This window comes from Cydia amplana, chromosome 3, assembly GCF_948474715.1.
Source record: "Cydia amplana chromosome 3, ilCydAmpl1.1, whole genome shotgun sequence".
Lineage (NCBI taxonomy): Eukaryota > Metazoa > Arthropoda > Insecta > Lepidoptera > Tortricidae > Cydia > Cydia amplana.
The window spans coordinates 19,338,620-19,579,836 of record NC_086071.1 but is presented as its reverse complement, the minus strand read 5'-3'; the positions used below and the strand labels follow the sequence as shown (position 1 = coordinate 19,579,836).

Genomic DNA, 241,217 nt, shown 5'->3' with positions numbered 1-241,217 from the left:
ACGTTCTCCGACAATATACAAAAGATATACAAAAATAATAATAAAATTATATAATTGCATAATCGATAACCGAATAAAAAAAATCGAAAACACCGAACCAATTTTTGACCTACTAAACATACAGTCAATAAAATGTAGTGAATATGTAGGTATTTTCTAATAATGGTAAAAGAAAATGTTTTTGTTATTATTTACTATTAACAATCACATGAAGGCAGTGACGAGTTTTTCGTTTCATTAAAATTAATGAATAACTTGTTTACTACTTAAAGGTATCCTAAACAAATTATACACAAAATAGCATTACATTTTAAGGCAGTGAAAAGCTGTACGTCATACTTTTATAGACGAACATATTAATATAATACACTTACACAAAAAGAAACTCGCAAACTAAGTTATTTACCGCATTTTTAACGCTTCAATGAATTTCAACAAAACATAGATAAAAAAGTACCTATTTCTTGTTTGATTTTTTTACCTAACTAACTAATGTGGGTATTATTAAAGTATCCTTTAGTATGTCGTTTTAAACACCTTCCAATAAAGTCATGAAAGTATTTATTGAATACCAATTAAATTTATGCTACAATTTGTTTAAGTTTAAATATTAATTAAATGGCAATTATAAACACCAATAAATAAAGGCGAAAGAAAGCAAGTAAAAAGCACGTGCGAGATGGCACATGGTTAAGACTTAACACTAATTTTAACTAATATTTTTAACAAATAATTAAGCGTTCCCTGACAATGCTGGGTTAACCCTTTAGCCCCCTCCAGACTATGTGCGTGCTGAATCGCGGGCGAAGCCGCGATTCGCGCACGAGTGTGGAGCGGGCTTTTGAACGGCACGGTGTAACTTATTTTGAATTAAACTAACCCGATTTTCACTCATAATTGTTCTTCAATCTTATTTATCGTGTACCTTGTTGGAATGCACAAAGACGCGGCTGCACTTATTGTGCGAGCGTTAGTTGACGTCTCTGGCGGTCAAAGGGTTAAATATATTAGGATGTGTACCTAATTCTAATTGACAATAATGCAAGGCCCTACAATATGTAAAAAAAAACTTTTTTAAACGTGAAAGTAAAGTTCCTACTGTAGATGAGCTGATCCAATCTACATTTTAAAACACAGATGTCCGACCAAGCGCACTCCACCTAAGCTGACATTTGCAATGATTAAGCGGGGCCATATCATCATTAATGTCAAATTTCGATGAAAATATGATACTCCCTTACTTTGTTCTATTCAAATGAGTACAAAGTTAGCTTAGACGGACTCTTATCTCAATTTCTTATGAAATTAGGTTACCTTGGAAATAGCACTGTTAATTGCTACACAACAAAAATACATGTGCTAACGTTTGGTAAAGTACCTAACATGCGTTATTATTTACAAAACACACTAATTAAATATTAAAACTAAAGTAGCACTAACATCACATTCATTACCTAAAGTCTAACAAGATCATTATTATATCCAAAACCAAAAAATACGAAGGATTAAATATTTCAGTAGTAAGTTTTAGGAACATGCGCAAAAGATGATAAGCTCAATTTCAATTAGTTCCCTAAACTATTCTATTTATTTACATGTTGAGCACTCCACACATTGTGCATACTAGGACACTTTCGTAAAAGTTTAGTCTAACTCCGAGCATTCGGGGAGTCGCAATTGAAGAGTTAGAAATGTTGTAGAATAGAGATGGGCAAAGTACGGCCAACGATGCGAAGAGGAATGAATAATCTAACCTAGTCTACATTGTAGAGCAGAATAACTACGAATTTTTATATTAAAGTTTTTTTTTTTTAATTAACCTCTTCGGTCAAGACACGAACTCGCGATCCGTCGGAACACGGGTCCTATCAATTTACTAACTTACGAGAAGCGTGAAAATCTTTCCATTCATCCCTTTTTGTTTACACGCTTTAGGAAGGACTTTCCGTTAATATAAAAATTTGTAGTACCTATCACTCGCAGACGTATATATCTGCTTGATAAAAATTTGTTCAAAAAAAACTATGGTCCCCGTGTGGGCCCACGATTTTGTAGCCCATTATAAATAAGCTTTTCCCACCCCTGGTTATCTACAGTTGCCTATTCTAACTCTTCAAAACTGCGTAGTTTGACTCTCCTGCGACCAGGGGGGCGATTTTAGAATTTCGAGCGCTTGATTTCGTGTGGCTCGCCACTACTACGCATTTAAATTCTACTAATAAAATTGAAAACGAGTGGTCAATACCACTAGATTCCCAATTTCTATCGCTCGTATTTCAAAAATAGCATTTTGCCGTTTTCCACAGATTTGTGTGTGAAGAAATCGGGCGCTCGAAATTTAAAAAATCGGTCCCAGAAGGACATCACATCTGATTCCCTACTTCTACGATTTGGAAGACGTTATCCTGACGCCCCGGAACCATTGCTGTACACATCAGTTGCTGCGCGCTGCCCCGCTCGGATCACGCTCTGGACAGTCTGGGCGGCACCCTGAAATGTATTATAAATATATTAGATATATGTATATATGAAAAAGGGGAAAGTTCGAGTCGGACTCGCCCACCGAGGGTTCCGTACTTTTTAGTATTTGTTGTTATACAAATAGGTAGGTAACATCATTTCATTTGATATTTATTTATTCAGGGATAATTTTACAGCATTACAGCTAGGGGCGCCAAATGCGCCAATCATATGTAAAAATTTCAACTGTATATATATATAGGTATACCTCGGTTCATGAGATACAAACAGATACGGGATACGGGATTTTAAATTTGTTTAGTATCAGATTATCTGAGTTTTAATATGGTTAAGGTTATTAATAATTATTTACGACGATAATTGATTTCAGAGCGAATGGTGAAAATGTTTCTGGTTTCATATCAATGTGAGATGAAATGACATGGTTTGTTATTCAATTTGTTATCACGAGTTTACAAAAGAAAAAAAATAGCGATACAACCTGTAAAAAACAAAGTCCGATAAAAGATTAAAATTAAGCATAAGTCATTTTGTATTTTTCACACACACTAGGTAAGGTAAACGTACTGGTGCTCGACGCGGTACCAGTACATGTCATCTTGAAACTTCGTCATTGTCATAGAGGTGAGGTGACAGCAGGGTGTCATCTATTGGGCATTAGCATGTCGAGTACTAGTACGTTTACCTTACGTTGAATAACCGCATCCGATCCACCTATTTACAAATATTAAATATATCATGATTTTATATAAGTACCTAGTAGTAAGAAATAAATAGTACCTACTATTTATTTCTACGTTTTGGTCGGATTTGGCATATGAAAGGTTCTTCCCTAAGAAATTATGCCTTCAACTGGTCACTGTAAACTTGATTTTCTAGTTAAGAATGATTTGATTGGTGACGGGACGGGTTAGATCATTTTTTCCAAAATCATAATTTACCTTTAGCATAATTTCTATTCGCATTTTTTCCTATTCTTAATTTACACCAGACACATTCATTCCTAAGTTAAATTTTTCTCATAATTAATACTTTCCAAGTCGTTTTATTCGCATTCTTTTTATTTCTTAGGCGATAATATTACCATGGTCCCACCGCACTGTTTCTTTTCAAAAAAACATTTAGTTTACAACTTAGCTAGACGCTAGACTATTCCTGGGCAGTTTGCCCTTCGGGCATCTGAAGCTACCTAACGAACCTAACCTACCTACAGTTTTTTCCCCAAAGTGTAATGTTTTCATGGACGTCACACTAAATTAATAGGTTAGGTAGGTCAGGTTCGTTAGGTAGCTTCAGATGCCCGAAGGGCAAACCGCCCAGAAATAGGAGCCCCGCCAAGCGGGGCTCCGTCTAGCTAAGTTGTGAACTAAATGTTTTTTGAAAAGAAAGTGGGGTGGGGTAATCGATTTTTTGATTATAGAATAAACGCCGTAAGAAATATTACAAATATTGCTAAATTGTCTAATGGGAAAATATGCGAATGGAAAAATCATGTTAGGAATTAATGCGTCTGGTGTAAATTAAGAATAGGAAAAAATGCGAATAGAAATTATGCTACAGGTAAATTATGATTTTGGGAAAATGATCTAACCAGTCGGTTACGGACAATTATGATTTTTCTGCATTCTTAACGCGAACGAACTAGGTACCTATAGACCTACACTAATTTTTTCACTCTATTTCCATCCATCCGCTATCCCTTTTGAAGTTACCTGTATCGCAGCCCCCAAGAACTGCGAAAAGGCCCTGGTGACGTTAATCGCTGCGGACACCAGCTGCCCTCGTCCCGGGGTCTGCTCCGAGGTCACTGCCCTCGGGGGGTCCAGAGGTATCTAGTTATGAGATGTCAAAAAATGAGGTAGACGCACATAAAGTTGGCTGAAGCTATGCGAGGTGTGATCATTATTTGGAAGCTTAAATTAAGTTTGCGTGAATTTCACAAATACTGCTTAACTTAGAGGGCGCTTCAAATTATAGGTTAATGACCAATTAGGTATACACATATATATATATATATATATATATATATATATATATATAAACTTAAAAAAAAAGAATCGACCGTAATTTAGTTTAACAAAGCAGTTTTTGTGAATATGGTGACTTATTGCTGATAAATTGTGTGAAATTAGAAAACAAAATTGAAATAAAAATTACAATTAGTGCAAGTGCCATATTTTCATGCAATATAATAAAGAAAGTGGTATATATTTTATATACGTAATAGTGATTGTTAGTGATTTGTAGAATGTTCCTAACTTTGGTTAAATAGTTCAGTAGGGCTAATAGATGGTAGCCGCTTTATCATTTGTCACCATGCCTGTCACGTTCTAATAAGTATGTAAGTGCGAAAGTGACACATGACATGACAGGTGATAAAAATGCGGCCATGATAAATGATGATGATGAATGATGATGATGATTTTGTGTAAAAATGTCCTATAGTATTTATTTATTTATTTATTTATGATACCGCTGCAGGTGACTATTAGATAGTTAGGTAAGTACTGTATTTTAGAAATCTTAGGATTTGTTACATTTCTTAGTAGTAATATTTACAATAGATACCTAGTTAAATGTTATCACATTTAGAGCGTTTTCACATTGTCCGATCCGATATCGGATATTGGCTGGAAGCAAATATATAACATGTAAATGAATAACAAAAACAATGTAAATTAATAAATGAACATAGACTTATTGAATCTTTATTGCTCAAATCACCTTAGCCGCTTTAATGTCAAAAAAGGAGGACTCTCAAGTCTCACAGTATATTTCTCATCAGGGGCCATCCGACATCCTATATCGGTTTGGCACTTCCGATAATTTTAAGACAAATCGGGCCCCTGTCAGCGGTCGAGTAGATATTTTTGTTTGCTTGCGTACAGGTATGTGCAGGTATAATGTTTGCTGCACCCCGCGGCTCAACTCAACATTGCGGATCTTACATCCGATATTGGATCGTAGAGTGTGAAAGCGCTCTTATGTGAACTTAAAAACAGTATACTAGGAATCCTCTAGACGGAGTTGCCAATGTTGCCAAAAATACTGGGGTGCGGGGGACGAGGTGAACGAGTCCCGTGCCGTGATTGGTCCGTTCAAAGACACGGACGTCACACAAAGACACTTTGATTCGAAAATGGAGTAAAACTACTACCGTATATTTGTGGCAGAGGGGGTAGCGCTACTATGCTCAGTCTGGAGGATATCTTGTCTGTGCATCAGGCAAATCAGTTAGATCCATTGAGTAGGTAAATTAGGAAATTTTATAGTTAAAAGATTTAAGCTTAAATTTGAATAGTCAAGGAATCAGTAAGTAATTGGTTATTAGGTTACAGTTAAAATTCGTTTAATAAATTACTCACCAATTTGGAGTGCCGTCAAATTTATTTACTTTGTCTTAACTGCTTTTTTTCTTTTTTTAGACGGTAAATGAGCTATATATTTCTAATAAAATTTTAAGTATCATAAGAAATAAACTGCTATCATTTTTTTTGAAAAACTTCAATCTTCTTTCTTTTCTTAGTCTCTTTTACGTTATAAATAAAATAAAAGGGAAGTTTAAAAAAAAAGACGAGTAAGACGGCACTCCTTTACACAAAAACACTTCACTTACACTGACACTGTTATTTACAGGGGTTCAGGATAACAGGAATACTAAGCTAAGGGTAGGTACGTATATTACACTAAGTACCTACTTGTAGTATAATAATGATAAATATAATTAGGTATTTCCTACCAACGAGACTTTTTGCAATGTTTTTCTACGTCAGATGTTGTTAACTAACGTAAATGGTAAGCAATAATAATAACTAACTAGTCTTTAGCAAAGAAATTTCAATATAAGTATTTTTATGTCGGGGAAAAAAAACCGGCACTACATCTTGCAATATTAACTAAGAATTAAAAAAGGAAATGTGACCAAAAATGAATCGTGGATGAATTTTTCTTTTGTATTTCCGGTAAATTATAATATTTGGATTTTTTTATTCCATCCAGAGTTTAACCAACACTAAAATAAAAACCGTATGTACGAGTACAATAGTGTAAATTTTAACGATTTAAAAAATGAGTATAGGTGAAATCACGTTGTGTAATTTTTAGTGTGTGTAGGTTTTATGACTACAATAAAATTAAAACTAATGACGAATGTTATTTTTCCTACTGTGTTGTTTTGATTTTTGTACAATAGAGTGTTTTACTATTAGGTACTACAATTATGGGAACCTTAATTGTTATCTACGGGTAGTGTTAAAACGTGCAAAGTTAGTTCGTATCCATTTTGGCCGATTTTTATTTACTTTCCATTTTTTTCGTTACATTTCGACAAAATTTGGCAGATTTGAAACGCTCCTCATTTTGGGCGGGATAAATACGAAATCTCATCGGATTCGAAAAAAATAATACAAAATTTTCCGGCGAGTTACGAAAATATCATACTTTCTCGTAACTCAGTGGAAGATTTTTAGGACCTACGGTGAAATAGCGCTTATATTGTACAGAATAGGGAACTCTCTCTAATACTATCTATCCACCAAGTTTTAACAAAATGATGTAACATAATTCGTCAACAAAATAGAAGTAGGCCAATTTAACGATTATTTACAGAAACGCAACGTGTACATAGGTGTACATCCATGTATTAAAGTAACACCAACCTTAAATTTTTTTTTTATTAAAACGAAATCTAAATCTGAAGCCAATTAAGCTATTTAACAAATAAATTAACAATATTATACACTATACAAATATGTAGGTAGGTACTACATTCATGTCTAAGGGGATATTACTAGTTATGTTACATTTGGGAAAGGACTACCTTTACCTTACGACCTAACGACACAATTTATTTCTCTATTTACAAAATATCCACGACCCCTCAGTGCTGTACACAATCTTAACGGACTTAGATTAAATAGGAACAAATTATAAAAAAATAACTAGCACATGGCAATTTTGAATTAACTGTACAGTATATAATTGAAATATTAAGTAAATCCACAACCATATTTTTAGGTCATACTTGGTCTTTACAACAAGGAAAATGTACCGCGAAAATCGAATTTTCGTTATTCGACTGATACTTATACAGGCAGATAATATTTATCTGTGGACGTATCCTTAACTCTCAGGAGCGGATAACTAAATTAGAACATAAATCCGAGTATGACCAATTTGTTTATTTAATCTAGTCTGCCTCCCTCACCGCCAATTATCCCAGTTACACATTTTTAGTAAAAGTGCTGCAAAACCCACTCTGTTGTTTGGCTTATCGTCCGCGTTCCCGACGAAAGGCCCCGAGCCAAACCAGTTGACCCTGTTGCTCGTCGCCTGGGACGCGGACACCGCGGCCGTAGGGGACGGATCTGGTCTTCTATTTGGTCTCTTGGCTCCTGTCCCAGGCCCCGTCTCTCGCCACTGTTGCCAGAGCCACGCCAGCCCGTCCAGGATCGGTCTTCTCGGCGCCGGCGGTGGTGGTGGCGGCAGCGGCGTCGTCGTCCGCCTAGCTTTCGGCGTCACTACCACTTGATTGAGCAATGCCTACGAGGTTATAGTTAGCAAGTTATCCTAAATAGATATAGAACATGCGTATTTGAAAGAGAAAGATTAGAATGTATATTAGAAAGACTATGAAGCCAGAGAAAGAAAATCAGATGAACGAGAAGCGTCTGATAATGGAATTGAAATGAGAGAACTAGCTTCTTTAAAAGGGATTTAGATGTCTTTTATCCCTTTGAAAGAAGTAGTCTAGTAGGAAAATAGTGGAATATTTTGGACTAACGGCGAGACGGATTTGCTCGTCCAAAGAGCTGGCGGTGGTAGGTCCGAAGCCTTGCTCCTTCAGCAGGGCAGCGAGGAGTGCGTCGTTGCTTTTGCCGTATTCCGTGCTGATCGCAATCGGCATCTTGGTCGCATCCTGCACCATACCTGGCGACTTCGTTTGCTGGATCAGTTTCTTTAATGCTTCGTCTGTTGATTGCCCTGGAATAGAAATAAATATTTTTTGGTTCTTCACTTTCAGATTTTGAGGATTAGCGCTGGTTAAATATGAATATCCATTGATATGGTTTATATTACCTGTAATAGCAATTTTACTCTTTTGCGTCGTGGTTTCTTGCACGCCCTGCAATTTTATTAAAGTTTGTAACAATTTCCCGTCATCTTGTACATTTTTAACGTCATCTTTTACTGCAATCTTTGCTCCGAAAGGTTTAGGAGTTGTTGTGATAGTCGTCTTCATTTGTTCTTTTGGTTTCTGCGTGAGAGAATCGAACGGCTCATTGAGAGGTGAGGGTGAAGCAAGAAGATTTGAGAGAAGATTTAGTTCTCTGTGAACTCCTGGTGGTATTTTTGGACTCACATTAGCGTTTATGTTTGGTATTGTCGGTAAGTTAAGTTTAGATGGATCTTGTCCGGTTGCCTTGAGCAAAGCCTGCAAGAGTTTAGTATCTTCTTGAAACTGTCTCAAATCATCTTCGATGGATGGTGTGCTAGGAGCAGCTGTGGTAGGCCGCGGTGTTGTGGTGGTCGTTGTGGTTGTGGTCGTTGTGGTTGTGGTTGTTGTGGTGGGGGCCGTAGTAGGTACCAGATTCTTTCCCGTGCGCTCAGTTCCTTGCCCTGTTTTAATTTCATTCAAACTTCTGTCTACTGCAAGAGCTATGATGCGATTCGCTAATGCCGCTTCAGGATCCGTACTATCTGTATTTGTGTTAAGGACAGATTTCTGAAAACCAAGCACAATATATTTAAATAAGTATCGTAATTTCGGCATCAGCTATACATATTTATAATTTACTTAATTTTAAAAACGTACCAGATTGTTCAGGAAAGCTAAATCTTCTTGAACTGAAAAAGTAGATGATGTAGGAAGCTCTGTTGTTACAGTGAAGCCAGGTATTGGAACTCTTCGAGCGGTCGCTACAGTTGTTGGATCCGTAGATACAGTTGCAGTTGGTCTTCTTCTGAATGGCGGGAATGTGGTAGATATCCGAGCGGTTGTAGAGTCGGTTGCACGAAGCTGGAACGTAGTAGGTACAGTAACAGTGGTAGGGGGCAACGTCGTCGTTCTCAATGTTGTGTATATTGGCCTAACATTTATCGGGGTTGTAGGATTTGACCCCAGGGATGTCGTGCGCGGATTAGACGCTATTCTGACATGTGAAGTTATTCCCGTTATATCAGGGATTTTAAAGTTTCCATTATTTTGACCGGTAGCCTGTAGAAGCGCTTGTAAAAGTTTAGCATCTTCTTGGAATCGAGTTATGTCTCCGTCTATTGACGGTGTGGTTGTTTCAGTGGGTTTAGATGTTGTTGTTGTTTCTGTTGTAGGAACTAATGTTGTAGTTTTAATGTCTAGAGTCGGTATGTTAAATTTGGCTGGGTCTTGTCCTGTAGCTGCTAACAGGGCTTTCAACAATTTAGTATCCTCTTCAAATTGTCGTATATCATCTTCTATGGAACGAGCTGTTGTAGTTTGCACGCTGTTAATGATACCTCCAATATTTGGAACCGTTAGAGTATTCGGATTTTTGCCAGCGACCAAGAGAAGTTCTTGTAAAAGTTTATCGGTGTCGCTCTGTTTAGTTCCCGATGCTAGCTTCGTTTGAGTATTAACTGATGAAGTACCGGTGTTTTGATCTAAATTATTGAAGTTTAATTTTTTAGGAAGACGTTCAGAGCCACTTAAAATTGCTTCTAAAAGTGCTGCATCTTCTTGATATCTTTTTATATCCTCTTTAGTAACTCGTTCTGTTGGTGCAGGGGTAGCTGTCGATGGGATTATAGTTTCAGCAGCAGTAGTCGGTGCAGAAGTCGTTGGTGGTGCAGTCGTTGTTCTTAAAGTAGTTCTAACTTCGGTCGTTGTTTCTATCGCTTTCGCAGTAGTCGTCGTAGTTTCTGTGGTCGTTGTCACTGGAGCCATGGTCGTAGTTGTGACCGGTTCAGTGCTTGCTAATGGAGTTGTGCTAGCCTCAGTAGTGCTTGTCGTTAGCACGCTTTGCACGGTGGTTGATTCTGAGACAACGTTCGTAATCGTTCTTGCAGCTACTTGAATCGTAGTTGTTTGATCATCATTTTGTACTTGTGTTGGAATCTGTGGTGTCTGTGTACTAGACTCGGTAACTGTCTGCATTTGACTAGTTACAGTTGTAGTGGGTGATTTGCTGGAAGCCAACTTCAAGACATTCGAAGTTGGAGATGAAGTTGTGGTCACTTCGTCGATTGATATGAATTTAATTTCACCAGGCTTTTCAGTGCGTATTTGTTTGGTCTGCAATCGTTTAAAATACATTTTAAATGTGCTGCAAAATGAAAAAAAAAAAAACTATTCTCGAATAGCGTAGCAATCTACTTCTAATCTACTATTAAACCAATCACCAAATTTTACTGAAGTATCAAATTTGTTGGATTGCTTTGTATACATCCACCAAATTTGATTCATGCATGAAACTTCCCCATGGAGTACCATTGCTATAAATGTGGTACTTCAGTGATTTTTTTGATATCAAAGTTATTTTTGTGAATGAGAAAGGTTTTACATTAAAGGTGAGTCGAGATATACATGTATTTATACCTCCGGATCAATATCCAGTGTTAATATTGTAGGCTGGCGAGTGGAACTCGTCATTGATGATATAACCATTTCCTCTTTAGCGGCCGAAGATAAACTATTAAGCAGAATCTCATCGACAGAGGGTAGCATTGTAGTTGTGCGTAAACTCAAAACATGCGAGGCTGTGCTTTGCTCAGCTGGCTTACTAGCCACAGTAGTTACACCTCTACTGCTATCTTTTAAATTAAGTGCCGATGTCGATATCTGCAATTACGAAACATTATGTTATGATGGGTCTGTTAGAAGCGGTTAGAGTGTGACTGCATGCATAGCTTACTAAGACCGCAGGCCCCGCATGCGCAGTTTGTCCCCTACGCGAAGTGAAAGAAAGCACCAAGCGCTTTAAGCTAAATAACATGAAGTCGATACCATATTTTGTAGGTTATTTACAGTGTCGGTGGTAGTTAAACGTTCCGTTCCGTTATTGGAGGTGGATGTCTCTACATTAGTGGATACTCGGATGGGGTTAGACTGTGGTCTGACAATGGCCGGATTGTTATGGATGGGGCTGTATGGATTCCTCAAACTCCATGGGCTGATTGGTAGTATGTCAATTTTTTGCATAACTCGAGGTACTCTGGTTCCATTTGGGAATTTCCGTATTATTGTGTTATTGGGTAGCAAACCATAAACGATGTAAGGGCTTGCCTCTGTTAATGTTTCCAAAATGTCGTCGTTAGGATTTTTACGAATCACGGTGTTGTTAGGCAGTATTCCGAATATAACATAATCTTTTTTCGGAATAGTCGATTGGTTATTATTATTTAGATTAATAGATGTTGAAGCTGAATTTGTCTCTTCGTTAGTATTTGTAGTAGTTTCTATGTCTACCTCGGTAGTTGTTTCGATATCATTTTGAATCGTAGTTTCTTGATTCACTTGCGTTGTGGTTGCGACGTCTGAAGGCGTGACCGTTTCAATACTCTGCGTGGTTGTTTCCTGTATAGTTGTAGCCGTTTTGGACTCGATTAGCGATCTATTCGATAGCTCAACGGTAGCTTCCGTCGTTGACATAGCAGTAGCAGTCTCTGCATTGCTCGATGTAGAAGATGTACTTGTACTAATGTCATCTAAACGAGCTGATACCGTTGTAAACGATTCATTACTGATGGCGACTTCTGACGACATGGTACTTGTAGTGAGGCCAGCTTCGAAAGATTCGTTTGAGGGCAAGGTAGAAAGAGGAAGAGGAAGAGAAGGAGTAGTAGAAAGAGAAGAGTCATCGGAGTCGGTTGATATAGTCGTAGTATTCATTGTACTCATTATTTCAGTCAGTCGTTCAGATATAGGAGAGTTATCTGATTGTCTAAACATATCTGTCAGTGCAGTGGCATTAGCCAGTTCGTTGTTATGGTCACGTATAAGGTCTTCAATCATTTTCAGTACTCGGGCTTTTTTAGATAATATCCACAGCTGAAGGGGTGTCACGTCATTGATGTCCTGAATGTTAGGATTGTCGTCATTTTGAGATGGTGTTGCAGCGAAGGGTATAGGTTCACTTTGCAAAACGGATGTGTTATTAAAATTACCTGAATCCTGTGTAGTGAAATCTTCTATTTGAAAGTTCGTTAAAAATGGGACGGGAACATTCGGACTATTGGATGCAGTATTATTGTTAACCTCCCTCTCAATAACAATACTATCGTCATTTTCAGGAACGAATGACGAAGCTAAATTAGCACTGACAGTATCAGGTGTTACGGTTACCGTAGTTGTGGGAACAGTTATTAATCTATTTTGGTTAGCTGTCGTCGTTCGTCCTTCGTTTGATTCTGGCAAAATACTAGCTAATTGTGAAAAACCTTGGTTATTACCATCCTGAGTAAAATCAGGCTGTTCTACACCATTAACTGTATTAGCAACACCATTTGTGATATTTACATTGCTGGTGGTACCTGCAGTTTGAAGAAGATCAAGGGACGCAGGGTTACCATTTATATTTAAGTTAACATCGAAATTTACGTTTTCTGTGTCTTTGATCTCCTCCACACTGTAGGGTGTGGTATTTGGGGTAGAATCTACATTGTCATCTAAACCGTCTATAGCCCTGGGAATCAAGTTCTTCAGTATTCTATTCATGTCGGCGGACACTCTAGATTTAACCCTGTCGTCCATATTTCGGAGTATATTGTTAATATTACTAGACAACATGCTGGTTAGTTCAGACGACACTACATTGTTATTAGATAACAAAAGATCAGAAACAGTGTTATATACCGTTGATGGGTTGTCAGTCGATGGCTGGTTTGATGTTGGTTCAAGTGCAGTCGTAAGTTTGTCTGTTGGTTCTGAGTATAAGACTTTGATAGCGAAAGGTTTCCTTACAGAAACAGGAGTAGTGGGGATGGGTGTGGGTAAAGACTGGGGCGTCAACGCCGATGCTGCGCCAGCCGCAACCGATGGGTTATTCACATTTAGTGTCTTGTCAGTGTTTTGTACATTAGTGTTTACAAAAACATTCAATGTGTCTTGACTTGGCAAAACTCCACTATTTACATTAATGTTGCTACTCACGACGTCGAGTGATTGTATAGAATCGGTTTTAATGTTTTGTTTTTGTACTTCTGTTGTAGATGATAGTCGGTTTCTGGGTGTGGACGTAAGGATTTCAGCTAAAGCATCGAATATTGATACAGTAACTGACTGGGAGTGTTGTGAAGCTTCAACATTCATGACGTGTGGTTTCACCAAACTTTCTGACAGTTTCAATAGTTCAGCTGGACTTCGTGTTTGAGTAAACGTGATAGCATTCATATCTGGCCCTAATTGATATTCTTCTCCCTCTATCTGAAATAAGAAGTGAGCTCACCCACATAAATAAAAAATAGATAGCACAGTGTAGAAACTAACTACTCGTACGAAAGAAAGGTAAAAGAAAGGGAAACCCTTGCAATTGGAACTGTGGATAAAGTTCGTGCAAAGACCAAAGCCTCTTTATTACTTTTTGGCGTAAGATAGATTAAGAAGTTAGAAGAATGACTAGTGAAAACATCCGAAAAGAAACAACTGTTGATTAAAACAAGTTGTACAGAAATAAAAAATTTAATTTATATTACTACATGTTAGTGTTATTATGCTAAACTACTAGATTTTTATTTAGCTGTATTATTATTAAGTTATTGCGTAGGTAATTTAGGTCATGATACTCATGATGTATAAAATAAATAGCGTTTTTTTTTAATTAACGCAAAGACTTGAATATTCTATTTAACATTAATCGTTTCAAAGAGATGTATTATAATAATTTAATAACTACTTAAATAATAAAAACAATTGTAAATGCATTGAGTAAACAAGTGCACGACATCTCTTCGAAACTGAAATAAAACACGATAAATGTACAAGTGATGTTCATGACAGGGTTAAGCATTGTGAATATGTAGTTGTTAATTAAATGAATCCATTAACCAGTTCTATGGATGATTCGAAAGTGATTGGTGGCGTGATGTTCTGTCTGGACACTGGTGTCGTGTCGTCATTATACTCCTCTTCGAACCAATGTGGCTCGTCGACATACTTTGTCAATAGCCGATCGGTCACGAAGAACTTCAGCCAGGCCTTTAGCGATGAAATGATTGTAATTACTATGTGTAGAACTGATTACATTGTTAATTGATAAGTGTAATTTAGACTGAAGAAATGCTACTAAAGCCGAAAAAATGATAATGGTATGAGGAGATTGACTTGCTGTACAGCAAATGTATCTCGAAAATCATGATGGAGTTAATGAGCAGTGCTGAACTGAACAATATAATCAGTTATACATTGCAAAATTTTGTAATGATCCTAAAAATGAATGATGATGATAAAGAATATCTATAATTACATTTTTGAATTGAAATTTAGAGAAGTGTTTGATAATATTTACATTAATAATAAAATGAAACACTTATAGCGGTGTACCTAGGTGTAGTCAATCTAGATCTAGGCTATGCTTTGGCCAATTTCATAAAGGGGCTTTGAATTATAAAAGTATTGTATGTATGTATCGTATAGTTTGATCATGTGTATTTGTAAATATGGTTAAATTTGTTTAATATTATTGTGAAATTGAGTACGATTAAAGAGTAGGTATTTTACTTACAGTTGACGGTGTAACCGTGGGCACTGTTGCTCTATAAATTGGTTTGTCATGCAATGCTCTATATTTAGAGCTGAATCTATGTCTAGACTTTTCAGTGTCTGGATTTATCTGTGAATATAAGAAATATAAGGTTCAGGCTATAAACCCTTAGCCATAACTTTCACATGTGTGTGGTGATCAAAAAGTGTGGGTTGAAAGTGTTGAAACCTCGGTTGTTTTGTATAGACCATAAAAAATAGATGACTGTAATTTGATTAAAATCCTTATCATACACAGACAAGAGGTTTAAATGTCATATTCATAACACAAAAATAAACTTACCCCATTGGTAGAAGCCTCAGTGGTTTTTGTATAAGAATCTGTATACTTCCCAGCCCCTCTGTCCCTCGTTACTGGTTCTTCTGAGACTACATCATTTTGACTTCTTGAGCCGACTCTCCCTCGTCCAAATTTTCGAGTCGGGATGTTTCTAATGGGAGGCACAGCACTCAAAACGTCATGTTCGTCTGCTTTAGCAGTAGGTTGAGGAACTGTATACGTAGCATGATACTTTGGAGTCGATAAGCCCACTACAGGTCTAGCTTCAGTCTCCTCAACAGTATTAGATGTCATTTCATTTTCTGTACTAGATTCTGGAGACTCTTTACTTGTTACTGCAATAACAAACATTTTATGTGGGTTTTCGCCATTGTTTTCATTGTGTGAAATATCTAGATTGTTTTCATTTTGTGAAACGTCGGTGGGTTTTAATAATGTATATATCAAGGGCATGTCTACATTATCAGCGTTTTTTCTATCAGAAGTTTCTATGACACTCTTATTATCCTTAAAAGGTTCTTCCGTCGATGGGATAGATGGGGTTAAGACTTTTTTACTATTTCTCTGTCGACTATAATAAGACGTCCTTGGCAACGATGCTTTGTGTTTTGCAATACTTTCTAAAGCACTTCCTATATTAAGGCTTTCTTCGTTACTTGGGGTTGTGGTACTGGCCTCACTTTTGCTTGAATTTCGTCTTGAATAAAATGTAGGTCTATGCGACGCCTTTTTTAAAAGATTGTTAGTTTCAACACGTTTGGAAATTATTTTGGGTTCGGTTTTGGGAGCCTCGGTAGTGCTTATTTTAAATTTTCGATTATATTTGTAAGCGGGTTTATCACCGCTCTGTTCTGTGTTTGAGACGGTGGAAGAAGTAAGGTGACTAAATTTTCTGCTTCTTGTGGTTTGTTGAGACCGAAACTTATAACTGGGTTCTTTGGTTGAAAGCGTTTTTGGAGCTACAGTGCTTTCCGCAGATTTATCATCAGGTTTGGTGTCATTTTTCAATTCTTTTTCTACATTGGGTTTAGGTCGTAACTGAAACATACAATTTGATATGAAACAAATTTATATTCATTCCTTACTCATTTTAGTGATAAATGACAGTGCAATAAAACTATATGCTAGGTACAGTGGTGATATGTGAAATTACCCGTGAGTATTTATTTTTAAGAGAACTTAGTGTTGACTGTTGTGATGGTGTAAAGGAGTTGTAAACTTTCTGTGATGCTTTCAAGGTCAGACTCTCGTCATTCGGAGAGGTAAACTGTGTCTGAAAATGTAAAATTTTGACATGTTGTGAGTTAGGCCAATTTTGTAAGAAAAGAGGAACTTTTGATTAAGAGGGTAAAACTTACTGAAGTATTTTTAGCTTGCAACAGCGCTTTGAATGGTTCAGGATAGTTGTCGTCTTCGCTTACTTCATCTGAACGTTTTTTAGGTAGAGACTCGGATGCGGTCGGCTTGAAGCTTCCCTTTCCTCTCTGGACAGGCCGCCTGACTATCCTCATGACCTTCAAAGTCGTTGTTTTCAAAGGGTTCGTCTCAGTGCTTTGTTGAACATTTTCTACCGGGGCAGATAGCTTGGGCTCGTGACTAGGGGTCTCCTTTTGACTAGACTGTTGAACCTCATTCGAAGCCGTAATACCAAGACCCGTTAAATTGGTATCAGTTTCTGATACTCGCTGTTTATACCTTAGCTTTCGGGGACCTCTTAGATCTAACATTTTGTCAGTAGTGGGTCCTTTTTCAGCAATCGAAATTGAGTTTGTCGTTCCGGAACTAGTAAGGTCTGATTGCTCGTTGCTTCTGGCATTGACTCGGCCACGTCTTCGTTGAGTAACTGCACTGATTCGAGTTGAAATTCTGCGATTAGATTGTGTTACAGGTTCATATTCATTAAAAACCATTTTGGTTATTTCTTCTAGAGTTGAATTTATGACTTCTATTTTGCTTTCATCTATATTGGGAGAAGTCACCTCTGGTGCTTTTGTAGTAGGGGTGGGTTGGGTTGGAGCTGGTCTATTGAATCGCGATCTGCTTCTAATAACGTTGGCTTTAGGAGTATCTTCTTCTGGTTCGGGCCTGTTTCGGGTCCTACTGTAAGCTTTTCTCGAGTCGAAGCGTTCGTTGGTGGTATTCCGTTTAGTTTGTGGTTCAGTGACCTCTTCAGTTTGAGGAGCACGTGTCCTTGTTCTTCGCACAGCTTGCCGCGGCGATGTTTCTTCTCTTCTCCTCGACCCTCTTCTTGTAGAAGCATGCTCTTGTTCAAGAGCGCTGCTTTCTGTGGACGTGTGTATTGACAGTCTTCTGCCTACACGCGTCGTTCCCTCCGCCTGAAAATAATTAAATTATTCTATTAGAATTATTAAGATCGTGAGATAATAATACGGATCGTCGTATATTATTGTTTTTTTTGCTTGGCAATGGCAAATGTTGTACTGACTCACTCATTATTATTCTAGTTATCTCATTTAATATGAAATCTTAATCAAAATATTTGTTATAAAACAAATACTGGATGAGATATACAGGATGTGGCTATTCCTGAAATGTACATGAATTAATTGAGAAGCCGGATATCAGATGAAGAACAACGATAATTGATAACCGTTTCCTTGAGTTCTCAAAAATAGAACGAGATTCTGCGTTTAACCAGAATTTAACAGGCCAATTCGAGTATTCGTTATTTGATCTGTTTCCGATACGATACAATTCTGTCAGTGATACAGATCAGTATCATATCGGAAACAAATCGAATAACTAAAACTCGAATTGGCCTATAAGGTCCTTACTTAAGTAGTAAGTAAAGGAAGTTACAGCGATCTTCGCTCTTGTGTGCAAAGTTGCAAGTTACTCAAGTTAGGTAATATTGGTGTTCCGCACATTGTTGGCATCAACGTTAAATCATCGCACTTTCTTTGTTTCTACTTTAGATGGTACTTAGATGCATTGGAGTAGATGACGAAATAATGCATTGTTGTAGTTGCATAGTTGCTACATGTTTATTAAGAGGAAAGGGGACGGCCGTAAGTATATAATAACTTTTGTGTATGTCCACAGGAACGAACTGAACATGGTTTTGAGTTTGACAAAATTACAGGACGTCGAAAATGGCCTGAATCGCTTCGAGAAAAGGATGGTACGGCCGTGCCTCTTTGTATTGCTCGACTTGGCGGGGGCACTGCCGTGCCCCCAGATAATATGTTGGTAGGTTGATGTTGATCGTCAATAATCGTCATAATTGAAAACCTTGTAAATTCGGTGATTATCTATTACCAAAGAGAATTTGAAATAGAGGCGGATTGTCAAAGTAAATTATCTAGCGACAGTACATTTACTACCATCTTTCGACACTGATATGGCATAAGTATGGCGCTAGACGCCAAAGGTATGGTGCAATCTTTTCGAGCGATGGTGCCATACCTTTGGCCTACTGTCGAGTAGATGGCGTTAATTTTTGATATTTAACAAATTAACACATATCAGTGAAATAATAAGGATCAAAGTCAAATGGCGTTCTAACGATTTTTAGGGTTCCGTAGCCAAATGGAAAAAAACGGAACCCTTATGGATTCGTCATGTCTGTCTGTCTGTCCGTCTGTCCGTCTGTCTGTCCGTCCGTATGTCACAGTTTTGGGGGTTTCCCATACTTAGAACTGAAACTCAACATTTTTTTTTTCATCAAACCCATATGTGTGTGGTATATGGATAGGTCTTCGAAAATGATATTGAGGCTTCTAATATAATTTTCTTCTAAACTGAATAGTTTGCGCGAGAGACACTTCCAAAGTGGTAAAATGTGTCCCCCCCCCCCCTGTAACTTCTAAAATAAGAGAATGATAAAACTAAAAAAAATATATGATGTACATTACCATGCAAACTTCCACCGAAAATTGGTTTGAGCAAGATCTAGTAAGTAGTTTTTTTTAATACTTCATAAATCCCCTAAATACGGAACCCTTGATGGGCGAGTACGACTCGCACTTGGCCGCTTTTTTTTTATCTTCTGTCAAAAGATAGTGTATTGTGGGTACCTACATAATTTACCATGACAGTAACTCTCTATACACTCTATTATCTTTGCTATTATTATAAAGTAGCTATTAGCTCGATAGGAGCTATTTTGAAACTGATTTGGCAAACCTTGATCTATACTAGATCTTAGGTACATTAGTAATTTTAACGCTCTAAAATTAATTAAAACCTTTTAAATCCATTACCTAACAAATGGCTTGTCATACGAGTATGCTTAGAGTTGCAAAGTGGTCAAATCGTGAGTCTGAAGTCTTAACTTCGTGACCGCCAAAGCCTTTTGTGAAGCCTAGAAGGTCGAAAATATATTTTGCAAAACGCTGAGCGAACTGGGTCATGAAGAAATTTCATACAATTGACACTTGCTAAGTATTTAATACACTCAAGTGCAATGAATACGGGTCATTTAATTTGGAAGTTTCTAATAAAAGTGCCTTGTTTGCGCAGCTTTTGACATGCATTAATCATACTATCTCACTGTATCCCATAGATTGATATAATAGCTGACCGGGTCGTGGAGACACGGCCTGCGACTATATACCTACCTTATAATTAACTGTTTGCATTTTTCATATTTAGGATTACATTATATTAAAAAAAAGTAAAGAACATTACAGTAATAACTTCCCGTCTGCTAAAACAGGTCAATAATGGTTTTTTTCTATTTATATTTGAATTCGACTAAAAACGAACTTCCCGTAATATTATTGCTACAATAAGGTGAACATATCCGAGCATATTGGAGAGAAATACAATTATTTCACACTACATGACATGACACTACCTACAATAAACATAGGCATATGCAGTTAATTTAAGGGTCAAAACCAGTTCACAACACACGTGTGCCACATTTATGGCTTGATGTAGGCATAATGTGTGGACATTGCCATATGTGGACCTCTCACTTTAGCCAGCGTTGATTTAAACAGATATTGTTTGAACTCATTAATTAACTTGAACGGAGACTCGAAGACATAAATATTGCGTATGTATAAATATGGTGTGTAATTATTTAAAACATAAGCTAAGAACAATAAGATTAGTAAGTAAATAGCCAAGTTCTTTATTTGCAACTGTATAATAGTATATTACATAACTAGGGCAGTAAAATAAGAAATGTCTTTCTCTCTGAATATTACTGGCCGAGGTATAAAATAAAAATTAAATTTAAATCTTCTCGGGGCAGAGGTGTAGGGTTGGAGCCGGTCTGCCTAGCTTTATTTGACGTTCATAAGCGCATTGTAATTATGCCTACTTGAATAAACTATCTTTTATCTTTATCTTATCTTTATCTTTATCTATATTATTTTTATATTCGACGGAGCCGGAGCCCTAGCGGCAATTTCGTTTAACGCAGCCGGCCGAAAATTTACGGTTTCCGTACGGAGAACAGAAAAAAATGTTTATCTTTTTTATCTTTAAGTATATAAAATATATTAAATCACACAACATAATGTTGCTCACATATTTATTTAACAAATTATTAATAAGTTCAACGTGTCAGTTACTAATGCTAGCAGGTATAAAGGTACCTAAACCAGTTTTACAATTTATTAAGCTCTGAGCAAATATAATTAAACGATAATTAAATTTGTGCTGTCGGTGATTTATGACATAATATCGGCAGGACAAAGCTGGTAGCGGGGTGAAAGGCAAGGCATTCACAAAATGTAGGGTGACAAAGTTTTCTGATAGCTTTAAAAACTTCTTCTTTTGTATTGAGAGGTTCTTCAAACAATGGATGACTAGGAACAAGCGGAGATGGCCGTTGCGTTTTAAGTTGATATTATCGCCTATTTCTCCAACCGTCCTAAACAAAGTATGTCGGGATAAGGCGGGGTCCCGTTGTTTCCCATATAGTTTTAAGTCATAATGTATTGTTTGTCATATTATCATTAGTCATAAAACTGAAACCATTAACATTTCAGGATTTTCGTTAGGTTATTTTATACAACGGTTAGGTTAGGTTAGGTTTGTTTTATGGCAATCCTGAAAAGTGACGCGTTTCTGAACCAAATGAATTATGACTAACGACAATGCGGGCAAATAATACATTATGGCTTAAAACTATTTGGGAAACAATAGACACCCGGATAAGGCATGGTGACAGGCAATAAAACCGCGACCATGCTAAAGATAAGACGTTTTCCACAAAGTTTTCCGTCCATTGACCCGCCGCATTGTTGCTATTTCTATTGCACGCGCATAATTATACGAAAATATACGTGGAAAGTGTCTCTTCTTTACCGCCGCTGGAGATCTGGTTTTCGAAGCTAAATGGCTCCTGAAGTTTCTTTAACCCTATGTAATGTATTTAAAGGGGGTCCCGTTGTTTCCCATAAAGTTTTAAGTCATAATGTATTGTTTGTCATATTGTCATTAGTCATAAAACTGAGACCGTTAACATTTCAGGATTTTCGTTAGGTTATCCTATAGTTAGGTTAGGACCTAACTATAGGATAAAACCAAGGATTGCCATAAAACAAACCTATTTGTTTTATGGCAATCCTGAAAAGTGACGCGTTTCTGAACCAAATGCATTATGACTAACGAAAATGCGGGCAAACAATACATTATGGCTTAAGATTATTTGGGAAACAATAGATACCCAATGTAAAGACTACCCTATAGCCGCCCCGAAGCCAGTAAAAACGTCGCTCATTTCCTTGATTTTGACAAATCAAAATTGCATTTGGTTTGGCCAGTTTTGATGTCTAAGCGGCTAGTACACAAGACGACATTCATTTTAAGTACCTAGGCAAATTAATGTCTTGACGACGGTTTTGTCCACAAGTATTAGTCAATGGCAACACCTATTTTAAACATACACATATAATTTAATCAAGATCAACTCCTCGATAAAATAACAAACGATCTTATTTTGCAAACTCAGTTTTAAGCGAATTACCATAATCTAACCTTACCAATGTTTTATACGGTTATAAAACATTTTTATTAGCTACAAGTTCTTAACCTTTGCGACAGCTACAATGTTGCTCGTAGCTAAGTACTGGATTCTTATAGTTCTAAATGACCAACAAGCAAACACTATAGGTACCTACTGCCTTTTTGATCATCATAAAGTCTAACTTTAACGAGACTAAGGGCTTATTTAGACGGTGCGACAACTCGCATGCGAGTTTGATTACATTGCGTTATTTGATCGGTCGACTGAATTGATGTAACCTTAATGGTCCGCAATGTACTCGTACCTAACTAAAATCGTATACGAGTTTGCGCGCCGTCTAAATGAGCTCTTAGTCTAGCATAATCACCTGACATTCAAAGCTATCGGTTTAGATTACAGACTCATTAAATACCCGATAACATGGGTCACCTAGCCACAAGACTCAGTATTTTGATCTGTCATACCTCGCCCCCAAATTATGCTATAATGGCCTCTGTGTCACCGTATTAAGGCAGAATATAGATGGCTATCTAGACTTGTCGGTATCTTGTTGGCCTGATTGTTACACATACGTCAACGTAAGTGGCTTTGCATGCTCTTGCGCAATTCAGATTCGATTTTTGACAACGCCCTGAAATGACTGCGATTCAAATTGGGGTCGCACGACTTTGTGGGTTCTGTTGACATTAATAGGTAAGTAGTCCTAGAGTTCTCAATCAAACACAGTTATATCAGTATGACAAAATACTTGTAATAAAGACCAGGGATGTTGCGGATGCAGATTTTTTGACATCCGCGGATGCGGATGCGGATATTTAAAGGCTCACATCCGCGGATGCGGATGTCAAGATTAGGTACTGAGAAAACGTCAAATATTACATTCTTAGTATTTTTGTATTTAAAAAAAAACGAACCGTTTAGTATAAATTTGAGCAAGAATATAGGTGCGTTATATTTAATAAACAGTAACTTGGCCGACTTTACTGGATCTAGACGATTTCGTTATAGGTATTAGGTAATGACGAAATTACCTAGCACTTACGCCGCCGCTAAGACGTTTCTGTACCGACTTGTTCGACATCCGCATCCGCATAAGCTCCGCATCGATTTTATGCGGATGCGAATGCAGATGCGGATGTTGAAAATAATGCGGAAGTTCCGCGGTTGCGGATGCGGATGCGGATGTTCGCAACATCCCTAATAAAGACTACTTATTCACCGCTTCCGGTGCAAACCTGACCAAAATATTTACAGCATTACTTATGTAGAGTACCTATGTTTAGTTTATCTGTGACGTTTGGTTTACTTTGTCTATGATTAAAAAAAGATCATTCTTAGACCAAACTAGACATGGTTGTCATTAATTCTAATTGTATTACAACTTATCTATGAAGAGCCGTTGGACCTGAAACGTCGCAAAGTAAAAAAAAGCGGCCAAGTGCGAGTCGGACTCGCCCATGAAGGGTTCCGTATTTAGGCGATTTATGACGTATAAAAAAAAAACTACTTACTAGATCTCGTTCAAACCAATTTTCGGTGGAAGTTTACATGGTAATGTACATCATATATTTTTTTTAGTTTTATCATTCTCTTATTTTAGAAGTTACAGGGGGGGGGACACACATTTTACCACTTTGGAAGTGTCTCTCGCGCAAACTATTCAGTTTAGAAAAAAATTATATTAGAAACCTCAATATCATTTTTGAAGACCTATCCATAGATAACCTACACGTATGGGTTTGATGAAAAAAAAAATTTTGAGTTTCAGTTCGAAGTATGGGGAACCCCAAAAATTTATTGTTTTTTTTCTATTTTTGTGTGAAAATCTTAATGCGGTTCACAGAATACATCTACTTACCAAGTTTCAACAGTATAGTTTTTATAGTTTCGGAGAAAAGTGGCTGTGACATACGGACGGACAGACAGACGGACAGACAGACAGACATGACGAATCTATAAGGTTTCCGTTTTTTGCCATTTGGCTACGGAACCCTAATTAGCTTACGTATATCTAAAAATAAATATGTGATTTACCTATTAATTAATAAAAAGCCTATTTTTATTTATTTCTATAAATTAAGTCTAATTCTAAAAATGCCTATATAAAACGAGTCTAAATTTATGAAATATTTATGTGTTTAAATAGAGAATATTAAATAGGAATTCATAACGACAAATTTATAGGAATTGTTGTACTTTAGTTTTTTAAATACCCATTTGTTAACGTATAAGTACATAGTTAAGGTGAATACATCAGTATACAATTTATTACGATCAGAATTGGTCAAAATGACGGTCATTGAATTAAGGGGCTTATTTACTAGGAAAATTATAACTTGCAGATATGTAGGCTGTGCAAGGAAAAACACGTACTAAAATATTCGCTAGCATATAAAAAACAACATACTTAGGTAACAAAATTTCAAAAGTTTTAAGGTAGCAGCAATCTTTTGACTCAATTAAGAAAAAATAATCTTACAAAAACCTTTTATTAAATAATTGATCAAAACCTCAGACCCGTTCGTCAAGGCGAAATAATTCAAGTGATTCAGAATTTAATGTCACTCGAATTAAGCATTCAATAGCAAATAAATTTGCAAGAAACTATGTAAGTATGTATAGTACTTCCAGTTAGTAGGTACGTTGATTTCCGACAGGCCAATGCCAACGTTTGAAGAACCACCAGTTTTACTATACTTAGAAAATGCTAGTGACAGGCGGACAGGCAACGAATAAATAAATATTTCGGTTTCCTAATTTTAGTACCCACGCCACAATGTAACGTTTTCATTATCGATAAGTCGTCACTGTTCCAGAACGTGTCCTCTTTAAACTTACGTCAGGAGCAATTAGAGGTGACACCAGGGACTCAGGGTATCAACTCTCTCGATCTCTATCTCTTCAGCCCTTTTCTACCCTTCGGGTGTAGGCCTCCTTCATTTTACGCCACTATAGCAAGAAGCAAGAAGGGTATTGGTCGCAATCCCCACGATGACCAATGGGCTTGGGGCCCTCCCCCATTCAACTACCCTATTGGATATAAGATAGGTTCAGAAATATCAAGATAGGTACAGTCGGCGTCAAATATATGTTTACATTTTTCGCCTCATCACAAAGGAGTGAGCAAAAGTGTAAACATAGCTTTGACGTCGACTGTATATTAGGTACTAGTGGTAATAGTGGGAATTATTAGATACACCCTATTTTCTCAAATTAGGCATTTTAGGCAAGCCAGTGGGAGTCGAGTTCTATGGACGCTTAGTCATTGGTACTGCCTTTTTAGAGTTCCGTAGTCAACTAGGGACCCTTATAGTTTCGCTATGTTCGTCTGCCTGTTTGTCTGTCCGAGGCTTTTTGAATTAAGTACCTAGGTAACTACTTGTCGCATAATTTTAGGCCCAGCTGCACGCAACCACACGCACCGCAGTTTGCTTGTAAGCAAGCGGTGTAGAAACAAAACTCAATTGAGATAGTTATCTGTGATAAAATGGACAATGCGTATTGCAAATACGTAGGTAATAGGAGAATTTGTTCTTTAGATCACGTTTTTCCGTGTTCAAATAAAACAAGTTATAATTCAGAATTATCGATTCTTAAGTCGGAAACAACAACGTATTGTATGTAACTGGGGATTTCTGTCTCAATAAGCATATACAGACGTTCTGAAATAGTTCGGATTCGGCGCGATATTGCTGCCACAATGGTCAAAAAAGCGGCCAAGTGCGAGTCGGACTCGCCCATGAAGGGTTCCGTATTTAGGCGATTTATGACGTATTAAAAAAAAAAACTACTTACTAGATCTCGTTCAAACCAATTTTCGGTGGAAGTTTACACGGTAATGTACATCATATAGTTTTTTTAGTTTTATCATTCTGTTATTTTAGAAGTTACACACATTTTACCACTTTGGAAGTGTCTCTCGCGCAAACTATTCAGTTTAGAAAAAAATGATATTAGAAACCTCAATATCATTTTTGAAGACCTATCCATAGATACCCCCCACGTATAGGTTTGATGAAAAAAAAATTTTGAGTTTCAGTTCTAAGTATAGGGAACCCCAAAAATTTATTGTTTTTTTTCTATTTTTGTGTGAAAATCTTAATGCGGTTCACAGAATACATCTACTTACCAAGTTTCAATTTCATAAAGTTCTTATAGTTTCGGAGAAAAGTGACTGTGACATACACGGACAGACGGACAGACAGACAGACAGACATGACGAATCTATAAGGGTTCCGTTTTTTGCCATTTGGCTACGGAACCCTAAAAATCGGGGCAACGAGTCAACAACATCGATTTTGACATTTAAATATTCAGCCTATATACCGTATACGTCCCACTGGCTGGGCACAGGCCTCCTCTAATGCGCGAGAGGGGTTTGGGTTGTAGGTAATTTTGTCGAGACATTTATACATCATTTACGTAGGTATATATATATTAAATTTGACATTAACCTATTTGTACTTTGAACGCCCGCTTAGTGTAATATGAAACGTACGCACGACGTCACGTTCAAATTAACTCCTCCTTCTACATAGTTATAATTAAACATATATATATATTTATACAGTCAGCAACCCTATTGGACTTAAAATTATGTGCTTATTGTTTCTTTTTTCTTTTTCCTTTTGTTTTATTTTGTTACTGTGTTTAGCGACAATAAATGACTTTTTATTTATTTATTTATTTTATTTTATTAACAACCTCTGCTGCTGACCCTACCCTACCTATTGTACCTAATCCAATTATAAGAACACATAAAGTCACATGTTAATAATCAATAAGTCACAAACCGATCGATCACGAATTATCATATCAGAAAGCTCAGCTTTCTTACATAAAGCCGAGCGAGGTCAAGGTGGGGCGAAAGTGAACGGGAGCATATTCCGGTTTTATTAACGCATTGTGCATTGTAGCCTCCGTTATTACCTAATTAATCATGTATGCGGACGATCCAGCGATAAAATTGGACAAAACACGCGTGACTTTTGGCACGAAGCTTACGTTATATACCTAAGTAGGTAGTTAGACTTTTTTGTGATGTTCGAATGTTATAAACCAGGGATGTTGCGGATGCAGATTTTTTGACATCCGCGGATGCGGATGCGGATATTTAAAGGCTCACATCCGCGGATGCGGATGCGGATGCGGATGTCAAGATTAGGTACTTAAAAAACGTCAAATATTACATTTTAAGTATTTTTTTATAAAAAAAAAACGAAACGTTTAGTGTTTGAGCAAGTATATAGGTGCGATATTTAATAAACAGTAACTTCACCGACTTTTCTGGATCTAGACGATTTCGTTATAGGTAATGACGAAATTACTTAGCACTTATAGTCGGGTCAGCACAGTTCATAATGTATGAGAGCTCTACATGAATTCTCACACTAGAGATTTTTTGAGATGTGATATGTTGCAAATACTATATTTAAAAAAAAATCTCCACAAAATATGTCACATGGTTTTAATAAATCCAAACTATTATTAAAATAGAAAAAATATATCAAAACATGAATCCGACACTCGAGATTTTTTAATATGCAGTTCTCAAACATATACTCATTATGTATTTATATTTTCTCCCAGCTTGACACCAAAACCAGCTCCCAATAATTTTCTTTATTAAAAATATTTTTTTATATAAAAATAACAACTATGTGTACATAACAATTACATGTTAATTAAGCTCTGTATATTTACTATATCCTACAAAAAAATCTCTCACGTAAATTAATCCATTTAATTACTATTAACCATTTTTGTTTTGAAAATGTTTTCGTTGCTTCGAGAAAATGGACAGTGGGTTTGTTTTTCACTTTCTCAAATCTCTTTCTCATGTTAGTGTAACAACAAAAAATCTCCCACGTATATGTAATATTGTATGGAATAAAACCATTATCAAATCATCCAAGCTATTTAAATTACCCTAAATGGCGGGTACTGATTCACTGTAGAGAACGTTTTATCGACTTCCATATCTCCGTCTCACTTCAATGTTCGCGGCAGACGATTGTTCCGCTTCAACAGCCGAGAGTTCGCGATCCGGTCGACCGTTAATTCTCCCATGACTATCTTACCCAGTTTCATCGGTATGCGTTGCGCGCTTACTTAACACACCTCAGGCCAAGCTCCTATAAAACGCGCAATGCATGCATGCATTGCGGTATCTCCTATACGTCACATATGTCAGCTATGAGGCTATGACATGGCTATGACAGACTGTGGCAGTTAGTTCCAAACAAGTATACAGACTTGTCTACCCACCATAAAGTTTAGCGTAAAGAGAATATATCACTCCTTAGTGAAAAACCATACGGTTTGTGCGAAGTTGAGCGTTATGTCAATGCTAATAAAGATGATGGTTTGACTTACGGAAATGAGTAATATAATATCATTTTATTTTATATTTCCAAATCCCGTTTCATTTACACCCAATATTAAATCGTTTTCCGTAATAAAATGCGTATATAATTACTGTCATCATCTGTATTTATTTTATTTCTTTAACCCCCGTTATTCATAAACGCGCTACAAACCTCAATTAGCTAATAATAGTAATAATCGTTTGTCCTTATCTGTCACTTTAACTTATGTATTTGTAAGTAAGGGATAAACATAATTGAACTAAATCAGGCCCGTAAAGTTTATGAATAAAGTGGTCAATCTTTATTGCACAAAAGAAAAACCTTATAGTACAAGAGGCGGACTTAATGCCATAAGGCATTCTCTACCAGTTAACGATGGCTTGTCCTCCGGCCCATTTGATCGATGACCTCCTTTGATTATTTATTTTTAATGGACGCCAAAATCCAGACAGGAACTTCGATTTTGACATTTACCACAGTAATGCAGTCTGTAGCAATGTCGCGCTTCAAAATTGCTGCAGTCGACTGCATTGCTGTAGAAAACGTGAAAAAGGTCATTCAAAGGGTAATAGGGTTATATACACCGTGGGATTTAATAACCCGAAAGATTTAAACCAACGATTTTAGAGCCTAATTAGAGTATATAAAGTTATATAACACATAGTCCAAAAACCCTTAATTTAAGAGATATTAATTATTTAAAACAAATCACAAGTAAAAAAATCTCAATTCTAACACACCCTTATGCGTGACGTAGCCACCAACTAATTTTACACGCAGACGCACTAACTACATGGTTATTAGCCAGTTTCACTTAATTAAGTTTGATATCCTACAAAAAGGTTTCACTACCGAAATTTTGTTCTGTTCTCAATCACGAGAGTACAAACTATTTACCTTTACGATAACTGGCTGATAGTTTGACGAAAATGACGAAATTGATGTCAATAAAATGACATATTTCATATGTCACACAAGATATGCGCAAGATAACATCTTTAAATTTGATTGACTGTAATAAATAAAATTCATTTAGCGGATATTCACTTTGGGTACGGATTTGGAAACCCGAAGAACTATGTGCTTCCGGCACGACGGACCCACTTCAGCCTAGAAGTTCGTAAATTGGCTAGACGAACAATACCCTGAGAGGTGGATTGGCCGTGGAAGCAACGTCCTAACCTGGCCCGCCCGGTCACCCGACTTAACGCCATTGGTTTTTTTCTATGGGGAACTCTGAAAGATAAGGAAGGAATACTCAACACCAGTGAACTCTGGAGAAGAATTATTAATAAAAATTCGAACGGCTTCCGAAGAAATAAAGAACACTTTTGTAAACCTAAATAATGAAATCCGTTTAAAATTAAATCTTTGTGCTGAAAACGGTGGTACACACTTCGAAAACCTAATTCTTAATGAAATAAAAAAGCGTAATTGTTTAACATAGTTGTTTATTTTACTTTACTCAGTATAAATCAACACATCGAGAATTTAAAATACGTACTGATAAGCATGATCGATATTTTAACAAAAGGTCATTCAAGTAATCATCCCTTTCCAGCTGTAGTATGAGTTAAAACAATAAGAGGCATGATTTCTTTCGGATATAATCATGGTTAATGGCTTTGGTTACCTCACTCAAAGGAAAAGATTTTATCGCAAAGTTTCAACAATAATAACTGCACTGTACCTACTGTTGTAGTAATTAATAAAGTTTTGATACAATTTGTGGTATTTTGAGGTGCCAATCAATTGAAATAATTTCAACGTAAACATGATCCTAGACATAACTTGACACTTCTTGTCATGGAACACATGTCACTGCATTCGCCGTGCATCGTATGATATCGGAGTGATTCATGAAATGTCATGCTCGCTCTCTGTTTCTCTACTTGAGATTAATTAAACTCGCTCACTCTCTGAATAAAGGTTTGTTCACAAAGAAGCGGTAAATTAATATGATTTAATTTGTACTGAAATAGTAGTTTAATTAAAATATATAATTGGACCCATGTTGATATAACATTATTCACTCGTACTGTCGTCAAAAACACGTGATTTAAATCTTTCGGGTTATTAAATCCCGCGGTGTATAAAATGAAATGATGCATTAATAAAACTTTAGTTAATTAACAATATTATATTAAATCATTAACAACTTTGACAGCTGCAGCACGATCTCTTCGCAGGTAGGTGCTCTACAAGGAGTTTATATTACAACATTATTTCCAAGAAATAATCTCTCATTGTTACGAAAATGTTGGTAGGGTGGCTTTAGGTTACTTTTCGTTCATATCGTCTTGGATATGGGTGAACATGGTGTTAATACACTCAGTATCAATCAACCTGTAAAGATATTGTAGCCTGGCCTTTTCTCGAAAAGTCTTCTAGAAAAATTTACGCTCATGTCGTCTCGGATATGAGTATATTTGGTATCAGTGCATTCAGTATAATATCCTGAACACAAATATATGAGATGACAAGCGCGAAAGTGGTGAGGGTAGTTGCTATGACGCAAAGTTTTTACCATTTTTCTTTTAAACATACCATGTGGGGTACCAAATGAAAGGGCCTTGTGAGTAGATCACAAATATATAACACACTGTAACACTTTTACTACTTAATCCAACAAATTATTTGAAAACGTTCAAAAATTTCACAATGAGTTGAATTCCAACTGCTCTAAATTGACTAAGATAACTTGATCCCAAGTTTCCTTGCAATTATACGTAATCGAGGGCCAGGCTCATACTAGTTCTCATGTCGCGATGCGCTAACGCTAACAAAAACTAAGCGTTACGAATTGCTGACATTTGCTTCTTTTAGTTTCACTCTACTCAAGCATCGGATGACAGGATCGTTGAAAAGGGACAAACATATCCTTTGACGTTACGTTACTCTTCTCGTGAATTGTCAAATTTTAAAATTCGAAATTAGCTTTGGAATTTGTCCGGGTGGCTATTCGAAGTATAACTTGGTGGACGGTACTTACTAACCAAATAAGCTTGAGATCCAGTATCATAGATAGTTGTAAGACTTCAAGGGTCTATTTATATCTGACTGTGCATCCTGTATTCTAAACGTTTTGTGAATAGATATAAAAATTGACACCTATCATTTTTCACATAAACACAGACACTTTATGCATTGAATTCTTAAATCTTAACGCAATGCCATAAGTCATAAGGTATATTTTCCTAATATACCTTGATGCTAATTCGAACTTTGTTATAAAAGATGTAATTTTATTTTTTATTTATATTTCACTCGTACTAGATGAAATATGTATTGGTGCGAGCGAGACGGTTGGGCGAATGATAACAAAATGATATCTTTTTGACATCTTAAACAAAGTTTGACTTGGCCTCTGTGGAAGCCTGGAAATACAGCATACTTCATTGACTTTTTATGCTGGAAATTGATTTAATAATTGCGAGAAAAATAAGTATGTTATTCTTCAATAACTTGTACAGTTACTGTCAAAAAACTAGAAGTGTCCATTAATTGTGTAGAACATTATTTGCTGTTTGTTTCCAATATCATGCTGCTATTCTGCGAATATAGCAGTTCCTCAGGCAGATAAATTAAACATGATCGAAACAAATACTATTAACCACAATAGTAAACTTTTCTCTCAGTGTGGGATATTCTCGGTCATGAAAAACTTACAAAGTTATTGTTTTTTTCATTAAATCTATAATTAATATTATTGTCGGGAGAAATTCTGACCGTGTAGTCGTGTAAGCTTCATAGCCCATTCTTCAAAAAATCTCTAGTGTGAAATTACTGTTTAGGTAGTATAAAATATAAAATAAAAAAAATGTTATTTCTCAAAAACGGGAACAGATATCAAGTTGTTAATTCGCAGCCGGGTATTCAATATGATATATAATTCACCCGTGTAGAAACATTTGACTGTGCAATTAATGTAACTTTAACTTTATATTGACTCCACTATTACGCCGCCGCTAAGACATTTCTGTACCGACTTGTTCGACATCCGCATCCGCATAAGCTCCGCATCGAATTTATGCGGATGCGGATGCAGATGCGGATGTTGAAAATAATGCGGAAGTTCCGCGGTTGCGGATGTTCGCAACATCCCTGTTATAAACCAATGTTTTAACAAGCAGATACGCCTGCGAGCGATACTATAAATTTATATATAAAAGGAAAAAATAAAAAAAATACGCTTCCGGCAGGACTTGAACCCGCAACCTCTGCAATGCTCTTAACCAATTGAGCTACGCTCGTGGTTCAATTTTGGAATTTTGAGCTTGCTCGGGTATCAATATTAGCACGAGAGGTTAAACCATTGACATACATGTATTACGTACTTCAATGGGTTATTTAAACAACAACTTTGCCCCCTTGTAAAACAAATAAGTATACCTAGGTATTTTAAGAGTCTTCTGTAGGAATTCGTAAATAAGTCGTCTGTAGAAATGTATCATAATCAATAGTTATTGAGTTTCTATTGTGGTAATAAAATATATTATTATTAACGTTACCATAATTATGTCTCTTGAAGTCAAATCGCTCAAGGCCGCAAAAATTCCATGCTTTCACTTATCCGTATCGAATTCCATGCATCATGCGGTGCACCTTTTGCTACCGGTTGCAGACGTTACGTAACAAAATTAAACCAGTTTTTGGCAAAAATTGAATTTTTGGTACCAGTTTTTATCGCTGACTGTATTTTTTTCTCCACCGACAACTAATACTCATCGAGACAATTCTAAAAACCACAAACACAATTAGGTCGATTGTTTCGTTGTTTTATCACAGAGTTCCTATAGCCACCTCCTGTCTCCATCATCAGATCAGCTTACATATGTGTACAAATTTTCAGCTTCATTGGAAGTCGGGAAGTGGATCAAATTTAACTTGCAAGATTTGACCCGTACAAACATACATTAGGTAAATTGCAAGTTAATAAAAAGCTTGTATGCTCCCTAGTAATACATATATATATAAGTGTCCGTCAGATTAGTCTGACAGCAGTGACAGCTGTTTGGAGTTGGGCAGAGAAAACGGAAGGATATGCTGTATAGCTACAGCATACTTATGGTATTATTTGAGAAATTACCGTGTAAGAAATATTAGGATTCTTATTTTTAGGCTGAGAATATTCCTTTTTTCCTTATTAATTTCTCTCTTTTACTCCAATGAAGGCGTAACAGACAGTGACAGAGAAAGATGCCCGCAATTTGGGAACTTCGATTTTCGCGGTTATAGCCCTGTAAGGATCTCCTTAATGTGATAAACATGACAACACTTGCTTGAAGGAAAACTTCAGTCTTCTGACGGTCTAGCATGAGTTGCGTTCTCGCGCGCGACTCCATACTTGAAGTCGCGCGCGAGAACGCAACTCATGCTAGACCGCCTGGTGTTTTGCAATTCTACATAATATATAACACGTAATTTAGAGCTCCGTGTGGCTAGACCGTTCTTAATTACCTACGGTTGCGCAAATTGAATGCATTCTGAACACTTCCTTGTTAAATGCATACCTATTTAAAGTTATAAATAGATTTTTTACGTTTTAGCGTTGTTAGCAAAGGCGATTTCAGCGCTGTTATATATTAATCTTATTCTAAGGACGATTTATTTTTATATTTAAAAACCAATTTGGACAACATTTTCATTGTCTTAGGATTTGAATTAGAGTACCTATGTCAAGAACAAGACATCGACTTGCAAAAGTTTCAACAACAAAGTGTGAAAGCCTCAATATATATGTACTCCATAATGACACTCTACACTTTGTTTTGTCAATTTCGCGGTGTATATTAGCGTCCCTCTTCACTGAACCACTAAATAGGAATGCGGGTTAAAAGAATTATCAGAAAATATAAATACTACTTATGAATGATGTCTAAATAATAATAACGCAGCTGTTTTATAAACTTAGATAACATTACCTACATTTTAATATGTCTAAACAAATTAATCACACGAATGTTATCAGCCGCGTAACTAATAAGATCTAGAATCTAGATATGTAGGTACCGCTAGAGTACTAATCGCTTAACTTTCTTGTCGTCTCGAATGATAGCTTGTAATACGACATCCTCAGTTTAATCTAAGATCTGTGATAGTTTTCTTCACCTACTTTCCCGCATAACCTGTGCTTTACTCTGTATAAATGCTATATCAATATTTATTCCCACAACCAGGCGTGTCTCACTCCGAGATTTCGTCGCTTTGCTACAGGTAGCTAAAAGTACATCCGTTCGGCCCCAATTTTGGGGAAAGCCATAAGCCGCGCGTGGCGCTGTCGCCACCTAGCGGCCATATCTGTGCTGATCGTAACAGACGCGATTTGTTAGAGAGTGAATCTTCTGTACTTAGTACTATTATTTATTCTGTGCCACAACACAAGCCTTCTTGAGCTTACTGTGGGACTTGGTCAATCTGTGTAAGAATGTCCTATAATACTTATTTATTTATTGAATCCGACTTATAAAGTACCTACAGTGAGCTGAAAAATAGCACATCCATTTTAAGAATGGAATTCATTCATAAAATTGGTATACTCTGTGCGGAAAGAGAAGAGTTGTGGAATGTATTGGGCCCCATACATTCCACGACTCTTGTATTTCCGCACAGACTCTACGCGATTTTATAGGTAGTTTTGGGGATTATAAGTATATATAGTATTTTTCTTAGTATAAAATAGCTAGTGATATAGCCGAGGGAGCTGATGAGCAAAATTATAAACAAAAGTATATTTTCAAAGTGATCGAGATATAAAAAAGGTAAAAACATCTTACGTTGCAGTTTCGCGCGGCGCGCCATATATTTTGTCCCTACTAATTTCCTGGCTACTAAAACTTGAGCCCTTCTCTTAAGTATTGCTGTTAATACATTTTGTGGTAATAACACCTTACAATTTAGATAATCCTCGGTGAATAACTTACTTACTCAGTTAATGACGATTTGATGAATGTCAGAAGTTTGATGATTGCATCTCCGTTCTAATTCGTGATCGCTGGACATATGTGATTGCGAAATCAATAAGAGCTTGATTGATTTGATGAATCTATTAATTACTCGTAGCATTAAAAGTTTTGCGCAATATCTACTGTATACAGATTTAAAATCGGTACGAGTACTTATTGCCATTATAATTGTGGTCGACAATTATTATAATTATTCTAGTAAGGTAAACGTACTAGTGCTCGACATGCTAATGCCCAATAGATGACACCCTACTGTCACCTCTATTGACATAGACTTAAGTTTCAAGATGACATGTAGGTACTGGGACCGCGTCGAGCACCAGTACGTTTACCTTACATTGTGTTTCTTAAATACGATTCAACCACACTTGAATCCTTTTTATTTTCTAGTTATTTAGTAGGTGTGGTTTGCTTTATAGGCGCACCAAATTTTAAGTAAGATTTTAAGTAAGGTTCCGTAAAACGGGGTGAGTAGGTTTCGCGGGGAGAGGTGGGTTATGAATGGGGAGAGAAGGTTTGAGAGGGGGGTGAGAAGGGATTTTAAGGCTACTGCTATAAAAATAATGTATTCCAATTTAAAATGGAGCTATAGTAATACGCATAATAAAAAAAAATCGATCCAACAATCTTCCAAAATCACCTTTGTATGAAAACCCCTCTCACCCCAAATACGAGGCACTACGGGGTGAGGTGGGTTTTCCTCTTTATCGTCAAAGTTATGAAATGGAACTACCCAAAATAAAATAAAAACTAAAATACAAACGTCCGGAACACTTATTATATACACCATTCAATTTTCATATGTAAAAATAAAATGTTATCGAGGTTTGAATTTCAGTTTTGACCCTACTCACCCCATTTTACGCTTCCTTATTGTATAAATAATGAAAATGAAAACAATGAAAAGTTATAGCATTGCATACATTTAATGTGCTAACTGCTAATTTAAAATACCTTTACTAAGATCCAGTTATGAACTGTCGAACAGGAAGTATATTTGTTATTCTTACCACAGTACTAGTTGATATACTTTTAAATTCGCCATTACCTGCAAACAAATATAAAATAAGATTAATATAAGGATTTTTTAAATTTAGTAAATAAAATTCAAAATAATCTAGAAAGCTACAAAATACAAATCGAAAATACTTTAGAAACCTCTTTATGAATACTTATACACATTGAGATATTTGGAGTTTTAAGCGATTCCCAACGAACTTTGAGCGAAAGTCGTCCAGTCTGCGATCGCTTTCCAGCGAAACCAGTCGGCTTTCTTCGGAGCTTGATAGCTCAGTGATTCAGGCGCGGGCGCATGCCATGAGCGACTGCGGGTGTGCGTCCGTCAAAGGGCCACCTCCATTGACGTATATATATCTCAGGACTTGCCTTACGGGCAATAAGAATGGGGCCAGTATAGCGGTTTGACACCGCTACAACGCGATTGGCTGATGCGCGCGCGCGGCCGCGCGATTGGTCGCAACTATTTGCGTTAGACTGCACGATTGGCTCGAATTCGTGAGTGATACCGCTGAACTAGTACCATTTTTAGTGGACGTAAGGGCAGTCCCAAGATATTATGGCAATCCCGAAAAGTGATGCGTTTCTGAACCAAATGAATTATGACTAACGAAAATGCAGGCAAACAATACATTATGACTTAAAACTTTTTGGGAAACAATAGACCCGAATGTAACATTTGCATCCGCTGTCACCCGTGGCGCGCACCAGACACAACCGTAATAATGCGACATAACGCGTTCAAGGTTGCGCGTGCGCCGAAAGTGACAAAGCCTTGCTGCGAACTCGCACTTGTTAGGGCCCATTTAGTTGCAAAATACCACTCTGTAGGTATGTGTAAGTAACAAAATAAGCTATTACTTATGAAAAATTACTATTATCTTCAAATGACAAATGTTTTTTTTTATACAGGTTGGCCCAAAAATAGGTAATACCAGTGAAGGCGTGTCCACAGGCGTGTCGTTGCTCCGTGAAGAGGTTCCTCGAAAATCGGATAGAAACATGTGCTATATGCTGTGTTATTCGACTTAATAATAAATTTTAATATGTTCGAGTCCCACGGGAGTTTTACAGTTAAAATCAAAAATACGTTGTCAATTTTTTTTACTGTTTGTAATTTTATAATTGTATCAAAGCTGAAGTTGTCTGGAAGAGATCGCTTTTCAGCGATAAGACCGCCTGTTCTTTAACCTCGTATTTTCTGTATTGTTTTCAGTAATGAGGTGTGCAATAAAGAGTATTTGTATTGTAATCTAATCACTTACTGCCCAATACCGGAACATATACATACATACTACTAGGTATAAGAGAACGGATATAATCACGATAAGCAAAGCTCCAATTGACCAAGGTCTGTGAGAAAGGGACCTTGCAACTAGCCGCGGTGACTAACGTTTACTGTCCTAATGAACTTTGGAATAAAACCATATTTTGTGTTATAAAACCTGCTATAAAGCTATTTAATACTAGTTTATGTGACTGTTACATAATTACAATTAAATTTAATAATCATTTAATTCAGGCATGATCCATATAAGTGTTAGTAACAAAACTTAAATAGCTACTAATGTTATAGAATACCTACCTACAATTATCATTAAAACCTACTATCCAAAACAGTATACTTAGAGCTAAGAGCTAGGTAAGTAAGTATAATGAAAGGCATTAAAATACGAGTGTGTTTATAAAAGGAGCTGAATGCGAGCTTCATACTTCCCAATAATTATGTACACAAAGTTACATACACTGTATATATATATATGTCGGAGCGAGACACCAGAAAGACGTATTGCAGCATTACAGTTCATAGTTAGACGCCTGTATAAAATCGATTAGCAATGTTTGGCGTATTGTTGAACTAAAATGACAGGTAGAAGGCTTTGGAACGTCAAGATGTGTACCTATCTTGAGTGAACGTAGGCACGGGCAGGCATTTTTGTCGTTATGTTGGTAGACTGGTCAGGCAGGTTTACCAACTTGAATTGGAGGCGGGAGCGGTTGGCTCCGTCGCTGGAACTGGCTTCTTGCTTCTTGATCGGACCGCGCTAGAGATCGGACGTTAGCCAAGCTCGTGCCTAATTCGCTACGTTCCTGAAGGCTTACACCTGAAGGATTATTCTGAAAGCTTATAGATTCTCACGTTGTTTAACCGTTTAGCTAAGTGTTTTATTCCAAGTGTTATTTTGATTTCTTATGTGCCATTAGAAGCTTACTTTTGTAAAATAAAGATTTGAACGGTTTCATGTGATCTTTTTATTTTGATTCAAATAATTTTGGAATAGTGATTGGTCGTTTTGATAATTTAGTACTAAAATATAGTAGGCACTAGTATGGGTAACGAGTCTGAATGTTTATTTCATGCGTTGGTAGCATACCTACTATTTTGGCTGTGAAGTAATACATCTAGGTACTACCCCCACGCGCCCACCGCCATCGGGACCATCCTTCGCCGACATCAGCAAGTGGGATAGATGCGGAGTTTCATGTATTGCTTACACAGCCACCTGGGAGCGTGGTGTATTTCTGGTGACTTACATTCCATAATCTGGACACGTGGTAAATGGTAAGCTCACGTGTTTAACCTTCATTGAAAGGTGAGTGCAATTCATTGTTATTTGGTGAGAATTATTGTGAAATTGTGAATTATGATTGAGGCAGTCGAGCATAGCGGTCGTTACGTGACGTCATCTCTGGTATCGCCGCGTTTCTTTACAATTAATTTTTGTAATCCATTTAGATCGAGGCGATCTCGAGTTATTTTGATTTGAAATCCATACTGTTAATTAAAACCAAGTATTAGCTATCACGACGTGATATTATTTCATCGCTCACTTGTGAATCTACCCTCAATAATTGATTTGAAAATACAATTAATTTTTAAAATCCGATGAAATCTAAGTGATCTTAAGTTATTTTGATGTGAAATCCATATTGTTAATTAAAATCAAATATTGGCTGTCGCGACGTGATATTATTTCATCGCTCACTTGTGCATCTACCCTCAAAAAATATTTTTTTTCATAAAAATACAATGCACCGTTAGAAATTGATCCTGCTGATTTGCCAATGCAAGCATTATGTAATCTTTACCCTGTAATGTTTAGTAATTAATAAAATTGCGACAAATTATTGCTCGTAATGCCGTGATAAATCACAAATCGTGTATACTATGGAAACATGAGCTACGCATATGAAAATTAATGTTACAGTGTCCTGCAGCCGGAGCCGAGCGAGCTTGCGGACACCATTACGCCCGTGGCACAGAAGCAGCTGTGCAGTATCTTCTGTGCTGGAGATTTGGAAATAAAAGGACAGGTTTCGTTCTAATTGTTTATTAGTGAATTTTATTTTGAGTGTAATGGCGAAGCATAACAGTCGAACGTAACTAATAAGCTGTCACTTTTCGTATTGGCCCATTTTACCGTGTTACTTATTTTTGGAACACGTGTTTGTTTGTTCATAGAATGAAATAAAACACACTCATTGAAGTTTAAATTTTATTCTGAGATTTTTGAACTCCCGTATACATTGGAAACATATTTTTTGTGTCTGCTACCTTGCATTTCATAAACCTTTTGAGTTTAGCCTGCATACATGATAAACCTGATACCGTGCAAATGATGATTTCAGTAACAGCCAGCTATGTTGAACCACATCGTGTCTCTTGCAATCTGCCGCAGCAACGGCAACGGCAAGCGGAAAGGATCAGCCTCCGTGCTTGGGTTGGACCTCACCACCACCACCTTTGACTTGGTCGCGTGCATCATACTTTATTAAGCTGGTGAGCAGTTCCCATTTCGTTGGGATTATTTTGAGATGTTTTACTTCTGCATAGAAGTCTTGAGCGAGTTTCTGTTGTTAAAGCTAAGGAAGAAAGCTATCTTTAGTGATTTTGATCAGTAATGTTCAGTTTCAGTTGATCAGTTGACGCTGATAGTACCAATGGTTCTGAGTAACATGATTTAAAGACCTGTTCTTATTTTCTTTTTTTGGAATTCACTGTTAACATTGTTTTGCTTTCGACGGACTGAAAGCTTGTACTTTCGTAGGACTGAAATTATGCCCGATGGACTGGGCACTACTGTTTTGCTTTCGATAGACTGAAGGCACGCCCGATGGACTGGGCAATACTGTCATGCTTTCGATGGACTGAAGGCACGCCCGATGGACTGGGCAATACTGTTTTGCTTTCGATGGACTGAAAGTATGCCCGATGGACTGGGTATTGTTTAGTGACCGCATCAGAAGTGCCGGAGCATGTAAGAGGTGCACGTGGTCTGCTTTTTATGTGCAGAATGCTCTTTGCGAGGAGTAGCACTTACGCGGCTGAGATGGTTACTTCTGACGAGGGTCTGGTATCTGCCGAAGGACTGGCAATGCACCGAAGGACTGGTGTTGTTTTGTTAAAAATGAATTCCCGTTTATGTACTGTGTTCATACGAGTAAAATTGAAACTATCAATTCAGAATGTTATTTATTTTAAGATGTCTTACAAATATTTAGATCACATATGACCAATTTTTTTTTTTAATGCCTGATAATTTCCCCGTAAATTGATATTGACGACAATAGTGATACTGTCGAGCAATGAATTAGAGCTGTTGTGATTTGTGTTTTTTGATGTTTGGGATTGTTCTGTTTTCACATAAATTTGAGAGTATCCGCCAGATGGAGGCGATGATTATTGGAGTGTATCCGTTAGATAGCGGCGATGATTACTGATGATTATTTTTATTTAGTCGTTGCTCGATGGACTATTTTTGACTAGAGAATTGAGGATTGTTAAAGTAATTTTGAACAATTATTTTTTCTGGTTTGATTGATAACAAAGTTTGATTTTAATAGTAATTTGAGTGAGACCCAAATTGTTGGTCAGGAATGACCGAGCGATGAGATACTGTGCTGTATATTTTGTTACAGAATCAAATGCATACATCCACACACGAGGACGTGTGTAGCGCAGGACGGCCGTGTCGGAGCGAGACACCAGAAAGACGTATTGCAGCATTACAGTTCATAGTTAGACGCCTGTATAAAATCGATTAGCAATGTTTGGCGTATTGTTGAACTAAAATGACAGGTAGAAGGCTTTGGAACGTCAAGATGTGTACCTATCTTGAGTGAACGTAGGCACGGGCAGGCATTTTTGTCGTTATGTTGGTAGACTGGTCAGGCAGGTTTACCAACTTGAATTGGAGGCGGGAGCGGTTGGCTCCGTCGCTGGAACTGGCTTCTTGCTTCTTGATCGGACCGCGCTAGAGATCGGACGTTAGCCAAGCTCGTGCCTAATTCGCTACGTTCCTGAAGGCTTACACCTGAAGGATTATTCTGAAAGCTTATAGATTCTCACGTTGTTTAACCGTTTAGCTAAGTGTTTTATTCCAAGTGTTATTTTGATTTCTTATGTGCCATTAGAAGCTTACTTTTGTAAAATAAAGATTTGAACGGTTTCATGTGATCTTTTTATTTTGATTCAAATAATTTTGGAATAGTGATTGGTCGTTTTGATAATTTAGTACTAAAATATAGTAGGCACTAGTATGGGTAACGAGTCTGAATGTTTATTTCATGCGTTGGTAGCATACCTACTATTTTGGCTGTGAAGTAATACATCTAGGTACTACCCCCACGCGCCCACCGCCATCGGGACCATCCTTCGCCGACATATATATATATATCGGAGAAGGAGAGGGCTAATTGTGTGGGGCTATTGATAGCGGGTGGTGGGCATGGTACCTCGATGTATTGCTTCACAGCCAAAATAGTAGGTATGCTACCAACGCATGAAATAAACATTCAGACTCGTTACCCATACTAGTGCCTACTATATTTTAGTACTAAATAATCAAAATAACTAAACGGATCTTACGATGGAATCGGATTCAATTAAAATAAAAAGATCAAATGAAATCGTTCAAATCTTTATTTAAGTCAAACTACACCGGCTTCAACCCTACACCTCTGACCCGAGAAGATTTAAACCGGCAACAAACTCGGCGGGACACATCTTTTCAAAACAACATCAAGTTTCTTTATTTTTTCAAAAGTAAGCTTCTAATCACACGTAAGAAATCAAAATAACACTTGAAATAAAACACTTGGCTAAACGGTTAAAGAACGTGAGAATCTATAAGCTTTCAGAATAATCCTTCAGGTATAAGCTTATAGATTCTTTGAAGGCTTCTTCAGGAACGTAGCGAATTAGGCACGAGCTTGGCTAACGTCCGATCTCTAGCGCGGTCCGATCAAGAAGAAGGAAGCCATTTCCAGCGGCGGAGCCAACCGCTCCCGCCTCCAATTCAAGTTGGTAAACCTGCCTGACCAGTCTACCAACATAACGACAAAAATTCCCACTCGTGCCTACGTTCACTCAAGATACACTTCTTGACGTTCCAAAGCCTTCTACCTGTCAAATAATACGTAGCCAAACATTGCTAATCGACTTTATACAGGCGTCTAACTATGAACTGTAACGCTGCAATTCGTCCTTCTGGTGTCTCGCTCCGACATATATACACATATTATTAGCTTTCTACGATAATATATGTTTAGGAACCGCATATTATGCCCGCCATTGCGGCATTTGAGCACAGCAGCAAAAGACGACAATATTATTTAGGAAGATGATGATTTGAAATGCAGTACCTATATATATAATCAAAATATCACTATTTCATGATAAATGGGGAGACGTCAAGTTTAATGCGGGTGACATAGGCTCATTGTCCGACTTAAGTAACAAGAGAAAACTTTAATTGATAAAAAAAACTGCTAAGACAAAGTTTAGTAACATATACTCGTTAAGCGTAAAGTTGTACAGACATACCTAAATGTGTTCCTATTTGAAATCATTTGAAGCTGACATGTGTGGGTGGTCTAAATGACTAACAACTTAACGACCCCGCTAAACGTTCAGCAGTTTACTTGCGCAGGCGCAGTTACCAGAGCGCTAAGAGGTGTCCTTCCAATCGCTATGGGCACAGACGAGTTGTGGACTCAGGTGGACCAGAATAAATGCGTTTTTAATGACGCAAAGTTTAGTTATAATAATGTAAAAAAATCACGACCACGAATCACGATCTACGTCAGTGGAAAACAGGCATACGTATATAAAAAAATATGTTTAAAGGTTAAAATAATGAAAAAGCGGCCAAGTGGTAGTCGGACTCGCCCATGAAGGGTTCTGTATTTAGGCGATTTATGACGTATAAAAGAAAACTACTTACTAGATCTCGTTCAAACCAATTTTCGGTGGAAGTTTACATGGTAATGTACATCATATATTTTTTTTAGTTTTATCATTCTCTTATTTTAGAAGTTACAGGGGGGGACACACACATTTTACCACTTTGGAAGTGTCTCTCGCGCAAACTATTCAGTTTAGAAAAAAATAATATTAGGAACCTCAATATCATTTTTGAAGACCTATCCATAGATACCCCACACGTATGGGTTTGATGAAAAAAATTTTTTTGGATTTCAGTTCTAAGTATGGGGAACCCCCAAAATTTATTCTTTTTTTTCTATTTTTGTATGAAAATCTTAATGCGGTTCACAGAATACATCTACTTACCAAGTTTCAACAGTATAGTTCTTATAGTTTCGGAGAAAAGTGGCTGTGACATACGGACGGACAGACAGACAGACATGACGAATCTATAAGGGTTCCATTTTTTGCCATTTGGCTACGGAACCCTAAAAAAGGATGCCTAAAAAGAAATATAACCGAAATTTGAATACGATTTTAACAGGTATCGTATAAAAGTTTCGGTTTCGGTTGAAACTGAGTCAAAAGTGTCAAAAATTTTTTCGGCACAAATTTCGGTTCAAGAATTTCGGTAAAAAATCCGGTTCACTAAATAGTTTACACTGGTCAGTACTACAACTCGTTGCGCCTGCGCACGACGAATAGGAATGCGGCAAGGTCCTAGTTGACAATGAGAGCTCAAACACAGGTCGTCACGATAGAGGCTGTATAACAGTGACAGCGTGTGAAAATACCGAAGATTCACATCTTAACTAAATCGTACCCATAAGGAAGCAGAGCCAGAGGCTACTACCTACTTTACGAGTAGATGGCTTTAGATGGGCATTTTCACTTAAAAGTGTAGGTACATTTACTTTTTTCGAAAATCCTTGATGGGTTATTTTTACTATGAATCACGAGGACTATCGAATTAAAAAGAAAAAAAAGTGTCACAAAAAAATTACCGTTTTGTAACGCATACACCGTTACAACCTGACACCCAAAAATTTTATAAAAAATTGGGGACACTTTTTTCTTCATCTCATTCAATTGTACTCGTGATTCTGAGTCTAAATAACCAAAAAAAATATGGTTTTTCGACAAAAAGTAGATGGTACCATTTATCTGAATACCCCCAAATAGGCAGACTATAAAGGCGACAGTCCATTTCCAACCGCAGCTGCATTACGGCGGCGACTGCTTTTGTTGCGACGTGCAGTCGCAGCAGCGTTCGGTTGCTTGTCAGTCTTATTTGTTATGTAATTTTTATATATGTTTGATTTTGAATTTGTTATAATGTAAGAAGTGTCACACGTGATTTAAAATTAGTTTTAATTTTTTTGTATGCCATATGGGTATCAGTTACTGCCTGAAATAAAAGCTTTTTATTTATTTTTATTATAACCTTCCCTTTCCTCTGTCTTAACTTTAGCTAGCTTCTAAGTAGGTAGTGGTTAGTTGAAGATTGTAAAAAACTCCGCCGGCACTCGCCAATTCCCCCGCAATCCTGACAAAGGACCAAAAATGCTGACATGTCAGGGGGAATCCTGACGAATGGCAACCTTAAACAAAAGTGACGTCGCGACAAATTTAAAACCTCTTCCGTTAAGTCCGTTAATGACAATGTGATTAAATATAACACATCCTTTGACGCCGCCCAACCGTAACAAATGTTCTTGTTTTCACATATTTTAGAAATAATTAGCATATGAATCGCGTTACCTAAGTGTAGCCGGGATTTTTGTCTAGATCTAGGTCGTACGTCGTACATGAAATTCTTTTGTGGCTAATACCGTGAAATGTCTACGTACCATCAATATGTAAAGTTATTGTTTTCATTTCAATAGGTCCCGGGTGTTGTGGATGTTGCAACTTGCAAGCTATTGAAAGTGCTTTGTAGAATGGATATCAATTTTGCAATAGTATTTTACTAATTACTTATTGCAGTATTTTTTATAAGGGAGGCCATTGAAGCGTGTAGAGCGTATAATTTTTATTTTATTGTATTTTATTGGGAAACAAACAGCTTACAATATTACAGGATATGGATATTATATGACTAATACATGAGCTTAAACAGTTTCCACTAATGGAATAAAACAGAATCACACAAAGGGAACTTTGATGAGTGAAAATATACATTATAATTCTATAAAATCAACCTTTGTGTGATGCAGAATGCACATGTAAATGAAATTGAAATTATTTTGCAAAATACTTAATAGACGTTAAATACTAGTCAATGATACACGTATTAATGTACAGCATTGAATAATGTACTATTCATTCAGACAGGTACTTTTCTTTAATTGTATTATTGACATTTATTTTATTAGTTAGTATAATTATGTATATCATCGTATATGTACTTATTATAATTGAGACATTCAATTCGTTATTCTTGCATTTTCTTGTGAAACAGACGGATATTAGGTATTAAAACAGCAAACGTAAGCAGCTGTATACCTACTCGTAACTGTTATTTAAAGTAAAATATTGCCAGTGTTTAAACACAAATGTTTACTTATACTTATTATAGGATTTGTGGTTTATGTTTCATTATTGGCGCCATGTCCATAACGGGTTTAACGAAATACCTTAGTAGCAAAGACACAAAAAGCCAAGCTATCATATATCAAGTGTGACAAAACAAACATAAACCGGCCACACACGGTCGCGGCTTTACATTTGGCAATGTAATCAAATCATGCACCAAATAAGTATATATCTTCTGCACGAGTGCTCTCAAAACTGTTGGTAGGTAACTTAATACAAAACAAATATGTGTTATAATGTTATAGATAATCTCGTACAACGAATGTTGAGATGGATGTGTGGAGTGCCGTGACGGGAAAGGATCGGATTAAGAATGAGTACTTATATAAGGGGACTAGCGACCCGCCCCGGCTTCGCACGGGTTAACAAAGTATACATAAACCTTCCTCTTTAATCACTCTATCTATTTAAAAAAAAAAACCGCATCAAAATCCGTTGCGTAGTTTTAAATCATACATAGGGACAGACAGACAGCGGGAAGCGACTATAGACGATTTTTTCCACGTTTCCTAGCTATAAATTAAAATTTCACTACTTAGTACTACTTTCCAAATTATAAAAAAAATCGGAAGTAATATATAGGTAGGTACTTAAGCATAAATACATCCTGCTGAGGCATTATGTTGCTTAAACATAGATAATATCATACTTATGTACTACCTTGAATATTAATAAATATTATAAACCAAAGTAGCTGCTAGGTAATTTTTAGCATAATTATCAAACTAAATTATAGGTGCTGCTAAAACTTACATTCCAAATTCCACCTTTTAATAATGTAGGTATCACTACACCTTATAAAACAAAGTCCCCCGCCGCGTTTGTCTGTTTGTGTGTATGTAGTTCACGATAAACTATACATATAGAAACTACTGACCAGATTTTAACCTGTCAATAGCGAGTGATTGTTGAGGATGGTTTAGGTGTATAATTTGTTAAGGTTTTCAGTAACTCGTGCGAAGCCGCGGCGGGTTGCTAGTCGCTATTAGTCTTCCAAATAAAAATAATTCAGCCATTTAAAGACTCATTCTTTACGTACAAAGCGAATTTGACGTAGCCTCAGAATAAGTAATGGTAATAGTATTATACGTAGCCTCAACCGCTACGTACTAGTCATTCTGGCTGTACAGTCGTTACACTTTTTGCCTTATTACAAAGGAGGGTGCAAAAGTATAAAGATATTTTTGACGTCGATTGTACCTACCTAATTTTAGGAACTTGTTACTGGACTAGAGAGAGTTGTGTAGGTAAATACGGACATGAGATAATATTGACACGAGAATATCAAACGGTGCACGTATTTCCGTTTCCTCTTTCATTGTTAATCAAACGGAGATAACACAAAAGGTAACAAAGTAGGTAACCTAAGATAAATTAGAAAGATGGCAAATAAAAATGTAGTTTCGTATTTAAGATTCGGGTGATTCCAAAAAGTTTAGAATGTCGCTTAAGCCAGAAAATAAATCTAATAAAGAATGGAATTGTGGATTGTTTTTCAGCATACAAATCCCTAACCGGATTACGATATAACGAGTATAATTATGTTTTTTTAATGTACAGAGATACAATAAATCTTTACTGAATGTCAGATGAAGTGATATATCGATGACCAAAAGGTAGCTATCCTCGCTCGAAAAACTAAATGTCAATTCGTCTACTTTGCAACCAATAGACACGTATTGTCCACACATATACCCAAGTGGTCTTATGTCAAAGGCATATTATTTAGTTTCGGCTAACATTATAAGAAAAAGGTGTTTGGACATTCGACTAAATGTCATTGTAGAATGGAAGCGTGTAAATGTCAGCTGATATAAATGGCTGATAACGGTGGTTTAATTGAGAGTTGTCCTATTATAATATGAATATTAGTTTTCTTTCATGTGCCTGACAGACATACATTAGGCATCAAGTTGTGCAAGGCAGACGCCAACGCCCATCTCACAATCATGTAAGCTTAAAATTGGTATTGCGGTTCTCAACATTTGCTTTCTGTCGGCCTCCCAGCTAGCCTAGACGGTTGTGACCCTGCCTACGATGCGAGGTCCCGGGTTCGAATCCTGGTAAGGGCATTTATTTGTGTTTTCATCACAAATATCTGTTCCTGAATTATGATTGTTATTTATAATATCGTTTTCTACATATCTTATTTAGGTATCTACGTCGCATGTTCTCCTATTATTTGAGAAAATTGGTACATAACAAAGGAAAAAACGCAATATTACTGATATTGTGTACAATTTTATATGACACGTGATTTTAACTACCTATCTTATCTTATCTTATACCTTTAAACAAGCAATTCTTGTATATTTATATAATTTCGGGAATCTCGGAAACGGCTCTAACGATTTCGATGAAATTTTCTAGGTAGGTAGGTAGGTATTCGGGGCCGGAAAATCGATTTCTGGTAAAACGCGCATTTTTGACATTGCAATATATGTTTTCCGACAAAGCTCGGGGCCCGATTCAGATTTTGAACTAGACATCTATTAGATATCTATTAGACATCACCAAGATACGACAACGATATTTTTAAGATCAAGCCTGTCAAATTTGACATTTCCGCGATTCTGGAGATACCGGTTGAACGATTTCCACAATGTCTAAAACGTCTCGTTATGTATTTTTAGATCCCAAAACGATTTTCAAACGATCTTAATACGATAATTTAACGTAAGTGACATTGGTTGCCCGAATTGAGCTGCAAAATATATCTAGTTGAAATCTAAACTACCAGGTCTATCTAAAGTCTATTTTTTTATTCGGTAGACTAAAATGACATTTCATAGTATGAACATCATGTGTCATTTCATACTATGAAATGTCATTTTAGTCTACCGAATAAAAAAATAGACTTTAGTACTTACATATCGTATCTTCTCTAGAACGGATCTTGTTTTCCGAATACCGCGGTCGGTCTCCCAGATATTATTTATTATCCTCCTTTGTTACTGCAAGTGTCTATTACCTTCCGTCATTTTGTGTTTTTTCCTTGTAAAGGTTTCCAGTCCTGTCCAGTTTGTTCACCTTGATCTTTATATGTCTTTTTAGGGTTCCGTAGCCAAATGGCAAAAAACGGAACCCTTATAGATTCGCATGTCTGTCTGTCTGTCTGTCTGTCCGTCTGTCCGTCTGTCCGTCTGTCCGTCTGTCTGTCCGTCCGTATGTCACAGCCACTTTTCTCCGAAACTATAAGAACTATACTGTTGAAACTTGGTACGTAGATGTATTCTGTGAACCGCATTAAGATTTTCACACAAAAATAGAAAAAAAACAATAAATTTTTGGGGTTCCCCATACTTCGAACTGAAACTCAAAAATTTTTTTTTCATCAAACCCATACGTGTGGGGTATAGATACCCCACACGTATGGGTTTGGATAGGTCTTCAAAAATGATATTGAGGTTTCTAATATCATTTTTTTCTAAACTGAATAGTTTGCGCGAGAGACACTTCCAAAGTGGTAAAATGTGTGTCCCCCCCCCCTGTAACTTCTAAAATAAGAGAATGATAAAACTAAAAAAAATATATGATGTACATTACCATGTAAACTTCCACCGAAAATTGGTTTGAACGAGATCTAGTAAGTAGTTTTTTTTTAATACGTCATAAATCGCCTAAATACGGAACCCTTCATGGGCGAGTCCGACTCGCACTTGGCCGCTTTTTTATCACTATAATGCATTATAAGGTGTTACACTTTATTATCTGTTGACGAGACGAGATAGCTAGAGAATTATGATTGTAACTTTTATGTTTTGTTTTGATTCATGTATGAATCCAATTAGGGAACAAATTAAATTATTTTAGGAAATCAAAAAAAATTTAATAGGGTTGTTGACAATTTTTTATGAATGGTATATATCAGTCGATCAGGTTTGTTTTGAGGATCAAATGTAGAGACATTTGGACCCACGGACATGGGACCCATTATCTTAAAGCAATAGGTACAAAAGTCACAAATGATGGTCAAAGTCTGGCACCCGCACTTTACAGACGAAACGCTTCATAGAAAATGGCAATACATCGTGACGTCATCATGTAACGTTAGAAGCTGTTTCAATGTATGGAAAACAAGGAAATTACGATTTTGTCGGTGAAATATTGCGTTTATGTATATGGTTGCGATACAATATTTTTTTAAATAAAGTGTAAGGAATCGAATGGTATCCTTAAAATAATGGTATTTTATTATCATTATTTTTTACCTATTTGGAAGTTATTTAGTTATAAAATTCAACATGTGTCAAATACCCTATTACTAATTTTGAAATTACTTTAGAAGCTGTAATCCAGTAATCGAAACTTTTTTTTCTGCGTTCCTCTTAATTTCTCCATGAGTTTTATTAAGCCGATTCTGACACTGACGAATGGAATGTCAATTTTATTGATATATTTTTAATTGAATTCCAAAAACTAGGAGGTTTCATATTTAACTAAAACTGTAAATAGTTGACTAAATAATTAAAGTTGTTTATTAAAATTTTGAAGATGGTTATCCAGACTTTCAACTGAATCTTGTATCGTACACTTAGCCAGAGCAAGGTATAGATATAAAACAATGCGTAATATCAATGAAATTAGGTTTAACTTTTTGCTATAACTCCATCGGGAAAATTGATAAAAACACTTCCGCTGGTGAAATCGTTTCAACCTTGCATTTAGCTTTGACAATGAGTAAACAACTACAGAAAGTGGATTGATTAATAACAATTACGGTGGCATTATCAATGGTCCTGCTAATTTGCCGATTAGAGTTTAAAATAGTAGCCAATTTCAATGTTTTTGTTTAGTACTTAGGTACTTGTGGCTGTAAGTATGACAAACAATCATGTTTTTAGGGTTCCGTACCAAAAAGGTACGTACGTTCTATAAACGAATATGTGATTTCTAGCTGGTATATGAACTCTTACAAAAATGAATGAAATCCCACCAAAAACAGTGTTGCCAGCAAGACTAAGGCGCATAAAGCTTTTACACTAAAAAGTTATCAGATCCCATAGTAGGTACCAAGACTTTTACTCTGTACCTACCTAAGTCCTAACTTTATAAGCTCTAACTGTATAAAGCCATCAACATCTTGGTCAAACAGTACGGCTTGGCCCTTTCGTTGCTGTCATATGGACAATCCCGTAAAGGCACTTTCAGAATTTGAAAGACTGTGTACAACAAGTCCAGTCCACCGAGGGAGTGATTATGTATTATAAATAATATTTATTTATTGCGTCTACACATAGTCTGTGGTTAGCGTATATGTCAGAGATTCACACGAAAAGTCCTTGTTCTGATTGGTTGAAGATGACCGTCTCCTTTCTAGTGCGAGGCCGCGAGTTTCGTGGTCCGACCATTAATAGCTTTAGTTTGGTTTTTTAGCATTAGAAAGATCACAGAAGTTACTTGAGTGATCCACTAGATATACTGGGTGTTTTTCTAATCCTTAGCTACGAGTATATTTTGGTAGATGAATATATATAGGGTTAACTTTGACTATAGGAGCAACCCCGAAATCCCGTAAAGTTGCTCAGTATGACCTTTTCGACTTGCAAAATTTGATTAATCCGCTACCACACACACCTCGTATGACCACTGTGTGTTGGGGCAACTAAAAGTAATTAATACGTCACGTCACGTACGTGTGTAGATAATTAATTATCTACACACGATCATATTATCTTAACGTAAGTAATAATAGTATTTAAATATTAGCTTGGTACTTGTATGGTTAACTGTAGAGTCTATGCAGAAAGAGAAGTGTGTTCTTTCCGCACAGATCCCTAAACATTGGTAGATCTTTTATCATCATTTGTTTAGATTACAGAGATGTGGAGACTATAACACTAAATCTTAAAAGCTCCTATGTCGAAACAAATCCATTTATTTCTATTGCCCAATGTTGACATTTGAGCCAAGAAATTGCGGCTTTATCACTATATTGTCATTATTTTGCAGAAATACTAATGCGATATCCATTAGTTGATTCCTATTATGTGCAATTACATTTAGCACGTTGCATAATTATCGGAATAACCCTATATACCTAAGTGAATTCCAAATGTCAAAACAGAATATTTAAGAAGATTACAATAGGGATGATGACACATGTTGAATTTTATAACAAAATCTAGTAAAATAAATAGCAAACGAGCAATTTATTACAATAATGTGGATATTAAAATAAAATATTGAAAAATTACAAAAATACAGGACCTGAAAGTTTCAAAACTTAAGTTTTTTTTTACTTCCAAAAACGATAAAAGTAAGGGTACCATTCGATTCCTTACATTTCATCCAAAAAATATTGTATAGCAACTATATACATAAACGCAATATTTCACCGACAAAAACGCAATTTTCTTGTTTTGTCCATTCCATACTACAAGATATGCGATGACGTCACGGCCCCTGGCCGTTTTGTATAGGGCGTTTCGCGAGTGAAGTGCGACTGTCGGCCTTTGACTACAATTTCTGACTTTTGTGTTACTTTAATGCAATGGGTCCCATATAGACATTTGATCCTAAAAACAAACCCGATCGATTGATACCATAAAAAAAATTAGTCATGTAGCCTATTATGGAGGGAGAAAACTCTTTTATGGACGAGCAGTTGCAAAAGTGATCAGCTGCCAGCTATAATAGTTATTTGTTTTACAAGGGGGCAAAGTTGTTGTTTAACTGCTCGTGCTAATATTGATACCCGAGCAAGCGAAAAATTCCAAAATTGAACCACGAGCGTACTTCGCTCCGGATGGATTCTTTACAAAAAGCATAATATCAGCATCGCCGTATAATATAGGTACCTATTAGTATCAATTTTCAATATGGTTTTGTAAGTAACCTAATTTTATGGTTTAACTCACATATATATTTTTAATCACTCCCGCGACATAAGTAAATATGTTTCGGAGAGCCTAGAGCTCGTACCATGAGTCACTGACAGTGTCAAAACTGACATTTACGCTATCTAGAACGCGTTTTCTATACCTACATCTCGTTTGCACTAATATGTGAGTACGAGCGAGATGCATAGAAAGTAAATTACGTTCTCGACGGCGTTTATGTCAGTGCCAAACTGATGGTACAGTACAGGTCTCCATTTTCTAGCACTACCAGTGCAGGAGTTAAGACAGCAGCGGTCACAACACAATAGCCGCGCGCCGCGTACCTCCAACATTGCAAGTTGTTTTAGTTTCTTTTTAACAAGCTTTTATTATTATTATAAGTCTGTTTACCCTATCACTATACCAAAGAAAGTCCTCCGCCGCGTCTGTTTGTATGTTCGAGATAAACTCAAAACTACTGAACGGACTTTCATGAAGTTTTCACTTAGCAATAGAGTGATTCATGAGAAAGGTATGTGTATGCGAAGCCGGGGCGGGTAGCTAGTTCACTTACAAGAACCTACCTACTGCTTTCATAAACTAATAAACAAATGGCTTGGCACCGTACAGACGGCGTTTACGTGAAACAGGGTCACATTACACGCTCCACCGGTCATCAGTTCCGCACTGCCGTCAATAATAACTGACAATTCATAATCTTTATTGCAAACACATAAGGTTTATCATTGATCAGTTAAAGTTCTACTGACACAGTTCATGTTATGTAACGTTCCGATCGAATTAATATTCGCGTTTTTGCATCATTTATTAATATTGTGCGTATTTAAATTACACCATTGACGCAATTTTAATTATTTACTAGACTTATTTATTTATTTAAACTTTATTGCACAAAAGAACAACTGTATAAAAGGCGAACTTCATGCCATGAGGCATTCTCCACCAAACCTAAGACGAAACAGGAGCTGAGATTTAAATATTTTAGGTAAATATACCCGTCTCGCTAACGGAAGCGGCTCCTAAAACTAGTGCGATAAGGACAAGGCGAAAAACCCTGCGTAAAAATCTCAAAAATCGAGGTTTCGTACTCGACTGTTTCCTCCTCCAAAACTTAACCAATCGTAACCAAATTTTGAAATCTAAATGATTATGAAATTATCTGTGTCGAACCGTTTTGCTTTTTTGGCTAACTGATATCAGTTTTGAATAGCACGCCTCTCATTGCGGCATAGTCAATTAGGCCATTTTGGCCATTTTTGAAGGGCTCTAGCGCCTTAAAAAACAAAACATATAAAAAAACAAAACGGTCCGACACAGATATTGACAATATTAATCTGTGTTGAAAAAATCATTGCTCTAGCTTCAAAACCCACGGAGGAAACAGTCGAGTACGTTTGTATGGAGAAATTACCACTCCTGTTGGCTCTTAAGGCAAAGCAGAAAAGATTGTAGGCGGCACATTTGAAAACCAAAAGAAAACTTATACACTTAACTTAACTACAAAATATATACAATCTACATTCATTATACTTACATATATCACATAATTATTTAATAAATATGGCATTAATACATAAATATAGATTAATAATACATATATGTATATACCTTACCGACTTGTCAGACAGATACTTAATTCTTCTTTGAACTGCCAGCAAAGAAATCACGCACAGATTTTTTAAAAGCATACTTCTTAGGTGCTTTCCTACTGTTAGGGGGAAGACCATTCCAGAGGCTCACTCTCTAACAAAACGCGTCTGTCACGATCAGGACAGATATGGCCACTAGGTGGCGACAGCGCCACGCGCGGCTTATCGCTAGCCACCAAAATTGGTGTGGAACGGATGTACTTTTAGCTACCTGTAGCAAAGCGACGAAATCGCGGAGTGAGACACGCCTGCCTCAATGGAGAATGAATCAGACATAAAGCCCGTCCGATGAAGAGGGATAGAAGAGGAAGATTACCGGTAGAGCGAAGCTTACGGTCACGAGAGACACCCAAAAAGCGGCCAAGTGCGAGCCGGACTCGCCCATGAAGGGTTCCGTATTTAGGGGATTTATGACGTATTAAAAAAAACTAGGTACTTACTAGATCTCGTTCAAACCAATTTTCGGTGGAAGTTTACGGTAATGTACATCATATATTTTTTTAGTTTTATCATTCTCTTATTTTAGAAGTTACAAGGGGGGGGGGGGACACACATTTTACCACTTTGGAAGTGTCTCTCGCGCAAACTATTCAGTTTAGAAAAAAAAAATTAGAAAGCTCAATATCATTTTTGAAGACCTATCCATATACCCCACACGTATGGGTTTGATGAAAAAAATTTTTTTGGTTTCAGTTCTAAGTATGGCGAACCCCCAAAATTTAATGTTTTTTTTCTATTTTTGTGTGAAAATCTTATTGCGGTTCACAGAATACATAGTCTGCTTACCAAGTTTCAACAGTATAGTTCTTATAGTTTCGGAAAAAAGTGGCTGTGACATACGGACGCACAGACAGACGGACAGACTGACAGACAGACATGACGAATCCATAAGGGTTCCGTTTTTTGCCATTTGGCTACGGAAACCTAAAAAGTGAAAGAAGGATTTGAGATATTCAGGGGAGTGTGACTTCGCGCGGGTAAACCTTAACAAATTATACACCTAAACCTTCCTCAAGAATCATTGTATTGATAGGTGAAAACCGCATGAAAACCCGTTCAGTTAAATCATCTTAAGAAAATGAATGTTATTTAAGAATGTAACTAACAAACATTTTAATGTACCTACCTACCTACTTACCTACTAAAATATATAAAGGTCAAATGCAGCATTTGTAAGTAAGTTACTTTTGTATAAGTAAATGGAGAACCCGAGGTCCTTTTAGTTTGTCTTGTCTTATACCACTCAATTAAAAACCGGCCAAGTGCGAGTCGGGCTCGCGCACGGAGGGTTCCGCACCATCAGTAAAACATAGAGCAAAAAAATCGTGTTTGTTGTATGGGAGCCCCGCTTAAATATTTATTTTATTTTATTTTTAGTATTTGTTGTTATAGCGGCAACAGAGATATGTACATCATGTGTGAAAATTTCAACTGTCTAGCTATCGCGGTTCATGAGATACAGCCTGGTGACAGACGGACGGACGGACGGACGGACGGACGGACAGCGAAGTCTTAATAATAGGGTCCCGTTTTTTACCCTTTGGGTACAGAACCCTAAAAATGTGCTCATAAAATTATGATTCACTTTCTATGTATAGGCATATCCAAAATAAAATTAAAATTATTTTTCGGACGAAGCTAGGTGGGTGGACTAAATAGTTGTTCAACTCAACTACGACCAAATTAGTAAGGTACTAACCTAAATACTCCTTGATACTTTGCATCAAAAGGTCAGACTACGTGTCAAAAGTATCTACTTTTCTCCAATAGCCCAAAACAAAGAGACATATGTATCTACTTATATGTAGAATAATTAGATCGTGACAAATACTTCTAAATGCTAACTGTAGATATTCATATTGAGTTTATTTGGAAATGTATTCGGTTTGGAGGTTTAGGAATTCGCAAAATTTCCAGTGTGGCTTTCCCAGCCTTTTTGGCGTCTGGTCTCACAGGAAATATCTTAAGGGCTTTGCCCACAAACTGTGAGTTTGCGGGCTTTGAGGACGCTAAAAATGCTTTTAAAATTGCTTGCCCAGGCAAACAATTTCCAGACAACCCAAATTCACAAAGGAGTTGGGATAATATTTACTGTGATTTAGCTTACAATACTCTGCTAAACAACTGTACAGGTCCAGATCGCGCGAGGCTTTTGGCGGTCGGAACCCGGGAAGCCGGTTACTGGCTACATGCCCATCCTTCGCCCAATACTGGTACTTTCTTGGATCCGGCCTCCCTGAGACTGGCGACTGGTTTGCGACTTGGGGTTTCGGTGTGTACGCCACACATATGCTCTTGTGGGACACCATGGATTATCTTGTTAAAAAAGTGCAGGCCGTTTTTGGAGACATGCGTCGCTTAATGACATAATCCGTCGGTCTCTTGCCACCATCAATGTGCCTGCTCTTCTTGAGCCGACTGGCATTTTCAGAGACGATGGCAAGAGGCCCGATGGAGTGTCCTTAGTTCCTTGGAGCTTGGGACGGATGTTAGTGTGGGAAGCTACCTGCGTAGACACGCTGGCACCGTCCCACCTCCAACGGACTAATGTAAAAGCAGGCGGGGCGGCGGAAAGCGCCGAAATTTTAAAACGTAACAAATATAAGAGCCTCGGTAGAGAGTACCATTTTGTACCATTTGGAGTTGAAACTCTAGGTCCATGGGGTCCCAGCGCGCATAAGTTGTTCGCAGAAATCACGAAACGTCTGGTTGACGTAACTGGTGACCGAAGAGCTGGCGGCTACCTCGCACAACGTATCAGCATTGCGATACAGCGAGGAAATGTCGCCAGCATCCTTGGTACAATGCCTCAAGGGCCTATTTTAGATTTAAGCTAGTTTTTAATTTCTTTTAGTAATACACTGTATATATCTTGTTTGTAAATAAATGATTCCAGGATAGCATATAATATTGACACGTTGTTTCATACACTACTATTGTATCCTGCCGAGTTTGTTCCCGGTCCCATATTGGGATACCCTCCTGCAATTGAGGGGGGATTTAAATCTTCTCGAGGCAGAGGTGTAGGGTTGGAGCCGATGTAGCTTTATTTGACGTTAATAAGCGCATTGTGATATGCCTACTCGAATAAACTATCTTTTATCTTTATCTTTATTGATGCTGACTGTAACTCGTTTAATAACACAATAAAAATATGTAAAAAAAATAATGCTGAGATAATTTTTAAACGGTGACAATCCGATGGCTTAACTGTAATTAGTAGGAGAGATAACCTCTATCTTCTAGACTAGAAGGTATTTGTTAATAGATACATTTAGTTGCATAAATCTTTTTCCAAAAAAATTATCTAGAATAACAAGAACAAGAACAGCACAAGAGGTCAGGGACAGAATACATAATATAGCCAACTAATTTGATTATGTGGGTTTTGTCCTCATTTTGTCAGCGGATAGGGAGAATTACTGCAATGTTCTGCCACCAGAGTGCAGCACTGGCCCAACCTGCCTCTTTATCGCTCGAATATGCAAGAGTGATAGAGATGTTAGATAACAACATTACGACTCTCTCGTTTGAGGTAGACCCTCAGATTGTGAGTAATTGTGGTAATGGTGGCTCCTACGCAGAGTTTCGCGTAGGTAATAATCCCTATTCATATTGTAGTGTTTTTTAACGTGTAACCTCTTAAAAAATAGCACTACAAAATTATCTTGTCTTAATGTCACATACCTAATAAGCAAATCTAACTTTGTTTATTGTATGAAACCATTAACAAAATGTCAGTGTTGAAGGTCATCCAGATACTTATAAATTAGCGAGACTAAATTAAATGTTTCCACCTAGGTAGTCTAAAAGTGGTGGGCCGTGAGTTGTTGAAAGTTGATGTTTGGAATATAATCGTTGATTGATGTTTTAGTTTTAAATTTATTTATTTAAACCTTTGGGAAACAAACAGGCAAAACAACACACATTTAGTTAATCACTTTAACATATAAAAATTATGTACCTAAATTCAATACATCTTTATCTTTCCTACCTACAGATCAGACAAATAATTTGAATAGAGAAAAACGTATGTTCTAAATTTACCAACTAGGTGCATCACAGTTCACACAAACTTTTCCTTGTCTTAGAAAGCAGAGAACAGTATATTTTATGTTCAATAAATGTGATAGGACAGCAAATACCGCGTTTACGACGTTTCCATGTAACTTTCAAATCAAACCGCAGGTTATAGCGAGGCGGACGGAGAATGCGATAGGTATTAGGTACATGCGACTGATATATTTATTACCTATGTCTGCCCGCTGCCTTGTCTGCGTAGAATGTAATGTATGGATAAGTATGTCTGTTCTGAGTATTACTAAAATTAACTTAAGGTCAATATGGGGAGGTGTTTTTAAGCCTTTTAGTAGTTGTCTTCCAGTTTGGTATAATGCTTGAAAAATATTTCTTAACTCAACCGCTGACACGTGAAGGCAGATTTTCCAGTGAACGCATCCGTCTTGCATACTGTCAATGCGTTAGGTAACCGACACGTTTTATAGCGTATTGAGATATCAAAGATGAATAAAAAATAAACACTATCAATCACCATACAAATTCATACAGTCAGATAGAGAAATACCGTGACTGTGCCAATATGCGGACCCGGAATTTACAAAGCCTGTACAGTCGACTACAAAGAGATGTATCCACTTTTTCATCTTATTGCATTGTAATAAAGTGAAAAATGGATACGTCACTTTGTAGTCGACTGTACAATAGGTGAGTGGTCTGTACAGTCACCTGCAATGTTACTCTTCGAAGGCTGCAAACATATGTGATGGCTCCTCTACACCAGGGATGTTGCGAACATCCGCATCCGCATCCGCAACCGCAGAACTTCCGCATTATTTTCAACATCCGCATCTGCATCCGCATCCGCATAAAATCGATGCGGAGCTTATGCGGATGCGGATGTCGAACAAATCGGTACAGGAACGTCTTAGCGGTGGCGTAAGTGCTAGGTAATTTCGTCATTACCTATAACGAAATCGTCTAGATCCAGAAAAGTCGGCGAAGTTACTGTTTATTAAATATAACGCACCTATATTCTTGCTCAAATACTAAACTTTTCGTTTTTTTTTTAATACAAAAATACTAAAAATGTAATATTTGACGTTTTCTAAGTACCTAATCTTGACATCCGCATCCGCATCGATGCGGATGTGAGCCATTAAATATCCGCATCCGCATCCGCATCCGCGGATGTCAAAAAAATCTGCATTCGCAACATCCCTGCTCTACACAATGGGCCAGCGCCGGCCACTCCAAGGGACGCATTTATGCGTTAGAGGGAGCAAGTGATATTGCTATCTAATTCTACCGCATGGCTGCGTCCCTTGGAGTGGCCGGCGCTGGCCCATCGTGTAGAGGAGCCATGACACGCTTTTAAATTATAACCAAGAAATAAAGTACCTAACGCAATTTTATTTGTACGCTCCATTCTCTATTATTTATTGGTCTCTATTCATTTCGTTATAGTGCTAGTTCATAACCGCACATCGTTTGGCTCGTATCGAGCACACATCGTTGCGATGCATCAATTTGCATGGCTGCATGCACAATTTATTAGGAAAATTGTCGGAAGATAACATCAAATACTGTAACCTGACGATAAATAAGTACCTATTAAATTTTCTTATGATTTCGTATAGTACAATAAGATCAACGTTTTGGTCGCGTGGCCAAGGTGACAATTGCTATCGATTCGCAATCGAATCGCTTTGTGTCTCTATCACTCTTCCATATTAGTGTGACAGTTGCGTTTCGTTCGCTACGGAGCGTTATGCCAGGATCGCACGTACCGAGTAGAGTGGCGAGACAGTAAAACGAAGTATGAAATTGTTACTCGGCCGAGTAAAAATTCCATACTTCGTTTTACTGTCTCGCCACTCTACTCGGTACGTGTAACCGAGCCCTAAAGCGATTGGCATGTTATCTACGGGGGCCAGCGGCGGTAGCACGGTCGCATTTTTATCGCCTGTCACCATGTCTGTCACGTGTAACAAGTATGTAAGTGCGAAAGTGACAGGCAGGTTGCGATTGCGACAATTTCATTATTGGTATGGCTCCTCTATCACTACACCTTATCACTATCACTAGGCACACCTTATAAAACAAAGTCCCTCGCCGCGTCTGTCTCTTTGTGTGTTTGTATGTTCGCGTCTCGCGATGCACTCATAAACTACTGAACGGATTTTAATGCGGTTTTCACCTATCGATAGAGTGATTCTTGAGGAAGGTGTAAGTTTATAATTCGTTAACCCTTGCGAAGCCAGGGCGGGTCGCTAGTAGTAATAATAACTCAATGATTTTAGTACAAGATTACGAGTAACACAAAAGCTTATATTGGGATTATTGGGTACTAAATTGGCTACCTAAGTTATCGAACTATCTTTATAGAAGTTATGTACCTGGATTATAAATTATACAAACACAGTGTGGTAGGTTCGGAAACATTAAAACGCTGTCGTAATAATTAAAAGCACTAAGTAATGTTATCACAAGTGAAAATGCGGCCACATACAAATACATCCTTTGTCAGTAAAATGGGTTAAGTAGCGCGTAGGTGAATGGGCATCTTCCATTTGATTCTGATCTACCCACGTGGGTTTCAAATACATACTTAACGTACTTACCACTTTCTTTAGTTATGTACCTACCTAATATACCTCGTTACATTAACGTATATCTTAGGACGGGCTTTACAGGCACTAAAAATGGTACTAGTTCAGCGGTGCCACTCACGAATTCGAGCCAGTAGAGTCTACGCAACTAGTTGCGACCAATAATAGCGCGCGTGATGCGAACTCATCGCGATAGGGCTCGGGCGTGACACCCATGACACCGCTGTATTGGCACCATTCTTAGTGCCCGTAAGGCCCGTCTTTACGAAGTAATATATAAGTCAATGGCATTTACATCGAAGAAGAACACCATTAATTATTCACAAGGCGCCTGACCTTTAAAAAAGTATAAAATAATACAGAAGAGGTCATAATCTTTAAAACAAGAACTTTTCGCACAACACGAATAAATATAACACAGGTAATTAGCAATGAAATGCTCATAAAAGTGGTAAATAAAGCCGATATGGACATGTTCGGAGCTGCAACTGGTTTACACGTTCCGTGGCCGTCAGGTAAACAATAAAATATCAGTATTTTCTGATGATTCATGAGTAAGTAATAATCGTAGCATTTCGGTGTCAGCATATTTGAGTAAAGAATCGATTAGATGATCAATGAAGATAATTGCGCCACTTGGAGTAAATGCGTCTTTTGAAGATTTCTTCTACACGGAACTTTTTAGAAATATTGTTTTATGGCAATCCTGAAAAGTGACGCTGACACGTTTCTGAAAGAAATGAATAGGGAGTATTACTGCAATGTTTTGCCGCCAGAGTGCAGCACTAGCGACGTAAGTATGGTATGCCATAGTTTTCACAGACAACAAACATGTCATTGATACATCAAGGCGGTTTGTTGACAAAGGGCCTACCGGCTTAACCGGGAAACGCGAAATCGAAACTCGGCTATCTGCCTTTTTATCACTCGAATATGCAAGAGTGATTGAGAGATTAGATAACAAAATTTCGACTCTCTCGTTTGCGGTAGACCCTTAGATTGTGACTTATTGTGGAAGTGGCGCCCCGTACGCAGAGTTTCGCGTAATATTCCCTATTATGACTAACGAAAATGCGAAGATTGTATTATTTTGCAGCATACCTAAGGTTACCTCCGTCAGTCATTTCTTTGGCACATTTAACTTTCTTTTCATTTATGTCACTATATTTTGTGATTAAGTTGTATATACCTACCAATTGTTCGGGAGAAGCGAAATGTCCCTGTTTCAGTTTAAGCAAAAATGCTTTCGTCCATCTACAGGTCGCATTAAACCGATTCTTGAGAAATTTGGTAAGCAGGTTCGATAATTATATGTTCTTTTTACCCATTCAGCTTTTGGAGAATTTTCAAGTTTGCCAGCTCTATTGTTCACAGAGCAATTAGTTAATAACACAAAAAATTTGCTTCGCACCCTTTGCATATCGCTAAAAAATGGAGCAGTACGCTTACGTACTGCTCCATACGGATACGGGGAAGTCCAATCCAGATCAAGTGATCTTTACGCGAGGACACCAACTCTTCTCTCTCAGATTACGAGCGGTCGAGTAGGTAGTCGAGTAGTCAAGTAGCATTGTAGACGAGTAGTTTTATTTCCGCAAAGAAAGACCAAAAGAAATAAATGGTTTATCTAAATGGTTAAATAAAGGGTGCCCCAAAATTTTTGTCGATAGGTCTAGAATACCAGGAAGCCTAGCCAAGATGACAATCGTTGATAGAGCGCCAATCGAAACAAACAATGTGTGAAAGTAGCCATGTGTCTTTAGATTTTGTCGATGTACGATTATCATCTTGGCTAGGTACCGGGCCTAGATGGTTACCGGAGCGTAGGTAGACCGATAGGCAGTGGGACTATTAGGACGTGATCTTCATGAAATGGAGGGACACACTTCCGACAGGGCTGTGTGGAGAAAAAAGGGCTGTGTGGAGAAAAAAGGGCTGTGTGGAGAAAAAAAGGCTGTGTGGAGAAAAAAGGGCTGTGTGGAGAAAATAGGCTAGTAAAAAGGCCAATTAAACTGGTTATAGATTAACGTACATATTAAAAAATAAAAAAAACCGCGCCGTCGTAGCTTTATCGCGTATTTTTATCTTTTCTTGAAAATAGTTGTAATGTAGAACCAGCCTTATGAACCAGCAATTTTGCATGTATAACTTAAAATGTATAGTTTATGATGGTTCATTATTTTGTCAGTGGGTAGATTTGCACAGTGTAATTATTCCTCAGTCACCCGTTGACCACGAACGCTGTAAATGGTTCTAAACGTCGAGATGTAGTGTATAATCCGTTTTAATAGTTTTATTTCATAAATAAAAAAAGCATTGATTTCGGAATCAGATTTTTTTCTGCAAGTGATGCTCATGTCAAAGAATTTGGTATCTAACGGATGGAAACGTATCGAACGACATTCGACTTAACTTAGTTAAGTGAGCCATTTTAGTCATATTTTTATATGCAGATCCTTTTACTGATGATATGTTAATATTGATTATGTCGTAAACAGAAATGTGGTTGATATACTGCTGACATTTTGAACTGGTTTCCATTGGCGCGAGCAAAGGTAGCGATGATATTTAAATACTTCTTGTTTCAGTTATGCCATTTGATTTGACAGCAGATGACGATGCGGAATAAGAGAACAATTGAGGCAAAAAAAAAACGCAAATGTCTTGTGCTGAACGATTATTATAAGTAAAGTGTCATTCAATAGAACTTGCTAACGTAGTAGGTAACTATGTAACAAAAGTTACTAGTAAATTGACATTTAGTGTCAATTTTAGTATGGCGGTTTGTTTACATAGTTAGCAAGTTCTATTGAATGACACTTTTAGGTACATATTATATTGATTAAAGCAGGAATCTCCAAAGTTTTTTACCTGACGGCCATATTGCACTTCCAATTACTGGAAATATCGCTTTTAGTTACATCACCATATATTTAACACATATACATATAAGTACCTACACATAGCTATGTTATTTCCCAGCTTAGAAATTGCCTTGTATTATCTATTTTAGTAAGTTGGCGTGGGCAGATCCTACAAGACTAATAATAACAGTGGCATTCAAAGGCAAGCATCTACACTTAAGCACAACAAAACCTGGTTACTTTGTATAAAATCTACATACGAAGTGGCCAATTTTTTAATGCTCTTGATTGTAATCAACATCCTATCTCCTCCCACACAATGCAATGCAAACACAGCTTGTTTAGCAACAGCTTGTTCAATCCTATAAGGTCAATGTGGCTAATTCCGTCATAGGGACTATTCCGTCCATGAGCGTATATTTCTTTGATTTGCTTTTGATTGCTGAAACTAAAAGCAATCGCTGCTTTGTCGATAAATTTATCAATTTTGGTCGTTGTTCGAGAAAAACGCTAATGGACGGAATAGCCCCTATGACGGAATCGTCCACATTGACCTTACTATCAAGTTTATCGCTCGCTTGCATGGCTGATTAGATACGTCAGCACTAGGGCATGAATAACGGAATTCTGAATAACTGGAATATTGGACCGATTTTTACGATATTTCATTACTGGTGTTGAAGAGGAATAATATAGAATTATCGGAATTCCAGTATTGAATTTTATTAGTTTCATTTTATAAAAATATGATGAAAATAAGTCTAGGCAATGCGGAATAAATGTTAGTGTCTGAGTGAAGTTTTAATTTCAATTTCGGAATAAAAATCATGTTTCGGCCGAAGGTTCGCGGTTACGGTCAACAACTGCCGAACTTTTAAACCGTCTGAATCTGTATTTGCGTCAGTTTTCGGCATAACAATTATGTTTCGTCCGAAACTAGAGTAAAACCGAACCTTCATTTTCATTTTCGGTTTCGGTATAGGTATATCCGGTCGGATACAAATAAATTCAAGAAGTGAAAAATTCACTCTTTTGCGACAAAATCTATAACCTGTCTATAATTTAATTTAATCCGGTTCTCGTTTCGGCAGATCGCCCCGACCCGGCCTTAATGGCTTGTTAAATGTTAAATACCATTTTCCATTACATAAGCCTGTAAAATGCCAAGACCCTGATGAACAGGAAAGACGAATTGTTAATAACCGTAATAAACCTACAAAAACCGGAACAGTGCGTAGGGTGTAACCAAGTTACGAATCACTTCCGAATGCTGAGTTCCGAAAGTAGACTCAGATGGAAATATGAATGATTTTGCAATTCCCTATATTCGGAAGTTCGGAAACACATTTTACTATTTTTCACACTGTTAACTGTTATTTTTTAAACCTTATTTCAAAGATTTAAGGTCCAAGAACAGTTAAATGTTGTAGGAACATCAATAGAAGTATTTAATGATTGTAATGATACGTCCGACTTGCTAACTATTGTTTCCGATGTTCAATTGTTCCGGGATTTCGAATGTTACAATTACAGTTATTATTGTATTACCTGTTTAACATGTATTGTTGTTTCACGATGTTTATGTTGAACTAAGCTAAACAAGACAAAGGCTGACAAAGAGAGTGTATAAGGGAGAAGTAGAAGTGGTAGTTGGAAGGGGCAGACCTTGGCGGACTTTCTCTGATCAGATCGGGGAAATCCTGAAGAAAGGCCAGGTCAAGAGCACCCTAAACCGGCGAGCGTGTATGAGGAATGTTATGAAGGTGAAGGAAACGAAAGAGGTATGTCAGCATGTTGGAAATCCGTGGTTCTGTAAGGGTCACAGTTCTAACCTAACCTAACCCACTTCTGGTTGCAGTTTGGTTCTATGAGGATTACAGTTCTAACCTGACCCACTGTTCTGGTCGCAGATCGGTTCTGTAAAGGCCGCATTTATAACCTAACCCACTTTCCAATCTCAAAAGAGGGAACCCTTTTGTACCTACCTTTATGGCACTAAAATGAAAGTATGGAAATTATGACTACGATTTCATTCTTTAATATTAAAGCCTGTCCGTTAATATTAAATTCGTTTACAAAAATCTCTGCCCTCTGCCTACCCCTCCGGGAAATGTATGTATGTTTATGTTGCAGCGGAGATGCTGTTTGAATAATGTCAGCATAGTATAGTAGCTTAAGAAACAACACGCTAAATGTATTTATAAGTATGCCTCCCTCGAATAGGTACGATCATAGAGAAATATAGTAAGACAAGAGTGCTCACTCCATACATCAGTTCAGACTATTAATTTAAGTGTCTACATCTAGCATCGAGTAGCGGAACTATCAGTACTGCTACTTGACAATAGATGTAGCACCGACCGGAAAGTCTTATCTCAACAGCATAAGACTTTCCGGTCGGTGCTACATCTATTGTCAAGTAGCAGTACTGATAGTTCCGCTACTCGATGCTAGATGCTAATAGTCTTTTTGGTACTAAAACTGATGTATGGAGTGAGCACTCTATGTATTTTTTTCTCTGTCGTACGATCAAGGAAAATTCCTTGAAATTTCAGTACCATTTCGTACCTTGTCACTATAAGAAGGTACGAAACGGAACTCAAGTCAAAAAATTGGGTGCCGTTTTCACAAGTTCGAGTCTAATTCAAAAAGTGGCTAACTAGGTAAGAATAGAATTAAAGTAACATCGTGAAACTACGATAAATGTTGTATTTAAAATTAAATGAGGAAGCCAACCACACCCTCGCCTTGAGGCACTGATATGAAAGTATTACAACTCTATTAGGCAGATAATCTATTTGTCTATTCGTAGTTATTAGGTACTGTTTATTATAAGAATTTTCCGTCAAGCACTTTAGTATATGTATATGTATACTATTATAGTTTGTCAAAGGACTGTTTCATTTCAAACATAGACAGAGAGAATCATACTATTTTTGTCTTATGTTTTTCTTTTGGGCTAGTACTAGTGTAATATTTATGTCTTACACTAGTACTAGCCTAAAAGAAAAGGATGAGTATAGTTTTTTTTTGGTCTTATTTACTGGCAAACGTATGACCATCTATACTTATACCCTTCGATCAACACGGGCTTCCGACACGTCGGAAGGGATAGGCCCAAGCGATATCTTGACATTCAAATCATTCTGCCATTTTTCGCGGTGGGGAACGTGCACACAGTCGCACTTCTCACACACTTACGTAACAAAATCCATTCTGTAATGACGACACAAATACATAGAAAATGACACCCTACACAGACAAATCTTGCACACCTCGATCTGTTTTTCTGTACGGACGAATCACAAGTGTCACAACACGCACACTAACACATTTTCGTCAAAGAATTTTATTGTTTTCTGAGAGATGAGAAGTCGGATTTGTCGCTCGACCGATCCGCAATTTGTACTGGGCGAGCAAAATCGATAAATTCAGCAATTACATGAGACTAAAATATTATAATAAATGTAATTAAACGTATGACATGTAAAAAAAATATAACATGTGAAATGTAACACCTTCATTTTGTAAATTTGATGTCCCTGGCCTCTTTTTACAACAAAAAACCGAGCAATTAGGCATTTTTTCTGCTGCTGTGTTCACTCGCGCGTCTGGATCTGGACTCGGTCTAGTTAAAAATCCGAGCGCAACTAGTTTTATTACCCGCGCTAGATCAGTTGATCTTGTACCTAGGCAGAGGGGAAATAGTGCGAATGCCGCATCCCTTCCGTGTTGATCGAAGCTTATACCACTTACTTGTCTCACAAAGGCCACAAAGCTAGCTAGTTTGCACTATAGTTTACCTGTAAACAAAAAAAAACAATATTTAATACATTGATCACACTGTAATCTACCTATATACGCTAATTCGATAACAGTTATAGTTCGAACACGAAAACCGCAACCGCAAAAACCGAAATTCGTAAATTGCGGGGATCTTTCTGTTTTACTCTCATTAAGACGTAATTAGAGCTCATTTAGACGATGCGAGAACTCGCATGCGAGTTTCATTACATTGCGGGTTTTGATCGGTCGGTTGAATTGGACGTAACCAACAGTCCGTAATGTAGGTAACTAAAATCGCTAGCGAGTTCGCGCGCCGTCTAATTCAGCCCTCAGAGTGACAGAGAAAAATGCCTGCAATTAACGAACTTCGATTTTCGCGGTTATAGCCCTGATAAGACCTTGACGATCGTCATGCTTGGCGCGTATCTCACGCCCGATTTCGCATGCACCAATCAGCGTGAGCGATCTTCAAGGTCGTATCAAAACAAGATCAAAACCGTAACAGATTGTACAATCTGAATCGGACTCCGTGTCCGTGTTATAACCGGTAACTTTTGTAAGGCACAGTATGTATAAGTTAGTCTATGGTTTACGAAAGGCGAAACATTGCAGTATTACTCCGTATTTCGCTTCCTCGAATTTCGTGTGTGAAAACCTTTTAAAACTCATGTTACAACTAGATTGTTAGTAATTTACTATTTTTCTCGAACACGAATACATCTGAACATTAGTAATAAATAATATTTTCTCGTCAAGTAGGTACTTAAATGCATACTTTGTTGACAAGTTAACAGGCAAAAATCAGAGCGACAATATCAATAAACCACTTCAAGCACAAGGCGAGCGACAAGTAACGTAGCGTTCTCATTGGTGGCTGGGCCTGCGCGAGCGCACGTGAAGAGAGCACTCGGAAACCAGCGTAACGTGACCTCTATATATCTGTCAGTCATTATACGTATTAAAAATTTAAGATATCTTATTGATACGATTTTAACACCCCCTGGCACTGACTAAAATAAGACTTGGTTTCACATTACATCTCAAAACTTTTTTTTTAGAAGAAGAATTGCGTTGCGAGACTTGCATCTTTTTATTTACATGAAATGTTTTTGATGGGATATCTATGTCTCTATTTTTCTCTCTTGTTACGACGATGCTAGTGTGAAAGAGAATAGTCCTCAGTTTACGGGTACTATAACGAGCATAACGTACTGAGGGTCTACTGTATTGGGCCATTCTATCGTACCGGTAGTCATCGAGCTAAAGAGACCCATATATTAGAATACAGATTTTAAAAATTGGCGGCATGCCCTCTAACTCTATGGAGTCTGTGCGGAAAGAGAAGAGTCGTGGAATGTATGGGGCCCAATACATTCCACGACTCCTCTCTTTCCGCACAGACTCATCAAGATACCACACAAGTGTAAGATACACGTACATAAGTGTGATAGTGTGTATGGCACCGTTACGTCAATAAGCAGGCGTGCCTACAGTTAACGTGCATGCCCACGCTCCTTTGCGCGATTGAGGATGTTCCCTGTAGAGATGGTGCCATCTAATGGCTTAAATCAAAAACTTAAGCTTGACTTGAAATTTAGTTATCTGTCTTTCTATCGCTCGAACGAATGAAGCGGTTCGCTGTTATAGCCCTACTCGACGTAAACTGTGTACCTACTTTCCTGGGGCGCATTTAGACGGTGCGAAAACTCGTATACGAGTTTCATTACATTGCGTCATTTGATCGGTCGGCTGAATTGATGTCACCTGTGTCACAATGATCGGCAATGTAACTAAAATAGTAGGTATACGAGTTCGCGCGCCATCTAAATGAGCCCTAAATAATGGTCGACGTGAGGCTTTAACTCGCCGCTAGTCGCTAGGTGATTGGAATAGCAGCGCCGCCTGTCTCCTATCTAATAAACGCACAATTAAAAACATAAGCTCATAAAGCTTTATTCCTATGCGAGTAAAGTTCAAAGTTCTTTGAGTTGTGTGTAAAGGGTTTTTACGTACGAGGAATAAGCTTTTAGAACAAGTGACGCATGGAGTTTTTTGTAAGTGTACAAAAGTATGTTGTTCGGTTTGTGAAAAATGATAGTTACACTCGAATACTGAATAGTGAATACTTTAAAACATGTGTTAGTATAGGTTGTCATGTTAATGATGAGGTTGTAAATGTTTTGTGAAAAGAGACAAATCGGTTAGTTTTCTCATGGCTAGACACCAAAATTGGTGTGTGCCGCATGTACTTGAGCGAAGCGACGAAATCGCGGAGTGAGTCGCCTGCTGTGGGTGAGATCGCGATGTGCCAGTCTCATTGCGTACTAGAGCAATTCTCCGCTATATGACAAACTTTTTGCGTTTGCTCATCTTCGCATGTAAAAAATGACCTAGTTAAGAAAAGACGAGTAGAATTTATTTATAGCAAATGCAAGTGCAACAATGGAGTTGACAATGACGCCGAATGCCCGGTCAGGCAACTCGAGCGGATCGTTGCGTCACGACAATGTGCGTCACGCACCATAGGCGGTCGGCTGGGGCCCGTTTCTCAAAAGCTTGTAACATGCAATACAAGTGGAAGTCCCTTTCTAACAAAAGCTGTCAAAAATTGACATCCGCTTGTATTACAAGTTACAAGCTTTTGAGAAACGGGCCTTTGAACGGGCCCCTGATCACTGCCCTATTATAGGTACCTACTGGCTACTTTGTCTACACACAAAAAAAAGGTAACAATAGCGATTTATCAATTTCTATAGCTGCTTTGATAGTGCACGACACCTTGCACTTTGTGACTATGCGCTGAAACTTAGCACAGTTGATTCTTAGCTGGTCTTGAGTTGATAGAGACCGGGAGCCGGAAGGGGGGGGGGGGGGGTTCGACGTTGCCGCGCTTCATTTAAAGCAACATTTCTCTAAAGCTATAGGTATTAGGGCATGTGATATATCATTTTCAGATAAATTAAGGATGAGAAATCTATTTTTAGCACAAAAACAATGCACTTTCTAACAAAAAAAAATGAATAAAGTAGAACGGACTAAAAATATTTTTTTAAGTTTTTTTTATAATTGCCTTTTTTTAATATACCAGAAATCTCAAAACAAAAAATATGGTCGTAAAGATACATTTATCTAGTTTACAAAAATATATATTTTATTATATAAATCTGTTGAAACATGGGAGATAAAAAATAATATTCAGCGTGGGTCAGGGTGATCTCAATGCATGATCGTCCGTGAAGTAGGGTTTAAGTACTGTTTTAAACACACGAATGGTGAATATATTATTGTTTTAGGATTGTTAGCGCCACTTTTTTTTTTTGTCAAAGGTGGAGGTAATCCTCATTGGATACTGCCAGCCCGGTTTTGGCAGCATGTCCGACTCAGTTGGGATTGCTCCAGCTGCCTACGGACTAAAACCCTCCACCCTGTCCAGTGTTATGTTTCCGAAAACGCGGCGCTATCGGTATACACGTTGTTTTCGGGTGTGTTACTGTGTGATCCGGGATATAGTGTTTGTGTAGTGTGAATGTAAAGTGTGAAGTGTGTGTACAGTGTACCTACATGAAAAGTTACAGGTGAGTTATAATGTCATTTGAGTTTATGTACCGTTAAAAGATTTTAAATTGTAAATTATGTGTTATATTAAGTTATGAAAGCATTCAGTGGTCGATTCCTTGGTTAGTATATCCTGTAAGTTAAATGGGTCTATATTGAGGTTTTGACAAGTGATTAATAAGTGGTGACGTCTTGGAGCAAATCTTGGACAGTTATATATTAAATGGTTCATTGTTTGCGGGATGTCTGAATTCGGATCGCATGGGCATCTGTTATCAGGTGTTATTTTGAATCGGTGTAAATAGGTTTTGTGGAACCCGTGGTTGCTCAAAAACTGGGTTATAATAATAATAATAATATAATAATAAATCATTTATTTCAAGTAACTTTGACTCATAGATATTGTTAGTATGTACTTATAGCTATGTTAGTGTTTACACTTATCACTATATAATTACAAATTGATTAAATAAAATAAAATAAAAAAATAAAATAATGTTTCTAGAAGTACAACATCGTTTATACATAATAAGTACTTCTAGAAACATGCATATCATCACAGTGCCTCATATATGGGCAGTCAAACCTCTCGGCTATCAAACGCAGGATAGGGTTGGGTTATGGCAAAGGTTAACGTGGTTTTTTCCAAATATTGCATTGCATCATCGGTTAAACCTGGAGTTACCATGGTTACCAGACCAGTACAATTTGACACTGTGTTAATGGTTTAACCGCTTAACCCCGGGTCAGTGGGATGGTGCAAGTGGCGCGTAGTATTTTGAATGAAACAACGCAATGTACATTTATTTTATATATTACAAGATATAAAATCCAAGCCAAGCGGACCCCAGGCTTCCGTGGATGAGCCGTGGCAAAATGCCGGGACAACGCGAAGAAGATGATGATGAAGATCTACTGCACAGTCATACAGAGGTCTGAACATTTAAGCTGCCTGGTTTTCCAATTGCACCAGCCACGGCACTGTTTTATGCATTTTGCAGTATTTGCACCTGACAATTTCTAAACCTGCTTCTGCAGCAGCATTTCTGGTGTAAGCTTTGAGATCCTATTATATTTGTTTAATAGGATCTCAAAGCTTAAACCAGAAGATTGTGTGTCATAATTGTTATTTCAGATCAGCATCGTGTACTTCAGTAAATGAGTGCCGTAAATAACAGTATACTACGAAAGACCGGCAGATAGAATACATCCCACAGACCAAAGCTACTTTATATCAGCAGTCAGTTGGCACAAGCTCAAAATCTACCCTGTCCGTCTACTCGGGGTCGCACGAAGATCGCGGTGGGTCAGAGTCATGGTATTGATATCACATGCTGATGATTCGAATCGGCGCGACATTTTCTTCCATCGTTGCGATACTTGTGTGTATAGAGTTGAGTTCCGGCTACCGGTGTTTGAAGATGAATGGCGACAGGCGGACACGACGTCTGTGCGCTGTGGTGATGATGACGCGTGCGAGTTCGCGTTACCCCTCCCGTACCCGGACACTGAGTAAGAGGTGCGGTATAGAGTTAGACATAAGGACGCGACAGACGACCGGGTGTGGTCGGACCCTGCGTCTGTACTCTTGCGCACGGAGCGCAGAGAGGCGTGCGCGTGCGACGCGGCGCTCCACACACCAGCAAGCCACACTGTCTCCACTGAGAAGGCTAAGTGTGAAGCGTGTACACTTACAGAAGGTGCTGTCTACCGAAATATAGCTTTGCAACACAAAATTGAAAATTCTTTACAGAAAAAACGTACTCTAGGATCGACATGATTTCAAAATTACTTGCTTACGGAGCTTGACAATAATGATAAATAGTAAAGAGCAAAGGACCGATTTTCTCAATTTTGTGTTATGTCTATAGTTCGGAAACGGTTTGTTCATTATATTACTGGATATAGTATTTTAAATAAGCGTATTACCACTACCACTAATAACATACCTACATAGCTATATATTTTTCACCTCAGCAGCTCGAACAGGGGTACTTTGATTCTTAAAAACAGTGAGAAAAATGCGATTTTGCTCACTGAGTGAGACAAAATGACATTCAAGTGACCTTTATAGTCAAATGTCATTTCAACATGCGGGGTCTAATAAAAGTTCGAAATACTTGGGTTCTATTATCTCCGTCCTTTTCACACTGTTAGCAAAAAGAAACAGACAAAAAAAGTTAAAACGACATTCAACAGTATATTCACGGTTTATAATAGACCCCCGAAAAACTTCAGACCGCATCGTTCCAAACCACGTACGAGTATGAATTCTTAATAATTAATAAATAAAAATAAAGTTTAAGATTTCATAAAAACTGATAAAATACTATATTTTAGGTATTTTATTGTACAATTAAAATAACGAACTCAAAAAATACACAGATCATCACGCAAAATTAATTATCTTACTTTTAAGAATTTCTACCATAGTTGACAAATAGTACGTATCCGCAATTCGGACCGTATCTTACAAAGATTTTTTTTGTTGTCAAAGTTGGCGATTGAAGTGTCAGTTAATGTTTGTTATTTCTATATTATTTTACTGGAATTATTATTCTCTTTATTTACTTGAACTCTCTAGGCTAGGTGATTTATAATATGAATATAAAAGTAAAATATAAAAACACTTACAAAACAATAAAAAATACATATAAACACATTATAAAAAACCTAACCTAGGGTGCCGCCAGCAGCGGGGCAAGGCCCAAGCTGCCGGTGGTCAGGGCCGCAGAGAGAGGAACCGGCGGACTATCCGCGCCGTGTCCAAGATCACCGCCTTCTGCATCTGGCCCTTGATCCAACCACCTAGCGAGAGTCTCTCAAGATGTTGGTCGAGACTCTTCGCTATTAGACCGTTCGCTGAAACAACTATCGGGACAATGATCGTCGAATCAACATCCCACATGGCGGTTATCTCGTGAGCCAAGTCTAGGTACTTACTGGACTTGTCCTTCTCGGCTTTCACGAGATTCTCATCATGGGGGATGGTGATGTCAACGAGCACGGCCCGGCGTTGCGCTCGATCTATTATCACAATGTCAGGCTTATTGGCTACAATAGTCCTGTCAGTGATGATAGATCGATCCCAATAGAGCGTGGCACGACCATTCTCGAGAACAGGCGCAGGTAAGTACTTGTAGTACGGTACTTCGCGGTCCACAAGGCCGTATAGAAGAGCAAGCTGCTGGTGAATAATCCTGGCTACGAGATTATGTCTGTGCAAGTACTCGCCGTTAGCAAGATGAGAGCAACCGGAAATGATATGCCTGAGTGACTCTCCGGGACGGCGGCATGCCCGACAAATGTCGACCGTACCGTCCTTCAGGATATATTTCCGATAGTTGTTCGTCATCATTACTTCGTCCGCAATTGCACAGGCAAAACCCTCGGTTTCTCCGAAGAGGTCCCCGAATCGTAACCAGTTCACCGACGCGAGCAGGTCCACATCGGGTCCCGTGAGGGCCTTGTAGAACCGCCCGTGTAGCACCTTACTCTCCCATGCCGCCTTGCGATCCGCAGTACTTAGTACCACAGGTTTGCGCCAGTTCTCGTTTGCCAAGGAGAGCGGCGTGAGGTTCCTGTCTACTGCCACCACATCACGATGCATCCCACACTCGTTGTTAAGGAAATAATTCCTGAGATTGTACACCTCGCGGTTGTGGAGATCCTTGGCGTTTAGGAAGCCTCGGCCTCCACATTTCCGTGGGATGTACAATCTCATGACTGACGAGCGTGGGTGTAGCATACGATGTGCGGTGAGCAATGATCGGACCCTCCGATCCAGGGCGTCCAGCTCGGTCTGAGTCCACCTTAGTATGCCAAAGGAGTATGTGAGTAGGGGCATTACCCAGGCGTTGAAGGCGCGCAATTTGTTGCCTCGTGACAAAAGACTTAAGGACTTTTGTGAGCCGACTAAAAAAGCGCTCCTTCACCGACCGTCTAATACCCTCGTCCTCAATACCCAACGACTGTGACATACCAAGGTATTTATAGGTTTCTGATTCAGAGATAGATCTGAAAGACATTGTCTCAGAAGGTTGTAAATTTGTTGAATTTACAACCCTCCCCCGCTGTACATGCATAACCGCACATTTATCGACACCAAACTCCATGTTGATGGCACTACTGAAGACTTCGGTGGTTTTCAGTAGCTCCTTCAAGTCTTGGTTATTTGGTGCAAATAATTTGAGGTCATCCATGTACAGAAGGTGAGAAATGACTTCACCCTCTCTCCGAAGCCGACAACCTAGTCCCAAATCCTTCAGCAGGGTGCTGAGGGGATTGAGAGCTAGGCAGAACCATAGGGGACTCAGACTATCACCCTGAAATATTCCTCGCTCAATTGGAATTTATTATTACGTTTTATTTTTGTGTTCCATTGCGGTAATTAAACTTAATTGTTTGTATATCTTAAGAAAACATGAGTGCAGGTATTAAGTGATGAAGAAGGATTACATTTTTCAAGTTGTCTAATAGGTATGTTCTCATTGCGCTGAGGTGAAAAATGTTGTGTACTACACGAGATCAAAGTTATTTACATCTCGTGCGCTTTTGAGTCCCTTACTACGCTCAAGATTCTAAATTAGATTCACTCGCTACGCTCGTGAATCTATTATAGAATCTTTCGCTTGCACGGGACTCAAAATAAGCACTCGAAGAAATATCAAACTTTGATCACTTGTTGTACAAATAACTATTTACACATTGGTTAGCCCATAAGTATTTTTAATTTTGTATTTTTCGTGTCAGAGAAAAGTTGCTTAAATAAATATTTTGGAATGACAATTCGTTTGCGAGTCCCTTTCCTCCCAGCTCCATATAAGACCCAGCTTTCGCGTTGTGCAAGATTCAAGCACGTTAAAAAGAAAAATAATTAAATAAATAGGGATAGAAATCACCTTGAACAGGGAGTGTGTTTTTTGACGTTTTTATGATTATTTCCCACTGACTTAATATAAAAGAATTCTATTTTTTATTAACCATATTTTAAAGTCAAGTCTGAGATCTAAGAATGCACTTTTTATTACTGTTATGAACTAAACTAAGTACATGCATTATAAAACTAAAAATAATCTTAGAAATAAACTTATAAATAAACTTATAAATAAAAAATGCTCCCTAGCTCGCTGTCCTGAGTTATGGTGCCCAGAAGACTGGCAGCGTTACCTCTTTGAATGGCCAGACTTAGTCTCTGGCCGAAGTAGCTGTTATTAACTTATTATTAAACTGGTCTTGCAAGTATATGTAATAGGTTGTACCTAATCATACTTAGGTATATTAAGATTATTGAGCCCAGTGCAATAAAAAACCCGCAGAAAATCAATATCAATTATGATTCCGCATAGTCACTTTAGAAAAATCCAATGACAACATACACTTTTATGGCCATTTATTTGTTCCGCCAAGCGAAAATCACGTACAAGAATACCAACTTACATATGCAGCTGAATAAAACCAATTTTTCACATAATGTACCAACAATAAAGTAACAGCTGATACTCAATTTATTCTTAAAACTTCGTATTCATCTCAAAACAGTTAAAAAGCGACCTTCTTCTGTACAGAATAAAGTTTAATTATAACATAACAATGATAATATAAATGAGATATTTTAAAGAAAATACAATTACATAGGCGCTTACACTGACTGCATATTTAAGTTTGTATATTTCTAATCATGGTTACACATTCGTTTCGGCGCATGACAAGTCATTTTAGTCTACAGTCGATTATTAAATATATAATTTAGGTTCGTAATGTTAGATTAATAGTTGGATTTGTGTGATCGAAATGACGTCAATTTACGAAGTCAAATCGAAAATGAAATGCTTGTGTAAGTAATCTTTACTCGTAATTAGCGTTCTAGATTGGAAAAAGTTATTAATATCTTAATTAAGAGATTTTGTTGACGGACGTGGTTTCCATTAAGATCACCTGAAGTGAGTGTCTGTCTGTTTAGGGTTTCCCGTTTTTAAGAAAGCAATTAGGAAATTCTTTTTTGACGTATCTTGAATAATGTTAGTAATAAATATTGTATAAATAATTGTATTAGAGTCTGTGCGGAAAGAGAAGAGTCGTGGAATGTATTTGGCCCCATACATTCCACGACTCTTCTCTTTCCGCACAGACTCTAAGTATTAAACAATCTGGCAACGTGAAGGTGATGTTCAGATGTCAACTGTATCTGCAACTGTCGTTGATGCCGCCGCTGTATCTGTCAATATCCTTGATAAAATGATGCGGCAGCAGTAAACATTATAATCCGGCCGGTTTTTTGCCCGTCCGGATTACTGAGGTCCTACTGTAGGTACTTTTCTTTCTGTCAAATCTCTGTTCTTATTAAATTAATCTGTCCCGAGATCTCGTTAACAAACTGTCTATTATTGTTATCACGTAGACCAGATACCTAACTGTTTCGCAACACCATCATGTTGTTATCATCAGCATCTGATACATTTTTATTGCATTCCTTTCACTACTTGTAACAGCTTCAACGGCGTCTTTTAAATTAAACTGTTTTTTTTTTGCAGTGGTGCTAGAATGGCATTTATTAATTATCTAAACTTTAATTGCACAAAATATATACAACAAAGGACAAATGGCGGACTTAATGCCAAATGGCATTCTCTACCAGTCAACCATAGGACCAAGCAGAGACGAGATCTTTTTAGGGTTCCGTACCCAAAGGGTAAAAACGGGACCCTATTGTAAAAATAACAACACCTTGAAGATATTTATCCATTTATTTTCTTGTCTTCTTCCAATTCACAATAATCTCTTCTCTTGACAACCGCCTGCTAGCACGACTCAACAACCAAAGAGGGCTGTCCGCCAAGTGTCTTTCTTTTTATACCCAACCAATAACAGTCTTCAATTTCAAACTACCCTTAACTTTAAAAACTTATTAAGTAGGTATGCTAGGTCTTATTTCAAACTACCCGTAACTTTAAAAACGAATTAAATAGGTATGCTAAATACCAAAAACCCTACACTCGTCCATCCTGACTCCGTGTATGTCCTCATACACGTGCCAGGTGGAAACCCTACACTTGGCCGACAGACTACGTATACTACTTAACAGTGGATACACTAATCGCATAGGATACGAAACAGTTTCAATCAGGCATCAGCAAGTCAAAATCTCAAAAACATCATCTAAATAACCTTTCGTATGCCTGCCACACAATTTGGACTAGAATTTACAGTTTCAAGGTTATTAATTCAGTGGTAAATTTTGACTAAAGCATACGAAGGGTTAAAATTGTTACTCTTCTGCCGGAGACATCCTGCTGGAGACGGCTCGCACCGGACTCTGGCGGCGCGAGGCGGGCTCCTGCTGGAGACGGCTCGCTCCGGACTCTGGCGGCGCGAGGCGGGCTCCTGCTGGAGACGGCTCGCATCGGACTCTGGCGGCGCGAGGCGGGGGACGCCGGTAGAGGTGCGGCGCTCAACTTGCTAAAAATATCCAACATTGGGTTAATAATCACAACAGTGTACACCTTTAATTGCCATTTATTATTCGATTTTCATGAGTAATGATCATCTCTATCTGCAGGTAGATAGAAACAACAGAGTACACGAACCAATTCAATTCTCGTGACTGAAGCACTATCAATCTTCCTGCCATATATAATATGAACCAGTTCAAATCTTTTCTAAAATGGTAGTACTTAGCTGTGTCAGCACACGAATCAAATCAAATTCTCGTGGCTTCAACATCATTTTCCATTATCATGTCAAGAAATCTTCAATTATAAACCTCACTCTTGAGACAGGAATATTTCCCGAGAACCTTTCAGTAACTTTAACCCTGACTATAATTTATAAAATATTACTATGATGAATAACAGCGATAATTAAGTAATTATTGTGTACAACTTGACCTATTATGTTCCCATTATCAATGCATTAATCATCTGGTACTAAAAACCTATACCTAATAGCTCCCCTCCCAATGTTTTCAGAGAAGGTCGTATATTCTAGCCTGTTAGGATTTATCCAAGCTGACAAAGTACTTAGTCCATCAATTGCAAGACGCGTTGGGATTTTCAGACTATTAGATTTTTTTTATAATATGCATATTGTTTTATGAAAGACTTGAACAGTATATTAATTCGCTAAACGTCTTTACAGCATACCAAATCCCGCAGTTCGGGAATAAACATAGCACCTAAATAGGCGTGTTTCCGCAGAAAAAGGACCAGTAATATTCTCTCTACACGTTGAATTAAATAAATTATACGTTTCAAATGTTACATGGCAGACATAAACGATAGAACTGCAAAAACCTGATGTTTTACCTATCCGTACCTTCCGACTTGTTCTAGAATACAATCAAAAATGTATACCATGGAATCGCATATTTTGTAACTGAAATATGGTATCATTTAACTACTTGGGTGATTACGACGACGTTGTAATTATGTTTAGGTTGTAAGAAAACTGCCCACGCAACATGTATCACCAATATCCACTCAGAGATTTCTTCAAGGAAATACTTGCGTTAATTGAGATCTACATACTGGAGCTTCGCCTTTTTGTAAACATAAAATATTAAGAATAAATCTTTTAATTACGATTTCCGCACTAGTATAAATATAATTATCAAATTTCAAGTTCGGCAATAAGTAAAAGTATAAAAGTGAATTCTTTACCGCAATACGTGTCTTTAATAACCTCCCAGTTGAAATTAATATCTCTTATTATTAAATTATCTCTTTTAAAAACTGCCTCAATGGTAATCTACTATTATTTGACGAGTTTTTTATAGTTCATGCATTATTTAATATATCAGCTTATCTAGTAATGAGATAATGTTTATTATTGTACATCTATTTTTATCAAGTCTTAATTTAAACATAATATTTAAACATAATAATATAACCAATAAGAGGCCATCAATCCTCCTCGATCTCGGTTTAATTGTGGTGAGTTCTACAGGTTCAACCATGCACTCTTCATTATCGCTTATATTAAAATCATCATATTAAAATCATTTCAATGTAATGCTGCAACATTAACTGCAGTAACCTATGAATTAAAAATATGATTCAATAATTCAACGATTCAATAATTCAATAATTCAACGATTCTACAATTCAATAATTCAACGATTCTACAATTCAATAATTCAACGATTCTACAATTCAATAATTCAACGATTCTACAATTCAATAATTCAACGATTCTACAATTCAATAATTCAACGATTCTACAATTCAATAATTCAACGATTCTACAATTCAATAATTCAACGATTCTACAATTCAATAATTCAACGATTCTACAATTCAATAATTCAACGATTCTACAATTCAATAATTCAACGATTCTACAATTCAATAATTCAACGATTCTACAATTCAATAATTCAACGATTCTACAATTCAATAATTCAACGATTCTACAATTCAATAATTCAACGATTCTACAATTCAATAATTCAACGATTCTACAATTCAATAATTCAACGATTCTACAATTCAATAATTCAACGATTCTACAATTCAATAATTCAACGATTCTACAATTCAATAATTCAACGATTCTACAATTCAATCCACCAACGATTCTACAATTCAATCAACCAATGATTCTACAATTCAATCAACCAACGATTCTACAATTCAATCAACCAATGACTCTACAATTCAATCAACCAATGACTATAATTCAAGCCCAATAACTATAATTCAAGCCCAATGACTATAATTCAAGCCCAATGACTAAATTATGACTATAATTCAATCAACCAATGACTCGATCATTCAATAAACCAAACGACTCGATCATTCAATAAACCAAACGACTCGATCATTCAATAAACCAAACGACTCGATCATTCAATAAACCAAACGACTCGATCATTCAATAAACCAAACGACTCGATCATTCAATAAACCAAACGAAACTATAATTCAATAAACCAAACGAAACTATAATTCAATAAACCAAACGACTCTATAATTCAATAAACCAAACGACTCTATAATTCAATAAACCAAACGACTATAATTCAATAAACCAAACGACTCTATAATTCAATAAACCAAACGACTCTATAATTCAATAAACCAAACGACTATAATTCAATAAACCAAACGACTATAATTCAATAAACCAAACGACTCTATAATTCAATAAACCAAACGACTCTATAATTCAATAAACCAAACGACTCTATAATTCAATAAACCAAACGACTCTATAATTCAATAAACCAAACGACTATAATTCAATAAACCAAACGACCCTATAATTCAGTAAACCAAACGACTCTATAATTCAATAAACCAAATGACTCTATAATTCAATAAATCAAATGACTATAATTCAATAAACCAAATGACTCTATAATTCAATAAACCAAATGACTCTATAATTCAATAAACCAAATGACTCTATAATTCAATAAACTAAATGACTCTATAATTCAATAAACCAATTGACTCAATAATTCAATAAACCAAATGACTCTATAATTCAATAAACCAAATGACTATAATTCAATAAACCAAATGACTCTATAATTCAATAAACCAAATGACTAATAAAACAAATGACTCTATAATTCAATAAACCAAATGACTCTATAATTCAATAAACCAAATGACTCTATAATTCAATAAACCAAATGACTCTATAATTCAATAAACCAAATGACTCTATAATTCAATAAAACAAATGACTCTATAATTCAATAAACCAAATGACTCTATAATTCAATAAACCAAATGACTATCAATACTACTAGATACTAGATACTAGATACTAGATACTAGATACTAGATACTAGATACTAGATACTAGATACTAGATACTAGATACTAGATACTAGATACTAGATACTAGATACTAGATACTAGATACTAGATACTAGATACTAGATACTAGATACTCGATACTCGATACTCGATACTAGATACTCGATACTAGATACTAGATACTAGATACTCGATACTCGATACTCGATACTCGATACTCGATACTCGACCAATAAATAAACAAAGCAACAAATCAATCAATTCACAGAAAATGTGCCGTTAATGAGCTAATTATTGTCCAATTTTGTTTATAATCAGATGGCATTATAAATGTGGAGCTTCCTTGCAGTTCAAATAGAAATCACAAAAGTTGGTCAAAGGCCTGACCGGCTGAGCACCACTCATAGATCGTATCTATTATTTCGTAAGATAAGATATATACGCGTTATTATATCGCATTGACATATTTAGGCAAAAATTTCTCATAATTGGTACACAAGTAATATTTTCTATCGGTTCATCAAATTTATTTTTCTCAACTTATCCTCTGGCAATATATTCATCTTATACTTATGTTATATGTGCTAGATGTCGATGAACGAGATGAAGTCAAGCAATTCACGGTATCTAACACACATTACCATATCAAATCATTCATAATATAATAGTAAAAGTAGGTGTACATGACCTGATGTCCAGTGGCGCGTGCCTCTCGCTAAGGCTGTCGAAGCGGGGTTACTCCTGACTTTCACAACAGGACTCTGCTTCGGTCTGGATTCCTTTTTCACTGCCGCTGTTATTCCAGCTACATTCCCTTTCGCGAAGACCGAGGCTTCTGGTGTTCGCAAGCGCCGTTGATCATCATGAGTCATCGTCAGCCATATTCTCCAACAACTCGGCATGAAACGTAAAAGTATCCGGTGTTACATATACCTATATACTATATCATAATACTAACCTATAAAGTAATTATATGACAAAATAATGTTTAATGGTAGTTCAAATTATAAACATTCATTTATCTCAAAAACTATGCGTCGTAGCAAAAAAAGTGACTGAAAATTCAATGCCCCGTTTGCATAGTAAGCCATCTACTTATATTCCACAAATTTTAACATTAAGGATCAAAATCAAAACTCAAAATCTTCAATTAAATTGCGAGACCTGGTTATAAATCATAAATATCAATTTATCTCTGAAACTATGCGCCGTAGTGAAGAAATAACGAAAATTAAGGCACCCTTGAATACTCCAACCAACACATATCAAGACCCACGTGTTGACATATTCTGCCTAATTCCCACATGTGTGTGGGTAAGTAAGTAGCAAAGAAGTTAATAACTACAGTCGCGTACCTATTTATTAAGAAGAACACGTGTACTTGATTTTGTTAACTGAACATTATTATGCCTAGCTGTCGGTGGCATGGTGGTTAAATACTTTGAATTCTCGACCAACTGACGCATATATTCTTATGATTACACATTGATATTATGTCCATTTAATTACATTTATGGGTCAAACTAACCTAAGTTTAACTGATATGCAATTAGATAGCCTATAATCATAATCATCATAATATTATTAATAAATGATGCAGGTACTCATTTAAATTAAATAAAAATGTTACCAGTACCATATTTCTTACGTAATCCATTAGAATTTCGTATAGTTAATTAATTATCTCCAAGCTCAGAATAAGGGTCATGTTATCAGTTATCTCACTAAATCAATAAGTAATAGCAGTAGGCGTGTACTTACGTTCTGCACACTTCTGAAGTGTAAAAATAACAACACCTTGAAGATATTTATCCATTTATTTTCTTGTCTTCTTCCAATTCACAATAATCTCTTCTCTTGACAACCGCCTGCTAGCACGACTCAACAACCAAAGAGGGCTGTCCGCCAAGTGTCTTTCTTTTTATACCCAACCAATAACAGTCTTCAATTTCAAACTACCCTTAACTTTAAAAACTTATTAAGTAGGTATGCTAGGTCTTATTTCAAACTACCCGTAACTTTAAAAACGAATTAAATAGGTATGCTAAATACCAAAAACCCTACACTATTACTAAGACTCCGCTGTCCGTCCGTCCGTCCGTCCGTCCGTTCGTCTGTCACCAGGCTGTATCTCACGAACCGTGATAGCTAGACAGTTGAAATTTTCACAGATGATGTATTTCTGTTGCCGCTGTAACAACAAATACTAAAAACAGAATAAAATAAAGATTTAAGTGGGGCTCCCATACAACAAACGTGATTTTTGACCGAAGTTAAGCAACGTCGGGCGGGGTCAGTACTTGGATGGGTGACCGTTTTTTTGCTTGTTTTTTTTTTCTGCTTGTTTTGCTCTATTTTTTGTTGATGGTGCGGAACCCTCCGTGCGCGAGTCCGACTCGCACTTCACCGGTTTTTTCAAATACATTTTGGGATGATGGTGACGCCTAAATGCGTTTTATTCTGGCATAACCTACAAATTTGACCTTTTGCAATTAAAATTAATGGGAAGAGAAGATCTGATCGCAGAAAATCCTACTTACTAATGTACTACTACTACTGTACTTAATAATATTAAAAGGATACTATACCTACTTAATATTTGGGAATGGACCGGAATCACAAACGACGCTGAGGTTTTCAACTTCACTAAAAACCGGATATGTGTTATGTGTTATTGAAGATTTACAGTGACAGAGCAGAGGCACTAAAATATAAAGAAATCTGTCGTTAAAGCTTTTTTAATCTCATTCCCAATATAAACGGTTCCTGAAGCAACGCTTGTGTAAGTTTATGTCTAATAACAACTCGATCGATACCAGCCATGTTTTGAGACCGCTTGGGCAACAGATGCTTGGACAAAATTGATACTATTACTGAGGGGCTACCGCGATAACCGAATTTCGCAAATTGCGGGGATCTTTCTCTTTTACTCTAATGAAGGCGTAATTAGAGTGACAGAGAAAAATGCCCGCAATTTGCGAAAATCAGTTTTTGCAGTAGCCCCTCAGGGTTTCATACCGATCGCTTGCTGAGCTTGTTTACAGTCGAGTGTAAAAATATGGGTGCATACAACTTACTCAGCGAATTAAGAACTATGTGACATATTTTTGACATAAGAGCTATGGGACAAATTTTTGAGTATGATATGAGTGCGCCCATATTTTTACACTTGACTGTATCTAATTATACTGCCGTGCCCTTGCAGGGTGTCACATGTATACCTTTATGTTCCATTCCATCCATGTTTGTAATGTGATATGTAATAAAGTATTCTATTCTATTCTAATTCTAAACGTCGATTTTACTTAGGTACTTTTTCAAGATTCTTTTAACATTGTATCTCTTTTTTTAGTTTTCTTAACATAGTATCTCTTTTTTTCGTGTTCTACAAAAACTTATGTTGTGCATTATGGATTTGGAGGGCAAGTAACACTGGTGCTAGAAAACTACTACACTCTTGCGCTCACGCAATCAAACTGCCTGTTGGTTGAGGCTTGCGACAATAGACAACTTCTGAGGTAAAATAATCAATGTAATATATATGTAATAACTAACTCTTCTAAATTAAATGTTGCAAATCGTCTAGCCAGCCAATCTTGGCTATCTTTGGTATGGCTATGAGATAAGTTAAACAATGAAAATTTCTTGCTAAGTAATGAGATGAGATCTATTCGACTATTCTATTTGCTAACCAGACTTTTGATTCATACATTATGTTTGAAGTAGGTAGGGTCACTTGTCGAACATTGAAACAATCGTACACAGTGAAACTTTGCGATATCTCGGAAACTAGGTTATCAGCTAGTGCCGTCTGTCAAGCAAGGGCAGGCTCAGGGACCCCCAGCACCTCCCCAATATGCGAGCGCGCCTCGGAGAAGGAGCACGTTGCTACGAGCGTTATTGTGAATTCGTGCGACAAAAGTAATATTTTTCATTTATGTTTCGCAATTTTTTACCAAGATATAGAGTCTAGTTTGGCGTTATTTAATTTTTTGTTGTGTTCTATGTGTAATAAAGTTACTTTGGAGCTAAATATTTTTAAATTTCTTTCACTCTTTGGTGCAGTTTTTCGAACGAGCGAGCGAAGCGAAGCGAAGTTCTTACATTCGACTTTGAACACACGGCTGGCTAGGGGCACGTCCCGGCATGTCAATGTTTTTAAGCCAAACTTTCAGAGGATAGTTTGATACTCAATAACTTAAGTAAATTTGTTCTAATTTAAATGAAATTGGGTGAACGTATAGTCGAGGGCATTATATTTTAGTCATTAAATTTTGAGCTGGCTTGAACAAGAGGTTATTGAGCTAGAAGAGCTTAAAATGCTAAAAAGCTATTTTTGAGGGGTCTTGCTATTCTGGTCATTTTAATTGCAAGAAAGTATGGTCGAGTTTGGTATCAAATGAAAGTGCTCGGTTTACACATTTATAATATTGTTTTTTTTTAAGTTTTTTTTTGAAAATTATGACAATTTTGGAATCCAAGATGGCGGCCATGCACTGTCATTAAATCGTAATGGATATCATTTTATAGGTTTTAGGGGGCGCAGATTTCGAAAATGATGATCATTTTGGATTCCAAAATGGCGGCCATGCACTCCATGCAGTATGTCATAAAAGTCGTCATGGATATCGTTTTATAGGTTTTAGGAGGCGCAGATTTCGAAAATGATGACCATTTTGGATTCCAAGATGGCGGTCATCCAGTATGTCATAAAAGTCGTCATGGATGTCGTTTTATATGTTTTAGGGGGCACAGATTTCGAAAATGATGACCATTTTAGATTCCAAGATGGCGGCCATGCACTATGTCATAAAAGTCGTCATGGATGTCGTTTTATAGGTTTTAGGGGGCGCAGATTTCGAAAATGATGACCATTTTTAATTCCAAGATGGCTGCCATGCAGTATGTCATAACAGTCGTCATGGATGTCGTTTTATAGGTTATAGGGGGCTCAGATTTCGAAAATGATGACTATTTTGGAATCCAAGATGGCGGCCATGCACTATGTCATAAAAGTCGTCATGGATGTCGTTTTATAGGTTTTAGGGGGCGCAGTTTTCGAAAATGATGACTACTTTGGAATCCAAGATGGCGGCCATGCACTATGTCATAAAAGTCGTCATGGATGTCGTTTTATAGGTTTTAGGGGGCGCAAATTTCGAAAATGATGACTATTTTGGATTCCAAGATGGCGGCCATGCAGTATGTCATAAAAGTCGTCATGGGTGTCGTTTTATAGGTCATGGTCATCATTTTCGAAATCTGCGCACCTGTTTCAAATAAGATATAGATGCATCCTAGTAAGTCAACAACATCTATATCTACTATCGAAATGTATACTTTTGATAGTAGTAGTACGAAATGTAATCTGAAAGGAATCAAGTAATGCATTCCTGTAATGAGGAATCGACATTGATTCCAATTACTAGTAATTGTAATATTCGAGAAATTGATTCCTGATTCCTCAAATGGAATTGTACTTAGTAATTCGGTATTGTTACATTACAAAGTACCTAATCTGGGAATCGGTAATCAGATTAAAAAGTAATTTCAAGTAATCGTGGAATCAGGATTCAATTACGAAATGCCCATCTCGGACTAAGTAGCACTGCATTCAATTGATCTTTTTGACGAACCGCGAGTTCTCAGTTCGGGGCAAACTACTAGTTTTAATTGATTCAAAAAACACCCCCTAGTCTCACAATGAAACATTTTTATGTAGTAAACAATGAAACATGATGTTCACTGAACACCAGTATTAGTACACAATGAAACAAACTCATTCTTTTTTTAATTAACTAAAGACTATGTCCGAAATTTGTGAAACTAAAATACCATGAAAATTGATAATAATTTGTCTATCATATGACAAAATATAAGATATTTAACTTTAGAAATGGCTGAGATAGGATAGTTTATATGTTGAATGTTTCATTGATGGCAAGGTTAAGGTCACATGTCTAACATTGAAACAGTCGTTTACAAACACTATGTCGCAAGAAAGTGTATGATATCGAGCATGGAGATGCTTAAAACCCTCCTGCGTCCACCTAGTTGGCAATCATGCTCCGTGGACATAAAAGGCGCCTTTCTCGCAGCATGCCGTAAGTGCCGACCAGATTTTCGATTCACAATGAAACGTACAATGAAATAGGTGTGCGTACAATGAAACAAGTCTTTCGCTTTTAGATATTTCAGCAATCTTATAACGATTCCATATTTCGGAAACCTTTTAAATAACAAATTTCAGCCTACCACTATTTTCTCCTTTCCTTTCTCATTAATTGATTGAAAGGATGTACGTATTAATGTAACTTATTTATTACAACGTTTCAATGTTTATTAAGGATGTTTCATGGTAGACTATATAATTATATTACATCTGTTTTACTGTAAAAATTAGAGTGTTTCATTGAAAACATGCACAAGTACACAATGAAACAAAACTCATTTTTCAAAAAAAGGTTTACAATACAGAAACTGTTAGAGATAAGTAGAAACCTTGAATGCCATACGATAGCCAACTAAATTGTTTATCTTCATGCGAAATGTCACACTCGTAACTTTAAAAACACCAGAGATAGAAAGGCTTGAACTTTTAGTGTTTCATTGATCAACAACTAACCCTACGTAATGTCAGACTGAAGTTTCGGTTTAGTTAAGGCATAAACATCATGTTTCGGCCAAAGGTTCGGTTTTGGCCAAAAAACTGCCGACTCGTATTTCTTCAGAAGTGTCCGACCGAAGTTTCGGTTTTGGCAGATTTTGGCATAACAATCATGTTTCGGCCGATGGTTCGGTTTTGACCGAAAATAGAGAAAAACCTGACCATCCGTTTCGGTTTCGACAAACATTCCGGTTTCGGTACACTAATTATAATAATAACACAAACTCTCGCGAAGACCGAGAAGGACAAATCCAGTACCTAAGTACCTAGACTTGGCTCACGAGATAACCGCCATGTGGGATGTTGATTCGACGATCATTGTTCCGATAGTCGTATCAGCGAACGGTCTCATAGCGAAGAGTCTCGACCAACACCTAGAGAGAGACTCTCGCTGGGTGGTTGGATCAAGGGTCAGATGCAGAAGGCGCGGTAATTTTGGAACGGCGCATATAGTACGTCGGTTCCTCACTCTGCGGCCCTGACCACCGGCAGCTTGGGCCCTGCCCCGCTGCTGGCGGCATCCTAGGTTAGGTTTTTTATAATGTGTTTATATTTTTTTATATTGTTTTGTGTTTTAATTTTATATGCATATTGTAAAAAGTCTAATCTAAGAAGAAAAATGAATAAAGGATAATAATACAGTGTGTAACGCTTAATAAATAGTCTGATGGATTTTTAAACACCCGAAAATGCTAAGTCATTAACATATGGCCCATATGATATGGGTATCATTAAACGCTCCAGTCAATATCGTGGCCATCGTGGGAATTTTTAATCTAACTTATCACTGCGTTATATTGATGCCACGTAACTTATCATGCATTACGGTATCTAGGCCGGTGCAGTCACGACGACCACTTGTCTGAAGACCCACTCTTGCGCAATAAAGGTCAAAATTTTGCTGGTTGCTTATTTGATGATTTAAATTATTGATAATGTAAGAGAATAGATCACTTGGAGCATGTAAGATGGCTCGGGGTCATTGCGCTCACATTCAGAATTACGTAATATTGGCAGGTTCTTAAAATATATAGTTAGTATAGACAGAATCCTAAGGCTCAGCCATATACGAGAAAAAAAAATGCCATTGCCACTGGAAAATTGAACCTACACCGCCGTGTTTCTTTTTAAACTCCGTTAATTTCAAGGGTGCATTCCTGAGTATTAATAAGTTCCTTTCGGATCTTTACTTTACTAACTTACTTTACTTCCCCTAACGAGCATAGACATGTATACTTGCCTTATTTTAATTTTAACGCAAGTAAGTATATAACTATCTCGGACGATCGATTTTCAAAATGATATTGATATGTCATAGTTTTTATTGATTGTTTGGTTAAATTAAATACATATAATGCATTTAATATTTTTTTACGCAAAAAAAACTATGCCTTTTGATTTCCTTAAATGTTACTGCTGGACATATCATACCCCGAAGTTAACGCAGTTAAAAAAATACAATAATGTAGGAAATGGCTATAACTGTATGTTTTAAATTTGAATGAAACAAAACAAATGCAAAGCTCTGTGTTCTAATTGAACATGATTTAAATATCATCAAACTTAATTATATAACAATGCTAAGGCAGTATGATAACGTCAATTATTCATAACATGTCTGTATCGCACCGTCGGCAAAGTACGTCTTAGTCCGACAGACGGGATGGTTAACTACAATAGTAAGTTACTAAAGTAACAGTATTGCAGTAGCGGTAGCCGCAAGCAACACACATGCAAATGTGTGAGACTTTTAAAACCGAGTGGAGGTCGCGGGTTTGAATCCTAAATATCCTAATAAACTTATAGTTTCTTATTTGATTACCTATATGTTGTGATGAATAAGCTGATGATGCCCAATGCGGGTTGGGGACTACACATACCTACACCTTTGAATTTCTTCGTAGATGTATTCAGGTTTCCTCACGATGTTTTCCTTCACGAAAAAGCTAGTGGTAAATATCAAATGATATTACGTAGGTAGGATAAGTTCCGAAAAACTCATTGGTACTAGCCAGGATATGAACCAGCGACATCAGAATTGAAAGTCGGACGTCAGGTCCACTCGGCCACCACCGCTTCTTCTACAAAAAAGCAAGTACGTAATCTTTATTGTTATTTTCAGACTGCATCCAGCCTGTATGTGGTTTAGCAAGCTCTTAACTATAGACACTATAGTTGGTCAAACCAAATTGTCAGTAAATAAGAACAATCTACTTATCCTTTTCTTTTGAGTGCTAATACCAGTGTAAGACAAAGATAGTATGATTATCTCTGTCTATTTTTGAAATGAGACAGTTGACAAACTATAGCTGCGTGAGATTAACCAGGTCAGTTACATACAGAATCGAGTATCAATAAAAACACACCAAAAGGTGAACGACATTTAAGTGCGACCACACGATCCGATAAATTGTGACCACATCCGGGTATCCTCTCTAATGGTGACCTAATAGGTCACGTATTATGTAAAACTAATGCACTGAATTCTGCATTACATCAAATGCCTGCAAAAATATATCTTAAACATTAGAAATAATAAAAAAAAACCTTTTATTTCTTGAACCCTTAAACATTTTGGTATTTGATTTTTTTTTAATAAATTATTCAAGAACCCCGTGTTCACAGGCGAAGGCCTCCTCCAAAGCCCTCCATGTATCTCGCTCCTTGTGTCCAATTTGGCCCTGCAATTTTGGTGATAATCATCTTGCCATCTAATAGTGAGTCTTCCTTTCCCTCTTTTTCCTAGAGGTCCCTTCCTTGACGTCACCCTTGCTGTACAGCGCCTGTCTTGTGTACACGTACGGAGCGGCCAAGGTGTTCACAATATCTGAACACGCCCTCCAACGCCTTGACAATAGAGGCGTGTTCCGATATTTGTGACCGCCTTGACCGCTCCGATGATGGCGACTGTACGACATTAGAAAATAAGAATGATTTAATGCTAAAAGGACTGTTATATGGAAGTGAATGCGCAAAACTAAAAAAAAATTAAGTCTCTTCAGACGGATTTGTAAGTGGCATCCCTGGGTAGGTATACGAATGAGTTAAGTAATTATAATTGCCTAATACAATTTATTTCTATTTGATTGATGTAATTGCATTTTATTTCATTATAACTCATCATAAAGTAGCACTCAACAGATTCGGTTAACTTTTAACCTGGTCTTGCGCAAGATTTTATCTCCGGAGCATTTAAGCGGCTTCCGAAACTTAAAAATAATTCAGATTTGATATTGATTAAGTTTAAGCGAGTAACGTTTAAGCTGTCTGAAATCAATATGAAAATCGGAAAAAAATCTGCTGTTTGATATAAACCAACTTTTTATTCGCGCCTTCGGAGTTGGCCCCATATTTAGTTATTCTATTCAGTTGAGTTCAATTCAGGTCAGACATAAAAAAATTACCTGTACATTTTGATCTGGATTTAATATTAGGTACTCGCACCTAATATTAAATCAAGATCAAAATGTTTAAGTTCGAATGCCTCTTCAGCGTGACTGTATTGGCCTAGATAACATATGTAGGATATTAGAAGCTGTAACTTAAATGTTTCTACCAGTTTAATACTTACATGTTTAATATGGTCCACAGATCATATACAAATAGAAAGCTTTGTTGTAAGAGTGTGCGACTTTCAATTCGGAGGTCGCGGGTTCGAACCCTTCAAACCAATGTTTTTTTCGGAATTTATGTAGAAATGATTTCTATATCAGATTTACTAGTCGCTTTTCACTACCGAAGAAACCGGACTAATCACTAATCCCAATAAGGCCTAGTTTCCTCTCTGGATTAAGTGGTTCAGATGGCAGTCGCTTTCGTAAAAAGTAGTGACTAGGTCAATTCTTGGGATTAGTTGCCAAGTGGACCCCATGCTCCCATGATCCTTGGCAATAAGTAACTAGGAAGAAGAAAAGCGCCGATGATCGGTATAAGTATAACACCAAAACCAGCTATAGATCACAGTTCAATCTTAGGGTGAACAGACAGGCACCTTCTGGGCAGGCTCGCTCCATCGTAGGCCACGTCTTCGCCTCGGCTAGTCTGTGGCTATGAGTAATCCCATTTATAATATAAAAAAAATGCATTTATTATAAATTACTAAGACACCGTATGCAATTTCCTAATATCCAAAACATTATACACAAGGCAATTTACCTAACCATTCAGCACCAATAGCACCATTCACTTGCTCCACCACTCACAATATGGTATCATATTAGCATCATTAAAATTAATGCATCTTATTTCAAATCGATGAAAACGAGTTTAGAATGTCAGTCAATAATATGTCTTATGTTCTAACTGCATAACAGTGCATACGTTTTATATAAATTGTGACCTATTAGGTCACCTTTAGTGAGAGGATGTGACCATCACGATACGTTATTGGTCAATGTGGTTACAATATTTTAAATTTCGTTCACATTTTATGATTTTATCGATACTTAACTATAATTATACTGCTGTCTGAGATACCTAGGTACAGCATGAGACAAACTTATAGGTACCTTTAAACGAGTAATTCTTATCATTGGCCTTAGTGCTCATTTAGACGGTACGAGAACACGCATGCGAGTTTCATTACATTGCGTTATTTAATCAGTGGGCTGAATTGTTGTAACCTCACTGGTCCGCAATGTAACTAAAATCGCATGCGAGTTCGCACGCCGTCTAAATGAGCCCTTAGCGTCTATTGCAGACGATTTATGGTGTAAAACCGGAGAGACATCCCATTACTTACACCGCCTGGGACGGAATTAAGGAAACGCAGGGATGCCCAGCACCGGCAGCACCTGCATTACCCTCTCGGCTTCACTGTCTTAACCCACAGGAAAGGCGAGCCAACGTGTGGAGACAGGTCAGGTGTGGTCAGAATTCTTATATAATTATATATTTCGGGGATATCGGAAACCAAACTAAACCAAAATATACCACCCATGTTTAGCGAGTGTTGGGCCAAACTTGTATGAGAGCGGAACATCATCCTTTGCTAATTTAGAAAGTTGTTTCGTCTAATACTTTAAGATTTTAATAATAATAACAAAACTTCCGTGAGACCCAGACACATCAAATTGAAGCGGGTCACTCACGTATTAAGTTAAAGATTTCTCAATAAATTTCGCTCCAAAAGGAGGAGCTTCAACGGAAGCATGCATTGGCAGACATATCGAGCAATCTTCGACTTAAAATATGTGAGGGACCCGTTTTAACATATTTTATACTTTAAGATTTACCCTAAGAATTACACACACACACACACAGTATAAAATTATGTATGTATTGTATTGTCCTCAAGACATTATTAAATGACCTCGGATTAGGGTCAACAATTTGTATGTATGATCCATTGTCGTAATGTATGAAGATGTTGATCCTATTGTTGTGTGAAAGCTACGATCAACGCTTAGCATTCATTGCGCGTGCGCTTTATAATGCCTTTATAGTTTAAAAGGACGTACGTGGGATGGTGTACCACAGATATATTTACGTACAAGTAGACAGCGCAACTATACTTCGTTTAGTTCTTTTTTTTAGCATTAGAACGAACCCCACAGAAGTAAGCGTGCAGTTTTTATCAGGCTCTTTAATCACTACATAGTTTAAAACAAAGTCTCTTCCCGCTGTATGTCTGTCCCTATGTGTGCTTAGATTTTTAAAACTACGCAACGGATTTTGATGCGGTTTTTTTAATTTAATTATAATGGAATTATCTAATATCAATACTCAATACAAAATCAATACTTATCATTTTCTTTAAAATTTTACCACAATAAATGCCCGATTTGGAACCACAAGCTTGCTTCTGCAAAGTTCTTTGTAATGTTTAAAAAAAAGCGAAGTTTCAGCGGAGTGATGAGATGATATTCGTTAAGCTAGGTATTCAGTGGTATTCACATAACCCGCGGCACATGCGATATCTACATAGTTATATGTCTGCGTCACTTACGACATTTCGTTTGAAAGAAATTATAGAACAATATGACACGGACGACCTGTTTCTTTCATTTGTTTGTTTGCTTAATATTTAAACGATGTGAATCGTAATGGCGTTAACTCCTTGAACGCCACCTGTCGTGCGCGGCGCGAGATTGTGAACCTTGTCGGATGCACGAAGGTTGATATTGGGCTGTAACCGCGCGCGTCAGTTGACGTCTTTAGCGGTTAAAGGGTTAATATTTAAACGATGTATGAATAGTAACGGCGATAAAAGGGTTTTTATGTCGTGTGTGCTCGTATGAGACGTGCACAAGACCGGAAAATAGCACTTTTAGAGTGAAAATATGGCGAAAATTACAATTTTGAAGCATAAAGGCTTTTGTGGGTTAGTAAAATGACGTTTACGGGCATATGGTTAATAACATAAGAACATAACGTGTTATGGTTGATACTTATTGATAGTCTTGATACCATGCATCTTTGTACCATCAACCTATCATGTTTTGGCAATAAAGTGATTTGATTTGATTTGGTTTGATATTGATAGGAAATAGGCGTCATTATAATGTATACAATGTATGTATGTATGTATTATGATATGGTTGAAGAAGAAGTTATGGCACAGAATAAATAATAGTACTAGGTACAGAAGACTCACTCTCTTAACAACGCGTCTGTTACGATCAGCACAGATATGGCCGCTAGGTGGTGACAGCACCACGCGCGGCTTATGGCTAGCCACCAAAATTGGTGTGGAACGGATGTACTTTTAGCTACCTGTAGCAAAGCGACGAAATCGCGGAGTGAGCCACGCCTGGTTATGGCAATACCTGCTATGATAAATCTGTTTCCGCTTGTTTTGTGATTTGAACAGACTTCTATTTCTTATTTCCTAAATAGCGTCACGTCACTTAAAGGTAAATTACGCAATAAATTCCCTTTGATTCAAAACAGTAGCATTACGGACACGGCGACTAAAACAGTGATACTTTCACCTAAACCAATTAAATACGTTACTGTGATGTCATCGTCACGGATGCCGTAATTGACACAGTGATATGGGTCAATTTCTGAACACGATTTTTTTTCTGTCCGTGATGAAAATCGCGGGTTAGCATCAGATAATACTTACCATTTTTTTTTTACATAAAGAAGTCACACTTTCACACCGAGTTCCATATGAATTCACTGATTAATTGGTTTTTAGAGTACACTTAAAAATACCTAAAGGCTCAAATTACTGCTCCCGTGCCCTGTCCGGAATCTACTTTTGAGCATAATGAAAAATCCTACGAAAAATTCTACATTAATATCACTAATTTAGTGTCAAATACTTAAACTAGATGATATTTACTATCACTGAGCACATACACTATTAACTTCATTGTGGTAAATAACTCGTGATCGATGTTTAAATTTTGTCCGAGCGCGCGAGTACAATTTCGTCGGCAAAACTCACAGGGCTCTGACAGCCGACGTCTGTATTTGAACCGCCTCGTGTCCCGCCTCACCTGTACTGGCAGTATTCGGCTGTCTTTCAAAGCAAACGGATGTACGTCAAGCCGTGGCGTGTTTGAGCAAATCGCGTAAGTATTTTGGAATCCGGGTGGGCGACAATTTTTTTCTAATTTCGATGCCCCTTATAAATTTTATTTTCCACATAGCTTTTCAATAACAATTGTCATATTTAGGAGCCCTTTATGTATCTTTATGTAAGCGATAACATAACAGTTTGGTCAAACACGATTTAAATTTTTGGCGAATTTTTTTATTACGAATTCTAATTTCCGTGCCCTAATTCCCATAGCAAATTTACCTAAAACAGCTGATTAAGTGGCACGGGAATTAGAAAGTATTACATTTATTGTCAACAAATCTTTTATTGGGGGCACTTTAAGTTAATTGGCAATGTTTACGTCATATTATTATTACATTTATGTATATTGGCATTGAATATATATTATATGTAATAATAATATGACGTATATCTTTCTATTTTGCATTTAAGGAAATCTTAAAGAATGCACAAAAATTTGTGAACGGTTTTTTAGTATAAGTACTATAGTACATACAGGGTGGACCCGAATAACCCGGGCAATTTTAATACGTAAGGTAAGGTGGGGTAAGACGACACCGGGGTAAGACTATCACTTGTATGGAATCCTTGTACTGTTAGTCTTGCCCCACCTTACCTTATTCATTGATCATAAAACTATTTCTGGAATTATTACATATTATAATACCTGTACCTAAGGTTACATGAAACAAAATGAATCAAATTTGCAATGTTTTTTTTTTGTAAATTTGACAGCTGACAGCGTATACCGTATAAAGTTTAAATATCTGGGAGACCGAGCTTTGCTTGGAAAACATATACCTACCTAAAAACTCAAAAATGCGCGTTTTCCCAGAGATAACACCTAGCTAGATCGATTTTTCACCCCAAAAAACCCTCATATATGATCAAATTTCATTCGAAATCGTTAGAGCCGTTTCCGAGATCCCCGAAATATATACAAGAATTGCTCGTTTAATAGATTAGTTGTTATAAATTAGCTTTTCTAATACAAGAAAAAATAAATATATATCCTATTCTTACTATATTATAAATGCGAAAGTATCTCTGTCTGTCTGTCTGTTATCTCGTCACGCTTAAACCGCTGAACCAATATCATCTTGATGATATTTGGCATGGAGATAGTTTGAGGCCCGGGGAAGGACAAAGGATCTGGGGGCACGGCAGTGCCGCCGCCAAGTCGAGCAAAACAAAGTGGCACGGCCGTACCATCAAATCTCAATAACATTCTATCAAAATAACATTTAATGCACTTTACAATTCCTTAGTTTTGTCACTGACACAATCACTCACGATCATCATTATTTTAAGGTACTTCTAGCATACCCAAATTTGAAACGTAATTTGGTTTTAGCTTTTTAAGCCAATAAAAATCTAATAATACTGCAATATTAGTCACGTTCTAAAGATCTAATAACTGCATAAATAAGTTTGTAATCCCATAGAAATATATGCGATAACAACGTTACCTTTTAGTTCTTACAATTAGTAGGGAAAGTAAAGGTACACTACGACGTACGATGTGAGTATGAATAAAGATGTGTATACATAGTATCAGTATGGTATGGGTATGATTACCTGAAAAGAAGGACAGCCTACAAAAAGAGATGGGATCCTATCAAAAACATTACATGTAAAAAGATGCAAGTCTCGCAACGCAGTTCTTCTACTACAAAAAAGTTTTGAGATGTAATGGGAAACCAAGTCGGTTATTTTAGTCAGTGCCAGGGGGTATTAAAATCGTAATACTATTAGATACCTTATTAGGGCTCCGTAGCCAAATGGCAAAAAACGGAACCCTTATGGATTCGTCATGTCTGTCTGTCTGTGATAGTCTTACCCCACCTTACCTCATATGTGGTCGAACAATTTTTTGTGTTATGAATTTATGAAGGCAGCATATTCGATTTCTTCAGATTAACTTACACAATAACTTCTTCTCACTGTGCCCCTATTTACTTATTTCTTAGTATCATTTCCTATACGGCCATATACCAGATCATACACCTTGTACCTATCTACATGCAGATACATCATGACACTTTTTAATTTAATGAATAGTTTTGTATGTATGTAAGTAGGTATTGTTTTGAAATATGTACATTTTACTAAGAAAGAGAGATTAGTTGCCATTAAAATCAAGGAAACGATTAGTCAAATACGTAGTTTTTAGTGTATCATACTTTCGTAGATTTGTCGTCCGAAACTAAAATTAAAGAAGGTAAATATGTTCGATGCCGCTTCAGTATGGTTAAAGTACATTATTGTAGATTAAAATATACATAAATAATAGTTTTAACTACCAAAATAAGTTAAGAAAACAATTCCTGTGCCATGTTCTAATTTCCGTGCTAGTAAAATCTAATTCCCATGGACACACTAATTCCCGTGCCCTGACCAAAATTTTAAATTGAAATAACTTTTATAGTTTTATGAATATTTTTACCCCATAAGAAAATTAATGTTTATTATATTTTTTATCAAATTATCAGCATAATTTTTTTTGTGTAATGTTAGTATTTCAAAATTCCATGGGAATTAGACAAAAATGCTCGTTTGGTGAAATTGACCCATATCGGTTTCCAGCAGCAATGCTGTTGGCTGCATTACTGAAACAGTACTGCTGCTGGTGTGGTCTGAATCCGAATGGTATTACAATCTACTTATTTAATTCATAATAAGGAAAAAGAATCATTCATCATCTTCCTCGCGTTGTCCCGGCATTTTGCCACGGCTCATGGGAGCCTGGGATCCGCTTGGCAACTAATCCCAGTAATTGGCATAGGCACTATTTTTTACGAAAGCGATTGCCATCTGACCTTTCAACCCAGAGAGTCAACTAGGCCTTATTGGGATTAGTCCGGTTTCATCACGATGTTTTCCTCAGAAAAGCGACTGGTAGATAATTATCAAATAATATTTCGTACATAAGTTCCGAAAAACTCATTGGTACAAGCCGGGGTTTGAACCCGCGACCTCCGGATTGCAAGTCGCACGCTCTTACCGCTAGGCCACCAGCGCTTCAATAAAGACGAATACTTAATTAGTAAATATAACGAAAAACGGTGATACTTTCACTCGAACTAATTAAAACGTCACAGTGACGTCACAAATACCGGCCAGTGGAACCAGTGGTAGCGATAGTGAAATGGCGATACTGTTTAATTCATGATAAAGACAACTAAAATAATAAAGACAGATAAAACAGTGTTTTACTCGTACGCGCGAAGCCTTACGGTGGTGCGTCCAAAACAGTCATGGGTTCAAATCCATTTTAAAAGAATAGAATAGAATAGAAAAACGTTTATTGCAAAAACCATCTACATACAGCACCACACATATACATTTAAGAAAGAAGATCTTATACACTAAACAGTTAAAACTATTAGTAGCTTAAACTAACATGCAATAATAATCGTAGTTTTGATGCTGCTATAGAGGCTACAAATGGACACCACTCAGCATATGCTCTAACATAATATATATGCTATAGCGCTGGTCTTCCGTGGAGCCCAGGGCAAGAAGATAGCTCAGAACAGTAAAGGCAGTGTCAAAATGTGATTCAGTACCTAATTAATATTTAACACAAATTACAAACTTATACATGAAGACAAAGAAAAAGAAAAAAAAGTGAAATTTGATATGGAAGTGAGTGGGTTGGGAATATGTAAATATATATAGTCAGGCAAAGCATGTATTTAGTATAATATTAAATATAGTTGAGCATATATACATAAAAAAGGGAACTCGAATAAATAAAGAAATATAATATAAAATAGGTGAGTTGGTAGTTGTAAATAGGTTTACAGAAAAGGCAACGATCGACGGCTTTAACCAACAAAAAAAAAATTATTTAGCTAAGCTGCATGGAACGCTAAGAACACGGCAGTTGCAAGCTGAAAAGATATTGTTTAAATTTAAGTTTAAAAGTATGTAATGTTTTTAAGTTACGTATTGGAGGGGGTATGTTGTTCCAGCATTTCGTGGCAGAATAGCGAAAACTGCCACGAAACGCTGCGCAACCGCCGCGTCTCGGACAGAGAAGTCGAATGGCATCTCTCATTGGGCGGGAGGAGAACGACAACTTGTTAAAAAGGTATTGGGGCTGTTGGAATTTTACTACACCGAAAAGTAGGGTCGCAAAATGCAACGAACGACGTGCTTCCATTTTCAACATCTTACCACTGTTAAGATAAGGGGTGACATGAGTACGTGGAGGGATGGGGAAACAGAAACGGGCACAAGCATTCTGGATGCGTTGAAGGAGTGCCTTCGAACGAGCCAGTAAGCAACCATTAATCACAGTGTCGACATAGTTGAGTTTGGATAATATTAAAGTGTCGCATAATTTTATTCTAAGGTCGACACTGAGATATTGACGAACCTGATATAGTACTTTCAATCTATAGTAGCAGTTTTTAGCGACATCGAGTACATTTTGTTCAAAACGCAAGCCCTCGTCTAAGAGTAGGCCGAGGTTACGGGCTGCAGAGACTCGTTCGAGGCGTTCCCTCCCGAGCATAACATTAATATCAAACCTGGTGACTTTGTCAACTTGGCCTTTAGTGCCAAGCACTAGAAACTTTGACTTGTTGGGGTTAAGGACTAAGTCACACTGTCCAGACCAAACGTCGATACGATCAAGATCCTGATTCAACAGCTCCACAGCAGTTTGTGTCTCCCGAGGATGGAACGTTTTATAAATTTGTAGGTCATCTGCATACATGTGATAGTGACAGTTCTTTATTTATCTATTTTATCTATTTTCAATTAAGGTGACAGTCCATTTCCAACCGCAGCTGCACTACTGTTCATTTTACTATGGAAATTGATAGTAACAGCGACGCGGTCAGTACCAGTAGTGCAGCTGCGGTCAGAAATGGAATGTTACCCTTAGAGGGCCTACCGCGAACCACGTTCGACATGTTGCCTCCCTGTCACACTTACGTACGAGTTTATCGATGACTATTCAATTTATCGCGCAAATTTTGTATCAGTGATAAATGGACTACTCGTGTATAAGCAACAACACTACTGATCACACTATATATTGCGGTGCGTTTCAAACTTTGTAAATCAGCAGTCTTTATTACCTATGCGTCTGTATTTAGTGATAGCGAGAGTGAAATGGCTCTACCTTATTAATTCATAATAAAATGCCGATGACGCGAAAGTTAACGTGACTGGCTTGACTGTTAAACAAATGCATCTGAATACGCATAATATATCTGACAAGCCAACTTTGTCAGTAGAAAAGGCACGAAATTCTTGTAGGCGATCGATTCTTCGCGCCTACTTTTTTCAAATTTCCCGCCTATTTCTACTAGCAAAGTTTTTTATATACCGTAAAATGGGGTGAGTAGGGTTCGCAGGGAGAGTTGGGTTATGAATGGGGAGAGAAGCGATGAAAGGTGGGTGAGATGGGATTTTAAGGCTACTGCTACAAAAATAATGTATTCCAATTATAAAATGGAGCTATAGTAATACTCATAATAAAAAAAAATCAATCCAACAATCTTCCAAAATCACCTTTGTATGAAATCCCATCTCACCCCAATTACGAGGGACTACGGGATGAGGTAGGATTTCCTGTTTATCGTCAAAGTTATGAAATATGGAACTACCCAAAATAAAATAAAAACTAAAATACAAACGTCCGGAACACTTATTACCATTCAGTTTGCATATGTAAAAATAAAATGTTATCGAGGTTTGAATGTCAGTTTTGCCCCTACTCACCCCATTTTACGGTATTATTTATAGGACATTTTTACACAAATTGACTAAGCCCCATGGTAATCACGGTTTAAAATATATAAATACTTAAATACATAGAAAACAACCATGACTCAGGAACAAATATCTGTGTCGTCACACAAATAAATGCCCTTACCGGGATTCAAACCCAGAACCATCGGCTTCATAGGCAAGTCACTACCCACTAGGCCAGACCGGTCGTCGTCAGTTGCCTTTCCAGAGAGTTTAAAACGCATTTTTATATGCATTGCACTGAATACTAAGCTTAGATGCTATACTATCCGTATAGCGAACATACTCGTACATGGCGATATTTTATAAACATAATTTTTAAAAGCTTTTTACAAAAAAATAAAACCGACTTCAAAAAGGATGAAATAAAATATTATCCTTTTTGAAGTCTACCAACTGATATGTTTGAAGTCGGTGCCAAGCCAAGTAGTAACAATACGAGTCTAAAATGGGATTTATAGCCATATAGCTGATTATTTTTGACTGGTATTGATACTACTTGTCTTGGCACCGACTTCAAACATATCAGTTGGTAGACTTCAAAAAGGATAATATTTTATTTCATCCTTTTTGAAGTCGGTTTTCTTTTTTGTAAAAAGTTTTTATTTTTCCATTTTTAGTTTCAATCGGTGAGTGAAAAATCAATCATCCCCTATTTTCCTACCCTTAAGGTTGGATTTTTTTTTTCAACCTTATATGGGACCAACTTTGGGGTATACCCTTTCCAATAAAAAAATAATTATCAAAATCGAACTACTCTGTAAAAAGTTATGCGTAAAAAAAATATATATATACGCGTCGACTTAAAAAAAGCGCTGGTGGCCTAGCGGTAAGAGCATGCGACTTGCAATCCGGAGGTCGCGGGTTCGAACCCCGGCTCGTACCAATGAGTTTTTCGGAACTTATGTACGAAATATCATTTGATATTTACCAGTTCGCTTTTCGGTGAAGGAAAACATCGTGAGGAAACCGGACTAATCCCAATACGGGCCTAGTTTACCCTCTGGGTTGGAAGGTCAAATGGCAGTCGCTTCCGTAAAAACTAGTGCCCACGCCAATTACTGGGATTAGTTGCCAAGCGGACCCCAGGCTCCCATGAGCCGTGGCAAAAATGCCGGGACAACGCGAGGAAGATGATAATGATACGCGTCGACTTGAGAACCTCCTCCGTTTTTTTCGTCGGTTAAAAAGAAAAAAATATAACCACTGATACTTTAACAACAAATGCAGTGTTGCTATGGTGTATATTGTGGTATACTTTAGTCAATATTATATAATAAATCAATATCGGTCAGTACATATTATAAAACACAGTCCCCTATCGCGTCTGTATGTTCACGATAAACTCAAAAACTACTGTACGGATTTTCATCTTTTCACCTTTAATAGAGTTATTCTTTAGGAACGTTTTGGTGTATAATTTGTAAAAGTTTTGTGTAAACTTGTTGAACTACCCGTGGGCCGCTAGTATTCAAGAGTAAATAAACTGCCTACAGTAGGCCCACCTCAAGGCCTATATTAATTTGCACCTTCGGCCAATAACAGCCGGGTATTTAAATAAGTCCAGCTGCGTACTGTTAATGAACTAAGGCGCTGTACTTTGTTAGATTTAACCTACTTTTGATCGCCTTAATATATCCTCTAACTAAGGCTTAATATCACAAGTTTACGTGCGCATAATTTGACAACTACGAATATGTGTATCCCTAGTGCGCTCATTAAATGACTGATTAGAACTATTAGAAGATCTCTGTTCTGCTTGTATAGTCAGCAGCAGAAGTTGCTTGCTCCGCAAATTATGTGTCAATCTTTTCTACAGAACAGCAGATCTTTTTTTCGCGATTTCGTGGTTGGCCCCATAGTAAAAGTTGTTCAGTATAACCTTCATATTCACCCCTCATGTCGTATGTTCCGGCATAACAAAAACATCCTGTATAACGAGACGTTATTTAAAATATAAACTCTCCCAAACGTCTCTGAGAATTGGCAAACGTACTTTCATTTTATTGAATCACCGATTGCATTTAAAAATGAAAGGAAAAGGAATAAGACTTTTGAAACCGCGTGTGACTGACTGTGATAACATCGCTATTGTTAGGTATCTTACTTTTGACTTTTGAGTTGCTACAATTGCCACATGTATAAGCAGGTATAATAGCTAGCTTCGAATTTAGAGGTAATGTAACTTACCTTACTTGAATAAACTATCTTTTATCTTTATCTTAGCCTATTAGGTTTTGTAAAACGACGACCGGTCTGGCCTAGTTGGTAAGTAGTGCCTTGCCTATGAAGCCGATGGTCCCGGGTTCGAATCCCGGTAAGAGCATTTATTTGTGTGATGAGCACAGAGATATTTGTTCCTGAGTCATGGATGTTTTCTATAACCCTTTGACCGCAGTTGGCATGTATACAAGACAACGATAGAACGATACACTGGCGCCGCTGTCTTGTATACAAGACAAAAATTCAACCACTCGGTAAATGTGGAAAAAATATCAATTATAATTTTTTTTTACACTCATGTTCATGTTTTAGGTCCTTGTTTTAAAAAAAATTGCATTTATTGCAGCTATAGAAATCCATTCTTTTATAATAAGGCTCTCAAAAAAATTGCTCCAGATTTCAACGTTTTTCTTGTTCCTCGTCGCCGTTGTCTTGTATACAAGACAGCTAGGGATGGGAATGTTAACTCGATATGAAAATATTCAAAATAAATATCAAATCGCAAATCTGGTTTTATTTAAGCATTTGAACACTTGTTAAATGCCAATTGGTGGTAACTAGTAACTAGAATACGTAAAACGAGACGAGAGAGACAGGCATTAACTATAGCTGAAGTTCAGGGAGCTTCTTCAGCTGTTGATAGTAGAGTCAGACAAGTAAATCTGTCCTTGTGGTTTATTTGCAGAACAAAAGATTCATTTTAAGATGATAGTGTAGTGGGGAGTGATACCCTGCAGTGACCGCTTCGCACAAGAATGGTACAGGCGGACGCTAGGACGATATAGTCAGTGTCGCCTAACTATGAGAATGTTATATATTTGAAATTGACGAAAAGTTGTCATGGTAGGGAGGATGTAATACGGGAACTGAGAAGGAACATGTCGAATGTGAAACATGCATTCCCGAACATTTCCGATCCCCACCCGTTTCCAATATTATTGTTCTTCACTCATTGACAATTCAATTAACCCACGTGCAATTTTCCCCAATGCAGCTCCGGTACTTACATTTATATTATCGACGCACGATGCGCGGCTCTAACGTTACGCTTATAAAGTTTACGTACCGACAAGCGCTTACGCCGTTGACCTAGAGACTATTATTACTTAATCCGCGCGGAAACAGTCCTTGTCGGTCTGCACTGCGGACAGTCCATGCGCGCCGTTGTCTTGTATAAACGACTTCTTGTACAGCCTAGTGCGGTGATATTACGTCATGAATCGATATTGTTTAGTGGTTGTTTTTAATGATAAAGACCTTTATTTTTAACATTGTCGTGTGTAAAAAATATGTTAATTTTTGGCATTTTCGAAATAAATTAAAGTTGGATAAGAACAAAGCCAAATTGAGAAGATTTTTACCATAAATTGTAAATATCGATATCACTATTTGCAATCCCTAAACTTTTTATTAGTTGTTTACTTAAAATTTGCTCTGGCGTGTGAGTGAGCGTCTTTGCGGACTAGGTCCGGCGGCCAAAAGGTTATTTGTATATTATATATATCGTTGTCTGAGTACCCAGCACATCACAAGCCTTCTTGAGCTTACCGTGGGTGGGACTTAGTCAATTTGTGTAAAAAGTATTACTTTGTGATGATTGATGAAGATGAATGATGGAACACATTTTATGCATATCTTTAAAGTATATCTACTAATCGTACGCCAATCTCTATTTATATCTAGTTAATTGAATTTTTGACACCCTAATAGTTTGAATATAGAAATGTCAACACTGCCTATAGATTTACCCTAAGAAACTATTAAAAACGTACAATCGTGTAAAAAGCCATTGCCATTGACACAGAAATACTGCAATAGCATTCGTTCCGAGTCTGTTCTCGATACCCGCTGTTACGGTTACATTAACGTAACGTAACTTTTGTAATATGTGCCGTTTTTGAGCTAACGGTAACATTGTTGATCGTCAATAAGGTGGTACTATTTTATACTCCTCGCGGTCAATGATGGTCCCTGTGGGATTACGTTTAACATTGTTTATATTGATTGGTGGATACCGCAAAAGAAGCGCGGACGTGGCAGGCCCAGACAGAGATGGCGGGACGACTTAGACGCCTTCATCAGTAACTGATCGGAAAAAGCACAACAACGGGAGTTGTAAGGAGATCAAGGGGAGAGGCCTTTGCCCAGCAGTGGGACACTAAAACAGGCTATAAAAAAACTATTTTATTACTTTCTTTTAGGCGTGTGCTGTAAGAATGCCCCGTAGTTAATGGATAACCTTCTAACCACCGACAGCACCTTAGGCTGATCCAGAAAATGCACTTAAAAGTCTAGTCAAAATTTCGTGGTTTTCGAGATAATCGAACTTTTCTACCTTACAAGTAGGTACCTATTTTATAATATTAGCTAGAAACACTACTTAAAACTTTTGACTTTGGGAATGTTTATAACAAAGTACTTAAATCTCATCCTGCAACCCATCATCTGAAAAGTTGCTGAGCATTCGTAAGTCTTATTACAACTACATAAGAACGATTAATCGTCAGTGAATACATAGTTTAATGTTAGTGCTTGGAACTTGACACATACCTGCTGATGTGGTTAATGATACTTAGAGGAGAGATTTTAATTAAATTAATTAAATATGCCCATTAGTTGAGAATGCGTGGAAAGTTAAAATGAAGAATCCTCCAACGCGTCTACTCCTATAAGACAAGTATCAGATATTCCAAACTTTCCCAAGGAACGCCTGCTACACAGATGTGCCGGAAAGTTGTAAAAGTTCTAGCAAATTTCACAGGAATCAAGGGAAATTTTCAATTATGGAATTAGGAAATTTCGTTTCCCATGAATATGACAAGTTTACGAAATATTTCTATGTGGAAATTTAGCAATTTTGGCAACGTTCCAACGGCAACGAAAAATATCTGTCACGATCTTATTTGTTGAACCATAAGAGCGTGTCACATATTTTGCGGCCTTCGAAGAGTAAAATAATTATTATTGTAGGTGACTGTACCTGTATCATAGCCAGGAAGGCGATAGTTTACGGACAAACGCCAATCGGAAAGTAAAAAATGTTTTCTTGGTTTTTGCCTTTTGTTTTTCGTCCTTTTTCAGAGAATTAAGAACTATGGGACATATTTTTGAGTAAGTTGTTACACCCATATTTTTATAGGTACATTTTTATTTACCGAAAGTAAAATGAGTGAAATGATAGCGGAGTTGCTTTTTAAAATACCTTACAGTTACTTTTTGAGTGAATCGTAGATAGTCATTAAGTACAGTCAAGTGTATTTTTACACTACTACTTTCGGTAAATAAAAATGTACCTATTCGTAATACAGCCAAAATAATATTAAAGTATCAAGATCGACTGTAATGGCTACCGGATCTTGATAATAAGTCGAACTAATTATAATTATACCCCGAAGGTCAACTATAGGTCAAATGCGGCACGGAGATAATTGTCAACTTTATAAAATTGTTAATGGCTTATAACAGCTGGAGTACAGCCAGCCTATTATGGATAGCTTTATCCATCTTTATCCACGTGATAAAATAACTGTCACTGTTTAACACCGTGGGAAAGAAAGTGACGGACACCGTTTTATCACGCTGTCACGTAGACAAGAACGACCATCATATCCGTACTGGTCAGAAATATCGAGACGGAGCTAGAGTAGGGTTGCCATATGTGTGGGGACTCAGACCGGGACATTTAAAGAAAACCGGCCAAGTGCGAGTCGGACTCGCGTTCTAAGGGTTCTAAGGGATTTTTAACAATGTATTTTTTCATGTGAAACGTGAGTGAAATGTCTATAAAAAACCCGTAGGGGTAGCATCAAAAACTAAGTAATTAAGTCCGACTCATGCACGCTTGACTGCACATTTCTAATGGGTTTTCCTGTCATCGATAGGTAAAGAACTATTTTGTGTGTCTTTTTTTTTAAATTTTAGCACAGTATATTGGGAGATAAATTTTCCATGTGTTTAAATGACTGTTCATTGACCAGTCAAGCTATCATGTAGATTCAAAGGGTCAACCAGCAAAACACGCGAGCGCAGCGAGCGCGAAATTTTTTGTGACAAAATTGTGCCGGGCCTAAAAATCCGAAGTTTCCCAGTGAGGCTAGCTTTCATGCGAGGACGAAGCCGTACTTCAGGATAAGCTCAGCTAGAGCATAGACGCCAAACAATGTCCACTGTATTAAAAAGCGAGACCGCAGGCCGAGCTTGGCGCAGCTAAGCTGCAGAAGAGGAGATTTGGAAGACAAACCAAAAATTTAGGTAAAAAGTGAGGCTGAAGGTCGAGCTCAGAAATCTTCACATTACTTAATAAGCCCGAAGCGTACTTATAACCAGCGCGGTGAGCTTTGATGCGAGGAAAATGCTAAGCTTCTGAAACAAATGTTTATATTTGTTAAAAATTAAGTGACGCCGAAGGTCGAGCTGTAAGAAAGCAGCGCTCTAACACGAATCAATCGTCAAATGTTAAGTTACTCAACAATAATATGTGTCATATGTACAAGTGTTACTCGGAGGGCCGAAGTTCCATTAATGAGATTTTAGGCCCTCGGGAGCCTGAAATTCGAGCTCTACATTACAGACTTTAAAAGCTATAAAATAACATAATTTACATAATCATCTAATGATTATGTGTCTGAGAAACTGATATTGGACATTAGGTAAAAGTAGGTACAGTCACCAGCAAAAATATATGACTGTGGGCAGCCGTGCAAAAATATCTGATGCTCCATTGGAGGCATAAGTATATGACGACACTACCTCGGTAAAAATATGTGATGCTTTGTGCCCGGCAAAAACATCGTTACTCTGTATCCGCATAAATATCGGATCGGATCGCTTAAAAATATTTGATTACTCATAAAAATCAAAATTATGTGATTACTCTCATCTGGCATAAATATGATTTTTAAACCGGGACAATTTCCTTATCGGCCGGGACGCCGGGACACCGTGCTTCAAACCGGGACATGTCCCGGCGAACCTGGACGTATGGCAACCCTAATCTAGAGGCAAAAATATTTGTACATTCTTAATATCAAGGCAATAAAGTCGTTTATGAATGTATAATGTCGATACCTTTGGGTTCAATTGGCGTAAAGGACATTTTGGCGAAAATGAGTTATACAGTTTTGTTCAGAATTTCAAGCGCTTTCTTCTGTATAGGTAGTTAAAATTTCGATATCTCGTTATAAGTTGCCTGTACGACCCAATTTTTACATATGGGCTTGCAAAAACGGCTAAGTTGCTCAAGAGGCGTAAATTATCAATTATACTTAAATTAGAAGTTCAAAGATAGTATCATAAAGGTTAATATAACAGACAGCAGTTATTTTTAAACACAATTTCTTGTTTATAACCCGTATAAAACTATATGAGTAGCAAAGTTGATTGTGGCGTCACATGCCAGTGTTTCATACAGATTTCATAGTAGAAAAATCGTTTTGACAGTTCGAAAAAGGAAACTGATTTGACTAGTAGTCAAATACCCTATTATGTAACACCTACTTTACTGACATAAGTAACACAACCAGCAACTTTTCAGTCTAAACGGCATTAAAACACAGTTTCAAAACGCTAAACACCAATTGAGGTGAACCCCAATCGTAGGTAATCATGAGTGCTATTCCATTTGCTCACCGAGCTAAGACTTTTTATTAAACCTCAAGAGGAAAGTGTCGAACTTTCGGCGCGATTCGGGAAATGATTTAGAGATACACTAGATATGAAATAGTAAAGATATATGTGACGTTCCATTGCAAAAGGTACCATTGCCCCGGCTGAATATTGGAGCGGCATTAATAATAGCGTAAGCGCCAGCCGCCATAAGGTACCTTTTGTCGTGGAACGTCACATATCTTTACTATTTCATATCTAGTGAATCTCTAAATCATTTCCCGAATCGCGCCGTGTGGCATTTTAAATACTCTCTTTAATAAAAATCCGTTTGTAAGAAATCACACTTGAACGATTTTACGATGGTGGAGGGTAGAATAAGTTTTCTGCCAACAAACTGCTAAGTATGCAGTTTGGCAGATAAGTAACAATAATTATGTAACTTCTCTTTTATATATTTTTTTTCTAAGGCCGCGAACTTTTCAGTCGCCTCTCGTATGTCGGTGACCGCACGTCGCACGCGAGCTGGTGATATGCTGACTTGATGATACGTTTTGAAATGGCCTGGGCTGCCAAATGTTGCAGAATTTTACATATTGACACACATCTGGGACAAAATTGTACACAGGAGGTTTACATTCTTAACATTCTAAACTGACCATATGCTTTGCCATATGCCATGGACCTTATGCTTTTGTAATAAGGTTCACGAGCTGTCTTTTTTTCTAGGCATGAGAAGATAGAAAATAACTCAACAGTCAACCTATCTGCCGTTTTAATTTGGCAAACGATGTACCAAACACCCTGTATAGTTAAATGGCTGTATTTCATATGTATATTATAGGTATACTATATTATAGGTATGAAATACGGCCATTTACCTTAACGCAAGCGTCTTTTAAGTTGGCGTAATGTCAAACTAAATTACCGTGAATCGCAATCACTAATAGCGTGCCTAGGTGCTTGAATCGGCCACTTAGTATCATAAGGGGCTTCTGCGCTGCTACGTAATAGTACCTAGGGCTTTAAATCATAGAGAGGGCTAAATATTGACTCCAAGTACCATACATATACATATATATTAGGGGGTCTAGCCAAGATTAGTGTTGGTAGGAACTTGAGTCATTTGAGTCTGAATTTCAAGAACTCGGCTCGTTTTGACGAGACATGCGCTTAAAAAACTTCTGAGTCTTAAGTCCCGAGTGAGTGTTTTGTTGAGTCTTTTTTAAGAGCAACTCAAAAGGACTCGAGCCTCCGAATAAAGACTCCGTGAAAATTATACAACATTTTTTTCAAATAAATCTATTTTTTTTATAATAACAGTAAAGAATTTAGGTGTTAAAGTATGATTTTTGTGTACCTAATCCACAAGTTATTCATAAAGACAATGCATTTCGAATTTGTTTGTAAAAAAATCGAGAGTTCTCATAAAAGGACTCAAGTCTCTACAAAAGACTCGGGTCTCTATTAAGTTGAAAATAACTCGAGTTTAGGCTTAATCATAAGAGTCTGAAAAAATGAGTCGAGTCTTGAAGCAGAGTACTCAAAGGACTCGAGTCCTACCCAACATTAGCCAAGATGAAAGTCGTTAATTGAAATTCATCCTGTATAATTAACTTTATTTTTTTAATGTCAATAACACTCTATAGTAGCAACGACTGCCAATATAAATGTACTCGCTTTCGAGCGCAATTGGTCATGCTATAATCGAAAGTATACATTCATATCATTTTTAACAGCAACAGTACCGTGATACCGTTATTGTACCTTAAGTCTTTGTGTTAAGGTTTATTTTCAGTTGACTGTGTGGAAGATGGAAATACTTTATGGACAGTTTGGTTAATGATGTTTACTATGATTTATGTTTCATAAAGTATGAACATTAATCCAGTTGTAGACAGATTGAGACAGGTTGGAAAAAAGTATAGAAGAATTCGTTATTAACTTATTATGAGGCTTTTTTTACGGGTAATAATTTCAGACTCTTATAATTAAGCCTGAACTCGAGTTCTTTTCAACTTGATAGAGACGCGAGTCTCTGGTAGAGACTTGAGTCCTTTCCAGAAAACTCTTGATTTTTTTACAAACAATTTTGGAATGCACAATGCATTATTTATGTAAAATTTGTAGATTAGGTACACAAATCATACAATTACGACTAATTTCTTTACTGTTATTTAGGAAAAAACCTAAAAAAATGTTAACGGAGTCTTTATTCGGAGGTTCGAATCCTTTGAGTTGCTCTTAAAAAAGAGTCAACAAAGGACTCGACTCGGGACTTAAAAGACTCAGAAGTTTTTTAAGTGCCGAGCCTCGTGAAAATGTGCTAAGTTCTTTAAATTCAGACTCAAGGGACTCGAGTTCCTACCAACACTAATAACACCCCAATAATAATAAGAGATGCCACGAATATTCGGCAACTATTCGGTATTCGGCCTATTCGGCCACTTTGCTGAATATTCGGTATTCGGCCAAATGTTGCCTACTATTCGTCCGAATACCGAATATCTGTTGCCCCTAACTAAAAAGAAAAATTACACAAAAAAAGTTCAAAAAATTTGGTATATTTCATATTTAAAAAGTATTATAGGAAGACCCTTTTTTTAAGCATTTGTTGATTATGAAATATTTTATTTTTATCATGGATCTGATTTGATTGACTCTAACTACATTCGATCATTAGTTCTGTTTTACAAAAAATATATCTTAGCTAAGTTTGTGCTTTGTTGGCGAACAGTTTTCATAATAATTGTGACTCACAATGTTCGCATCTCATGCCGAATATTCCGTCGCCGAATATTCGGTATTCGGCCGAGAGAGTGGCCGAATATTCGATATTCGGTATTCGGCCAAAACCACCAATAATACTCCTTGCTACAAGTTTACCCCATGAACTTATTAGAAACGCTGTTTCTAGAACTCAATACGGCAAAATCCGTAAATAACAATTAGCTAAGAATACGTAACGTTTTCACCGTAATGTCATAACAGTATTAAACACTGATTTAATCATATTTGAACCGTACCGTACCGGCCATTTCAAATGAATTAAACGTAGTAAAATTCCAAATGACAATACCACCAAAACTAACTGATCATCGGAGGACCATAATGTCTTAACAATAAGGCTTACAATTGCCAGTTAAATTAACACTGGATGGTATCAGAAAAACCAAAGTATCTTGACCTCGATATCCTATAAATCTATAAGAATTCTGACGACGTATTTATACTGGTTTTCGACTTGCGCGTTGGTTATTGGAACGGTGCGTAGCCAAGATGCCAATCGTTAACGCTCCGTAGCGAACTAAACGCAACGGTCTCTGTCTCATTATGGAAGTGTGACAGAGAGAGATGACTACGCTACGCTGAGGAGCGTTAGCTATTGACATCTTGGCTACGCACTCAGAGCAACAACCCCACTTTCTATAGGCCGTTTACTCTGATCCTCATTTATTCAGATGATTACTCTCTCAACACCGTATTTCATATTTAAAGCGCAATCAAAAAGCAACCGTAACACGTATGAATTAAGGTTCTTCTTTCAAGATAATGTTGAAGAGATACGACAGTTTCAAGAAGTGTAACAGCCAATTTAACGCGCACGCAATTTTGTACGTGATATTTAGAATTATAATTGTTAATGCGAGTAATTGCCGTTATGTTAAGACGTGGTATGTGCATGCGAGTGTCTTTTGTTTTTGACTTATAAGTGCGGATTATACCTACTTGAATTCTTACAGAGACAGATTAACGAACTGATTTTTGGTTTACCGCTTTACGACATAATTTTCTATGTCTAGTCCGGGCACGGCCCGGCCTAGCGTGAGTCATCCTTTAGACCGGGCCGACCGGGCCGTGTCCGGGCCGGAGCTTCCGGCGCTTACTTTTCTATGACAGATGACAGGTGATCACGTGATGCTTTCCATAGAAAACGGGGCTCCGGAAGCTCCGGCCCGGACACGGCCCACTCTAACGTGAGTCATCCTTAATAGTCTGTTCCTTCTACAATTAGCCTAAACAAGGACAACGACATACCTGAGTGGGTCGGAGAGCGCCGCCGACCGCCAGCAGCGCGAGCGCCACGCACCACACCCCCGCACGCATCCTTGCGCTGAAACAAACGATTTTTTTTTAACTAATTTAGAAGCGGTGGTGGCCGAGTGGATATGACGTCCGACTTTCAATCTGGAGGTCGCGGGTTCAAAACCTGGACATCGTGAGGAAACCTGCATACATCTGCGAAGAAATTCAAAGGTGTATGTGAAGTCGCCAATCCGCATTGGGCTAGCGTGGGGATTTATAGCCCAAGCCCTCTCGCGCGAGAGAGATGAGAGGAGGCCTGTGCCCAGCAGTGGGACGTATATAGGTTCATATTATTATTATATTTTATCAATATTTCTTTTAATTTTATTATGATTACAAGTAATTGTACATTCAAAAAAAATAATTAAATAAACTAACTTATCTATCAAATAAAACTAAATAAAAATATATTATATTTTATATTATTATAATTTAAAAACAAGAAAAATATTTTATTGCCATAACCATAACTACAAATATAAATTACTGTGAAATTTTACACGTGTAAGCTACTTAAAGAATATCTATTAATGAGCTTAATTTACAAATATAGGTACGTGACAATAGGACAGTCTCAGATATTAAATTGGTCTGTACAGACTTTTCATAAAGGTACCGTTTGAATTCAGACTTCCACCAGAATTACTGCTGCAGTTAGGCAGCCGACTGCATTGCTGCAGGAAACGTAAAACTTAATATAAATGTCTCTCGATACGATACTATAAAAAAAGCTCAGTTAAGACATGACACAACTACTGTAAAATAGCGAAGTTTTGGTAAATATTGTTTGTAGGTATAAATATTGTTAAAGTCATCAAACACTACGTCCTCATAGCAACTTTTGCAAGTATTTCCATGTATATCTTGTAATAACTGCCATATTTCAAGTTATTAAAACCAGATTAAATCGTTGCTACAAGGGCTCACTTAGTATTCGAACTAAACCTGTTTTCATCGTACCTACACTGTTTGCTGAACAATTGTACACTTTATTGGAAACACACAAGGTGCACTGATGGGCAGTTATTTCTGCTAGAACCTACCAAGCCCTGCTGAATGAGTCAGTGCTCTACATCGGAGAGAGAAAACAGGATTTTCCTTGCGACATTAAAAACTACTAGCCTTGCAACAGATTACATAATTCAGGGAATTGAACCCAGAAAAACGCTGCGCTGTTGCATTAATTTTCAAAAATATCTGTGTAGGAATTACAACACACCATTTAAAAACACAGGGCTTTTTCCTGAATTCCTTTCACGCATATTGCACTGTATGCTCACTGAACGATAAAATTGCGTGGAAACTAGGCTAAACTCTACCTAATTGGTTTCCCCTCTGAATGGAAGATCAAATAGCAATTCTACAACAAATTTTGGGATAAAATTATTAAGCAGATCCCGCAACGTCGCTAGAACAAAGTAGAGAAATAACGAACTAAATTAAGAGCTTGACATTTAGACGGAATTAAATACGAAAATAAAACTCGTATGTAATGTATAACATTTTGAGTTGAGGTTACGAAAATACCTACCATACGTTTTCGTAACTCAGGAAAATTTTATAATAGGACGCAGCGTGAAATTGCGCTTACCTATAATATACAGAATAGGAAACGATGTCTATCCACCAAATGTTATCGAAATCTAACAAAAAAAATATTAAAATACTTAATAACCGACGCGAGGTAAATAGAAACGTCAATAATATATTTTAAGTAGTATGAGAACACGTTATCTGATGTCACAAGTGTCCATTTTCTTTTAATGAGTTATTGTTGATCTTAAGACGCTAGGTAGGCCCAATGCCCTTTAGCGTCTGAGCGGAGCTAAGCGTTCTGTATCTGTACCCGCACCACCCGCTTACCCCGCTCGCTGCGATCGTACCTGAATTTTGTATAGCTGCACCGCCACGAGGTTCAAAGAATAAGATAAAGCCCAGAGGCGCACAGTTGGCGCTATACTGGTATTTGTCTATCTTTTATCAAACTTTATTAAAAACGTTAAATTTTAATGGCAACATGTCCGTTGTCCGCACATGTTAGAAAATATGTTTTTTATATTTCAAATGAAGCTTTCTCAAACATAAGTGGAAATATTGTCATTACGTTCGTAATATAGGCTACGAAACACCGAGTTGCGCGCGCTAAAGCGAGTCACAACCAAATCAACATTCTGCAGTTATTTAATCTTTGGCCAAAATAACTTCAATTTTATTGCACTTGGGCTCAGCACAAGCATTCAGAATGGAAGGAAGGCACGGAGCGACGAGCGACACTGCCTCCTCGTCTCAAAGCCAGCACACGACTGCCGGCCACGCCTTTTTCGAGCTACATACGCACGAAATTTTGAATAATATTCGATTTCTTTAAAAAAAATTGAGTGATTAACATTATTTTACGTTGCATTTGTAGTATCTGTTAAATAAATTATTCTTGTTTAAAAATAACTTTAATCGAATAAACCTTTTACTAGAAATAGGCAAAGTTAGTCGCAAAACGGTCTGTCGTAATGTTCCTGTTTTGGAAAAACTATAAGTCATAGGGAACAAGTCAAACGTTAGAAATATTGTACATAAAACGTAGAACCATACATATTTTTTTCTTATTTTTTTTGTTGAACCGTTAAGAAGATATAGACTCTAGAATGTTAGAGTTTACGGCCAAAAACGGCGCCTAGCGCCTTAAATAAATAGAAAGAGCCAAATCTTGTATGATCTTGTTTATTCAGTGTTTTAAAAGAAATTCAAGACGATGTAATAGTTTAATTAATTTATATTACATAACATCCCTATAACGAAGACTTGACGTCGTAATAACATTTAATCTATCTGTGTCCTTGTCCAGTTTTTACGTGAATATTTTACAAATATAGAAGTGTTGGCTTGTAATTGCTGTGTCTACCATTTAACGGCATATTTCTACTCTGTCAAACTATTCCGATATTCTACAACTCGCTTCGGCCGCTATTTAAGGCATGTTAAGAAAACTAAATGTTAAAAGTATTTTATAATAACATACACGTGCTATTCAAGCGTTTTAAAGTTATTTCAACCTGTACTTACTCGTATATATAACTATATATGCATAACAAAGTTAGGAGCGTACTTAGTATTTAAAGTAACATTTAAAGCAGTGGTTCCTAACCTGGGGGTAATTACCCCCGTGGGGGTAAAACTGGTATTTTACGGGGGTAATAAGCTAATCTAACCTAAATAACAATACAACAAACGTACACGTTTCATTTTTTATAACCATTGGGAGGAGGGGTAAAATCAGGTTCCCTAGTTAAGTCATAGACCCCTATGACTTAACTAGGGAACCTGATTTTACCCCTCCTGAAAGGACTGAAAGGACTTACCGGACTGAAAAGGTTAGGAACCACTGATTTAAAGGGTTTGAACAGATAACTTTTGCACTCGTTACAATGAGCCGTGCCCATTTGTGTGTTACTCGTATGCTTTAGGAGGGTGTGTCATTCGTGAGCTTCCGCTGTCAAACTTTAGGTTTTGTTAAACATTCAGAATACCTATTAACTATTCTGTGTTTCTAGCCTAATTGATTCGCTTCTCCGCACACAGTTTGAATTCACAAGTTGACCAATCAACAGGCAATTAGTTGCCTCACCGGCCCACATGGCAGCTGACCGGGGAAAGCAAGCGTTGCAAGTGCAGTGCGTGACGTGCATGGAATGCATCGGGGGCGAATGCAAATATAAGGCTTGTTCGAGAGAAAAAACCTTACAAGATCTTAACAAAGCTTTTGATACTAATTGTTTACTTTAATAGGGGGATCCCTCAGGGTTCTATGTTAGGCCCAACGTTCTTCATGATCCTTACATTGATCTCAAGGAAAAATATTATACCCGATACCACTTTCGTTTTTTTTGGGTGACAATAATCCAGTTTGAACGGGTAATAATGGTTGGGAGACAATACTGTCCTTAACAATCTAGAATATTATAGGTACCAATTTGTTATGGTCATAAATTAGTATCTAGCCGTATTTTATAAATATTAGGTTGGCTCGTTATCTACTCTGGTTCGGTTTGTATTGTAACCTACCCGTTGTAATTCTTGTTTAAACCCACTGAAATAAAGTTCTTAAAGTGGTTTAATCAGTTTTAAGTGTTTAACATACATCTTGTTTCTTGTACTTCCGATCATTGTACTATCTTCTTTAATGCATTTCTGGTTATTTATAGACATACATACAATGTCTGCTGCCTTGTCATTTATTTCTCATGAACATAAAATATTACTGTTGTCATTTAAATTTTCTACTAAATTAGTGAAAGTTAAACTTTAGATAATTATTATTTTACTTACTGCTAAATAAGGAGTAAGTATTGTTTATGTATGACATCTTTATTATGCGTTTGATGCATAAATTATTTTACGTTAAGGATTGTATTTTGAGAGGATAATCAATTACTTAATAATTTCCGGTAGAACTTTAAAATGTCGTCGTCGCGAGAATAGATATTTTTACGAAAAGTAGTAATCGGGTTATATTTTCAGACGTTTTGCTGACCGAGCTATAATTTACAAGTCTTTCTATTAACAGAATTACTTCTTTAAAAAAACAACACATAATTTAGAGCAAAGACAAGTTAATATCTGTATCAGTACTTTAATATCAGTAATTATATACAGTCCAGTACTTTCTCCGGCTTCCTTCCAGTGTTACCAGTTCACTTCGCTTACCGAGTGCAACGTCTCAAGTTAACCAATAGGTAAAACCTGACCAATAATAAATGATCAATTGATCACTGTCTCTTGACAGTGATCAGTGACAGACAGAATAACACCCTCTGGGGGTGACAGTTCAGTATAGTATGAAAAAATTAGTTCCAGTGAAATTCCGCAACATGGCGAGTGATCATACATTCCTGGTCAGGCTTTAGATTTAGGTAAAATAAATTATTTTAAACCATGCATGAATACAGCACTAGAAGATTAATAGACAGCAGTTTTAGACACAATTTAAAACCCGTATCAAACTATAAAGAGTAGGTAGTTTGATTGTGACGTCGCATGCTAGTTTCATATAAATTCCGTAGTAGCAAAATCGTTTTAACAGCTCGAAAGAAGAAACTGATTTGACTAGTAGTCAAATACCCTATTATACTAGTTTGCGTGAGGCGTGTGCATGATAAGCGTGTGCAAAAGCAGTGCACCGCCTATACTGGTTTGATCGGTCACTCACTTTTAAGGCTTCTGAGCCATTTGAGATAAATGTTAAGGCTGTTACACCTACGCGGCTGACTTTGTATTTGTATTCTGGAATTACCCATAATACAGTCCACAAAAGTGTCTAAGCGGTCCAGGCGTCCAAAATTATCTGCGCAAGCTCTTATTCTCTTAAGTTGTGTTCAGATCTACGTTTTTTACTCTTCTAAAATTCTGATTTGTTCATAACAGTCTTGAACTTCAATTGACGTTGAATTGAAAGGAAATCAACTTAAAATCAGATCATGTAGTAGAATGTATGGGCTCCCTTACATTCCACGACTCTTCTCTTTCCGCACAGACGTTGTCAGTTGTTATCAGAATGACGATTTTGTTGGTGAAATATTGCGATAAGATCACTGCGGGCAAGACCGGCATACTTTATTTATTTTTTACTTTGGAGTGATCTAGTTGCGTTAATTATTCACCTACGTTACCGTTTGGAATCGGAGTGACAGATCATTTTAATCATAAATTAAGCAAAAACATTAGTAGGTATTTTTTAAAAATCGGCGAGTAGACGGACTTCCCTTGTAGTTTAAGGGAAGTCCGTCTAGTAATGATATCAGCCAATCTATGGGTGCATATATGTTCGTAGTCGAATTCCTAAAAAGAATTAATCAAGACAATGAAAAGTGTACTTTCAACTTGTTGATATAGGGTTCTGATTCGAAATAAACGCCATTTTTCTAATATAAAGGCAAGTCTACGAAAATATATATTACGAAAATGGGGTAGTAAACCTTTTATGGCTAATAATTACACGTAATTATTTTTTGGATTTCCGAAATAAAAGACCGTAAGAAATTTTAAAATGTACTTTATTCGTTTCTTTTAATTTACTATGATGAAAATTTAGGAAACTAACATCATGCGCAATGTCAGGAAGATTTGTCGATACCTTATCAAATCGTTATAAAATTAAAGTCGCAAAAACAGTTGGTAATCTCTGGTATGACGGATTTGCCTTGTACCTACATAATAGACGGACTTTCAAACTTAATCAAATTTTAATGTGAAGAATAAAGGTAACTGGTTCTTATGCTCCTTACGTAGGTACTTTCTGATGCACAATCTTTTCAAAAACTATTTTTAACAATTTTTTTTCGCACGGCTGTCGAACTATGACTTCGAGTTCAAAACACGAATGTCACGAATTGACTTATTTAGGCGGATTGTTCTGAAATTGGTTGTCACAGCGCCATCTGTTTTAGAGGGAACTAACGCGCAAAACTGATTAATCGACTAGACTCCAAAGCGGCATACGCCTGCTAATTCAAAAGTTATAACGTGTTGACGGACTTGCCTTGTAGACGGTCTTGCCCGCAGTGACCTTACATATTTCTTTTAGTAAAATGTAAGGAATCGAATGCTATAATTATTGTTCACCTATTTGGAAGTTTTTTTTTTACTTTAAGGTCTTGTATTTTTTTATTATTCCCATATATTTTTTAAGTTTCCAATGTATTGTGAATAATTGCTCATTTTCTATCTATTTAACTAGATTTAGTTATAAAATTCAACATGTGTCAAGTCAACAACCCTATTGTACCGTTAGTTCAAAAATCCAACGATTCCGGTTTCTTAACGGGCCAGACTACACTACACTACACATACAGCGTGTAATAATACTTCGAGCAACGAAAGTGAAACCACAGTTGAAACACTTTTACTCGCGACTGAGCGACGTGCTCACGCGTGACTGTTGCGTTTGTTTTGTAATGCAAACAAATTGATTCCGTTTCAATTATTATTGACGGAAACTGTTGACTGTGAAGAGCCCATCAACGTGTACACTAGCGCCACTGCTGAATAATCGTGATTATTTAAATTTTAACGAAATATATTTAAAAAAGGGGGGCGCTACGTACTGTATCTTTTGAATACGTACATCAAACTAGTTTCTATGTTGCTGGATTCGTCAAAAGTTAAAACGGCCGTTTTTGTTTTGAGTTTATAGATTGACGAATCCAGCAACATAGAAACTAGTTTGATGTATTCAAAAGGTACTTTAATACAAGATACAGTATGTAGCGGCCCCCTTTTTAGGGTTCCGTAGCCAAATGGCAAAAAACGGAACCCTTATGGATTCGTCATGTCTGTCTGTCTGTCTGACCGTCTGTCTGTCCGTCCGTATGTCACAGCCACTTTTTTCCGAAACTATAAGAACTATACTGTTGAAACTTGGTAAGTAGATGTATTCTGTGAACCGCATTATGATTTTCACACAAAAATAGAAAAAAAAACAATAAATTTTGGGGGTTTAGAACTGAAACTCAAAAATTTTTTTTTCATCAAACCCATACGTGTGGGGTATCTATGGATAGGTCTTCAAAAATGATATTGAGGTTTCTAATATCTTTTTTTTTTTAAACTGAATAGTTTGCGCGAGAGACACTTTCAAAGTGGTAAAATGTGTGTCCCCCTCCCCCTGTAACTTCTAAAATAAGAGAATGATAAAACTAAAAAAAAATATATTATGATGTATACCTACATTACCATGCAAACTTCCACCGAAAGTTAGTTTGAACGAGATCTAGTTAGTAGTTTTTTAGTTCCGACTCGCACTTGGCCGCTTTTTTTAAAATATCTTTCGTTAAATTGAAATAATCACGATTATTTAGCAGTGGCGCTAGTGTGCACGTTGATGGGCTCTTGAGAAATAAATATGTACATTTTAGCGGATATACTTTTCTTATAGGGCATTATTACACACATTACTGTAAGCTCAATAAGGCCTGTGTTGTGGGTACTTCAGAATATTCAGACAACGATATATGTTTATAATATAATATATAAATATTTATAGATACTTAAATATACCTATCTAATGTAGCAAAAAAAGTACACAAGTACTTCTTACATATTTATATATGTACAGAACACAAACTAGCATATTTATATGCAAATAGAAATCACGATAATTTATAAGCATGTATTTTATACAAAAGATAATATTTTAATAGCAATAAAATCAGTAAAAAGCTAGTTTTGACTGCGTAATTTGAATACCTATATATTTTGGCGCTGAGTGTACCTTGTAAGTAAGGATAGGGATATTATACATGATGATAGTTATTTTTGTTTCTAAGCTATCGTAGATTGCAAAAATCAACATTATTAATTTAACAAAATAATCAAAATTAAGACTAAATAATAGATGTTAATCAGACAGGAAGATGGTTTAACCTACTGCGAATGATCAAGTAGTGTTATGTTATAGAACAATGGAAATGTCACGGCCAAAGACAATACCTACGATACTGGTGCAAACACGCTATTAGTTTTTTTGCTATTAAGTGCAGTTAAAGGTTAGATAATTAAAAAATACTATTTTAAAGCTACGTAATTATTGAGTCTCTTTTGAGGTATGAAAAAAGTTTTTTTAATGTGAATAATAATAAGGAATAATAAGGGATATGATGGAAATTCGATGCTGAATGTATAACTAATACTTAGGTACCCACCTACCTGCCACTGCATAAAAAATTGTGATCAAATTTGTCGATAACTATGACAGTAAAGTCTAGAACGTGAGTACCACAAGATGCTAATCCTTACCATAGACTAATTGTAAGCTAAATTATCAGAGTCCAAAAGGACATGTGTCCCCCCCTCCTCTTACATAAGTAGGGGAAGATAATCACCACCTATTTATATCTCGATTACTTTTATACAATTTACACAACAAATTTAATAATAACTTCGGTAGTTTCACCGTTTAATAGTTATTGACAATTAAATCTTTTTTTTATGGTGTGAAAGATGGAAACTTTAAGGTGGCATGCCGATGATACAAGAAGAAATAACAAACTAGCTTTGATAACTTTTTTTTTGGGATCACGGGCCTATAAATCCCGGTCTTTTGATAGGCTTGCGTGGGGATATAGATCCAACACGTAGAGGCCCTTTGCAGAGCTTTAATGTCATGTAGAACGCCTGCTGGGACCCGTTTACAGGTGCAACAATAGACACCCATGAACCGGTCTCAGCAGACTATGAGACTGGGCTATTGCAAATACGTACGGACACCTGCCATAACAAGGTTTAGGCTTTACACAAGTTATCGTTATTATTAAAATAAGAAAACGACCATAAAAACCAGTGGGAGATTGGTACAGATTCGAACACATGTGAGATGATAAACAAACTTTGTTGTACATAGTTGTACCCAGACATCGGATTTTTGGGGGTGAAATTTATGACAGGTATTAATTTTATTTTATTTAAATTTTTATTTTAAAGTTATTTTACCTATACTGTGATGATTAGTAAAGTTTCATAAAATCTTTTAAAATAAAGACGAAGAAAATTAAGTGATCATTTCATTTATGTATCAAATAATACTTTTAACAAGTTATTATCTTACAAGCGAAACTTGTAGCGATTAGTTACGTCAATAAAGTTCAGTTTATTGATTTAGAAATGCCTTACTTTCCATTTTCTTTCATCCCTAAAAATCCAATGTCTCCAAACTTGTACAGTCAGCAGCAATAGTTGCTAAGCGGGCGAGGCGTTCAAAATGATCTTGACGCGACTTTATTGTTAAGAGACTAAAAGCGCGTCAATGTAATTTTGAACACCTCGCCCGCTTAGCAACATCTGCTGCTGACTGTACCTAGGTATAAGTGTTGTCCATAATAAAAAGAATTTCCGAAATCAAGAACCCACACATAAAATAAAGGTTGTAAACTACCTTCAAAATTTTGAAGTAGGGTAATTAATACACAAGCAGCTTATGTAATTATGGATTGTACCGTGTAGTGCGTACCAATATGCAATAGGTATCAACATAAGTAAATAAAATAGCAATTTAAAAATTTCAATAATAAATTGCACTAATACCTGTATTTCCACAAATTGCAATCAATTTAAATATCTCTATTCTTTGCATGATTATTTATTGCGAAAATCACGGAATAAACCACGCAAACCATAATGATGGTTATGCGACAATCATTATGCATTAATGATTTAATTGAAGATGTCATAGATAAGATAAATGATCATCAAGTCATAACTCATAAGGTTTCTTTTATTGTTTAGTTAGGGTTGTCACGTCACATGGACTTTGAAAATTGTATTCAATATTGCCACTTTATTTTATTTTGCTATTACTTTAATGATAAAATTACATTAAAATAGATTGAATTAAATATTTGTAAATAAGTCTAACTTTTAGTCACTGACGTTTCTCATAAAAAAAAGAACAAGAAGAAGAAAAGAGAAGAAGAGAGTTAAGATTGTACATATTTTGCATAATACCTACGACTTGTGATACCCACTAATAATTATAATAAGACCTATATTGTTAACCACATTTAATGCAAATAAATAATTTACTTTTACTTTTCATATGCATATTAAAATGAAAGAACTTTAAAAAGTATTTCAAGCTTAAGATATTTAATGCTAATACAAAAAAAAGGATTAACTAATAAGGTACACCAACAATCCGTTCCCATACAATTGAAGGTACACGGTCACATTTTAAAACGACAATTAAGCTGAAATGTAACATATATGTACCTACATATCTATGTTTGGTAGGTACTAGTTTTCGTTGCTAGGAATTATAATAAAATAAAATAAAGCGTGTAGAATTTTAGTATGTATAACGTTTCATAATTGTACGTAAAATTTTACTATTTTAAACTCGTTGTTATGTCATTAGTTCATTACATTAAAATAGAGTTTGTGCGGAAAGAGAAGAGTCATGGAATGTATGGGGTCCAATACATTTCACGACTCTTCTCTTTCCGATATAACAAAATAATTGCCAACCCTATCTAAAGACAACAAAGTATTCCGGGCCTTGGCCAGAAATCCCAGGTTAGCGTGCCGTCTATACCGACACCTCAGCCACCTCACATTATCTAACAATGCAATTATACCGAGTTACTCGGTTCCACTGTGCACATCCAGTACGGTCGACCTCAATACGTTTACAGATTTGAACCTTACACCAATGTAATAAGGTGGAAAATGTGTAGTTTTCAACGTGGGGTTCTATGATTATAGTGACCCTATGGTATATTTATGGTATTTTCCCTTGTTTAAGAGGCAGTAGAGTTTAAAATCGTATAAATTTAGGTTTCGAAGAAAGTCCAAATGTGTAAGATGCATGCAAGGTGTTGTTGAAGGATGCTATACTATTAATTAGATGTTTTTTTCATAGAAAGTCTACAACTTAATTTTATTTATTTTAATTTTACTTGTAGGTAATTTATAGTATAATATCTGGGCGACCGAGCTTTGCTCGGTAAACATATAAAAACTCAAAAATTAGCGTTTTCCCAGAGATAAGACCTAGCTAGATCGATTTTTTTGCCCCCGAAAACCCCCATATACCAAATTTCATCGAAATCGTTAGAGCCGTTTGCGAGATCGCCGAAATATATAATTATATAAATAAATAAACAAACAAGAATTGCTCGTTTAAAGGTATAAGATTTCACGTAAGTAGATTGGGTACGGCGACGCTTCCCGCTCTGTCTGTCTGTCCCTATGTATACTTAGATCTTTAAAACTACGCAACGGATTTTGATGCGGTTTTTTTTTTATATAGATAGAGTGATTCAAGAGGAAGGTTTATGTATAATTTGTTAAAGTCGGGTCGGGCAAAGCCGGGGCGGGTCGCTAGTCTCAATACAATTTGCGAGTTTTAAGGTTTCAATGCAATGTTTGGAATGGGAGTTAATGTTGAACAATCTTACTATATAGTAACGGCACCAGTCATGGGACATTTAAGAGGAAATTTTGAGTATTTGTGATATTTCCCTGATACATGTAAAAGTTCTACCGCTTAGCGTGTTAAAAGATGAATATCCTATCCTTCTTTCATGTTTCAGGCGTGTTGTATCAAAGATACTGCAGTTAGTTTCCACATAATTAATAAATTAAAAGTATGGTTTTTTTCTCCAGTCATGGACACCAAAGCTCCAGTAATGGAACCCCGGTAATGGACGTGGATCCAGTAATGGGCCCCCTATAATGGGCATACCCTATCAGTATAAGATATTGGAATAGGGAATAAGTTTTTGGCAAAAAACTAGTTATTAGTCATTTTTGTCACCCGATTGCATTGTCATCCGATTTGCATACGTATCCAAAATTTCAACTCAATCGGAAATCCGAAAGTGGCTCAAATGCCATTTCCAAGATTTGAACCACACTAACTAATACAGGATGGATTTTCTTTTTGGGTCAGTGAGGGCAGCTACCAGATCCCGTGCTGCTACGAGAAAACGGTCTTAGAAGACCTTCCCTCGATTTCAAATTAATGAAGATTGGCTTTTACAGATTTTGGAAAAAACATACAGGGTGCGAGGAAAAGGTAATTTTTGACAAACTTTTTTTTTGATGCCAATCGATCCCATTCCTATTGAGGATCAAAAGCTTGTATGGAACAAAAAAAAATTCCGGCTAGAAAAGCCACAAATCGAGGAAAACATTTCCCATACAATTTGTATGAAAATGAAAACTTATATTTTTCACATGCTATTTTTGTATGCCAATCGATTCCATTCCTATCCAGTATCAATAGTTTTTTTGGGGTCAATGGAAAAAGTTTTTATTAATTTGTGGCTTTTTAGTACATTATCGTAAGTTGACCCCAAAGAAACTATTGATACTAGATAAGAATGGAATCAATTGTCATAGAAAAATAGCATGTGAAAAATAAAAGTTTTGATTTTCATACAAATTGTATGGGAAAAGTTTTCCTCGATTTGTGGCTTTTCTAGCCGGAATTTTTTTTTGGTTCCATACAAGCTTTTGATCCTCAACAGGAATGGGATCGATTGGCATCAAAAAAAAGTTTGTCAAAAATTAGCTTTTTCTCGCACCCTGTATGTTTTTTCCAAAATCTGTAAAAGCCAATCTTCATTCATTTGAAATCGAGGGAAGGTTTTCTAAGACCGTTTTCTCGTCGCAGCACGGGATCTGGTAGCTGCCTTCACTGACCCCAAAAGAAAATCCACCCTGTATACAAACTAACAGGGCAAGTTAAATAAAATTTTGTAAAAACGATATTAATTTATCCGAAGTCCGAGGAGACCTCCTGACATAGTTCGTACGAGTAACTACATTATACTTCTGTATTGTTTAAACATGAAATTACGCCATGGCAAGCATCATTATGTAAATTATCCCATCATAGGAGGTATGCAGTTTTACAGCTCCTATAATGGGATTGGGCAAAATACCACTATTTTTTATACATCTCTAGAGTCACAACATAATGTGTTGTATACCTTATCTCATGGTAAATGCAATTAACAAAACACATTCTAGTTTACACCAAGTAATAATTAATTACAATTTAATATATGAACTCACCTCTCTTAGCGAAGTTGTTAAGAATTCTTACTGGTTATTTTTTCCAGTGACACGACAACTCTTGGGTTGGCGCCAATTTCTTAAAAAGTAACCGAAATTAATAAAAAGTCAAACTTAAACAGCTCTATGACTCTTATTTATGGTAAAATATTGCCAGTGTTTATAAACTACTTTTACATACTTATTTTAGAGGATTTGTGGTTTTATGTCCCATTACCGGTTCCACGTCCATTATAGGGTCCATTACATTATGTGACTAAATGTTGAAAAATCACCATGTAATACATAAAATAACTTTGTTTACGGACTATGATGGTAATCATCACGCATTAGTTCATCCAGACGACCTTAAGCCCTAACCCCGAAAAGAATGAGAGCAATTTCGCCTGACCTTGCTATGATAGCATCTCCTATACAATGCTGTCGTATTCTGATTGGGTACGCGAGTCGATTTGACGTAGCTATTGTAACTAGAACTGGGATAAAACACTGATATCATCATCAGCATGGTGGCCTTTTGGTGATCCAATCTTGGAAGGCTCTTCCCTCTTCTTCCACTCCTGTCGATCGTGCCCGACTCATCCAGTCCCGGCCTCCGTGTCGTCGGATGTCGACCACCCAGCGTTGCGGTGGTCTACCGCTCCCTCGGGTGTCCACTCTGGGCCTTCATTATAGAACTCGTCCAACGACTCTTGTCCAACAACTCCTGGCACTGATATAAACACACGGTTTTTACACATTATTGTTTACGAAAACGGGACTTAACCTTTTGGACGCCAATGACATCGGTCATATACGCACCGCAGGTCCAACGCCAAAGACGTATTAATCGGTCATAGACCACAGAGCAACATAGACCTAGGTGCATATGCATAAAGTTCAATTTCAGTTTTGACACTTCGATGACGTGGCGTCTGAGAGACAGCTTTTGTGTTTGACACGGCGTCGAAAAGGTTAATCGGGTATTAATTATAAATAAATAAATAAATAAATATTGGAGGACATCTTACACAGATCAACCTAGCCCCAAACTAAGCAAAGCTTGTACTATGGGTACTAGGCGACGATATACATACTTATATAGATAAATACATACTTATATACATAGAAAACATCCATGACTCCGGAACAAATATTAGTGTTTATCACACAAATAAATACCCTTACCGGGATTCGAACCCAGGACCATCGGCTTAGCAGGCAGGGTCACTACCCACTAGGCCAGACCGGTCGTAATTATGTTTTATAATTATCTCCGATCTTCCAAAACAATTCAGCATGTAGCTAATTGTCAATATCTCCTGTTTCCTCCAACACTGGTTCTCGATCTATTAACTAGCCAGGGCTTGGCGTGCGTTTGGAATCCATACTATCACATTAGCAGTATTAGCACCGTAATAAAACAAAACAAGCAATGCTATTGTTTGGTGATTTGATGTGCCGTGTGATAGTGACAGTTTGGCAGCGCTAATTTCCTCTCATGATATCTTGTTTAAGTTGGTGTGGGGTTACTTTGAAACCGGGATAATTTTGAACAAGTTACCTACTGTAATTTTTTTGTGACACGCAGTTTTATTGCTGACTGTGCTTCTTCTCATCTGCATGTCTATCGAGTACTTCTCGATACCTTTTTTTTGTGACACACAGTTTTATTGCTGACTGCGCCTCTTCTTATTTGCATGTCTATCAAGTACTTATCGAGACCTTTCTTAAATCAACCTAAACTCGATGTGTTTGTATTTATCCAATATTCTAGACAAAAGCATTATGGCATGTGTTCCTGACATAACAAATTATAACAATGTGGACAGATCAAGGGTGTTTCTTTGTATGCTAATCCATCTTAGATCGGGAAGCATCTACCTGTATTCACAAACAATATGATCTCGATTCATAGATCTCTATTATAATTTGACCTCTGAATTTGTAATCATTTCAAATGTGCAGTCCTCAACTGTGCGTTTCTCCAGGAACTTCCTGCCGCACGGGTTTATATCTATTTAGTTATACTATTAGTTATATGATATAACAAATTAATCGGATCAAGTTATACTGCTCAGTATACCTATTTGTTTTCTTGTCCATGTTATTATAAGTACTTATCGTATAACTAATAGTAATATAACAAGGTGGATAAACCTCCTCGGATAGCTAAACTGTGGAATGAAATGTCGCGGTAAGTATTTCCGGACCGAAACGACCTTCAAACCTTCAAAATAACTCCTATCTTATCTTTAGTATAATATTAATAGCTTATTATGAAGTGAACTAACGTAGAAGTGTGCTACTAATGAAGAATAAGTAATATTCTTGAAACGTATTTATTTTAACCTCCTAAGTCCCCGCGTACAAATTTTTGTACATATTCCAAAAAATATTTTGAACTTTCAATACTTTCATTGAGTAACTATGGGTTCCAAGTTCAAAAACAAAACAAATGCTTCTGAGTCTTAGGCGGTTAACCACTACTGAGTCAACGCCCAGCAATCCATCGTGGCTATTTGTAAAGTCCAGCTATTACTTTACTAAAAACTATAATCGCGTCATGCATGCATGCACACTTTTGATATTGCAATATTTGTGAAATCATAATAAATTTTGTTGAAAAGCATTATTTAATAGAAGAAAAATCATTGAACATTTTTATGTATAAGGGGATACCACTTATACCGGTCTACGCTCGTTGGTTAGATACCTAAGCTTTGTGAAAAACTGACTGCTATTGATTGTCGGAAGAAGTGACGATTCAATAGACGAATAGTGAAGTACGGACCGAATCTGAGTAGCTGAGATTCCACAAGATTATTTGGAATAAAAAATTGGTTTCCGTTTTTTTTTTACTATTTGAAGTGCTGTTTGTTCTCTTGTGGTTTACCTATATTAAACACTGGAATAACTGGATATTTCATTGCATACTTTTTGCAAGTAAGTAAGCAGCCTCCACAATTCCACATGCTGCCTATTTTTCAGATGGTTAATAATGAAGCTACGAAGCAGGAGGTTACGGGTTCATTTCCCAGTAAGGTCATTAATTTATGTGTTCATCACGAATATTTTCCTGAATTATGGATGTTATCTATGTATCAAAGTATGTCTTTATTTATTTATAAGTATACACGATGATATTTAATCGGTGATCAGGAGTAGAAAGTAATAGCCCAAATTAAACTTATTAGGCTAGGCCTTCATTAATTGAAAGTTAAAACATAATTAAAACTAATAACCACTAAATACATGTTTGTCAAGAGGCTATAACTCATAGATACCAATTAGTAGAGTGACAAGATTTTAGGATAAATTTGATCTCAAAATTAAAATTATGATTAAAAAAATAACAACTTCGTTTCCATGTAATTACGACTTCAACGTGATCTACATCAATTACTGAGTTAGAAAAAAATGTTCCTGATCACCGATTAAAAATCATCGTGTATATATCGTGCTTAATTTGGGGCTACGTCGATCTGTGTATGATTTGTTCCCAAATATTTTTTTATACTTATGTCACTTGTAAACAGAGCTATATTTAATAGCCATGGTTAAAACTCTTTTAAATGAAGTTGTGTACTTACATAATTCTGTTAGAAAAAGTGCTTAGTCCAGCCATCAATCTATCAGCCGGTCATTAGAACGAGAAAGTGTCATTAATGTGTTACCGAAGAAAGTAGTTTCGGCCGAGCATACATTTTTTTAAATTTGTACTTTAACATTGGTTAAGTTCACTAAACTGATTGTATATTCCTAATTTCTAAGGTTTCCTTATAGTTTTTTTCCATATTTTTGTGCTCATTAGCATTATAATTGATTTCCACCGAAATTTAAAATTGAATATATAAAAGTAAAATAAAATGAGATATGTTTTTAAACAAGTCACCTAAATAAATACTAGAGACTCTGAAAGCTGTAGATATTGCGATAAAAAAAAACTTCGTTAAGTCAATAATATATCACACCGAACTCACAGTAGTCATAATAGACCCTATACCGGCGCTTAAGTCCGTAATGCCAAATTCCGCCATGTGAACATTAAGTTTTGGTTAAAAATCAAATGCTAATTTAAATTTCCCTTGTCAGTCCTAAACTAAAAGTAATCGCTGTGTTGTCTCTAGTAAATTTCTCGCACGTTAAAAATACATCAACGCGCCTCGTACCTAGCTGAGTTTCATTTGTAAAGGTCTCAGCATTTGTTGTAACTCACGATTGGAGAAGAAAAGATATTGTCACGGTAATTTGCAGAGAATAAGCATTTTCGAAGGCTTGTTCAACATAATATGCTTATTCAATGTTCGGGTTTTGAACTCTTAGGACCACTTGCAGTACTTGCACCATCCCACTAACTCGGGGTTAAGCCGTTCAACCATTAATCCACTGTCAAATTGTACCGGTAATCATGATGGTAACTCCGGGTTTAACCGGTTAACCCCGGGTTAGTGGGATGGTGCAAGGGGCGCTAATAGAACTAAAGGAAAGTTTCAAATTCAGGAGCACAAAAATTACCGTAGCTCTCACAAAAATAAAATATGACATATGTTCAGGCCGAGAAACATAAGTATACAAAAGTTACGCCGAATCTCAAAAGACCAAAATTTCTTGTAGTAAATGATATTGTAGAAAAAATATTGATACCTATGTATTTATTAAAATTCCGGTTACAGGCACTTATCGCACTAATTTTATCACAAGCATCATGTGTGAAAGTTATTTTTAATAGTCTTAGTTGAGCATCGTAGACAGTATTTTATTACTGTTTTTAGGGTTCCGTACCCAAAGGGTAAAAAACGGGACCCTATTACTACGACTTCGCTGTCCGTCCGTCCGTCTGTCACCAGGCTGTATCTCATGAACCACGATAGCTAGACAGTTGAAATTTTCACAAATGATGTATCTCTGTTTCCGCTATAACAACAAATACTAACAATAAAATAAAATAAATATTTAATGGGGGCTCCCATACAACAAACACGATTTATTTGCTCTATTTTTTGTTGATGGTGCGGAGCCCTCCGTGCGCGAGTCCGACTCGCACTTGGCCGGTTTTTACTTGAGACTTGTCTTACCAAGTCATAAATTTTGTTGATTTAGTGCCTTTACGTGCACATATTTTCTACGTTTTCACTTATAGGTAAGGTAAACGTACTGGTACTCGGCGCGGTACCAGTACATGTCATCTTGAAACTTAAGTCAATGTCAATAGAGGTGACAGCAGGGTGTCATCTATTGGGCATTAGCATGTCGAGCACTAGTACGTTTACTTTACTGATTGTAGGCAAAAATGCAATTGTAAAATACAAAAAATAGCACGTGAGATGCTGTCCAAAGCTCTTATAATAACGGCCAATGAAATATATATATATACCGCAAATTCCATTTCTAGAATGACCATAGGTAAAGTAGAATGGGTTATTAAATTCTCTGTTAAAATCTAAATAGGTACATTCAAACTGTATTCGTATTGTTACATTGATTCGTCAAAGTAGGCCATATTTAAACTCGACTTTCGATTGTAAATCTTTTTCATTATCTGCGTAAGTTTGCAAATTCCAAACAATATATAAAGTACAAATAATTATCAAAGTTACACAATATAATTCAATATATATAACAAATATGCTACCGGTTTAAATATACGATGTAATATCTGGCCTATAGTGAGTAGTGACCCTGCCTGTGAAGCCGATGGTCCTGGGTTCGAATCCCGGTAAGGGCATTTATTTGTGTTATGACATTTCTTCAACCAAAAGCGTCCCTTTTGACACTGAGAGGTCAGTATTATATAAAGTGTCATTCTATGGAACTTGCTAACTATATAAACAAAAGTCACTAGTAAATTCATCATTCACATAGTTAGCAAGCGGTTCGTTTACATAGTTAGCAAGTTCCATAGATGACACTTTAGGAAACACATCGTATAACTAAGACTCGAATTTTCCTAGTAATTTCTTCTGTATTCTAAAAGACCGCTGAAAACAGACAGCGTCATGTCGGAATGTCTTATTATCTGTAACATTGGCGTTACCTAATTGGCTGCTATAATGTACCACTTAGGTGACCATTGATGGACCCTGTGTCTTGGTATTAAGGTTCATCAACGGTCAAACTGTGGACGATGGTAACGTTAGCCCGAACGAGATGGAAAGTGAAATGTGTGGCAGTCGCCGCCGGCTGATTTACCTTGCATCCAACACGCTTCCGTCAGAAAAAAAAGAAAATAAACACATATTATGACGACTGGTCTGGCCTAGTGGGTAGTGACCCTGCCTGTGAGGCCGCGGTCCTGGGTTCGAATATCGGTAAGGGCATTTATTTGTGTGATGAGCACAGATATTTGTTCCTGAGTCTTGGTCGTTTTCTATGTATTTGTATAATATTATATATCGTTGCCTGAGTACCCAAAACACAAGCCTTTATGAGCTTACTGTGGTACTTAGTCAATCTGTGTAAGAATGTCCTTGTCCTTAAAGGTACAGTGATTCTCAAACTTTTGGTCGCCATTTTTTATATAGACTTTTTTGTAGTATTTAATTTCCCATCGTACATTACACATTTACAATTATTTACTTATTACAATATTCAAGTATTAGTTGAACATGACTAAGTTCAAAGTAAATAAAGTTAAGTGAAATAATATGAACCGATCAATTAATTTCAGTCAGCTAGGATGTGTACTTATTGTGAGCTGCTATAACAACTAATTATAAAACTTAAATTGAGTGAAAAATAAGGATCAGGTCCTCAACTCTAAAACATGTAGGTAAATATCAAACTTGGTGTGATAATTAAGAAAAAGATTAGGTATTGCGTGAAAAACAAATCGATCAAAAGTGAGTCGGAAGGTCTGGCTGTATCATGGATATGATCTCTGTCAGTGTCAAAAGTATCATTGGTTCAACCAAAAACATTACTTTTGACACTGACATATCATATCCTTACTTTAGATCAAATTTATATCCTATTGTTACAACCAGAATCACCTCCAGTTTTTTACTTTGACGGCTAACCGGACAGTCTGTATTAAAAATAAAATTCGATTTGCATCGATAGCAAGGCCACGGCGGTAAAACGTGAATAAAATTTATAAGGTGTATTAATATACTTTCTCTTCCTGCGCGTTTTTCGCCGACTATAAGAAATGGAGAACAACGAAAAATTTAATATGTATGTATTGGAAATCAGTATTCATATGTAGTGGGGAAATTAAGAGTCAGGGATTTAGACACAAACCTTCCAAATTAATAACAAATCCTATATCATAGGAATTGAGTCTAATAATTGAAGTTCGAGTGGGTATCGCTAATAGTGTCGAACAGAAACACAAATAAGAAGAGTTATGAGTGCAGAATTTCGTAAACCAAAAATGTCAATTTTATTTTTATTTTAAAATTTTGACTCATTAAACTCAGCTTTAACTATTCAAGTTGTGTAACAAAAAATACACAAATGAAGATATTGTGAGTTAGTTACACAATTAAATCAATTAAATGATAGACAAATAATTAAAAAATTAAAAATAAACAAAAATAAAACCAAAATAAAATAACTTAATATAAAATCTTTTTCAAAAAAAGGGAACCGCCTTCAAAAAACCAACCCACTGAAAAGTACAAAATAATTTTTATATGGCACCCCTTTACGTGTCCAGTCCCTATCCCACGGTGTAAAGCGAATTTTTGCCAAAAAGTAATTAATACCTAATAATAAGAAAATTAATAATCATCCGGGTAATTACTTAGTTTTTGAAGTCGGTGCCAAACCAAAATTTTTGAGAACCGATATTTTAGACAACGAAGAAAGCTGCACTTACTTGCATTATAAAGACATAGTTAGTTTACTCATTAATTTAGTTCTTGTAGGTACTACGTACTCGTATTGTTTTTCTGATTGGTAGTAGACTGTTTTTGTTGGTTTGGCACCGCCTTCAAAAACTAAGTAATTACCCGGATGATTATTAATTTTCTTATTATTAGGTATTTATTACTTTTTGGCAAAAATTTGCTTTACACCGTGGGATAGGGACTGGACACGTAAAGGGGTGCCATATAAAAATTATTTTGTACTTTTCAGTGGGTTGGTTTTTTGAAGGCGGTTCCCTTTTTTTGAAAAAGATTTTATATTAAGTTATTTTATTTTGGTTTTATTTTTGTTTATTTTTAATTTTTTAATTATTTTTTATTTATTTTATTTTATTTTTTACTTTTTAGTGATATACTAGGTACTTCATTTATTTTAGGTTTTGGGCTAAAATACTAGTTTGTTAGACTCTCCATTTAGTTTTGGGCTAGTAACTACCTACTAATGTTAGTGATGGCCTAACTCGATGATAATCGCGACACAACATAATATGACGTTTTGGTGCTAAACGATTTGTATGTATATTGCTCCCACTCCCACTCCCATTCCCAGTCCCAGTCCGAGTCCGACTCCCACTCCCACTATTTTATCTAAATCGGTTTCAGCAACATAAATTTGTTGGTAGGTATACCGATAGCATGGCCACCTACCGGGTCCAATTGGTTTTTCAAACCATCCATGTACTGTACACTAAAACCTTCTCCAGAATGTAACAAACACTTTTCTGAAAACCGCATCAAAATCGGTTCAGCCAAATGCGAGATAATCACGAACAAACATACACAGATACATACGTACATACATACATACGGGTCAAACTGAGAACGTCCTCTTTTTAAAGGCAGTTAGAAAAAAGTTCATCGACCCACCTAGTGGAACTCTGCAACATAGGCACACGACGACAAGTCGGTTAACCAAAACAAAGTGTGCCTATGTTGCACCAAACCTAAGTTCCACTAGGTACAGCAAGGGTTCAGCATCGGCTTTATCTTGGGTACTGCTCTCCCAAGTGCTCATCAAGATGCGACAGATTACCAAAATAGCGTGTGCCTATGTTGCACCAAACCTGAGTTCCACTAGGTACAGCAAGGGTTCAGCATCAGCTCTATCTTGGGTACTGCTCTCCGAAGTGCTCATCAAGATGTGACGGATGACCAAAATAGCGTGGGCCTATGTTGCACCAAACCTGAGTTCCACTAGGCACAGCCAGGGTTCAGCATCAGCTCTATCTTGGGTACTGCTCTCCCAAGTGCTCATCAAGATGTGACAGATTACCAAAATAGCGTGGGCCTATGTTGCACCAAACCTGAGTTCCACTAGGTACAGCCAGGGTGTACCCTGCCAACCTGGGTGGTTTGGTGCATCAGCTCTATCTTGGGTACTGCTCTCCCAAGTGCTCATCAAGATGTGACGGATGGCCAAAATAGCGTTGGCCTATGTTGCACCAAACCTGAGTTCCACTAGGTACAGCCAGGGTTCAGCATCAGCTCTATCTTGGGTACTGCTCTCCTAAGTGCTCATCAAGATGAGACGGATGACCAAAATAGCGTGGGCCTATGTTGCACCAAACCTGAGTTCCACTAGGTACAGCAAGGGTTCAGCATCAGCTCTATCTTGGGTACTGCTCTCCCAAGTGCTCATCGAGGCGTGTCGGATGACCAAAACAGCGTGAGCCTATGTTGCACCAAACCTGAGTTCCACTAGGTACAGCCAGGGTTCAGCATCAGCTCAGATCTATGTATACTAAAACCTTCTCCAGAATGTAAGAAACACTTTTCTGAAAACCGCATCAAAATCGGTTCAGCCAAACACGAGATAATCGCGAACAAATATACATACATACATACATACATACATACATACATACATACATACATACGGGTCAAACTGAGAACCTCCTTTTTTTTTTGAAGGCGGTTAAAAAAAGGCTCAATTAAAACCCTACACGTATTTCGAAACTATTCTGTAATTGACAGGCTGTTTTATTTCATTTGATTTTCTACCTTAATTCAATCAAAATAAAGTTTATATTTAAAACACAACATTAAAAAAATCGCGACGAATTGAGAGCCTTCGAAATCTCGAAGTCGGTTAAAATACTTGCATTAGAAGCCAGAGAACTCCAAGGGGGTCACCGACCTTAATGTGTAGAATTACGAAGCTATTAAACAATTTTCATAATGATCGCGAAACGCACGCGCATCGCAACACGCACGGCTACCGCCGCGACGAGATTTTTATTTGATATTACCATAGTGGCAAAGCGTAAGACTTAATCTGATAGTTTAACGGTTAAGTAGCGTAAACATTACACAACTTTTTGGGAACAAATCAAAGTATTTTAGTAAATATTTTGATTTGTGTTTTAGTAGTCACACTACCTACTATATATGAATTATAAACTGAAATAGATGTCATATATTATATTAAAGAAAAAGTGATGAAGCCCTGGAAGAATTCGTCACTTCTTGTTTAATAATAATAAATAATATTCCGCAGGGCAGCTTGTGGCGAGCTGTTGGGGACCCGCAGGACTCTCGGCTCTGGCTTGCCTTAATTGGCCGTCCAGAGAGGAGTCGTTAGAGCTACATGCTCCAGGGGTGGAAGTGAAAGATGCATAAGACGCGAGTTGGCACAGTGGCTGTTAACAGCCACTGGGTAGAAAGCGGCGCACACCTCTCGACACCGCTGAGCCGCTCACACCGATGTTGCTCCTGGTCGTCTTTACGACGGCAGTTTCAGATCGCCTACCGCGAACCACGTTCGACGTGTTGCCTCTCTGTTGCACTTGTAAATTCGTAATTCGTACGTAAGTGTGACAGGGAGGTAACACGTCGAACGTGGTTCGCGGTAGGCCCTTAGGGGCCCATCCAGTGCGCGGCAAGTCACCACCTGCCTCGATGCTAACACACGTTTAGCATTGTTATGGCAGGTGTCCGGACCAGGGATGTTGCGGATGCAGATTTTTTGACATCCGCGGATGCGGATGCGGATGCGGATTTTTAAAGGCTCACATCCGCGGATGCGGATGCGGATGCGGATGTCAAGATTAGGTACTTAGAAAACGTCAATATTACATTTTTAGTATTTTTTAATTAAAAAAACCAAACGTTTAGTATTTGAGCAAGAATATAGGTGCGTTATATTTAATAAACAGTAACTTCGCCGACTTTTCTGGATCTAGACGATTTCGTTATAGGTAATGACGAAATTACCTAGCACTTACGCCGCCGCTAAGACGTTCCTGTACCGACTTGTTCAACATCCGCATCCGCATAAGCTCCGCATCGATTTTATGCGGATGCGGATGCGGATGCGGATGTTGAAAATAATGCGGATGTTCCGCGGTTGCGGATGCGGATGCGGATGTTCGCAACATCCCTGGTCCGGACTACTTTTACAATAGCCCAGTCTCATTGTCCACCCACACTTCTATCCACCACTGCGACCGGTTCATGGTGTCTATTGTTGCACCTGTGAACGGGTTCCAGCAGGCGTTCTACATGACATAAAAGCTCTCCAAGGGGCCTCTACGTGTTGGATCTATATCCCCACGCAAGCCTATCAAAAGACCGGGATTATAGGCCCGTGAAATCTAAGGAGATACAAATAAATAATATTTAATTTAATATATGACATCTATTTCAGTTTATGGTTAGCGTAAAGTTTGAATGGCTTTGACCAAAGCAGATTTTTTGATGTTTTTAGGGTTCCGTACCCAAAGGGTAAAAAACGGGACCCTATTACTAAGACTTCGCTGTCCGTCCGTCCGTCCGTCTGTCACCAGGCTGTATCTCATGAACCGCGATAGCTAGACAGTTGAAATTTTCACAAATGATGTATCTCTGTTGCCGCTATAACAACAAATACTAAAAATAAAATAAAATAAATATTTAAGGGGAGGGCTCCCATACAACAAACACGATTTTTTTTGCTTTATTTTTTGTTGATGGTGCGGAACCCTCCGTGCGCGAGTCCGACTCGCACTTGGCCGGTTTTATTAGATATCAAAATCACGAAAAAACTGCTAAGCTGCCAAAAGGGTTTTCGCCACACCATCAGCATGTAAAGGCTCTCTTTATTCTTTAAAAAATTGGTGGGAACCAATGCATTTTATCCACAAGAGTGGTAAATTAATTTACGATCGCTCTTGTGCTTCGCTGCTTAAAAATAGTGAGCAAAATGCGTTTTTTTTAATAGCGTGTAATTGTGTGTTGGGTAATATTCAACATGGCCCTTTTTTGAAGTCAAAAATGTACTTTTGCTTTGCTTGTATTATATTCCGTCGTTGTTCAGTAACCAATGAGATCAATCAATCAATCAATAAAATTTACCTCAGACATAATTAATACTTACCTAACAAACTTACAATAAAAAGTAACCAAAAAAATTAAAACTACCTACCTAAACATACATAAATATCCATAAAATAGAACCCCTAGTGTAAATTTTATCCGATAGCGTTGCGTTAAGTCTCATTTTGTATGGGATTTTGAACAGCGCGCCAAGCGGGACGTTTTCTAAACTCAAAATCCCCTATAAAATGAAACTTAACGCAAACGCGTATGTCACGTCACGCTATCGAATGAAATTTACACTACGGGTACAGATTCATAATTTAATTAATTTAAAAAATTTGAAATGGCGATACTAGAAATAAATAGGTACCTATACATAATAACACATTCAATGCCACCCAGCCAAACAAGACATCCGCGCCAGGCCACAAAAAATTCTTCATATAAAGCTGTAGTACACAGTCAGCCTCAAATACTTTATAGCAGTCAAAGTGGCCAAATAGTTCGGTAGGTACACCATACTTTGGTTGCTACCATATTATTTATAAAGTATTTGACGCTGACTGTACCACGATCCCGACTATTGGGTCGTCCGGCCTGGGAAGGAAATCATAAAATACCCGATAGTCGGGTTTTCGGCACTGAATGTGTTAAAATATGGCAGTGTTATAGTAAACTATTGAGGCAAGCAATAGAATTGGACCTGAACGGCAAATAAAGGAAACGGCTACTAGGTCAGATGGCCCGATTAGCTCACAGTATTGAGAACTATTAACCAGTTTATGGTAATAGACATGCAACCAAATGGTAGCGAATTTGTGTATTAATATAGAATAAGTAAAGGTGCAAGCTACAAAAAAAACTAAATCGTACGGGATTAAAATAAAAAATGTTTGAGTGCCGGTTGCACTATCCGCACTTGACAGATTGATCAACGTCACCCGGCGCGCCGCGGCGGTTTACTATGAACTTTTCCATACAATAAAATTTAGCGAACTCTTTAACTATGACAAACAGTTCGGTGCAACCGACCCTAAGCGCTACTTGCACCATCCCACTAACCCGGGGTTAACCGGTCAAACCGTTAACCCAGTGTGAAATTGTACTGGTGACCATGGTAACTCCAGGTTTAACCGGTTAACCCCTGGTTAGTGGGATGGTGCAAGAGGCCCTAAGTATTTTTCACCACACCAGCTCGGAAAGGCTTACTTTGCACTTCAAAAACTGATAGCAATTTATTCACATGTGAGGCAAAGTAATCAAATAGTGCATATTTTGAGTTGTTTTCCTATGTTTGCTGGTAGAATTTACTTTTAAATGATGATTTTGGATGATAAATATTTTAAACATTCATTTGCATTTGATTTGGTTTGATATTTTCCATTTAATATTTGCTTCGAGTTGGTGTGGTGAAAAATTTTGTGTTTCACTCAGGGGCAAATTTTGTTTAACCCTCGTGCTTTGAAATCGTCGCAACGCTCAAGATTCCATTTTTCGAACCACTCGCTACGCTCATGGTTCAATTTTGGAATCTTTCGCTTGCTCGGGTATCAATATTAGCACGAGCGGTTAAACAACAATTTTGCCCCCTTGTAAAAGAAATAACTATTCAATTAGCTCTACAATTCTCCAGAAAACTATACATAAATAATTAACAAGTTCAACTTACTCGATAGAACAAAAGACATCAACGTGCGCGCCTCTGAGGCGGTGCTGCACTTCGTTTCTGCGGGACTAAGATTTTCAATAGATACCTAGATGTTTATAACACCTGTATACTTGTAGTTATAGCTATTGTTGCTGATTGTACGTAACAGATAATTATAATTACCATTTGCGACAGATGATATGGAATGTTTTAATTTAAACGGTCGCCGGCTTCGAGTTATGTCGCACTTTCAATTTTATTAACTGGTTTTTGCACTTGCTGTTATACATATATATAGTAAACACGTCATATTATATTGAAAGTGGATATGACGCCCGACTTTCAATCCGGAGGTCGCGGGTTCAAATCCTGGCTCGTACCAATGAGTTTTTCGGAACTTATGTACGAAATATAATTTGATATTTGCCACTAGCTTTTCGGTGAAGGAAAACATCGTGAGGAAACCTGCATACATCTGCGAAGAAATTCAAAGGTGTATGTGAAGTCCCCAATCCGCATTGGGCTAGCGTGGGGACTATAGCCCGAGCCCTCTCGCGTATGAGAGGAGGCCTGTGCCCAGCAGTGGGACGTATAAAGGCTGAATTATTATTATTAATTTTTATTAACTATAGGCTAGAGGTCAATTTCTTAAACCTCTTGCCGCCCAGACAACTAAACTTGCTAAGACAAATGCAATTTTGGCTTGTTATAATTAATATTTAAAAAAAAAATAGAACGAAATGGGAGACCTTTTTGTAGGCCTCTCGACTGCTAGAAGATAAAAATACCTACAAACGTTGTATCTTAGGAGATTACAGGATTATTTGACCTCGGTTACATTCTTGGGAAATAATATTTTTTCTGTTAGACGCAAAAATCAAGACGCTAGATTTCGAGTTTTTTTAATACAGGGGATTTTTCGAAAATGTAAATGATAATGTAGATAACTCACAACGCGAGCGTCATCTCAGTTCCTGGATAAACCAGTTTTAATACAACTTGTTACAATTAAAGTGTTGTAAAGCATTTCACGTTGCAAATTTACCCGTCGTGACTGCGGCCACACTCATGGCCGAGTCTTTAGAAAGCGACAGACACCAGAAAATTTATCATTGAGTAACAACAACGCCACTTTAAGATACTTACCGTAATACCTATTTAATTATGCATCTACTCTACTCACCTTTATAGCAAAAACTTTCTTCTAATTCTTGATGTAACAAAAGCACTGATAAATATTAAGTGGAATTCACCATTGTTCACTTTCAGGCAGATTAGTCACGATCACTGTCAATTAAAAAGAAACTTCACGTCACACGTTCCCGCCAAAATTCAGAGCCGCGTTCGAAAACCGATAATAAATTCCCGTAAAGCGTTCCATTTCAAAGGTTCCGATGTCAACGGCCGCGATTTGGACACTGGCAGGTCAGCTTTGGCTGAACGCGCGAGTGCGCTTGCAATAAAAAAAGGTGTTCGAACGTTCGAAGTTTGAATCGTGGCGGGAAGTGCGTACCTTGGGAGCGTGGAGAGCGTACGCTAAGAAGTGCGGGTTTCGACTGCCTGCGGTCAGCTACGTTCTCTGCTTGCCCACTCTAACATGTGTTGAATGTTAATCCTTTCAGCTAGCTTATCTAGACCCGTTGCAATCACTAACACATCCTATCTGTTAGCGCTTTATGAAATGTCATATACGCTAAAGGGGTCATTTAGTTTTGGACACTAAAACTAGTCTAGAGTTGCGTTACAAGACAATAGATAGGATTATTCGACCGAGCTGCTGTTTCATAATTTTTTCACCAAAACATCCTTCTGTATTTTTAGACCATATTTACGTAGGTAAGTAATCGTATTTTAAATACAAATTTTTGACAGTTTTACAATTCAATATTGTGCAGAAATGTTGACGCTAAGCAAAAATACGGGAATTGCATAATGAGAGTTTGCGAAAACTATTATAGCAAAAAATGTTTCCATTGCGTTATGATAATAAAACAATTACGGAGCTGCGGGCGCAGCATGGTTCAATTTTTATCGCCTGTCGCTATGCCCGTCACTTTTGCACTTACATACTTGTTAGAACGTGACAGGCATGGTGACAAGCGATAAAAATGCGACCGTGCTATAAATGCTGGTAAAGGTAACTACGGTCAATGATATCGGATGAAATCTTTTTATAAATTACTACTGCTGTATCTTGTCCTAAAATTAATACTAGAGTATGTGCGGAAAGAGAAGAGTCGTGGATTGTATTGGGCCCCATACATTCCACGACTCTTCTCTTTCCGCACAGACTCTATATCGATTAATTGATTTCTCTTCATAAATAATTTCAGTGAACTTAAATTTACATAAATATTTTTTATATTAAAAAAAACTGGTGACCTAGCGGTAAGAGCGTGCGACTTGCAATCCGGAGGTCGCGTACGAACCCCGGCTCGTACCTCGTACCAATGAGTTTTTCGGAACTTATATACGAATTATCATTTGATATTTACCAGTCGCTTTTCGGTGAAGGAAAACATCGTGAGGAAACCGGACTAATCCCAATACGGGCCTAGTTTACCCTCTGGGTTGGGAGGTCAGATGGCAGTCGCTTCCGTAAAAACTAGTGCCCACGCCAATCACTGGGATTAGTTGCCAAGCGGACCCCAGGCTCCCATGAGCCGTGGCAAAGTGCCGGGACAACGCGAGGAAGATGATGATGATTAAGAAAAACTAAAATTTGAAAAAAAAAACTGTGGATTTAAATTAGCAAAAATACCTATTTATAAAAAAAAGAAAACTTCAAATTATTAACATTTTGTTCACATTTACCCCCTCTGAGCACCCCTTACGATAGCAGCGAGAGATTATATTTTAGGACAGTATTAAAATTAAAATTTCGGGTGTCTTAAAAAATCGATATGCAAACTATTTTTTGAACCACCCTAATCTACCTATACGTTACGTCAGCACATTTATCGTACGTCTTATAAATAAGATAAGATAAGATGAGATAAGATGAGATAAGATGAGATAAGATAAGGTAAGATTAGTTTATTCCATGACAATTTTACAATCATGTCGGAAATATCACAGGTGAAATTTAACTTACGAGCTACTAAATTAAATTAATCACAATTTTATAAACAACATGCATTCACTTAAAGTAGGTGTACAAAATGATAATAATTACAGTCTTTTATGTCAGTTCAGTCACGTTATGAATATTATACAAACATATTGGAAAATAACTTATAAATTACAAATAAAGTCATTAACCTGGTAGTAACATTTAGTAATTAAGAGGTCCCTTAGACGGCATTTAAAGTTGTTTACATTATGTATTGATTTCAGTTCGATAGGGAGGCAGTTATACAATTTTATTGCTTGATATCGCACACAATGGTGAACAACTTTATTACTAGCAGATGCCCGCGGCTTTGATTTCGCCTGCGTAAAATCGTGAATCACAATTTGTGATGCCAATGTAGTCAATCAAAGTTTCTCCATAGCTACAAAATTTTGATCTCTCTATAGGTGTTCGCAGTTTAAGAAAATTATTTATTTTATTTCGGTTGAATATGAAATTTTACTACGCCTTTTATGGCCGATGGGAGAGTGATACAATAAATAAATAAATAAATATTATAGGTAGGTAATTCTTACACAGATTGACTAAGTCCCACAGTAAGCTCAAGAAGGCTTGTGTTGTGGGTACTCAGACAACGATATATAATAATATACAAATACATAGAAAACACCCAAGACTCAGGAACAAATATCTGTGTTAATCACACAAATAAATGCCCTTACCAGGATTCGAACCCAGGACCGCGGCTTAACAGGCTGGGTCCCACTAGGCCAGACCAGTCGTCAAATAAAAGTGTAAAATAAAAACCAAACCAGTGGTATAAAAGTTACATATTTTATTCCTCTCCCACTATAGTTCTTTTTTAGCATTAGAAATAAGGTAAACAATCTTGATGTGTCTTTTAATTGAAAAACACATTTTAAAAATAAGTTACGGGTAATATGTAACAATTATGAATCGAATACGATCTTTTATAGTCTTCTACTGCTTTCATAAGTAATAGTTATTGATCTTTTAAAAGTGTTTTTCAATTAAAAGATATGTCAAAATCGCTTACCTTCTTTCAAGTTCTTTCTAATGCTAAATAAAGCGAACTATACCAGGATTCGAACGGTAAATAAATAAAATATAGGTGACGACTATTAATGCCTACGTTGAATAAAGAACTGTGACTACAGTTGACGTTTGATTGCTAATCACGTTTTTCAGGCACTGCTGTTGATTAAGTAGGTACTTTATTTGTTGGTGTTTTATATTCTCTTTGACTATACTAGAATATATCCCCCCCCCCCCCCTCCCTAGTACGAATTTTTCAGTCGATTTAGGTATCTCCGTAACTTTTAACCTTGTCAAAAACCTGAACGAACCACTCTTAAGTTGATTCCCTCTAAAAGACGAAAACTAGTTTTTAGTGTTATCTTGAGTTTCGTGTTATCGAGGTTTCACTGTATTTTATTTCCTTAAAAAAGAGCTATTACAATAACAATACCATAATATAAAACATATATTTATAGGTAAGACAGTTTTATATGAACTTGAATAGGTACTCATTTAAAAGAGACTAGCGCGCTAGCGACCTGCCCCGGCTTCACACGGGTTGACAAATTATACATTTTAATATTCCTCTTGAATCGCTCTATCTATTAAAAAAAACCGCATCAAAATCCGTTGCGTAGTTTTAAAGATCTAAGCATACATAGGGACAGACAGACAGCGGGAAGCGACTTGTTTTATACTATGTACGAGTACTCGTACCTAGTGATGATAACTTTATCCGATGCTTCTTCAAGATGCTTGTTGCGATTTTTTTGCAACGGTCATTATTTATTCATTATTGTGTTTTGCTATTAACCATACAATGGCATGGTTTTCTTTAAGTGGGCTTTAAGTGGATTAGCCGTAACAAAAAACCGGCCAAGTGCGAGTCGGACTCGCGCCCCATGGGGTCCGAAAGTCGATTCTTCCTGACCTGTTTAAGAAATGAATATTAATTTGTTATATTTTTCAATGGGGGGTTTTTGTCTATTATCTTGAATAAATTCTAATCGAAACTATTAAAAACATATATTTGAGATTTTCACAATGAGCCATTTCATTTGATATAGTTGCTAAACTTTTTTACATAGGCACGTAAAGTCTTAATTACTGCACTAGTGCGGTAAAGTAGCACCATATGTACTGTACATACGGTACATACCTACATACGTTTATTGTCATTACGACCTTGACTGTGCATAAAACAGATATTACGAGCAAAAAAAACACCTGTGCGACCAAGGCACAGACTACATAGACATAGACACCGCATAAAGTTTTTCTATGTCTATGCATCACCGTATTATGAAGCGTAGGTAATACAAAGAGTATTCGATAGCGTGACGAGCTTTCGCGTTTGCGTTATGTCTATTTTCTATGGGATTTTGAACAGCGCGCCAAGCGGGACGTTTTGTAAACTCAAATTCCCATACAAAATGACACTTGACGTAAACGCGTACGTCCCGTCACCCTATCGAATGCAATTTACACTAGGGGCTGTACACCCCAAACCTTAATTTAATAGATATTTTTAATTTACGTGAGTCCTGAAATAAGCGGTCGCGCTCCGTTACTACATTTTTACGGGAGCGCTTATGTGGTGACCTTGTCTTATGTGCTCTATCTAGTAGTTGAGGTAGTCTGTGGACCAAGGCGATTCACTATCAATTCAGTAATTGAATCCGCTCAACAGAATTTAAAGTAAGTAAACAGTGGCAGTTGCGAATCACACTTGGTCACGGCCGCACGCTGTTCATTTACAATGATTTTGTTGTTGTTGTTGTTGTCCGCGCTTGTTTTATTTGTTGTTGCTTCGTGGATTTACTTCCTTAGCGATGTGAGGAAGTATAACGTTCCTGGACCCACCCCGTATCCTGTTATTGGGAATGGGAATCTGTTTCTGTGCGATTCTAATAGTAAGTTGTATTTTTTATTTATTTATGTGGATTATTAACTTGGAGAATGGGATTGTTTATTCATTTATTAGTTACCAAACTATGAATTAAAAAAAATGTAGGTAGTAAACTCTAAATGGGCTTAGAAAAGTAATATTTTTAGTTTTTACAGTTTTTACCAATTTGTGGCTATAGTTCGTTTTTTTTAGCATTAGAAATAAGGTAACCAATCTTGATGTGTCTTCTTATTGAAAAACACGTTTTAAAAATAAGTTACGGCAAATATTGTAATATTTATGAATCTAATACGATCTTTTATAGTCTTCTGCTTTCATAAGTAATAGTTATTGATTTTTAAAAAGTGTTTTTCAATTAAAAGACATGTCAAAATCGCTTACCTTCTTTCAAGTTCTTTCTAATGCTAAAAAAACGAACTATAGTGCGGTGCTATTGTTAAACTTCAGATAATAACCGCTGCTTTTATATGTTATAAATTTCGGTTCCGTTCCAAAATAAAGAATTATAAATTGAAGATAAACACCAAGTCTCTCCTATTAAATGTGGACTCAATTAGATAAGTAGATTGTTTTACTGACAACTCGAAATATGACTATATATGTATTAGGTATTGTGTTACTTACTTGAATTGCCAAAAATAAATTTTGAATTGGGCCCCATTATTAGTAACCTATCAAAAATGTAAAAAGCAAAACTTTAATAGAAATGGAAAAAAAATTAAATAAATAAAACTAACTTAACACATACCTAGGTATCCTATACTTCAACATATTTGACTTTATGAAATAAAACTATGAAACGGATTATATCGCGTATAATCCATCCATACTAATATTATAAATGCGAAAGTGTGTCTGTCTGTCTGTTACCTCTTCACGCTTAAACCGCTGAACCGATTTAGTTGAAATTTGGTACTTATAGAGATAGGGGGATCCTAGGGTAGTTATTTTCCCAGAAGTCCTCGTTTATAGTCAATATTATATTTAACTTTAATCCATTCGATTAAAGTCAAATATAATATTAACATAATTACGTTAGCCATTAGGAATATACGAGGGGTGTTCAAAATATTCTCGGTATGAGAATGAAAACAAACAAGTACGAAAAGTTTGATATTTTTATTTTTCAATATACTCCCCCCCTATGTTCATACACTTAAAAGATCGATCAATTATTTTTTTTAATCCTGCATAAAAATATTTTTTATCTTTGGTGTAAAAATGCTCCTCCACTGCCGCCTTCAATGCTTCATCATCGGAAAATTTATTTCCACGCAGATCCTTTTTAAGATTGGGGAACAAAAAGAAGTCGCTGGGGGCTAAGTCCGGACTATACGGTGGGTGAGTAACAGTTTCAAACCCACATTCAACAATAGCTGCCTTGGCAATATGAGCAGTATGGACGGGGGCGTTGTCATGCAGAAGCATAACACCTTTGGTTAACTTTCCTCGCCTCTTTTCTTTGATTGCATCCTTTAATTGACGTAGAATGTTAGCGTAGTACTGTCCTGTGATATTTACACCTTTTTCTTTATAATCGATCAGTAATACTCCTTCACAATCCCAAAATATCGTGGCCATGACCTTGCCAGCTGAAGGGATGACCTTGAACTTCTTGGGATGAGCTGAACCCTTAATGTGCCACTGCATGGACTCTTGTTTACTCTCTGGGTCATAATGATGAACCCAGGTTTCATCTCCAGTAACTATTCTTTGCAGCACCTCATCAGGATTTTCACCGCACAGGTCAATAAAATCGGAACAACAAGCTACACGCATGTCTTTTTGAAGCCGAGTCAGCATTCGCGGTACCTATCTTGCACTTACTTTTGACATATTAAGATGGTCATGGATAATATCATGTACGGTACCAATAGAGAGATTGGTTACTTGTGCTATAGATTTTACCTTCACTCGACCATCTTCCAATATAAGTTTTTCCACTTTATCAATATTTTCTTGTGAAGTAGCTACTACAGGCCGGCCAGGTCTAGGGTCGTCTTCAACACTCTCCCTTCCACGTTTAAACTCGCTTGACCACTTTTGAATGGTAGATAAAGAAGGAGCAGACTCACGGTAAACACAATCCATTTCCTCTTTTATGGTTTTTTGATTTTTACCCTGTTTTGTCAAGAATTTTATCACGCATCGATGTTCTAATTTAGTTAACATTGTCAATTCCCACATGATGTTCATGTTTGTTCAGCAATTGCAGAAAAACAAAAGAACATCTCGGTTCGAATTATACTTTTTTTTAATGTCAATGAATAAACCTTAGCGGCCAGTAACGAAAGAAATTTTAGAAGAGGTTGTAAGATATCAATACCGAGAATATTTTGAACGCCCCTCGTACATTGTTGATAGACATGTGATTAAAAGTAAGTTTTGTTTAGGTAAATTTCAAGTGTCATCTTTTAAAACTAAGAATAAAACAAAGTTTAAAGTGGAAACCTCTTGGGTGGGACTTAAACCCACGACCACTGGATCGCTAGCCCGGTGCTCTGCCATCTGAGCTACCGAGACCTTAACAGATACAGCGAGCGATCGTTCGCAGAAGTTTCTGCTTGATACAAAATTAAAACGAATAATGTTCATATTCATTTTTTTATTGCAGAGTTTTTGGGAATTCTATCCGATTTGGCGGTACAATATAAAGATGCTTATCGCATATACATCATGTCAAACAGATATTTTGTGTTGTCACACCCTAAATACATTGAGGTAAGTGTAAATGCATCAGTAAAGTGTCATTCTATGGAACTTGTTAACCATGTAACAAACAAAACTCACTAATAAATTCATCATTCAGAGACAATATGGCGGTTTATTTACATAGTTAGCATGTTCCATAGAATGACACTTTAGTTGCCCACTTAAACTTTTAATTAGCGTTAGGTAATGAGTATTTTAGAATTTTATTTATCCACATTTTAATAGATTCCGTTGTGTTACAAAAATTACGCAAACGAATGACTTATTTTGGTAACACAATGCATAATTGAAACCTACCATTTCTTTCCGCAAACATCATTTCACTCCTACTTCTGAATATCTTTGAAGTTATATCAATCTACATAAGATGTACCTAATCGGGGAATTCTGAAAATGGATCGAATTTTTAATTTCGAGCGCTCGATGTCATCTGGCCGTTCAATACTATTTAAAATTTTCTTGTTTTCCATACTTCAAGACGGCTTCAACTTGATTATGACGTCACACGACTAAAGTAAGACCTATCGTGTAGTAAGGGGCATTTCGCGCGTAGAGTACGATTGTCATACTTTGACTGTCATTTCCGACTTTTATATTAATTTACTATTGAGGTCGCTTGGTCAGGATAAAAACAACGCATCAACTATGTATCAACATATTATATTTTCCGATATTCCTTTAATTACATTCCACAATTATTATAAATGTATCCACCAATCCTTATGTAACTTAATCAGTAAGTACTAGTAACAGTATTTTTCGAGAGATCCGTCTCACTCCGAGGTTACCAACAGAATGCCCCACTCAGGTACTCGCTTGTGTTTTCAAAGCCAGCTGTTCCCGCCAATCTACCCCCGCAGTCGATCCGTTGGACAAGTCACGTGACAGACCACGTGACTTGTCCAAAGTGTCAATTGACTGTCTCTTAATGAATAAAACATCATTATTTGATTATTTGCCGAGTTTAATCTGTAAATTGTTAAAACAATATGGATATGAATCCTTAAAATATATAATTACCTTACATTACTTTAACGCAATGAGTCCCAATATACATTCGATCCTCAAACAAACTCGACTGATACCTACCATTAATAAAAACTTGTTATTTATTAGCCTATTGCATTGTATCATTAACAATTAATTTTTTACTCGTTTCACAAGTTCACATAATTACGTTCGGTCACCTTCATCGAGACAACATACTTAATGCACCTTAATCACGTCCAATTGTATGCAATTTAAACCTTAAACTACCTGGTGCGATGTGGCGACGTAGCATGACCAACTTGCTTGTAAGCTGTTTTTACACACTTTTATTCATCAGCTTCTATCGAAAACTGTCATCTTGGCTAGGCTCTCAAAGGTCGTCATAATGACCGAGCGATTTTGTATGATAAACCGCTGCTTTTTTTGTGTTTTTTCCTGTATTTTCTGAAGGTTAACGTTAATTTTAGTGCAATATGAAACTGGTTTGACCTAACCTAAGACAAAGTACGAATCCAAACCAACCAGCCAAAATGCTATAAATTGTTTTTTTATAATGTGTCTTAGTTATTTGTTTTATTTATTAATTGGACAAAATTAAACTAACTGGGATAAAATCAAAGATTCATTTTAAAAATTAGATTTCACTGCAATGCAATGCAATGGGTCAATATAATTATGCGAATGGTTAAAAATGCTTTCTTGAGAAAAAATTACGAGTAAGTGGTAAATTGCGAATGGCTGAAACGGCAACTTGGAAAAAACGATTTCCGGAAAATACAGTGCACACTCTTTTGTACTTAGTTTAAAAGTTAAAGAAAATAAATAATTTAGGGGGGCACTCCATATAAGTAACTAAAAGTAAAAAAAAAAACAGTAAAAATCAGCGAGTGTCAAACAATCGATATAATCATAATCATTTAATCGCAATCCATGGTGTTAAGTTAAATTAGGTACTTAATTAAACTAATTAATATGTCACAATATGCAATGTTCCATTTTATTACACATGACTTATCTATCTATATTTATGGTTTCAGTTCATGTTTTATTTTATTCGAAATAAAATCGTACCTAGTCATGTTAAGGCATTAACAAAAACATTGTGCTTGTTGTTTTGCGGACTTACCTACTAAGTACCTAAGTAGTACTAAACTTACGCTCTGTCGTGTGTAGAAAAACGATCATAAATTTTATAGTTATTGCCAGAGTTACAAGCGACAACATATTCTGCGGTACCTAATACATGGCAATTATGGGTACCTAAACACATTTTAGACAAAAAGGTCCGTGGACAATACAATATAAGTTAGAACTACCCGGATACATATCATATAGGTACAAATAAACATATATCCTCGTAAGACCCACCATACAAAACATAAGTATTAGCACGAGGAGTTAAACAACAATTTTGCCCCCTTGTAAAACAAATAACTATTAAAATGTATACCTAAGCCAAAAACATTTTGTTAAGTTAGGCTGTTGTATGTGATTCAACAACAACATTAGGCTAACAATAATCCCATCGAGAGTACCCCTTTAACTACAAATATGATATTTTTCAGCAACTGATATCAAGCACAGAAATAATAACCAAAGGAATATCCTACAACTTCCTGCGGCCCTGGTTAGGAGATGGCCTCTTGACATCTACAGGTATGTTAACATTAATAACACCCTAACGGCCCGATTCGAACTTTAAGATACGTCAATTAACAGATGGGGCTATTCCAGATTTAAGTTAGTCATTAATTTCGCTTAGTAGTACCACTCATGTTTTATTTTAATGTCAATTGAAAAAAAAATAGATCTAGAAACGATATGGATTAGATATGTCAGTGTATGACAATAAACAAAGCATCTCATAATATTTATGTACAAGTTGTACAACTAGCTTAAACGCGGTGAGTATTCGTACATCCAAGAGGATGTACGAATAATCATTAATAATCATTAATAAGAATTAATGATGTCCGTTGATTTAAAACCCAATCCAATTCAAAACCTACCTTGATGTCGGAAATATAAGCAAAATTACATGTTTACATTATTATCCTGTAATTTACTTTTTGTGATATTTTCATTGTCAACAACATGACGTTTTCTGCCTTTGTTAAGAATGAATGAAGATTGCATATTAAGTAAAGTGTCATTCTATGGAACTTGCTAACTATGTAAATAAAAGTCATAAGTAAGTTCATATTTCTGACAGTTTCAATATGGCGGTTCGTTTACATAGTTAGCAAATTCCATAGAAGTTTTTTCTACTCTTAAATGACTGACAGTTGTATGCAGTTTTTAAGGAGGAGCTGCTGTATTCTAGTGAGGCTACTCGTATTTTTTATGTAAATTCATTTGATAGGTATGCGATACCGTATTGTCAGACGGTTTTTATTTAACCTCTTGTCTGTATACAGGGTGTTGCGTACATCGTTTGCCAAATAAAAACGGCAGATAGGTTGAGTAATTTGCTACCTTCTCATGTCTAGAAAAAATTGGCTATGGTTTTTTTTACTACTGCGCAAGTAACAATTTGAAATTTACGAAAAACTGCCAGAGAGCTGAAAAAAAAGTGCGCAATTTTTTTTCTAGGCATGAGAAGATAACAAATGACCAGAGCTATCTGCCGTTTTAATTTGGCAAACGATGTACCAAACACCCTGTATTTCCGTTTATATTAATAAGTATCCTGACAGAGTTTTTAGTCATTTTTTTGCATTTTTTTCGAGAACGACTTTTCTGCTCAACACAACCCACGATTATTATTGACCGCCACACATATACGAGTACGAAAGGTTAAACAGGTTAAATCATGGGCATTCATTGACACTCGTATTTTGATACAATAATTTTAAACGTAAACAAGTTTTTATTGCAGTATTGTACAGTCAACGAGTTTAATTCCAATACCATTTTGTACCCTGTCAAAGTGAGAAATTGACAATCAATATTGAAGTCGCTAGAGACCTCATACTACATAGTTGTCACTGTGACAAGGTACGAAATGGTACGGAAATTAATATCCTTGATCGTTCACGTGTCACGTTCTAACAAGTATGTAAGTGCGAAAGGGACGCGCATGGTGATATGCGATAAAAATGGAACCGTGCTGCGCCCGCCGATTGATATGTTAACAATTTGTTACTGTTTTGACACGACCTTGAAGATTACTCGCGCTGATTGGTGCATGCGTAATGAAGTTAAAGGCAATCATGAGATGCACGCCAATCACCAAAACAATCGTGTAGGTCGTCTCAAAACCAGTTCAAACCCGTAACAGTTTGTTAAATCTGAATCGGTCTCTGGTCTGTTGCAAGACTCGGCTACATCCTGTTTTGCAACTGTGACCTTCGTATTTTAAATTTTTTTTTAATACACCTAGGTACATGTTGTTAACTATGTTTATTTTCATCAATTCACAATCATTCTTAAATACACTCAATACTCATGGACAAATTTAGAGGAACTCAAAAAAAAACTAATTTTGAAATTAAGGTGCGTAATCCAGTAGTTAACTTAACCTTTTTTTGTTAAAATTATTTTTTTCAGGTCCAAAATGGAGAAGTCATCGGAAATTTCTCACGCCGGCCTTCCATTACAACATACTTCACACGTTCCTTCCTGTCTTCCTGAAGAATGGGAACATTTTGTGCGATACACTGAAGAAAAAGGCCGATGGTTCATCTATAGAGTTGTTCCCGGTTATGGCTATGGCGGCGTTGGATAACATTACAGGTGGATATCATACAAAATCACATCATCATCATTTCGCCCACTGCTGAGCATAGGCCTCTCTTCTATACGCCACTTGTTCCGAGCCTGAGCGGCTACCGCGAAAACCGAATTTCACAAATTGCGGGGATCTTTCTCTTTTACTCCAATGAAGGCGTAATTAGAGTGACAGAGAAAAATGCCCGCAATTTGCTAAATTCGGTTTTTGCGGTAGCCCTTCTGAGCTAATCTCATCCAGAAGTGTCCCGCTATCTTCCGAAGGTCGTCCACCCAACGAGCCAACGGACGCCACGTGCGAAACGTCGCGTGTTTCATCCGAAAGTTAAAATTTTAAAACGCCATAAAATATTTCAGTCCTTTTTGGAATTATTTTGTCATGGACCATTCGAATCTCAAGTATCTCAACTCATTAGCTAGGAATGTACGTACAGGTATCCGTCGATCCGTCTGACCAGTGGCTCAATTGTCTGCCGGACAACTCTGTCCATGTTTGGCGAAAAATAGATTTGTCTACTAGAGATCTGTCCTTGCTATTCGGATAGATACATTTAGGGTTACCACAGGTCAGGATTTCCCCTGATATGTCAGGATTTTTTGGTCCCTTGTCAGGGCTATAACCGCGAAAATCAAATTCGCAAATTTCGGGCATTTTTCTCTGTCAGTCTAATTACGCCTTCATTGGAGTAAAAGAGAAAGTTCCCCGGATGTGCGACGATTTTTAGGGCGATGTTTTTCATAATGGTAACATTAGAAAGGTAAAATAACGTAAATGTAGCTTTTAAGCAAATGTCTTTTTCTATTACTTGTTGCTTAATTCAAATTTGTTATATTTTACAGAAACAATTATGGGGGTGTCCTTGGACGCGCAAAAAGAAAAAGACTCCAAATATGTTAAGTCTATTGACGTGTAAGTTTGAAGCAATTAATTATTTTCGCACTAATTATCTCAATATATACAACAGTTCCATTAGTTAGATATCTACAGACGCACAGCGTTATCCGTTGAACCAAGATCCTTGAAATATACAATTTCTCTCAATTAAGGCCATGCTATTTTATTTTAGGTTTTTAGTTTTTAACGCCTTCGCGCGGACCAAGTCGCGAGTGAAGTAGGCTAGGTTTTATATTAAAAATACATATATTAAAACTTTACATATTTTAATGGATAAAGGCTCAAACAATGCAGAAGCTCTTATCGCTCAATCGGACTGTGATCCACTATTACCCACGCATGGGAAACAGTGGATCTTTACCCACTATTTGTTAAATTTCATCTTATTTTATTTCTAAGCTTCCTTTCAGCTTTCTTAAAATAAGATTTAAGAGTTAGTTTGATACTCTAGGCCAGCGGTCGGCAACATGCGGCCCGCGAACCTCTCACTTGCGGCCCGTGAGCCTCCCTGGCTATTTATAATGTAATATTGACACACCAAAATGTCTGATAAAGTCATTAATATTAACAAAGTGTGGCCCGCGTCAACTTCGTTAACTCTGTGCGGCCCTTGGCCGCTAAAAGGTTGCCGACCGCTGCTCTAGGCTAAGATTAGAAAACGATACAATAAGCTCTTAAAAAGTGTTCCACTGTGACCCTCTCTCCCCTATTTTTCAGCGTAAGTCAAATCATGGCAACCAGAATGCGACACGTGTTCATGGGCAACGACCTGTTCTTCTCCCTCACACCACACAAGAGGAAGCACGACAAAGCGATCGAGTTCATGAACAGACACACGAAGGAAGTCATCGACGCTAGGAGGAGAGAGTTGAATGTCGCCAACGCTAAGAAGTTGGTTGAAAGTTCGGAATTGGGTCGGTGAATATTTACTTAATTATTCTCTTTTTAATAACAAAACTTCCGTGAGACAAAGACATATTAAATATATTAAAAACGGGTCACTCACGTATTTTAAGTCGAAAAACGCTCGACATATTTCACTTCGTACCGAGAAGTGTCATCAGGAGCTTGATTAAGGAGGAGCGTTTTTCGACTTAAAATACGTGAGTGACCCGTTTTTAATATATTTAATATTCTATTTTTATTTCTCGTGCTCTGAAAGTGGGTCATTGTTATTCTATAAAGTGTGCCGAAAATGATACATTTCTGCTTTAGAGCATTTTACTTCCCAAGTGCGTTTTTTACGATAAGCAATTTAACTCCTCCATCTTACGAATAAACTTTGAGTCACACGAGCCCGCCGCTAAAAAGCGCTTCCATATAAATAATCGACGTTACGCCCTCATTTTAAAATGACATGCACATGAAACTTAGCATGCACATTTAAATAAAATATATCTATGTCTGACTAATTTTATTTTATAAAAGTTGTTATACAAAGAAAATAGAGCAAGTAGAAGTTTTGTATGTAAAACTACTACTATCGTTTTATACGTATAGCCAGCCGTAACTCTTTACAGGTGAGGTACATAAGTGTTACAGGTTATGATTTTGCGTTACAGATTATGTTTTTTTGTTGTTACAGGTATGAAAAACAAGCATGCCTTCCTGGACCTGCTTCTATTGGCCGAAGTTGACGGCAAACAGATCAATGACGACTGCGTCCGCGACGAAGTAGTCACATTTATGTTTGAAGTACGTATTTCGCAAATTGTTGTAATTTTGAAGCCGATTCTAATTTAACAATGTGTGTGGTTTTGATACGACCTTGACGTTTGTCTTGTTGTTTGTCGTATCTCACGCACGACAATGAGCGATCTTCAAGGTCATATCAAAATAAAATTAAAACCGTAACATGTTATTCCAAAACCTTTGGTGGGCCATAACCATAACCTTCCCTTTGCTCTGCCCAACTCCAAAACTAGCTTCAAGTGGGTTATAGTTTCTAAAAAACCCTGACACTCGCCAAGTCCCCCCGCAGGCCCCGCAATCCTGACAAAGAACCAACAATCCTGACATGCCATGGGAAATCCTGACGTATGGCAACCTGAAATATGACTGATTTTACTTTCAGGGTCACGACACGACCGCATCGGGCACAGTGTATGGGCTGTATTGTATTGCGAACCACCCAGAAGTGCAACAAAGGATTCTAGATGAGCAGAAAGAAGTGTTGGACGGCGATTTAAAAAGAGATCCGACCTTTAGGTATGATTTTTGCAAGATTTAGATGTTTCTTCTTTCTCGCGTTATTCTGGAATTTTGCCACAACTCATGGGAGCCAAGGGTCCGCTTGACAACTAATCCCAAGAATTGACATAGACGCTAGCTTTTACGAAAGCGACTGCCATCTGACCTTCCAACCAAGAGGGGAAACTAAGCCTTATTGGGATTAATCCAGTTCTGTCACGATGTTTTCCTTCACCGAAAAGCAACTGATAAATATCAAATGATATTTTCGTACGAAAGTTCCGAAAAACTCATTGGTACGAGCCGGGGTTTGAACCCGCGACATTCGGATTGAAAGTCGCAACCAGTGCTTCCAACTCTAAAGAGGACTGATATATTATTACTGCTACGATTGTAAATAGGTTTTGTACTTGTTACTATACTGGCACTTAAGATGATTTGACAATAAACGTCAGTCAGCAATAAACCGGCTTTCAATTACTACATTGGCGACAGGATTTCGGATTTTATTTGTGTTTTCAGTTAATATATCGTGCTAGTTAGTACTTCAAAATGCCCTTCGGGAAGTTAGAACCGTTTGACTTGACATCTAAACAGTGGCCGGCATATATCCGCAGAGTGCAACAGTATATGGTATTAAATGAAGTCAAGGACGAACTGAAGGTGCCTCTGCTGATAACAGTTGTCGGGGAGGCCACGTATGCTCTTATGAGTGATTTGTGTTCGCCGACACTTCCTGAGGCCAAAACATTTGCAGAGCTGGTAAAGTTATTAACTGATCACCTAGAACCGCAGCGATCAGAGATCGCCGAGCGGCACGTCTTCAGGCTGCGCCGACAGCGAGTCGGCGAGCCGCTCGCCGAATATTTGCAGAACTTAAAGCATTTAGCGAGCACTTGCAGCTTCGGCACCTCGCTCGAGGAGAATCTGCGCGACCAGTTCGTGTCGGGACTGGCAAACGAGGCGATGCGATCTCGGATATTTGCTGAAAAAAATATTCAGTATAAAGAAGCGGTGGAGCTGGCTCTCGCCCTAGAGGCCGCAGAGAAGCACGCGGAGGTGAGCGGCGCGGTGGCGGCGCCGGCGAGCACCTCGGGCGGCGGCGGCGGCGATGTAGGGGAAGGTTTGCATCATGCGAGTGCTCGGCGCGACAGGCGCGGGCCCGGAGCCGGCGGCGGTGCGGTCGCGGCCCGGGGCGGCACGGCGCGCGGCAACCAGGCGCAAACGGCGCAGTGCTGGCGGTGCGGGAAGGCGCATCGGCCGGACAAGTGTAAATATATGCATTACAACTGTGATGAATGCAACACGCGCGGTCACTTGAAGGTGATGTGCGGCAAAGGACGCGATCAGGCTCGTCGACAGTTTGGACGGCAAAACTACGTGGATGAAGAATCTGATGAGGATTTATTTAACATTCAAGTTTCACCGCGAGGTAACAAACCTTATTTTATTACATTGAATGTGGACGGACAAGATGTTGTTTGTGAGATCGATACGGGTAGTCGTATTTCTGCTATTAATGAGGACTTTTATAAGCAGAATTTTGCTCATAAAATAATTAAACCTAATGATAGTTTCTTTCGCGGCTACTCTGGGTCACCAATCGAAGCCCTTGGATACTTATCGGTTGACGTTGCGCTAAACGGTAAGAGAGCAACTAACTTGCCATTCTACGTCATTAAAAACGGAGGGCGGCCTCTTTTGGGTCGTGAATGGTTACGTGCTCTTAAGGTCAATCAAATAACTATAAATGAGATCGTTGAGGAGGACAGACTGGTGACCCAGCTGTGTAGTGAGTTCCCAGAGGTGTTCGCGGATAAATTAGGCACGTGTAAAAAAAGCATTCAATTACAGCTCACAGACAACGACCCTGTTTATGCTCGCGCGAGGCCGGTACCGCTCGCGTTGCGCGAACGAATTGAACGCGAACTTGAACGTCTGGAGCGCGACGGAACCCTGTGCCGAGTTGATCATTCTGACTATGGAACCCCAATAGTACCGGTAGTTAAGCAAAACGGGGAATTGCGCATTTGTGGTGATTATAAGGTGACTGTAAATCCTAAACTTAAGCGTGATTATTATCCTTTACCTCGCATAGAGGAACTCTTCGCTAATCTTAGCGGGGGGCAGCAATACACTAAACTGGATTTACGTCACGCTTACGAACAGTGTTTGTTGACGGAGGACTCGCAGCCGTACACTGCAATCACCACTCATGTGGGTACTTTTGTGTACCGTCGCACACCGTATGGGCTTTCGTGCATTCCGGAGAAGTTCCAAAAGCTTATGGAGGAAACTCTGCGCGGGATTCCTAATTGCGTTGTTTTCCTGGATGATATTTGCGTGACCGGGCCTAATAAACAGGTGCATATGCAAAACCTGCGCGCTGTACTTGGACGCTTACGCACCATGGGAATGACCTTAAAATTGAGCAAATGTAAGTTTTTACAAGATAAAGTCAATTATTTAGGTTTCATTATCAACAAACATGGCTTACGGCCAGATCCGACTAAGCTAGAGGCCATTTCCAATGCTCCAGAACCGAAAGACGTAACGCAACTTAAAAGTTTTCTCGGGATGTTGAATTATTACGGAAAGTTTATACCAAATTTAAGTACTTTGTTGCATCCGTTGCATGCGTTGTTAAGAACCGGAGTTGAGTGGAAATGGGATCCCGCTTGTAAACAGGCCTTTTTAGAGGCGAAACAAGCTTTGTTAGGCAAACGCGTTTTGGCGCATTATGAAGAGGGGCGCGAACTCGTTTTGGCAGTTGACAGCAGCGCCTATGGCCTCGGCGCAGTGCTTGCGCACCGGTATGATGATGGCTCCGAGCGGCCCGTTAGCTGTGCGTCGCGGACGCTTAATGTACATGAGCGGAACTACAGCCAACTTGACAAAGAGGCTTTAGCAATATACTACGGTATTACTAAACATCACCAATACCTTTTCGGAAGACGCTTCACACTGAGAACCGACCATAAGCCGCTAAGTTATATTTTTGGAAAAAAAAGTGGAATTCCTCAGACGGCTGCAAGTCGTTTGCAGAGATGGGCTGCGCGCCTAGCGGCTTACGACTTTTCAGTAGAGTTTGTGCGTTCCGTAGATAATGGGCCGGCCGATGCTCTCTCCCGACTGCCACTGCCATGCGAGGGCCGCGCCTCGGACGCTGTAAGCTATGTTCAATTAGTTGAAGACTCGTTACCAGTTAGCTACAAAGAGGTGGCTAAGGAAACACAGAAGGATTCTGTGTTAAATAGAATTTATGGTTATGTTCTGTTTGGGTGGCCGTCTGTCGCGAGCTGTGAGGAAGAGAAGGCTTATTTTTCAAGGAAAAGTGATTTGTTCATTGATATGGGTTGTTTGGTTTACAAATACCGCGTAGTGATTCCACTGGTTATTCGGAAGCGGGTGTTAGATGAGTTGCACGAAGGGCACTTGGGTATACACAAGATGAAAAGCATTTCTCGTCATTACGTATACTGGCCGGGTATTGATGGAGATATTGAGGCGGTTTGCCGCGCCTGCAGCGCGTGTCGCGCGGTGCGGGACGCGCCCCCGCACGCGCCGCTGCATCCATGGGAGTACCCGTTGAATCCGTGGAGTCGGCTGCATGCGGACTTTGCTGATTGTGGCGGTAAGCGGTATTTAATTGTAGTTGATTCACATTCGAAGTGGATAGAAGCTATTTTGATGAAAAACACGGACGCTCGTACAACTATTCTAGCGCTCCGATCGATATTTGCGCGGTTTGGTTTTCCTGAGCAGCTCGTGACCGACAATGGTCCGCCATTCTTATCTAATGAATTTCAGATGTTTTGTGTAGAAAATTGTATTAAGCACGTTACGTCAGCACCATACAGGCCACAAGGCAACGGTGCCGCTGAAAATGCGGTTAAAACAATAAAAAAGGCCATTAAAAGAGCTCTGCACGAAGGCGTGGACGTAACTACCGCTCTTAATATGTTGCTTTTCCAATATCGTAACTGTGAGCATGCGACGACTGGTGTGTCTCCGGCCGTAGCCCTGATGCGGCGGCGGCTGCGCGGGCGGCTGGACGCGCTGCGCCCGGACCGCGCCGCCGGCGTGCGCGCGGCGCAGGAACGCCACGTGACGTCGGCTGGCGGCACACCACGCTCCGTCAATGTAGGGGACGTGGTTTTCGCGCGTGACTACACTTTAAGAGGGGAGAAGTGGTCGGAAGGTAGAGTCAAGTCGCAAACTGGTCCGGTTTCTTATACGGTTGATATGGGCCAGGGAGTCGAATGGCGAAGGCACGTCGATCAAATGATTCCGGTCAATAAAGATCGATTCTCACTTTCACGGGCTAGTGTTTGTAATCCGGACGAACAATTTAATACATCAGTTAATATACCCGAGGTGGGTGCTGACGAAGCGTTTGGGGATGCATCGGACGGTGAATTTCAGGCAGCACTAGAGCAGCCTCTGACGGAGCACCTTCCCGCTAGCGCGGGTGTCCGTACGCCACAGGTGGATGCTCCGGCCGCGCCACCGCCCGATGCTTCCGCCCGTGCGTTGCGCGCTTGGAAACGGGCCCATAGATCTAGCTAAGTGTAGTGCTAGCCAGAGTAGTCTAGGTACGTATTAGATGTATTGAAGTTTGTTGTTGTGTCCTACTGGTTTTTAAGTCGTTAAAATGTTTAGTTAAAAGTTTATTTTAATATATTGGGTAGCAAGCTTAAGGGGGAGAGATGCTACGATTGTAAATAGGTTTTGTACTTGTTACTATACTGGCACTTAAGATGATTTGACAATAAACGTCAGTCAGCAATAAACCGGCTTTCAATTACTACAATTACTTTCAGAAAATTTTACTACAATCCAAAAACGAATGCCTGTAGTTTTTACGAAACCAACTGCGACCTTGGAATTTAGAGAGAAAACTTGTTAGACCTCATTTCGATTAATCCACTAAGTCAAGTTTTCAAAACTTTTTGTATCGTAATAATAATTAATATTCGTTTCAATCCTACAGCGAGCTTCAACAGATGAAGTATCTAGAGTGCGTGATCAAGGAGAGTCTCCGCTTGTACCCATCTGTCCCCCTGATCCAGAGAATGGTTCCTAAAGACATCGGTAAGCGCATTCAATATCAGAGCGTGAAAAACGACAATTTAAAATCTATAGTAATAACTTTGAACATGAACACCGTGTATTTTTTTTATAGTGACCCACCCCCTAGTGAGTGTGCCCCTTACTACATATATGTACATTAACCTTTAAAAAAAGTAAAACCGACTTCAAAAAGGGTAAAATAAAATATTATCCCGTTTTATACGCCCTAGCAACTGAAACGTTTGATGTCGGTACCAAGCCAAATATATATTTACAATACTGGTTAGAATAGTATAGGTACCTACTGGTTATTTCTTTCTTATCAAACAACACCAAGGTTGCCATTTGATTTAACGGGGTGTTGACGCTTTTAAAATTTGTCTTTGCACTGACTCCGACTTGGTCCTTTTTTGAAGTCTAACCGACTTCATAAAAGCGTTAGGTAAATTAATCTGAGCTTTGGCCACTATTGAGAATTATTCCATTAGTATAATTATGGTGACTCCTGATTTTTTTTTTCAGAAATGACGGGCCTGCGGTTCCCAAAGAACACAACGGTCATGATCAACATATTCCGCATGCACCGGAACCCCGACGTGTTCGAGGACCCCCTGCAGTTCCGACCGGAACGGTTCGAGACCTCCAGCAGTGCCAAGAACGCCTTCAGCTGGATCGTGTTTAGCGCTGGGCCTAGGAACTGCATTGGTGAGATTTTTTTCTACATACATATTAACCGATTCGGTGCAGATGGCACGACAGGCGTGTCATCAATGTTTTAACGTGTGGCGTATGACACGATTGGCGTGCCATCATATTCTATGGCCTAAGGCACGCCTGTCGTGTCATGAAATAATTGTTCGCCGCGACAGCCAAAAGTTTTTGGAAATGGAAACGCACCGAAACGGTTAAATAACCCTTTGAACACTTGACATGATAATACTATTACTTATTCTGTGACTTCACGTACACCGTACACAGAAAATAGTCGTTTTAGGAATTTGTCACCGGTTTTTTTTATGCAGGTCAAAAATTCGCAATGCTGGAAATGAAAGTGACTTTAGCTGCTATCGTGAGAAACTTCAAGCTGTCTCCGTGTGGCGATGAGCCTGAGCCCTGTGGGGACCTCATACTGAGGTCCAGGAATGGGGTGCATGTCAAAATGGTGCCGAGGAATTAAAAGTTGATGTTCGTCTTATCACATCAGCATCACTAATGAACGGACACCGGTAGCATTTTATGTCATTTTGATGTCCAACGTAATACTCTTATACCTTTAAACGAGTAATTGTCATTACGTTGGACGTCAAAATGACATAAAATGCTACCGGTGTCCGACCACTACACATCACTGATATAATGTCCCGGGTCTTGTGCAAGGTGCGGAATATTACTAAAAAGTATGGAAAATCCATAAAGAAAACTTTAATGTTGGAAATGGATCATTTCGATACCCATACAAAAATAAATTTAATTCCTTAAATTTTATTATTTCGATAGCCAGTCGATTTGTTGATAACAAGTGAACATACACCACACAACAAATATGTAGTTTCGAATAGAATACTGGTGGTCGGCTTATGATAAAAAAAACCAGTGGCGGTTTATTAAAATAGTTTGTTTTAGTAACATTTAGCATAATTATGTTATAAATGTATTATATAGGTACTGGTTACTCAGGGGTTATCTACCTTGCCGAAATGTTTATCATATTATAAAAACGGCGATTGCAACATTGCCAGTATGTGATATATCGGCAATGTTGCAATAGCCGTTTTTGGTTTAGTACTTTATCTAAACATACCTAGTATATTATTGTTTAAGTACAACTGGAGATAAAATATAATAAGTGTAATTAAATTAAATTAAAGTGTTATTTATTTCAAGCGTTGAGCCCATAAAAATGCAATATACTGAAATACTTTTTTCTTTGTAAATTCAAAGTATTTAATCTGCAATACAAGATATTTATTCATAAACAATGTCAATTGTGTTTGAACACATACATTAGAAGCATAATATTAAGAAATTCCTGAAATACAATGTCCATTTAAGGGCGTTTATTTTTTGTTGTCCCCTACACTTTTTTTCAAATTTGGGATTTTTTATGTTATTTCAACTCAGAATCACGAGCTGTTTCTATCCTAATACGAGAAAAAAAGTGTCCCAAAATGTCCATACATTTTTCGATCTTTCCATTGCGCGACCGCCATACAAATTCTATGAAAAATGGTGACGGAATGGAAATAAAAACCTTAGGACACTTTTTTTCTCCTATTAGGATAGAAAGAGCTCGTGATTCTGAGTAGAAATAACATAAAATTTGAAAAAAAAGTGTAGGGGACAACAAAAAAAAACTCCCTTAAGTAAAAATAAAACAGTAAATAAAGAAAATTACTTGCCATATAATATATAATATATAAAAGATAAAAATGGAACTGAATGAAACATTAAATGAGAAAAACCTACGTTAATAAGTTTATAACTTAATTTTTATTTCCTTCCCCATCACGGCCTTTTCAATGCATTTCACTTGTTTAAACCACACGAGTAGTGTACGACGGCGCCGTTGGGGTATCGCATGAACGCATTTTGGTTACGAAACTTTTTCTTGCACACACGGCACACGTTGTACTCGGAGATCAGGATACTCTTTGATACGTGGTATTCTTTCAACTCTTCTATCTGAAAAAAACCGGCCAAGTGCGAGTCGGACTCGCCCACGAAGGGTTGCATTACGCAAAAAATGGCAAAAAAATCACGTTTATTGTATGGGAGCCTCACATAAATATTTATTTTATTCTGTTTTTAGTATTTTTTATTATAGCGGCAGTAGAAATACATCATCTGTGAAAATTTTAATTGTCTAGCTATCACGGTTCATGAGTTACAGCCTGGTGACAGACAGACGGACAGCGGAGTATTAGTAATAGGGTCCCATTTTTTTACCCTTTGGGTACGGCTCCCTAAAAACACAGTTCCGTTACAGAATAAAAAATATTGTGTATGTGTGTGTGTTAATCGTATTTACTTCATTTTCGCAAATAAATACAAAAACATGTGCATTTCTGTTGTAGTTTGTGGTTTTCCATGAGCAAGGGTCATTATGCTTCAAATGCAATGAATTTCTATGAAAATTTCTGTTGAATGTCAGATAAAAAGTACCTTTTACTTGAAGCATAAGTACCCTTCTGTGCTGGAATGCCACATTTGTCTTTATCGTCGCATTGTATGAAATACGGCTCTCAATAGTCTCAATCAATCAATTTTATTTTGCTATAAATATACATATATAGAAATAACTCGCGTTTTGATAAGAAAACGGATGTATGGAATCACCACTCTTTCTTTACTTATATTTCTCTATGGTTGGAGTAAGACGTGGTAATCCGGCCTCTCACTCCAACTTATGGCTGCTTTCCAACCAAAGCATATTATACTGCCCCCTAAAACCAATTAGCGGTATCTCAAAACAAAATTTAATGCAAACATATACTTTAAATTCTTTCTCTTATAATTCCATTTTCAACTATTTTTGTTTTTGAGATACCGCTAATTGGCTTAAGGGGGCAGTATATACATACCTGCAATTTTTCCGCATATAGCAACCCTTTTAGCACTTGAGTACTGCGTTTAAGTGCAAGCTGGTTGTCCAGAGCATACTGCAAGTAATATTTTAGTCTCGGAAGCGGCACGGAGTCGGGTAGCACAGACAACGCCTGCAAAAATAATATATTATTATTATAGGGAATATCACGCGAAACTTTGCGTAGGGGGCATCACTTCCACAATCCGTCACAATCTAAGGAGTCGACCGCAAATGAGAGAGTCGAAATTTTGTTATCTAACCTCTCTATCATTCTTAGATTGCATATTCGAGCGATTAAGAGGCATAGCCGAGTTTCAGTTTCGCGTTTCCCGCTAGGCCCTTTGTAAACAAACCGCCTTGATGTATCAATGTCATATTTTATTGTCTGTGAAAACTTGTCAAAAAACAGTTTAAGGCCCAGTATGTATAAATTACTCTATGGTTTACGATGGGTGCTAGTGCTGCACTCTGACGGCAGAACATTGCAGTAATACGGGGTATTAGGGACTATACACAATTTATTGATTAGTTACCCTGGGTTCACTAACCCGGTTAAACCTGGAGTTACCACGGTTACCAGTACATTTAGACACTGTGTTAACGGTTTAACCAGTTAACCCCGGGTTAGTGGGATGGTGCAAGTGGCGCTAAGGGCCATTTGCACCATTCACTAACCCGGGGTTAACCGGTTATATCTGGATTACCATGGTTACCAGTACAATTTGACACTGGGAATCGCGCTATAAACTAACCTTAATAGGACATATTTTGTCCGCATGCTTCTCCAGTATACTAAGCACCGTCTCCAGATCCGGTTCCTCTGTTCTCGGGTGTCTCGGTATTTTGGCCATAGACCCGACCGGGCCCTGGTGCTGGTTTATAAGCAATTGTAGGAGTACGATGTATATGTCGCGGGTGTCTTCGTCGTGGCTGTTGTGGTTTTTCTTGCAGTATTGGATGGCGCGGTTGACGTCACCTGGATTTAAAAAAAAGGTACATATTATAGTCTGTTAAGCCGGATATGTCAGTAGTCTTGTAAACCAAACTAAAGTATGATATCTCTAGAAAACGAACATAAAGCAGCAATGTACCTTGAACAACGATGAAATGTAAACAAAACAGTTCCACTGATAAGATATAAATGAAAAATGACACGCGATTTTCGAACACTTCAAACGTAGTGTTGCTAACCCGCGATTTTCTACTGACAAGATTTGCTTGTCCAAGTATAATTCAATTTTTTGCTGATATCTAGAAATACAATAATAAACCCGTACTCTATTTTGAACTCCCTCCGATTTTTATTTTATTTATTTAAAAGACAACAATGGCCCATAATGGTTAGTAACTATTAAGATTAAAAAGTAGGTCTTAGTGGAAACTTTTCGTTTGTCGCGACACTCGTGACATCTAGTGTCAAATAGCGGTACTAATAAATCCGCTACTTGACGCTAGATGTTTTGATTTTGGTTGCAAGCATGTCAAGGGGGTTAGCCATCTATGTATAATTATGGCGTTATTCATAAACGGCTGCTAACTTAATCAGTTGATGATCGTCGTTTGTCCCTATCTGTCGTTATGCCATAGAGAGGGAGAAACGACGATTATCAACTGATTAAGTTACCAGCTGTTTATGAATAATGCCATTAATATATACTCACTCCGTCGTGTATCTAATGAGAAGCATTTTATAACTATGTAATTATAATCATACCTAAAATGTGTATATAAATGGCGAGCGCCTGCTCATGTCTCCCCAACTTTTCCAAGATGGCCGCCCTCTCCTCAAATAAGCTATCGGTCGGAAAGTGTCTTATAACACCCTCCGGGGTGTAATGAGTAGATGTCTCTAGAAACGCCAGCAGCTTAGACTTGATATTATAGTCAAGCTCTTCTTTACTGTAATAGAAATAAGATATAATTTTGGTTTGCGTAAACACAACATTTCACAAAAAGTCTTGTTTTTTCATGGTTTTTCATCATATTTGTGCAAATCATTGTCAATGGCTCTTATTTAGCTTCCAAGGTTTGTCCTGTAAGAACTAACAAAACCAAAAATTTATAAAAATAATATTTTCACTTCACCTATTCGAAAATGGGGTATTTCTTCCCCGCTAGGAGGGATCAAAGTGCCAATTTTCTTCAATGCTAGGAGGGATCAAAATATTACTTTTCTGTTCTAGGTCACGATTTTTTTTCTTTTTCGCACTATGTTTGTAAGGTAATAATTTCCTCATAAATAGGTAATGTGAAAAGCAGTATGTGTCACATGGTAGCAAAATTATTTCCACCTTAGGCGGTAACACTTCACCTCACTACGCTCAGGAATCTATTTTAGAATCCCTTGCTACGCTCAAGATTCAATTTTAGAATCCTTCGGTTGGTTTAGGATTCAATGACGCCCTCGCCGTAAATATGTCATCATCCTTTGCCTTGTGAGACAATCTACTTGTATGTAATGAAAATAGACACTTGCCTGTTAGCTTCTTTATTCATTATGCTCTTCCTATATTTATTAATTAATTCATCATGAAATAAAGCATTACTTTCATTCCACGTATGGATAATATGTTCCAAATAAGGCACAACTAGGGACTTGTGTTTTCTTCTTAGAAAATCCAGAATACTTTGGCGGGGAAGGCTCTTCACTTCAACTTTGTCTTCAATGAATATTTTTAGAGCCTCTTTAGGATGATCTTTTAGGATGCAGTCAGAAAATTCAAAGATAATATCCAAGTTATCGGCCCCTGGAATAAATCAATGTACTTTTAAAAAAAATTTAAATTAAATTCCATGTTTTATTCATAAAATATACATTTTACACGTCAAATTTTTAAACATTATTAACGTCTTTTAAAACGTCTAAACGTGATTAAGAATACAGGGCATCTGTTTTAAATACATACAAAACTTCTACTAGCTCTATTTTCTTTTTAATATTTTGTTAGCAATTTTACTCCGAGAAGATGAACGTTTGGCTTTAAGATTGAAATAATGAAATCCTGAAGTACTTCACACGCTTGGTAGTATTTTTTACTAAAACTGTAACTCTCCCCCAAGGCTAATCGCTCGTTTGATCTCAACTTGATTATATGTTGAATCATAATACAAAAAAATGAAAGTACATAGGTAACTGGAAACCTGTTCTAAAATATACAAAAAGAAAAAAAGTGGGGGGTAGTCGCTTAATTGTTCATCATTAGTGCCACTACCCTAGCTCAGTCACGAGACAGCTAAAAAACCGGACAAGTGCGAATCGGACTCATCCACCGAGGGTTCCGTACTTTTTAGTATCTGTTGTAATAGCGGCAACAGAAATACATACATCTGTGAAATTTTCAACTGCCTAGCTATCACGGTTCATGGGATACAGCCTGGTGACAGACAGACGGACCCGTTTTTAGCCTTTAGGTACGGAACCCTAAAAACTTACCCAATTGTTGCAAATATTCGATCGTCATACGATGTCCCATTTGTCCAAAATCTGAGTGCTTAGCTTGATCCTTCAGTAGTTGCAGGGCTTTCCGATGCAGTCCTTTCGTTTGGTACAGTATCACTAATTCAGTGAACTTCTCGTGAGCTGTCAGGATCGTCTCTGCTTCTTCTAGTTGGCAGTTGTTGAGGCGGAGTAAGTCGGTTAAAGCGTTGCAGTCATTTAACTGGTGAGAAAGAGGGAATGATTTTCTAATGTAATGATACCGTCAACCGTGGTGAATAGGGATGCTGGCGTGAATAGGGATAAAACTTAAAATTTATCTGACAATTTCTTCTAAAATACGTACACAAATTGTATCATTCGATTGAAAATAATGATAGATTTTCTAATGATACCATTTGTGTAAGTATTTTTTTAAGAAATCGTCAAGTAATCACATTTTAAGTTAATTACCGGACCGAACCGGGCTACGTTAGGAGGGTGAACCGGGGTGTAATTAACTAGATACCTCTAGTTATATACATTTAGATTTGGCAGGCTACCGAATCGGTAGGTATTTGTGGAAAGATCCTCGGTTCATAAAACATTTTTGCGAACTCTCGGAACTGTACGAAATACCATTCATTACCGAAGTTTTTTTTTTCGATATTAAAAATAAGATAAGATATTATTTACGATATCGCCCAAATTCTCTAAAAAGCATACCTACATTTTTCTTCGTAGGCAAAACCAACAGTTCACCAAGACGATACTAACGAACCTAACCACGATGTTACTCGTATGTTATGTAATTTACGAAGTTCAAATAACTGACCTGCACATAACACTTCAGCAACGTTGTATCAATAATTTCCGCCTGCGCATCGTCGTGGCCACTCGCTTCGCTCACACTTTTTACCCACCTCAAGTACTCAACTAAAGCTTTCACTGCCTTCTTCGAGTCTTCTTTAATTTTCCCATTTTTCCCAGGCTTATTGTCTAGTTCGGGAATCAATCTGATAACCTCAATGAGCTCTATATTTAGTTGTTTGAATATGGTCATGGCCTGGTCATATTTCTTGGTGTGAAATAACTCTAGGGCGGTCAGCATCTTGATTGAGTGTACTTTTTGAGGTCTCTCTTCATCTGGGCAGTCATTTAAAGTCTGTAAGTAAATAAGTACATATAACATTACTATAATTAAAAAAAAAACAACTCGTTTCTATTAAATCCTATTTAAATATTAAAAATAATACTTACAAGGTGCAACAATTTAAGAGTTCCAATTATGTTTTTGAATTTCTCGATCATTTTTCTTGGTACCTAATTATTTCACGGAAAAAATAAGATATACCTAGCTGATACACGCTATACCTACCTACTTAAGCAGATCACCTACTAACCGCGTAAGCCCCACCATACAAAGTTTTCCTATTTTTGCTTTGAACCTTGTTATTAGGTAGGTATAGTAAATTGGGATGAACTTCAATTGTCTGTGAAAGCCATAAAACAAAAGAAATTCTACTTTATTTGGTTCATGAAAGATTCAAATTACATTGCAGAGCGTTTTCCAAAAAAAGTGTACATTTCATTCATTCAATATTTTGAAGACATGAATGAAATGTACACTTTTTTTTGGAAAACGCTCTGCAACGAATCGACTCACAAGGATGTACCAGAACCAGACCTTGTTTTCATTTCCGCTTTTAATTATTTTAATGCAAAGGCATTCTCTACCAGTCAACCATTGGGTCAAACAGAAACTAGTTACACATTAATTTTACTTACTTGCATGATAGATATCATTTGAGCCTGTCGCCTTTTATTAATTTTGCTGTGAAACATTTTTACTTTTACTACACAGGATTGCGAAATAAGCCCTGTTGTTCCTGCTATACGTTTTATAAACTAAAATGCATATCAAATTATTTAGACATTCCTTCCTCATTAAAATATATGCTTTTTATTTTTGCGCCTTATCACTTAACGATACGGGGCAAAATTGTTAAAAAAGTTTGTTTAAATGCTCTTTTTATCACTCACTAAAACAGTTAATTGGCACGATTTTTATAATCATGAATCAAATAGGAACATACATATGTCATACCTATATGTGGTAACATACCTACCAGGAAATAAATTCAAAACCATATTTGTACAACAAAGCCACTTTATTACTAATAAATTGTTTGTCACTTGTACAGTCAATAGCAGAAGTCGCTAAACACGCGAAGTGTTCAAAATAATCTTAACAGAACTTCATTGTTAAACGAGTGAACCTCGTGTATTATACATACGATTTACAATATTTTTTCTTTTTTTGCATAAAATACTATTATGCAACCGTTGTTTAAGAGAGGTCAAAAAAGGCGAGTGGCGTGAGTAACAATTTGAGGCGAAGCCGAAAATTGTTAATAAAGACGCCACGAGTATTTTTGACTCAGTTAAACAAGTTGCATACGACCAAGCTGACACTGACTTTGAAAAAAAATTGTAAATTTAACAAATATTTTTCATTCAAGAAGTAGCAAAGAATGGAGGGAACGGGCGGGAAAAGAATGAATGAAATAAAAAAAACATGTCTATGGTTCACTCGTCTGTCAGAGATGACAATTAAAATTAGGTTGGCAACAATGCGTTTCATACAATATTTTTTAAGTGGTAATTACACGAAGTATAGTAATAGTGCCAAAAAGATACTGCGTGTATGCGCAAATACTTTTTTAGGGAATAGACTAAAGACTTGTCTTGACAACTACGAGTATAAGATAGGGGTTTAAAAGGGGTGTGCACGACCCTTTAAATGACAAATAAAAGTACGGGAGTAGAAAAAATACTATTATACAACAACTGTTTCACCCAGACATTGAACATCACAGTAAAACCTACAAATGTGAAACTTGCGGAGTTTCCAAAAATGTAAGTATTCTCGGAAATTTCAGGAAACTTTCACAATTAACTAATAAAACTTTCATTTTGGAAATGGAAAATTTCGAACCCCATATAAAAATATAAAGTTTCCGACATTTTCCATTCTAGCGGCACAAAAGTAGTACCTAAACCCCCAAAATTATATTCTTTTAACACTGATTTAAACTTTCACGATTTTTACACATTATTAAATTGTACAGCGGGACTTAATCGCGTATCTAAGTTTTTAAGATTTACCTCCGACGTTTCGAGGATATTCTTTTAGTTTATAATAGGTACGTACTGCTTTGCAGTACAATATAATACGGAAGTCAATTTAGAATGTTTCTCAAAAGGCTACTTTGTCTCTTCAAAATTAGCTACTTCCAACATTCCCATTTTCTTAAACTTCGACTTTAATATAGGTTTCTTTTGGTCTCTCTTTAACACCGTCTTAAGTCTTGGAGACGTTCTTAGCGGCTGTTTGAAAAACATATCATCATTCGTTTTTTTCTCCTCATTCTTTGGACTTTTCCCGTTTTTCTTCGGTCTGCTTTTTTTCTTCGGTTTTAGTATTTTATCTTCATTTTCATCTTTTGTTTTAACTTCAACTTCTTTAATTACTTCTTTTGTTTTATCAACTTCTCCAATTTGTCCTTTTGTATTATCTATAACTTCTATCTCGGCCGTACTATTTGCCTTAGAAGATCCAGACGAATTATCATTTGAATTTTTTACTTCATCTATTTCAATTTCAATTACTTTTCCATCGTCACTATTTACACGTTCACTCGAATTCATTTTGCCACTAATCTCAATTTCAATTTTCCCGTCATTTTTATTTAAGACAGGTAACGTTGGTTGTTTCATTTCATCTATTATTTCAATTTCGTAGAATTTTCCATCGGTTTCTGTAGTTAGTAAACGCGGGAGAGAATCTATGTTTAACTGTGGTTCTTTTTCATGGATTATATCTCTAAAACTCGCTTGGCTCATAACGTCTTTTGCTAGAATTTCTATATCTTTATCATCTTCGTCCTCTTCTGACGAACTGCTTGAATTTGATTTTGTTTTTGGTGATTTTTTTGAACTTTTTTGCCTTTTAGCACCTTTTCCCTCTTGAATGCGCCCAGCTTTCGGTGTAGAATGTCTGTAAGTAGATACAGTTTTAGTAACGTATCTATGTGTAAATTTTGAATAAGTAAATTGTACAATTTACTTTCTATACAATGGTATTGTCTATTAGAGAGGACTTTATTACGTTAACTTTAAGGTTGAAAATCTAACGGATAAAACTTTGTTACAAATTAAAATTGAAGTACTGTAGGTACGTATTAAATATAAAATACTGAAAAGTACTCAATAACACAATGCTTCATTTTGACGTGGCCACTTCCTGCCATTTAATATTTATATTTATTGTCAAATAATTATCAAAATTGTCAAAATTACTGTCGAATGATGATTTCAAGAAATAATGAGTTTCTTTGAGATTTACCCTTGTTATATATAATCTTACTTTACCAAATTAGTTCTATAAAAAATATTTTTATTTAAGTAGAGTATCTTCGAAAAAAAGTGTAGCATTAAATTTTATTTTATAGACTGCAATTTATATATAATAAGAAAACTCCAGGTCTTAACTTATAAAAATATTTTTGTAATTATTCTTTGTAAACGACTGATTGTTTCTTAAATAAATTATATTATAGGTATTCTATTCTAAAAAAAAAAAATTTTAAACCCCTATATATGCAATAACGGTGTCGTATACTCACCTCTGCCTCTGCTCGGCTGAGTTCAGATGTCTCACAGTAGATACAGCGTTTCGCATCGCACGCTTCTTTATCTCCTGTACAGTATCGTGGTGGTCCAGCACGGAGCTCCCTTCTATAAGTTAATAAGAAAGCCTTTTACAATAGGGTATTTGACTGTATTCAAAATAAATTATTTTACACCATGCATGAAATAAAGCACCAGAAGATTAATAGAGAAACGTAGACAGCAGTTATTTTTAGACACTATTTATATTTTAAAACCCGTTTAAAAAAAGAGTAGGCAATTTGATTGTGACCTCACATGCTAGTGTTTAATATAAATAGTAGCAAAATCGTTTTGACAGTTCGAAAAAAGAAACTGTTTTGACTAGTAGTCAAATACCCTATAGGGGGTATTACTGCAATGTTCTGCCGCCAGAGTGCAGCACTAGCGCCTTTCGTAAACCATAGAGTAACTTATACATACTGTGCCTTAAACTGTTTTTTGATAAGTTTTCACAGACAATAAAATATGACATTAATACATCAAGGCGGTTTGTTTACAAAGGGCCTACCGGGGCCTACTCTGTCTGTCTGTCCGTCTGTCACAGCCTATTTGCGTAATGGTAGGTACGGAAGCCTTCGTGCGCGAGTCCGACTCGCGCTTGGCCGGTTATTTACTGACCTGTATCATCTGTGATACCATTAATGACCCTCTTGAGCGAGTCGCTCAGCTCCACCGCCAAGCTACGACTGCTCTCATCGCGACGCTGAAATCCTGGAACAATCATATTACTAAATAAATAAAAAATTAAAATAAAAAAGGAAAAAACGGAACGCTTTAAGGATCACTCGTGCGTCTGTTTGTCCGACCATTCCCCCCCCCCCCCACTTTATCTCCGAAACTATTGAAAAAAATACACTAAATAGTTATTTTCCTATAGATTACAGGAAAACCTATTAGAAATGTGCAGTCAAGCGTGAGTCGGACTTAATGTACGGAACCCTTGGAACGCGAGTCCGACTCGCACTTGGCCGTTTTCTTTTTTTAATTTTATTTATTTATAACTTATGTATGTAGTATTTTAAATATTAACAAGAGATTTTAAGACACTTTGTACCTAACCCCAATGGATCCTAAGTTATCTGAGCAATTTGAGTGATCAAAAGTTGGAAAAGTTCTCGAAAATTTCATAAAAATTTCACGAAAAATAATAAGTTTGTGGAAATGGAAAACTTCGTTCTCAACACAGAAATATAGCTGGTCAAGCAGATCTTGTCAGTAGAAAAAGGCGACAAAGGGTGTAGCAGGATAACCTCTGAAAAATTGCCCCCAGCGCTTTTGGTTCGAAACTATAACCAAACGATGCCTTTTAAGAAGATAATACTCTGCACAAAGTTTCAACCCCCTCCGACCCCCTGGGGGTCCACAATACCCGATAAACCCCAAAACTATTTTATTTTTTTCCTCCAAATCTATGAGACGGACGGATCCCCAATTTTGCTCAAATATTATTGGAACTAAAGGCCATTGTTGGAAAAAATTACAGCTCTCTATCTCAATTCGTTATAAAAAAAAAATTGTAACACCCTGTATAATGACTTCCAGTCTTGGCACAATAACCATTTTTTTTTAAATATGTACTAACGTCTTATCTACGTCATATCCAAAATTCATCCGCTTAGCAAGGGTGCAACACTGTGAAATAAATGTAAATGTACCATTTAGTACCTACTTTTACTATGTAACACAGGCGGTATTATGAGATTTATGAGTTAAGTATTAGGTACCTAATGTACCTATGTGTAAAAAACAACTACCGGCCAGCCGGTATGCCCCTCGTGTTGGATTTCAGAACGCAATGGTGGTGTTATATAAATATGAATGAAACTATTGGTATTTATACGAGTAAGTGTTACAGTTTATTTTTTTCATTTGACATAACATACCCTGCAGTTTGTAGTGATATACAAGGTGTAATAAAAATTGCGGGGATCCATTTAAGGACATAATCAGTATCGTGTACTGATTAGTAAAAAGTCGATAATATTTTTCGCGAACATTTTTTGGCCTTTGTATGGAGAGTTGGCTGACTTGGGTCTTAGACGGCCTGGCCCCTTAGAAAAAAAAATCCTGTCAAAAAAATATTTCTTCCTTCCTAATATTTCTTCAAAGTATTATCTTCTTAAAAGGCATCATTCGGTTATAGTTTCGAACCAAAAGCGCTGGGGGCAATTTTTCAAAGGCTATCCTGCTACACCCTTTGAAAAATGTAGGCGCGAAGGGATATCGTCCCATAGAAAATTTGAATTTGGCGCCTTTTTTTACTGACAAGATTTGCTTGACCAGCTTTATTTAAAAAGTCTACCTGGTATTTGCGCCTTAGCCTTCGAGTAGCGTTCAAATATGGCGTTCATGTCTCTTAGAAGATCTAACTCCTCGTTTTGTCGCGAATATACGCCTTTGGGACGGACACCATGCGCGTCGATATTGCAGAAACCTGGGACAAAGAGAATATAATGTATTAGAGAACCGGTCGGCAACCTGCGGCCCGCGGGCCGCATTGCGGCCCGTGAACCTGTCACTGGCGGCCCGCGAGCCCCCCTGGCTATTTTGTATGTAATATTAACAAACTACAATGTCTGATAAAGTCAGAAATATTAACAAAGTGCGGCCCGCGTCAACTTCGTTAACTACTATGTGGCTCTTGGCTGCTAAAAGGTTGCCGACCGCTGCATAAGTTACTGTCATGGTAAATTATGTAGTCACAGTTTTACTGCCATCTTTCGACAGAAGATTAAAACTGATTAAAGCACGCCATTTGACTTTGACCCTTATTATTTCACTGATATGTGTTAATTTGTTAAATATTTAAATTAACGCTATCTTCCCGAGAGTAGGCCAAAGGTTATGGCGCCATCGCTCGAAAAGATTACACCATACCGTAATTGGTACATTACGTAACTATGTCGAAAATTTTAAGGGACATAATTCGCTACACAGCGGGAAGAAGTTGATAACTCGAGATATTTTATTAAAGAAATTAAAACATTAAATTAAATTACATAAGGTTCAAATTTGCTCAATTTTTTCCCGCGAGTTATCAACTTCTTCTCGCCGTGTACGGAATGTACTAAGTACTGTAAAACGTACGACACATGTGCGAATAGATAATTCGCAAAAACACTCCCTTCGGTTGTTTTAATTTATCGCCACTCGTTGCGAGTTACCTATTTTTCGCACTTGTATGGTAATGTAGGTACTATTACCAAATTATACGGTAAATAGAGTTTATCTACACACATGTCATTAGTGCTCTATAATGCGTTCAGAAACCGTAGGAAACGACAAGCTTTATTACAACCAATTTTACTATGAGAACTTTCTTATCTGTGGTAGTAGGAAAATTTGTACTTTAATGTACGAGTACATAGGTAACGTTATAGATTTTTGTAAGGTTATGAGTTTAAATTTGGAATAGCAGTCAAAACTCAAGTGGGTCTCTATTCTAGTATCCATAAATATTAAAACAGTTATCGATACGAAACGTCAATTTAGTATGTTTTTTTAATAAACCGCACGATATTTGATCTCGAGTGACATGAGAATAGGGACTTCATTCTTTTGTCTAGGAATTAAAAAAACTACGGATGTGTGACATGCGTGAAAAAAGTTTTCATTCGCCGCCATTTGACGTACAGTTTATCTTTTAGTTAGTTTTAAGTATGTGTTTAGATAAAGTAGTGTATGTAACTGTACATAATTAGGCATTAAAACACTCGTGTGATCCTTTTAAGAAACTCACTAACGCTCGTTTCTTAAACCCACACTCGTATTTTAATGCCTCTCATTATGTAGCAGTCACATAAACTACTATTTAAAGATGCTCCGCCACTGCAATGGTGTCACAAGCTTGTTGCTCACACACCTTCCAGGTTGTTCCTGTATGCGGCCTCCATACCCCTCGGCCTCGCGTCCGCTTGGAACTGCACCGGCCCCCGGACTAGCACGTTCGCCAACACGTACAACACGTCGAGGCGGTTGTCGCGCCGCGCCACGCGCTCTAAGCGCGCGATGGCGGGTAGGTCATCCTGTGAAGCAAGGTTCATTATAATTAACCGACCGAGCGCGAAGCGCGAGCAAAGCGTCTTCGGTCCGGCTGTTCTGGGCTATAACCGCGAAAATCGAAGTTCGTAAATTGCGAGCATCTGTCTCTGTCACTCTAATTACGCTTTCATTGGAGTAAAAGAGAAAGATCCCCGTAATTTGCGAATTTCGGTTTTCCCGGTAGCCCCCCCTGCTCTACAGGTCGATTTCTCAACAGATTCTCTTAATATTGTATTTAGCTCCGCCATTTTGAAAAAAATCCATAAACTGCTGAATCAATTACTGGCCACCGGCGAATAACTGGCCACCCTACACTAAAAATGAATTATATTCACCTACAAATAGAATTCATTTCAGTATAAGGTTATTGAAATAACTGGCCACCCTTCAATAACTAGCCATGCTACACTGAAAATGAATTATATTCACCTATAATTCATTTCAGTATAAGGTTATTGAAATAACTGGCCACCCTTCAATAACTAGCCACCCTACACATAAATAAATTCTATTTATAGGTGAATTATTTAGAGGTGAATAGAATTCATTTTACTTTAGGGTGGCCAGTTACTAAACAGTGGCCAGTAATGGACGAATTACCCTAAATGGTTATTTATTTTATTTTAAAATTTAATTCAGGCAACAAGGCCCATATTACATAATTATACCTTATAGACTAACTAACATACATATCATTTTATGAACTTAAAAACTAAACACTATTTTGGCGATAGAACGGCGTGGCTCCATCGAATCGTCTGCTCTTGTGTCGTGTCTTGTGTTGTGTGTGTTGTGTTGTGTGTATTGTGTTGTGCGTGTTGTGTTGTGTGTGTTGTGTTGTATTTTACCGGCACGAGGCGGAGCGCCGCGAAGCGAGGGAAGGGCTGGAGGTTCAGGAGCGCGTACACAATGAACAGACCGGCGACTGATTCCTGACAAAAATAAATATAATCATAGCAAGCAGAATCGTAGCAGAAGTGTGCAGCCTATGAAATAAGATTTTGGCTAAAATTTCATTATTGGTAAGGTGCAGGGAATAAGGGGGGATCCATTAATCACGTCATATGTTTTTGGCTAGTTTTTGCTAGTTTTTTGGGGTTGTGATAAAACTGATAAATTAAACTTACCTCAATGTTGCTTGTGTCTCGAACCATGTAGTGTTTAGCTATTTGCAGCAGTTCCTCGGATAATTCACCTATCTCTGCGTTTGTTGATCTGTGTCTGAAATTATTAATAAATATTAAACAAAATATTACAATTCATGAATTCAATTTTGTCTGTTACAGGTATTAATTACAAGTATCCTGATTCCTGAATACTTAAAAAGAGGCACCAGCATGGATATTGAAATGTTACTGAATAAATTTTATTAATTTATTTATTTAGTGTGCAAAGTAAAAGTTTATTTAAAATACTAGAATAAATTGAGTTAATTTGGTCTATCGGACTTTCTAGTTGAGGTGGTCCGTACGGGAGCAGCGGTGAACAAACTCCTTGCAGTCATCCGTGAATTATAACCATCAGTTTCGATTTGCAGTTCAATTTGTAATGATTAATGGGCAATTGCAATTAACGTTAGACCAACACTGGTATGTACTTACTGATACACCATAGCGAAGTTCATCTCTTTGTAATGTGAGCAGAACGTCGGGTAGTTGAGGTGGTCCACCCGGGAGCAGCGGTGAACGAGCTCCTCACAGTCATCTGCAAACCCGTCTGCTATGTACACCTGAATTATTGGATTACCTGTAACATAAAGACATCATTTTTAGGGTTCTGTACCCAAAGGGAAACGGGACCCTATTACGAAGACTCCACTGTCCGTCTGTCTATCTGTCACCAGGCTGTGATAACTAGACAGTTGAAGAAATTTTGTATTTCTTTTACTGCTATAACAACAAATACTAAAAACAATAAAATAACTGATCCGACTCCCACTTGTCCGGTTTTTAATTTAATACAGATGTTTCACTGTCATATTTATATCTTAATCGTACAACTTTTCGTTTATTTTGTTTACAAGCATCAGAACTATCCCTGACATTCAGAATTGTGGATAGAGTTATTCTTTCATAGTTTACTACTTGAAATAGGAAAAAATATACATAACAGTATTAGATCATGGGTAAAATCAGTGTTTTATCTAAAATAACAAGTCATAAATACTTGATAGAAAAACAAGTTCAATATAACTTACGCGGCATTTTGGAAGTGGTCCGTACGTAGCGTGGTACGGTGGTAGTACGTACACTCACGTTTTATACAAATAATGATATAAATTATGAGTTTGAACAACGAAGCCGAATTTTAATTTAAAATGGACAAAACGGGAATCAGAAGCAAAACCAAAACTCTCAAACTCTCGGGCAAGGCAAGTCCCAAATGTCATTGTCAACGTCAAATCGAATGTTTTTTTTTTCATTGCCAGGCCTAAATTAAAATAATCTCAAGAAATATCGTGAATGAAATAAGATTTATCGCAATTTTAGGATTTTTAGGATTTTGTTCAACTATCGAATAGTTTTGGTAAAGTTAGTAAATGAAAAGCTGATATGAGTTTGAAGGACTATTATTTACCAAAACGCTCGTTTGTATTTTAAAGTGGTCCCATAACAGGTAAGCCTCGTATTTTCTGATACTTTGTGAGCATACTAGCAGATCATCAACAAGTTAAGACATGTTTGTTTGATTCGCAACGCGAATGTTTGCAAAGTACAACATTTCGCAACTGTACCACAAAAATTCTTAGGTATTACGACTTTATCATAAACTAGCAACACTGAATATGTTAAGCTATTTAAGGTACTTTTAAAATCGACCTGTAAACACACTACTTTTATCAATATAATGACAGTTCAAGCTATTATAAAACCAATGACACTGACAGACGCTCGCAATCGCATGCTCTGCGCGTTTTGTTGTCTAAAAAATCCATAAAAAATCGGATTTAAAATCATTTAATTAATCACGAATTTAATATTACTTCCATTAAGCAGCAGAAACATGAGTTCCGACACATTAAATATAGCTCGCCGAAAGCTCAACGAAGTGCTTGGCGAAAAATCAACAAAATACTTCCATCACATGAAACAATGGTTTCGAATGAAACTTACGAAAGAAGAATTCGACACAGAAGCTCGAGCCCTGTTATCTTCAGACCAAGTCCACTTCCACAACGAGTTTTTACTAGCCTTGTTGAACAAAGTGGAAGGTTTGGCCGAGACATCTATTAATATCGCACAGGAGAAAGCTACCTCCCACAACAGGAATAGTCGTCGGCATAAACGAAGTTCGCGTACGTCGGAGAAGTCGAACTTCGAACCGGTGGATTTGCTGGAATATTTGCCGCCGAATTCCCCGCCTGGTGCGGGCAGCGATGGGGCTCTGAAATACGCAGCACAGGTGATTTTTATTTATTTTACTTTTTACGTGTTTCGTCGACATAATATCTAAGGACGGGTCTCACAATGGTGCTAGTTCAGCGGTGTCACTCAGGAATTTGAGCCAATCATGCAGTCTAACACAACTAGTTGTGACCAATCGCTAGTCACTGTAAAAATGTTATTTGCCTGAATAAACCTGTGTCATTTTCATTTTTTAATTTGCAACATATTATTTCAGGAAATCTTCCTCCCTGACCACGCATTAGTCGTTGGCCGTTTCATGCTAGCAGCATGGGAGCTGGGCCTCGAAGGTGCTGACGACGAAGCAGCAGACCTAATCGTAGTCGCCGTCCAAAACTTCCTCAAAAACATAATCTCAGCCGTCGTAACGCAACGGAAAGGTTACAAGCTACGTAATAACTTCATGTATGACGTAGGTGGGGATATGCCTAATATGTGGCTGCGGAATACGGCGAAGCTGTATGATCCGCAGGGCGATGGGAGAGTGGAGGTTGATGATGCGGTGGATGGGTTGGGGCCGCGGTGTCCCCCGACTATAGATGAGGTTGAGCATGCTACGGCTTATGAGATTGCTTGCAGGTAAGCCTTAGTTCACGCATTATGTAACATTCATACTTAAGTAAGAGCAATTGAACAGTTACAATACTTATTTACTTAAGGTGAGCTTGGAAATGTCCTTTTCCTCATGTTGGGAATTGTACTAATTTTGCAATAGATAAAAGAGAAAAAGTTAGCTCTGCCTTTGCATTTTTTTTGATAAAAACTTGGGCCGTTTCATAGTGATTTATAATAATATTTAATATTAATTTATTACTTATTCTTCATTCTATAATTACACAATTTCTCGGGCTAAGATATAAAAGACATAAATAAAAAAATCATACGAACCTCTATTTTTTTTAGATTTATCTATTGACTCTTGTTAACTTTTTAATGTTTTTTACAGTGTCCCAAACCCGTCGCCAAACGACGACAAACTAACCATAGACGAGTTCTACAATACCCTCCTGACACACAGAAACGTGATCGCCAGTCATTCAGTATACGCCGTGAACATGGAACGACTAGCCGTCATGTTGAACCATCCAAGTTATTGAGAAGGAGGCAAAGGCCCCCAAGAGTAAGGGTCTAAGGCACTGTTCAATGAGAGCAGCGCAAGACGGTTGTTTTCGAAATCTTTGGGAGAAGCTTAACACATTCAGTGCCGATAACCCGACTATCGGGTATTTTATGATTTCGTTCCCAGGCCGGACGACCCGATAGTTGGGATCGTGGTACTACAGCTATGACGAAATTGTTGTGGCCTGGCGCGGATGTTTTGTTTGGCTGTGTGGCAATGAATGTGCTAAGTCTAATGGTGGACATTTTCAAAAGCCACCATTTTGTAGCTTACGATAAATGGTACTAATGTCATGGTTAACCATACTTGTGAAGTCCCCAATTCGCATCAGACTAGCGTGGGAAACAGCGCAAATGCTTTCCGTACAACGACAGAGGCCGCCCAGCACAGGGACTTATGTAGATAGATGGTGATGTTATAAGTACGTCGAAAACAGTGGCCCACATCCAGTGCCGGCCCGAGCCCTTGATCAGGGTAGAGCGAAATCGGGTTTTGGCGCTTTTTGTTGAAGTTTCAGCGTATTTTCCACCCCCCTCGCCACACTCGCGTCTTTACTTTTTTGCCATTCTGGCGCCCCCCTTGCCATCCGGCGCCTAGAGCGGCCGCTCCACTCGCTCTACCCTAGATCCGGCCCTGCCCACATCGCTACGGCGTCATATGACGATGACGTCACGAGCTAATGATAAAATTATTGTATTTTACAGGTAAGTTTATATTATTTTAGTATTATTTTTAATTTATTTCTAAGTTTATAAGTTATTTTATGGAAATAAATTTATGAAATATGATAAAAAACTAAATAAATTACTATAAGTTTGCTTCTGTGCATTTTTTATTAGTCAACTCTATAGGAATCCCTTAAGGTTTCATTACCTACTGTAATAGAAGGAAATTTAAAAAAAAAAACATTTTCTATGTACGAGTATGTAGGTACATATAATATTTGGGTACCTTATCGCAATCCACCAACGGAGCGGCGGCTGATATTCAAGGAGCTACATCATTCGATCACCCGAATATTCGTGACTTCGTGTTGCAAGGGCATCGCCAGGGGGCGGTGGGGGAGTCGGCTGCCTCCCCTAGAGAATACAATTTGCAACTAAATGTCCCTCCCCTTGGCCATCGGCCATAACAACTGTGTAACCTAAATAAGGTATGGAAATAGTAATTTGGAGTTTGACGATGTACGAAAGTCTTGGCTAGACCCACTGGCGTCGTAGACAACATGCCAATCGCTAACGCTAAGTAGCGAACGAAACGCAACTCACTCTCACACTAATATGGAAGAGCGATAGAGAGACAAAGCTATTCGATAGCGAAGCGCAAGCGATTGTCACCTTAGCTAGGCCGCCTGGTCTGATGATGGAACAGAGTAACTTGATAAGTAGGTACCTATATAAAGATAAACTTGTTTCCGAAATTAGTTTTAACAGGAGGCCGATTCGAACTTGAAAATATATTATTTTCATTTGACATCATCCTCTTGCTCAACTTCCTGCTTGTATATTTGAGCGATCGAAGTGTGCTGTACCTAAGTAGGTACCTAATCATCAATAATATATATGTCAGATTGTAAAAGTGCGAATGCCACACCAGGTACAGCGAGTTGCATAATTGCATGAACAATTGAACACATTGTAGGTACTTATACACATTTTATACACATACATTTTTATATACCTATATTTATATTTATATATTTTACCTAAACTTACATACACTCCTACATATGTCGATAAACCGTATCGACTATCGATACTATCGACTTCACCTCCGTCCTAGCGCGAACCGGTCTTGTAGCTAGGCCCGGCGTCCGCGCAACAGAGGTCATTTGACAGTCACTGCCATGATACGACGCGGAACGCATGTCTCTCTCGCTGCGATCCTATTGTTTTGCTTTTCGCTTCCCGCTTGTTTACTTTACCTATTTCTATCTTCTGAACTGTTCTACTTCTGCTTTAAACCTGTGCCTGTGTGTTCTACCCTTCTGTGCCTTCTGTATTGCTCGTGTATGGATTTCCTGTGTGCTTTAACGAAGTATACCACTTGAACTGTAAGTCTGCATTTATTATTTACAAGACCCAGTGGATAGTGCACAACCCCGACCATACACCATACTGGTGACCCCAAATATGAGCGACGAAAAGGAATTTAAGGATGTGATCGGTGATGAAGCATCCGGAAATAGTGCGGGGACAGGGTCGACAGAGTTGATAGAAGCGACAAACATTTTTAAGGTTGGAGTGAAAGTGCCACCATTCTGGGCAGAAGAACCGGAGATATGGTTCGCCCAAGTCGAAGGTCAATTTCATAATTCCGGCATCACCAGTGACGTCACAAAATTTAATTATGTGATCTCCCACCTCGACAATCAGTATGCTCGTGAAGTGAAGGACCTTATTATCAACCCTCCCGCGTCGCAGAGATACGACAAGCTTAAAACCGAGCTGATCAAGAGACTGGGCATTTCCAATGAGAGGAAGACCAAGCAGTTGCTGATGCATGAGGAGCTCGGGGACCGCAAACCTTCGCATTTCTTCCGGCATCTTAAGGATCTGGCGGGACCTGCAGTACCAGATGATTTTATCAGGTCTATTTGGATGACCCGCCTTCCTCATGGTGTGCAGATGGTGCTCGCGGGCCAGCCATCTTCGGCTTCGCATGAAGAAATCTGCGACTTAGCTGATCGTGTTAACGACTTGGCCAGTTCTTCGCCGAAAGTCGCCGCTGTGAGTGGTGGAGCTGCGAGTTCAGTTCCCAGCGATATTGCCAGAGAAATCGCAGAGCTTCGGAAACAGTTCCAGCAGTTCCAGGCGTCCGGACCAGGCAGGAGTAGCAGATCCAGGACGCGCGCATCTCCAGGCAAGCGTAACGCATCCAGGCAACGATCCCAGTCGAACTATCGCAAGTATCCTCTCTGCTGGTACCATGGGAAGTTTGGAGACAAGGCCAGCAAGTGCGTTCGACCATGCGACTTCAAGCCGGCGGAAAACGAAAGGGGCAGTCGATAATGGCGACTGACGATTGCCCATCGACACCTACTGGTCGCCTGTTCGTCACCGACCGCACTTCAAAGACGCAGTTTTTAGTCGATACTGGAAGCGACCTCTGCGTCTATCCACGGTCGGCGCTGTGTGATCGTCGTTCTAGGACTGGGTATAATTTGAGTGCTGCAAATGGTTCTAACATTGCTACCTATGGCTATTTAACTTTAGATTTAGATTTTGGTTTGCGCAGATCTTTTATATGGCGTTTTGTAGTAGCTGATGTTACCAAGCCAATCATTGGTGTAGATTTTCTCAATCATTATAATCTGCTAGTAGATTGTCCTAATAAGCGCTTGATTGACATGTTAACTTTAATAGCTGCCATCGGCACCACAGCCAATTGTAAAGACGTGTTTTCCGTTAAAGTCGTAACTGGCGAGTCCCGGTATCACAAAATTCTTGACGAATTTCCCGAAATTACTCGACCAGCTGGCAAACATAACACTAACATACCCCATAACACAGTCCATCACATACGCACCACACCGGGTCCCCCAGTTTCTTTACCACCCCGTCGTTTAGCTCCTGACAAACTGAAAATCGCCCAAGAAGAGTTCCGGATCATGCTGGCTAGTGGTACAGCCAGGCCGTCGGAGAGCTCATGGTCGTCGCCCCTCCACCTGGCCCCGAAGAAGGGCAACGGATGGCGGCCCTGCGGAGACTATCGCAGCCTGAATGCTCGCACCGTGCCTGACAGGTACCCGATTAAGCACATCCATGATTTTTCATACGATATAGCTGGTTGTAAAATCTTTAGTACACTAGACTTGGAAAAAGCTTACAATCAGATACCTGTCAGTCCCGACGATATCGCCAAAACCGCCATCACGACCCCCTTCGGGTTATTCGAGTTCCCGTTTATGACGTTTGGTCTTCGCAATGCGGGCCAAACGTTTCAACGGTTCGTCGATGAGCTTACCAGGGGCCTAGACTTCGTATATGCTTATTTGGACGACTTCCTAATTTACTCTAGGAGCGAGGCAGAGCACGAGGAACATCTGCGTGTAATCTTCGCTAGGCTGAAGCAGTACGGCATGCTGGTTAATACCTCAAAGTGTGTCTTAGGAGCCCAGGAGGTAATTTTCTTAGGGTACCTGATTTCAGCTAGCGGATGCAGCCCCCTCGAGTCGAAGGTCCAAGCAGTCACGGACTTCCCTCCTCCAACTAACATCAAGCAACTACGGGGCTTCTTGGGCATGATTAACTTTTATAGGAGGTTTCTTCCTCGAGCAGCCGAGATACAAGCCCCACTGCATGCACTGCTGACAGGTTCCGTGAAGGGATCGCAAGCAGTCAACCTCACTGGAGAGACGCTGAAAGCTTTTCAGGCCTGTAAAGAGAGCTTGTCAAATGCAGCGATGCTAGCGCATCCCGATTGCACTGCAAAGCTAGCGGTGGTCACGGATGCATCCGACAAGGCTCTCGGTGCAGTACTCCAGCAATTTAAAAATGGCGCTTGGGAACCTCTGGCCTTCTTTTCCCGAAAGCTCAGCCCCTCTCAGGCCAAATACTCGCCCTACGACAGGGAGCTGTTGGCCATATACGAGGCGGTGAAATATTTTAGGCACATGCTTGAGGCTCGTCATTTCACTGTCTATACTGACCACAAGCCCATCAGTTTCGCCTTCCATGAAAGGAAGAGTAACTGTTCGCCTAGGCAGTATAGACACCTTGACTTCATATCTCAATTCACGACAGACATCCGCCACATAAGTGGCAAAGACAACGTAGTCGCGGACGCGTTGTCGCGAATTGAGGAACTAGAAGCACCTGTGAGCCTCGAGACAATAGCCCAACACCAAGCCTCCGACCCTGAACTTCAACAGCTCTTGAGCAACGGGTCATCACTGCATCTGCAGAAACTTCATGTTCCTGGAAGCCAAACCCCTTTGTACTGCGACGTCAGTACACTGGCTACCAGGCCTTATGTACCTAAGTTTCTGCGGAAGAAGGTGTTTGATAGCCTTCATTCCTTAAGCCATCCTGGCTGCAGCGCATCGGCGAAACTAGTTTCCGAGCGTTTCGTCTGGCCAGGTGTTAAAAAAGATTGCAGGGAGTGGGCGCGTTCCTGCTTGCCGTGCCAGCGAGCTAAAGTCAACCGTCACGTGACTTCCTCACTGGGCACCTTTAACTTGCCGCGCGCCCGCTTCAAACAGATCCATATAGACCTGGTGGGGCCCCTCCCACTTTCTCAGGGCTATCGGTATTGCCTCACAGCAGTAGATCGATTTACTCGCTGGCCAGAGGCAGTACCGATAGAAGATATCACGGCAGAAACCGTTGCAAAAGCACTGCTGTCCACCTGGATTGCTCGGTTCGGCTGTCCTACAAGCATTACAACTGACCGTGGCCGTCAATTTGAGTCGGCCCTATTTCAATGCTTAGCTAGGATAGCCGGATTCGAGCATAAAAGGACGACAGCATACCATCCTGCTTGCAACGGTTTAGTGGAAAGGTATCACCGACAACTAAAAGCGGCTATCGTCTGTCATGCAAATGACAGATGGACTGAGTCGTTGCCGTGGGTCCTCCTGGGAATACGTGCCTCTTTCAAAGAAGATCTGCAAGGATCTTCGGCCGAGTTGGTCTACGGAGAGCCGTTACGACTCCCTGGCGAGTTTTGGGAGCCGAGCGCTGGTGTAACTTCGGATATATCCGACTTTTCCGCCAGACTCAAAAGCTACATGGAGAAGCTACGATCCGTTCCTGCTTCACGACACTGTAAGCCCAGAGTGTTTGTGCACAAGGAACTGGAAACCTGTAGTCATGTCTTCCTTCGCGATGACACTACAAGAGGTTCCCTCACCCCAGCTTACTCCGGGCCTCACAAAGTACTCGTCAGAGACGACAAAATATTTAAAATCCTTCTTAATAGCAAGGAGGCGACAGTGTCTATTGACCGGCTCAAGCCAGCCTTTATGCTAGACAATAATGATAATGTCAAAGACACTCCCGCTCCTGTGACAGAAACACCTCAGGTACCTGAAACCAGAACAACTCGTTCAGGTCGTACAATTAGGTTTCCTGATTATTATCGTCCCTGAGGGACTCTGGTGGGGGGTGGTGTAGGTACTTATACACATTTTATACACATACATTTTTATATACCTATATTTATATTTATATATTTTACCTAAACTTACATACACTCCTACATATGTCGATAAACCGTATCGACTATCGATACTATCGACTTCACCTCCGTCCTAGCGCGAACCGGTCTTGTAGCTAGGCCCGGCGTCCGCGCAACAGAGGTCATTTGACAGTCACTGCCATGATACGACGCGGAACGCATGTCTCTCTCGCTGCGATCCTATTGTTTTGCTTTTCGCTTCCCGCTTGTTTACTTTACCTATTTCTATCTTCTGAACTGTTCTACTTCTGCTTTAAACCTGTGCCTGTGTGTTCTACCCTTCTGTGCCTTCTGTATTGCTCGTGTATGGATTTCCTGTGTGCTTTAACGAAGTATACCACTTGAACTGTAAGTCTGCATTTATTATTTACAAGACCCAGTGGATAGTGCACAACCCCGACCATACACCATAACATTATGAATGAATTCATACATAAAGTGGCCATGCAATAGGTATTAGTTGGGGCCGGGTGTAGATATATTTGTTTACGTCCCTATTAGTAGGTTGAGAGCATTAATTAGGTATTTGCTAAAAAATAGAGGCGTGTTTACCACAACTACTTATCTATTTTTAGCAATCTCTGGACATAGTAGACTTATCTATGACGCAAATGATAATTAAAGTTTGGCAAAGTGCGAGTTGGACTCGCACCATAAAGGTCCCTACAATTTTATGCCTTAAGACGGACTTACGCTTGACCGGTTTTTATTATAGTTTGTCAAAGGACTGTCTCATTTCAAACATAGACAGAAAGAATCATACTATCTTTGTCTTACACTAGTACTAGCACCCAAAAGAAAAGGATGAGTACCTACCTAATATACCTAGTTTTCCTGGTTCTTACTGACTGACAAATTGGTTTGACCAACTATATTTGTTATTTTATTATGGCGTGAGTATATTTGAACTGTACAAACAGCAACACTCTTAACTGTCCATCGGTGGACCTTATGCCTTTTGTAATAAGGTTTACGAAGTGTCAGTTAACAGTGTGAGTGATGGTAGGTAGGTACTTACCTAATAATGGTTCTTGATATTAAGGTCGTATACATCAGGGCTATAACCGCGAAAATCGAAGTTCGTCAATTGCGGGCATTTTTCTCTGTCACTCTCATTACGTCTGGATGAGAGTAAAAGAGAAAGATCCCGCAATTTGCGAATTTCGGTTTTGGCGGTAGGCCCTCAGAGAATTTGAATTGCGGGCATCTTTCTCATTTACTCCAATTAAGGCGTAATTAGAGTGACTGAGAAAGATGCCCGCAATTTGCAAACTTCGGTGTTCGCGGTAGGGCCGGTAGGCCCTCTCAGAGGCTTAGTTATAGGGTTCCGTTAGTTAACCTTCGGGACCCCAGAAAGCATCTTGCAAAGCATGATAAGTTTTATTCAAGTTATCAATGTTATCGTGCGATGCGATGATGCAATCTGTTGTTGTATTTTTTTAATCATAAAAGTTCGAGGGAGGGAATATTTACGTCATTTGCTTTTAATTCGTAGGCTCGAGAAGACATAAAAAAAAGTTAATTTTTCATTAAAATATTTTAATTAAAAAAAACACGCTATTATGGCTTTCAACTGTTTTATTAATTTATGTTTTATGAGTTTTATGACACCTGCAATATTGGGTAAGATCAATTTTTTATTAAACATCAAATAAAGGAAAAATTCAAAAAATCTCCGCTCCAGGCAAGACTTGCTTTCTTTTGGAACACCGGCCCAATACACCTCCACCATCCATACCATTTCATTTCCATTTTTATAAATTTAAAAAGTAGGGTAATTTCATTTTAACTATACATATATACCACCTAACTAAAAACGGGGTAAATTTTTCGCCAATCAGGCCGTGCGGATGCAAACGCCAATTTTGCTCGCCGAATTCGACCGCCGATTATGACCGATATTACCGATAAAATGGGATGCGGACGCAAGAATACCAATATATTGTGACGCTAGTATTCGTGATTGGGGGCATTTTTTTAATTTATTGCGCTCACATATCACCATAAATTTAAAATTGGTGAAAGTGGCCAATTTGGCGTTTGTGTCCGCATCACCTGATTTGATTGATCAATTTAATCAGATTGGCGAAAAATTGCTCCCGTCTCAATAAAAGATTGACTTTTTTAAGGCCTGTCCTTTAAAAAAGTCAATCTTTTATGGTATTATTCCAATGTTTTTTTTATAATTTCCTTCCAGGCTATAGACGCATAAAATTCGAGGGAGCCGACCTTATCCTCTCAAAAGCTGGAGAGTCCATAGATGTGATTTGCGAAAAAGACGTGCCTCTAATCCGCTGTGGGTTTACGCACCCCAATGGAACTAAAGTCTTGTAAGTTCTTGTAGAAAAAATACCAAAACAAAACTGTGTAAGGTATATTTTTTATGCGCAACCAGTGGCGTAGATAGGCGTGGGCGAATGGGGCCTTCGCCCACAGCCTCGCACTATAAGGCGGCCTCGCAGGCCTCACGGTTTCCTCAAATTATAGCAATTTTCGTCTAAAGTGTCATTCAATAGAACTTGCTAACTATGTAAACAAACCGCCATACTAAAATTGACACTGAATGTCAATTTACTAGTAACTTTTGTTTACATAGTTAGCAAGTTCTATTGAATGACACTTATACCTACTTGAATCATTTTTTTTTCATCGTATAGTTTAGGACTTATATTGAGAATGAGGTGCTAAATTTTGGTTCGATATTTTTTTTATACTTATTTACAAATTTAAATCAGGCAACAAGGCCCATATTACAAATACCTTACAGACTTACATATATATGTCGGAGCGAGACACCAGAAAGACGTATTGCAGCATTACATTTCATAGTTAGACGCCTGTATAAAGTCGATTAACAATGTTTGGCTACGTATTATTTGCTTGTAACGGAATAATAAAGTTGCGTAGTGAATAACGCCACCATCTATTGGCGTATTGTATTGTTGAACTAAGATGACAGGTAGAAGGCTTTGGAACGTCAAGAGGTGTATCTTGGGTGAACGTAGGCACGAGTGGGCATTTTTGTCGTTATGTTGGTAGACTGGTCAGGCAGGTTTACCAACTTGAATTGGAGGCGGGAGCAGTTGGCTCCGCCGCTGGAACTGGCTTCCTTCTTCTTGATCGGACCGCGCTAGAGATCGGACGTTAGCCAAGCTCGTGCCTAATTCGCTACGTTCCTGAAGGCTTATACCTGAAGGATTATTCTGAAAGCTTATAGATTCTCACGTTCTTTAACCGTGTAGCTAAGTGTTTTATTCTAAGTGTTATTTTGATTTCTTATGTGCCATTAGAAGCTTACTTTTGTAAAAATAAAGAAACTATGTGTTGTTTTGAAAAGATGTGTAAATCTTCTCGGGTCAGAGGTGTAGGGTTGGAACCAGTTTAGTTTGACTGAAATAAAGATTTGAACGTTTTCATGTGATCTTTTTATTTTAAATCAAATCCAAATAGTGATTGGTCGTTTTGATTATTTAGTACTGAAATATAGTAGGCACTAGTATGGTTAACGAGTCCGAATGTTTATTTCTTGCGTTGGTAGCATACCTACTATTTGGCTGTGAAGTAATACATCGAGGTACCATGCCCACCCGCCAGCGCTCGCTGTTTAAATATATATACGCATTTTATAAACTTAAAAACTAAACACTATTTAATTTTAGGCGACAAAACGGCGTGGCTCCGTTGAATCGTCTGGTCTTGTGACGGATTCGATATGACTGGCCTAGTTTGTGTTGTGATCCCAGATTAATAAACATTTCAGATTTGTCGACGTCGTGCCGGGCACGCCATCATGCAAATTCTCTACCATCGCCACTCCCTCAGAAATAGGCCTCTGGACCTGTCATCTATGGACACCAACAGCACCTCAAGAAGAAATCACAAAAACAGTCGAAATGAGGGTAGCTCACAAATTCGCCGCGCTAGACAAAGAGGTCGAAGTGAGGAAGGGAGACAGAGTGACGTTGTCATGCGTCAGTTCAGAGGGAATGGTACCGTTGAATGAGTGTTACTTCACGTCGCCGGAGCAGCGTACGATTCATATGGATGACAAAATTACTGAGGAAAAGTAAGTCCCTATTTCGTAATACAAAGAGCCCACTGCTAAAATCGAAATTCACAAATTGCAGGGATCTTTCACTTTTACTCCAATGAAGGCGTAATTGGAGCGACAGAGAAAGATTCCCGCAATTGGCGAACTTCGCGGTTATAGCCCAGGGAGGTTTAATGATTTTGTTACGTCTTACTATACTTAGAAGGGTGAATATGTTTAATGTAGGTCATACTGAACAACTTTACAATGGAGCCAACCCCGAAATCGCGAAAAAATGCTGTTCCACAGAACACATTGACATATATATGATACCTAAATGTATTAAGGCATCAAAGCTTCCAAACGGATAAATCAATTTAATTAGTTTATTTAATACCTACGGTTTTCGGTAAAGGATATGCAATAAACCTACGATATATAGTATAGGATGTATAGTGCATAATTGTTTTCCACCGTATTTTCTTCGGAAACGTTCGTATTTGTCATGTTATTTCAGTCAACCTCAGTACATTTTGTACTCGTACCGAGACTAACTGAAATAGCAAGACACGTTCTAACGTTTCCATGACGTTTCTGTGAAAATATGCACTACCTACCCACATCTATAATTATTAGATAGGTTGTACCTAAGTAACTCACTAGATGGCGCTGTTATACGCTTGTCGCGAGTTTTAAAGTTTTTAAACTAGAATAATTAAATCCTTATAGATAATATAATATATAATATCAATCAAAATTCAGAGTCAGTCTCATCCGAAATATTAAACATAAAATAAATAAATTACTATTATTTCCAGCCTCGCCTTCAAAAAGTTCTTCTACCCTCATAAGCTGAGCGTCCACCGCGGCGACTGCAGCATCACACTCCGGTCTACCGAACTGACTGACGAAGGCACCTGGACTTGTACAGGCTGGCTAGAGCTTGAGAACCGGGCGTATACGGACTATATACATTTGAGGGTGCTTGATGTGGCAGAAGCAACAATAGGTGAGGTTATATTAGGTTAGGTAGGTAATTTGCAGGGAATACCTAGTCTTTATGTAAAGGGGTCAGATATTTCTGTCTGTGAAGAGGAAATCGGAACATCAGCGTGCGACGCGGCGTGCCGCAGTACGCGAAGCACGGCCGTCGGGAACGATGCTCGCACTGTTAGTGCTTGAGAAAGGAGACCCAGGCTCTCCGAACCATGTCACGCGAGTGACTAAAAATACGTGAGTCTAAACCGTAAAACTATTTTAATGAATCCGAACATGTTCGGAGTGTTCCCAAGATGTTCTTCTACCCTCATAAGCATCACACTCCAGTTTACCGAACTGACTGACGAAGGCACCTGGGCTTGTACGGGCTGGCTAGAGCTTGAGAACCGGGCGTATACTGACTAAGTATATACATTTGAGCGTGCTTCATGTGGCAGAAGCAACAATAGGTGAGGTTATGTTAGGTTAGGTATTACTTATCCTACAGGAAAGGCGAGCCAATACGTGTCTGCCGCTTATTTCAGGTTGGACCCTACTCGCGCCTTGCGGAAACTGCATTCCGGGTTTTATTTAGGAGTATCCTCCTAGAAGGATTGCAAACCAATGCCAAGAGGACCATCTCCCCTGTGATGAAATAGATTCTTGCTTCGTTTGTGGACTGTATCCGTTGTGTTGACTGTCGTTTTCGGAGCGACCGATCGTCACGATTATTAATCGTAGCGTAGGTACCATGAGTAAAACCCTTTAGGTTAGATTCGAGTACCTACCCCAGGTAGCAAATTGACGTCAGCGACGCACAGGCGACGTCATTTATAGGTCATAATAAGGTCGGTCATTTATTCGTCGAGAATAGACGTTTTACTGACGTCCATTTGGGGTCACTATCAGGACGTACCTTTTTGTCACAAAATTGACGTTTTAATGACGTCTATTTAGGGTCACTATCAGGACGTACTATTTTAGTCACAAAGTTGACGTTTCACTGACGTCTATTAGGGGTCACTATCAGGACGTACCTTTTTGGTCACAAACAAGACGTTTCAGTGACGTCTATTTGGGGTCACTATCAGGACGTACCTTTTTGTTCACAAATACGACGTATCACTGACGTCTATTTGGGGTCACTATCAGGACGTACTATTTTAGTCACAAAGTTGACGTTTCACTTACGTGTATTTGGGGTCACTATCAGGACGTACCTTTTTGGGCACAAATACGACGTTTCACTGACGTCTATTTGGGGTCACTATCAGGACGTACCATTTTAGTCTAAAGTTGACGTTTCACTGACGTCTATTTGGGGTCACTGTCAGGATGTACATTTTTGGTCACAAACATGACGTTTCAGTGACGTCTATTTGGAGTCACTATCAGGACGTACCTTTCACATAATTCATTTATAGATTATGGTTATTTTTGTTGGCAATTAACTCTAAAATATTTGTAAAATTATTTGGAATAACATGTTTGTAATATTTTGCATTAAAATTCACAATTTAGCAAATGTAAAATTTTGTTGTTATAGAAAATTTATTACCAAATAAGTCAAGAGATGGCGCTTTGTTCCCAACGCGTCTGTTCTACAACGCGGTGTTAAGATTTTTCCGGGCTTATATATAAGGTTCGAGGAACCATAGGTCGTCAATTCAAAAGCATTAGTGAGTGTTGTACAGTGTACAGTAGTGTAAATAGTAAATGAAGTGGTAGTTTTATACAGTGTTATTTTTGAACCTCGTACATGGTCCTTCGAACCGGATAGTTGGCTATTCGGTCCTAGGATTCGACAGCAGAGCGCGTTACTCCAATTTCTTGGCTGCCCTAATACGTACGGCCCAGTAACGTCCCTATGAATCCAGTATATGACGTCACTCCAACGTCAGTGGCTGCCCTAATATGTACGGCCCAGTAACGTCCCTATGAAGTCAGTATATGACGTCAGTATTACGTCTGTAAACTGACGTCTTGAGGCTGTGACAAATTGACGTCATCTGCTGGGACCCCCCGACGTCAAGAAATGACGTCTCTTACGTCGAGCAGTACCGTAAACGGACGTCATAATGACGTATAAATGCTACCTGGAACCCTCTCCGTATGATACATATTCTATCAAACGCATTTAAATTAGAGTTACATTTAATAAGAGTTTCTTTCCTTTCCAGATACCCAGCAGTTCATCATCAGCATTGCAACCTTCGTATGCGTCACTACCGCCCTCCTCGTATTCCTAGCCCTTATTTGTTGGAAAGAGAGGTATTATACACGTTTCTACGGGAAGAAGTGGGATGACGAGAGCATTGAGAGCTTCGGGATGACAACTGACACGTCACAGATCTGGATTAGAGGGACTAAGTGAAACGAAACTTAATGTACTCGTATTAAAGTCAGAACACACTATCGCACCGCACCGCGACCTTGGTGTGCCGCACACATATATAAGTGCCACCAACATATGTAAAGCCTGACCAGTAATATATGATCATTTGTCAAGAGGGCGCTGTTATTCTCATGTATACGGTGACAGTTCAGTATATTTTGAAAAAAATAGTTTTAGTGAAATTCCGCAACATGGCGCGTGATCATATATTCCTGGTCGGGCTTTACCTCATCATGTTCCTTAGGGCAGGTACAGACAGACAGCAACCCGACTGCAACTTGTACAATGTACATGGAAACTGCACGCCGACGTTGCAGTTGGCGTGCAGTTCCCATAAATTGCAGTTGGGTTGCATTCCGTCTGTATCGGCCCTAACGCTGTCGTAGCAAAACCGTGGCAAAACCTATAAATCAGTCGAATGAGCAAAGACAATTATTGCGAATGTATAATAAGTATAGGCTTGAATGAAAAAAATGTAAATACCTCATAGAATACGAGACATTATAATGTCGTCTAGTTCATAAAATGTAAATAGTAGGTATAAGTTTAACTAAGTATAACCTATAATAAATTAGGTCAACAAATACTTCGGGTCGTTGCACCATAGCAGTAAGTACATATAACTATCGACATGTAGGTATTTTTAATTATCCACTAATTTATTTAAAAAAATCTACTCTGAATTTAGTTTATTACTAACATGTTCTCGAATTTTAATAAATGCCTTATGTATAACCTAATATTTTTTCGCCCAATAATAATAATATGGTTTTCGATAGGTAGTGGGTATACGGTATACCTACTACCTACTGATCTCAATTCTTCGGATTGATTTGCGAAATGGACCCCGTTTCTGTAGGATGCCCTCCCAAGGCGTGTATGTAGATACCTACATACACACAAGGTAAGGAATGGAAAGATTTGCGCATTTCTGGTAGGCTTCCGTAGCTCAGTTGGTTGGTTATTGCGTTGGTTGTCGGTTTAATGGAGATATACCTAATTTGAGTCCCAGAAAAGGGTAGTTATACCTATACCGACGAATGGTCTGGCCTAGTGAGTAGTGACCCTGCCTGTGAAGCCGCGGTCCTGGGTTCGCATCCCGGTAAGGGCATTTATTTGTATGAAAAGCACAGATATTTGTTCCTGAGGCTTGGGTGTATTCTATGTATTTGTATATTATATATATCGTTGTCTGATTACCCACAACACAAGCCTTCTTGAGCTTACTGTGGGACTTAGTCAATCTGTGTAACAATGTCCTATAATATGTATGTATTATGTATGTATGTATGTGTAACTACGGTAGTTTTTACCCCAGGAACGATCCCTTAAGGGGGCGACAAGGGGCCGGGTTGAAATTACTACAAAGGTGGGATATGAATCACTATTCGTCAATAATACGATAGGAGCATAAATTAGGAATGGACACACACAAAAAGATTCCTTTCGGGGTCAAACATGACACTTATTTATTCTCTAGTTTATAAAGTAAACCGTGTCCAAAAACTGTCTTTTTTTATTCAAATCACCCCCATTGTTTAGTTTTGTGAAATCTCCGCTAGTAGGCTAATGGAGATTTCATCTTAAGTCGCCCGCCTGTTACGCGAAGTATGTCTGTCTTACATTGTCTCTGTCTCTGCCAAATATATTTACATAAGACCTTATAATCAGTGTTTTGGTGTAAATAACAGGGTCCGAAAGGATAATTAACAATGATATCTTGATAATTATCGTGATTTTTATGCCTGATGATTATCGATGTGATATAACCTAAAATAGAAAAAAATGCCCCAATAAGTAATTATTTTTTACTATCAAAGATTCGAAGAAAATAAATAGACTAGCACTATCCATACCTGGGATAATTATCCGATATTTATCGCGATAATTATCAAAAACTATAATTATCTGGATAATTTTTTTTGGAACGTTTGGCTTGTAAAAATGTTTGTAAAAGTGGGTTCAAACTTAGTATGATCGACTCTAGTAAAGATAGCGTTTAGTCAGTGACCGCGATATCTTAGAAACATAGTTATCAATGTTTTATTTACTTCAGAAATGGGTAGAACGCTGCACGACCTGACGTATTTTATCTATAAACAGTCTTAAAATGGACAAGGCACTGGTGCTCGTGTTTGCTACTGTGATTTTAATCGAAAATCCTATAAACGGTATTTATCTGAAGTGTGTTTACAAATAGTGTTTGTGGTGTGAATTGGTTTTGATATTTAAAGCAAATTTTTGATTAAGTGTATACTTGATGAAAACAAAACCGTTAGCCTAAGTAATAGTTTCAAAGGAGCCTATTTTACATAATTATTTTATTTATTTTTTATTATTTACACTTTGGGTTAGATGGTGTCTGAGAGTTTTCAGAAAAACCTTACCTTAATTAGGGTTCCGTACCCAAAGGGTAAAAACGGGACCCTGTTAGTAAGACTCCACTGTCCGTCACCAGGCTGTATCTCATGAACCGTGATAGCTAGACAGTTGAAAATTTCACAGATGATGTATTTCTGTTGCCGCTATAACAACAAATACTAAAAATAAAATACCTAAAATAAATATTTAAGTGGGGCTCCCATATAACAAACGTGATTTTTTGCCGTTTTTAGCGTAATGGTACGGGACCTTTCGGGCGCGAGTCTGACTCGCACTTAACCGGTTTTATTACGCCCGTCTCTGCGATTTTGGGCTCATCTTGCCGAGGCCCTAGACTTCTTTATAATTGTTAATAATGATACCGGTATCTACCGTGAAAGTTTAATAGTTTTCGGACAGCTTTCAGAGAGTTCAATGTTAATGGTGCCGTGAAGATACTGGCTCTAGAAAATGAACGGATAAATATACAATGTAAGCAGGATATCCCTATGGCTTATTGTGGCTTTGTGCACCCTAGCGGCAAGAGGTTTTCGTAAGTACAATACAATATAATACAAATACTCTTTATTGCACACCTCGTTACAGAAAACAATGCAAATGATACAGAAAAGAAGAGGTAAAACAACAGGCAAGTACATATATACAGTGTAAAGTTTAATTTCTTTTAAGGTTATTTTTAAACTTGGTTATACCTATCCAAAATTAAGAAGGGTGGCTAAATTAAGAGCGGTATGAAAAATACCTATACTTATGTCTGATGGCGACTGTACAACCGATTCAAAAGATCGATCTAATTAAGTAATCGCAATGTAAAGAAACTCGCATATGAGTATTCACACCAAATGTTTTGTGATAAATCTTGCAAGAGTTGCAAGTCCATGAGGTCGATTATAATTTAACAATTTGTTATGGTTTTGATACGACATTATCGATCGCCTTGGTGTTGCTGATTGCGCATCTAACGCACGACTTTCACCAGTGGCGTAGCTAGGCGTGGACGAATATATAGTGGGCCCTCGCGCCCCAAGGGGAGCCTCGCGCGAGGCCCCTTCGGGCACGGTGAAAGAAAAGGGCCTCGCAGATGCATCTTTGCCCATGGCTATAGTTGGCGCTTCGCCACTGACTTTCACTTCATTTCGTATCCACCATTCAGCGTCATCAATCTCGTCTTGAAGGTCATATACCATACCATACCGTACCATAACAATTTGGTTAATCCGAATCGGGCACCAAGACACGAGATTGTATTGACAGCGAAGTAAACACGTTTAATGTATAACTTGATAGTAAACCCAAAGATAACAGTCCAGTTATTAGTTGTGTGGTGCGTGAGGCACAATAGCAACTTTAAGTAGTAAATTTTAACGATTAGTTTATTTTCGTTTAGTTATTAGCCAACTTCATAAGCAGGTTTACAAGTTGTTATGTTTACAACTTACAAAGAAAATACGATATGAAGTTACTATTAAGTACAAATACTAGCGACGAAAAATAAAGTAGGTACCAGACAAGATATACAGGATGGAAAAAAATAATGGGCCCTGGAGAGAAAGTGCCTTAAAACCTTAGGTTAGCTCATTTTACTTAAAGGAAACATTATTTTATTTTTAAAAAGAAACACAACTGCATTCAAATAACTTTATTTTTTAAATTCGCTTGTCTAAAAATATTCTTGAGTACTAAATATTCGATTTTATGGATATTTTGTACGATAGACGACTGTAAGACTTAATGTTTGCGACTGTTTATTTTTTGGAATTTTTGGTCGGTTCGATTTAAAAAAAAATTAAATTCCGTTTTGTGTCTTTTAAAAATAAAAGAATATTTCCTTTAAGTAAAATGAGCTAGCTTAAGGTTTCAAGGTACTTGACCTCCAGGGCCCATATTTTTTTTACACACTGTGTGTTACTAGAAAGTTCATGTCAAATTTCATATTATTTCAGCATGGAGTTTTAAAATGAGAGCGTAACTTTAATTGTGTAACGGCCGCTATGTTCATGTGACTCCCGAGTAAAGCTGAAAAACTGTTCAATTTATTTATTCGGCAGATTCTCAGGAAGCGAGCTGACAAACGGACACTGTGCTATACCCATCAAGGCGACTCTTCAGGACGTGGGCGAGTGGAGATGCCATATAGGAAGGCAGCTTAGAGGTGAGGCATCCAGAGGGTCTACCGCGAATCACGTTTCCTTTTCTCTGCAGCTAACTGTACAATCAAAAATCATAATTTCAGTACCAGATCGTACCTTGTCACAGTGACAATCAATATGAAAATCGCTAGGGACCTCAATACTATTGGCACTGTGACGAGGTACGAAATTTTACTGAAATTAAATTCCTTGACCGTATATCTTCTAGAGTCTGTGCGGAAAGAGAAGAGGCGTAGAATGTATTGGACCCCATACATTTCACGACTCTTCTCTTTCCGCACAGACTCTATATATATATAAATGCAAGTGTCCTGACTGACTGACTGACTGACTGATTCATCAACGCAGAGCCGAAACTACAACAGATAGAAAGTTGAAATTTTCCCACCAGGTTACATTTAAAATAAAATGTACAAGAGATAAGAAGCGATTTTGAGAAATTCAACTCCTAAGGGGGTTAAAAGGGGGATGAAAGTTTGTATAGGGTTAAAGTTTTATTTTAAGCTAGGAATTTAAAAATAATGTAAAAAGAAATATTATTAAAATACAAGAAAACTAATTTCAGCGTTTTTGAAAATTCATCCCCTAAGGTGGTGAAAAAGGGGTAGAAAGTTTGAATCCATTACAAATGCTTTGAACTGCTCAGAAACGCTTAATAGCCGATTACAAAAAAAAGTGATTGCATCGTTTTAGGAAATTCAACCCCTAAGGGGGTTAAAAAGGGGACGAAAGTTTTGTCTTGGGGTGCAAATTTTAATATAAGCTAGGACCTTGAAACTTTGCAAAAAGGTATTAAATTAAAAAACAAGAAAACAAATTTCAGCGTTTTTAAAAATTCATCCCCCGAGGTGGTGAAAAAGGGGTTGAAAGTTTGTATGGAGATCAAATATTTTTATGATTACGGGACTTGAATCTTTTTATAAAGGCATATTATTAGAACTAGAACACAAGAAAAGTAATATCAGCGCTTTTAAAAATTCATCCCATAAAAGGGTTAAAAAGGGGTTGAAAGTATGTATAGGGTTCAAATTTTATTTTAAACTAGGAATTTGTAACTTCGTAAAAAGTTATTTCATTAAAAGAAAATAAACCTAATTTCAGCGTTATTTGAAATTCATCCCTTAGGTGGTGAAAAAGGGGTTGAAAGTTTGTATGGAGGTCAAACATTTTTTTGAATGCGGTGTTAAACCTTTGTTTAATCGCATATTATTAAAATACGAGAAAAGTAAATTCAGCGTTTTAAAAAAATTATCCCCTAAAAAGGGAAGGGGTCGAAAAGGGGTTGAAAGTTTGTATATGGTTCAAATTTTATTCAAAGCTAAGAACTTGAAACTTCTTAAAAAAGTAGGTATATTATTAAAAGGGAAGAAAACTAAATTCAGAGTTTTTGATAATTCATCTCCCAAGGTAGTGAAAAAGGGGTCATGAACATTTCTATGGGGGTCTAACATTTTTTTGAGTGCGGGACTTGAATCGTTGTATAAAGGCTAAAGAATTGAATCGTTGTAAGGTTGTATTAGAATGCTAGAAAAGTAATTTCAGCGTTTTTAAAAATTCATCCCCTAAAAGGGTTAAAAAGGGGTTTAAAATTGGTATAGGGTTCAAATTTTATTTAAAGCAACTTGTATTTGAAAGTGGACTTGAAAATCTAAGGGGGTTGAGAGGGATTATATCGAGAGCAATTTTATTCAGTTAGGGGCTTGAAATTTCGTAGCCAGGTTGTGAAAGACAAATCTCATGTGTTGTGTAATAATTAACAAATGATTAACCGTCGCTACTGCTATCTTTTGCTGCATAATGTTCTAAGCTAATATACATATAACCACCAATATACAAATCCACGCGTACGAAGTCGCGGGCAACAGCTAGTCTATTTATAATTTTCTAATTACAGGTGTCGAAGATCAGCAGATAATCGAACTTCGTGTCGTCGACAAAGTAGCAGCAATACACAACAAAATAACAACAGTCCACAGAAAAGACGTGACATTAGAGTGTGCGACCACAGAGGGTTATAAACCACTTAGTTACTGCCGTTTTGAGCCCCCTGATGGCCCGCCTTTTAGTATCGACTCCGCTATAAACTATACTACGTAAGTATTCAGTACTAACAACAACATATATAACAGCAGTTCACCGAAAAGATGTGAGATGGTTATAAACCACTTAGTTACTGCCGTTTTGAGCCCCCTAATGCTGCACCATTTAGTACCTATTGGTTCAGCAGTTAATTACACGACGTAAGTACTTAGTACTAGCAAAAATGATAGAGGCAGTACGGTACAGGTACTGTATTTTACAGTAAAGATGTGACCTTAGAGTGTACGCACACCGAGGGTTATAGACCACTGAGTTTTTTAAGTATACCTCTTAATGGTGCGCCTTTGCGTGCGTGCCAAATGTGCGTAAACTATACGACTGGCGTACATTTGTATTCAGTAGGTACAAATCAACAACCATTTCTAAGCTGCGCGTAGGACACCTAAAGTGAAATATTGCTCCTTTTATTGTACATAAGTGATTTATGCAATATAACCTTCCCAGTACCTATTGGAGACTTACAACACCTCTGAATTTTATCGCAGTACCTACTATGCAGGATTTCTCAAGACGATTTCCTTCGCCGAAAAGTAACGGTAAATATCACATGCAATTTTTGTTACCGGAGTGTTTGATTTGAACCCAAGTCACAGAATAAATAATAGTACTAGATACAGAAGACTCGCTCTCTAACAAAACGCGTCTGTTACGATCAGCACAGATATGGCCGCTAGGTGGCGACAGCGCCACGCGCGGCTTATGGCTTTCCCCAAAATTGGGGTGGAACGGATGTACTTTTAGCTACCTGTAGCAAAGCGACGAAATCGCGGAGTGAGCCACGCCTGCCCAAGTCCGTAATCGTATGCATATTTTTTTAAAGAGCGTAAAGTGTAGATAAGACGAGTCGTGACAGCAATTATGAAACTTATTGACACTTTGGCTCCATTATCTGACTTAAGGGTCAGAATGCTAATTACATTTTGCCTGGTACAATTCGACCATGAGCCAGTTGGATAGAGTTTAATATAGCTTTTTTTACGGAACGTGCATAGCTGCATACAATGATCCGTCCACACTGTCAATATCTGACGATAATAAACCTTGTTGGAAAGATTTACGGTCCACCGTTGGCATGCGTGTGCTGTTATAGTATCTACATATTTTTATAATAATGTTTAAACTTAATAATGTCGTCTATCTACAACTCTCTTATCTGCATTAAAGCCAGTGTACACCGGATGCGTTTGCATAACGTAGTTGTGGCCTTTAAGACTCCATATCATTTTTCCGAAATCATCAAAACCAGCGAATGGGAGGGATCATGGGCGTATGAATGTTATTGGTGGGAAGTGAAAATGAGTCGCTTTTCGATGAAGGAAAACATCGTGAGGAAACCGGACTAATCCCAATAAGGCCTAGTTTACCCTCTGGATTGGAGGGTCAGATGGAAGTCGCTTTCGTAAGAACAAGTGCCTACGCCAATTCCTGGGATTAGTTACCAAGCGGACCTCAGGCTCCCATGAGCCGTGGCAAAATGGACAACGCGAGGAAGATAATGACTGATAATTCCAGATCAATCCTCGGCCGCTACTATTTCCCACAAAACAAGAGTTTAGATCGAGGAGATTGTGCCGTAACCATCCGGAAGGTGAAATACGAAGATGTGGGGGTTTGGACCTGTGGAGCTGGTCTCAGTGACGGCAAGGAGTATACGGACACGGTGGAGCTGATCGTAAAAGGTAAGGGGTTTGTCCAAAGCTTGTATGTAATCCCCTGCTCTCCCTGGCGACGCTCATGAAAAGTGAACTTCTGTTTCTTATCATCGTATCAGTACCTACACGTCTACTTGTGCTCGCCTCCCTCAATAATTTTATCCATGCCCTCATCGGGCGCTTCCCCCGGTCCACCTTGCTTCTCCTTTGTACATAAACCCCTAAATTCTTAAAGGTGCCAGCCAGTAACCGGTAAATGTTTGCTATATCGTCAACCAGGGTAGCTTGTTGTCGACTTGAAGATTACGAGAACCACGTCGTTATATCGCCAAAATGGTACCTTATAACTATATTATTTAATGCCTAAACTGCCTAAAAAATTCTAATTCATTCATTCATTTACAGGCATATACAGCATGTCAACAGCATCAGCCACAGGAGTGACTTTCGGCGCGATAGTCATCGGCGCGTTCCTCATCATCCTAGGGTACCTCGGCTGGAAGAAGAGGAGCTTCCTCGGGGCAGCGTCGCGGCAGCAGGGGCACGACGAAGGGCACGAGATGGGGGTAATGCCGCAGGTTTGTTTTATTTTCTCTAAAGAGCCACAGGCATATACACCATGTGAACAACATCAGCACACCTCGGACACTGGCGATCAAATGTATGAAACAAACGCGTTCCTACGCACACAGCCTAAGCTCGTGAACGCGTACCATGCTTGTGTGAGTGAGATAAGACATTGTAGGGTATGTGAGGTAACCGAGAGCGGGTCTCAGCGGGTGGGCGGCACTTTCAACGGGAGGCAGGGAGCGTCCATACTGTATGCTAGTACTCTTTATTATACTGTGACATCAGCCCATGAGTGACCTTCGGTGCTATAGGCATCGGCGCGTTTCTGATAATCCTCGGATTCTTGCGATGGAAGAGAAGGGCTTTCTTCGGGGCCGCGCCACGGCAGGAAGGGCACGATGATAGACACGAGATGGTAACCGCAGGTTTGTAATATAAGTACTGTTTTCAAAGGTGCTGAAACACCATTTACTTGTAATGACTGTAATGAGCATTCTCGCGACAAGAACTTATACTAGCGTTCGTCGATCAAGTCGCCGAATCTGCTTTAAAACTGCGAATGCCCGATGTTCTGCTTTAAGAGCCAGTTGCACCATCCGCACTTGACAGGCTGATCTACGTCTTCGGCGCGCCGCGGCGGTTCACTATGAAACTTTCTATACAATAAAATTTAGCGAATTCTTTAACGATGTCAAACAGTTTGGTGCAACCGACACTAAGTCTCTCATTTCGTCAGTACCTCAAAAGCCAATTGTCCAAGCGAGAACTGAATACTTACCTCTTGAACCCCATGTCATATATATCGCAAATGACAAACAACATATATATTTGACTCTCTAGTTTCCGATTTATTACGAGGGTAAGAGTAACACAAGCTTTCACAAGTGGACATTATCTACAAGAAATGACACAAAACGTCTATCATTTAATAATGTTTTCAGGCCCGGAACTCCCCACAAAGCAGAAGATCATCCATCAGCAGGCGCTCACCGCAGACCAGCAGAGTGCCCACTGTGGTCGTGCAATCGCCGTCAGAGACTGGCTCGCCTCTCATAACCAGTAGACAGGAGACAATCGAACCATAGAAGCGACACACAAGTACCAGGAGACAGGAGACAGTCGACCAGCAGACGCGACAGTAATTACTGTCGCGTCTGCTGGTCAAAAAGGCATATGGCATCATTCTGATTAAAAGGCATGTGGGCATATGCCCACCTTAGTTTTCCATCAATCGCTGTCAGAGACGGGCTCGCCTCTCATAACCAGTAGACAGGAGACAATCGAACCATAGAAGCGACACACAAGTACCAGGAGACAGGAGACAGTCGACCACCAGACGCGACAGTAATATGCCCACCTTAGTCTTCCATCAATCGCCGTCAGAGACGGGCTCGCCTCTCATAACCAGTAGACAGGAGACGATCGAACCATAGAAGCGACACACAAGTACCAGGAGACAGTCGACCAGCAGACGCGACAGTAATATGCCCACCTTAGTCTTCCATCAATCGCCGTCAGAGACTGGCTCGCCTCTCATAACCAGTAGACAGGAGACGATCGAACCATAGAAGCGACACACAAGTACCAGGAGATAGGAGACAGTCGACCAGCAGACGCGACAGTAATATGCCCACCTTAGTCTTCCATCAATCGCCGTCAGAGACGGGCTCGACTCTCAAAACCAGTAGACAGGAGACAATCGAACCATAGAAGCGACACACAAGTACCAGGAGACAGTCGACCAGCAGACGCGACAGTAATATGCCCACCTTAGTATTCCATCAATCGCCGTCGGACGCGCGCTTACCTCTCATAACATGATCACCATAGACAAGAGACAGTCGCAAAACGTTCAAGCTGATAAACAAGACCAAGTGCGGGTAGTTCGAAAAACTCGCGCGGTTAGAAGATGCTGATGTCAACTTAAGGCAGTCTTCTCCGAGACCACGGGGACAACGCCGTCCTATAAACGTCGGAGGTAAATCTTAAAACTTAGATACACGATTAAGTCCGGGTGTACAATTTAATAAGAGACAGTCGACCAAAAGCAACATACAAATTTAGTAGAGTAGGTAGTACCTATGCTTAGTCGTCGAATCACCGTCAGAGACGGGAAAGGTCCGGTCGAAAGGTCGGACACTAAGGGTCGGTTGCACCATGCTGTTTGTACCCAGACATTTACTGTCATGACAAACATTTACTGCCAAAAGATGGCAGTAAATGTTTGTCATCGTTAAAGAGTTCGCTAAATTTTATTGTATGGAAAAATTCATAGTAAACCGCCGCGGCGCGCCGGGTAACGTTGATCAGTCTGTTAAGTGCAGATGGTCCAACCGACCCTAAGTGCATACTCGCTTATATTATAAGCTTGTTGTGTATAGTGTATAAGTGTACAATCTCAGGACTGGCCTTACGGGCAATAATGGGGCATGAATGGGGCAGTACAGCGGTGTGACACGCGATTGGTTGATGAGTTTGCATTGCACGCGCGCGATTGGTCGCAACTAGTTGCGTTAGATTGCACGATTGGCTCGAATTCGTGAGTGACACCGCTGAAATAGTACAATTTTTAGTGTCCATAAGGCCCGTCCTAAAATATATGTCAATGCCATTAGGGCGATCAAGATGTATATCAATTGTAATAATATTTACTATTAAAATGATGTTATTATATTTTAAAATCACCCGTAACTCTAATATTAGAGTAGGATACCTTTTCACGTTAATTTAAAACAATTGAATTACCCGAATAAATTAGATTAATTTTATATATAAACATACGCTATCTAGTCGCTAGTTATCAAATAAGCAATATAAATCAATATCAAAGCAATGCAGAAACAAAACAATAAAATTTTAAGCAGCGTTTCGTTTTAATTCATTTATTTTTATATCTATTGTTTAGATTAACACCCTGTATCTGATCGGACGCACGAGTTCTGCAGCAGTGATTCTGATAAACAAATATGTATTGCATAAAAATAATAGGTACTTACCTACTATGTGTGCTAACTCAACGGATTTCTAAAAATGAGTCCTACAAACTCATATTGACAGTTTTTTTCGCAAAGGCGAAGACGGCTGGTTTCCATTATGTTTCATAAATAAAATTAAGTTTAGTTTAACCACAGAATAAATAATAGTACTAAGTAAGTACAGAAGACTCACTCTCTAACAAAACGCGTCTGTTACGATCAGCACAGATATGGCCGCTAGGTGGCGACAGCGCCACGCGCGGCTTATGGCTTTCCCCAAAATTGGGGCCGAACGGATGTACTTTTAACTACCTGTAGCAAAGCGACGAAATCGCGGAGTGAGACACGCCTGGTTTAAAGCTTTGGTTTCCTCCGAAAGCGGCGCCGTCATATAGCGGCCGTCTCCATACAAATACTACGACATCCATATTTAGCCGTATTATTTAGTATGGAGACGGCCGCTATATGACGGCACCGCTATCCTAGGAAAACCGATCTTAACCCTTTTTCAGTCGCACCAATCTATCAGGTTTTCCCAAAAAATCCAAATAGCTTTGATGATGATGATGGTGATTCATTTAAAGACAAGTCACATTTCCCGAAAGTGCAATCTATTTTGATCCTTAAATCGGAATGCTAAAATTGAAATTGTATTGGCGCGTATGTCGTCGATAAATCGTAATACCTATGCCTGGAAAAGGGTGAATGAAATAAATAAATGAACCTGGTCTGAGCCTTGCCCTCTTTCTAAATCTTCAAACAAGTTCCATTTATTTTCTTGTAATGTCCGAAATGGAAACCGTCATCTCATATATTTATTATTTATTTAGGTTGTCAGTGTTATCATATAGAAGAACAATTTGTTTACAAGGTTTAATCCCCGTCGTCATAAAAGGGCTGCTGCCAACGTTTCTCTATTAATCTTCTGGTGCTAATTTCATGCATTGTGTAAAATAATTTATTTTAAATACAAATATAGACGGTCAAGCAAATCTTGTCAGTAGAAAAAGGCGCGAAATTCAAATTTTCTATGGGACGATATCCCTTCGCACCTACATTTTTCAAATTTGCCGCCTTTTTCTACTGACAAGATTTGCTTGACCATCTATATGTACCCTATTAAACGGTTAAATGCATGTTCGATAAATTGTCCGTGTCGCGTTTTGTCGCCTTTGCCGCTTCCTTGCACGGTTACACGCCGTCGCACGCCAGGCGGCACGCCTCTTCCCTGCACGGTTAAGCCGGCCACACACACTAGGTTATAACCGATGGTTATGCCTGCACAGTTAACTTGTGCAGGCATAACTGAACGTGTGTATGACATGACTCCTTGCCTGCGCAAGCAAACTCCTTGCCTGCGCAAGCAAAATTGAAAATATCAAAATTTATATTTTTTGCCTGTCGGTTGTGCTTGCGCACTTCGCTTGCGCAGGCATAACTGAACGTGTGTGGCTGGCAGGCTTGATAGGCTTCAGTTATCCAGTGATTGCCGAGGGGATAGGTCGCAAGTCACTGTGCAACAATGTCGTCTCGCAAACGAAATGCAATTGTACAGGATTTTTAGTAGATATTTAGGGTTCCGTACCCAAAGGGTAAAACGGAACCCTATTACTAAGACTCCACTGCCCGTCCGTCCGTCTGTCACTAGGCTGTATCTCATGAACTATGCTAGTTAGACAGTTGAAATGTTCACAGATGATCTATTTCTGTTGCCTCTAGTACAACAAATACTAAAAAACCGGCCAAGTGCGAGTCGGAGTGGGGCTCCCATGATTTTTTTTCCGTTTTTATAGATAATGGTACGGTACCCTTCGTGCGCGAGTCCCACTCGCACTTGGCCAGTTTTATTATTTTTTAAGTGTGGAGTGGATTCATGGTTTGTATGCGTGTATGGCTGACGAAATATAAACCTAACAGCGTTATTGCGTCGACGTCAACCACCACTACCGGTGCCATGATGGTTTGAACTGAGAGTTTGTGCAGGTTTGTCGTTACGTGTGTGCCCTATGGAACTCGGTCGTGCCTGTTGGTTTTGCTTGCAGAAGCAAAACCGACACGCAAAACCTAGTGTGTGTGGCCAGCTTAACACGCCGTCGCACGCCAGGCGGCACGCCTCTTCCTTGCACGGTTACACGCCATCGCACGCCAGGCGGCACGCCTCCTCGTTGTCGAACTTGTTGGCGTTCCCCCCGCATCCACCCCAGGCGAAAGAAACGCATCTGAAATAAGTTTTTAGCAAAAATGTCATTTTTGGTACAAGCTCTTATCGCTGACTGTCCCTTTATTTCCACAGGCAACTAATACTCATTTATACAATTCTAAAACCCCTAACACAATTAGGTTGCGTTGTTTTATCACAGAGTTCCTATGGCCACCTCCTGTCTCCATCATCAGATCAGCTCGATGGTTCCATAATATTGCATTGTCACCAGACCTACCTACATATGCATAGAAATTTTCAGCTTCATTGGAAGTCGGGAAGTGGGTCTTTAAGCAAGTTAAATAAAAGCTTGTAAAAAAAACATTGGACATGAAATGAGTCAAATGAGAGTACTCCTTTCTCTGTCTCTCTTGGTACCCACTAATTATTAGGTTCAATATTTTTTTGGTTTTCGTAAAATATAATCGTTGCTTACTTGTGTTCACCAATATCGTAGTACCAGCTGACGCCATAGCACCAACTAGTCTCCAACGGCAATTTGCATATACTCTTGTCTGTAACAAATATTAGTCTAAATACATAAAGCTGTACACGGCTGGCGACCGAGTTTTTGACAGAGTGCAATATGGGTGGTACGTAAATATGACATTGATACATCAAGGCGGTTTGTTTACAAAGGGCCTACCGGAAAACGCGAAATCGAAACTCAGCTATCTGCCTCTTTATCGCTCGAATATGCAAGAGTGAAAGAGGTTAGATAACAAAATTTCGACTCTCGTTTGCGGTAGACCCTTAGATTGTGACTTATTGTGGGAGTGGCGCCCCCTGCGCAGAGTTTCGCGTTATATTTCCTATTCCACACAGACGAAGTACCTATATATCATAGATGTAAGTAAGATGAGGTAGATATGGTACCAGGCGCACGATCGTGAGCCATTAAATATAAGTTACGGAACCTATATCGTCGCTATACTTACTCAACCTCATATCTGCAACAATCATTTGATGGAAATGTCGCTTTTCTTTCATTCGGAATACGGGTGTTTTTGTCATCAAATGAGTGTTGCAGATACGAGGTTGAGTAAGTATAGCGGCGATATTTAGTTAGTCGTATGGGTGACGCCAACCTGTCAAGTTGTCAAAATCGTTGGATCAAATTTTAGTTTTGTCAACTATGAACGTCACACGTCTACATAACTAAAAGGTCATTGGTCTATACTGATGTGCCTAAGGAAACTTTCCAAAATTGCGAAATGTTTCGGAAATTTAACGTAGGAAAAATTCGGAAAATTTCTTACATTTTTGTATGAGAATTGAAACTTTCCAATTTTAAATTTAAATTTCCCATATTTCCTAGTGAAAGTTTCATGAAATTTCCGAGAATTTATAGAATTTTATGGAAACTTTCCGCAACTTGCACATCTGTATTGGTCTATAATGTTTCTATAAACCGCTTATCAGAAGACACATACCTGTTTTGTTTCCATTACTTTCAAGTTCCACAGTAAGGTAATCGGTGTACACAGCTGTTCCATCCACGATGGCACTGCATGTGTAGTACCCCGTGTCGTCTTCTTTGGCCACAGATATGACCAGCGAATTGCCCTCCTGTCTGGTGCCGCTGGTGAATTGCCCTTCCTCCTGTATAATAAAATAGAATAGCGATTTATTTCGACCTTACATTTACAATTTGTCAGGTTAATTTAAGTATGTCAAAATCATAAAATTATATTCTAGCGCTAGCGGTCCGCCAAAAAACGCTGCAATGCAAATGGTGTTAAAGGCACGAAAATCGATTGACCATTAGGCCATTTAAATCAATTTGACCCGAAGCACCAAAAAAAACTAAAAAAAGGAGAGGAGTTATGACGTCATATTTTTTTGTATGGAATAAAAAAAAATGTTTATAAAACCTATTGTGTGTGGCATTAAACGAAAGGGCTTTCTGAGCCGATTCTAAAAATAGGTATATCACATCATTACATTTCAGTCATTTTTTTAAATTATAATAAAAATAAATTTCAAAACATACCAAGTTTGGGCTTCTCCAGATACAATACCGTTCAACATTTTTTTTGTACATATTAGGTACCTACGTGTAAAATTGTGTACGGTTTTCTCAAAATGTCAAATCACTACATAGTATAAAACAAAGTCGCTTCCCGCTGTCTGTCTGTCTGTCTGCTTAGCTCTTTAAAACTACGCAACGGATTTTGATGCGTTTTTTCTTAATAGATAGATTGGAGGAAGAGGAAGGTTTGTGCATAATTTGTTAACCCGTGCGAAGCCGGGCCGGTCACTAGTTATATAATAATTAATTTCCGTGGCTCGCCCCAACTCGCCCCAGTGTCTCCGGGCTGCCGCGCGAGCCAGTGCCGGTGTAAACGCGGCAAAAACATTGCAAACTTGCCTTGGTCCACTGAACGGTCGGCAGCGGATATCCCTCAGGATGACAGTCGATAGTTTTGGTCTCTCCCTCTGTCACTTTCACTTGTGACTCGCCGACTTTCACTTTTGGGGGACTTTGGTCTGACGGTCCTGGTTCAGTGACCGGTTCCACATCTGAAATGAAACCTGATGAGATAAATAGAGACCAGTGGCGGCGCGTCCATAAAAGCCGATTCCCACCGGCTCACGGTGGGCTGAAAATCGGCCTCCATAGAAATAGAAACCGAAGTCTTAAATTTGAACTTTTTTTTATTGGAATAGCTTTTGTTAGGTTTTATTATGTCCCAAAATTAATCTTAGCTAATTTGGTTGGAAAAATAATTAATTATAATTTTTTTTCAAAATCTTTGTATGGCGCGTATCAGAAAAAACGAGTTTTCTCCGAAAATAAAAAGTTAACCGTAATATCCTGACAGATGATTTTAAAACCAATTATTCTTGATTTTTCCACATAATTAGAATTTTCCTACGGGGTGCACTTTTTTTTTTAAATCGATATATATTTTTTATTTTTATTATTTTATTTTTATACGGTTATACTCGTTATTTTGACTACAAAAAATGAATTTGAGTTTGATCGAACCAATAACTTACGCGTAGTGAATTTTTGTTCTAAGCAAATGTATGGAGCGTACGAGTAAAACGGATTTTTTTTTCAAAAATTAAAGGTATACCGTAATATCCTTGCAGATGATTTAAGTACCAATTATTAATGATATTTTGACATAACGCGAACTTTTCTACCGTATGCACTTATTTAACAAAAAATAAAAAACTTATTTTTTCATGCTGAAATAACTTTTTCTCATTGTTTTAATCAAATAAATAATAAACATACAAGAGTTACAAGTAGAAAATTGAAAATAAAACCATTACATCCTTTACATTATTACCTTTGTATCCTCTTTATTACATTATCTTTGTACTTAATGAAACAATATTTAACAAATTTGACATATTGACAACTGATGAGTCTAAAATTAATGATCGTTAATAAGGTCCGGTTACAATCATTAGTAGATACTACGAATTTACTTAATTAAATAAATATCAGTAACATTATCAATAATTGGTTTACATAAAAACAGAAATAAGTATATGTAATGCTATCCTAATTAAAAGTATTCTAATGCTAATATTGGAATCCTGAAAGTTTAGTTTTCCTGGTCGCTTACTTCCGAATCCGTGTCCATTTCAGAATCAGGGTACACATTTGAGGTATCTGTCACTTCTTCTTCTTGAGGTTCCAGACAAATGAATAATTCTAAAGTTTCAGGGAAGAAAGCCTGTTTCTTTTTTCCACTTATTGTTGGCCTCATTGAAGAAAGGACAGGATCGGAAGACAAAAGTAACATATTAAAAACATCCCTGTTCGAATCTTGTCTCGTTTTTTTTTTGTGAGTGATGCTCTCTGAACATTCTGAAGTCTTTGTTGCGTGCCTCGGATGCTTCTTCAGAGAGATGACCAATCGGTACAATATCATTTTGTGCAATGATATCTGTGCCATGGATCAGCAATTTATGCACTGTTGGGGGCATCTTATACCAACTGTAAAATTTAATATAGTCGTCCGCTGTATCTTTACAATAGGCTTTAAACTTTTCAGTGTCAATTACTTCACCTGATGTGACAGCTTGCAGAATTACAGCAAATCTCCGAATCAGTTGTTTGTCCAGTCCAGTGATATTAGCTGTTTTTTCGGGATCTTCGAAAAATTTTCGTGCTGTGTTTCCATCATTCGTTGTTCCAGAACCTTGTTTTACTACATCGACTAAAAGATTTAGTTCGTCTTTGAAGCGATCTTGAATAATCTTCTTCCGTAGTTCCATCTTCTGTTTAAGGCCCCTCTTTTCAGTTGCATAAAATTCTTTAAAGTCCAATCGATATGCTATATGAAGAAGGCATTCCATGGTATTGATCCGGGCATGTAAAGATGATAGTCCAAATTCATATAAGGTAGTATCAGGCACTGTTTTTTTCGAAACTTTGTCTATATTGTTCATTTCATTAGGCTTAGCTAAACATAAAACGCATGTTGCACTTGACTTAGCCTGTGAAAGATATGTGCAGATTTTGCCATCTACCATCGTCATCTTCAGCTTATGTGTCACTTTGTTGTTCCTATGTTCATAATATCTACTAACGATTGTAACCGGACCTCATTAATGATCATTAATTTTAGACTCATAAGTTGTCAATGTGTCATTTGTTAAATACTGTTTCATTAAGTACAAAGATAATGTAATAAAGAGGATACAATGGTAATAATGTAAAGGATGTAATGGTTTTATTTTCAATTTTCTACTTGTAACTGTTGTATGTTTATTATTTATTTGATTAAAACAATGAGAAAAAGCTATTTCAGCATGAAAAAATAAGTTTTTTATTTTTTATTAAATAAGTGCATTCGGTAGAAAAGTTCGCGTTATGTCAAAATATCATTAATAATTGGTACTTAAATCATCTGCAAGGATATTACGGTATACCTTTAATTTTTGAAAAAAAAATCCGTTTTACTCGTACGCTCCATACATTTGCTTAGAACAAAAATTCACTACGCGTAAGTTATTGGTTCGATCAAACTCAAATTCATTTTTTGTAGTCAAAATAACGAGTATAACCGTATTAAAATAAAAAAATAAGATAATAAAAATAAAAAAATATATCGATTTAAAAAAAAAAGTGCACCCCGTAGGAAAATTCTAATTATGTGGAAAAATCAAGAATAATTGGTTTTAAAATCATCTGTCAGGATATTACGGTTAACTTTTTATTTTCGGAGAAAACTCGTTTTTTCTGATACGCGCCATACAGAGATTTTGAAAAAAAATTATAATTAATTATTTTTCCAACCAAATTAGCTAAGATTAATTTTGGGACATAATAAAACCTAACAAAAGCTATTCCAATAAAAAAAGTTCAAATTTAAGACTTCGGTTTCTATTTCTATGGAGGCCGATTTTCAGCCCACCGTGCGGCTTGCCTGTTTTTGGACGTTTGAGCAGAGTTGTAAAGGAAATATTTAAGCCAAATTAGCCCCGGCTTGCCTATGGATATGTTTGACGCGCCGCCACTGATAGAGATAGAGATCTCTATTTGCATACCATAGTACAGATGTTATATACATGGACCCTAAAAAGGGTGTAGCAAAAAATTGGTGGTTCACAATATCACAGTTTTGGTTATTATTACTATAGTTCGTTTTTTTTAGCATTATAAAGAACTTGCAAGAAGGTAATCGCTTACCTTCCATGTCATGACATGTCTTTTAATTGAAAAACGCTTTTAAAAAATCAAAAACTATTACTTATGAAAGCAGAAGAATATAAATGATCGTATTAGATTTATAATTGTTACATATTTGCCGTAACTTATTTTTAAAATGTGTTTTTCAAATAAAGACACATCAAGATTGTTTACCTTATTTCTAATGCTAAAAAAAACGAACTATACTGACTTATACTTAGGTATGGAAACTGTGTTAAGGGGCTACCTGCGGTTTTCGTCGATTTTTGTCAAGTTTTGAGTCGTATCTCCTACAATTATAGAATTATAAGACAAACGGCTATCGGTTCTTCAATCTTTTATCTCGATTCTTGTATACCGGATTTTGAAAGAAATGATTTTTTTTAACATGTATTAAAAACACTTTTCTCGTATCTCGATTGCTGTGAAGGATCTTACATATACCATGGACTAACCTATTAGGACTCGCAATCGCCATTTTGAGTAGCGTACCCCGGAAGAAAACATTTTTTTTGTATTAGACTTAGATGGCGTCGGTCATTCAGCGGGCTGTAGGTTGTGTAGCCCATTCCGCAAGAGGGCGCTGCCACTAGAAGAGTTGTAGACGTTGTAGTTGTTAAGGTGTAGTTCTTAGTTTTTCTTAAACGAATGGATAGATGGCGCAATAATTTTAATATTAGGTAGCTGGTCAACCAAATCTTGTCAGTAAAAAAAGGCGCGAAATTCAAATTTTCTATGGGACTACATTTTTCAAATTTGCCGCCTTTTTCTACTGTCAAGATCTGGTTGACCGAGTATACTACCGCATCATTTGCGTTTCTATGTGTGAACAGCGCATCTGTACACGTGTCATTGTGTGAGTTAGTTGTTATTATTATAATTAGGGCTGACTTTCGTTTTTTGTCACAGATAGCAATCAAATGTATATGTTTTAGATAAAAATGGTCTTCACAGCAAGATGTGTTGTCGTTAATTGTGTAAACACTAGCAGAAATAGTGACTGCAAATTTTATAGATTTCCAAAAGTAGTGTGGAAACAAGAACACGCAATAAATGGATAATTGCCGTAAGGAGAAAAAAAGTAAGTCACCTAACCTAACCTCTAAAATCATACCTTCCTTAAATACGCAAAAATTTGATTTATGTTGTAAACGTATCAAGTTTTAACGGTGAATTATTTTGTTATAGTCCCGATGGCACTCAAAACCGGACGACAGAATTTGCAGTGCTTACTTTATTGTTGGTAGAAAGGCTGATGAAAGTGATGAACAAGCCAGTCCCAGCTATGTTCCAAGAATCGAGACAAATCAAGACGGATTGACGAAAATGCGGCAATATCGAGGTTCCAACGTTATATGGAACGAAGAAACGCGAAAAAATAGAAGCTGTTAGTGCTATTAATACAACTAATACAAGTGACTTTGAATTGCTGGAAAATAGTGTTAGTGTGACTTCAAAATATTGATAGTGAATGTCAAGTGGACCTGTATACAGGTGTACAAAATCCAGGAAAGACGTTTACGTGCAACAGGTACATATTTTATGGTAAAAAAACGTGATGCCGAAGTTCAAACAGAAATATGTAGATATCAGTACCAGTGTACGAAGATTATTAAGCATTTTAAAATAACAAAACTCGAAGTCTGTAATACTGCTAAAAGTATTTCTCTGGATCTAGCCACCATAACTGACAGTAAATATTTTGCTGGATTTTAATTTATTAAAACCAACGAACAGGGGCCGATTGCATAACAAACTACAACTAATAATACAACCGGAACTCCTTATTTAATAAGTTAAATTAGAAAAGGAGTTCCGCTTGTAATATTAGTTGTAGCAAGTTGTAATTTGTTATGCAATCGGCCGCAGCTTGTAGATCTTGCAGGTGTTACTCTTAACAACTTCAACTTTTTATTAAAAACTACACAAATAAATTATATGGTGAGCGAAAAAGATAGACTTCTACTTTTCTTGATGAAAATAAAACTTGGTGTCACATTTTCAGCACTCAGTGTTTTGTTCGGTATTCATAGAACAACAGTGTCAAGAATATTCTGCCCGTATGTTGAAGAAGTAGCAGCTGTTACATCAAATTTGGTTTTTTGGCTAGAATGCTTCCGTCCGGAGTATAGTAACACTAGAGTACAGAGTTGCCTATAGTACCTACAGAGCAAGTATAGAAGTACCATCAAGTTTTGCTAATCGTGTGTATTGCTACTCACACTATAAAAAGGGTTTTACCTCAAAAGTGCTTATTGGTATTACTCCAGGGAGGCTTCATATCGTTCAAGTCAAAAGAATGTGGTGGAAGAAAAAGTGTCTCCCAAATAACGAGTCAGGATTAGTAGACTACTTAAAAAATTGGGATATTGTCTTGGCTGATAAGGGATTTCCGGCAATAAAGAATGTAATTGATGAAAGTGGAAAAGAAATTGTTTTTTTAGACTGGAGGAAACCGGCCTGTTTTGAGAAAAGTCGTCGACATCTCTTCTAAATACCTAAGACTGGTATGGATGTGTTCCTCGTGATCTCTAGAATACGAATTGACCGGTTTTGGTTTATGGAGGGGGGGACGGGTCGAAAAAAGGGGGGGGGGGCAAAGATGTCGGCCGACCATCATTGATATTTGTGCTATTATCTATGAAAAGGGAGCTTATTGCCGATGGCGCTTACGACACTGACATCGATAAGCAAAAAACGTAGTAGTTTAAAATTGGGGATTCTGGCACATGTTTAGTTGTTTTGATTCCCAATTTAGCAATTAAGTTTCTTTGAATACTGGAACATTCAATGTTGCTGTCTATCCAATGCGGAGGTCAATTTATGTTATGTGACGCTGATGGACTGATCAGTCATGTTGTGTTAGAAAACTTAAATCGGATTTAAAGGTCCCTTTGTAGTTTTTTATAAATAACTCTTAGACATAGACATAGAAAAGTTTTATTCAACATCACATGAAGTTGCACGCTTAAACGGTGACCTGTAGCAAAAATGATCTGATACATAAGTAATCTTCATAAAATTTTCTACATTAAATATTCTATACGCTTTTTCGCTAGGATCAATATTTAAAAAAATATTTAAGGGAAAAAGTTAATTATAATCAATTGTTAATATTTTTTGTAAACGGTGGCCTGTAGCAAAAAATGTTCTGATACATAAGTAATCTACATAAAATTTTCTACATTAAATATTCTGTACACTTTTTCGCTGGGATCAATATTTAAAAAAATATAAAAGGGAGAAACTTAATTATAATCAAACAATTAATCAATCAATTTTTTGTTAATAACTCGTAAACGGTGGCCTGTAGCAAAAAATGGTTTGAAACATAAGTAATCTACATCCAATTTTCTACATTAAATATTCTATAAAAAAATTCGGTAGGTTCAATATTTAAAAAAATATTTATGGGAGAAAGTCAATTATAATCAATTGTTAATAATTTTGTAAATAACTCGTAAACGGTGGCCTGTAGCAAAACATGTTCTGATACATAAGTAATCTACATAAAATTTTCTACATTAAATATTCTGTACACTTTTTCGCTGGGATCAATATTTAAAAATATATTTATGGGAGAAAGTTAATTATAATCAATTGTTAATATTTTTTGTAAATAACTCGTAAACGATGGCCTGTAGCAAAAAATGTTCTGATACATAAGTAATCTACATAAAATTTTCTACATTAAATATTCTGTACACTTTTTCGCTGGGATCAATATTTAAAAAAATATTTAAGGGAGAAAGTTAATTATAATCAATTGTTAATATTTTTTGTAAATAACTCGTAAACGGTGGCCTGTAGCAAAAACTGTTCTGATACATAAGTAATCTACATAAAATTTTCTACATTAAATATTCTGTACACTTTTTCGCTGGGATCAGTATTTAAAAAAATATTTAAGTGAGAAAGTTAATTATAATCAATTGTTAATATTTTTTGTTAATAACTCGTAAACGGTGGCCTGTAGCAAAAAATGTTCCGAAACATAAGTAATCTACATCCAATTTTCTACATTAAATATTCTATAAAAAAATTCGGTAGGTTCAATGTTTAAAAAAAATATTTAAGGGAGAAAGTTAATGGGGAAGTTAGTGCACTGAGTTGTCCCTTTTGTCCCAGGCGATGCCGCTTGACACAATTGTTCCTTTGATCATACTTAATTGATGTGAAGCCTTAACCTGGATATTAACTTTTGGCTTACCCCCAAAAAGGGAGAGGAGAAAAGTGGTTCCGGCTGTACACTGCGCTCTGTTTGATATAAAGCCGCAATCCGATGATTGATTGACATAATTGTTCTCCCAGGAGGTTCGTGGGGTATTTGTCTTTGGTACGGTCGTATAGAGAGCGGCTGGGTGACCTCCAGAAAATTCCGACTTTTGGTCTACCGCTTCCGGTCAGAAAAATGTTTGACGGCCCGGCCAAACGGTCGGACCTAGGTGGGGGGGGTGCTCGACCAAATGTCATAGAGGTACCCTGGCAGTTTTTGACGCCGCCATTTTTTTGTCAAAATGGCAGACTTTTATTTTTTATTTTTTCAAGTTTGTCCTAGCGCGCTGAAATTTTGGTCACGGAAACTTGGGGTCCCCTAGATTATTTGTAAAATGTTTTAATTGCGGAAAAACTGGGCACTTTTATTTTGTATGGTAACTTTTAAACGGTGCGTGATAGGTGGGGGGTGCTCGACCAAATGTCATAGAGGGCCTCGAGGGAAATAAAACTGCATTGAAAAAAATTCAAAATGGCCGACTGTTTTTTAATTTTTTCAAGTTGGTCCGAGCGCTCCGAGATTTGGCATGGCAGGAGATAGAGGCCTCTAGATTCCTATAAATTTTTTTTTTTTTTATAAAACCCAAGATGACGGAAAAAATGGTAATTTTTATTTTGTATGGCAGCTTTTAAACGGTGCGAGATGGGTGGGGGGTGCTCGACCAAATGTCATAGAGGGCCTCGAGAAAAATGGAACTGCATTTAAAAATTTTCAAAATGGCCTTTTTTTTTTAAGTTAGTCCGAGCGCGCTGAGATTTGGATGCGACAAGCCTGGGGGCCCAAGAATACTATGTGAAAAATTTATTTGGAAAAGTCCAACATGGCGGCGGACACGGGCAAAAGTCAAATTTCCAAGTAGGTTAAGCGAGCCCGTAGGGCGAGCTTCAGGCTGGGAGGCCGAAGGCCGACCCCGCGGAGGGCCGTTAGGCCTGGAGCTTCACCCCGAGTGTCCAAGCGTGGCCTACCCCCAGTAATTTTAGGCGAGGCCGAAGGCCAAGCTGCGGGAATGACGAACCAAGCAAAATCCTATACAAAAACTGTGTTAAGCGAGCCCGAAGGGCGAGCTTCAGGCTGGGAGGCCGAAGGCCGACCCCGGCGGAGGGCCAAAGGCCCGGAGCCTTCACACCGACTCCCAAGCGTACAACCCCCAGTAATTTAAAGCGAGGCCGAAAACCGAGCTGCGTGAATGCAGCGCTTCCAAGCGTTCTACCAAGTCAACTGTCTTGATAAGCGAGCGTTGGCGAAGCGTCGAGGTTCGCGAAGGCCGAAGGCCGAGCTCCGCGTAGAGCCGAAGACCCGAAGCGTTACACGAGAGGGGGAAGTTGGAGCTTAAACACGACCCAATAGTAAAAGTGGCTTAGACAAGCGAAACGGCGGGCCGAAGGCCGTAGGCCTCCTGCCATGCCAAATCTCGGTGCGCTCGGAGCAACTTGAAATTTAAAAAAAAAAAAGTCGGCCAGTTTGATTTTTTTTCAATGCAGTTTTATTTCCCTCGAGGCCCTCTATGTTATTTGGTCGAGCACCCCCCACCTATCATCCATCGTTTAAAAGTTACCATACAAAATAAAAGTGCCCAGTTTTTCCGCAAATAAACATTTTACAAAAAAAAAATTTTTCATAGGAATCTAGGGGACCCCGACTTTTCGTGACCAAAATTTCGGCGCGCTAGGACAAACTTGAAAAAATAAAAAAATAAAGTCGGCCATTTTGAAAAAAAAAATGGCGGCGTCAAAATCTGCCAGGGTAAAATATGACATTTGGTCGAGCACCTCCCACCTAAATCCGACCGTTTGGCCGGGCCGTCAAACATTTTTCTGACCGGAAGCGGTAGACCAAAAGTCGGAATTTTATGGAGGTGACCCAGCCGCCCTCTATACGACCGTACCAAAGACAAATACCCCACGAACCTGCTTCTGGGAGAACAATTATGTCAATCAATCATCGGATTGCGGTTTTATATCAAACAGAGCGCAGTGTACAGCCGGAACCACTTTTCTCCTCTCCCTTTTTGGAGGGAAGCCAAAAGTTAATATCCAGGTTAAGACTTCAGATCAATTAAGTATGATCCAAGGAACAATTGTGTCAAGCGGCATCGCCTGGGACAAAAGGGACAACTCAGTGCACTAACTTCCCCATTAACTTTCTCCCTTAAATATTTTTTTAAATATTGAACCTACCGAATTTTTTATACAATATTTAATGTAGAAAATTGGATGTAGATTACTTATGTTTCAAAACATTTTTTACTACAGGCCACCGTTTACGAGTTATTAACAAAAAATATTAACAATTGATTATAATTAACTTTCTCCCTTTTATATTTTTTTAAATATTGATCCCAGCGAAAAAGTGTACAGAATATTTAATGTAGAAAATTTTATGTAGATTACTTATGTATCAGAACATTTTTCGCTACAGGCCACCGTTTACGAGTTATTTACAAAAAATATTAACAATTGATTATAATTAACTTTCTCCCTTAAATATTTTTTTTAAATATTGATCCTAGCGAAAAAGCGTATGGAATATTTAATGTAGAAAATTTTATGAAGATTACTTATGTATCAGAACATTTTTGCTACAGGCCACCGTTTAAGAGTTAATTATAAAAAACTACAAAGGGACCTTTAAATCCAATTTAAGTTTTCTAACACAACATGACTTCATCAGTTCATCAGCGTCACATAACATAAATTTACCTCCGCATTGGATAGACAGCAACATTGAATGTTCCAGTATTCAAAGAAACTTAATTGCTAAATTGGGAATCAAAACAACTAAACATGTGCCAGAATCCCCAATTTTAAACTACTACGTTTTTTGCTTATCGATGTCAGTGTCGTAAGCGCCATCGGCAATAAAGTCCCTTTTCATAGATAATAGCACATTTGTTCACATCTTGAGTCCTATGCGACCGATCGGTTCGTGTGAGGTGTCGTTTGAAAGAGTATTAAATGTGCTATTATTGTTTCATAATAACTGTAGTCAATTACAAAATATTTTAAAATATTTGAGTTTTTACCGTGCATGGATGGCATAAGTAATGAAATGATTAACTATGCGTCTAACTCAATAAATTACAACTATACCGCAATTATTTTATTACAAAATATACGAGACATTTCATTAGCTTACCAAAAACATAATAGACCCCGAGCCAGGCGCAAATTTCGTCAGTCATCGCCTCCCGGGTGAAAACTCGTATACTGGTTAACGGCCATATATGATGAGCCCTCGTGGACGTCAGCTGCCGCTACGTTATGACTTGGTTATATAATATCATACACCATTAAAACTTATAGACCGCGAGCCACGAACAGGTTTCCATGACCAATTAACGGCTACGTATGATGAATCCTCGTGGACGTCAGCTGCCGCTCCGTTGGTGGGTTGAGGAATGGCAGCCACCGAAACATGTAAAAAAAATTGCGGTAAAGTTATAATTTATTGAGTTAGACGCATGTTTTGTCAGTACTTATGCCATCCATGCACGGTAAAAAATCATATATTTTACAATATTTTGTAAACGACTACAGTTATGACTACGGTTATTATGAAACAATAATACCACGTTTAATACTCTTTCAAACGACATCTCACACGAACCGATCGGTCCCATAGGAGAGCGTTCAAGTATTACGTAACGCAATTTTTGGACATTTTTGACCCCCCCTCCCCCCCATGTAACGCGCCGTAACGTTTTTCTGTAACCCCCCTAAAGGCCACAATTATGTTGCGTAAAGTACCGTAAAGTGGCGAAAAGTTCTGAAGGGTTAAAAAACAATGTTACGTAACGCGTAGTTTAAACCCCCCCTCCCGCCTTTGTAACGCATCGTAACGTTTTACAAGAACCCCCCCACCCCCAAATTCGTTACGTAATACTTGAACGCTCCCTAGGACTCAAGATGTGAACATATCAATGCTGGTCGGCCGCCCACTATCCCCCCTTTTTTTCGACACGTCCCCCCCTCCATAAACTAAAACCGGTCAATTCGTATTCTACAGACCACGAGGAACACATCCATACCAGTTTTAGGTATTTAGAAGAGATGTCGACGAAAATCGTGAAGGAGACGACTTTTGTTTAATTTACCTATAGACTATTATTATGCCACCTTTTCTCCAGAATAAAGGTGAATTTACAAGGGAAGTGACCGATGCAACTTATAAAATAGCTCGAGTCAGAATTCATGTCGAAAGAATAATGCAGCACTTAATAATTTATCAGATACTACATAAAATTCCTGTAAATGTATTTTATCATAAACTGAAATAAATGTCATATACTCAGAAAAAAACAGAGACCACCGACCGAGATCGAGAGGTAACAGGCACCTGCCGCGATAGCAGAGGACGCTGGTTCGATTCCAGCCTGGGGCACTAGAGGCTAGGGTCACTTTTTCTGAGTATATGACATTTATTTCAGTTTATAATTTATATAGTAGTGTGACTACTCAAAATAATAACAAATTAAAATATTTTCTAAAAATAATTTAATTTGTTCTAGTATGTTATTTTATCATATTGATGATATATTACATTTTTAACCCTTTAACCGCCAGAGTCTGATATATAAGACATTACATATCCAGCTCATCTCGCCACAGTCTGATGAATAAGATAAAGATCTGATTTGGTTTTTACAGCACATTTATAACTCCCGTAACTATGCCAACCTTACTCTGCGTGGTACAATTACTGTCGGTGGTGACACGAGCACGCTCGATCAAAAATTGCTGACGGTTAAAAGGTTAATTGTTGGGTACTAGTAAACCTGCAACCACCTATATTTTCAAACAAATAAAACAACAGTTATTTTTACAATATTTACATTATTTAAAAAGCTATTAAAACATTGCATTTTTATTTAAATTTGTTTTTATTTCACACATAAAACCTGTAAATATTATGTGACTTTTCATGCCTGAAGGACCCTTATGCACATGGAGCATAAGGAACCACAGGCATTGACCACCACATATTTATAACATGGGCCCGTGGACCTATGAAAATGTGTCAGTCAGGTTAGGGTTTAATATGTCCAAGCACTGGACTGATCAACATTTTTATAAGTCTAATGTACAGTCAAGTCAAGTACAATGGATTAAGGTTAAGAAATGCATACATATTTATGAAATCTACTGTACATACCATTAGTCATATTCCTTTATTTCAGTCACATGCATAAACTTACAGCTAAGGATGCCAAAACGCTTATGTGGTAGGGACAATACATACATCAGAATCAAACATAGTCTAAAGCTAAAGATTATTAAAACAAAACAAAAACAATCAAATAAGGTCAGGTTAATATTTAGGTATGCTAGGATTCTAAGATATAAAAATGTTGAGTTCCTTACTTACAGGCCTTCCAGCTAGGTATGCGTATTGCAAATTTTCACAAAGCGTGATACTGCAATATTCAGCTTTACTATACATATAAAAAAAACAGTAATAAACATTTTGAGTTAACAACATTTAAACATATTATTTTACTTAATACTACTACTACATACTACTATTTGAAAAGTTAATTACCTAACATTGTATTGATTATATTTTTTCTGTAAAACTACGCTTTGGCTGGTTTTTCTCACTCAAAGTTTGGTTTGTTCTTGTAGAATACAAGAGCCGTAGATAATGAGCGAAGTAAAATTATTCACTTATTAAAATTGCTGCTTTAATAAAGTCTTTGTCTCTGTCTACTCTTACTATACAACTACCTTTTGGTGAATATATAAAGAGATCATACATAGTCATACCAGTGACATACATTTGCACTTGGATTTGGGTATAAGTTAATATGGTTTGCTTCTTTTTAATTCTGGTTGATCATTCACAAACTGCGAATATTGCACATTATGACATTACATTTTTGTTTATCAAAATCTGCAATAGGTGGTTTTTACAACATACAGGACATTTAACTTCTACTAACACTGACACATTCATCGCATATAACAACACCATCTACACTAGTGCACAACCAAGGCTGATCTTTGCTAACAATCACTCCGACACAAGAAATTCTTAGTCTCCTCGCCGAGTACCACTCTTCAGACATTGATTGTTCTATTGTGTCACTACAGAATTTAAAAATGTCTTTATCTGCCAACGCAACATTTGCTTCATAAAAGTTTTTCTAATGTTTTTTCTATGACTAAAAAAAATTTTTCTATGACTTTTTAGTCTAGCTTCACTTTTGTACACATCAAACTCTTTTCTAAAAATACTAAAGTTTTCAAGACATGTAACACATTCTTCTTTTTGAATATTAATATCAGTCTGTTCTACTAAATTTTCCGACAACCTTGCTAACGGAAATTTCAATATCTTCTGTACAATTTATTTCAGCAACTTCCAGTACACGTTTCAAGGCACAATCTTCCTTTAAATCTGTGACATCGAACTGAAAAGGTTCACACTTGTGTTTCTTTGATGTAGGATACATTTCGTGGAAGTATCTCCCTTTGGAATACTTTTCGTTCGTAAATTGTCGAACACTTGGCTTGCCCCATTTTTGTTCCTGGCTGGTTTAGGTGGAACTCTCTTCATGATTGATGTAGTAAATTAGTGCTGCAATGCTGCTTGAATTTGCCACTTTTGTTATAAACAATCGCATGTTACTCTAGTAACATGACGATTGATATTACGAATTAAGGCTGTCTTATACGCTGTCGCCGTCACAGAGGCTTGACGAACCACTCGGGCTTTGATTATGTAGCTCCTGTCGCCTTGCCAGATGTCTTGCACCTCCAGTACGTGCCGGTAACGACCAAATTTCATGGGTTATGGCACGAAAAACCCTGTTCCCGTCAGAAGCACGTTCATTTTAACTGAAAACCACAATGCTAATGTAATTGTCAATACAGCCGTCGTCCAAATATGTCGAATAATTATACTGTAATATCATTAGATTTCATTGAAATTATTACGATGTTTACTTACTTCACGTTTGAAAGTTTTCTGACAGAATATCTCAAAGTTGCGCTCGCTAGGACAGAGAGTCATACTATCTTTGTCTTACACTAGTACTATCACCCAAAAGAAAAGGATGAGTATAGTTTTTTTTGTTCCTATTTACTGATCTATACCTATATTCGATTTTTCAAAGATATCTTTGATACGTCAAATACGTAAAGGCGTATCCAGATTAGTCAATTTTTCACCAATCTGGAAGGGAAGGGAATCGAATCAGGAGGTGCGGACGCAAACGGCAATTTGGCTCACTGATTCGATTGCCCGATCAAATCAGGAGGTGCGGACACAAAAATGCCAATTTTCGAAGCTAGTATCTATGGAATGCTAGGATCTGTACGTACTTTTTACAATCTGATCAAATTCTCGTGTCGAATCAGGCCGTGCGGACGCAAATACCAATTTGATTCCCCGATCACATCAGCAGGTGCGGACACAAAAATGACAAATTTCATAGTAGAATGCAAATTGGTGATTTAATTTCTGTACGTGTGGACGCTAGGCAAGATAAGATTGGCCAAATATTTTCCTGAACAAATCGACTGATTTGATCAGTCCCGTCTGGATACCCACTAATTGGCCAATCTCATTTAGCATCCACACGTAGGTACACAAATTAAATCACCAATTTGCATTCCATAGATAATTACTGTGAAAATTGGCATTTTTGTGTCCGCACCTGCTTATTTGATCGGGGAATCAAATTGGTATTTGCGTCCGCTCGGCCTGATTCGATCGGAGAATTTTATCAGACTGGCGAAAAATTGACTAGTCTGGATACGCCTTTATGCATTACTTACCTTTTTAGGGTTCCGTACCCAAAGGGTAAAAACGGGACCCTATTACTAAGACTCCGCTGTCCGTCCGTCCGTCTGTCACCAGGCTGTATCTCACGAACCGTGATAGCTAGACAGTTGAAATTTTCACAGATGATGTATTTCTGTTGCCGCTATAACAACAAATACTAAAAACAGAATAAAATAAAGATTTAAGTGGGGCTCCCATACAACAAACGTGATTTTTGACCGAAGTTAAGCAACGTCGGGCGGGGTCAGTACTTGGATGGGTGACCGTTTTTTGCTTGTTTTGCTCTATTTTTAGGGTTCCGTAGCCAAATGGCAAAAAACGGAACCCTTATAGATTCGTCATGTCTGTCTGTCTGTCCGTCTGTCTGTCCGTCCGTATGTCACAGCCACTTTTCTCCGAAACTATAAGAACTATACTGTTGAAACTTGGTAAGTAGATGTATTCTGTGAACCGCATTAAGATTTTCACACAAAAATAGAAAAATAACAATTAATTTTTGGGGTTCCCCATACTTCGAACTGAAACTCAAAAATTTTTTTTTCATCAAACCCATACGTATGGGGTATCTATGGATAGGTCTTCAAAAATGATATTGAGGTTCCTAATATCATTTTTTTCTAAACTGAATAGTTTGCGCGAGAGACACTTCCAAAGTGGTAAAATGTGTGTCCCCCCCCCCCCTAACTTCTAAAATAAGAGAATGATAAAACTAAAAAAAATATATGATGTACATTACCATGTAAACTTCCACCGAAAATTGGTTTGAACGAGATCTAGCAAGTAGTTTTTTTTTTAATACGTCATAAATCGCCTAAATACGGAACCCTTCATGGGCGAGTCCGACTCGCACTTGGCCGCGTTGATGGTGCGGAACCCTCCGTGCGCGAGTCCAACTCGCACTTGTTACATATGTTGAGTATAATATTTGAGGTTGTCATGGTACCCAGTGTAAATAAATATGTCAATAAAAAAATAGAACTTTATCAAATATATTACAAATAGGTAAAAATACTTTTCTCCAATATGCTCGGAAATGTTCACCTTATTGTAGCAAAAATAGTACGGGAAGATCTTCGTTATTGTCAAACTCTAATTTAAAAAAATCAAACTATCGCTGTCCTTTTCTAGCGGACGGGAAGTAAAAAAACACTACAGTAATAACTTATTACTGTAGTGTTTTTTACTTTTTAAAAATAAAAAACGTAAACAGCCAATTATTATAGCCGCGAGCCGCGTCTACACGACCCGATCAGCTATCATTTCAAGCTATAGGATAGAGTGAGATAGTAAGCCTTTCATGTCTCGTTCTTACAAGACCGTTGTGCTCGTGTCTGATCGTGCGAATACTGCTTAATAAAATCAAAGATTATTTTTATATATTTTTTAAGGATCTAAATCCGTGTTAATATTAAAGCTTTTATAGTTTGTCAAAGGACTATCTCATTTCAAACATAGACAGAGAGAATCATACTATCTTTGTCTTACTCTAGTACTAGCACCCAAAAGAATAGGATGGGTATAGTTTTCCTGGTTCTTACTAACTGACAAATTGGTTTGACCAACTATATTGCACAATTATATTGAATGAACGAATATTGAATGGTACTGAATGGCCGAATAAGTTTGTGCCTTTAACTTTTAAAAATTAATTAGAGGGGAATTGTTTTTGACATTCTTGATGTGAAGGTTCGATTTGAGTGATGCTTGATGCTTAAATAATTATTATTTGAGCTTATTTCCTCGCATGTTTGGAGAAAAGCACTATATATGCCTCGGCAGGAATAGCAATTCGTGGATTCGTCTTCTTTGTCGGACTCCGCTTCGCGTCGTCCGACAAAATCGAAACTCATCCACGAATTGCTCTTTCCCGGCCTCTGCAATAATGTACTATAAATGTAATGTATCGTGTTACCGCGCGTCGGTAACATTAATATTATGTGACAGAAAAATGTATTACGAGTTATTAAAATTAGTAAGACATCGCTAATGCTATTATATTTATATTTTATATGAATGAATATATTTATATTTTTTTAATATCAAACATCCAAAAAAAAATGCGTCAAATGAAACGAATTCAGTACGGGGTATGGTCGAAGCGCCATCTCACGAAATATATTATCAACATTGAGGCAAGACGAGAGCATGACGATAGTTGTCATTCCAACCCGTCACATGGCATTGATACAGAATCACACTTATTGCAACATTTGACACTACTAGAGACATCTGCTATACTTTTGGGAACTAAATATAAAGTCACGCTACTCAAAATGGCGATTGCGGGTCCTATAGGTTAGTCCATGCATATACGAAATCTACATATTTGGGTTCGTCTTCGTATATGTGTAATAAACGTGTCAAAGATTTTAATTTCAAAGTAATTAACATAAAAGTTATGGCCAGAAAACCAGATATTAGATACTATATTGCTTAAAGCCGTTGCTGTTAATATGATAACTTGATAAGCTACAAAAACTGGCCCAGTGCGAGTCGGACTTGCGTTCCAAGGGTTCCGTACATTAAGTCCGACTCACGCTTGACTGCACATTTCTATTAGGTTTTCCTGTCATCTATAGGTAAAGAACTATTATGTGTATTTTTTTTTTCAAAATTTTAGACCTTGTAGTTTCGGAGATAAAGGGGAGGGGGGGACAGACAGACAGACGGACGAGTGATCCTATAAGGGTTCCGTTTTTTCCATTTGAGGTACGGAACCCTAAGTGTAAGGCCTGAGTGGACGCTCGGAGCGGAGCGTTCAGCGGGGCGTGCAGCGTGGCGTCGCGCTCACAAGTGATTTGAGCAGCGTGCACTAAGGCCGCTTCTATACGCTTGCATTTGTTTAACATGCACGCCGCACGCCCCGCCCCGCTGCACGCCCAACTCGAGCGTCCACTCAGGCCTTACACTAAAAATTAACATAAGCGTTACCGTCAACCAGAACTTGAAGATAATCGGTGAAGACGAGCGTAGCTTGCACGAGCGCGGAACACACGTAATTTCCCGAGTCTGTGTCTTGTGCGTTCGTAATTATAAGCGCATTGCCCTCTATTTCCACTCCTGCGCCGAAATCACCCTCTTCCTATAAGAAAAAATATTAAAAAGAAAACAATTAAAAAATATACAAAAAATCACTGCACTGGGTATACAGGTGTGTCGCCTCCTCCATTTAAGTTAATAACAATAATATCTTGTATTAGGAGGAATTCGCTCTTTCATACAAGGTTCCGACTTATAATGGGGTTGGCAATTGTCAAAGGTTTCCATAGATGGCGCCATCATAGCTTGCCCCTTTTTCTATGAGATTTGGCTTAAAGGGCTGGCATCCAGGGCATTAAAAAACAAAAAAGTGACACATTGAATTCTCTTTCAGCTCGTTTCATAAACCCACACTCGTATTTTAGTGGTTTTCATTATGTAACAGTCACATAAACGAGTATTTGAATAATAATTATAGCCTTATTAAATTTACTTGCAACTTTTGCACTTATATAAAATTTGTACCTTAGCGTGTAGTTGCGCTCTCTCGGAAGGGTTTCCACGGAAGACCAGCGTCGAGATCCTTAGATGGTATCTTGACATTACGCTGAGTGGAGACCTTTTCAGTGACGCTTAATAATAAATTAGTTCTGTTGTCTCATGTAATTCCTAAATTTAAGCGTTTTCTGAATAAATTTCTTCTATTCTATTCTATTCTATTTTGGCAAGACTCACCTTGGTCCACTGTACTCTTGGCAGCGGGGATCCCTCAGGGATGCATTCCACCTTCTTGCTCCCTCCCCGTGGTACCCTCACTTGGGGCTCGCTGACTGTCACTCTAGGGTTGCCCTGTGGTTGCTGTGGTTGCTGTGGCACATCTGCATAGGAAACAACGCGTTACAATACAATTAGAAGTATTAGAAAAAAAAAACAAAGTGCCGGCAGAAGTGAAAACTCAACAACTAGTGCAAAATGCACTATGTATAATTATGGTTAACGCCATCTAGCGTTATTTCGTCGCATTACTTGAAACCCCTAAGCACATCACTGTTAGTACTCGAGTTATATTAATATCAGTTAGAGCGAAACTCACTGGATGGCATTTAAATCAATAAAGAAAAACTCAATGACATTACATGTAACAGTTTTTCGATCAGGTCACGTGTCCGTCTTACGGTCACGTGATCTCTCGCGAGTTTAACATTTTTTTCCCCACCTCAAAAAGTGCACGGCGCCGCTAAAGAAGTTTTCACTTCCAAAAATAAATATATTAGTATTGATTGGCAGCGCCATCTCTCTCGCTTGCTCGGTATCACCTGAGATGATCCAGTTAGAAGGTCGAACCATACTGTTCTACCTTAGAGGTGGCCAGGGGACGCCATAAGCCTTCAGTCAAAAGTGCATATACTTGATACTTGGAAAAATTCGACCTATGCCGCCGTGGCCCAGTGGCCGACTGGAACAAGCACCTGCCGCGATAGCAGAGGACGCTGGTTCGATTCCAGCCTGGGGTACTGGAGGCCTTGGTCACTTTTTCTTGGTATATGACATTTATTTCAGTTTTTACAACACATTCTAATAATGGTAAGTACATAGCCTCCTGTTCCAACTGACAATGGTTGACATTAAGTTGAAGTAACTAAGTGAGGAGTGCCACTCTAAACGTTCTATTTTTGTTATGGTACCTTCTATGCCGGTATATATACATAGTCCCCTGCGTCACCCTCTTACATGTTGGTTATTATCAGCTTGGTACCATCTTGTATAACGCTTTATTAAGCCTATGTGACACGCTCTTATAGGTCCACAAATAAGATCGTGTCAGATATTTTTGCGGCGTTCGTTAAGTTCATACGTTCTATAACAACTTGCAGGTAGTCCGTCCACACCGGTGTCGCTTGCACGATGCCGGTACACACGTAGTCCCCTGCATGACCGTCTTGTGCGTCGGTTATTGTCAGCTTGGTTCCGTCTTGTATAACGCTTAGTACGTTAAGTTCATACCTTCTATGACAACTTGCAGGTAGTCCGTCCACACCGGTGTCGCTTACACGATGCCGGTACACACGTAGTCCCCTGCGTCACCGTCTTGCGCGTTGGTTATTGTCAGTTTAGTTCCGTCTTATATAACGCTTAATACGTTAAGTTCATACCTTCTATAACAACTTGCAGGTAGTCCGTCCACACCGGTGTCGCTTGCACGATGCCGGTGCACACGTAGTCCCCTGCGTCACCGTCTTGTGCGTTGGTTATTGTAAGCTTGGTTCCGTCTTGTACAACGCTTAATACGTTAAGTTCATACCTTCTATGACGACTTGCAGGTAATCCGTCCACACCGGTGTCGCTTGCACGATGCCGGTACACACGTAGTCCCCTGCGTCACCGTCTTGTGCGTCGGTTATTGTCAGCTTGGTTCCGTCTTGTCTAACGCTATTGCTGAACTCGCCTTCTCCCTGTAAGTGTATACAATTTTAAGTGTAAAGATTTATTTAATTGCATTAATGCACACATAACACAATAAGTATATAAAAGTTATCTCAATCCATACAGAATATGGTCTTGTCACGAATTTTTGTACCTATCTTGCGTATATGTCTGTTCTCCTCTATAAATCCCATTACTCGATCGATTTTCGAGATTTTTTTGTGAGCATGTTTTGATAATTATAAAATGTTGTTGTCTTGATTCCGTTTTTGGATTTTTTCAAAGATTTTAGTTATGCAGAAACCGATTAGTAGTATAACAAACCTTACTCCACTGTACCCTCGGTAGCGGGGACCCCTCGGGGGTACAATCCACAGTTCTACTCTCCCCTCCTGGTATGGTCAGTTGACGTACGTTGACTGTTACTCTAGGGCTGGCTTGTGGTAGCTGTATTTGTGGTTGTGGTGGTGGTTCTGGCACATCTACACAAAAATAAGACGGTGTAATACATTCTAATGAAAATCGCGTTCCGAGGGTTCCATACATTAAGTCCGACTTACGCTTGACTGCATATTTCTAATAGGTTTTGCTGTCATCTATACGTGAGGAATGAAGAGGCTCAAAGTTGCACAAAGAGCGATGGAACGGAATATGCTCGGTATATCTCTCTGCGATAGAATCCGAAACAGTATATAGACATCGGCTGACGGATTGCTACTCTGAAATGGGCCTGGGCCGGGCACGTACGAGGGGTGTTCAAAATATTCTCGGTATGAGAATGAAAACAAACAAGTACGAAAAGTTTGATATTTTTATGTTAATACACCCCCCCCCTATGTTCATACACTTAAAAGATCGAACAATTATTTTTTTTAATCCCTCGTAAAAATATTTTTTATCTTTCGTGTAAAAATGCTCCTCCACTGCCGCCTTCAATGCTTCATCGTCAGAAAATTTATTTCCACGCAGATCCTTTTTAAGATTGGGGAGCAAAAAGAAGTCGCTGGGGGCTAAGTCCGGACTATACGGTGGGTGAGTAACAGTTTTAAACCCACATTCAACAATAGCTGCCTTGGCAATATGAGCAGTATGGACGGGGGCGTTGTCATGCAGAAGCAGAATACCTTTGGTTAACTTTCCTCGCCTCTTTTCTTTAATTACATCCTTTAATTGACGTAGAATGTTAGCGTAGTACTGTCCTGTGATATTTACACCTTTTTCTTTATAATCGATTAGTAATACTCCTTCACAATCCCAAAATATCGTGGCCATGACCTTGCCAGCTGAAGGGATGACCTTGAACTTCTTGGGATGAGCTGAACCCTTAATGTGCCACTGCATGGACTCTTGTTTACTCTCTGGGTCATAATGATGAACCCAGGTTTCATCTCCAGTAACTATTCTTTGCAGCACCTCATCAGAATTTTCACCGCACAGGTCAATAAAATCGGAACAACAAGCTACACGCATGTCTTTTTGAAGCCGAGTCAGCATTCGCGGAACCCATCTTGCACTTACTTTTGACATATTAAGATGGTCATGTATAATATCATGTACGGTACCAATAGAGAGATTGGTTACTTGTGCTATAGATTTTACCTTCACTCGACCATCTTCCAATATAAGTTTTTCCACTTTATCAATATTTTCTTGTGAAGTAGCTACTACAGGCCGGCCAGGTCTAGGGTCATCTTCAATACTCTCCCTTCCGCGTTTAAACTCGCTTGACCACTTTTGAATGGTAGATAAAGAAGGAGCAGACTCACGGTAAACACAATCCATTTCCTCTTTTATGGTTTTTTGATTTATACCCTGTTTTGTCAAGAATTTTATCGCGCATCGATGTTCTAATTTAGTTAACATTGTCAATTCGCACATGATGTTCATGTTTGTTCAGCAATTGCAGAAAAACAAAAGACTATCTCGGTTCGAATTATACTTTTTTTTAATGTCAATGAATAAACCTTAGCGGCCAGTAACGAAAGAAATTTAATACCGAGAATATTTTGAACGCCCCTCGTATGTCGCAGAGATGATAGGAGGTGGAGCAAGCGTGTCCTAGAGTGGAGGCCACGTTCAAAAAGACCAGATCACAGACCTCCAACAAGATGGGAGGATGACATTAAAAAGACTGCAGGCCCACTCTGGACGAGAGAAGCAGCAAATCGGGCTGCTTGGAGGAGATTTGGAGAGGCGTATGCCCAACAGTGGGCGCATACTCGCTGAGGAAGAAGATACGTAAGGAACTATTTTGTGTATTTTTTTCAAAATTTTAAACCCAGTAGTTTCGGAGATAAAGGGTGGGGGGGGGAATGGACGGACAGACAGACAGACAGACGCACGAGTGATCCTATAAGGGTTCCGTTTTTTCCTTTTGAGGTACGGAACCCTAAAAATTAGTACATTATATGTTACATACCATTGACAACAATTTCCGTAGTTTGAGCAGCCTCTCCTGCGTTATTTCGAGCAATGCACCTGTAAGATCCACCATCTTCAACGTCTATGTTCCGGAAGACCAGCTGTGCACCTCGGTTCTCCACGCGACTGCAACAGATACAATAGAATAGATACAGTCAGGCCAAGGGGCTCACAAATATCTGAACACACCTCTATTGTTAAGGCGTTAGAGTGCGTACTTTTATAACTAACACGGGACTTCATCGCGTAAGACTTACGTTTATTAATGGGCTGACGTTTCGAACGTGACGTTACGTTCGTGGTCAAAGGCAGACCCCTGGCGTCTGCCTGTGACCACGAACGTAACGTCACGAGAGACAACCTACTGGTCTCAAATCGTACCTGGAGAAAGTCCCGTCAACACGCTCCCAAGACACCTGAGCGTTGTCTTCCGCCACACACTCCACTGTCAACTCCTCCCCTCGCGTCACTGTGGGTCTCTCAGGACGGATAACGACGCGAGGCAACGTCAGCACAGCAAGTCTTAAGTATAGTTGACGCAGCAGGAAACCGCCGCCTGTTACTTTGCAGAGGTACTCGACAGCGTTTTTGGTGGCTGCCTGTTTGATCTCAAGTTTTACCTAGCGAAAGCCCCGTCGACACGCTCCCAAGACACCTGAGCGTTGCCATCCGCCACACACTCCACTGTCAACTCCTCCCCTCGCGTCACTGTGGGTCTCTCAGGACGGATAACGACACGAGGCAACGTCAGCACAGCAAGTCTTAAGTATAGTTGACGCAGCAAGAAACCGCCGCCTGTCACTTTGCAGAGGTACTCGGCAGCGTTTTCGGTGGTTGCCTGTTTCAAAGTTTCACACTTGAATTGTAGATACTGTCAGGGAAATATGGCACACAAATTGCATTAATATTTGGCATAAAAAACTACGAGCAATTACCCAATGACTGGCTCCAAGTACCGTCAATATTTTTTGTTGCAGGTCACCTGTCTGCCTGTCTTTAAATAAGCTTGAAGGGACCAATCATTGAAGAGGGGCCGATATTAGTACAATTTATTCTAGTTGAGTACAATTTATATCATATTAAAATAGTCAACTTATTAATGGGACCTATAACTATTTTTTTTCTTAAAATCATTTATTTACAAACAAGATATATGTATACAGTGGTATTACTAAAAGAAATTAATAACTAGTAACTTATATCAAGTAGATTAGCCAAGATACAATTCAAAGTAATAACCTATACAATATAGAATAAACTTACTCTCTGAAAGATAAGTTCTCTGCCGTTGAGTTGAACATTTTGTGGCAATGGACGCTGGTCGAGTCTGCTCCATGAGACTACCTGCTGGTCGTCGCCAGTTTTGAAGTCACAACTGTAATGGAATAGAAAATAATAGACGCTTATTAATGAAATATATGTCCAGAAAAGGTATTTAGATCACAACAGTTACAGTTAATTGTTTGTCGCTACTGGCGACATGTTTAGGATCCATCGGAGGTCCTTCTTCAGGCTCGAGTGCTCGTGAAGAACATGGCGCTGTTACAGCGTCATGTTTTGTCGTCACTGACAAACAGAGTTACTGCATAATATACGGAACAGTCCTGGGTTCGAATCCCGGTAAGGGCATTTATTTGTGTGATGAACATAAATATTTGTTCCTGAGTCATGGGTGTTTTCTATGTATATAAGTATGTATTTATCTATATAAGTACGCCTAGCACCCATACAAGCTTTGCTTAGTTTGGGGCTAGGTCGATCGGTGTAAGATGTCCCCTGATATTTATTTATCTTAAACTTTATCAAGGACAAGTTGTTGCTGTCGATAAGCTTAAGTAAAACGAGGGAAGGTATTTTGATTACCGTAAAAGAGTTATTACCTTATTGTAATATCTTGGCCTTCGGCGACGGGCACATCAAGTGGCTTAGGAAGTTGGTCCGGACGATACGGTAACGGTATAACTTCGCTACCTACGAATAAAGTGAAATACAAAGTAAATAAGATGGAAGGTTGAAAGGGGTAGGTATTTTATACGAAAACTATCATTATAAATCGTAAAACTGAGTTAAATAGAGTCAGGATAAATTGAGTGGATATATTTTCTTCTTGATATTTTATTTAGAATTAGATTTGGAGAGAATAATTGAGAAAAGTTACTTATTGAATGAGTTGAATGACATCCTAAAACTTGCACAGTAAAAAACCATTTTCCCATTTTTAATAAGCACGTGCTACCTGGTACTATGACAACTTGAACATATTCCGTCCAAACAGTAGTTGCGTCTACAAGCCCGTTGCACACGTAGTTGCCTCCGTCGCCATCTTGAGCATTAGATATTACTAGCGAGTTTCCATTCGGTCTCACTCTGCTGTTGAAGTCACCCTCCTCCTTTAAAATGAAAAACATTTAAGCATATTTTTATATCTTTAGAAATAGTTGATGAAAATCCTAATTCCACCAAAATGATTTCATGTGAAATTGGCGGCGGACTCACTATCTTTTACTGTAAATAAGTAATCTGATCTCAGATACGCCAAACCCCTAATCCCTGACTTTACTGTAGATCTACACGTTGGTTTAAAACCCAGGGCTTAGCCGTTTCATAGATCTTTTATTGCGTTATAATATAGATGACACAAACTTAATTTCTTATCATGTGTAGCAGATTGTCCGATGGACTTACGGTGGGAAATTACATCGCAGTACGGATATGATGGTCGTTCTTGTAGACAAGAGCCGTAGACGTGACAGCGTGATAAAACGGTGTCCGTCACTTTCTATTTCACGGTGAAGTGACAGTTTTTTATCACGTGGATAAACCCATCCGTAATACGCATATGTTATGACAACATGTATCTTTAACTACTATTTTAATTTATTGGCTATCTATTGAAAATGATCACCTTGTTCCACTGAATCCTAGGCTGCGGGGATCCCTCGGGAATACAGTCAACCGTCCCATTTTGCCCTTTCGATATCCTTATTTGCCTCAAACTGACTCTAACTCTCGGGTTGCCTGCGTTTTGAGTCTGTGGCTGTGGTGGCTTAGCTGGTTGCCGTTGGAGTGGTCTGATGGGTTGTTGAGGTTGTGGTGGTCTGACAGCTGGTTCGGGTTGTGGTGGTCTGGGAGGTTGCACATCTAAAATGAAATATATGGCATCAATAAAAATATAACGGTAGGTACCCAAGCATCCATTCCCCATTCTACCATCGGACTTTTAGACGCACGGCCGGTTTGCATCCTTACTTGGTAGATATTCCACCAATTCGCACGAAGCGCTTTGCTTCCTCGTTTCTTATGCGCACTGCCAAGGAATGGCATTCCTTGCCGGCGTCTATATTTCCGAGCACATACGTGTATAACCCTTCAAATCAAGGGTGAACAGGCAACTTCTGGGCAGGCTCGCTCCATAGTAGGCCACGCCTTCGCCTCGGCTAGTCTGTGGCCATGAGTAAGCCCATTTATAATAATAAAAGAAAAAAAAGGGTTATTAGAATAATAATATTTATATAGGTACTTTTTCTGCGCCGATGCATGCCGGCAGAACATGCTGACCTAAGACCATATTACTAACCAACATTGTATATGTACCATATTCGTGGAAATAAAGCACTGAAATTGATTGAAGAAACACTTTCTTTTCTTAAGTCTTGGGTGTTTTCTATGTATTTATGTATTTGTATATTATATATATCGTTGTCCGAGTACCCGTAGTACCCACAACACAAGCCTTCTTGAGCTTACTGTGGGACTTAAAGTCATTTCATTTCTTTGCATAATGAGGTAGGTACATTACAATACACAGGTGTTATTTGTAAAGTAGGAGGGATATGATACATGATACCCTGTTAGGGCATTGCAAAATTTCTTAAATACTAGGTTTTATGAGTAACAGTATTAATCAATATTAGTCGATCTGTCTAAGAATGTCCTATGATATTTATTAATTTCTGAGATGTGTTCATGTAGAATTCTTACCTGAAATGAAAGAGGCTTACCTTTCACATCAACCAGCACGAACTGCTGTGTGACAACCTTACGGTCCACGACACCACCGCACATGTAATACCCTCGGTCGCCCATTTGGGCATTAGATAAAATGAAAGAGGCTCACCTTTCACATCAACCAGCACGTACTGCTGTGTGACAACCTTACGGTCCACGACACCACCGCACATGTAATACCCTCGGTCGCCCATTTGGGCATTTGATATTATCAGTGTATCTCCGGTTTGCTTGGTTCCGGG

General features: G+C 37.9%; 8 protein-coding genes and 2 long non-coding RNA genes across 18 annotated transcripts; 4 read left to right on the top strand and 6 right to left on the bottom strand.

The window, feature by feature from the left end:
* Positions 1 to 2,345: 2,345 nt before the first annotated feature.
* LOC134662747 (mucin-2-like) lies at positions 2,346 to 143,524 on the bottom strand. Of its 9 annotated transcripts, none has more exons than XM_063519025.1 (15): positions 143,089 to 143,524; positions 114,498 to 114,573; positions 16,853 to 17,830; positions 16,648 to 16,767; positions 15,498 to 16,532; positions 15,177 to 15,284; positions 11,924 to 13,879; positions 11,054 to 11,296; positions 9,296 to 10,750; positions 8,843 to 9,205; positions 8,560 to 8,605; positions 8,264 to 8,463; positions 7,738 to 8,022; positions 4,194 to 4,313; positions 2,346 to 2,490 (listed from the first exon to the last, which is right to left on the bottom strand). In XM_063519025.1, exons 2-15 carry the CDS (start codon positions 114,564 to 114,566, stop codon positions 2,401 to 2,403), a joined length of 7,068 nt encoding a protein of 2,355 aa, XP_063375095.1. In that variant the 5' UTR covers positions 114,567 to 114,573; positions 143,089 to 143,524; the 3' UTR covers positions 2,346 to 2,400. The 9 variants fall into 9 exon arrangements, with proteins under 9 accessions (XP_063375095.1, XP_063375092.1, XP_063375093.1 ...); XM_063519022.1 differs by having other exon boundaries at positions 2,347 to 2,490; positions 8,560 to 9,205; positions 143,089 to 143,192; positions 143,419 to 143,453; XM_063519023.1 differs by having other exon boundaries at positions 2,347 to 2,490; positions 8,560 to 9,205; positions 16,916 to 17,830; positions 143,089 to 143,521.
* A 4,223-nt stretch (positions 143,525 to 147,747) lies between these two features.
* LOC134662775 (cytochrome P450 4d2-like) lies at positions 147,748 to 164,691 on the top strand. Its single transcript, XM_063519070.1, has 11 exons — positions 147,748 to 147,929; positions 150,540 to 150,646; positions 153,193 to 153,283; positions 155,177 to 155,362; positions 156,197 to 156,266; positions 156,969 to 157,165; positions 157,837 to 157,946; positions 158,326 to 158,459; positions 163,435 to 163,535; positions 164,037 to 164,219; positions 164,537 to 164,691. The coding sequence occupies exons 1-11, from the start codon at positions 147,776 to 147,778 to the stop codon at positions 164,689 to 164,691; spliced, it is 1,488 nt and encodes a 495-aa protein (XP_063375140.1). The 5' UTR covers positions 147,748 to 147,775.
* Positions 164,692 to 166,040: 1,349 nt separating this feature from the next.
* Positions 166,041 to 172,360, bottom strand: LOC134662719 (vam6/Vps39-like protein). Its single transcript, XM_063518990.1, has 8 exons — positions 172,304 to 172,360; positions 171,439 to 171,680; positions 170,534 to 170,784; positions 169,577 to 169,847; positions 168,815 to 168,999; positions 167,853 to 168,076; positions 167,096 to 167,230; positions 166,041 to 166,226 (listed from the first exon to the last, which is right to left on the bottom strand). The coding sequence occupies exons 1-8, from the start codon at positions 172,358 to 172,360 to the stop codon at positions 166,041 to 166,043; spliced, it is 1,551 nt and encodes a 516-aa protein (XP_063375060.1).
* Positions 172,361 to 173,782: 1,422 nt separating this feature from the next.
* Positions 173,783 to 181,513, bottom strand: LOC134662718 (uncharacterized). Its single transcript, XM_063518988.1, has 9 exons — positions 181,488 to 181,513; positions 180,892 to 181,036; positions 180,418 to 180,511; positions 180,139 to 180,222; positions 179,112 to 179,274; positions 177,552 to 177,683; positions 175,868 to 175,960; positions 175,204 to 175,315; positions 173,783 to 174,575 (listed from the first exon to the last, which is right to left on the bottom strand). Exons 1-9 carry the CDS (start codon positions 181,492 to 181,494, stop codon positions 173,783 to 173,785), a joined length of 1,623 nt encoding a protein of 540 aa, XP_063375058.1. The 5' UTR covers positions 181,495 to 181,513.
* Positions 181,514 to 182,231: 718 nt separating this feature from the next.
* Positions 182,232 to 183,804, top strand: LOC134662984 (transcriptional adapter 1-like). Its single transcript, XM_063519288.1, has 3 exons — positions 182,232 to 182,692; positions 182,912 to 183,273; positions 183,641 to 183,804. The coding sequence occupies exons 1-3, from the start codon at positions 182,294 to 182,296 to the stop codon at positions 183,789 to 183,791; spliced, it is 912 nt and encodes a 303-aa protein (XP_063375358.1). The 5' UTR covers positions 182,232 to 182,293; the 3' UTR covers positions 183,792 to 183,804.
* A 2,142-nt stretch (positions 183,805 to 185,946) lies between these two features.
* LOC134662717 (uncharacterized) lies at positions 185,947 to 186,825 on the top strand. The gene has a single exon (XM_063518987.1). The coding sequence runs from the start codon at positions 185,947 to 185,949 to the stop codon at positions 186,823 to 186,825; it is 879 nt and encodes a 292-aa protein (XP_063375057.1).
* Positions 186,826 to 200,174: 13,349 nt separating this feature from the next.
* LOC134662808 (uncharacterized) lies at positions 200,175 to 207,345 on the top strand. Its single transcript, XM_063519115.1, has 6 exons — positions 200,175 to 200,311; positions 201,828 to 201,931; positions 203,824 to 204,022; positions 205,542 to 205,708; positions 206,087 to 206,259; positions 207,193 to 207,345. The coding sequence occupies exons 1-6, from the start codon at positions 200,268 to 200,270 to the stop codon at positions 207,334 to 207,336; spliced, it is 831 nt and encodes a 276-aa protein (XP_063375185.1). The 5' UTR covers positions 200,175 to 200,267; the 3' UTR covers positions 207,337 to 207,345.
* A 5,485-nt stretch (positions 207,346 to 212,830) lies between these two features.
* LOC134662715 (basement membrane-specific heparan sulfate proteoglycan core protein-like) lies at positions 212,831 to 236,669 on the bottom strand. Its single transcript, XM_063518986.1, has 5 exons — positions 236,645 to 236,669; positions 234,871 to 235,028; positions 234,425 to 234,575; positions 213,798 to 213,949; positions 212,831 to 213,028 (listed from the first exon to the last, which is right to left on the bottom strand). Exons 1-5 carry the CDS (start codon positions 236,667 to 236,669, stop codon positions 212,831 to 212,833), a joined length of 684 nt encoding a protein of 227 aa, XP_063375056.1.
* On the bottom strand, positions 214,506 to 216,497 carry LOC134662589 (uncharacterized). Its single transcript, XR_010098081.1, has 2 exons — positions 216,382 to 216,497; positions 214,506 to 214,714 (listed from the first exon to the last, which is right to left on the bottom strand). It is a non-coding gene; the product is annotated as an uncharacterized LOC134662589 (long non-coding RNA).
* Positions 236,670 to 236,971: 302 nt separating the features above from the next.
* On the bottom strand, positions 236,972 to 238,940 carry LOC134662983 (uncharacterized). Its single transcript, XR_010098114.1, has 4 exons — positions 238,848 to 238,940; positions 238,231 to 238,342; positions 237,349 to 237,805; positions 236,972 to 237,093 (listed from the first exon to the last, which is right to left on the bottom strand). It is a non-coding gene; the product is annotated as an uncharacterized LOC134662983 (long non-coding RNA).
* Positions 238,941 to 241,217: the final 2,277 nt, after the last annotated feature.

Bases quoted from the DNA above. Each gene is read 5' to 3' on its own strand.
- LOC134662775 (XM_063519070.1), top strand. From the start codon at position 147,776: ATGATTTTGTTGTTGTTGTTGTTGTCCGCGCTTGTTTTATTTGTTGTT. The intron at 155,363-156,196 runs GTGGATATCATA...TATATTTTACAG, and splicing joins GGCGTTGGATAACATTACAG to AAACAATTATGGGGGTGTCC. The intron at 157,947-158,325 runs GTACGTATTTCG...TTTTACTTTCAG, and splicing joins TAGTCACATTTATGTTTGAA to GGTCACGACACGACCGCATC.
- LOC134662808 (XM_063519115.1), top strand. From the start codon at position 200,268: ATGGCTTATTGTGGCTTTGTGCACCCTAGCGGCAAGAGGTTTTC. The intron at 201,932-203,823 runs GTGAGGCATCCA...TTCTAATTACAG, and splicing joins TATAGGAAGGCAGCTTAGAG to GTGTCGAAGATCAGCAGATA. The intron at 204,023-205,541 runs GTAAGTATTCAG...TGATAATTCCAG, and splicing joins TCCGCTATAAACTATACTAC to ATCAATCCTCGGCCGCTACT.
- LOC134662717 (XM_063518987.1), top strand. From the start codon at position 185,947: ATGAGCGACGAAAAGGAATTTAAGGATGTGATCGGTGATGAAGCATCC.
- LOC134662719 (XM_063518990.1), bottom strand. From the start codon at position 172,360: ATGTTTCACAGCAAAATTAATAAAAGGCGACAGGCTCAAATGATATCT. The intron at 168,077-168,814 runs GTATGATTATAA...TTTTAAATCCAG, and splicing joins CATTTATATACACATTTTAG to GTGACGTCAACCGCGCCATC. The intron at 167,231-167,852 runs GTTAGTTTATAG...TTATTTTTGCAG, and splicing joins ACAAAATATGTCCTATTAAG to GCGTTGTCTGTGCTACCCGA.
- LOC134662718 (XM_063518988.1), bottom strand. The intron at 180,223-180,417 runs GTAAGTTTAATT...TATTTTTGTCAG, and splicing joins GAGACACAAGCAACATTGAG to GAATCAGTCGCCGGTCTGTT. The intron at 174,576-175,203 runs GTGAGTATACGA...ATCTACTTACAG, and splicing joins TCAGCCGAGCAGAGGCAGAG to ACATTCTACACCGAAAGCTG.
- LOC134662747 (XM_063519022.1), bottom strand. From the start codon at position 114,566: ATGCGTGCGGGGGTGTGGTGCGTGGCGCTCGCGCTGCTGGCGGTCGGC. The intron at 17,831-114,497 runs GTATGTCGTTGT...AATTATTTTCAG, and splicing joins GCGCTCTCCGACCCACTCAG to GCGGAGGGAACGACGCGTGT. The intron at 2,491-4,193 runs GTAACTTCAAAA...AATACATTTCAG, and splicing joins TCTTGGGGGCTGCGATACAG to GGTGCCGCCCAGACTGTCCA.
- LOC134662715 (XM_063518986.1), bottom strand. From the start codon at position 236,669: ATGTCATCCTCCCATCTTGTTGGAG. The intron at 235,029-236,644 runs GTCTGTGATCTG...ATTTTTGTGTAG, and splicing joins ATCCTCCCATCTTGTTGGAG to ATGTGCCAGAACCACCACCA. The intron at 213,029-213,797 runs GCAAGTTTGCAA...TTTATTATACAG, and splicing joins CGACCGTTCAGTGGACCAAG to GAGGAAGGGCAATTCACCAG.
- LOC134662984 (XM_063519288.1), top strand. From the start codon at position 182,294: ATGAGTTCCGACACATTAAATATAGCTCGCCGAAAGCTCAACGAAGTG. The intron at 182,693-182,911 runs GTGATTTTTATT...ATATTATTTCAG, and splicing joins CTCTGAAATACGCAGCACAG to GAAATCTTCCTCCCTGACCA. The intron at 183,274-183,640 runs GTAAGCCTTAGT...TGTTTTTTACAG, and splicing joins GCTTATGAGATTGCTTGCAG to TGTCCCAAACCCGTCGCCAA.